Here is a 288,358-nt window from a genome sequence, read left to right as displayed (position 1 = left end):
GTGGTGAGGCGGCCTTCTGCTGCTATGCACCTAAAATCTGGAATAGCCTGCCAATACGAATTCGCCAGGCTGATATAGTAGAGCACTTTAAAACACTGCTGAAAACACATTACTTTAACATGGCTTTTCTATAACTTCAATTTAATCTTAATTTAACTTAATCCTGATACTCTATATGTTCAATTTCCTCTTAATAACTATTCATGGTGGCTCTAAAATCCGTACTGACCCCTACTCTCTTTTCTGTTTCTTTTTCTGGTTTCTTTTACTCAAAGCTTCATGATGCTCCAACAATGATGGACGGATTAAAAGGCAGAAGTCTACGTGACCATCATCATCATCAAGCCCTTCCGTGAGAACCCTAAATCCAAAGAGGACTGTTTCATTTATGTTAGGTAGAATGCCCAGAGGGGACTGGGCGGTCTCATGGTCTGGAATCCCTACAGATTTTATTTTTTCCTCTCCAGCTGTCTGGAGTTTTTTTTTTTTTGTTTTTTCTGTCCCCCCTGGCCATTGAACCTTACTCTTATTCGATGTTAATTAATGTTGATTTATTTTATTTTATAAATTGTGTCTTTCATTTTTCTATTCTTTAATATGTAAAGCACTTTGAGCTACTGTTTGTATGAAAATGTGCTATATAAATAAATGTTGTTGTTGTTGGCTGCATTTCCCTTCTTGATCAAGGGTGTTGTCATTTCCCAGTTTCTCCAAAATGTCGCACAAGGATGGGTCAGAGTTGCTATCAGTACACAAACGTTCTCCCGTAAAGTTTCTTATAAATCCCAATGTTTGTGTGGAAAGCTACTCATGAGCCTCTTTTTGTGGGTACACAAATTTTATAAATCTGAAACCTGATCTGGAATCAAGGTGTAAACAGAAGCAAAGCATAAATAGGCCATCGTCAATAAGGATTTTATACTGCAGACCTTCGTAAGTTACCATCAAAAAGCAGTTAAGTAACAGAATCAAGATGTCTGTGCAGGGGTGGTATTAGGAATCTTAGAGACAAGGACTTCTGGGGGGTAGACAAAATGAAAGAATGCAAGAAACAGAGGGCTTTTTTTTACATATTTTAAAGGGGACCCCCATGTGCTTTGATCCTGGAAGGCGACCCTGCTTTTGATGTGATTGAATGGCACACTCATTGCTGACATGAAAAGAAAGCAAGAGAAACTCATGATCACAACTTAGACGGAGCATCTGCTTTTTCAGAATTCTGAGAGCCGCACCCCAGCATTTACTGAAACAGCATCAGCAGGGAATGCACTAAGGGCTCGCTTATTAGATCATCTCTGTGACTTGTCTCTATGGGGCACCCTGGGCAAACCACAGCTCCTATTACAAAATGTGTGATTTTTTTTTACATTTCTGCTATGCACATTTCCTTTATTTTTCTGACTGGTGGTAGTATATTTTACAACCAAGTAATTAGAATGGAAATGAAAGTTACTTATTACTAAGTGATCGCTCTTGTGTTTTTTGTTTCTTTTTAATTTGCACATATAAATCAGTGCTGGTAGCGTTTTATCGAGCTGTCATTGAAAGCATCCACACTTTCTCCATAACAGTCTGGTATGGCAATACATCTGCTCCTTCAAAACAGAAACTGCAGCATGTTATTCAGACAGAAGAAAAGATTGCAGAACAGAAATGGGACTCTAATTGTACATCATGGGCCAGGGAATATGCTGGAAATAAAATCATGGTTCCTATTTAATTTTTCAGTTTTTTGATTTTTGATTTGATAAACTTAATCCCTTTATACTTACTGTATATATAGTTCTACATTAATGAAGTAGTAGAAAAGTTGGAACATGACCTGCAGCTGTTCCGTTGGATTCATTTCTGTCTTTTGGAGGTTATCATTACTCATCCCAACCCAAGTCTCACTTCCAAAAGTGTCAAGTGCTTTTTCACTCATCTATTAACAGTTAAAATTTAGCAGGACTAAAAATACAGTACAGAATTAAATGAAGAATTGTACATCCATTATACAGTATATTGGATTATGTGATTTAGCATGTGTACTAGGTTAAATTATTTATGAAGTCATTTTTAAAATAATAATGCATGAAAGTTACACAGATCACTTACAATATTCACATGTATCTTTGTTTTGAAAATTGACACTCAGATGAAGCTCAGCCAAAAGTGGGCCTTGCAGTATGACGATGACCCTAAACATACCAGTAAATCACCAGTGAATAGATGAAAAGAGAGAAATGGAGCGTTCCGGGATGGGCACATCAAAGCCCACTGTGATGCTGTGTGGGGGTCTAAAATGGGCTGTGCACACAAGACCCCCCTCAAACTTTGCATGCCTGAAAGGATTCTGCATGGAGAAAGAGGAAAAAAAATTTCTCCCAGTTAACATCAGAGAGTGCTGGACAGTTCCATTAAATACCTGCTTGAACGGGCAATGCCAGCTATCAGAGCCAAGGGTGGTGTCATGCATGCACCTCTATGGATCACCCACCAGGCTCATCTGAAGCAGGTACTACCATCCTGGTCAAGAGGGGACGCTCGCGCTAACCACCTTCTCTTTTCTTTCTTCTGCAGTACAGAGAAGACGCCCAGTGAGGGCAATTGACTCCGCCCCTTCTTATTTCCTGCCTATAACGCCAGAAGCTGCCGGAGCTGATGGACAGAGCTCTCTGTATAACTTGAAAGAAGAGAAAACTAATCTCATTATTCTAGCCAAACAGCTTTTCTAATTTTGGCCTTTTCTTTTCTTGTTTGTTTTGGCATGCATAGCACCTCTTTTTGTTATATATTCTTTGACTGAATTAAAAGGGGAGGACTGGATTGATGCACTAACATTTCTCTATGTGGCCTGCATTACCTTAGTCGGCCACTGTGGACTTACTTTTTCCACAGATGGAAAGAGCGTATTTATCTTGAATAAATAAATTGGGCGGCATGGCGGTGCAGTGGGTAGCGTAGCGGCCTCGCAGTTAGGGGACTCAGGTTCGCTTCCCGGGTCCTCCCTCTGTGGAGTTTGCATGTTCTCCCTGTGTCTGCGTGGGTTTCTTCCCACAGTCCAAAGGCATGCAGGTTAGGTACATTGGTGATTCTAAATTGTCCCCAGTGTGTGCGCCCTGCGGTGGGCTGGCACCCTGCCCAGGGTTTGTTTCCTGCATTGCTCCCTGTGTTGGCTGGGATTGGCTCCAGCAGACGCCCATGACCCTGTAGTTAGGATATAGCGGGTTGGATAATGGATGGATAAATAAATTGCAATCTCAAATGTTTTGTTTTTTTTTCCAGCTACACCACTTGTATCTATAAAGATTGCTTATGTATGTTCACTTATGATAAAAAGAAAAAACATTCTATGGGGTATTATTACTTTTCACATAACTCTATATATCTATTTCAGTGGAAACAAACCTATTTGGATACTGTAACATGGCTTGTTTTTTTAAGAGTCAAGTATGGTTTCCTTATTAGGATGAGCCCATAAATGGGTGCTTAGCCTATGTGACAATGACATACTGTCCTTCAGATAAGACATAAAACTGAAGCCCTAATTCTCTGTGGTCATCAGAAATTCCTGGGCATCTTTTAAGTAGAGCAAGGTGTGTTTCAATGTGCTGGCTAAATTGCCCACCATGTCTTGGTCATTCTGGCCCACTAATTATCCTCTGTCCCTCATAAGCTAACTATCTGTATCACTGCCTGAATGGCTAATGTGTGGTGACCGTAGCGGCACATAAATGGTTGCCATTGCATCATTAAAGTGGATCCTGCACATTGATGGTGGCTGAAGTGGCTCCCCACGGTCTATGTAAAACATTTTTTACATTTTCACTAAAAAAGTTATATTTTGTTTTGCTTTTTGATGTAAAATCTAAGCATAACACTTTCTGTAACATTTTTCCTTCCATTGGTGCTGCATGAAGTCTTCACTCTTTGTGAACCAAAGTGACACAACTCAATAGGTGTCATTTTGCCAGAACGGGCCAGTTACCCTCCATCTGTTTGATGTCTAAGTAAGAAAATACACCACCTGCAAAGGTGTTAGGGACTTTCACATATGTCAGAACTGACAGCATGTTTGGGAGTTACTTTCTCTACTGGGTCAGTCGGATGCTGGTGACATGCACACACTTCACAACCTTATTGTATCGTGCAAATGTCTGACAGGCTCTGCCTCAAGCAGCCGGGCGTATAAAGCAAGCAGTCTCCCGGGTGTCATGTCTCAGAGGCAGGCAGATGAGGAGCTTACAAGCTGAGACATATAAGAGAGCTGCTGAAGACAGTTGAGTTCTTTGCAAAAGTGCGTTTAGGGCAAAAATAAGGCCACCCCCACCCCCTTTCCCCTGCTAGATCTATTTCTAGTAATCTTCAGACATCTTCTGCAAAGTAAATTGTCATGTTTTGTGAAGCACTTGAGGGCTTTGCCTTAATGCTGATAGCTGCTTTGACTTGGGAAATCACAAATGTGCATTCTGGGCCTTGTCAATTGAAATCTGTTAAGCATATGCAAAAAAATAAAAAATATAATAAAATCATTGCATCGAGGGAGATGTTTTTATGGTGTCATCATTCTTACAAAATGGTCAAAATGGGAAGTTGTACATTTTATTATTCTCGTTATCTTCATCTGTGTTGTATTCAATTCCTTGTATATATCTCTATGTTTCATGTCAGTTAAACACTGTCAAAATAAAGGTTCACGTGAAAAGAAAAAAATGTGTTCAAGAATTGGATTTAGCAGGTTTGTGAATGTTATTTTTGTATCTGTCACCTGCCTGTGTATGCACCATGTCGGTAGCACAATTGAATAAAAAGCAATCCAGAGCTCAAGTGATGGAAGGGAATATGGACAAAGTGAACACCCTGAACCAACCCACTGCCACCTTCTTCCAATGACCAGTCCCCACACACCATCTCTTCTACATGAACAACTACTAGCACTTCAAATGGAATGGCCAGTGATGAGTTCACCTTTGATGATCAGTGGGTGTGTTGTCTGCAACTGAGAAAGCTACACACAGGAAAAGCAGATGAAGCCAGTCTTCATGTTCTTAAGACCATCCATCCATCTATCCATCCTCTTCCGCTTATCCAAGGTCGGGTCGCGGGTGTAGCAGCTTAAGTAGGGAAGCCCAGACTTCCCTCTCCCCGGCCACTTCTTCCAGCTATTCCGGGAGAATCCCAAGGCGTTCCCAGGCCAGCCGGGAGACATAGTCCCTCCAGCGTGTCCTGGGTCTTCCCCGGGGCCTCCTCCTGGTTGGACGTGCCCGGAACACCTCACCAGGGAGGCGTCCAGGAGGCATCCTGATCAGATGCCTGAGCCACCTCATCTGACTCCTTTCGATGCGGAGGAGCAGCGGCTCTACTCTGAGCCCCTCCCGGATGACTGAGCTCCTCACCCTATCCTTAAGGGAAAGCCCAGACACCCTGCGAAGGAAACTCATTTCAGCCGCTTGTATTCGCGATCTCGTTCTTTCGGTCACTACCCATAGCTCATGACCATAGGTGAGGGTAGGAACGTAGATCGACTGGTAAATTGAGAGCTTTGCCTTACGGTTCAGCTCCTTTTTCACCACGACAGACAGATGCAGAGCCCGCATCACTGCGGATGTCGCACCGATCCGCCTTTCAATCTCACTCAATCTTCTTAAGACCAGTGTTGATCAATTTTTTTGGTGTCTTCTATTACCTGATCAGTCTGTCACTTAGGTTCCAGAAAGTGCCACTGTTGTTGGAAATATTCTGCGTTGTTCCTGTTCCAAAGAAGGCTAAGGAGTCTCTACACTTAACAAGTGGCATTAACATCTTACATCATGAAGGCCTTTGAGAGGCTGATCCTGGACTATATAAGTTGTGGTAGACCACCTGGACCCACTGCAGTGCGAGGAGGATGAGTGGAGGATGAAATTATCTGTCTGCTCTACAAGTCTGGACACTCTAAGAATTATGTTTTGTGATTTTCTCCATTGTCTTCAATATCGTTTAGCCACCCCTGTGAATAGGTAAGTTAAGAGATACACAGGTGGATGAGCCTCTGGTGTCCTGGATAATGGGCTATCTGTCAGGCAGACCCCAGTTTGTAAGACTCGTGGACTCCATTTCTAATACAGTAATCTCTCGCTATATCGCGCTTCGACTTTCGCGGCTTCACTCTATCGAGGATTTTAAATGTAAGCACATCTAAATATATATCACGGATTTTTCGCTGGTTCGCTTTCTGGACAATGGGTCTTTTAATTTAGGTTACATGCTTCCTCAGTTTGATTGCCCAGTTGATTTCATACAAGGGATACTATTGGCGGTTGGCTTAGGAGCTACCCAATCAGAGCATGTATTACATATTAACTAAAACTCCTCAATGCTATAAGATATGCTTCCCGCCCCTCTGCCAGACGGAGGGGGTGTGAGCAGAGGGGCTGTTTGCACAGAGGACACGGACGCTCCTCTACAAAATGCTGCTTTATCGCGGTGCTTCTGTATACTTAAAAGTACGCATTGATTTTTTGATTGTTTGCTTTTCTTAGCAAGCGCTCTCTCTGACATTCTCTGCTCCTGACGGCGCTCCTTTGAAGATAAGATATGTTTGCTTTCTTTTAATTGTGAGAAAGAACTGTCATCTCTGTCTTGTAATGGAGCACAGTTTAAACGTTTGACTAAAGGGTGTTATTTCATGTCTAGAGGGCTCTAATAATGTTAACAGGGTGGAAAAGTTTATAAGGGCTTAAAATATATAAAAATAACCATACAAACATATGGTTTCTACTTCGAGGATTTTCACCTATCGGGGGTCTGGAACGCAACCCCCGCGATCGAGGAGGGATTACTGTATAGATATGAGCAACAATGGAGAACCACAAGGAACAGGCCTGTTTCCTTTTTTCTTCTCTCTGTACACCTCAGACGGTAAATACAAGGGATGTTCAAAAAGTTTCCAGAGTTTTTTTAACTGTATTTATTAAGAATTTCAAAAACAAATTGCATCGCTTTTTTACATAGTCACCTTCCTTTGCGATGTAATTTTCCCAGCATCGTACCAATTTTTTAATACCATCAGCAAAAAATGTTTTTGGTTGAGCGCATAGCCACTGAAACACTGCTTTCACATCATTCCACGTGGTCGTGGCTGTAGCTGGACGTCCGGAGCACTCTGTGACCGTCACACTATTGCGACCATTTCAATCCACTCATAGACGACTCTATGAGAGAGAACTTGATTCCCATACTAAGCACACATGAATTGGTGCTCCTGACACACCTTCTGCCCACAAAAAGCGTAAGACAGAAAGCTGTTCCTCTTTGATGCAATTTATAAGTTTCGCAGCCATCTTCACCACTGGGTGACAACTCTTATACTAAACGGCAAGGGCAGCCAGCTTGCCAGACAGACAGTCACATGACACTCTTAGACATGACCAATCACCACTCCTCCCGCCTTCACCATTTCCAACGAAAATATAAAAGTGTGGAAATGTTTTGAACGTCCCTCATATAATACCAGGTTATGTCACTGTCAGAAATTTTCAGATGATTCTACACTTGTGGGGTACTGCATATTGATAAAGGGAATGAGACAGAGTGAGATGAAGAGCTTAGTATAGAAGGATTTAACAGCAGTAAGGCACCAAGGATCAGGGCCTCATGTATAACTCCGTGCGTAGAACTCGCACTATAACATGGCGTAAGGACAAAAGCCGAAATGTGCTTACGCACAGAAAAATCCAGATGCAGAGAATCTGTGCGTACTCCAGCTTCCACGTTTTTCCGCTACATAAATCCCGATTAGCGTGAAAAGTAACGCTCGTGCACGCGCTTTATGTAACGCCCCAACTCCTCCCCGAATTACACCTCTTTGAATATGCAAATCAATATAAATCGCCCTTAAGCGCAGCCTTCTGTGAAAAGACAATGAGAAAAGCACGGGGGAAAATATAAGAATTTCAGCGAATACCAAGTGGAGGCAAAGGAAAAACATACTATTTGTTCAAATAAACGGTGGTATAATCAACAAAAGGAAGTTGATCGAGTGACATAGCGTGTTTCAGAAACTTGAAAGCTCACGTTCACAAAGTCACACAGTGCTGGAAATAAAAAAGAAGTCACAAATCAAAGTCGCCGTGAAAAGGCGAGTTGTAGCCCACTGTCTGAGTGTCATATGAAAGCTTATTAGGGTACAGAGAAAAAAAGGCACACAGTGGTGAAAAAGCACGAAATGTCAACTTCAATCTCGACATTTCCACTTTAATCACGTAGTTTATTTTGTCATTAAAATAGAACATCATAAACTTCATCTTAAAATCGTTTAATTAACCAGTTTCTCAAATCACATCAGAATTAAAGTATAACACGTTAAATGCTTTGTTTTGTATTTGATCTTCTATGTGATCTATGTGTGTGAATCACTACTTGCTTCTTAAACCGGCTCTCTTCCTCCAACTGGACACAGAATCCATTACATTCGTGATATTACAGCTCTCTGAATAACTAAAATACTGAGATGTATACGTGATATTATTTTCATGATGATAGTTAAAGCATGTTATTAAACATGGGTTTCACGGCTCACTGATTGTGTGCAACCTTCGATGAAATTATTTATTGCAGCAGTACTCAGGGGCGGCTCTATGTCCAATAGAGAAAGTCCAATGTCAATATGGTATCTTATGCACGGTGGATGGCTACATCCATTGCAGACACTGCATAGCCGCCTCGTGCTCATGACACAAGCGATTAACTTTTGTCGAAATTTGCCGCTGCGTTTTTAGCTGTGTCGTTATTTTCTCTTTCTGTTTTATATTCAATATATATTGGCATGGCTGCCCCTGCAGTCCTTGCTTTTCTTTCTCCAAGTAAACGATCCCCACACAATCAACTCTGTAATAGACGTTAAGCCATCTGTAAGCTTAGAGCGCCGATTCTTCAAAACGTACAGTTTGAAGATACAGTGATATAAATACTCCGAGTGGTGCAGTGAGAGTAATATGGAAAAAGATGATCCGCTGTGTCAACTCCTAACGGGAGCAGCTGAAAGAAGAAGAAGATGCAGTTAGAGTAACAACGCTAAAGCAGTTATGGTATTTGGAATACTATGGCTATTCCCTGGACCATTATATTGTTACAAGTTAATTACAATCAGATGCATTGCACTAATAATATGCGGTTAGTTTCAGTGTATTTATAAAGCCATGTCAGGAAAATAAGGTGTAACCACACAGGAACAGTACCACTGCTTTGATGCTGGGTGCCACCAGTCTGCAAAACCGAGCGGAGAACTTGCGTACCACAAGGCATGTGGTACCGTGGAAAAGTGCAGCTGATCGGAAAGAGAATTATCGGTATACAGCATCAGGCACACACTACCTCAGCCACGGCAAAACGTTTTAAAGCCTTTCCTGTACGGACCTCGCGGTTCAGAAACAGTTTCATCCCAAGAACTATAAACGCACTCAATCACTGCTCCTTGTAGAACTGTTTGTACTTATAAGTACAATTACCCCACTGTAAACTTGTACTACAGTTATAATATTGCACAACCTGAGCCACTTTATAAAGTGCGTATTTACATATGATGACAATATAATTTTAAGATGAAATGCAGCAAAATATATTTATTATATTATACAGGTAAAACTTTAACTTCATTTAAATAATCTATATTCTTCACCGGGAGTGTCGTGAAGGATAGAATAATTAAACATGTACTACGAAGATATTTCAATGTTCCTTAAACTTTTTAAAGAATCAGCGCTCTAAGTTTACAGATGGCTTAACATCTATTACAGAGCTGATTGTATGGTGATCGGTTACTTGGAGAAAGAAAAGCAAGAACTGCATGGGCGGCTACGCCAATATATATTGAATATAAAACAGAAAAAGAAAATAACGACACAGCTAAAAACGCAGCGACAAATTTCAACAAAAGTTAAATGCTTGTGTCATGAGCACGAGGCGGCTAGTGTCTGCAACGGACGTGGCCATCCGCCGTGCATAATCTACCTTACTGACATTGGCGGGCGAAGGAGCCACCGATTCTTTTTCTGCCCAGTGCCACCACAAACCTAGAGCCGCCCCTGATACTGCTGCAATAAATAGAGCACATAGAAGATCAAATACAAAACAAAGCATTTAACGTGCTACTTTAATTACGGTGTGATTTGAGAAACTGGTTAAGTAAATGATTTTAACATGACGTTTATGATGTTCTACTTTAATGACAAAATAAACTACGTGATTAAAGTGGAAATTTTGAGATTAAAGTTGACATTTCGTGCTATTTTTCCCCACTGTACCTTTTTTTTCCTCTGTACCCTAAAAAGCTTTCATATGACACTCAGACGGTAGGCTACGACTCACCTTTTCACGGCGACTGATATCTGAGCTTTCAAGTTTCTCCAACACGCTATGTCACTCGATCAACTTCCTTTTGTTGATTATACCACGGTTTATTTGAACAAATAGTATATTTTTCCTTTGCCTCCACTTGGTATTCGCTGAAATCGTTATATTTTCCCCCGTGCTTTTCCCATTGTCTTTTCACAGAAGGCTGAGCTTAAGGGTGATTTATATTGATTTGCGTATTAAAAGAGGCGTAATTCTGGGAGGAGTTGGGGCGTTACATAAAGCGCGTGCACGAGCATTAGTTTTCATGCTGATCGGGATTTATGTAGCGGAAGAACATGGAAGTTGGAGTACGCACAGATTCCTGCATCTGGATTTTCCTGTGCGTAAGCACATTTCGGCTTTTGTGCTTACGTCATGTTATAGTGCGAGTTCTACGCACGGCGTTATACATGAGGCCCCAGGTCCTTCCAGAGTAAAGGCGCCCCAGCCGGGTAAGGCCCCAGCCATATGCCACAATATATAATAGACTAACCTCAAATCAGAAGTGTGTTACAGGCCTGAAATGCTGCAATGGATGTATATTAACAAAACATGAAATATCTTCAGTTCATACTGTCTGCAATGAAATAAAAGTCAAAGTCAATTTAAGAATCACTACAAATTTTTTTATTTGCATTTTCCATACCACCCCAACTTTTTAAAGAGTCAAGTACAGTTATATCATTATTATTGTGAGGCCATCAGGGGGTGCTGGTTCTTTAGAATGTGTGTGGATGCCATATATATATATATATATATATATATATATATATATATATATATACAGTATGTATGTAAATACATAGTGTATAATACAGGGTGAGTCAAAATTATGTTAACACTAAAGGTACTGCTATGTATAAGCTTATATACACTTTTTGTGGACAATTTATGTGCCACATATCGTACATGTGTTGAACATGATGGCAAACAAGTTGAGACATTCCTGTAAATCATCTTGCACATATGAAGTATGTTTTGTGAATACTGTAAATTGTTTCCGCCATTCAAATGTTAGCATAATTTTGACTTGCCTTGTATATAGATAGATAGATTGATTGATTGATTAAAGGGCACAGGAGACAAATGGGTCCCAAAGAAAAGCTGGGGTTCCAAACGAGCCATCATGTCTAATGCGATAGTCCAAAAAAAAAAAAATGAGTATGTGGAGGCACAATAGAAAGCATGGTATTAAATACCTTCTGAGTCTCTTTAGCTTATCTGAAGTTTCAGCTCGCTCTAGCAGGTCCTGGTCTTGGAGCTCTGTTATGCAGGACCGCTATCCTCAGACTGTCGTGCCATATTTATTCTGGGAGCTTTTGGATTTATATGGTCCCCACTGTAAGAGGCAGGGCTTTGATAGTGGTGACTGGGGCGTAGGTGCCTACAGTGGGTGGTTTCTTGAAGCTGTAGAGATCAGATCTGCATTGTAGATCCTGTCTCAGCAAGACTCTGGAGCAAGCCAGCCCAGATGGGAAGCAATCCTGCAGAGAGCACAGCCACTTACATGCCCAATCACATGTAAATTAAACTGTACAAATAAAATAAATTATATGTAGAGATCCTAACACAGACCTCTAACATGAACCTTACTTTGCTACTAGTAACCGTTCCCTGTCTAAAAAAACATCCATAATATTATATTTATAAATAAAAAACAGCAGATGTACAAAAAATGCTAAAAGGCATTTTGAAATATCACAGACAAAATAAACAGTACAACCAGAAAGTTTGACTAGTGAGGTCAGCAGAATCAGAAAAGCTGACAGTCTCATGATACGTCCAGCTTGCCTTTCATGGAAGGAAATGATTGTTGGCAGATTAATGAGGCCCTGCCCTCTGCTTTGCATAGCCACACCCCATCCCTATATGGCTTCATCTTAGATTCTGAAACACAATGGAAGATTGACAGCCAGACAAACCTACATCGAGAAAATAAAGAAAATATCCAAAACAACAAGACAATAGATTCAACTGTTATTGAACAAGTTCTATAGATATAAATTTTGTGGTTTACCAAATATTCTTGCAGCTCATTCTTCAGTTGCCCACAGTCCTTTTCTATTACTTAATTTGTGTGTGTGTGTTTTTCAAAGAGTAGAAATATTGCTTAAAAATAAACGTGGTGATGTTTCTTGATTTAATTTAAGTAAATGACCGATGGTAAACAGGCAGCACAAGACAAACCCTGTCACAGTACATAATAATAACTTTTAATCTCCCACACCTGTTTATTTTCACAGCAGGTAGGGCTCCCATATGCTTGCCTGTTCAAGCAGGTGTTGTTGTTCTTTTCAACAAATGATGAAGTAAAAACGTTCATAAGGCGTTTTAAAACACAGCATGTGAAGTGTTGTATTTTTCCACAGAAGTGGTGGTCATACTAATGTTATTGTATTTATCAAAAGATTCTGAAAAGAAAGGGATTGGGTGACATTAACAAAGCCAGGAACCAGAGCTGTGACCACCGCACAAACAATTCAGGGCTGGTCCATCTTGCTTCAATGTACCTTCCAAGTCTCTGTGAATATTAGCTGTTGAGAAAGAACATTTAGAATTAAGATGCTTCAGCCTTTCAAAATAACAAAAGTATGATACTAATAGAACTATAAGAAGCGTGTCACTTATGCATTAAATAAGGATGTGTTACGCTAACCAAACAAATTGTAACCCAATACAGACACTAAGCTGTAAGAGTGTATTCTTGTAAGACAAATGTACTACACTAACTTTTAAGGTAGCTTTTGATATTGTATAATCAATTATTATATGCTGTGCATTAACCGACAGTATAACATTAATCTATACTAATAAAAGGCAAAGCCCTCACTGACTCACTCACTCACTCATCACAAATTCTCCAACTTCCCATGTAGGTAAAAGGCTGAAATTTGGCAGGCTCATTCCTTACAGCTTACTTACAAAAGTTAAGCGGGTTTCATTTTGAAATTCTACACGTAATGGTCATAATGGTCGACAACGTCCGCCATGTTGAACTTTCTTATTTATGTCCCCATCTTCATGAAATTTGATAGGCGGCTTCCCAGCGCTAACCGAAACCGATGTACTTACTTATTTAAGTGATATCACACCACTGTTGACTGCCATATTGAACTTTCCAACGATCTTTGTTACCAATGGGCCCATTTTCAAGAAATTTGGTACACAGCTTCCCAATGCTAACTGAATCCTACTTACATACATATATACGTCCATAGCCTTCAGCTTGGTCGCTGTGTGAGGCGGCGTTGGGTCCCCCTTCCCAATGCCTCCCACATTGTTGGCTGCCTACCTATATAAGGCCGTCCATCGCTCCAGGCTCTTCATTCCCTTCCTTGCTTCGCTATGGTATTCACGTCTCCCTGCTGATAACTGCAGCCTTTTTATTTAATCCACGGCTTCGCCACTGTTTTATTGTTCGTTTATTACTATTATAGTTATTGTATAGGTATTTTAGACTTAGTTTACATTTTTCAGGTACCCATTTCCTTTATCGTTCCAACCGTACCCCCATTAACATGTCTATCGAGGTGATCACCATCGATCAAAGAACTGTCACTTACCGAGTGGTTTCCATGCCCAGAGATGGCACCTGCCTTTCCATTCTCTGTGTTACATATTGCACGGCCATATCAGGCTCACTCTTGATATCCGGAGGAACATTGTGTCTTATGTATTGACTACTGGGACAGGTTCAAGGTGTGGACTGATGACGGTACAGGAGATAATTATACTACACAGGAGCACTAGAAGAGTGAAATGCTTAAGCCCTTCACCTATAGTTCTGCATGTGATTTAATGGCTGCCGCTGAATTGTTCGGTTGTCGCTTTCAAGTGTACCAAAATGGCCAAACATTTTACAACTTTCGACAACCGCCAATGCCTCTTAAACATCTTAGATTGACAGGTGACGATTTCAGTAGTGGACACTTTGATGTTTATGAATGTTTAAACTCTCAAAAGCTGGATGCGAAGTTATCGATGAAACCGGTTGTATGCTTACAATGCTTGACAGATGCCGAATGTCACTTCAACACAACAAGTTCTGCAAATACTAACGTAAGTGAAACAAACCATAAAACTCAAACTGATTATGGCAGCAACAATCCAAGCTGTGAGATTTGAGGCAAGATTGCTTTTCACATGGCCAACTGCACATTGCATGCTCAAGAGTAAGCTCAGCACACAGCTTGGTCATGTTACAACTGGAGGGCCGAACTGACATCGTGGCATACAAAGAGATCCTTAACAAATAATTATTGGTATATTTTTCCTCAGTTTAAAAAGGCTTACTTTTCTTCTTAATAAAAATTTTAAGGCAGTACTTCGCCGCTGCGAAGCACGGGTATTTTGAAAGTCCTTTTATAAGCTGAAAAAAGATTCTTAAATTGTTACTGCCACATAGCCGTTGAAGTGTTGTAACCCTGATGGTGCAGAAGAATAGGAAGTACATGTTTTGCAAAGTGCTGTCTCTGTAAAACTAGCCATAGCTAAATTGCATAGCCTAAGTTGAATAGGGAACCTGGAATTTTGGATATGCAGACAGTTCCTCTTATCTAAAGACTACCATGTACTTCTCTTGTATTGATCTAATGTGCCATCTTAAGCTACTTGCAAACTCTATGTGACCTTAAAATGAACTGCCACGTTTCTTTTTTTTTCTTCTTGTCAACGAATTTGAGTATAACGGAAGATAGACTTCCTGCTTGCAGGCTAGGCTGCCTATGACAAACTGAGCTGTGAGGTGCTGCAGCCTCTGCCGCCAAGAATAAAAGAAATTGTTTTTTACTGTTTATTGGTGTTGGCCTTCTGTTGTTCTTGACTTTCGTCCACACTGTCTGTGAAGCCATCCATTTTTGAACCTGCTTAGGCCTATTCCCGGTGGAGAGGGAGCCTATCCAAGCAGTTGTATTACAATATCTAAAGTACAAGCTCAGTAACTGCAACCTGAAGTAGTGACATTCAGCCGGAGCTGACATCTTCATGATTGCATCCTAATGTAGTGGTGTTTTTGTCATAGAACAGTTCGACGTGATTCCATTATCCCCTTTGCAATCTTTATTACACAGACCTTAACAGAATGCCTCACATCCCATTCTCTTACCACATTGGCAGGTACTGTAGTTCAGCACTTCCCTTTCCTTTTACATCGGCTGATTATATTCGATAGAACTTTATTGTAAAATCAGGGAACTACTTAAGAGTGCCAGAACAGGTAGAAGTGAAAAAAGTTACAATTGTATTCATGTATTATAGATAATATGTTTGTAATATAAGCAGAATTCAAATGTGAGTGTTGTCAAAATAATATTAATACAATCTGGGAAATAATCATTTCTTTTTACGTAGACTACCAGGTGGCTCTTTCTTGGTCTTTGCTCCCATATGATCTTAAAATGGAGTAATCGATGGCAAGGCCTCTCCTCACAATGAAGAATGGTAAAGGGACTAAGCTTCCTTGTTAACGCTTATCTTAGAGCAGGCCTACTCCCTACTCCATACCAATCCTTTTCAGTTACTACTCAGTCCTCCAATCATAGCCCCCATTCTTTCCAAGGTTTTCCTTCTGGTGGGAGAAGGGTTTATAGTCTGTCTGTGAAATCATCCATTTTTGACGGTTCCCAATGCAAGAAAAAAGTCTATCTGTCCCTTCAATTCCAGGCTATGCCAGCCTTTTAGAGGCCTTTAATCACAGCCTACCTGTATCCCCCTAGACTAGCTGACTTGCCAAGTCCTGAGATTTTATTTATACTGTATTAAATACAGTAGATTTTTGTTTCTAAATACATACTGTATTTTTGTCATAATATTATTACACTGTCCTCGTAACAGTGGAGCATGTGCTAATAACAAAGGCATTCAGGCTTCCCTCACTTTGAAAAGGAGATAATCCATTCCTGAAATCCCTTTCATAAACTACATTTTTAAAATGCCAGCACCTAATTCAGATTGACTTAAAATGATTTTAAATGTTTAACTGGGCCCAAAATTATTCCCCTTTTGTTCCAATAATATCAATTGGTAGAATTAGCTTATTAGTGACATTAATCATTAAAACAAACTCTTCTAAAGCTTTGCACTTGTGATGTATAATAAAGCACTTTACCTGGATTTATCACTTCTAAAGGGTGGCGCACAAAAAACCGAACCGACTCTGACCAGCTGGCTCAAGCTATTATATAGGCAGGTGCCGTCGCGATTGCAGAGCCTCGTTGTCGCGACGGGGTCAGCAGCCCCAACTGTGCATTAGTAAGGAAACTGTGAGCCAGTGGATACACCGTCTTTCAACAGGATAGAGCGGCATGTCACACTTCTCGTGAGTCACTTTCTCAAATTCACAACGTTTTCACAGAGGAACAAACTGTCAGCAAAGGTTTGTGGCCAACAAGATCATCAGTTTTACCTGTGGAGCAATTTGAAGGGAAAAGTGTGTGTCAATAATCCAAAGACATTAGAGGAACTGAAGGACAATATTCGGAGAGAAGCTGGAAAAATTGAAGTGGGTGAGCTGCGTTGTGTCTATGACAATATTATCCGGTGATCAGAAAAGTGTATTGATGCACAAGGAAACCATTTCCAGCACCTCCTCTAACCAGTCAGCACAGATTTTTCATTTTCTTTCGTTTCGTGTATGGGCTAAGAAACGTACGTCGACATTGGAGTCGGAGAAGGTCCGGTTTTTCGTGCGCCACCCTGTACTTTCACATTCAATGGAAGTGGCCTTTTGTTTTTTCTTAGGATTTTCCCACTAGTTCACTATCTATTTTGGAGCCGAGATGTCCAGGATAATGTGAGAAAATGTGTGAGCAACACACGTGACAAAGTGAATAAATTACAGCATGTGAATGCACATGTTCACCTCACTGGGTTTCATGAGATCAGAGTCTGAACTCAATAGCACCAGCCGTACAATGCAAAAAGCAGACAAAACTTTAGGTGGGAGTTGTTTTGCTTGTATTTAGCAAGCAAATCTGCTGATGGGGTAAGCAAAATTGACTTGACAAAATTTCTTAAAGGAAGCTAAATAACTGTAAATACAAATTTTTTGATAAGTCAATAATTCTTACAATAAGGAAAACCCGATTTAATGTCATGATATAAATGCTTTTTCCACTTGCTTAGATTTAATTTTTTGCAGTGTACAAAAAGCTGACATTGGCAGTGACCGTTACCAACATTCAGCCCCGCCTCAAACATCAAGCCCCTCCCCATTCTGCAGAGTGCTGTAAGGTGTCCTTGGAATAACTGCATGGAAAATTAGGTGCTAACACTGTGGAAGCCCATATTTTAGATAATTGACTGAGACAAAGAATTAGGTGTATATTGTGTAGCCCGTTTTGCTATGGCTGTCTAGTAAAGAATGTCGGAATAAAAGCAGATATTTGCATTGGAAAATTTTGTGAGATGAAAGCAAAAGAGGACAAAAAACATTAAGTAAAGTAAACATCATCTCAAAACATATTCATATACAGTAATAAAATATTTGAACATTGTCACTATAAAGCAGCAAAAAGTTGGAGGATTCAAACCCAGCAGTCAGGAGCTTACCACTGTGCCATCTCTTTCTTTAAATTCGGGGTGGTTTCCACGAGAGCACCTCTGACAAATCCTATTTCTAACTACGTGGCATATCGTCTTTTGGGGCTTCATAATATTGACTTTAGGAAAAAATAAGGCCATTTTCTAAGCAGTATATAAATCATTGAAACAGTCACTGCTTGGATTTGATAATTTCTTGTGGAATTTCTGAATTTAGAAATGAAGGCAATGAGCATTGAATTGTGAGAAACATCACCTTTTAGATTCTTTGCAGACACTTTAATGTTCTCTCATCTCTGATAGCATAGTCGGAGCAGCAGTTTGTAGGAAGTCAGCAGATTTCTTACCCTTGGTGAGGCACACTTCACCTGTGCAAACAAGCACTGCTCTCTTTACAGTATGTCAGGTGTGTGAGTGACTCTCTCAGTGAGATCCCATGTGAAAGAATAAAAATGATTCCCGAAGAATGGATCATATTGATTGTGATGAGTTTGCTCCAGAAATTAAGAAAACAAAAAAATGTACAGTGCTGAGGGAAATGAATAATTTAGGGACAACGGGAGTAGCTGATGCCAAAAAGATTGATTGCAAGAAATTAATGTTGACCTCAGCATTAACGTTTGCAGTGTCCTATGTATTGGAATGTTTTTTGGATTGCATGTAGTATTAAAATGCATTTCAACAGATGGTTCTTTAGAAACATTTGAAGTAATGAAAGGCTTTACTATAAATGTTTGTGATGAGGCATCTGATGGCATGACAAAAGCAATGCATATGTCTCTGTTATATTTCATTTGATATGGGAAGCAGTGTTAATGTTTGTGATGTGCCATCTGTTGGAATGACAGATGACATAGCAACTGGACAGACACTTATCCTTTTAATAAGGTGGACAAGAAATACTTTTTTCCACAATTGTAAAAGAATGAATGAATGAAATAACAACTCAAAGAGTAATCCATTTTAAATGAAAGATAAGCTAGATTAAACAAATTTGCTAATGGATAGATGGCTAGCTTTAAAAAATGGCAATATTAATAAATGCTGTGAACTGGAGCCTACCCTGGCTGCATCAGGTACAAGGTAGGAAGCGGTCCTAGATGGGGTGTGGGTCCATCACAGGGTACACCTCTTAAGACATCCACAATCACTCCCTCAGCCTCAATTTAGAATTGCATATTAGCCTACCCTGTCTGTCTTTGGGATGTGGGAAGAAAACCAGAGTACCCACCAGAACAATGGGGAGAACTTGTGAACGCCACCCAGACTGTCACAGGGCAGAAAGTTAAAGTCAGTGTCTCGAGTTGTAAGGCTACAGCTTGGTGAGTCAGTGATGGAGATTGATCCAACAACGTATGCATTGCAGTGCACCGATGTAGCCACTAGGGAGCAACTCTGAGCTTTCTTTCTTAGCCATTCTTTTAACCTGCCCTCTTGGTTTCAGGAACAGGGAGCATAACTGACCAATGGCGCTTTTCCACTGCATAGTACGGCACAGCACGGTTCAGTACAGCTCACCTTGGTTCGGCTCAGTTCGGCTCGGTTTGCGTTTCGACTGCAGTTTAGTACCGCTTTAGAGTGGGCGGGATTATTCATGTGGTGTTATAGTTGCGCCGACCTCCTGAAAAACTTTTCATTCCGTCGCCCCATCCAGCTCTCGCTGGATCCGCCTCAGCTACCAACGAGAGGACGTCTGTACTTCCTCAATAGACCATGAAACAGCCATTTTGGTTAAAACAAAATGGTGCGTCCGAACCTTCGCTGGCTGTGCTAAAAATCTAGCGGGTCTGTTGTGTCTCGGTCGCAAGTTCAGTGACGCAGTAATGATGATTTTCTCCGGCCAATCAGTGCCAGCAGAGTTTACACGTCACGTTTTGGTAACGGTCCGCCGCGCTTTGAACCTCGGCTGAGGTGGTACTAAAAAGGACCGGTTTTGTTCCTAGTGGAAAACCCCCCAATAGTGATCTGAACTGAACCGTGTTGTGCCGTACTATGCAGTGGAAAAGCACCACAAGTGGTGCAGAAAAGGAGGCAAGGAGTACATCAGTTTGACTGATTGGGGGTTTCCATTAAATAAATGAAGGTTGTGCATTTTAATATGTTCTTGTTTAACCCTAACACTAACATTAACCCTAATTTCTACTTTATATTATTCCTTTGGGTCAGATTATTCTCAGACATGGCCTTAACTTCCACTGTTATGTAGACGATATACAGTTATATTTTAGTACAGACTCACCTACAGATTGATCTCCCAGCACACTCACTGACTGCATCACTGAACTTAAGCTATGGAGGGAAAATAACTTTCTCAAATTTAATGCCAATAAAACTAAAGTATTACTGGTAGGTCCAAAATCCCATCTTTCTAAGGCATCCAATTTCTCTGTTTCTGTTGATGGTACACTTGTCAGACCTGCTCCTGTTGTCAGAAATCTTGGTGTTTTGTTTGGTTCATCACTTAATAATTAATAATAATTCTTTGCATTTATATAGCACTTTTCTCACTACTCAAAGCGCTCAGCAATTGCAGTTTAAGGGCCTTGCTCAAGGGCCCAACAGAGCAGAGTCCCAATTGGCATTTACGGGATTTGAACCGGCAACCTTCCGATTGCCAGTGCAGATCCCTAGCCTCAGAGCCCCCACTCTGCCACTTAACGTTGAGCTACATATGAGGTCTCTTTTCAAAATTTCATTCTATCATCTCCGTAACATTGCCCGCCTCTGTCCATTTCTGTCTTTTAATGATGCTCAAACTCTGGTTCCATTGTTTCATAATGTCTTGTATTAATTGCTATAATTCCCTCTTCATCGGCCTTCCTGCAAACTCTATACAGAAACTACAGTATATTCAGAATTCCGCAGCCAGAGTCCTCACCCATACAAAGCGTTTTGCTAACATCTCCCCTGTTCTCTCCCAGCTTCACTGGTTACCGGTTGCATCAAGGATTAAATTCAAGATTCTGCTTCTCACCTTCAAAGCCCTACATAACCTTGCCCCCCTCTACCTCACTCAGCTCTTAGCTCCTTACAATCCTTGTCGTTCTCTCAGGTCCTCAAGCAGTAATCTCCTTACTCTCTCCACGCACCACACTATCCACCCTAGGAGGCAGGTCCTTCGGTGCTATGGCTCCTCAACTCTGGAACTTTCTTCCTCAGTCTCTCCGAGATTACTCCTCTGTCTGTATCTTTAAATCTCAACTGAAAGCTTTCATCTTCTATGAACGTTCGTCTTCTGTGTAATTTTTTCCCCCCCATCTGTATGTAAAGCGACCTTGGGTTTGTGAAAGGTGTTCTATAAATTTAACTTATTATTATTATCTAGCCATCCATTATCCAACCCGCTATATCCTAACTACAGGGTCACGGGGGTCTGCTGGAGCCAATTCCAGCCAACACAGTGTGCAGGCCAGGAAACAAACCCCGGGCAGGGCGCCAGCCCACCGCAGGGCATATTATTACAATGGTGCTTGAAAGTTTGTGAACCCTATTTTCTATATTTCTGCATAAATATGACCTAAAACATCATCAGATTTTCACTCACGTCCTAAAAGTAGATAAAGAGAAACCAGTTAAACAAATGAGACAAAAATATTATACTTGGTTATTTATTTATTAAAGTAAATGATCGAATATGACATATTTGTGAGTGGCAAAAGTATGTGAACCTCTAGGATTAGCAGTTAGTTTGAAGGTGAAATTCAAGTCAGGTGTTTTCAGTCAATGGGATGACAATCAGGTGTGAGCGGGCACCCTGTGTTATTTAAAGAACTGGGATCTATCAAAGTCTGCTCTTCAATACACATATTTGTGGAAGTGTATCATGGCACGAACAAAGGAGATTTCTGAGGACCTCAGAAAAACAGTTGTTGATGCTCATTAGACTGGAAAAGGTTACAAAACCATCTCTAAAGAGTTTGGACTCCACCAATCCACAGTCAGACAGACAGTGTACAAATGGATGAAATTCAAGACCACTGTTACCCTCCCCAGATGCAGCAAAACAGAGCTAAACCATGATACTACCACCGCCATGTTTCACAGAAGGGATAAGGTTCTTATGCTTCTCCAAACATAACGCTGTTCATTTGAACCAAAAGTTCTATTTTGGTATCATCCGTCCACAGAACATTCTTCCAATAGCCTTCTGGTTTGTCCACGTGATCTTTAGCAAACTGCAGAAGAGTAGCAATTTTTTTGGAGAGCAGTGGCTTTGTCTTTGTAACCCTGCCATGCACACCATTGTTGTTTAGTGTTCTCCTGACGGTGGACTCATGAACATGAACATTAGCCAATGTAAGAGAGGCCTTCAGTTGCTTAGAAGTTCCCCTGGTGTCCTTTGTGACCTCACCGACTATTACACGCCTTGCTCTTGGAGTGATCTTTGTTGGTCGACCACTCCTGGGGAGGGTAACAGTGGTCTTGAATTTCATCCATTTGTACACTGTCTGTCTGACTGTGGATTGGTGGAGTCCAAACTCTTTAGAGATGGTTTTGTAACCTTTTCCAGTCTAATGAGCATCAACAACTCCTTTTCTGAGGTCCTCAGAAATCTCCTTTGTTCATGCCATGATACACTTCCACAAACATGTGTTGTGAAGAGCAGACTTTGATAGATCCTGTTCTTTAAATAACACAGGGTGCCCGCTCACACCTGATTGTCATCCCATTGACTGAAAACACCTGACTTGAATTTCACCTTCAAACTAACTGCTAATCCTATTGGTTCACATACTTTTGCCACTCACAAATATGGAATATTCAATCATTTTCCTTAATAAATAAATGACCGAGTATAATATTTTTGTCTCATTTGTTTAACTGTTTTCTCTTTATTTACTTTTAGGGCTTGAGTGAAAATCTGATGATGTTTTAGGTCATATTTATGCAGAAATATAGAAAATTCTGAAGGGTTCACTAACTTTCAAGCACCACTGTATTATTATTATTATTATTATTATTATTATTATTATTATTTTATTGTGGTGCTGGAGAGTAGTGTGATGTGTTGCATGGTCAGACATGCAAGTATGAAAATCAGTGTACTCTGTATATGTAACAAATACTATGCTGCTACACTTCTGCTATTTCTAAAACAAATAATAACAATGACAATCCCCATCACTGATTCACTGCATGACATTAAGTCAATAATTTAGCACTTTCAAATTGTAGGAAAATGACAAGCAATTATTTGGTGTCTGTAAAGCACCATGGGAAGATTTTTAACTACTAAAGACACTGTATAAAATCACATGGTTGCAGATTCAGATACATCCCTGACTTTCTGTATAATCATTTCAGAATCACTTAAACCTGCAAGTTCACACATTATAGAAAATATGAAAAATCCATAAAACGCCGAAGGGTGTTCATTATTAAAGGCAATATAATTTATAAAACTACATGATTGCAGGATAATTCCCCTCCCTTTAGTCCTTGGTCAGTTTATAAGCAGTTTTACCATCTGATTTGTCCGACATTTAATAAACGAACAATATACAATTAAATACAATTGGAAAGTATGCCCCCTGGTGGCACTTTAATACCTCCTAGGGTATTTCTTTTTTTTAGGTAATTATCTAATCACTCTAGGCCAATCTTGTTATTTAAGGATTCAAGTAATGGACAATATAGAAATACCCAACTCTTGTCTGAGCTTATCAGCAGGTGGGAATCTGAAACACTTTTTAAAAGAAACTTTCATTTTTGTAAGAGTCTGCTCACCTAAAGCATTAGACTGATGTAATTTTTTAATAGTCCTGAGAATGAGCTGTCAAAGAGTGACAAAACACCATCAGCCGCATTATGCTAATGTGCTTTTAAGAGTGTAGTAAAATACCACGCATCCGTCTTGGTGAATGGCTCTGGCTTTCTCACATTCACTGCTCAATGGCCCGCTAATTCACCTGCAGTCTGAAGCAGCCTGTCATTTTCCACCTCACAGCATGTTGGCCTTTTGTAGAAGGAGGCTGGATGGAGATGTGTTGAGGAACATGGGAGGCAGTCCCTCAGCTAAGACCTCAAGATCAACATCCCCATGATTAAGAAAAAAAAAAAAAGTCTGAAAGCTTTTGAAGAATATTCCACAGTGTAGGAAGAAATGGCCTGGACACATTCCAAGGGGAGAGAAGTGTGCTGAACGAAGGAAGCAAGGGGAGATCAGAAAGAGAAGGGGTCAAGGGCCATCCAACAACCATGTAGCTGAGTGATATGAAAGGCGCAGATCTAAAAGGGGAGATCAAATGGAGAGCCATGGGCAGGAGGAATAATCGGCCAGGCTGCCTGTGAAAGAGACAAAATGAAGGGAAATGACTTAACTCTTGAACCCAGAGCGACTCTTTGAAGAGGGAATTCCTTGTGACCTCCTGCTGCAGGGGGTGAGTGAGAAAAAGAGAAATATGAAGTGGGTGGAAGAACTATGAAGAGTGACTCAGGGCAGGAGAGTGGATGTGACTGGGAGAAATAGTGAAACAGTGAACCTTGGTGGGAAAGCAGTGTAGCCACCTCGAATATGCTGTAAAGCCAAATGTGGAGCTGCTTGCAGTTATGATTTAGGATAAAGAACTTTAAAAAAGGAATAAACTCAAAAAAGGGTAGATTAAAGTTTAATTGGTTTGTTAACAAATTACTTAAAGAAAGACTCGATTACAGACCTTGCAAAATAATTTAGGGAATAGGCCACAATGAAGGCAATAGTCAAAGTAACACAACGGGGAAAGATACACAAAATACAGCACTATAATGTGACAACAATAGAAAGATTTACAACAGTCATGAAACAAAAATACAATAATAAGAAAAAGACCAAGAAATACAAAAAGATACAAAAATAGTATAATTGAGAACAAGGCCAAATAATCCAAAAAGCCAAGCAATGTAAAAAGGCCAAGACACAAATGAAACTGTAATGAGACAAGATTCAAGATGAAAGAATAACAAACCTGCCTCAAAACTAGACAGTGTGTTTCTTTGTGAAGGAGATCGAAACGTAGCCAGGAGTTTGTGCTGTTCATGCTTATCCAAAGAATGCAAGCCGATCAATCGTCAAGTTCAAAATGAAGGAAAAATCAGCTTTGCTATATGGGTTGGAGACGGTGGCACTGACAGAGTTAAAGATGCAAAGATATGTGTTGGGTGTGACAAGGATGGACAGGACTAGAAATGAGTACATTAGAGGGTCAGCTCAGGTTGGACGGTTTGAAGACAAAGTCATAGAGGTGAGACTGCGTTGGTTTGGACATGTGCAGAGGAGAGATGCTGGGTATATTCGGAGAAGATTGTTAAGGATAGGAAAAGAGGAAGGCCTAAGGGGAGGTTTATGGATGTGGTGAGAGAGGACATGCAGGTGATGGGTGTGACAGAGAAAGATGTAGAGGACAGGAAGATATGGAACAAGATGATCCGCTGTGGTAACCCTAATGATAGCAGCCAAAAGAAGAAGAAGAAGAAGAAGAAGAAAGAAAGAAAAAAAGAAAGAAAGCTCAAAAATTAGATATGCGCACCAGTACTGTTTTAATCCAATACTTTGAAACAATAAACACGTGAGAGTCACTCTTTATAAAGTCTTTCTGGTGATGATACGTATTGCACATTTCCAGGTGGTTCTGGGATAGATTGCTATAGCAACAGCCAGATTAATCGCTCCAAAACTGATACCGCTTGTAAAAAATCGAATATGGTGCCACAGCAAGGAGGTAAATATTTCCTACTTTTTGTTTATACCATGCTCTGCAGTGGGCTGGCGTCCTGCCCAGGGTTTGTGTCCTGCCTTGTGCCCTGTGTTGGCTGGGATTGGCTCCAGCAGACCCCCGTGACCCTGTAGTTAGGATATAGCAGGTTGGATAATGGATGGATGGATGGATGTTTATACCATATAATGAAATAAAACAATGTTATATTTGGAATCCTTGACGTTGAGTTTTTGTGAACTCCTAATTGGACGCATATTGAAAATCCTTCTAGAAAAGGCTTCAAGAATATAATAAAGACTGCTTTATTATATATTATATCATATTATTTTCATATATCATATTATATATGATGACATTAACTAATCCAACCCAAATTTTAGTGAAGAGAAAAGAGGACAACCAACAACAAAGAGAACAAACTCAATACCACAGTAGATGACCATGGGTTTTCAAAACTCTTAAACAGGGGCTCAGGTGGCAGCCCCATTAGCTACACATTTGCATGATTGAGAGAAACCGAACCTTTTAGTTCAAGGTGAAGAAGCGAGGGCAACAGATAAATAAAACAGAAACAATTAAGACTCAAAATGAAAATGTTCTGGCAGAAGGAGGAAAAAATTTTAGCAAGCCTCAATATCAGAAAATGAAAGGACAGAAGACAATTAATACTCAACACAAACAAAGGTCGTAACCGGAATAATCTAAACTCAAAAACATAACACAAAATGCTATGTCAAAAGCCTTGCAAGAAGTTTTTAAAATCTTTTAAACAAACTGAAAAGTGCATGCAAAGTTTTGTTTCATATCCACAGTCTTGGAAGTCCAACATGCAGTTCACCTTTATACTGTCATAACATCACAGCTGGATGACTTTCAGGTGTCAGTAACCCCACACTGCACCTTAAATTAGGTTCAAAAGATCAGACAAAGAGCTTATGAGGTTCTTCCACCACCATCCTGACTAAGGTACACTTGCAGCTATAGTAATTCACACACCTAAAATGGCCAAAGTAGTTTGAAGCCATCAGAAACAGCCAAGGAAACAGACCTGACTCCCACCAGTCACCCCAGAAGAAGTGTACCAAAAGGTAGCCTAGCTTCCACTTGAGTGGCTGGCTTTGGCCTAGACCAGGGGTCCTCAATCCCAGTCCTGGAGAGCCGCAGTGGCTGCAGGTTTTTGTTCTGACCTGGTTGCTTAATTAGAAAGCAATTCTTGCCAATAAAGCACTAACAAGCTATGAAATTAAATTAACTCTGCTATGTCAGGTCATTCTCATATCCTAGATTTTCTTTCCCTTTCTATCATGCAAATGATTTGAAGGCTAAAATGGACGAGTAATTCTCAGTCCTTCACTTTTTTCTCTTCATTTTTCTTCCAAGTATTTAATTAAACCCAATAGTGCAGATAAATACACACAGGTGTAAATGTAAATAAGCTAAATGGAGAAATGCTGCTCTCTCTTGTCATTTGCATGTTATTGATAATAAGGAGCAATTAAAATAGCTGTTTAAGACAAAATTAAGCAATAAGGGCTCAAAATCACTAAAGTGAAGCAGAAGTGTTACTTTAGCAATAAGTGCCTTTTATTAAGCTACTGGGTTGGAGCAAAAACCTGCAGCCACTGCGGCTCTCCAGGACTGTGATTGAGGACCCCTGGCCTACACCAAGCTAAAATGCACTTAATGGTTAAACTTTGAAAATATACTCTGACATGTCCCAAAATACACTCAGAATTCCCCTCTAATGAAGGAAAATCAACAACCTCTGGCTAGTACAGACTGAGATATCAAAAATCTTTATATAAGGAGTAGTTATAAATAAAAAAAACAACAAATTACTTAAAAATGCCAACAAGGAGGCTAAAAGGCAATCAACAGCAAACAGCAAGTCATAATCCAAGAAACAAGGCCACAAAAAACTCATAAACCATAGAAACAGACAAAGAAATAGCAATTTTAACTGTCCCACCAGAAAACCGCATACAATGCACCAGAAGGGACTTTAATTCCCATGAGCCTTTCTGGGGCTGGGAGCAGTCCCTCAACAGAGGATGACAGGTGGCCCCGCCTCTTAGGACACCACCTACAAAAACACAAGAGAGATGGCAGAATAAGCATCTACACATGGAAACCAAACAATAAACAACACTGATAAAAAATACATAATTATATAAATAATAAACATAAAAAAACAATATTAATATAAATGATGATAATCAAAGGACGCAGAAACCAAACCAAACCATAACCAAAGGATGAAGAAAATGACATATAAAAAGGAATTTAATTAAAAACCAAAGTATTAAAGTGGAAGTGAAGACTGAAAATCTAGCACTGCCAGGCTAAGGGGTATGAATGGTCATATCCTGATTTGCTTTTGCGTCGGCATATAACAATATAGAATATTAGTATTTTCTCTGGCTAGACTTTCTGTTTACTCTCCTAACAGGTACTAACTGCATTAGTTAGGTCAGCGGGTGAGGATAATTTATACAGTAGGACAATACAGAGAAAAGTGTGTGTTGTATGGAACTGGTTCAGTAGCATGATACCGACTTACTCTGAAAGGTCAGAGTAAAAGAGAATTTAACATTATACTATGGGTCCACAGGAAAAAGAATCTGCACAGGAACGAGAAGGCATACTGTATATGATCCGAGGAGAGGTGGCCCCTTAAGTATCCCTACAATTCAACAATTGATCAGGCTCGAAACGTCTCAATCACTCCTCCTCCTCCTCCAGGGTCAAGTGGTGGCTCAGAGACTCGGGATCTGTGCTGGCAATCAGAAGGTTGCTGCTCCGAATCCCGTAAATGCCAACAGTGATTCCACTCTGTTGGGTTCCTGAGTAAGACCCTTAATCTGTAATTGCTCCGTCCTGGGTATGACGTTAACCTGCATCCAGCCCTAAAAGCAGGTCCTCCAACTTTCAGGGAAAACTCAGGAGTTGGTGGCACTCCAGCCACTGTAAAAAAAAAACCTCATGCTTTTCCACTCCATTTGAACTAGTGTGGTGCTGAGGTGTCACACATTGCACGGATACACTCAGGTCCTAATTTGCGGTCCTGAGGTGGTTCGTCGTGTGGTGGGTGATGCAATGCACTATATCAGAGCGTGCTCCCAATCTCTCTCATATGTGCAACTTTTCTCAGCCTATACTTGGTGAAGAGCATTGTTCAAAAACATATTGAATAGAATTGTGCTTAGGATTCATTTGGAGCAGAGCCTAACCCAGCAGCACCAGTCCATCACAGACCATACTTACTCTCACCAGGCCAGCCTACAGCCTGCAATTATCAAAGATCAAATGTTAGAAGGAAAACCCAAATACCAGGTGAAAAATCCAGATTGATAAAGCTATACTGTATATATTGAGTTGGTTCTAGGTTATCTGCCATTCCACATAGCCTGGTATCATTTGTCATCTTAACCAGCTTGTTCTTTATATACGTATCCAGATCATTTATGTGTATTAAAAACAGCAACAACCCCAGCACTGACCCCTGAGGAACACCACTTTTAACATCACCAAGATCTGAAAAGGTTTCTATCACCATAACCTTAAGATCCTAATGTTTAAGCCAAAGTCCTGGTGTTTTATACCAGTGTTTCTAAAGTTAGCTTTAATTCCACCACAGCGTTTTGTCATTGTTCCGTATTATTCGATTTTCCACCTTTATCCTCAATCTCCATTTAAATAGCCCGAGTATGGCTGCGGTAATCCAAAGCCTTTTGGATGCAGTTTTTAAAATGTATTTGCCTCTTTGTCTTTTTTCTTTCAATTGCTTTTGGCATTGGCAGCACTTCCAAAATGAACTGATTAAGTCCGCCTAGGGCTTTTCCACTGCTGAATGTATAGACCCTTCCGAAGAGAAATGTACATCATTACCAGCATACGGTATGATAATCGACTTATAAAGTGGTAAATATGAAAATAGCATCATTAGCGTATTGACAGAAGAAAGGCATAATTGACAGTGATACAGAACTGTCCTGAGGCATCGACTGCTATGTTTGAGGGGTCGGCCCTCTCACTCGAGATTTTTTTTTTTTATCCCATTTAAATGAGATTTATTACCTGTTTAGCTGCTCTTGCTGTGATCATGTCTGATAATTATATTACAAATAAATTATAACTTCATCCATGTGTTCACATCAACTCTATCGCATTCACAAATTGCCTTCCCTTACAGGATGACACTTCATTTCTGTTTTGCTTTGCTCCTTTGATATTTTGTCCTGCTGACTCGGCTGAAACTGTCTTCTGTCATGAACATCATCAGCACTGCAGTAGTTGCTATGGCTTAGTGGTTGAAGCATTTTACTGCCCATCAATATCCACTAAGATCTCCAGTAGGTCTCTTAAGTTAGCAGTGAAGACATTTGATTTGTATGTTGCTTTGGTTAGAACATAATGTAGCATTTGTAAACATATCTAACCCAAATTCCAGTGAACTCTAGACGGGGCACCACAACAGCTCAGGACTTACTCACGTTCACCTCGTCACATGGCCATTTTAGGATCACCATATAACCCACCCCGGGATTGTTCAAGTTATTCTTACTTGCATGCTTATTCAGAACAGCTCATAATACAGTATGCAGTGTCAATAAAAAGTGTTCACCACTTGGACATTTTCACATTTGATTGTTATATAACTTTGAATCACAATGGATTTCACTTAGCTTTTTTGATACTAATCAGCAAATAAAGACCTTAACGGCAAAGTGAAAACAAGTTTGTGCAAGGTGGTTTAAATTAATTACAAATATAAAACACAAAATAATCAGTCCCGCAAGTATTCAAAGTGAAAGCAAAATGATCAAAACATATTACATATTGAACGTCTGCGCTCGTCTAATGGTAATAACACTCCAAGTCAGGGGTTGGCGCTGTTGCGTAATGCCTTTTCTCTTCCTTCCTCTGTGGAATGGATGATTGACAGACAGATTACCTATGACATCACTTCTGGATCCCGTCCTCCTGAACCCGCCTTTTCCACCTTGAAAACCGGCTCCACCACCATGATGGCTTCAGTGTATGTTTTGACTCGTATCTGAGAAGTTGTACTCGTGTTTCTTTTTTGCTTTATGTAATTTTCGGTTACACTGGGATCACCTAGGTTCATTTGGGACAGAGCCTAGCCCAAAGGTGGGCACTGTCAGTCCTGGAGGGCCGCAGTGGCTGCAGGTTTTTGTTCCAACCCAGTGTCTTATGAGGAGTCAATTGCTGCTGATGAAGCACTTATTGCTGAATTGACATTTTGATGCTTCATTGTAGTGGTCTCACTTGTTAAGGTTCCCCACCCTTAACTAGTCTTAAACAGCTATATTCAGTGTTTTTAATGGTTCCTTATTAGCAATAAGATACAAACGACAAAGGACCAGCAGTTCTCCATCTAACTTGTTTCCATTTACACCCATGTGGATTCATCATGCACTCTTTGGTTTAATAAAACATTTAAGAGCAGAATGTGACAGACTGAAAATTATCCATTTTAGGCAACAAATGATTTGGATGATATCCTAAGAAAAGACAATATGAGAACCTAACATTGCAAACAAACAAGCCATAAAAGTAAATAAGGTCTGAGATTGGCATGGATGGTATTTTATATTAATCAATTGGGTTGGAATGAAAACCTGCATCCACTGTGGCCCTCCAGGACCATCTTCACCTACCCCTGGCCTAGTCCATACCTTTATGATCTCTGTTTGTGTCCTTCTTACAATATATGAAACACAAAATAATTGATTGCATAAGTATTTACACCCACTGCCCTCAAGTCAGTTTTTAGTAGATACTCTTTTGGCAGCCATGACACCCTTTGAGCTTGTACTGTATGCACAGGTCTCTCTCTATTAGCTTTGGACATCTCCACTTTGCTACTTCAACCCTTTTTTCCTTGTCAAATTGCTCAAGCTCTGTCAGGTTGCATGGAGACTGTGAGTGAATAGCCTTTGTCAAGTCCAACCACAAAATCTCATTTAAAATGAGATCTGAATTCTTAGTCAGCCACTCCAGGTCATGAACATTGTGGTTTTGAAACCATCCCTCTGAAGCTTTGACTTTATGTTTGAGGTTGTTGCCTTGGTGGACAGTAAATCTTCTCCCAAGCCACGTCTCTTGTTGAACTGCATCAGGTTTTTCTCCTTGGCCCCACTGTTTTTTGCTGAGTTGATTGACCCCCTCTGCCCTCCCAAGCCCTTCAGGTCCTGCTGCAGAGAATCATCCCCACAGCATGATGCTGCCACCACCACTAGACACTTTAGATAGTTCACAAAAACATTTGTCTTAGATGGCTCATTTATGTTTTCTGGATTAGTATAGCAATAGAAAAGAACATATTTTAGAGTGACCAAACATTCTTTTTACAAAAAAATAAAGTAATACAGTAAGAAATTTGAATGTCCTCAACCACATTCCATTTAAAAACGTGATTCCTTTGGAGGCCGGAAGTCCAGAGCTTGATGGAGCAAATCTAACAAACGGGTTCTAATAATTGGTTACATCATGTGTAGGTTGAACCAAAATGTGATGAAATGAAAAAGGAAATCAAACTAGGCAAGGACAGCCATATTAAAAAGGTGAGGTTGCAGCAGATTTGATGGGTTACCCTGAAAAGTAAGAATAATACCAAGACAGCAGGTGGTCATCCTGGATCATCAAGGTCGCTTCCATGCAGGCAAACAAGCAAAATATAGGATTGGAAACTCATTGGTCGGCCATGGAGACAAAGTACAGCAAACAGGACATTCATCAACTTTCCTCCTTTTTGAAATCAAAAATGTCCAGCAGGACTATCCGTTCAGATCTGGTAGAAACCTCTGGGATCCTGATTCAACCATGTGTAGTCTTATCACAAGTAGTTATTATGGAAGAACTGTGACTAAATAGGCATTCCTCCAAGATGGATGGATTCACTGATTCTTGAAAACACAAGAACTGGAGTGCAGAAAAAGGGCAGCAGGTTGCTCTGGACTGATGAGTCAAAGGTTGAAATGTTTTGGCTCTAAAGAACCGAGTTTGTCCACCAAAGAGCTGAAGACCAGTGCATGGATAAATGTCTGCAGGTCACAGTGAAGCACAGCGGAGGTTCCCTATATGTTTGGGACTGCCTTTCTGCAAATGGAGTTGGTAATTTAATCCAAATTGAAGGCCTCCTTACTGCTCAGAAGTACAGGCAGATTCTTATCCATCATGCACTACAATCAGGGTGGTGTCTGATCAGTGTCAACTTCATCTTGCTGCATGACAATGTCTCCAAACACATGACCAAAATTAAAAAAAAAAAAAAAAAACTATCAAGAAATGGAATGGAGAATCCTGCAAAAGATGGTATGGTTTCATGGACCCCTGATCTCCACATCCATCAAAGAGCCAGCCTAGGATTACAAGTAAGTCTGCTCTGGAGCTGAGATATGCAAGGACCCTCAGACACTGGATTACAGTGGACCCAAGAGAAGTCAAATGGTGGTTGATTTCACTGTTTTGTTTTTTCACTTTATTAGTCTTTCTAGGAAGTGTAGCGATTAATAAAAAAATATTCATCTGAAAGGAAAGTTTCACAAAGATACAATGAGAAGTCATAAACTTGACACAGCCAATGACCAGATGCAGGATTTGAGCCCAATTTTCTGGATCTGCAAGGCAGTGGGACTAACCACTACACTTGTTTAAAAGTACCAAAAAAGTAAATAAACAGTCCTGACCAATCATGTTTCACCTGAAGTGGGCGTGGCCCTGACCTCTCTGATGAAGAAACGCAGAGCTGGGTGGGTCTGACGGTAGTTTGTCTTTTCTGGTGATAAAATCTGTCTTCTTTTATCAGTGGAGTTTTTATTCTGTTTTCAAATATATCCATCCATCCATGATCAGGCCTCATTATTACACTACCAGAACCTGGGGACAAGAGCATTACCGGGCACCAGGCAGGACCCATACCTATTTTGGTAATATTTTTCATTTTATATTTAAATATGAAAGGTGCTATAAGAAAAAAACCAACCATGCGAGAAATGCCATGATGAAATGGAGTTTCAGCCTCCCTCATGGAAGCCTATTTATGTTGCCTCTTCCAGTAGACACATCTATCAGCAGATTGTAAATCCCAGTAGACTTGTTTTCATATTCATGTACTAGCAGGAGTGACTAGAGGTTCAGGGTCACACAATCAGGAGTGGCATTTGAACCTGATGCCTCTGTGTTTCCTGTCTAATTACTTTACCCACTAGGCCACACAGCCCACACTCATTCATTTAAGGTAAGATGTAATCTTATTTTTGGGCTCTTTATAGGGCTGAAGTATTTACTAATATTGTCTCAGGTATATGAAAAATATCTGTGGAGGCCAAAATAGGAAAAATGTATTTTGTATTCCCTTGTCAGGTCAGTGGCAGATATGTTGAGATTAAACTGGAGCAATGCTAGTAATCAGCTTAGAAAGATTAATAGTAGACTTGCATGCTCTTCATCCCTTCATTTCAGGGTCTTATTGAAGGTGATTAAGTCTGCTTGAAAGTTGTACCACACCAGCTTAAAGTGATGCTCCTGGGGGGCAACACACAAAAATAAAAAAAAAAACAGTCAAGTTACACTACATGGGAATGGCAGCGTGTGTACAAAGTGATGCTAGACACAGTCAAAGCCAGAGAAAAAGTAAGTCAAACCTGGTTATCCAGTGCCCAGTACAAGGCTGGAAGCCATCCTGAATGGGATGCCAGTCTATTACTGGGCATGTTCTTTTCCACCATGCCACCTAACACATTTTTCTTTGCGCTAAAAAAGAAAAATTTGTCAAGCAATAGTAATGGGACAGTAATGAACCTAAATCCCTGGAGTTGTAAGGACAGAGAACTGCATGCATACAAAGAAAGGATTATAATAGTGCCATAACTGGATTTTCACCAGTCTCCTACACACCATCCCTACTTCATCAGCGAATTCTACCTTTGACTGGCACTACGGGCTGCCCGTAACTGATGAGCAAGTGAGGAGCGAGCTGAGCAGGCTACTCACAGGATAATCTGTGGGACCAGATAGAGTCAAACCAACAGCAATATACCTGCATAGTGCCTCACTGGGACTGGGACCATTATTTTTATCTTTTGACAAAGCAGAAGTTTTAATTTCTTTTAAGTAATTCTGGTGAGTAAATGAGGGGACTGTTGTTGTTTGTTTAAATATTTATTTATTAAACTTCTGTCAAATGCAAAATTTCCCCCTTGTGACAAATAAAGTTGACAAATATCTATCTATCTATCTATCTATCTATCTATCTATCTATCTATCTATCTATCTATCTATCTATCTATCTATCTATCTATCTATCTATCTATCTATCTATCTATCTATCTATCTGGGGTCTGCCAGTATCCAGAGTCACTTTGGAACAGTGTAGTAGTAAATGTCAAGTCTAGTAGGTCAGCTTTGAGAGTACAACAATGTTAGATGCTGATGTGTAGTCTAAAAACATAAACATTCAGGTGTGCCAGGATGGCATAAAGAGCGAGGGATGTGGCAACCTCTTTGGATTGTTTGTGACAATACACAACCTGAAAGCAGTCCAAACTATCTTAAAAATTCTGTAATTTGATTATGCAGTCATTTGGCAAATGATAAAAAAATATTCTAAAATTAGAACAAATTGCTATTCACACTCTTCTATCTTTCTCAACACTGCTCTTTTCTCTGGCAGCAGTCATTTCCTTTCACTTCAACAAACTATACCAGGAGTGCACTCTTTGTAATACTTGTGAACATGCCAAAAGATGAAACGCTGAGGTAATTTACCAGGTGTCTCTTTGCCTTTCATTTCAGCTTTTTGGGGATGCTGTACTTTTGGTGCTCACATAAAGCTTTTTGGGTGGAACTGCATTAAAGGCTTGAAATTTGGTCAACTCTCTGAAGTCTCCATTTACAAGAATTGCAAAAACAAAACAAAAAGTATTGTATTTAAAGTGGCCTGGTAGTATGCACACACATATATATATATACTCAAAAAGGTTTGGGGCAGCCACATGTGAATTATCCCTGGCTGCAATGGGTTTTGAATATTAGACAGAAGTGTTTTCAATGGAGTCCAAAAGTAAACTCCGATTCCCAGGATGCCCTGTGGGCACCACTATACTCCAGGGGACAATATATATATTGTCACGCATGTGTGCATGGGAGCCAGAAGTAGGGTCCAGTTATTGCTGAAATGTCAATGTCTGGGGATAATCATATGCAATAATAATGTCTCCCCTTCCTTGCAGGAACAAATAACATCTAACCAGCTTTTTTCTGGCTACAGACCACACCCTCGGATGACATCACTTCCTCCATCCTACTCTGAGGATCCGGCACTCTCCTCTCTTCAGCTATAAGAAGCGACCGGCTCTTCCCTTGGGCAGTCTTGTATTGGACTCAGTCTTATGAGGTTACTCCTCACTAACAATCTTTCTTTATAGAGAACCTATAATATAAACATCCCCCCAGGATTTTTGTGTAATCAGGATCAGGAAAAAGTGCCAACAGTACGCAACCTGGCTCAACGGGTAATTACTTTCACTAAAGCTCTTAAGCTGACTCCCATATATATACTCAGCAAAAAAAGAAACGTTCCTTTTTCAGGACTGTGTATTTCAACAATAATGTTTTAAAAATCCAAATAACTTTACAGATCTTCATTGAAAAGGGTTTAAACAATGTTTTCCATGCATGTTCAATTAACCATAATCAATTAATTAACATGCACCTGTGGAATGGTCGTTTAGACCTTAACAGCTTACAGAAAGTAGGCATTTAAGGTCACAGTTCTAAGAACGCAGGACACTAAAGAGACTTGTCTACCGACTGTGAAAAACACCCAAAGAAAGATGCCCAGGGTCCCTGCTCATCTGAGTGAACGTGCATTAGGCATGCTGCAGGGAGGCATGAGGACTGCTGATGTGGCTAGGGCAATAAATTGCCATGTCCGCACTGTGAGACGCCTAAGACAGCACTACAGGGAGACAGGAAGGACAGCTGATCATCCTCACAGTGGAAGAGCCCGGATCTCAATCCCATTGAGCACGTCTGGGACCTGTTGGATCGCAGGGTGAGGGCTAGGGCCATTCCCCCCAGAAATGTCCAGGAACTTGCAGGTGCCTTGGTGGAAGAGTGGGGTAACATCTCACAGCAAGAACTGACAAATCTGGTCCAGTCCATGAGGAAGAGATGCACTGCAGTACTTCAAGCAGCTGGTGGCCACACCAGATACTGACTGGTACTTTTGATTTTGAGCCTCCCTTCATTCAGGGACACATTGTGAAACATTTTTAGTTTATGTCTTATGGTGTTGACTCTTTAAGTGTTCATACAAATATTTACACATTAAGTTTACTGAAAGTAAAAACAGTTGAAAGTCAGAGGACGTTTCTTTTTTTGCTGAGTATATATAGTCATACACATGTGGTTGGGAGGCAACTTGAAGGTTCATCAAGTAGTAATTTCACCCCGAGATGAAACTTTGTGCTGTTACCTAATGCACCTTTTTTGTCCTTAACAAATCTGATGAATAGCAGCATCAGTGACATCACTTCTAGATTAGGGTCCTCTGATCCTGCCCCCTCCGCTCTGACATTCTCTTACAGGGTTTCACCACCATCTTTTTGACTTGTATCTGAAAAGACATCTGTTGATTTTGCCTTTTTGGAATTTTCTTTCATCAATTATACAGAGTTTGCCTTCAAGCTGTTCTGACTCTTTATCATCTCTCTGCTATTTTCTTATATATATATATATATATATATATATATATATATATATATATATATATATATATATATGCATGACTTTCTTCTATGCAGCATTGCATCAAGTCCAATCCAAGGTCCTCCCCAAATTCATTCTGTAGTAGGAACAGGCGGTGTGTACAAATTGTAGGGATTTAATTGCTGCTCTAACTTCAAATTCATGGGGAACAATTGAAAGCCCCAATCTGCATCATGAGTGGGGTTCAATGGCTTCCCCATGCCTCTCTGCACTGGGTAGACACACAATGATCCATTCAGTGTAGTGCATCTGCAATGCCAGACACCTAAGGGCATCACAGACTCATTGGTCAATGTCACGTTTCACTACTGCGTGAGAGACTGCTTGGAATTTTTTCTGCTATACGTTGCCACGAATACAACCAATAAGTGGATCTGATAGCAAAGAATTAACAGTACAATCATCTTAAACCCTAAACCCATTTTCTGCATCTTTTCTCTGCCTCATGCCTTATGTCACCACATTATATATACAGTAAGTATGCATCATTCTGCATAATTCAAAATCCCGATTGTAAATTGTCCATAACTAGTGAATAGCTGCTTTACGAACAAATGGCCTTACAGTGTGAAATTTCAGAACTGAAGTAGTCATTTACCTGCCCATATAAACCTTGATCCTTTCCTGGCAGCAGCAGGTATGGAGCAAGAAGCAGCACAGTGCGAGACACAAGCCCTCAGAAGAAGCACTCACCACTGCCATGCTAATTTACAGTTATTCATGTTTTGGAACACTCATAAGAGCATTGGATAAACGCTGACCAGGCCTATAATGAAACCAAGTATGTTGGCCATACCAGGCCAGTCATGGGCTCGAATATTAAATGTAGTTACATGAGTAGATTCCTCACCTTAAATCATTTGTACCTACTTAGACTCAGCTGAGAACACACATTTTTGCTTTTACTCAAACTTCAGGACATGAACTTTTCAATTGCCTGAAAGCATAAGTTATGGCTTCTAGTTGGATATTTAATCTCCAGCAGAGTCAAGCTCATAATTACCTGAGAAATGCTGCATATTCATTACAAAAGTCTCCTAATTTCAGACAGGCTGCTTTATGGAAGCATGAAGGCAGAGGAAGACACGAGGAGGACTGCTTGATATATGAAGCCAACCTTTATGACATCTAATAACATTTTATAGTCAAATATTCAGCTGTCTGCAGCAACGAAAACCGAGACAAGACAAAGTGCTGCCAACTGCTTTGTGGACATTTTTAGATCAAAGATGCATTGTCCTGCCATTATCATCATTTAGCAAACATCAATCTTGGAGAGATGCTGGCACTGCATCTATGGAATCCAACACCTAGAGTACAAAATGAACCTGCAATCATTTGGCAAGGGTGGACATTCAAAGGTGTAGAGACTCGCAGCTCAGATTTTACATCCTGTATACAAACACAAACACACTCTATGCACAGATATACATGCTGTACACACACACACACACACACACACACTGTCTACTCTTACATATACTGAATTAAAAACATCCCACAGAGCCCACTGGGAGAAGACATCTGAGGCAGACCCAGGACACTCTGGATGGATTATATGTCTTGACTGGGCTGGCAGTGTCCGAGAATTCCCTATAAATAAAAGCCAAAGGTAGCTTAATTGGTCACCATGACCCTCATTAGCACAAATGGAATAAAAACAATATATATAATATTGCATATAATAATATTACACACACACACATATATTTTTTACTCTCATAGTATATATACAGTATACATGTATACATACAGTATATATACATATATGTGTATATATATTGTGGCTGTGTGCAGGAATGACAGGTCAGGATGCATTGAGGACATTTTGTGGTGCCAACCAGGTTGTCCCTTTTATTGGCTAGTGACAGCTAAAATAAAATGAAACCCTAACAAAAATAATATTTGTACATCTCTTCAGCAGGGATTGCAGAAACAAAAAAGGTTTACTGTCGCTCTAGTGGAGCTCTGTCCGGCGGGTTGTTGTGGATCAGTAATGACACCTCCTTCCACGATGCCCAGGATTTTATGGCAGCTGGACCAGAAGGGGTGGGGTTGAATGCCATCACTGGACATTTCCTCAGCACTGTTGGAAAAGAGCGAATGACAGCATTAATGGCAGTGCCCCCTCTTGTCTCAGCAGGTTATTACATACCTCGAACGGGCCTGTAAGGAGCTCCTCCAATGTGCATTATATAAATATATATATATATATATATATATATATATATAGTCACGCACGCGTGAACTAGCTCATGCTCACCTCTTAGGTGCCCACCTTGGGGCCGAGAAAACCTTAGAGAGAATAAAGCTCCGCTTTTACTGGCCCGGGATCAATGAGTAGGTCTTGCGTTTCTGCCAGTCCTGCCCGGGTTGTGTGATTTGCCAGATACCTAGGAGGGACCGTGCTCCTCTCGTTCCCATACTGCTAATTGATGTTCCCTTTGACAGAATGGGGTGGATTTGGTAGGACCCCTGGAACCCTCAAATCGTGGCCATAAATATATATTGGTCATGGTTGACTATGCAACCCGATACCCAGAGGCGGTTCCCTTGGGAATTGGTCAACCTGTTTTCTAGAGTGGGTATACCCGAAAAAGTCCTCACGGACCAGGGTACACCCTTTACCTTGGATACGTTCAGGGAGGTTGCCAGGTTACTCCGTATTAAGCACCTGAAGACGTCTGTCTATCACCTGCAAACAGACGGGTTGGTGGATCGCTTTAACCAGACTCTTAAACAGATGCTACGCAAGGTAGTCAACGTGGACGGTAGAAACTGGGACCAGCTCTTACCACTCGTGCTTTTTGCTTACCGGGAAGTACCCCAGGCCTCTACAGGTTTCTCCCCTTTTGTGTTATTATATGGACAACAACCCAGAGGACTATTGGATATAACAAAAGAAGGTTGGGAAGCAGAGGCCCTACCCTCCACCAATATATTAGAGTATGTGGCACAACTGCACGACAGGATCAATAAAATTAGGCCAATCCTAAAGGACAACGTGACTCGTGTGCAAACAGCGCAAGCTCGGTGTTACAATCATAACTCGGTACTCCGGGAGTTCCACCCGGGCGATCGAGTGATGGTGCTCGTTCCTACCTCCCATTCTAAATTATTGGCTCATTGGCAAGGACCCTACGAGGTTAAAGAAAGAAAGGGACTCGTCGATTATTTGGTTAAACAACCAAATCGTCGGCCGAGCGAGAGGATCTACCATGTAAATTTATTAAAACCTTGGAAAGACAGGGAGGAGTCTCCCGACACTCATAGACCCCTCTCCCTATTCGCGTGCACATCTGCCCTTAACCTCGGTGATGAGCTGACACCCCTACAATGGCAGGAATTAACCCAGGCAATCCTGGCCGTTCCCGAAGTAGTAAGCGAGTCACCGGGCCGGACTTCATTGATTGAGCACGATATCGTCACGGCACCCGGAGTTATAGTCCAGGAGAGACCCTATAGACTCCCGGAAGCAAAATGCGCCGAAGTGGAACTTGAGGTTCAACGGATGTTGGACATGGATATTATTGAAGAGAGCCATAGTCCCTGGTCCAGTCCTATTGTCCTCGTTTCTAAGCCAGGCGGCTCCTGCAGATTTTGCAATGACTTCAGACGTCTAAACCAGGTCTCCAAGTTCGATGCCTACCCCGATGCCCCGGATAGATGACCTTATTGAATGCTTGGGTACGGCTCGATATCTGACTACCCTTGACATGACAAAAGGGTACTGGCAAATTCCCTTAACGGCATCTGCCAAGGAGAAAACTGCCTTCAGCACCCCTAGTGGACACTGGCAATATAAGGTCCTCCCATTTGGACTGCACGGGGTCCCAGCGACCTTTCAGCGTGCTAAAGCCCCACCAGTCCTATAGTGCCGCCTACCTGGATGACGTAGCCATCTATTCCAGCACCTGGAAGGAGCATCTATTGCAGGTATCCACTGTCCTCACGACACTAGCGAAGGCCGGCCTCCGCATAAACCCCCGTAAGTGTTTCTTTGGTCTAAAGGAGGCCAAGTATTTAGGCTACCTAGTGGGACGAGGACAGGTGAAACCACAATGTTCCAAAATAAAAGACATCCTGGAATGGCACCGTCCGAATACCAAGAGACAGGTGCAGGCTTTCTTGGGGTTAGCAGGGTACTACCGCCGGTTCATGCCCCGCTTCTCTGAAAGAGCAGCACCCTTGACTGATTTAACGAAAAAAGGCGCTCCCTTATACGTGGTATGGAACGAAAAGGCGGAACATGCATTCAGTGACCTAAAAAAGGCCCTGACATCGGCACCAGTATTGAGAACCCCGGATTTTGCTATTCCTTTTATTCTCCACACCGATGCTTCGGATACAGGCCTGGGCGCCGTGTTGAGCCAAAGTATCGATGGTATCGAGTACGGCGTAATGTACCTGAGCCGGAAACTGCTGGACTGGGAGACCCAGTATACAGCAGTGGAGAGGTAAGCCTTAGCCATTAAGTGGGCGGTGACACATTTACGTTACTACCTGTTGGGTCACGAATTCATTCTGGTGACTGATCACGCAGCTCTTCAGTGGATGTCACTGCACAAGGAGTCGAATCCCCGAGTCACCAGGTGGTTTCTGGATTTGCAGCCATACAAGTTCACCATCACTTATTGTCGTGGCAACCTTCAGGCCAATGCCGATTCCCTCTCCCGACCTCTCAGTTCGGTCCGCCCGACCTGACGGGTCTGGGCTGAGGGGGAGGTCGTGTCACACGCGAGTAGGGGGCCGCGGACGGACCTTAATACGATCGGGAAGACATACGCCAGGAGGGAGTGGCGGGGTACTAACCTTTCTATCTTACAGAAGAAAAGACGCACCGCTGCCGTGAGCCTACCTCCTACAGCTTCCCGCAGTACGCTACTTCCGTCCTTCCTCTGTCCACTACCCATGACGTCATCAATCCCATCATCCACCATGGCTCCTACCCAGCATTCCTCCACTTCTGGCCCCTCCTACATAAATACTCCGCCGACGCCATCTTTGGACAGTCAAAACCCATACTGATTGTTTTCATGTACTTTGACCGTAATAATTCATATTGTGAATTATTTTTCAGTATACGTGGCCGGAAACCCCAAACCTTTATGCTTGTGTCTGCTTTCTGTTTTACAATATATATATATATATATATATATATATATACACTAGGGGGCTGTGCCCTCTGCTCGCCTACTGGAGGGGGTGCTGTGAGCCAGCCACTTCGCGTCTCTACCGCTCGCATCGCGAAGGGGGGGCTGAACGCACATTAAGGAGATGCAGTCGGATCAGCTGCTGTCTTGCTGCTGCTGCTGCCGAACTGCGTGTTCTGCTTGTCGCGCTGCACGTAGATCATTTAAAAGCCTGTGCAGCAGTTGTCCTTTTGTCTCACACCCTTGTCTCACGCGATGTTAAAGTGTCTCTCACGGGATGTTAGTGTCGCCGAGAAAATTACATATCGTCTCCTTCTAAGCCTTTCAAGATTTTTTTATACTAGATATATAAATATGTTAATATATGTATGTACAGTATATATATATGTATATATTGTCGCAGTAGGGGGCAGTAGTGCTCCCTTGAACCCTCAGGTACCACGTCAAACACCTGGTAAAAGTGCCACAATAATTCTTTTTATTATAATAATTACATGCACTAAGCACCCTCCACTCCACACTATTCATAAATCAATACTCAATAACTAATCAATAATCACAATCCTCCACTCCCAGACGCGTTGCCCTCCTACCACCCAGCTCAGCTCTCCGTCTGGGAGTTCCCAGAGTCCTTTTATTCCCCCTGACCCGGAAGTCTTTCTGCCCAACAGTTCCACAAGTCCTTATTCCTTCCGGGTCAGGGTAAACAGTACTTTTCTTCACCCCGGAAGACCATCGCTCTTCCTGTGACGAACTTCCGGGTCATGATGTCCAAATGAGTCTATTGGCCTCCCGACAGCGACTCCCAGTGGCCCCCAAGGTATCCAGCAGGGCTGTGTATAAAAACTACATAGTCCATGAGACCCTGCTGGAATTCGGGGCCCGTATATGCTCTCGGGAGAGCTCCTCCTAGCGGCCAGGGGGTGAGGGCCGGAGTAAAATGCCGGCAATCCACCACAATATGTATGTAGTATATATATATATATAGATAAAAATATCTATACTAATAAAAGGCAAAGCCCTCACTCACTCACTCACTCACTCACTCACTCATCACTAATTCTCCAACTTCCCGTGTGGGTGGAAGGCTGAAATTTGGCAGGTTCATTCCTTACAGCTTCCTTACAAAAGTTGGGCAGGTTTTATATCGAAATTCTACGTGTAATGGTCATAACTGGAAGCAGTTTTTCTCCATTTACTGTAATGGAGATGAGCTTCAACGCCGTGGGGGAGTTTCGTGTGACATCATCACGCCTCCCACGTAATCACGCAGTACATAGAAAACCAGGAAGACCTCAAAAAAGCGCTGAAGAAAACATGCATTATATAATTGAGAAGGCAGCGAAACAATAAGAAGCGAGCGAAAGTGACATATACAACCATATTGATGAGTTCTGCTACTTCGGAAACAAAGCATGATGTAAACCTACACTTTAAATTAAGTTCATAGACAGGCTGCCGCTGGCGTTTGTAATTTAGTGCCTGCCCATATAAGGCCGTCCGTCAGCGGCAATCCAATAGCAAACTGCCACGGGTAAATATTCACGGGTGAAGGACTGTGCTTATGGAGAGGAAGATGAGATGGTCAGGGTGGTGTTTGACACAAACTCAGCGAAACTGCGAGAGAAAGTTTTAAGTGCCAGGACTAAGGTAACATTAAATACAGCCATGGACATAGCACGAGATGGCACCAGCACAGCTGGGAACCTTCGATGCATGTACACCGAGTGGCTCACGTGAACTGACGCAGTGCACAGATAAAAAGCAACAGTTCCAAAGAGCGCTGAACAAAAACCGAATTACACAATTGAAAAGGCAGCAAAAAATATGAAGCGTCTGATACATATAAGCATATTCATAAATCCAACTACTGCGGAAACAAAGCACACGTTGGAAAAAGTCAATGTCCCGCTAAAGGAAGACAGTGTAAAAAAACCCGCATGCAGTGTGTCAGGTCTCAGATAAAGAAGAAGACGAGCTGTTTATTGATGCAGTAAGAAACGAATCGATGAATGAAACCTGTCATCTTTACAACGATTGACAAACACGGAATGTAACTTGAACACAACACATCCTACAAATACGAACCTGATTGAAAGAAATAATGATAATCAAATCCTTGATGACAGCAACACTCAGTAACACTCACAAAACAAATACTGTATATTGACAGTCATGTTACGTTATTTTTAAAATGTTCCCTTTTCTTTTCTAGCTTTTTAACACACTACTTCTCGCTGCGATACGGTATATATATATATATATGTATATATATATATATATATATATATATCCCGATCTACATACTCGAATAATGGATACTTTATTCGCCATCAATGATTGTTTTGGTAAAGCCATACTCAGTGTATTCATTAGATGAACGGTAAAAAGTAAAGCGAGGGAGGATGACTTATTGAGGCATGCAGGCTGTAGTGCGCGTCAACTCTATCTGAATTGCGCGATCACATTTGAAAAAATATATCTTTTCAAGTTCTATTTAGTCCATATGTGTCAAACTCAAGGGCAGGGCCACATCCGCCCGGCGTAATTATATCCGCCCCGAGATCATTTTATATACTGTATTATTGTTATTAAAGCCGGGTATATGAAGCGCTGGTAACACAATAAACTACAGATCCCATAATGCAGCGCTTCAGCTGCCTTGCCGAACACTTACCGCGTTAATCAAGTCTACCTTATGATGCTGCAAGTTATTGCGAAGCTAGCTCACACGATGCTGAAGAGAAAAGTTGATTCTGAAAGTGGAGCGTTTAAAACCGATGGGAGGCTGAGTATATGTTTACTGAACCCGTGTGTCTCATTTGTGGAGCTAATGTGGCTGTAATTACAGAATTTAATCTAAGACGGCACTATGAGACAAAACATCAGGGTAACCTGAATGCAATGCAGAAGATACAGAAAGCAGCATAATTAAATAAGAATCTGACACTTCAGCGGACGTTTTAACCGTGCACAATCACAAAGTGATTTCAAGTGAAGCTGCTTTTATGGGAGACACAAATGCACCAGTGCAATTTGCCCCACTTTCCCTGTTGCCAAGTAATGTTAAACCAAGTCGTCACTACGGTGTTCCCAAATACGCACTTTGCTGATAAACTGAGCGCACTGCGCACTGAGTTTGCACGGCGCTTTGGTGACTTTGAAGAACAAAAAAAGTCCGTCTACATGCGGCTCGAACCTTGTGCATGTTTGGTAGCACATATCTGTGTGAGAAGCTCTTCTCAGTGATAAAGACTAACAAAACAGCACACAGGAGTCGCCTCACTGATGAGCACCTGCAATCCATCCTGAGAATCTCCACAACACAGAACCTCACAGCAAACAGAAACGAACCTGTGGCCAAAAAAGATGCCAGGCGTCCAGCTCTAAAATGACATATGAGCAAAGACAACTGAATGATTTGATTTGTTATTGCTGAAAGGAACACATTTTATTTATATTTCCAGGTTTTGTTATGCAGCATGTTCATATTTGAATTTGTATAATTTTGACAGGATATATTTTTATGGAGAGCAAAATCTTTTGGGATATTTAAAATCTAAGTTTATTTTTATATAAAATTACATAAGAGTAAAGAAATTTGAATGTTTGTTCTTTTAACGTTTACTTTATTTCTAACTTGTATAATTTAGACAGGATATATTTTTATGGAGAGCAAAATATTATAAGTTGTTTAAGGTTTGAGTTGATTTATTCACGAATAATATTCCTGTCTGTTTTTACCATTCCTACCAAAGATATTTCTGTCGACTAAATAAAAATTCCTTCTATTTAAAATTTAAATAGAACTTGAACAAATACGATAGTTCATAATATCCACGCAGACTTGCACGTAAGAGCGGGAGTCATCCGTTTTAACAAGCAGCGTATTGCACTGATACGAAATAGCTCTGTGTGTATATATGTAGATATGTATGTATATGTATATATGTTTATATATGTGTGTGTGTATGTATGTATATATATATGTATTTGTGTGTATATATATGTGTATGTATGTATGTATGTATGTGTGTATGTATTTATGTGTGTTTGTATATGTATGTGTATATATGTAGATATGTGTATATGTATAGATATGTAATATATATATGTTTATGTGTGTGTGTAAATATATATATATATATATATATATATATGACAACAACACTCATCACTCACAACAGTGACAAAACAATTACATTGACAATCATGTTACGTTATTTTCAAAATGTTTCCTTTACTTTTCATTGCTATTTTAACACACTACTTCTCCTCTGCGCCTTGGTATTTTGCTATATATATATATATATATATATATATATATATATATATATATATATATATATATATATATATATATATATATATATATATATATATATATAGTATATATATATATATATATATATATATATATTTTATATATAATATAATATAAAATTAATATATGAACATATAATATATATTTAAATAATACAGAACACATGATGGCCAGTCTCTAAAAAGAAGAAGATACTTGGATCACGCATGGAGATGAGCACATTGCCTATTGTGCAGCTTCTTCTCCTTCTTCAAGTATCTTCTTGCACTTTGGCCTTTCCCTTCCTTCGGGATTCTTGTTATTTACAGCATCGCAGAGTTTCAAGCCTCACTGGCCAGAGTGTTCAGGTGTCTGTGACATTCTAACACTCAGAAAATGTAACATGTGGTGGAAAGGCTGGACATCATCCATCTCAAAAATGTGATCGTAAAAGATTAAATGAACCTAGAAAAGACACTCAGAAAACCTTCCTTGGGGGCATTACAAGCCAATACCTTATCCTGTAAACTTTTTAAACCTTATATGTTATTATATGCACAGTGTGTGTGTGTGTTTTATTTTTCTTTTTGTGCTTTAATTACACCCACTGTAGAGCAGTCCTGTTTAATTGTTTCCTTGTAACTCTAGGGTCCTAGGTTCAATTCTAGAAATATTTACTGGATGGAGCTTTTGTGTTCTCTCTGTGTTTGTGTTGCTTTTCCTGAGGTTGCTTAATATTCCCCTCACACCCCAAGGTTTTGTGGGTTACATTAATTTGTAACTCCACCCTATACTGGTCTGGTGTGTGTGCTTATGTGTGACCATGCTGTTTGATGGACTGCCACTCTATTTACGATTAGTTCTTATTTCAGGCTATGACTCTGTGATAAAATGGTGAGTTCAGAAAATAGATGGTTGTATGGCCATCATGAGTTCAGTATGATCAGTGCTTGTACTTGACCAAGGTGGGGATAATTGAGAATGACTGGGGTCATTAAAGACCTGAGCAACACAGAAAAGCATGGAAAAACCCCATGCTGAGTTGGGTCTGTACTCCCAAAGTGATAGCAGGCAAACATAAGTGTGTGGATCATTTATTTCATTTTTCATAATTTAAAATAATGAACTTCATTTGTGCACTTTTATGGATGTCTTTTTGGATGTGAGAAGAGTGACAGAGTACAAAAAGGAAAACCCATGCAGACAGAAATACAAAGAGTAACAAGGCTTGGGATTTAAACCTTGGAAGCTGTATCTGTGAAGAAATGCTAGCTACTTGGCCGCCATGCCACTCTACATCTGACAGCATAAAAATTAATTGACAAAACAAAATCAGTGAACACTCCTTCAGTGTAATTTAGATCATCTGATGAAAGATGGCAACATCTCTTGTGTTGAGCAGGCGGCTAATTTTTACCTCAAGTGTTACCCTGTTGTGTGAAAGCACAAGCCAGCAGGAAAACAGACTCCCAAAAATAAAACACAAACAGCGTTATTCTTGGAGTGCATTATTCTGCTTTTTTAGAATAGCCTTCCTAACTCAACATGTGCTGAACGTGTAAAATACTGATTGGTGTGAGCAATGGGGGAGGATTGGAAGCTGCTGGGACTTCCAGAGAAAGAAAACAATTGGTCTGCTGGCCTGCTTCAGGACCACATGGAGGCAAACTCAAGCCAAGAAATGGACACAGAGGACATACCTGCAAGATGCTCTAAGTGTGAGGTCCACAAAAAAGTTCCATCAGGTAGGCCAACCTGGACAAACCCAATGATCATTTTACAATTATCAGGACTTTTTTTCTTAGGGTTCCACCTGCCCACCTTCAAAGTGAGCCACAATGCTGTCCACCTTCAGTTGGGGCAATCTGTCCCACTACTCTTATTTTTTAAGGTGTGTAAGACTTGTTACAGACAAATCAGATCTATCTATCTATCTATCTATCTATCTATCTATCTATCTATCTATCTATCTATCTATCTATCTATCTATCTATTATAATGGATAGTCATAACGGGAGGACTAGAGGAGCAGGAATATGCAGGGCACTACCTCCCCCTGAGCGCCAGATGGCAGCTCACATGGGTTGTGGCAGCATTAATTTTCCCGCAGGGCATTATAGAAATTGTTGTGTAACTCAGCCCTGTTGGGTGCCATGGGACTCCACACTTACCCGGAAATCCTCCTAGGCCAAGCCTTCGAGACACTGGAAGTACTTCTAGGAATCACATAAAAGGAGCCAAAAGAACTCTACTCAGGGAGTCAGAGTCAGGAGGATGTAGGATGAAGTTCACCAGAGGAGGAGTGGAGGCAGAAGGACAGATAGAGATGATGAGAAGGAAGGCAAAGACAAGGTACAGTATTTGTTATGGTGCTTTGTAGTGTGCATGGTGCTGAACTGGTGGGAAACGATTCTGGAAGTATTTTCAACTGAATAAATGCCTCTGTGTTGTAGGGACGTGCTTGACATCTGTTTGTGTCAGGTTTGGACGGCTGGTATGCCCCCTGTTGGTCACACTGTATGTATCTAAAGTTCTACAGGTCTGAATGTTCCTTTCTTCTTCTTCTTCTTCTGTTGAGGATTTTAAGAAGTGAATATGCCCTGAGTCAGAGGTTCATGGAGGCCAGTGTATCCTTGTCTTTGTTAGTTTTTATTTTACTGATCCTCGAGTCAATGTTTCAGCTGGTACCCTTGGGTAGAGCTCATCCATAAATTCCTTTAGACAATTTTCTGCCATCTGGTTTTTGCTCACTTCTTTATGAACCTACCAAAATGGACAAGATCGCATTAATTTTTGGCAACATTTTCAGTGCATAGGCAATTAGACACCTGCAGCTGTAATGATTCATCCACGACCATCTCTTCATCCTTTATCAAACTCTCATGATCAATTCAATGCTATGGATAAGCCAGATCCTATCCTGACAACATCAGAGTTAAAGCAACAACTACCTATGAATAGAAGTCCATTTTAGGGCAAATGTTTTATAAAATTTCATTAGTAAAATATAAAATACTAAGTATGAAGACAGGTAATAGAATAAATTTAAAAATATTTGATAGCCATATGTGTACCTTCATCATTCCCCCTACACCTTTCTTCAATATCCATGTATGTCTCAACATCTGTTGCTCAGTGCTTCTTCTCTCGAATGCATTCCTATAAAATCTTCATATCAGACTGTGTGATTTCAGGGCACCTTGCTCGTGTTTTGTTCACTTTTTGATTACCACCAGTGGTAGACGAGCCCCCATTACCTGCTGTGAAAACATCAATCATATTCTTCCAAACACTTCTCATTTTGGAAGGCGACTCTCAACATTCCTCCTTCCACCTTTCCTCGGGGTCAACTTGTGTGTCAGCTTCCCTTGCCCAGAACTTCCTCTCTCAGTTGTGTTTCACCGAGCAACCAAATCCAAACTAACCAATCAGACCAAAGCCAAACTGACCAATCAAATTGCTTGGAGAGACCAGGCACATACACACAGAGGCAGTAGCATTTTATTATACGGTAGTTAAGTATCACAAGATTATCTGTTAATTATGACAGTTGGCAATGAATGGTACTACTCTCATTCTGGAACCATGAGTTGACGCCACCGTTAGTGTAGAAGCAATTAACATAAAAACATATAAATAATTAACATAATGAATGTGCCAGCCTGGACAGTGTCAATGTTTGACTGCAGGGACATATCACATGGTAGAGGTCACAGGGTCCAACATTGTGCCATCCCTCCTTAGTTAACGTCCAGCCTCAGTGTGTAGCTAAGGTAACTCATTTTAACTTTACCCTGGCACTTCCTTTTGTTTTTTCCAGGAAGAAAAATATCTTTCTTTGCAAAATATTAGGGTCTTGATCAATATCAAATTCTTGCACTTTATAACCAGTTTATGCATTTGCAATGGAAAGAGAACAGTGGCTGCCATTTATGAAACTCAGTAGGCCTGTTTCTAGAAATATATGTAACACAGCATTCTAAAGGTGGCTTATTATGGATGGAGCCTCTGCTGGCAGTTTAGAAAATAAAAGCAGGAACCAACTGGGTGCTGATCTATTGCAAATATTTCTTATTAAACAAAAATTCCTTTGGCAGAATTGAACACTTAACTACTCATGCTGGTGTATTTTGTACACCAGTCTCAGTTATTTGTATCCAACGTCCTTTTACTTGAACCTACCGGCAACATCCGCCATCCATCCTTATGTATATATGACAACAGATGTTGATGTTCTTCTTGCAATGACTTTGTCTGTAAAGAACATTCAACAACTGAAGTGAAATGTGATCCATGTGTGTGGATGAAAGCGTGACTGGTGACGAATGAGCACTGGAGAAGTAGATGAAGTTTATTTTCAGTGTCATACTATTCAATAATATGGTATTAAATTACATTAGAAACATGTACAATTTAAAATTATTGGAATATTTTATATTAAAATCTCACACCATGCATATAAATAGCCATTTTAATGCTGGTGCATAAAGTACACCCTGTGAGTATTTATGAGATGCGAAATGGTGCGAGTAGTTAAGGGTTAACAGAAATTGGAAACAGACAGCGCCCCCTAGCTGGACATTATATAATATGACCAATTCAAACCTTGTGCTCTGGTCTGCAAGTAGCTGAGGCCATTCGCCATCAACTCAGCCTTTGAGTTCATAGCACGAATTTTATTTCTAAACTGACCCGTGGCAATACAATAAAAATACAAAACCTCAAAAAATCTAATATGGTAGAGCAGTATAAATAGCAAATCTCAAAAACCCTACTATGGCCAAGGAATATGCTAGCATTGCCTTGGACTCCCATGTCAGTGGAACAAGCACTTGTTAAATGTTACCATCCACACTTGTCCATCTGCAGCTGCCGCCTGCTTGCAGACCCTCCACTCCCACCAACAATGCCTATATGAAAAATGATTCTGCTTTTAAACCCGTGACCCATGACATTAGTAATTTAGCACAAGCAACCAGAATAAAGAAAGCTATTAAGTTATCAGTGTTTCCTGGGTGACTTTTTACATCCCCTCAGTGTCCTTTAACCTTCCTCTTTGAACTTTTAAAATTATGAACCGTTCCTTCCTTGCAAAGATTCATTTGTCATCCATGTCTTTATTTTTGGGGGGTGCATTTAAAGCAGATGAATAATACTGACAAAAAATACCAAATGCTAGACACCCCAATTGATCTTTTGTATAGAGCCATTAGCAGCATGCACCATCAAAAGGTGCTATATAGGGAGCGATATTTGTAGAAAATGAATATGAGAGTGGTACAGGAGTCAGGTTCAGGTGATAAGTGCACAGGTAATGATTCGCAATGACCATCATCAGAGGGTGCTATGCACTGATATGAGCTCATTACTCTTGGGGAGCAGATAAAGGACAATCGGGGACCTGTGGTAGACAGAGCAGGAATCCTCCATATGGTTAGGTGAAAGCATGAAGACCTGCCATGTTGTTCCCACTTTGTAATGGACAGTTCGTAAGGACCAAGATTAGGATTACAAGGACAACTGGAAACTATAGAGGAGACCCAAGTCATCCTAATCCATTCCCACCCCAGACGTGATGTGTGGGCTTCAGCCAGCCCCTTCTAGTCATAAGGACAGTGAGCTTTGGAAAGTAGAGACAAGAGCTCATCTGGCATGATGAGACAAGTCAGGAGGAAGGAGAGAAGGTGGAAGGAGCAAGCAGGAGTTTCCACTCTAGTAGGCAGTAGGAGCAGGCATCTTACCTTGGGTTCAAACCATGTTTGATGTGTTCACCTTATTTTCTAGGTAATGTAGTCTGCCACACTCTGTACCCTCCTAGATGTCACATTCTGGAACAAAACCGTTTTCCTTTAACTTATTTCAACCTTCTTATTGTAATTCGAAAGTCAAACTTCTGCTCGAGTGTGACCTTTCCATCCTGAAATACAGTATCAGAAACACAAGTTAAGCAATACAGTCAGTCAGTCATTGTCCAACCCGCAATATCCAAATACAGGGTCACGGGGGTCTGCTGGAGCCAATCCCAGCCAAAACAGTGCGCAAGGCAGGAACAAATCCCAGGCAGGATGCCAGCCCACCACAGGGCACACACACCCACACACTAGGGACAATTTAGGATCGCCAATGTACCTAACCTGCATGTCTTTGGACTGTGGGAGGAAACCAGAGCACCCAGAGGAAACCAATGCAGACACGGGGAGAACATGCAAAATCCACGCAGGGAGGACCTGGGAAGGAAACTCAGGTCTCCTTACTGTGAGGCAGCAGCACTACACACTGCACCACCGTGCTACCCTAAGCAATACAATAAAATCAAAAACATCAATTCATTAAGAAAGCTACTTAGTTCAAATTAAGGTTGTAGGAGGCAGAGTCCATCCTGCCAGCATCACATGCAAGGCAGATACCACCCTTAGGCAGTGTGCCAGACCCTTGTAGGGCACAATCGACAGTAGTGCTACTACTACATTCACAACAGACCAAATTAGCATCACTCTTCAACCTAACACACAAATCTGTTCTGGCTCGAAAAGAAAATTAGAGTACTAGGGAAACAAACAAATAAACCAGCAAATGGAAGGAGAACGTTCAACCTCCACGCGGACAGTGACAGGCCTTGGACTTGAAGTCAGTGTCCTTCACACCTCCACTACACCATCCAAAATCACATACAGTCAAATATAAAAGAAAAAAAAATTACAAGGCACTCATTAATATCAAGAGGAGCGTGGAAGAAACTGTCACACAAAAAAGAGGATTCCTTTTAACACCAAAGCAGAAGGTAGGAATCGACCCTGGATGGAACGCCAGCACATTAACATTAGGGGACACATAATGCATCACTTACAAAGCCCCCTTAGCCCAGTTGATTGACACGTGCAGCCAGACTCTGTCAAGATAATACTGAGCCGAAGCCAGGAACCAACCCTGGACAATAAGACGTGATAGAACCATTTAAAGTTCACACATGCCTTTTACCTAACTTACAGTCCTGGAAATCAGAATCTGTTAACTCGGCAGAAGACAGGACCCGATCCTTTATGGGACAGCAGTGAATTACAACTAATATTACAACAACGTAACGTAAAATTCACAAAGCCCATTAATTCAAGTCAATGTTACATTGGGCCAGAGCCCATCCTAGAATACTGGGCAGCCTGGGATGAGATGCCACTCCATTAAAATTAATGCATACAAAAAAGCTGAAGATCAAAGAGGGTTTAAAGAGAACATTTTAAAAATTTTAAAAGGGATTGAAGGATATTTTTTTTTTCACAAATGTCACCGGCTGTGGTAAAGGTAAGTCACACATCTGGATGGATCTGGGATACATAACACATAATGGGAACAGAAAATTGTTACGTCAAATTGTTCTCTCACTTGACGAGTATAAAAGCTTTGAGGTCACGTTTGCTGTCGGTCACAGACACTTAGGAGACACTTTCAGGGCTCCTGCAAGGTAAGCAATTTTACCCCGGGATGAGAGAGGGTGCAGTTGCTAACTCCCTCTTCTTCTCTTCCTTTTCTTTTTACTGGGGAAAATGTAAATATATAAAAAGGGAAAGGGAATTCAGAAAATGGATAAAGGATGTTAGTTATTATGGCACATACAGTATGTACAATGTATACGAAGTTCATGAGGGTTTCATTCATTAGGAAACATGATTGGCAATTTGGTAGAATTATTAAAATATGTTGTTATCATTAGTCTCAATTTCAGATTTAGTATATTGAGGGACATGAAGTTACCTACCACCCTTTCAGAATTTCATTTTTGTCAGGATATTTTTAAGCACATTTATTTTTGTCGTTGGATTGGGTGTTTCTTGATATAATCATGAGGTGTAAAAGGGAGACCAGAGACTTAAACCTGGAGTAGTCCAGGGCAGCCAGGGTCAGCTGAGGGTCTGTTCTACTGATACACAGAAACAAATGAAATCATAAAAAGTTAATAATTACATCTATCTAGTGTTAAAAAAAAATGTTAGTGCTTTACATTAACAGTGGGGTTCAACAACCTCAGCCACTTACCAGTGTGCAGCAGATACCTGGATAATCGGTGAAGACAGCCATTTATGCACTGGTGCACTCACCACACATTAGATGTTAGGTGGTGAAGGGGTGAGAGGGATAGTTAGCCAATGGAAGGCAGGGGATGATAGGGGGACATAATGGACAAGGCTGTGATGGGCAGTTTAGACAGGACATTGGAGTAAACCCTACTCTTTTCAAAAGATGTCCCAGAATCTTTTAGGACCATGGAGAATCAGGACCACACAGTCCCTGTCACTGCACTCTGATCCACACACTGATGCCCCTTGATGGCCTCACTAACACCTCTTCCAGGAGCAACTCAAACTTTTTCCTAGATGGTCCCCCGTCGATGGCTAGAGCATGCTTAGCTTCAAGTGGGTTACCTGTCCTGAAGTGTGGGTGTTATGGCAGCTGGTTGATTTTGGAGATGACATTCCAAACAGACCCCAGAGTCAGTTAATATCTTTTACAGTGGGAGATGATATGTACAGTAGCTGTAGTTGGTACCCTGTATTACCTGCTCGATATTGCAGCAGTTGATTTGAAGATACATGGTGGGTAGTTGTGAAGATAATAGTTATTCATTATTTTTTTGACTTTGACTTGTCCATTGCAGTGTCATCCCACTTGAACAGCTTTGGTAACAAAGCAGGAACCAGACACTATGCGACAATTTCATCTGACACACACGGTCGCTACTAAATCAGGCACTCTCACACTCGAATATTTGCACTCAACAAATCAGAAAAGGAAATCGAAATGTCCATAAGGAAAGCACACGGACGCGGACGCGGACCCGGCCGGGATTCGACTCTGCAGCCGCGAGGTAGCAGCCATAACCGCAGAGCCGCCCTCCTCTACACCGCCGTGCTTGATAAAATAATTAGGAAGGATTACTTTGTCACTGTTATGTCACAGGGAAGAGTTACATTTTTTTTCTTCTCCAATCGCGTAGCTGATAAAATGTCCCTTCACCTTTCCTACAGAATTCCAACACTAGAGGGAGTGAGATGATGCGCTAAAATAAACAGAACTTCAAACCACCGAGGAGCTATCGCTACATCAGCTATTGAGGCAACGGTAATGGGAAAACGGCAGGAATTCCTCGAAGATCCGTTAAATCCGAGATTACCATTAAATCGCGTGAAGACATCGGGATTGCTGCGTTTCTGACCAAAGCGTCAAAGCTTTCATTTCCGATCCCGTTGTACACCGCTGCCGACTGATTCGCGGTCAGAAACTCAGACACTTTGCATAGTGGGAACTTTAAAAAAGGTTAAAATCCGCGACTGCCAGATTATATCGCTGTTAATACATTTTAATTAAAGCGACCTGTATTTTTTTGACGTCGCGTGCATCTGTAATGCTAAATGCCGAATAGAAGGTGCCGTAAAAGATCTTTGACAAGATCTGCACTTCATAGCTGACCTACATTTGTGAAAGCGTGTTGCATACGATATAAAAGATCGCTCCCCAAACACACCAATGGAATTTTTAACATGTGAGTGCAGCTATTGGTGCAGTCTTAAGTATGTGATAAATAACAGATTAAATGGAAATAAACGGGAAAATAACATGGAATAAACATGCGATCCCTAGTCTCGATTCAGCTGCGTGTGAATCGCGGAGTCTTAAATTGCTTGGGATATTCCTCTTATTAAAGCATCCAGAGGAGGATGAGAGCACTGACGTCAGGTGGCGCCTTTAAATATTTAACGTCAGCTCTTTGCTGCTGCAAAGGCATTCTTGGGAACTTTGAGAAAGCAGCTGAAATGCACAGTCTGAAAGCGCTGAGATCTTGTGAAATACATATTCTAGCAGAGAGGCGATTCAAGCTCGTCAGCACGGGCTGAACGCAATAAAAAAAGATCACAGACAAGCCTATGGGCAGACACCATTTACTTTTTCAGATCTTTGAATTCATTTATTTTTAGCGGGATTGCAGAAGTTGCCCAAGTGGATACTCATCTGAACGCGGTTTGACAAGTAAAAGCTCAGCGTTTAATATGGACACCTGCAGGAAGTGTGCGTTATTTTGTAAGAGGCTACGGGAGAATACAGTGATGATGTGTGCAACGGACCCCTAACGATGCCACTCGAGCTAAGGGAGCCGACCACCTCTCCGTTCTGAAGCGAATCTGAAGAAAAATGAACTTATTGCGAGGTTTTATTTCATCCTTCTACTGTTTGTTTTGCTCGCTCTGGTGCTGGCATGTGAGTGGCGAAATGCGACCACCTTCCTGGTCTGCCCGTCTTCTGGTCTTTTCTTTCAGTAAACACGGGGACGGGCGATAGTAAATTGTCTCGGCTATTCTTATGAGTCGATTTTCACAGATTCCGTGCTCTTTGGAATATTGCTTCAATCTACAGATGTCAAGGGCAATTGCACGAGGCGAGACCATATCCAAAAAGGAAAAAATGCAACCTCTTAACCCATGGAGACATGGCATATAGGTTCCTTAGCAGCCGAGTTGTGCCATCTTCCAACAGGCAAACTAGAAGATTCCTGTTCATCTTCTCGCTTTCGTTATCTTTCACTTATTTATGCTACAGTCTAATATTTTGTTCGGATACCATCATGCAAAGCCCGAGCTACGAAGAGCACAGGTGTCTGCTGCTTCACAACGTCGGTGGGAAGAAACTTCTGCAGAAGTCCCACTATTGCACTTTAGGGTCAGTGGAGGCGAAAGGGATAAGAGATGCAAACCAGGACGTGGTTCTCCTACAACGAGGGACGAGTCCAGCTGTGAACCAAAGTAAAACCCCGGCGGCGTCCATCAGCGTCCAGGAGCGCAGGGCAAGCAACAACAACACGAGCGCACCCAAGTTTGGGAACAAAAGGCTGCCCAATGCCATCATTGTCGGAGTCAAGAAAGGGGGCACCCGCGCCGTACTGGAGTTCATCAGGATCCATCCTGACGTGCGTGCTGTGGGCACGGAGCCACATTTCTTTGATAGGAACTACGACAGGGGATTAGACTGGTATAGGTAAGAAATCGGTGGGCGGCATTCACGGGACACTCGTTGGGGTCGTCGCACGTCTGACAGAGAGTCTGAATTGACACCGCGTTGTCCGTATTGGTGTTACGTCTAGTAGGGTGCTGGTCAGGCATGTGTTACGTGAGTTGGGAACAGCAGGAGAAGAGGACGGGCATCCTGCTGTCTGTCCTCTCCGTCCCCGAATGAATTCACATGTGGGAATATCCACAGGTAGGTGGACTGCAAGTCCAAGTCACGTAGTGCGGCTGGATTAATTCACAAAAAGGCACTCACAGTGTTGTTATTAAGAGAACCCCGACCTGCACATTCTTGGAAGGCAGCGCTTCCTAATGACAAGTTCATTTTAACTGTCTTGAAGTGTGACTCTGAGCAATCCCTCATTCAGGATCACATTACGGCGCCGTGTCCGTGCTGTAAGACGATATAAAAATAAAGGCTGATTATTCAAAATTGTTATGTATTACAATATTGATAAAAACGCAGACATATCGCCTTTAGATAATTAGAGGTTTGTCTTATTCGTCGGTCTCAGCTCTGTAGATGTTATGAAAGATACTTTGCAAAATTTTTATGGATGTAAACAAATCAAAGGTAATTAGATTTTACAACATCCGAGTTTAGGTGTTGGACTAAATGGTGAATGGCCCTCGCGTATTTGTAAAGTTTCTTATTTATACCATAAAAGCGGTTAAATTAAATTGTTTTCCTTTTTGATTTGTTTGCTTTTTCAGGCAATGTACCATACATCATTTTAGACTAATAAGTTTCGTTTGCAGGGATATTTTTAACCCGATGAAATGTTATTCCATCTGCTTTAACTGTTCAAGCTCTATTGCTGGAGAAATCGGGGGTCAGATCAGTTATAAGAGTTCGATCAATACGGCTATGTGATCAGAATGGGAGACATTACATAACCCTCGTCTCCGCTGCGCCAGGAAACTGAAAGGTTCAGTTCAGATTAGACACGCGACTCGAGGAGTCCGCATGTTAGGGTAACGTAAATCAGCTAAAAAATAGGGAGGAGAAAAAGCCCTCAGCTACAGAGTACTAAGGAAACGCCACCAGGTAAAGCAGCCTAAGGAGATTTTTAATCTCCCTCTATAACGCCGAAATAAATAAATAAAATATTGCAACCAATGGATCAGCCCCCAGTCAGAGGATGGCTGTTGTCGTACCTGCGGCTCCGTGCAGCTCTAACCAGGATAACGAGAGAATAGAAAAGGGATACGTCGATGAAGGCTGCATTGTTTTATTGATAGTCGTAGTATTAATGCGAACATCAGCCCAGATGTGAAACATCCCGTTGGCATCTTTCTTTTTTTTTTTTTTTATAACCTTCATCTGTACGTATTAGCTGTTTTAATACGTTCAACTAACAGTAATGCCAACTAATGAGAACAGCTTGTAAATTGCGGGCGCTCATTTTTCTCCTTTATTGACTACAGATCGGTTGTTACATGGTAATCAACAGATGATATATGATATAGGCCAGAATTAGATATCATTTATCACTGGTTAATGACAGCCTGATCTAGCTTTATGAGGTATTTTACTCCTAAAGATTCACAGAAAAAAAAGTTTTAACAAAAGGGATAAACTATGCAGTCTTAAAGACGGACTGACTGATAACTACCTTAAATGGGAAGACAATTTCAAATAAAAAATCAGAAAAAAAGACTTTATCGAAGCTATACATAGATATAAATTATGTGTATTAAAGGTTTAAATCTGAGTATTGATCCTGAGATATCTAAACATCTATTGATCTGTCTTTATATGTTAACAATAGATAGACAGATGTGAAAGGCACCATAGATAGATAGATAGATAGATAGATAGATAGATAGATAGATAGATAGATCTGATTTCAATTTATGCATTTAATGATCTATTTATGTCTCTCTATCCATCCATCAATCCAAAACCCAATACACTCTTAAAAATAAAGACGCAAGAGTGGCTCTTCAGATTGATGCCAACAGAGGAACCGTTTTTGATTCTCAAAAGAGCCATGAAAGTTCCAGAAAGATCCTTTATTTATTTAGATCAGTAACATGCTCCATAAATAACCGTGAATGGGTAATACCAGATATGTGAAAAAGGTTTCCTAATTTTAAAATGACTCTTCCTGCATATAATAACGCAAGCCAAGTTCAGTTTTTTATCTATTAGCATTCTGATATGTAGGTAGCCTTCTATGGATTAAAGATTTCTGTTTTGTCCTAATTTTAGGAACCTTTTGAAAGCCCAAAGAGCCAACTCCATATGCAAAGAACAAATTACAGTCAAACAAACAATTTTTAATCAATTAAGGCAAAGCCCAGTAAAATGCCATTCAAGAACAGTTATTATTAAGAGTGCAGAATTAATTCAAGTCATCATCATAGCTCATATTTATTTATTTATTCATCCATCCATCTATATCTTTATATTTAACACCGAACCCTCTACACCAAAGGTTCCTATAGTAAAGGTACGTGGAGGTATACCCTATTTATTTATGTATGTATGTATGTATGTATGTATGTATGTATGTATGTATGTAAAACCCGTTGATTTTAGACTTAATGCAGTGATACTGTTTACAATTTAGAATTTAGACCGCTATACTGAAGCATCGTTTACAAAATGCGAAGTATATTGTAAGTCTTTTTTTTTTTTTTTTTGTCTCCGTTAGCTTGTCATTATTTCTTTATACAAACTACGAAACACCCCGAGATCTGCGCTTCCCGTCGCAGCATCCCTTCATTCTATAAAGTTATTATCTCACGTCTCAAAAGCGCATTATTGTTTTGTTTCTTGCAATAAAGCCCCTTTGAGACATATCTTTTTTTTTTCATCTCCGAGGCAATCTGTGCGCTATAAATACAAAATGCTGGAGGAATTATTACAATAACACCAAACACAATACGCGTTTCAAGAGTGTTCTCGAAAAATGGCCTGCAACGCAATTTGTTGACCTTTTAAACCGTTTGTCCTTTTTTGACTTTTCCTACTATAGACAATCCATAATGCAGATATTTCTCAATGAATATTTTAGATTTAGAATAGCTAATTAGTCTAATTTTGTAAATCAAGAGTGAGATGTTTTAATATGGGTGTACTTACAGACAGGTCTGTGTTTATTTAGTCCATATTTATTGATTCAGGTAATGGTGTAAAAACCTGCGTAGTTGTGATTGTTGTGAATACTTTATTTTACCTGCTTGTGCTTTCAACAGTACAGAACAGTATGTGCCCATTTTCAATTCAGAGTGTAATTAATTCCTTAAACGAGCTGCAATTCGCTTTTGAATTGTCTTTGAGGTGCAGCAGTGACAAATAATAACCATAAAATCTGTCCTAAGTGATAAAAGACGCATATATGCCTTGTTTCTGCTAGAAAACAATTGCAGCGATACAGCGTGGAATTTGGTATATTATCAACTCCTCAGGTAATAACCATGAAGTGCAACGCTGGGAAGGCAGCTGCCGATGTGCGCTCAGCAGAACACAAATCAGCCCAACAGTGCAGGACGCAAGCCTGCCTTTAGAATTCGCAAACAACTCAACAGAGGATTCGTTCGGCTTTGTTTTATTTTTAATGACAGTTCATTTTAGGTAATCCACTAAACACCACACCTTAAGACTGCATACTGCATTTTCTTTTCTTTATTATCCGCAGCCAGCAAACCCGACAAAACTGCAATGGACTCGACAGTCCACTAATGAAGCAAGGTGTAGGCATCCAGGTCATCTTGTAAAGTTCGCTTTCCAGCAGAAGACTCGTGGGGAAGATTGTCATGGGAACTGAACGCCCGTTTTCTTGAAGGCAGCACATTTTTCCTTTTTTTTTTTTTATTATATTCTGATCTCCCTTGTGGATTTTAGAAAATGTATTAGTGCGCTTGGTTCTTCGGTAAAAAGTAAAACTAATAATCTGTGAAACACCAAAAGTTATCTGGAAAAGCAAATAGGGGGAAGAGTGGCAAGTTTGTGCCTCACATCTTGGAGTCCTGGGTTCAAACATTCAGGCTGGGTTGCCTACTGGCTACTGCTTTCATCTTTGTCTATGCTTTAACTTACACATCCCAAAAGACGTGAAATTGGTTTAGTGGTGTCCCAAACTGGCACAGTGTATCCCGCGACCGACTTGCGCCCCGTGCGACCGTGTTTGGGGTTCACCTTGCGCTGTTACTTTTTATTAAGGTGAGTTAGAGGGGGTTTGTGATTTGTCACAATATTAACAATATTTATTTCGTCCTTGAGCTGTAAAAAAGCTAAATTTCCCATTGGGGGGCAAATAAACCACGATTATAATAGTGCCATAATTGGATTTTCACCAGTCTCCTATACACACCATCCCTACTTCATCAGCGAACCTTTGACTGGCACTACGGGCTGCCCGTAACTGATGAGCAAGTGAGGAGCGAGCTGAGCAGGATACTCACAGGAAAATCTGTGGAACCAGATAGAGTCAGAACAACAGCAATATACCTGCATAGTGCCTCGGGACTGGGGCCATTATTTTTATCTTTGGACAAAGCAGAAGTTTAAATTTCTTTTAAGTAATTCTGGTGAGTAAATGAGGGGACTGTTGTTGTTTGTTTAAATATTTATTTATTTATTGAGCTTCTGTCAAAGGCAAAATTTCCCCCTTGTGACAAATAAAGTTTTATCTATCTATCTATCTATCTATCTATCTATCTATCTATCTATCTATCTATCTATCTATCTATCTATCTATCTAAGCATAATCATATACAGTAGGTTAATTGAGGCAAGAAACTAAAATGTTTAATTATATATTGAACATCTCTGGATGAAACTAAGAAAATACGTACACAATCGGATTAATTACTTTAAAAAATGACACAAGGTGTCTGAGTGCTAAGAGCATTCTTGGTGGTACTGATTGTTAAGTGAAGAGAATTTGATGAAGCATATAAAGGTCAATCCAGAGGTGTCTTTGCGTCACCAAACTCGTCACATTTTGATTGAGATGTCGCCAGCTATTCAAATATTTCACTCTTAAAAGGTGCAGCTGTATAGTTCTGCAGAGCGATGACATAAGGAAACCATTTTTGGTTCCCAGAAGAATCTTTCACATGAAGGTTGCAGAACTTTATTTTTTAGGATTCGTAACAGGTTTCGTAAATAGATGGTAAAAGATTTGTGAAATACCAGTGGGTCCCTGATTTTAGAAGTCTTAGTATACAACAACGCAGACTTAGATCAGGTTTTCTTGAACTGTTAGCATCCGGTCTGCAATACATCCAATATTTTTATTTTGCATTCAAATTAGGAACCTTTTCAAACCCTAAAGAACCAATTTCACGTGAAATGGTCAAGCAATGGTTTAAGAAAGAGAACTATTAGTTGGAAGCGCGTACAGTCCGCAGCTGCCTGTGTGACCAGTGTCGTATCCCAGCGAAGTGCGCACAGGTGACGCTCTTTTTTATTTCTGCCGAAAACCTGTTCAGTTTTCTCTTACTCAACACGCGGAATTTTTTATTTATTTTATTTTTTTTGACTGTTCAGATCCGCAATGATATGGTTCCTTAAAACAAGAAAAGAAAAGAACACCTGGGGGAATTAGGATGTAGTTTTTGTCTCATTCCATTAGTCTGATCAGCGGGGGATTTTTATTGACTTATTTATTTCGTTTTACTTTAGCGGTTCCTTTTAGCTACAGATTTTAAGTGTCTGTTATTCCTGCTGTGACTCGAGTCTCATTCGACTGATGTCCTAAATATCCACGGCTCTGATGTACAGTATCTTTGGGTTGTGGGGGAAGGGGACGAAACCTCTAGAAGGTGACTGTAAATTATGCAAAGCTTTTACTTTTATAGATATACATTAAGAAAATATTACTGTACGCTTACTTCAGTAACGATTATCAATATGTCAAGTTTGAATTAGTGCAAGCCACCTTATATCATCGGTTCTTAAGAAATGTAATGATTAACTTCATGAGGTAGAAATACATAATAAACAAGTATGAAATATTTGAAATATTACAAATTTGTGCTTCAGTTTCAATGTTCAAAGTCGAAAGAATCTCAATTATATTATCCATTTGTCATTTTTCACCTTCTGAAGGAGGTCTATGGAGGGACCCTAATAAAGGATCAAAAATTCAAAAATGACATATTCATAATTATTAGCCTTGAAAAAGTCTAAAACGATACCCCGCATGCTTATGTTTAAATTTTGTTATTTTTAACTTTCTAGAAATGGCTCTTAGAGGACTAGGACCACTGGTAAAGAATCAAATACCACACAATATTATCATATTCATGATCAGCAAACTCAAAATGGCATAAAATCACACTCCATATGCCTATTTTACCAGCACCCATTTTGTGATGTTTTCTGAGATGGAGTAACTTTGACCTCTAATATCCCATTAAGGGGTGAACCCTTGTGGTCATGTTTATGTCACACACAAAACGTCAAGTGCTTCTGAGTATTTTTACTCTTTATCATAAGGGTGGAATATCCTACACAAAATATGGTTTAGAAATGGCCTAAACATTAATTTCCATGCACATGAAGTTAGTTCCATGGGCTTTAAAAAGATTCTTAATATGTCATTAAAATGGAACTGGTTAAAATATAGTAAGCTACCTAGCAGGACGCTGAGAGATCATGAAAACCAAAAATGTAGGAAACCGGTACTTCACAACTCTGCTACCATCTACTTATGATTATTTATGGAACCTGTTGTAAATCTGAATATAAGGTGGTATCTTCATGCATATAGTTCTTTTCGCAACCAAAAAATGGTTCCCCTATATCCAGATACGATCCTGGTGGACCACAGTGGCTTGACGTTTTCCTTTCTTCATAAGTGACCGATTTGTGCCATTAATTGACTTCTTTTCCCAAACAAAAATGAGGTGTGAAGTGAGTCAACAGATCACCAGAAAAACTCCATCCAGCTTCTTAATTAGAAGTTGATTCTAGTTTTAAATTCATTCTGTTATTTAATTCCATAAGTTGTCGGTTCTCTCCCTCCAGTCAGTGCCTTAACGTAGCAGAATGGTTTGTGTGATCAATGACCAAAGTGTGGGGCTGTCAGAGTCATGACGTTAAGAGTTGTGTACTCCTGGTAGGGTCACCCATGGTGGCAAGATCAGAAGTGAGGTCTTGTCTAAGACTGACTCAACCACCATTCCATTCTTCCAAGGGTCCATTCAAAGAGGGGCAACTTCCTGCCGCCCCCTTGTTGTCCTGCTCATAGTTTGCCACATGGAGTCCTGACAGGAAGTGAAGAAGTGCAATGGAGGATAGCACACCCTCACTACCATCAATATCAACAACTCCTCTTTTCACTGGCTCTTCACTCCATCCATCTACCTCATCCTTCTTCATCGTCAGTTTGGATTGGTGGACAGCCATGACTTGTTGGTGCTCTCATTCTGCCACATCACACGTTTCCAAAACTTATTTTTTTCTTAGTTGAGAGAGAAGTTGGGAGCATGCACTGATACCACTACACGGTGAACCACCTCAGGAAAGAGCGCCATCAAAATGTTTTGTGGAGCTGAGCAGATCATCACTACTGAGGCCTTCACTTATCTTTGCAGTGCTGACTAAGTGAAGAAGTGGCATTGCAGATAATGAGGGGCAAGCGGGATTTTCATAGATTAACTAAGCAGGACACGACTCAGCATTAAGGGACCGTCCCTGTTTGGTGCACAGTTCTATTTTTAGTGCCTTGCTTTTACTATAAGGGCAATTTATCTCTGTGGAAAATTGTTTTCCACAAATAATTACCAAGCAGGTGGATATTTGGACTCAATTCAATTGCATAAATGGATTTAAATTATTATTTGGAATTTCGCTTCCATTGCTCGTCAAACATAAATGTGCAGATTTGTATGATAAGGGATGAAATACTAATGAATAGCCATTACAACAAGCATTCCATTGTCTGTGCCGTTCTTCTGTTGGTTGCACTGATTTATTCAGTGATCCTGAAATCTTTACCACATCTACTAATTGTTTAAAATAACAAATCCTAAATTTTATAGACAATGAAATAAATTACCCAGAAGTTGAAATATTAACAGCCAGTCCTTGGCTGAATTACAAGACTAAGTTTCATTCATAAGGATTTTTGTGAAGGTGGCATGGTGGCACAGTGGTTGGCAGTCACAATCCCCAATGAAAATGGACCAGTTTCTGGGTGATTAGAACAATTTTGACAAAAACAGGCCATTCACCCCAACAAGTTAATTAATTCTATTCCTCAAAATATCATCAGGTTAAGTCTGGAAGGTCCCTAAAGTCCTGTTGTCTACTATGCTACTTAGTAATTTATTCCATGTGTCTTCGGTTGTCTATGTGAAGAAAACCTTAAATTGTTTGTGGAAAATCTACCCATGTCTGGATTCCATTTGTGTTCCTTTGTTAATGCTGAAGAATTTATTTTAGAGCATCAGCCAGAATCCAACATAGTAATTCCCTTGTTTAAACTTAACAAGTTAAGTTATTTCAGTCTCTCCTCATAGCACAGCCCTCTCAGTGTCTTGTTGTTCTCCTCTGGACTTTCTCATCTTTTGTACAATATGGAAAATACATGATGGTGCAGATCACTTCTCGCTGCTGTGTTTTTACACCGATCACTCTGTCAAGTGACGTGAATAGCATTGATTATCTCGTTACATGGACACTGGTTAAGGGGTAGGATATATTTGCCGGACAGTGAGCAGTCAGTTTCTGAAGGTGATGTGTTAGAATTAGGAAATATGGGCAAGCATAAGGATCTGAACAACTCTGACAAGGGTCAGATTGTGATGGCCAGACGACTGGGTCAGAGCATCTCCAAAATGGCTGGCCTTGTGGGATGTTAACTATATGAAGTTATTAGTACCTAGGGCAGCCATTGATAGGGACATGGGCACCAAATGATTGCTGATATGTGTTGGAAGTGAAGGTTAGCCTGTCTGGTCCAATCCCACAGCAGAGATACTGTAGTGCAAGTTGTTGAAAAACGTAATGCTGGCCATGAGAGAAAGATGACAGAACACACAGTGCACCTCTGCTTGCTGTGTATGAAAACCTCAGAGTTAATGTTTGCAGTGCAACATCTATTAGAATGTATTCTGTAATGCAAGTAGTAACTAAATGCATGGCATTTCAACAGATGGCACATACAAACATTTGTGATGCACCATCTACTGGAATGACAAATGAAATGTATACGTCTTTGTTATTTGCTAATAGTTATGGGAGTTGTAAAAGCAGAGTTAATGTTTGTGATTCTTCATCATTTGGAATGGCAGAGACAAGGCAACCGGATGGACACACAGACATGTATCCTTATATAAAAGGGAGATTGTTTTATTGTTGGCTTTCCCCTTTTGTAAATTTATGAACTGAAACCTATTTAACATTTTAGGGAGAAGCCATTTTGAACAGTAGCCCTCAAGTCTGGGCCTATATTTTGGGTGGCTTGGCCTGAACATGAACAGGGTCAGTAGTAGCACCATGGTGTGTACTGCTTGTTAAGTATGGCTGAACAATGCTTCCGTCTCTGACCGAGTGACATGGCTACCACACAATGAGCAAGATGGCAGTGAAGGGATAGTTGGACTCAGTGTTGATGACATTGGGAACACACACACACACATACAACCAATTTGACAAACTGTAACATATTTATACATGAGCCCTGCGATGGGCTGTCTCCTATCCATAGTGAGTTTCTGCCTTGCCTTGGCTTGCTATTGGGATTGCCTCAGCCTTCCTGACACTCTGAAATGGATTAAGCAAGTCTGAGAATATATAATAATAATAATAATAATAATAATAATAAACTGTATTACTGTGTGTACTTTCCAACCATACCATCTTCCTTCTCCACAGAATTATTCACCATTATAAATTGTGTAAATTATGTTTCTTTCTATTCTGCAGACCATTTAATTCCATTTACTGTATGTAGAGAACACACACCCTCCCATATAAAAAACATTACATACTAAAGACGTTGTGGCCCACCAGCGCGGGACACAAGTTCAAGGTGTACACATTTTTTATTTTCTTTTTCCCTTATGGAAAACGCCTTCCCCATTCCCCACAAGTACAGCAACACAGTCCAAAGCACAGCACACAAACAATACTCTTCCTCTTTGTTTCCTCTTTTCTCCTTTCTCCTCCACTCTTTGGGCCAAGCTTCGTCACTTCTCCTCCCGACTCTGGCTCCCCGAGTAATGGCTGCTGGCTCCTTTTATAAGGCTCTCGGAAGTACTCCAGGTGCTTGATTACTTATTTCCCAGGAGCACTTCCGGGTGTGACTTAAGATCTGCCCATAAGAGAAGCTCACGTTGCGGCACCCCCTGGTGGTGCCAGCGGATCCCAACAGGGCTGCACCAAACTCCAATTCCCATGAAGCCCTGCGGGAGTCCGAGGCACCGCTGCCACCCAGAGGTGTTGCCATCTAGTGTCCCAGGGTAGGTAACGCTCTGGCCACGCTTGCTCCCCGGGTCCGTCCCAGCCTGACAAGGGCCCCGGCCGCAAGCTACAATATACACTAAATTTAAAAAAGAGTCTGTAGGCCATGCCTCTCTATAAATAATCAGTGGTCTTCATTGTCAGAGAGCTGTCATGATTTTCTAGGTGCTTTCCCAGTGCTGCTACCTCCAGCTTCTTCTTCCTCCTCATTAGAATGAAACATATTCTTCTTTTCTTTCCATGGCTCTATACCATATCCACCCAAAATGATACCAATTCATTTCTACCAACAAAGTGATAGTTGTGGACACACCTGGTTACCGGCAGCATATTTATTCTTTGATGGAGTGGCACTGGATAAACTAGTGGAGCTGTTGGCAGAGTTGGAACCTGCCAAAGACGGTCTGGCAGATGTTTCCACACCAGCTTTCCTGTAACTTACAGTAGCACTGTGTGCTTTAGTCCTGACCATTTTCTATACCTTCTAAAACTGCAGTACTATAGAAAAAGTAAAAGGAAAGTACAACTCACCAATCGTTCTTCTTAACAAGATGTTTTCATGAACCAAATTTAAGTGTCTCCTAAAGTCTCTCCAGTCCCCGAGCCTTAGTTTTAGTTATTTTAATGTGACCTTATTGCTCAAATGCACATCCCTTTGCTTTACTTTTAATCCTTTGTAACATTCTAGTCAATGAATTTTGAACTTTTGTTTGATGGATGGGACAAAGCATCAGCATTCTCATATGATATGTTAGATACTGGGCACACCTTTATGTAAAAGCTACTTGTTGCAGGGTCTAGGAAGGATAACGATTCAGACTAATTAAATAACACAGCAACAGAAATCCACACTTGGGTTGCAAGTAGCGGGGGGGCCCTGCTAAAAGTGATGAGTGCCTAACAGAAAGCAATCCCGGATGGGTGTCTAGTCCAGATAACACTAATGTAGCATCGTCAATAATGATCACATTTGCCACACAACAGCACAGAAGGAGTGCTTTAAAACAGGACAAACTCAGAAAATCTTTAATAGGAAAGTAATAAGTAGACACAGCATCCTTTTGTCCAGTTAGATGGAAGATTCTTTTATATGTATTGTGTTTGCCTTTAATTTCAGTTGAAAAGATTATGTTAAGGACTGAATTGAATATGCATTTCAAGTGTATTGATTTTCCTGAAGTGAAAGACATTAGCTTAAGATCTATTGAGTTTACGGGGACAATCTGTAGATTCGCAGCGGGGCCTTTTAGCATTTCCTGTAAGAAGTAAATATCTTTCTAGTGTGCCATAATAGGCAGCAGGGAGTAGGAGTTCATAAATAGTCTCTCAAGAGGTTTAGACTGTGAACGACAAGGACTTTTCTCTGTTAAACTCCAGCCATCAGTATCAAGGTGCATTCTAGGCCATCACTTCCCCATTTTATTCAATAAATATCAAAGGGCACCTTGTTGACACACTCAAAACTTGCATGCCTGCAAGCATCAGAATCTCCGTTTATTTATTTTATCTTTTTTTTTTTTTGTCAAACAAATAAGAAGCTTTTGTATGACCTTTGGGATCAGCAGGCTGAGGCTGCAGTTCCACTGTTTTCCACTAGATGTCACTTTACAGCCCTGCATACAGCAGTCATGTCACAGTCAGCACAGGTAGAGGGCAGATTATGCAGTCACTCACCCACATCACATTCTCTGTACAGCAAGTGATGACAGTTATGACTTATTAGCACTGATCAATGAAAAGAGTCCTCTTGAAAGACCACCATCTGTGGTTTAACTCAGTTCAACTAAAACTATTGGATTGTAAGTGACAGGGGGCAAAGCTAAAAGTAATGAGTGACAGATAACAAACAACCAAGGGTGGGTAGCAAGTCCATCAAAGTGGGATAAACAACCATCCATCCATCCATTAGCAAACACAATTTAGGGTGGCCTACGCTAAGAGAAATGGTGCAAGGCAGGAAAGAACACCACTCCATCATAGTGCATTGGCAAAATATTGTTATTATCATCATTTATTGCTTGAGCAGGGATTCCATTCATCTAGTCAGCTCAATAAGAAGCATTTACCTCAAGCTGAGGAACAGCATATAAGCAACTTCAGTCAGTCTGAATGGCAGCACTGGTAGTTACATAACAAGCCCATGTCACTCATTTAATTAGCTACATATTGTCACAATGTCTCATATTGGCTTTCAGGATCTTCACTTCAACTTGCTAATTTGTTCCAAATTTCTCTGGTCCTTTGTGTGTGGTTGTTCTGCCCTGAATGCACTGCCCTTAGTTGCCACTAGATGGCCTTGAAATATTATCTAGGATTTAAGTAAATGAATCCTGCATAATTTGTCAATATGCAAATGTGGAACAAAAGTAATATCATTTTTAGGAATTGGTTGTAGAGGCTTCATCTTGCCAGCACCTCAGGGGCTACAGCACACTTATGCCAGGGGGCAGTGGCACAAAGTGTCACCACAGAGTATAAGCAAAAAAAAAAAAAAATGAAAGTCAACAAAAGTGGTGATTGGTGACCAGCATATAAAACAGCAAACAGAATTAATTACCTGTTAAGAAAAGACGCAACATCCTCCTCCCTTCAGTATGAAAGAAGGCTAGTGATCATAAAAGCCAGCTGTTGTTTGCTGTCAATAATTTTAAATTTCTGTTTTCTGTTTTTTCTTTGTCATGTTTAAGGAAATTAGTCTTCATCCATTCAATGATGCTGGTATGACACTGGGTCAGAGTATTTAGAGTCTCAGGAATGTCAGATGCTATCGACAAATAAATCTGTGCGCTGTCTGTATAACTGTGGTATTTCACTTTATATTTTAAACTGAGGGTGGCACGGTGGCACAGTGGGTAGCACTGCTGCCTCACAGTTAGGAGACTTGGGTTTGCTTCCCAGGTCCTGCCTGGGGTTAGTTTCCTGCCTTGCGCCCTATCTTGGCTGGGATTGGCTCCAGCAGACCCCCGTGACCCTGTGGTTAGGATATAGCAGGTTGGATAATGGATGGATGGATGGATGGTTGTAACAACACCTTACTAGTAACTAGCCTAAGTACATATATCAGTATAATGGGTTAAAGTGAGAAAGCAAACATTTATTAATTTTTTAAATGTTGTCCCTTGTGTCATTGCTGTCTGAAATACCAGTGCCGTGTCTGTTGTCTACAATACATCTCTATCAATTTCTCTGGTCTCATAAGCTTTATGCTTGGATTCTAGAATTGTTGTAACTGTGGCAAGGTAGAGATGACAATTAACTTAACAATTTCTAGTTGGGGCAAGAAAGTATGACTCTGTTTCTCCTATTTTTAGCTTCTTTACACTGGCTGCCTGTCAGTTTTCAAATTGATTTTAAAATCTTGTTGCTAGTTTTTAAATCTTTACATGGGCTTGCTCCTGCCTATTTATCCGAATTGTGTGTTTTACAGCAGCCATCCAGAGTGCTTAGATCTTCTGGTCAGTTGTCTCTTGTTGTCCCTCGTACCAAGTGTAAAACCAAGGGGGACAGACAGGGCTTTTGCAGCTGCTGCTCCTCGCCTGTGGAACTCTTTACCTCATCACATAAAGGAGTCATCTACAATTGAACTGTTCAAAGCGAGATTATAGACTCATTTCTATTCACTTGAATTCCGTGACCTTCAGTAATACTGATGGTTTCCTCATTGTGACTACGTAATCTTACTTCTATTTATTATTTACTTTATTTATGTTCATATATTTTATTTCCATTTCTGTTATCTGTTTGTTTTCTTTTATTCTATTATTTTAAAGCACTTTGGCCACAGCATTCCAATGTTGTTTTAAATGTGTTATATAAATAAATTGACATTAACTTAGGGTACATATTTTCTTCTTCTCTGGCTCTGTGGGCTTATCAAGGCTCCTGGCTTTTTCATCTATCCTGTTTCATGCATCCCTTGCTCTTCTCCGATTCCATACAATAATCTTCTGGAGGTCATCATCTAACCATCCATATTCCTTGTATTTTATGCCCACCTGGGTCCTCTACAGGATGCTATCCTTCTTTCTTAGGTGCCTAGCCACCTTATCTGTCTGCTTCTCAGTGCTTCAAGTAGTATTGCATAATGGCTTTACTTTGTTTTAGTGAAGGCATAATGGCATTAAATGGTTTAGTGTCTGTTGATCTAACCACAAAGGGAGACAACTCCACCCCGGCTGTTCCATATAATATTCGTTCAACAGCACTCTGAAACTTCCTTGGGGGGCCAGCCCCAATGTTTAGGTAAGAAACTGTGTAAGAAAACAAAGCATGGATGACCAAAAAATACTGCCAATTATTCATTTCCCCTTTAAGCACTGCTGCTTCTAATCATGCCAGCCAGGACGGATTTGTAATATAATTATCTCAGCTCATAATTTGTTCTTGTTCTATCTATCCATTGCTTGGAAACTGGGTACCAAGAGAAAAACCTACAGTGAACATATAAGTGCCACACATATCACAATTGAGCCGACCCACAATTAGAATCCCAGTTTTTTTCATTTTCAAGGTTACAGGGCATAAAATAGGCACCAAACCTGTAGATGGTACTAGTCCGTCATGGGCACAGTTACACTATACTGAGTCACATTAGGCCATGTGATAGCTGAGATATGTAACCTAACATAAATGCTTTTTCATGCTACTGGAAATAGCCTACGCAGGGAACATCCACATGAACAAGGAAAGAAACTCCACATGGACAATGAGAGATGGTGAATGAGCTGGGAAACAAACATGGAGTTGGGTGGATGACTGAAGATCAAGAAGAATCTGGGATCATGGAGACCTGAAGCACTTGCACTACTGTTAGAGCCCAACGTTTCACCAAACCTGGAGATGGCGATAGTCCATCATTAGTACAGTTACACTCGGACACACTAGGCCAAGTAATGGCTGAAATTTTAACTAGCACAAATACCTTTTAATGTTACTGTAAATTAACGTACCCAGAGAACGTCCACAATAATAAGGACAGAAACTCCACATGGACAAGGAGAGATGGCAGATGAGCTGGGAAACAAGCATAGAGTTCTCAGAACTAAAGAGTAAAAAAGGTGATAAGTAAATCTGGGTTCTTGGAGACCTGAGGCACTTGCACTACCATTAGCGCACAAAGCTTCACCAAACCAGGAGATGGTGCTAGTCCATCATGGGTACAGTTACACTGAGTCACATTAGGACAAGTAATTGCTGAGATATGTAACCTAACACGGTGTTACTGGAGATTAACCTACCCAGGGAACATCCACATGAACAAGGAGAGAAACTCCACATGAAGAAAGAGAGATGATGAATGAGCTGGGAAACAAACATGGAGTCGTGAGGATGAACAAACAGCAATAAACACGATGAATAACTTGGTAGTGATATCTAGGTTTTTGGAGACCCGAGGTACCTGCACTAACTCTATGGCACAAAGCTTCACCAAACTACTTAACACAGATTTTTGCCATCTTACTGGAAATCAGAGTACCTACAGAAACTCCACATGAGCAAGCATAGAACTTACAAACTCCACACAGATTGTGAATATACTGGGAAACAAACATGGAATTGTGAGGATGACTGAATGTCAAGAAGAATCTGGGATTATGGAGACCTGAAGCACTTGCAGAGCTGTTAGAGCCCAATGCTTCACCAAACCTGAAGCTGGTGCTTGTATATCATGGAGAGAGTTACATCCAGACACACTAGGCCAAGTAATGGCTGAAATTTAACCTAAATACTTTTGGCATGTTACTGGAAATCAGCCTACCCAGAGAATATCCACAAGAAGAAGGAGAGAAACCTCCACATGGACAAAGAGAAATGGTGAATGAACTGGGAAAAAACATGGAGTTGTGAGGTGCCTGCACTAACCACTAGGCTTTGACAGGACAGAAGAAAAATTGGGAGGCAATTCTAGGTTCTTGGAGACACGAAACACGAACGTTACCCACTAGGCCATCTTGAAACCTCTGCTTGAATCATCCACACTGATGGAACCAAGCCATGAATGAAATGATCACCCAGAAAGAGCCAGACCTAGGTTTGTAGAGTTCATAAGGCACCTGCACTAACCACAAGGTCACCATGAATACAATGATCATAGAGATGATGACTACTAAGCTAGGACTAAAACTAAAGGTTCCTGTGCCACTGGGCTGCCCATAAATGAAACAGTAATCCAATAATGGATGCCTCAGCCAGAAAAAGGAAAATAATCTCCTGTAAGAAGCTGTTAGCACTCTGATGAGGGCATAAATACAGTATAAAGTTGAACCTTTACTCTGTTCCTGATAAGTAATAAATCCACATTTTGACAGTGTAGTTTGGGTTAATGCATTTTGCTTGTCTCTCTTTAATTTGAATCAAAAATGCCATCTCACCAACTCTTCTAAGATGGCACACTGAAGTCTTCTATAGAGAAAAGCTTCACTCAGTGAAGTACTTAGGCTTTTGGCTTTCACTGATTGAAGAGTAATATGATCCGAGTTCGAACTGGAACACTACTGCAAATGAATATTCTCCTAAAGCAGTTTCCTGGCAACCGATAAAGTCCAATGGCTTCCTTTCATAGCAAAGTAACTGTCTTTGTAAGTAAGCATTATGTTAAAATGAATTCTCTTTAGAGTTAGTTTCATTATAAAGTACTTAGAGAAGTACTTTAAACAACCATCCGTTTAACATCTGTCTGGGCGTTACGCAGAATACAGTATACTCGATCTCTGCAAGCATTAACTTATTGGCCATAAAGACATGAAATTAGCCAGGGTGTTAATATCGTTTCCAGCTCGAGAGTCTTGGCCGCTTTTAAGCTTGCTTGTTTGCCCAGGGAGGGCCCAGGGGTTGCTTTCTGTGTTATTTGTGTTGTGGATGCCCTGAAGAGTGCATTAATGAGACGATCAGCTTTACCTGGGGGCGCGGGGGGGGGGGCTATAATGGAACATCTGTAAATGAGAAAGGAACTAAAAGCTTTTCATTCTCATTGACCAGGAGAGAATGATGAGGGATCTTCTTTTTTATTTCCTGTGCTGTTCAACAGCAGAATTTAAGCATAGCTTACAGTTCCACTAGTCGACCTTTCCTGGGAAATGAGTATTGAAACCTGAAAGGCCAAATCAATATGTTATTTTTGAACCTGTCAATAATATCCATCTATCCATGTTATGAGCCCACTTATTACAGTACATTACAAGCCTACAGGTTGATCAACAATATTTTCATTGGATAGTGAATGTGAACACAAGGGTAGCTCAGTGGTTAGTGCTACTGGTCTACTGATCCAAACATCTGGGGTTATGTGCAGTTCCCTCGTTCTTTGGGTTGTCATATTTTGTTTGCACATTTTCAAAGACATGAAGGCATTTTAGTATCTTCAAAAGTAGCTTTGTATGCTTGAGTGTGCCCTGAAATAGATGAGAATCCTGCCCAGCAATGATTTCTCCTTTGCACCCAGTGCTGCTGACAAAGGCTCCAATGCTCCATAGCCCCGAGTTGAATTAAATACAAGCAAATAAAACTTGCATGGATTGATGATGTAAAATTCAGAGCATTGTAATATGTGTTTATACATACAGTACTTTAAAAAAATATCCACCCTTTAGAAGTTTTCACATTTTATTGACATACAACATTAATTCACAATGGACTTAATTTGGCTTTTTTTCTCATCTCATCTCCGCCTGTGATCCCATCTGGGGCATAGGCTGCCAATCAGCTCCCTCCAAACCTTTTTGGTTCTGGGCAAGTTTCTCCAGCTGTCCCCATGTGTGGCCAATCCTCGTCACGTCTGCCTCCAGGTCACTGCACCAGGTGTTTTTTGGCCAACCCCTCTTCTTCTTCCCTTGTGGGTTCCAGGTGTGGGCTTGTCTTGTGATGCTGGTTGCAGGTCTGTGGAGAGTGTGTCCAATTCACCTCCAGCATCTTTGTAGGTTGTCATCTCCAACAGGCTGCTGTTTAGTTTGTTGCCACAGGTTTTTTTGTTGATCTTGTCTGGCCAGCAGATCTTAAGAATACTTCTGAGGCAGGTATCGATGAAAATCTGGATTCTCTTCATGGTGGTGTCTGTGGTTCTCCAGGTTTTCGTTCCATAAAGTAAGACAGGCTTCACAATGGTGTTGAAGACTCTGACCATGGTGTTGGTGTTGTGGAGAATGGCCAGCCGTTTATCCCAGCCAATACCCCCAAGCCGCCAGGTAGAGCCCTCCTTGCAGCATGGAGGTCCCCAGAAGACCAGCAGGGCATCATGGACAATGGAGTTTTTATACACAGCCCTGCTGGATGCCATGGGGGCCACTAGGGGACGCTGCAGGGAGGAGTAATGGATATTTTCCCCACGCCCCGGAAGCACACGTGGACAATAGGAATGACGTGCTTCCGGGGTGAAGAAAAGAACTTGTACCTGACCCGGAAGTGATGGAGAGCCAAATGGACTGGGGATTAGGAACACTTCCGGGTCAGGAGATATAAAAAGACTGTGGGAGCTCCCAGACGGCGAGCTGAGCTGGGAGGCACGGTGGCTAAGCGTCTGGTAGTGGAGGAATGGTTATTGGATTATTGTATTGTTCATTTGAGAATTGTGGAGAGGAGCATGCTTTGTGCACTTATTAGTATAATAAATATTCATCTTTTGGACTTTTACCTGGTGTCTGACGTGTGGTCTGAGGGTACAAGGGTGCGAGAAAACCCTAATTCTGTCACAGTGTTTATTTCAGAGGATCTCCAGAGGTTCTTCAGCTGAATGAACTGCCCTTGCTTTACTCACTTACAATGCATGCACATACTTATATATTTCCCCATGACTCCATATGAGGTAATGTTAAGGAAATGATACATTCATGCAAACTGGCACACGTATAACAATCATCACCCCAAGTGTGGGTAAACCATACATATGAGAATTGCAAACAACATCACAGCATCAACGCACAGGTGGCCATGGATACAAACTGTATTGCAGTAGCCAGCATATTACCATGGAGATAGGCGGAGCTGGATGTTTGATTGACAGTGAAATGTCACACAGGTACACTGTGCTCTGCATTCCATGGAACACCTGAATTTTTCATACTGTGCTTTACAAGTCCTTGAAGGTTGAGGAAGGCAGACTCTCGGGGCATTTGTTAAACAGAGCCTTGCAGAAAGTAAGGGAAATCATGGAGATAGACGCATTATGTAGCTCATTATCTAACTCTGATCATGTGATCGCTACTTTAGAAACAGTGGGAGGTTAGCCATGGTTAGTTTTAGCAAATGTTCCTTTACAAGGCAATTCCCATGACCTTAAGAGTGGGAAGGTGATTCTTATGAAGGTACGGCTGTGGATCATTAACATAAATCCCGATAAGGAGCTGTGGAATGTGTCCCTTTTTGGGCTTTACTCTCATTCAATGGGTGTTGGACTTTCCATCTCGGTGTCAACAATTACGTGCAGCTTAACACAATATCCTGCTTTAAATTACCGTACTAATTTTTCTACACTTCTTCTTCATTTTCTTCTCCTCCTACTACTCTGAACATTATTATTATTATTATTATTATTATTATTATTATTATTATTATTATTATTATACCCTCCTCTCAGTACTCTACGGTATGCTAGTGCATTTTCCAGAGATCAACCAGACCTCTCAGGCTTTAAATTCAGCTTGTCATTCAGTTCAGGACTCATTGTAGAATGTGGGCTGTGCCAAGGAGTGCGATCTTCCAGATGTCTTTCACACTGACTCCACATGGGAGTTTGATGGTTCCCAGTGCGCCTATGACTTCTGGAGCCATTGTTGTTCTCATGTTCCACATGCATCTGAATTTGATCTCTAGGTCTTTATATTTGATGATCTTCTCTGCCTTCTTGCTCAGGATGTTGTTGTCATCTGGGATTGTCACATTGATGAAGATGCGCGACTTGGTCTTTTTGTCATTGAACACAATGTCCAGCCTATTGGTGGTGATGGTAAGGTCTGTGCTAAAAGTCCTGTCCCACATGATGACACAGTCTCCAGTGTTTAATGACCATGCCCGGTATATGCTTGTGCCACTTATCCATCGTTGGAACACCCAGCTGTTGACATAATGCCCAGTGCAGGTACTTTCTGACCTTTTTGTGATGTTTAAGACATTCCTTTGGAGCCAGCACATGGCATCTAGACACTATGTGGTTGATGGTCTCCTCAGCTTCACCACACAGACTGCATTTGCTGTTGACTGATGTTCCTATGATATACACGTCATCAGAGAAGCCAATTTGTGGTTTGGGCTGCCTTAAAATTATGACATCATTCATTTTCAAATATGGCCTACTACTCCCTGCTGGGACTAGGAGTAGGGAATTTTGTAACTTTTTCTCTTGTCCTACTCTGTAGTGAAAAAATTCTTATCCTAGTCAGACTCTTGATAAATATGGCCACTGGACTTCCATTGCTGCTCAAGAAGCCACTTCATCCATGTCTCCAAACACGATATACACGATAGCACACCCTATGAATGGTGGTCTGCTATCAATGGCAATAATATTGCCAGTGTAGCTGCCATCTGGATATCTTATAGCCTGGTTCCTGGTATGAATTATGGCAGCATCACTGCTCTTACATTCCCTGCCTGGACAACTTTTATACAATTCATGAACCTGATCAGGTCACAGCAGATACAAAAATGAATTAATGAAGACTGCCATGATGATGCATATGCACAATCACAGTGATACTATTGAAAGAAATGGATGGATGGTTAAAAACTGCAGGCGAAAATTGTAAATATTGAGCCTCCCATGTTTAGTACAGTATATAAAAATCTCATTGTCACTCATTAAAGTCCTTGGAATTCTTATTAACATTTCATGGCGACATCCCTCATCAGTAAATCAATAGGTCTTCAAATGGCTAAATATCCAATACAATTAAGGTTGTGACAAAGATCCATAGGAATAATCAGTTGAAAAAAAAATCTATAGATATTAGAAATGTCAAATGCTCTGCTTTTGTAAGTTTGATGACACTTGATACCTTTTCAGTCACATTGGGAGGAGGTATAAATGCCTGGTTTGAACTTACTGTATGTGGGCACATGGACGTGGCAAACTTAGGGGTCCCTTCATACATACTTATTGGAGACCACTAGCAGGCAGTATGCTCAGTCTGTGTTATCCTATCGTATGGACAGAATAAAAAAATCAACTCATTTATCTCAAAATTCTTCTGATTGAGGACAAAATGACTCTAAAATGGTTTAGAACAGCAGGCTAAAATTATTTTTGCTTTTTAGTTTTGGTTCATGTTTTGGTTTTGGTGTACCAAATTATCTGAATTCACAGTAACAACATTAGGATAGTTTTTTATTTATTTAATTTTTTTTTTTGTAAATCGTTTTAGCAACATCTTTTGGTACCTTCTTACCTGCTCATATCTCTTAGGCAGCCACTTTCCACCTTGGCACTGACAACAACAGCCTCTATTTAATGAAGGATAGCATCACCTGGAGCCGGAGTACTTGAGGAGTGGGGTTCACTAGATAGTGAAGGTGAAGAATGTGGAGTAGGGTACAATTCCATTTGGGGGACAGGAAAGAGTTAGACAGAGCCACACATTTACTACAAGAACTACAATTCCCGACATGCCCTGTGGGTCTCTGTAGCGGTACAGAAGCCCAAAAGGTCTGCCACCTATGATATTTGGGGAGACAATGTCCAGAATAAATCATCTTCCCCAGTCTTTCCATGCTATTGGTATCCCTGCTAGGTAAGGATTCGAGTTCTGCTACAGCCAGGATGCCACTCTCAGTGTGTCGTCTCTCACAAATGACACCAATGAATTACCTTGTGGCTCATCCAGACAATGTGCTTTCAGATCTTGGTGGCTGCTGCTTGCTGCCCAAAGCAAAATGTAAATATGTGGGTAGAAGAGAAGATTCTGCATTGTCCTTGGCCGACTCTCCTGAATTGTGAGGCAGACATGGTACTTGGTGAGGCTGATTCTACTAATGTGTTATCGCAGGCAGACTGAAAAAAAAATCACATTTTGAATTAAGGACCTGCAATTGCATAAACATGAACAGCATGCTGCTGGTGCTTTCTGGTTAGAGGCTGCTTACATTAATGTATCTATCAGTGCCTCCTCCTTATCTTCTGTTGCTTGTTAGAGACAACAACATAAGTCTCTCTGTGTTTCCTCCTTATCTTCATTTGCTTGTCAGAGATTACTAGAAAAATGTACAGTATGTAAGGCTTTTAAGAAACAGCGACATAAATCTATCAATGCCTGTTCCTTATCTTCTGCTGCTTGTTGGGGACAACTACAGTAATGTATGGCTTATTAGACAACAGCCAGACAAACCTATCCGTGCTTATTCCTTATTCTATTCCTGGTTGAAGAGAGTTGCTGAAGTGACTAAGGCTTGTTAGAGATAGCTATAAGAATGTACTGGTGCATCTTTTTATCTTCAGTTACCCATTAGATTCATATACTGTATTTGAAAAGATCGCTACATAGATGGATCTGTCAGTGCCTCCTTCTATTGTTTTTTAGAGACATTTAATATGGTGTCACACTACATGACTTTTCCAACAATGTTCAGTTGTAGCTTTAATTTACACAATCTTAGCAAATCATGTCAAGTTGCGGCACCTGCACATGACCATGTGAATGTGAAAGAAGGACCAGGTCAACAACAAAGCTGAGCTGCGTCCAGAGTGTCTACTGGATGCCGCTTCACTTCTGGGCTGTGGATCTCTTAATGACCCAATCTGTTGCCAGCCGAAACAAGAAGGGCGATAGCAAACAGCCTTGTACTTGAAAGGCATCTATCTGTGAGTTGCCTGCCATGCACTGTCCTGCAGGTCATCCCTTCATAGGAGTTCCTGATGATATTTGTGATCTTCTCTGACACTCCATAGTGTATCAGTAGCAACCATGGGGTCTGTCTATCCATACTGTCTTCGTTTAGTCAAAGACACAGGTCAAAAGAAGATGACCCTAATGTCAAAGTGAAAACAAATCTCTGCAAAGTTGTATAAATTAATTAGAAATATAAAAACGCAACATAATTGATCACATACTGTAAGTATTCCACCCTTTAAGTTGATATTCAGTAGATGGCAGCCATGACAGCTTTGAGTCTGTGCCTACTGGCCTCTCTGTCTATCTGCTTTGCACATCTGGACATTTCTGACATTTTTTGCCATTCTTCTTTGCAAAACTGCTCAACTGTTCCCAGGTTGAAGGGATTGTGAGTGAAAAAATTCTCGGTGGGACTGAGATCTGGACCACTACCAGGACATTCACATTGTTGTTTTGAAGCTATTCCTGTGTAGCTTTGGCTTTATGTTTAGTGTCATTGACTTACTGAAACACAAATTTTCCATGGCATACGCTTTTTGTGGAATGCATCAGATATTCCCTCGTCTCTTTTCTTTTCAATCCTAGATCACCCAATTTCTAATACCTTCGGAATGTGATCAGGAGGATTTTTAAAGTCTGCGTGTAGAACTGCTTTCAGAGAAGTCCAGCAACCATTTACGTGGACTACAAATTGCGTAGCATGACATCGTCAACAACTCATTCACTGCGCTCTGTGACTGGCCATGACAAAGTCTCACAGGTTTGATTTTGTCTTAAAGCCGGTGGCACAGTACATGACTTTGAGTATCAGGACACATCAAACTTAATGACTGCATTAGCTAGACCTTGTTGCCTTGAGGACGTCAAATTTCTTGGCTAGGATTGGCAGTGGATGACAGGTTACACAACTGTCTCACAACTTTTCACATTTACAAGGCGCACCATCTTTTGACAGACACTGCCTAACCTGTACATTTTCCAGGTATGTCACGAACACTTTCTTTTTCTGTGATCCATTGTGTCGTGGCATGGCAAGCACAAGATATCAAACAGATGGGCCTTTCTTCTGAGTCCAGTGAGTTTGCATACATTGTAGTATCGGCTGAGTGCTCATTGACTGTCGCACACTCCTGTATCATACGACATTGTTAAGAATCGTTGAAGATTGATATGACTTAGCCACTAGGAATGTCACACTAAATGCCAGTACTCATTAGGAATATGCATCTTGTATTAAAGTCGGGGTGTTTTTCCCCTGGATTTTATTTATTTTCTGCTGTATTGGTGTTTTGTTAGTTTTCAATTATTATATCCATGTTTCTGTTATTTGGGCTTATTGTTTGTTATTTGTGTGCTTTCACTTTAAATGTGCAGCTACTCCTTGTACTTTGTGAGTGGAGCACCAGGAGGCGGGGCCACCCTGAATTCAATGCTGCTGGCTCCTCCCTCTGGCTTTTTATTCCAGTCTGAAAGCGAGTCACAGCAGTCGATCATTGAGTTTGCGTTCGAGTTTGCTGGTGTATTGTTAGTTCTTCATTTTTCTGGTTTATTGATTTTTTTTTTCCACTTCTGTTGTTGGATTCTTTTGTTAGATTTCAGCTTTGGACTTTCTTGCTTTTGGATTGACTTTTGAGAATTTTGTTGTATTTTTCTATTTTTATTAATAAGTTTTCATTTTATATATTATTGCTGTTTTGTTCACAAACCAAAAGTTTATGGTCAGCCTCTCCACTGGCTGGCATTTTGGTATGCGATGAGAGTTTCTTTGCATTTTGAACTTTAAAAGTCAGCCTCCCATTTCAGGCCTGCTTATGCTGAAAGCCTTCAGATAGTAGAGACTGACTGACTAGGGGCGAGGCCACATCTGAGCAGGATAATGAAGGTCCTGGTCTGTTTTGTGTCTCATTAGGGGACTCACTCAGTCTTTATGCCATGTTTGTGGCTGCTTTACACAACAATGTAAATTAAGGCTACAACTAAAAATCAGCAGTGTGTCTGTCTGCGGAGAGAGTGTCAACCTCGTCGAGAGGTTTACTTACCTTGGCAGCAACATTCATGTCTTTGATGACTCTTCCTATGAAGCAAGGGGTGTGTGACACTCCTGATATCTTTGTAAAAGGATGAAGGTCCAAGTCATTAGAGTCCTACTGCTTCCTGTCTTGCTATATGGTTGGGAGACATGGACGCTATCCAGTGACCGGAGATGAAGACTGGACTACTTCGGTACTGTGTCTCATTGGAGAATCCTTGGGTACAGCTGGTTTGACTTTACGTCAAATGAGCGGTTGCCCACAGAGTCCTGAATGAGGCCCATTAACAACTTTGTGAGGGACCGTCAGTTATGTGGCATGATTCTCTGAGGGTGAACCAGCTTTCAGGATTCTCACTGTTGAGGACCAGTGCAGCTGGACCAGGCCAAGTGGACACCCATGTGACACCTGGCTGCAGCAGATAGTAGGTCATTTCTGGAGGGTGGGATTAGACTGCGTGTCTGGCTGAAGGGGGGTTGCCAATTGGGATCCTGAGCTGTTTCATCATGAGGTGGGTGCAGCAACGCTCTGTACCAGTGCAAGCTCTCCAACCTTACCTGACCTGACTAAAAGTCACTGTAAAGTCGTGTTGTGCTATCAGCCTTACAGATATGTATTGAACCTTGGCTCTTTAGAGATGGTTACATAAATGTATCCATCAGTGCCTCCCTCTAAACTTTTATTGCTTTTTAATAATAATAATTATACATTTTATTTAAAAGCGCCTTTCAAAGGACCCAAGGCCACTGTACAACAATATACATAAAATCAAACAATCCAATGTACAAAGAAAGTTAAGAACAACAAAAGGCAATTTTAAAAAAGATAGATTTTAAGAAGAAGGGGCCTGAGTTGCCTCGAAAGCTTGCATATTGTCATCTTTTTAGATAGCCAATAAAAGGTGTCATTTTGCTTGACCTCTCACTTCATTCATAATGGCTAACACGGTACAACACCCTAGTACTAAAGTATAGATTTAAAAACAGAAAATGAGGCACGTGCAGAGAGCTCCAAAGGCAGGGCCCTGATACACTAAATACCCTGCCGCCCGTAGTGCACGATCTGCATAATGGAATGGTTAATAGCAAAGAATCAGAAGAACGAAGTGAATGTGATGGAGTATATGGTCAGATTAAAGAAGACAAGTATAAGGTGGGGTTAGACCATGGAGATTGTTAAAAACTGAAAGGAGAAGTTTATATTGAATATGGAAGGTAGTGAAGGTAGCCAATGCAAATTTAGAAGTGTAGGAGTGATATTCTCTCAAGGTTTAAAGTGCTGAATTCTGTACATATTGTAATTTATTTAGACTCAATGCAGGGATACCAAACAGCAATGCATTGCAATAGTCAAGTTGTGAGGTGACAAAAGCATGAATAAGCGCCTCAGTTGCAATACCAGAGAGCAATGGATGCAGCCTTGAAATTTGCTTAAGGTGGAAAAAGGCAGCCTTAGTAATATTATTAATATGAGGATCAAAGGAGAGTGTAGGATCAAGGATAACACCGAGATTTTTAACCTCTGCAGACAAGGATGTAATAAAGCCAGGGATTTTTACTGAGGAATTGTCTATTTTCTTTAAAGTGCCTGAAGATACAACAATTAAAGCCTCAGTTAAAGCCTTTTTAGATTTAGTTATAGAAATGTTAAAGAAATGCATCCACCTCAGTGCTACAGGCTGCTTACTTAAAAGTCTCTGTGACTCCTGCAATTCCAACATACTCTTTATTAGAGACGGTAACAAAAGTGCATTGAAGCATGGCTTGGTAGAGACAGCTACATGATCATATGAAAGGCTCTCCTTAAAGGCTTGGAGACACTTTTATACTAGCAAACCAAATCGGGTTCTAACTTGTCCTTTTACAGCCCAGATATTAATCCATGTAGGTGTTGAGTTTCACGCTACCTTCAAGTGTGAAACTCTTTTCATAAGCGATAAGTGCCTACTATGCAGGCTCCTTGGCTCTGATGTCTGTTTATTTCGGAAATTCACAAACTGTTGACATAGCATTTTCATAAGGACATCTCCTCATGAGAAGCCTGCACTTGTTGTTTGATTAACTGGAAAGAAAACTACGTTTAAGATTGTAAATAAGAGTCTGATTGTGTGTTGAGGTTAAATATTTGTCTAGAGCAGCGCGGGTGTGTTGTGCGATTGCCATGCACATCTATGCTGCCCTTTCATAATTCAGAGCATTAGTGCTTGGCGGAAGGAGCTGCAGACATCTCAGAAATTGTCAGAAAAGCCTCCGTCTGTCTTTCTTATCTAAAGGCTAGTTAGGCACAGCTACAGAAATATATGCATTAGTGGTTTCTCAGCATCTTCCCATCTAGCTGATATTTGATAAATGTTTGCTCTCAGTCCGTTGGTCTTATCCCCTTGTCTTCATAAAGCTGACATCACATTTCATAACCTTCTAGTTGAGCTGACTGCGGTTGCTGCAGGACCATGTCAATCTGAATGACTGACAATAATATGTCGACTCCATGCTGACTTTCCAGCACAGTCGTGCTCACCCCTTTGTCTAACAACCAATAGCTTGATGCCTGATGCGGTTTGAAGGGTTAACAGGCCCGCTGAGTTTAGATGCAATCTCTCTTTTTATCTTTTTTCCATTTTGTCATGGTATATAAAACATGAGACATTAGATTGATGATCCTCTCTTCTATTTGTGAGGTCCAAGACAACTGCATTCTTTATTCCTTGCTGCTTGTGGCCTTAAATGCATTGTCAGGATGAGCATTCATTGGTTGTCAGCACTCATACTTACTAGTTCACCCCTGTGACTAAGGGCAGACTGATTGGAGTGACTTGGTGGGATGTCAGACTATGAGAATGGAGTTACGGGAACTGCCTCTGACTTGTTATATGAATGAAGGTTATGACTGGTGGGAACCACAGGGGGTGCCAGAGATCATCTAACCCTAGACACCACCTAACGGACACAAGTCCTGTTCAAGTAAAGATGTTTCACAAAAGATCCAGAAGTGAAAATAACACAAATCTATTCATGCCATTTCTTTTCTTTCTCCTCCTCTCCACCTCCCAGTTGAGCTTCTTCCACTTCCATCCAACTCTGACTCGCCTGGATGGGGCAGGAAGGTTTCATTTGTCTTTGACCCAAGAGTACTTCCAGTCCTACAGCAAAGCCCGATGGAAGTACTTCCGAGTCATTTGGAAGTCAAACAAAGTAGGGATTATTAATTCCCTCAGCTCCCACTGGTGGCCCACATGGGACCCAACAGTGCTTTACTGGACTGGCATTACAGGACTACAGGTTCCAGCATGCCCTGTGGATGTCCGCAGGGGAATTCTAATCCAAGGGTACTGTCATCTAGTATAAGGGGGAAGAAGATATTCAACACTGGCCATCTTCCCCAGTCCTTTCATTATGTTGGCCTCTCGGTCGGATATTGTTTTTGAGTCCAACCCAGCTGGGACACCAGTGTACCCACTCTGGCATATGAATCATATGCCTGTCTTCTGGGTGAGATAGGATGATCTGTTTCTTGTGGTGGTATAGGTCTAGCCTCCCATCTTCTTAAGGAACCATACTCCTTGCTGGCCAGGATGCTCACTCATGTGTGTTGTCCATCACACAGGAAATGCTGGAAAAGTCATCTGATGTGACATATCCTTAAGTCCTGTTAGGTACAGCTACAGAAACTGAAGTTATCATTCCTTTCACTGCTTAGATAGCACTCATTAGAAACAACTCTAGATATACAGATTGTTGTGATCTGTCCTTTCTCTGTACCTTTCAGTCTAGCTAAGGCTTGTTAGAGTCAACTTCAGATACGTATTCTGTATTCTTCTTTTTAGCTAGTGATTGTAATCCATCTATCTAGTTACGTCTTGTTAGAGACAGCTACTGTTAAGGTAAGACTTTAAAGACACATCTAAGCATGCTAATTGTATGTCAGTCCTTCCTCTGTGTGTCTCTCCACCTAACTAAAGCTTGTTAGGGTTAGCAGCAGACATGAATGTATCGCTCTTCCTTTACTTCTTGATTTTTCTAAAGCTTTATAGAAATTAACAGAAGTGTATGTAGCAGTCTTTCCTTCTTGTCCCGCTGTCTAACTAGGACCAGCCATACACACAGTGCCTACAAAATGTATTCACCCCCTTTGGAAGTTTTTGCATTTTGCTGCGCTACAACATTAAATTACAGTGGACTTAATTTGGCTTTACTGACACTGATCAATAGAAAAAGACTAATGTTAAAGTGAAAAAAGGTCTTAGGAAAATGGTCTAAGCTAATTACAAGTATAAAACACACACACACAAAAAATATTTGCACAAGTACAGGGTGAGGCAGAAAGGACGGACAACTTTGAAATGGCTAGAACTCACCACTAGGTGGAGTGACAGATGTGCGGTAGGTCACGTTAGGTTTGCAAAGTCTTAGCATTTTTTATTTTCTTTTTAGTTGAAGCCATGGAGCCGTGGACGACAGAATACCGCGTTTTTGCGTACGACTATTTTGTCAAGAACAACCAATCTATTACTGCAGTTCAGCGTGAGTTTCATTGCCATTTCAATATCCACAGAAATAAAGCTGTTCCCGCTCATAACACTATCCTACATTGGGTTAAAGCACTTCATACATGAGGTACACTAATGAACAAAAGACCGCTGGTGGCTACACGAACGGCACGTATCCCTGAAAATGTGGAGAGAGTACGACTAGCCCTGCTGCGTGGTCCAAGTCGATCTGTTTGGAAGCATTCTTCTGAACTTGGCTCGTTCGGTAAGGCTTATTTTACATTTAGACCTGCATTTCCATCCCTACAAATTGTCAAATGCTATTTCAATATGAACTCAAATCTTTCAATACATTTCTTTTTAAGAAAAAAATTAACAATTTTGTGATTTTGTAAGGAATGTCCTTCCTTTCCACCTCACCCTGTATTTATCCTGTTCCAGTCAGTATTTAGTAGATATACCATTGACAGCCATGACAGCCTAGAGTCTGTGTGCACAGGTCTATCTTTCTATCAGCTTTTCACATCTGTATACTGTCATTTCCATCCATTCTTCTTCGCCAAACTGTTTAAGCTCGGTCAGGTTGCAAGTCCAGCCACAGATTCTCAGTTAGAGTGAGGCCTAGACTCTGACATGACCACTCCAGAACATTAACGCTGTTGTTTTTAAAATGTTCCTGTGTTACCTTGCCTCTATGCTTGGGGTCATTATCTGGATGGAAAACAAACTTCTCCCAAGGCGTATGCTTCTTACAGTCTGCATTAGGTTTTCCTTCAAGATTTAACCCTGTTTTGTTGCATTTCATTTACTTCTCACAAGCTTTTCAAGGCCTGCTACAGAGAAGCATCCCCACTGCATGACGTTTCCACCACCAAGCTTTATGTTGGGTATGGTGTGTGCTTCTGATAATGCACAGTGTACAAACATGCCGCTTAACCTGATGGTCAAAAAGCTCCATTTTGGTCTCAACAGACCGTAAAAACCTTCTTCTGGCTGACTTCAGTCTCTCTTGTGCCTTTTGCTAAGATATTATGTGCATTTGTTTTCTCTTTGCCATTTTCCCATAAAGCATCAGTTACGTGCAAAGTCACTGCAATCTTAATCACTATAATGTGTAGCTCCTTCAGTTTTCTCATAGGTGTCGTGTTGACCTCTCACTAGTCAGCTTCTTGCATGTTCACTCCATTATTTGTAGACAGCCTACCCTAGGCAGATGTCCAGCTGTGCCATTCTCTTTTCATTTCTTCATTAAATGGACTACTATAGATATTCACCAATTTGGATATTTTCTTGTTTTCATCCCCACACTTGTACTTAGAATGTTCTTTTGTCTTCATTGTGTAGGTTAGACAACCTTACTGACTCATCACAAATTGGATCTTCCAGATAAACTTAGTTTATACTACAATCAAATGAAAGCTCAGACAGGTGATCTCCATTGAACTAATTATAGGATGTCTAAAACCAATTTGCTTCACCAAAGATGATTTATTGTCATATGGAAAGAGCTTCATTTGAAGGTTGTGTCATATTAATGGGGGTGAATACTTTTGAGATCAGTTACCGTATACACTCGCGGATAAGTTCTCCTGCGGATAAGTTGGGACTTAATTTTACAGTATAATTCCTGGTATTTAATAATGTTGGTCGTATAAGTTGAATGCGGAAAAGGATTATGATACACTAAGCCCACCTGAGGGAGTAGCCAAGGCGCACACTAACTTTTTTTTCAATGTGAGTGCGGTAATGCGCTGTATCAGCGTGTGCTCCTAACCTTTCTCTCTCTATTGTGCCTACGTGACCACATGGTAATACCCAAACTATTCTGAAGCCACGTTTGCACTGATTTGTGTTTTGTGTATCTCACACCCTCATACACCTTTATCGTAAGAGCATCCCTTATCTATGATGGAGCATTCGATTAGAAGAAAATATGAAGCTGGTTTTAAATTAAACATCGTTGAAGTATTGAAATAAATTGGTGCTGCTGCAACAAAATTAGATGTGTTGAGAAACTGACATGAGATTGGAGGAGTCAAGAAGATGTAAAAAATAAAAATGTAAGTGTTGTATTTTTGAATGGGCGTATAAGTCGGGTTCTGATTTTATGGTTGATTTTTCGGGTTTCAAGACCTGAGTTATACTTGAGTATATACGGTATGTTGTGTTTTGCATTTGTACTTAATTCAGAACACTTTGCAGAGATCTACTTTCACTTTGACATTAAAGATCCTTTTTTGTTTGTTGTCAGAAATGTCCAATTGTAACAACTGAGAAAGCATTAAAGTTTGGGGCACCAAAGTGTTCCCTCTGTATTCTGAACAAATCAAGTCTACTTCAGATGGTTCTTCCCATACTCTCCCAAGATGACAGCTAAAATAGGACACTCATAGGCTGGATGCTGGAAGTGACGTCACCAGATGCCAGTCTGTCAATCATTCTTTCTATAGAGGGAGGTAGAACAGAGGCATTAGATGATAGTGCAAACCGCTGGTTCTGAGGGTAATTACTATCAAATGAGCCCTGGGCCCAATCACACATGCGTGACACAGTAAAATGCAAATACAGTCAAACAGATAAATACTTTTAATAGGCCTTGTATATGTCAGTCAATCGTTTGTTGAGCCAAGACATATTTAAAGTAGCTACATATATTTAAATGTCAGTCCTTTCTCTGCATTCTGTTTTTAGTGAAGGCTTTTTAGGTACAACAATTGTATGTATCAGTGTTTGTTTCCTATCATATTAATGGTAAGACTTTAGTTTAGTTTAATTGTGCTGTTATGTGTACAGATTACAGTAAAATACTTACTTGCATGTCTAATCATGAGCAGGCAATTTAAGTAATCAAAAGTGGACCTTACCTTACCCAAAAGTGATTTGTTCAAAAAGAGGAGGAAGACAGGTAGGCAGCATTCACTGATACAGTGTGTTGCTGTAACCACCACATGGCAAACCACCTCAGGATCCCAAATTAGGACCCAAGCTCAGCCGTGCAACAGGTGACCCTCAGCACCACACTAGTTCAAATGGAATGAAATGGCATGTGGTTTTTTACAGTGGCTGGAGTGTTCAAAAAGTAAACTGAAAAATCTCAGAGATCCTGTGTGATTATTACAATAAAGACATTTTGCATAAACCTTTCATATTTATAAATGTCATTTTCAAGCATATTTCCCTAAATACAATTATTTGTAGAATTCAGTCATTTTTCAAACCAAAATGGATGTAACATTTAATTTGGCAATATGTAATTGTTTCCAATGTAAAAGAAATTGTTGATGAAAGGCTTTTAGTTTTGTTTAACATTAAAGATACAAGGTCACACTGAAAAAAACAAAACAAGCAAACAAACAAACAAAACATTGTATTCCACTCACTCAGCAAAGACTTTATGTTCAACCTCAAGTTTATTGTCACGTGTACAGTAAAGTGAACTCCTTACTTCAAAACAGTTTCTACATTTTTTAAGCAAGACATTCTTATCTTATTCTATGCTTCTTCAGATAACAACCTGCAGGATCAGAACACTCGAATAGACAGAAAAAAAAACTTACAAAGACTGTGGATCTTTTATAACAAAATGGTGTAAAGATTTTCATGTGCGTTTTTCAGCATAAAGTTGAGTTCAGAAGCCTTTTATGGAAGCCTTATGAGTGGGTGTGTCCTTGTAAGGTCCCCGCCCAGCAGCCACACCTTCTCAAAGCTTCTCACCTCCAATCACATTTCTCAGGCACCTCCTGCTTCTCAATCTGGGTTGCTTAGCAACAAGTAGAGCATGTTGGTCAAGTTAATTAAAAGGTGTCCATATTTAGAGTGGCTTTACTGACACCTTGGAGTCCTTTAGGACTCTCCTTTTATTTTACACTTCTTACTGTTAGGAATTCACAGTTCATTAACTTTTTGACATGTTGATTTTCTTTTGATAGGTGATACATTTTTATTTCTTACTTGGCATGGGATCTGTGAAAGACAAGCAATAGAATATATTTAAAGATTTCTGATATTTCTTTCTCTAGGTTTACCTTTAGCGCTTTTAATTGATATTCTTCATGTGTGTAAAACCACTCTTGACCATCACTCACTAGTCTCCATTGTGTTCCTGTAAAGTCTTCTTTTCAGATTCTGTCATTTCAAGACACCTTACTCACATCCGGTCTACTTTTATATTCCAGTCTTTGAAGGCAACACTCAGCTTTTACTCCTCCTCATGTCTCTCACACTCACACTTCCACTTTCAATTAGGTCACCCAAGCAAAAATTGACAAATTAGATTGCTCTGAGGGACTGGACACACACACACACACACACAGACAGACGTCAGTATTTTATTAAGTCATAGATATATTCTTTTTTTAACTCTTTTCCCAGTTGTGGTGTTCCTTACTCCATTTTGTGTCAGTGTGTTTATGTGGGTACCAGTATTTTGTGCAGCTATTGTCATGGGAACCAATATTTTAACACAGTGGATGCAGCAATTGAGAGGTAAATGATGTGTAACGTCAGCACTATTACTGTTTAAAAGATGGCGATATGTACAATGTAGCATTCAAACGCTGACTCATGCAAAGAAGACCTTCGCAAGGTGATTTAACACTCCAGCGAAAAGAGTTCTGACTTCCATACTTATTTTTTGTTATCTCAATTTCAAGTTGCTTTAGTCCTATTAATTGCTATGATACACATTTCTTTCCTATTTTTGTTTGATTCAGCTGTATTTTTACCTGTTTTGTTTCCCAGGGCTTCCGAATTCCTTGAATTTGATAATAATATAATTTTCCCAATAAACTGTTTTACGATTTTCCTTTGACTCCTTTTTGCATTTTTGTGAGTGCTGCCATTTTGTGGAAACATCGCTGTGTAACTTGATGCATCATGCCGTCATCAATGTGACTATATAAAGGTCAGAGTTGAAGACAAGATATTGTCCAAGACTGTGGATATTCATTCTAAATGTTTGGTGCACTGGTCTTTTCATTCAAGTTCGCTGAGGCTTTGACTTAGGACAGGTTTTGCTGGTGCCAAATTTTGGTTAGCAAAGTTGGTGTGATACTTTGGTTAGGAAGATTTACCAGCTTTTGAATCTTCTTATACTTTTGTCTTACTATAAGTTTCATCTCCCACTCCAGTTTTTCCTTTTGCCTTTGAGGCCTGCCAGACTACCCTTTTGATAAGACAATAATGTTCCCCCAAGTCCTTAAATAAATCTGACTATTCTCCTACTACCTCCTTAAAGTAAGACCTTTTAAAATCTCTGCTGCAAAGTAAAGATGTGTCCAATAGAACTGCACGACCGCATTTGTAGTTCACCCCATTCACATCTGTCTTTGTATTTTTCATTCCCCCAGACCCCCTATCCTCCATTATTATCATCATTAAGCCAGGATTCCTTCACTGGCTCCTTTTCAAAGCACTTCTTTTTATCATCTTTGTTCTTTTTTTATTTTCATTTATTGTGTAACATGATTTTTTAAAATATCATTATGCTCATTTGATATTCATTTGATTTTATATTTTTTATTCTTCTCATTCTGTTTGGTTTTTTTTTAAATATCTATGTGTATCTTGCTGTTCTCCTCTGTTCCATGTATTTTGTGGGAGGTTCTGTCCATTCCCATTGAGGGACTGACCCCAGCCCTAAAAAGGCTTATGGCAAATGCATTTCCTTGTGAATTACAGTATTTGAATGTGCTGTTTACCTTTTAGGCAACTCTATTTTTCCTTATTTATGACAGTTTTCATTTTTTGCTTTTTTTTCAAGTGCGAAAATAAATCTTTCTTTTATAGAGGTTATTTGTTTTCCAGTTTTTGTATAAACCAAAGGTTGTTGGTTTTCCTTTCTCTTATGGGGATTTCTGATTATTTTTTTGGACATAAGAAGTTAAGGCCTAATAAGGACTCGGAGTAGGCATAGGCATCGAGTTGCCATTGAGAGTACCTTTTCTGAGTAGACTGGTAAGATTCAGGCCTGCTCTGTGGTTCATTTGTCAAGGCCTCACACCACTTTGGTCATTTCATATGCTGCATGTAAAGCAATTACTGTTGTGTTTAAGTTTTGCTTTGTATTTGTAACTTCACTGTCATCCTTTATGGACCTTAATATTCTGATTTTGCGGAGACAAAGCTACCACATAAATCAGCCTTCTCAGGTGCTGGAGTCACCTGAGAGGATTATAAGAGACTATAGTTGCCACAGTCCTTGTTGTTGTAGCATTAGCGATTGTTAAACAAGTTGAATCAGTCATCCCAAAGACCAGAAATTTTTAATATTTGTACTTCATGAACCATGAAGGAAAAAGAATAGTCAAAGAACTAGTGAGGGTCAAAAGCAAGAATGGAGAAAAATTTGTCATCACTACACAAAACATAAAATCTCTCCATATCCAGATGGTCCAAAGGGGAAAAATAATAACAAGAAATCTTTTCCACCTTACAATCATCTCCCTGTATAACCAGTAATTGTGATTTGAGGTTTTTCTTTATTTTTATCAGCACTACTGCAACACCATCTTACAGTGTACAGCATAGCCCATTGTGTCATCACACGAGGCACGGCCAACAGACATGAGAGCAGCAACTGGCATCGTTGCCTACAACAAAATGAGAGAAGCTACAAGATCAGTCAAAATGGTGCTGTGCAAACATCACCAAATAAACAATAAAAAAGAGAAACAATAGAAATAATTCCATTAAAATGCAAACTGAATTCCAAACAGTAAAAGACTAAGATTCATAACAGGTTGATTTGGCTTTATTGTCTTGCTCAAATAAATAAATAAATAAATAAATACAGTACAGGCCAAAAGTTTGGACACACCTCCTCATTCAATGTGTTTTCTTTATTTTCATGACCATTTACATTGGTAGATTCTCACTGAAGGCATCAAAACTATGAATGAACACATGTGGAGTTATGTACTTAACAAAAAAAGCAGAGTGAAGGCAAAGGGGCCAACAAGTGCTAAACACCTCTGGGAACTCCTTCAAGACTGTTGGAAAACCATTTCAGGTGACTACCTGTTGAAGCTCATCGAGAGAATACCAAGAGTGTGCAAAGCAGTAATCAGAGCAAAGGGTGGCTATTTTGAAGAAACTAGAATATTAAACATGTTTTCAGTTATTTCACCTTTTTTTGTTAAGTACATAACTCCACATGTGTTCATTCATAGTTTTGATGCCTTCAGTGAGAATCTACCAACGTAAATGGTCATGAAAATAAAGAAAACACATTGAATGAGGAGGTCTGTACAAACTTTTGGCCTGTACTCTATATATATATATATATCTAAAAGTTTTGGAATCAATAAAATGACAACGGTGCCCAAATTTATGCACATGCCTGATTTTGTTTGAGCAATTATTGCACACTTTCTGTAAATCCAATAAACTTCATTTCACTTCTCAAATATCACTGTGTGTGTCTCCTATATGATATATTTAACTGACATTTTTATCGTAACAACCAACGATTTATACAGGAAAATAATGACTATTAACAAGGTTGCCCAAACTTTTGCATCACACTATATATATATATATATATATATATATATATATATATATATATATATATATATATATATAGAGAGAGAGAGAGAGAGAGAGAGAGAGAGAGAGAGAGAGAGAGAGAGAGAGAGAGAGAGAGTCTTTTGTGTTGTTCTTGCCTTTTTGTTATTTCCTTTTTTCGTACTCTCTTATATGTGCAATGTCTGGTTTTTGAGTTTGCTTTCAGTTTTTCATTTTTGAATTTCTGATTTTTCCTTAATTTTGTTCATTTCTTTCTTAATCTTGTATTTTGGAGTCATTATTTTGTCTATGATTAGTATTTTTGGAGTGTTGCTAATTATCTTTTTACTGATTAATTATCTTACCCTTGGTTAACTTTTCTGAATTGCTTTCTATTTAGTTGATTTGGCCCGCTAAGTCTTCATTACTTGCTTATGATTTAATTATTGTCCTTTTTTAGTTCGTTTTTAATTTAATTTAAATAATTAATTACTGATTTACTGTATGTACGTTTATGAGTCTAGGAAGTGTTTTTCTCGATTTTGCCTTTTTATTTTGATAAATTGATAACCAAGTCCTATTCAGTATATTAGTGATCTTTGACATTGCTTCCACTATTTTTGATGATGTCATATTTCTTCTTTAAGAACATTAGAAAAAAGTTGGTGAGAACAGGCCATACACACAAACAAAGCTCATCAGTCCTACCAACCTTATTGCTCCAAAATGACATCAAGTCTACTTTTGAAGGTCCCTTAAGCCCTACTGTCCACCACACTATTTGGCAGTTTCCTCCATGTGTCTAAACGTCCTAACATTTGTGTGAAATTTACCCTTAACAAGTTTTCAACTGTGTATTTGTGTTCTTGGTAAACACATTGTAAGGTGACAGTCTCAATCCACTGAACTAATTCCATTAATAATCTGAATCACTTCAATCATGTCACCTCTTAATGTCCATTTTGTTAAAGTGAAAAGTGCTTGTGCCCTAACTAGTTCATTGGTTGTTTCAATAAACCTGTCTTTAGTTTAGAAATTGTTACATTAGACCATCCATTACCTTAATCATCTGACTGTCAATTTTGGAGTTGCATTGTCCTCAGGACCCCGACTCAAAATGGACGTAAGGGTGGAAGAGGAGGTGATTCACAGCCACTAAAGTCATTGGACATGCCAATCTTTCAGTGGCTCCCAGCTATAATGCGGAAAGGTTACAATCTTATTTTCCACTGACCAAGGGTCCCACAAACTTCCAAACCTCAAAATAATGTTGCCGGATTAGAAAAGATTCCAATGGTAGGCACCATTCTTGCCATCGGCTTAAAGTTGACTAACACGTCTCCCTGAATATTCAGATGGTCTTGTTTGTATTATTTTTTTTATTAGAAAATGTGTTCTCCTAATAAAACCTGCCACCAATCCATCTGCAAACACTGCTGAAATATGAGACATGCAAAAAAGCGTAAATGACAATTTACTGCATCACCTCTCGAATGAAGAGCCAAAAATAACAAGGGACAAGGGCAGAGGAGCTCACGATGCTGTCATCATCCAGACCAGCCTTCCTCCTTGTTTGATGCAAGACTGATGGGTTAGGACAGAAGTTGTCAGAAGTGCCAGTGTGGCAGAGGGGCAGTAGAGAGGCTGATTGGCTTAACAGAAGTGAGTTGGGAAAGAATCACTGCTCTGTTTAGCCCACGTCTTCTGAAGTTTGGGTTGATTTCTTTGTTTTTTGTACTTGTCAACACTAGTGAGAATGCATGAGTTTGCACATCATCAGTCAGACTTTTTAGACTGTTAACGTAGCGTGTGTAGTGATGCTCACAGAAGTTCTCATCCTCAACAGAAGGGAAACGTTTTAGTATCACCTTAAGCTTCTTACTGACATTATTGGCACTGCTTTTCAATTAACTCCTAATTACAGTTTAATAAACTGTCCCTTAGAGAACACAAAAAGGCTTGAACGACACAGCCAAATGGTCAATTCCAAGTGACCTCTTGCTTTCAGTATCTTTCACACTGCAGTGCACCATTTCAGTCGAAGCAGTAATTGGATATTAAAAAGTGGGAAGATGCATCTTTAGTCTTGACATGATTTCTTCAAAAGTCCACAACATTTTTTAACATTTTTCTTATCATCTGATCATTTTCTGTGGCTGGTAGATGGCCATATCAAGCAGTGTAATCTACTGGCCAACATTATATTAGATCAGGGGTGGTGAACTCCAGGCCTGGAGGGCCGCAGTGGCTACAGGTTTTCATTCTAACCCTTTTCCTAATCAGTGACCAGTTTTCACTGCTAATTAACTTTTTCCCCATCACTTTAATAGCCCTGTTAGAAGAGTTCAGCCCTCTGAATTGATTAAATGACAGCCAAGCAGAAATGAGATGTGAAACGAGCTAACAGATGACCAGCTAAACTGGGGCTTCAAACTCCAACCAGTTTCACTCCAATCACATTCTTCATGAGAAGCCAATTCTTGTTGTTAATTAAATTTGTTATTTAATTCCATGGCTTGTAGCTGCTCTCATTCTGCCACAGCACACATTTTTAAAACTGTTGTTTTTCTGTTCTTTCTAAGAGCACTGTCAAAATGTTTTGGTGACCTGAGAGATCAACCTTACCAAGACCATCACCTCTCTTTAATTTCAGATATTGTGTAATTGGCAGAGGGCAGCAGGTCATGTGGCGGCTTGTTTTGTGTCTCATTGTTGTTTGGCTGCTAATTAAGGAAAAAGAAACAACAATGGGGCCTGAGTCAAGTTTATTAAAAAAAGTTATCAGCTGCAAAAACTTATCACTAATTAAGAAGATGGTAAGAATGAAAACCTGCAGCCACTGCGGCACTCTAGGTCTAGAGTTCGCCACCCCTGTATTAGAACATTAGAACAGTCTAGACAAGAACAGGTCATTCAGCACAGCAAAGCTTGCCAGTCCACTTAATTCTTCTGAAATAACATCAAGTCAAGTTTTGGGCATCGATAAAGTCCTACTGTCCACCACACTACTTGGTAACTCATTCCATGTGTATATGGTTTACTGCGTGAAGAAAAAACTTCTTAATGTTTGTGTGACATTTACCCTTAACAAGTTTCCAACTGTGTCCATATGTTCTTTTTGAACTGCTTTTAAAGTCACAGTCTCGATCCACTGGACTAATTCCTTTCATAATTTTAAGCACCAATCATGTCTCCTCTTAATCTTCTTTTGCCTAAACTATAAAGGCTCAGCTCTTTTAATCTTTCTTCATAATTCATCCCGTGTAGTCCTGGAATCAGCCTAGTCACTCTTCTCTGGACCTTCTCTAGCGCTACTATGTCCTTTTTGTAGCCTGGAGACCAAAACTGCACACAGGACTCCAGATGAGGGCTCACCAGTGTCTCTTAAAGCTTCAGCAGAACCATCTTGACTTGCATTCCACACATCAGGGCGCTATATATCCTGACATTCTGTTAGCCTTCAGAATGGCTTCTAAACACTGTCTGGAAGTTGATAGCTTAGAGTCCACTGTGACACCTAAATCCTTCTCATAAGGTGTACTCTCTATTTTCAGACCACCCATTGTGTATGTAAACCTAACATTTTTACTTCATATGTGTAATACTTTACATTTCTGACATTATATTTCATCTGCCCAAGCCCGTATGCTGCCCAAGGCTCTCTGTAAGGATTCAATGTGTTCAAAATTATCTGCCAATCCACCTATCTTGGTATCATCTGAAAACTTAACCAGCTTGCTACTTATATTCCTAACCAAACCATTTATATATATATATATATATATATATATATATATATATATATATATATATATATATATATATATATATTTATATATATATATATATATATATATATATATATATATATATATATATATATATATATATATATATATATACATCCATCCATCCATCCATTTTCTAACCCGCTGAATCCGAATACAGGGTCATGGGGGTTTGCTGGAGCCAATCCCAGCCAACACAGGGCACAAGGCAGGAACCAAATTATATATATATAAAGCAGTGGCACTAGCAGCGACCCCTGCTGGACACTACGATAAATATCGGCCTATTCTGATTCTGTTCCTCACACCATTACCCAATTCTGCACCCATCTACACACAACATCCTGAACCAGCACTGCTTTTAGTTTGATGCCTAACTTCTCATGTGGCACCTCATCAAATGTTTTCTGAATGCATTCTGTTCAGTGTAAATGGCGCCACACAAAATTGGAACATTTCAAAGAGCTTTTAATGAGGGCCAGGAGCCCTGAAAGAACATATTTATAATGAATCGAATGCAAATGACATGATTAGAAAATTCAATAATGGGTGAGAAAAACCAGCGGCAATCCTAACATCAGGGGGTACAAGTGCATGAGGAAGGTGCAAAAAAAAACCACCTACAGTTGTGACCACGGACTTCCACAAAAACAAAAAATTCCTTTTAAATACTAAAACTGACAATTTTAAGCAAAATGTACTTCGTTTTTCATGCTTTTGTATTTAGATAATATCCATCCATCCATCCATCCATCCATTATTCAACCAGCTATATCCTAACTACAGGGTCACGGGGATCTTCTGGAGCCAATCCCAGCCAACACAGGGTGCAAGGCAGGAAACAAACCCCGGGCAGGGCGCCAGCCCACCACAGATTTAGATAATATTTGCCTGAATATTTTGATAACTAATTTAAGTGGAAGGAGTCAAAGTCCCCATCCACACTTCTACATTTTCATTTTAAAATGCAGACATTAGTCTTCCTTTTTTTACACCTTCATCCAAGGTACCCCAGTATTTTCATCTCCAGGAAATGAAGGCTTTTGAAAAAGGTCACCTGAGCCATTTATGCTCGAGAAAACGCAGCCTCAGGGTTGGATAGACAAAAACACAGATTTTCAAAAAAGCAGACTCTAATTTGTTTTTGCTTATTTCGTAGCCCTCCATGATTTTAATTCTGCTTGTTACTATGTCTCAATTCCTGACTGGTCACCCTTTACAGAACAAAACCAGATTCCAACAAGGCAGAAACTGAGGAGTTGTTTTCCATGGTGCTTGCTGTGTTGCTTACCTGTACTTTGTTTTTCACAGGCAGATCATTTACTTGTCACTATAGATCTGAGATAAATCCTATGGCCATCAGCCTTACCATGTAGTGGTTAAGGCTTTGGACTTCAAACCCTGAGGCTGTGGGTTCAAATCCCGCTACTGACACTGTTTGACCCTGAGCAAGTGACTTCACCTGTGTGTGCTCCAATTGGAAAGCCAAAAGAAATGTAACCAGTTGTACAAAAATGTTGTAAGTCGCCTTGGATAAAGGCGTCAGCCAAATAAGTAAATGTAAGAATTGTTCCACTGATGCACGCATGCCCAGTGTAGGGTGTCAGAGTGCCACTGAACCCCAAAGCACAGAGTCAATGTCACCCAACTCAACTCTGGGTTCAAATTAATGCAAGAGCGTAACACTCAATCAATATCTTCTGTCCTTTTCTTCTTCCAAGTGAGTGTTACCTGCTGCCTCTCAACCTTGACTCCCCGAGGTGACGCTACGGGCTTCTTTTAAACTGGATTCAGGACTGTTTCCAGTGTCATGGCATAGGTTGTCTAGAAAGTCAGGGAAGTCCACCCCAGGTAGTACCATCTGGCAGCACCCAAAGACCCTAATAGGGCCTATTTACAAGACTCTGAGGGTGTCCTAACTGTGTTAAATCCAAAGGAACACTGCCACCTACCGTGTGGGGGAGTGAATTGCTCCCAGCCTTCACGCTTGACCAGTCCATCCATTATTCTTCTGATCCAATTGGGATGAAGATTGTCAGACATTGCAGCCAGGTAAAGTCTCACCTCCCACCGTCTTTCCATTACGGCCTAATGGACGGGCCAGAAATCCTCCTTCAACCTGGCTAGAATGCCTATCCTTCCTTCATGGAACTTACATGGCCAACATGTATGTCATGTGTGTTTTTGGTCGTTTTCGTTTGGATAGAGATTACTTCATAAGCGATGTGAAAATACTAGTGTGGGTGGAAATAGTTTTCATTTAAAAATGTCATTTTTAATTTAAAAGTGGACTTTTCTGCTATTCCTCCTTCAAGAAGAACAGCAAATGGTATAAACTTTGATGGCAAATCTGCCTTGTAAAAAACATATACAATGTGTAAGTCATCCTCAATATTTTTCTCATAGGTGTGCCACATTGTGTTTAACTCCACGTCACTATGGTATGCTTTCCTCTATGTCTATGTTTGACTTTTCTTTGGTTCCTCCAGTATCCCAGTGATGTTCACGTTAGTTGGATTGGTGACTCTAAATTCACTTGGCATGAGCATGGGCATGAATACTTTCTAGGATGGACTGGCATCCCATTTATGGATCACTCCTGCCTTGTGCCTGATGCTGGCTGCAATGGCTTGAACTGAATGAAGCAGGTTGAATAATGGACAGATAAGTGGATTGTTATCATAGGTATGTGATTTAAAATTTCAGCATCACTTTTCAACAATACAGAAAAAAAACAAATAATGAATAATATATATATATTTTTTTTAAGTAAAACAATTTTAATAACTTAAAAAGCAAAACATAAAATTTTCTTTAACCACAATTTCCGTGGTTATATGTGACTAAATAAAATTGTGGGGCGCACATAACTCAATTGATTCAAACCATTTTTGAAACTTGTTTAGCATGTTGGGGGATTACAATGTCGTTGTTTTCGTATATTTCATGATGAAAGTAGCTATTCTACTAATTGAGTGAATTAATTAATTTATGTGCCCCATGATTTTATTTAGTCACATATAACCACGAAAATTGTGGTTAAAGACAATGCAATTTACTTTTTGCTTTTAGTGCATTTATAACTAAAGTAAATAAAATCATTTTACTTAAAAAAAAATTACATATTTTATTTTTTACTTTTTAGTTTTTGAGTATTTTGCAAATGATTCATGATTTTCATGAATGGGAAGCTTCTTTAAAAGTATTACGTAACTCGGGGATTTCACCCCCTGCTCGCTTCACTCGCCAACAACACACCGCCTGCGCTACACGCCATTGTAAAGAGTGGGGCTGAGAAGATGCGGTCGCTCCTCCGAAATCACTTTTAAACGGTGATACAATGGGAAACTAATACAGTGGGGTTTTTTTTACCTCCTCTTTGCTCAGTCAGCTGCTGGTTTGCTGCTGCTGCTGTGCCGCGTGATCTGCATCTCGTGCGGTGCTTCAAATGTTTAAAAGCCTGTACAGCACCTGTCCTTTTGTCTCACTGCCTTGTCTCTCTTCTGCCCCAGACATCCTCAGACACTATTCGATCTCTTTTCACTGTTCCGTTATTTCACCGAGTAATATTTTCCATTTGTTTGCACTAATGCGGTCTTTACTATCATTTTTTTTTTTAGACTTTTGAATTTCCCTACTTCCATTATCTCTAACCTGCTCTGCATGTGTATTGCACCAATGTATTTGAATTGTTTACGATGTTCTACTTTCTCATCTACTCTTTGTCTTTTTCCGGCCCCGGGAGAGGTTAAATCTCTTGGCACAAAGTCTAGTATTGTGGGACGTGAAAGTGTCTTTCTGAAAAGGTCACATCTCGTCTCATCCCAAGTTTTTTTTTTATACAATAGATAGATATGTCTTCTTTGCAGAATTATTTGAATACTAAAACGAAAATATATTTTGGTCTCCATTTTTCTATTCAGGCTCTTATGGGGTTAGTGCTCAGTTGCTGTGAAAAATAAATATTGACAAGAGAATGGCAAACTTATGCCAATACTTGATCACCGTGATCATCAAGGCTACTCCTTCACAAGAGTAAACAAGTAAAGTCGGCACGCATATTTACCCACTCCACTCACTGGGGGTAATCCGACTCGTCTCTCACTTGTATGCTCCTATATCTTGCTATATTCTCTCTATGTCATTGTTGAGTGTGCATTAATTGGAATCGCATAACCATTGATTACGACGAAATTTGTCATGTAATTTCATCAGTTTTGACGGATTAATGTATTGTCATCGATACTGAACACATATGCAAAATCTGAAGAAATTAGCTTCGCCAAAAAATCAGTTGCAAGATTTGACCCAGACAAACAGACAGAGGAGTGTTGTTGAATAAAATCGTTTAAAAACAAACCAGTAAATACAAAAAAATGTGTCTGTACATATCTGTATGAACAACTTTTGTTAGAAATAGAAATAGTGCAAACAGGTAGGAATATTAAAATAGAGCAGATGGCAGAATCGAGTACATACATTCACTTACTGCAGGCAGCTTCTTTTCAATAAATTCCTCCTGCTGGTGGGTGACGCCTCCTGATTATGTAGCATGCCAAAGTAAACCTTTTTATTTCATGATGGTTTATGGCTGTTTCCTTAATATCCTGTTTGGTGAATCTACAATGCGCCTCACTGACAAAAGGGCGCACAGAGGTTTTTCTAATAGGTCCAATAACTCAGAGTGCGATCTGGCGAGTTATCTCAGTTGGGTAGGTTGTTCACTTTTTAATTATGCATGAGGGCTGAAGATTGCACTGTTAAGATGTTAAATCTTCAATTGGGATAAAGTGCTATGAACATGTTAAACTCAATCACATAACCACAAAAGTGGTCAGAGCAATAGCTTGTGTGCCTCAGAGGGCAATGCCTGATGGGAAATAACCAGGCTATTAGCAGAAAAGGGCACTTATTCACGACTGTGACAGCCAAATATTGAAACGGCTTAGTGCATTTCAGTCTTGTGGTTGCCAGAGCCTGTCCTGTCTGCACTGAGTACAAAAAAAAGAACCAAACTTGGATAGTCAATGGCTCCATTACGGAGAAAGTAAACTCCCACATACATCCACCCTCACTCATGTAAGGTCAATTTATAGTGGCTGGATAGAATTCCAAAAAAACTGATGCAAATGCAGGGAGATTGGAAACACACAACTAATCACTGAGCCACCATGCTTTCTAAAATAATAATGACTGTGGAAGACACCAGGGTAATAATTTGAACTTAGGACTGTTGAATTTTGAGGTAGCAGGGTTAACCACTGGACCACCATGCTGCTTAATAATTATGGTAATAATGAAGACTGTGCTCACTCATCATGCACAGTTACTGGCCCAGGAGTTTGGAATTTTAAGGTAGCAACAATGAATACTACACCACCATTCTGTTTAACAACAATAATGATGATGATGATGATGAGCAGGCCCATACCACACTAACAGCGTCTGGGCCAGAATTTGAACTTGGGACTGTGGAACGGTAAAGCAGTGTTTATAAGCTCTGTAGTCTTGCCTGGCCTGAAGTGATCCTCAAACAAAAACACAGGACAACCCGTTAAAAGAATTGTAGCGAATTGTGGTGAAATCTGGTGCAGCAGAGGCTACACTTTGAAGGCTTCTTCCTAAAACACCTTCTTCTAATTCCTACAGTCCATGCACTAAACTAAACTGTCGGGGTTCAGGTTTAGAGCAAAAGAAAGTGAATAAAATGCTTGATGCAAAAGAAATAAGAAGCTGAAACTGTTGTTATCCATTCAGGGCCTTGGTAGCACAAGGTAACTGATTCCTAATGACAGAGGAGACAGTCAGACAGACACACACACACACACATAGCCCACCACAGCTGTATGCGTTTGAAAAGTACTTCTGTTTGCTATGGAATCTTTCTGTCATTTTGACTATTGCATCATTATATGATATGCCAACAGCAGGCAAAGTTTAGATAAGCATTGTGGTCTAGGTAAGTACTACAAGTGAAAAGGCCATGGCTATATTCTGGCATGTCATGTTTGCATTTCCAATTAGACAGTAATGCTAACTTCTTTTAGTTATTCATTTAGATGGTGAATGTTGATTCGGGTGTTTTGAGTACTGAATTCTGTATCTCCTGTGGCTCTTCGACATCAGCTTTCTTAATGGCAGTCCTTTTCACAGGGTGTGTCACACCGTTGATTTCAAATGCCTATTTTGCAGCTCATATTTTTACTAGTATAGCTTTCAAAGTCACACTGATTAGTACACTGTTTTCGTAATTCTGAACAACAGAGTGCACACTATTGATCACGTATCAGTCCACACTTATCACTCGTCCATTGTCTTTGAATGTAGATGTATAATCTGTTGTTACAGAAAAGTTTTTCTCATGCATCAGGGACAAACATGTATCTGTTTAATAAGTTTTTTAACAGACTTTTCAACTGTTCATCATAAACAGAAGTTTACAGTCAGTCGGTCAGGTTAACAAGAACAATTCTGATTTTTGCAGTACAAAATCACTGCTCCTACTTTGAGCGGCACCCTCATCAGGCATTGGATTGGTTTAGAAATGTGACACTCAGTGAGCCGTCTAATTGTTCCCACCCACTTTTGAGCACAAATCACTTATGGTTATCCCTTAAATAGCCAAATCCTAAGCACTGTATCATTATGCTGCCTAATAATAAAACAATAATGAAAATGCACACCAATACACACACACACTGACTGAACTGGAATTTGAACTCAGGATTGTGAAATTATTAGACAGCAGCACTAACCACTGCACCACCATATTGTCTGCTACATTAGCAACATTTGTTATTATATGTCACATTTTCATATACAGGATGTAACAAAAGTGCTTCACAAAATATCATACTGATAATGGTGATGAACACACACAAAGACCACACAGACAGCGACAGAATTAAAACTCTGAACTGTGGATTTGTGTGGTAGCAGGATTATTGCAATGCCATGCTGCCTAATAATAATAATGATGATGATGATGATGATGAGAGTGATGGGCATCACAGTGGTGCAATGGTTAAGGCTGGCATCCCATTGATGATCATGATGATGATAATGAAGATGATAATTAAAAACATGCACTTTGATGCAAAAGGCATCCTAGCTAAGAAGTGAGTCAGAGTCCAAACAATGGGAGGCAGCAGTGGTAACAGTTGTGCCACGGTGTTATCCCAAATCCATCTCTCAAAGCAGACAAATACCCAGTCAATGTAAATACCTTGTCCTTGATGCCACACTTTCTCCTTTGTCAATCACAATGAATGTAACAGAACCTGTAGAGAAGAAAGGTAAACAGTTTGAATGATGGTTAGAGCTGAGGACATCTCAGGCTGACAGGCTCTGCTTACTCGTCCTTCAATAAAATGCTTGTGCTATGTGGGAGCCGAGCTGCAATTTCAGAATATCTGAGATTATTGTGATATTTATCTGAATGGCATTTCGGCACTGGGTGTGCGTCTCCTCAAAGCCGTCACTGCTTCAGTATGTTATTTCCAAGCTGATCAGTTAAAAATAGAGAACTCTGAATCAGTGCCATTTGGTATTTAGTGTTTCATGTATTGATCAAGTATCCTGCTATTTCTACTAAACACATTTAACATATAATCATGTGAAAAAAGTAATAAACTCCTTTAAATTCATCGTTTACAATACAGTTTACAATACAGTTTATTTTTGTATAAAAACAAAGCCTATCAGGACTCAACTTGCAATCACCTGGCTGTTACAAAGTCATAACATTTGACCAATGAGACCTCAAGGGACAAAACACATAATGTGTTTTATCTTGTTATTTTTTAATTATCCAAAAAAAGTGAACTCTCAGAATTCAAATATGAAAAAGTAAGTACCCTGTTACTGCTTCCTTATTAGTTAAGAAATTAATCGAAGTGTGTTTTTGTAGATCAGTTAGCAATAAGAACGCACTCCCTCCTCAGTTCAGTCTGATGCATTCAGGTAATCCCCACAATGCCTCTTTACAGGGTTATATAGTTCTTATTGCCACATGTACAAAGATCAATACAAGTTTTACTTGTATGTGGTAATAAGCATGCAACGCATCACCACCCTCCAGCTTCATGACTAGTAAATAGAACTACCTTACCTTGAAACTGCTGTCTTCCTTACCTGTAAAATCTCAGAACAGCATGTTGCTGGGTAAATGATGTAGAGATGCTATTCTTAGATTTTATCTCTACGGTCAGCACAATTATCCCCCAGCAGCTCATGGACAAGCTTGCTTTACCGAACTTTGAAACCTCCCTCTTTGGGACAAATCAATCCAAGCTGGAAACAAAACATCAAATGCCATCCTTCTGAGCACTGGTGTCCCCCCATGGCTGCATCCTGAGTCCTCTAATCTTCACCCTGATGCGCCAGGCACAGCATGAGCCACATCATTAACTCTGTGGACAACACAACCGTGATAGATGATGACTAGATGGCTTACAGAGAGAGAGATGGCCAAAGAATTCATGGACTGGTGTAAGGACAATGATCTGACCTTGGCTAAAACAAAGAAGAGCACTGTCGAGTTTTGGAAGAGCCATGCTACTCGCCTTCCTGACACTAACAGCAGCTCCATCTGTGGAGTCAGGCAGGAGCACAGAGTTCCTTGGAGTGGAGATAACAAATGATTTCTCCAGGAGCCAGCCAACCTTGTGGAGTCAGTGGAGGCTGTGATCAGGACTCTTGAGAGACTGAGTGAGGAGTCTCAGTGTCTGGGCTTGCGAGTATCCTGGATAAAAACCAAAATCCAGGCCTTTAATGGCCTATTGGGCACAGCCATCAGCAGTGAGTCTGTCTGCGGAGAGAGCGTTGACCATGTCGAGAGGTTTACTTACCTCGGCAGTGACATTCATGTGTCTGTTGACTCTTCCTATGAAGTCAATGGACAGATTGGGAGAGCATGGTGGGGGAAGGGGGTCATGAAGTGGCTGGAAAGGGGTGTGTGGCGCTCTTGATATTTATGCAAAAGGAGTGTGTGGCACTCCTGATATCTCGGCAAAAGGATGAAGGTCTAAGTCTTTACAGTCCTGGTGCTTCCTGTTTTTCCCTATGGTTGCGAAACATGGACACTAGCCAGTGAGCTGAGACGAAGACTGGATTCCTTTCATACTGTGTCTCTTCAGAAAATACCTGGGTGCTACTGGTTTGCAGTTGCTCATGAAGTCCTAAATGAGACACATCACCTGCATTGTGTTAGTTACGCTACTACAGCTGTATTGTGTTAGTAACGCCACGACAGCCATGTGGCACGATTCCCTGAGGGATATCTGGCGTGCAGGATCCTCAGTGTTAAGAACCCGAGTGGCTGGATCAGGCCAGATTGTTGGTCATTTCCGGATGGTGAGACTGGACCTTGTGTCTGCCTGGGGGGGTTGCCAACCAGGAGCCTGAGCTATTTCATTGTGTGGAAACACGCTGTACCAGTGCTTGCTTCCCAACCTGACCTGACCTGACAACCAACTTCCTCCTTAGTCAGGAGAGGACAGAAGTGATTTCACTTCGTGTAGCGCATTAGAAGTGCTAACCTTTCCCTTCCAACCCTAACCACTTTCTACAGAAGCCACCCACATCTCTGCATGGTATGGGGACTGTAGTGCCTTAGATCGGATGTCCCTGCAGAGAGTGGTGAGAGCATCTGAGAAAGTCATTGGGACATCTTACCCCCCCAAAGAGGAACTTGACAGCAAACACTGGTAAAAACAGGACCACCAACATTCAGGGCCATCTTAACAGCATTATAGGCCCCCGAGCAAAGCAGTGCACTGGGGCTCCCACCTACACCAACACTCAGCAAGTCACAACATACATAGATTAGCACGGGGCCCCCAGGCAACTGCCCAGTGTGTCCATGCATTAAGACGGCCCTGCCAACATTACCAGAGACCACACTCATCCCAACAATGAATGAACTGTTTGCCCTTCTGACCATTGATACTGAAGTGTACATTGTGGAACTGCCGGATTTCATAAAAGTTTTGTCCCACAAGCTACTAGACTCCTAAACAATGATTAGTCTGATAATAAAGTACAATCCAGAACTCATCTGTACCACATGTGGGTGATCCTCTGCTGTTTAATCTTGTTATTCTACAGTAGTTGTTATTCTTGTTTATCTGTGTTGTCCATTCTTTCACGTAATCGGGTTGGGTGACTCAATTTTGTTCTGCCATCCACTGCTAGTTGTGGTTTTGATTGACAAATGAACTTTGACCTTCCTGAGTACTGGATTGAAAAGTCTCTTCTTGTAACATTAAACTAGTTATAATCATTAGTGAATAAAACCTAAAGTCGTACATTTAAATTAGTGTATTATTTGTATTCTGTTACATAATTTATACATGATTTATCGAGATGTCTATGAAGGAATATGGCAAAACGAAAGAGTTAACGAAATGTTAGGCAAAACAATTCCAAATTGCAGCACTGTGCTTACTCGAGAGCATGGCTCCCCCTGGGGAACTTGAAACAAGTGACTGTTAAAACTGGAAGTCAGCAATGCCCTGGAAGCTGCCTGTGCTCTGCCTCAGGGTGGCTCCGGGGTAGCACGGCTGCCCTACCACACTGTCTAACAATCACCACTGTGATGCTGGTCACAGACGTCACTGAGCCTGGGCTTGTCACCACAGTCTGGCTTGGCCTTGTGTATAGCGGCCGTATGATTTATTTAAGTTTTTAGAACACGGTTTATCCCCAGCCCAGTGCCTCGGCAGTTCCTTCTAATTTATCATTAATTTCACTTACCTTGCCTTGTCATTTAGTGTAGCTTTGTGTTGAATTCATGTTCGATTTGCTATAAAGAGTGCTATATCAGACAATCATTTTATTTTTTCCTGTATATGAGAAATAGATAGGAATATTTTCATCATTTGTTCTCCTAATACCTGTACAACAGACAATGGAAATAAAGGAATAAATAAAAGCAAATTAAAACACAACTGTATATTGTAAAGAGTGGTGTATTGGTGAGGAACTGATGGGCTGATGTTCCATCAGAGAGACTGGCAGATGGAGAGTCCTTCAAAAAATCACTGTGGCTGTGGGAGGGCAGCATGCCCTGTGTTCAGCTATGGTGGTCTTTAGCAGACAGAAAATATGTGTTACTAAAGGACCAGGAGATGGGAGAGGCTGTGTTTTGTTCCTTATACACTCCACAGCCACTTAAACAAATATTTCAATGTATAAAAATATTTTTCAGAATTAAACATTCACAACAGAAACATACACTATATGGCCTAAGGTTTGTGGACACCTGACCATCACACCTATATGAGATTTTTGGACATTCCATTCCAAAACTATGGACATTCATATGGAATTGGTGCTCATTTTGCAGCTAATCCCAGAAGGCTTTGCCTTTGCCTGTGGGAATTTGTGTCAATTCAGCCAAAAGAGCATTTGTGAGGTCTGGTATTATTGTTGGACAAGTAGACCTGCTTGCAGTTGGTATGACAATTCACCCCAAAGGGCTCTGTGCAACTTACTTGAATTCTTCAAAATCTTTCATGGGCCTGGCCTTGTTCACAGGGTCATAGTCATGCTGGAGCAAAAAAATGGCCTTCCCCCATGCTCTTGTCCCAATTTGGAAGCACACGATTGGCTAAAATGTCTTTGTATGTTGCATCATTAGCGGTACCCTTCACTGGGAAAAAGGAACCAAGCTCAAACTCTGAGAAATGGCCTCAGATCATTATTCGTCCTCCACCAAACTTCACAGTTGCAGTCCAGAAGGTAGCGTTCTCCTGATATCCACAAAACCCATATTCATTCATCAGACTTTCAAATAGTGAAGCTTGATTCAGAGAACACGTTTTCACTGCTCAAAAGTCCAATGATGGAATGCTTTGCAACACTCGAGCAGATGCTTGGCATTGTGCGTGTTGACCTCAGGCTTATGTGCAGCTTCTCAGCCATGGAAACCCATTTCATGATGTGTAGATCTTATGCTGTTGTTGCTTCCACATGCAATTTGGAACTCTGTGGTGAGTGATGCAACATAGGATAGGCAATATTTAACACGTGGGCCCACTGTGTATTCACCTGACGTTATGCAAGTTCAGGGCTGGTGTGACAAAGCAGGTCAGGTCCACTATCCCGAAACCATATGGGGAGCCTCTAGAACGTGCGCTGTTGATAACGTTACCAAGGATGGGCCTTGGCAAGTGAGGACACACAAAGTCAGCAATGTATGGGTAAAAAGTGCTGGTACATTTAATAAAACAATTCAAATAAACAGTGTCCAGATAGTGCAATATTCTTTATATTCCAATAAATAATAACATCCATATGTCCATGGTGAAGTTTAAAAACAATGTAATAAGTAATTTAAAAACTTAAGTCAGGATTCCTTTATTAAATCCCTGACACAAGGCATCCGTGCTGCACCTCTCTTTCCTCCGCTGCAGCATCCATCCTCCTGCTTCTCACTCGTTTTACCACCATCTTCTTTTTCCCTCTCTCCTTCAGCCCAGCACATCTTCCTTCATTGTCTCCATGACTCACCCTTTTCAGGTCTCACACTCGGCAGAGAAGCCAGCAATCATGGTCCCTTCCACCTACAGCTTTAGCCACAACTGCCTCCATTGCTTTCTGCTGTGACACCTCAAGCCTCCTCTGCCACCTTCCTCCAAACACTGATGCCTTCTGGATCCCTGGTGAGTCCTCCCTCAATCCCCCTCAACTAGTCACCAGGGAGCCAATCTGCCCCTCGAATGCCAATCGCTCATTCCTCCACTGGGCCCAGACCGCTTGCCTCCACTCCTGTGTAGTGGCTGACTAGATTCTGCCTTCACCTTCTCTTTCTTTCCGGCCTCTTTCTTTGTTCCAGCTTGTTCACCTCTCTCTTATCAGATTCCCTCTTATATGACTCTGTGGGTGCAGCGCCACAACAGAAAACTGCAGGAAGCTGATGGAGCAATCAAGACAGATAACTCCCACATGTGTAGAAGCGTCCTGTCTCGATCACTCCACCAACCTCCCACAATTGCATGAGCATGCTTACCCATGGAGACTGAGCCAGCTATTTAGTGATTTATTTAAAAACTGACCACAAAACCCTCCGTATCACACCCGGTCAGTACTTGGATGGGAAACCAACCAAGAAAAGCTTGTGCTGCTGCTGGAAGAGGTGTTGGCGAGGCCATTACTCTGTGGTCTGAATGTGGATCCATCCCAATGCCCAAATGCCGTGATAGGGACACTATCTATTTATCCATTTATCTATCCATTTCTAAATGGTTCTGTCTTTCAGATAAGACATAAAAACTAGGTCCTCACTCTTTGTGGTCATAAAATATCCCTGGGCATCTTTCGTAAAGAATAGGGTGTGTCCCGTCGCCACTAAATTGCCCTCTACGGCCTGGTCACTCTGACCAGCTAATCATCCCCGCCTTTAACTGGCTAGGTGTATCTCTCATCCCTTCACTACCTAACAGCTAATGTGTGGTGAGCACACTGGCACAAAAATGGCTTCCGTCACATCATCTAGGTCAGGGGTGGGCAATGTCAGTCCTGGAGAGCCACATTGGCTGCAGGTTTTTGTTACAACCCAGTTTCTTAATAAGAAGTTAATTATTCCTGATGAAACACTTGTAGTTCAAGTGACATTTTGATCTTCATTGTAGTGGTTTCGCTTGTTAAAGTTCCTCGCCCTTAATTGCTTATTTCATTCTTAAACAGCTGAATTCACTGTTTTTAATGGCTCCTTATTACAAGTAAGATGCCAATGACAAAGGACTCAGCAGTGGTCCATCTAACTTATTTCCATTTACACCTGTGTTGATTCATCCTGCACTATTTGTCTTAATAAAACACTTAAGATAAAAATGTGACGGACTGAAAATGATCCGTTTTAGGCTTCAAATCATTTGGATGATATCCTTGGAAAGGAAAAACATTACGATATTAGAACCTAACATTGCAGGCTAACAAGCCATAAAATTAAATAAGGTCTGAGATTAGCAAGGATTGGTTTCTAATTAAGCAATTGGGTTGAAATGAAAACCTGTAGCCACTGCGGCCCTCCAGGACCAACAATGCCCACCCATGGTCTAGGTATGCACTGCACAGCTAGGTGGCTAACTACTCTCTATGCAAAGAGGTTTGAGTATTGAGAAAAATGCCATATAAATGTAAAGCGTTTATTATTATTATTATTATTATTATTATTATTATTATTATTTATTAATTAACGTAAGTTAAACCTTAAGTTCTGTGTGTGAATCCCAATGCCCAGTGCAGCAACAGGGAAACTCTGCTGAAAAAATTGCTGCCATCCTTCAGTGTGATGTTAAAATAAAGTTCTGATTCTCTGTGGTAATAAAAGATCTTTGGGCATCCTTCATTAACAATTGGATTTACACCAGTGCCCACCATGGCTTGGTCATTCTGACCCCGTAATCATCTCCTGTCCCTTATTGGCTATCTCTCGCACCTCTTCACCACCTCACAGCTAATGTGTGGTGTGGTTACTGGTGCAAAAATGTCCGCCATTGCATCCTCTAGGTGGATATTACACATTGGTCCCCTTGTCACCGCTGCTGTTTGCGATTGCCATTGAACCACTGGCAATACATTGTTGAAATACTGATCAGATAAAGGGGATTAGCAGAGAAGGACTGGAACAGAAACATTTCATTATATGCAGATGATATGGTACTGTATATTTCGGACCCAGAAAATTCTGTACCTGCAGTCTTAGCAGCACTCACAGAATTTCAAAAGCTCTCTGGTCTCAGAATTAATCTGAATAAAAGTGTACTCTTTCCAGTGAATTCTCAAGCATATAATATTAGATTAGACACCTTACCTTTTATCATTGCAGAACAGTTTAAATACCTTGGGGTAAACATCACAAGTAAACATAAAGCTCTATATCAGCAAAATTTCGCCGTCTGCATGGAAAAAATTAAACAAGACTTGCATAGATGGTCAACCCTTCATCTCACACTAGCTGGAAGAATTAACACTGTTAAGATGAATATTCTTCCTAAGCTCCTTTTTTTATTTCAAAACATCCCAATATACATTATTAAATCATTTTTTAGGCAATTAGATTCAATAATAACCACATTTATTTGGAATTCAAAACATCCACACATCAAAAGAGCGACCCTACAAAGACAAAAGGCAGAAGGTGGCATGGCTCTACCTAACTTCCAGTTTTATTACTGGGCAGCAAATATACAGTCGATAAGAACCTGGACACAAATAGAAGAACATACACAGGCTTGGACCACAATAGAAGTAAAATCCTGCAGTACTTCTTTGTATTCCCTGCTCTGCGCTCCAATAAACACACGTTATCGGCAATACACTAATAACCCAATTGTGCTCCACTCACTTAGAATCTGGAACCAATGTAGAAAGCATTTTAAGATGGAGAATCTTTGATCTGTCACACCCCTGCAGGAGAACCACCTCTTTCAACCTTCACAAACATATGCAGTTTTAATATCTGGAAAAAATTTGGAATTAACTTACTTAGAGATCTTTATATAGACAACGTCTTTGCATCCTATGAACAATTACATTCCAAATTTAACATTCCAGCTACACATTTCTTTCACTATCTTCAAATCAGGAACTTTGTTAAACAGAACCTTCCAGATTTTCCTCATCTTGCACCCTCATCCACGCTGGAAAAAATATTGCTCAATTTCAAGGACTCAGACTCCATCTCTACAATATATAAAATCATTTTACAATCCCTCCCTTTCAAAGATCCAAGAGGACACTGGGAAAAAGATCTCTCAATTAATATATCAGAAAAGGAGTGGAAAGTAGCAATGCAGAGAATTCACTCGAGCTCCATATGCGCAAAGCATACAATTATACAACTCAAAATTATATATCGAGCACATCTGTCTCGACTAAAACTCTCCAAAATGTTTCCAGGACATGATCCAACCTGCGAACGTTGCAACCAAGCCCCAGCCTCACTGGGTCACATGTTCTGGGCCTGCTCCAAATTAACATTATTCTGGACAAATGTTTTTACTTACCTTTCAGACAGTCTTGGACTCACAATCCCTCCTAACCCATTAACAGCTGTGTTTGGGGTTCTTCCAGAGGGGTTTAAAGTGGAGAAAGACAAACAAATTGTGATTGCATTCACTACACTGTTGGCACGCAGACTTATTCTGATAAACTGGAAGAACCCAAACTCTCCTCTTTTAAGTCAGTGGGAAACCGATGTGTTATATTATTTGAAATTGGGAAAAATCAAATACTCAGTTAGAGGATCCGTACAGATTTTTTTCAAAACAGGGCAGGATCTAATCAGTAATATTTTAAAATAAGTTCATAAAGCACAGAGAATGTATTAACTTAGGTATGTTTACAAACCTTAAAATTTAACGCCGTTTGACTTGCTCTCCCTCTCAGGGGTGGGGATCGATCTGTTCTTAACTTATTTTTTCTTTTTGATTGCTTTGTATGGATTGTAATAAAATTAATAAAAAAAAAAAAAAGGATATTACACATTGGTGGAGGTTGAAGTGGAACCCCTACTGTCTGTGTGAAGTACTTTGGGTAGATTAGAAAAGTGCTATATAAATGTAAAGAGTTTATTATTATTATTATTATTATTATTATTATTAATATGTTAAACCTGAAGTTCTGTGTGTGAATCCCAATGCCCAGTGCAGCAACAGGGAGACGCTGCTGAATAAATTGCTGCCATCCTTCAGTGTGATGTTAAAATAAAGTTCTGATTCTCTGTGGTAATAAAAGATCTTTGGGCATCCTTCATTAACAATTGGATTTACATCAGTGCCCACCATGGCTTGGTCATTCTGACCCCGTAATCATCTCCTGTCCATTATTGGCTATCTCTCGCAAATTCTTCACCTCCTCACAGCTAATTTGTGGTGTTCTTACTGGTGCATAAATGTCTGCCATCTCATCCTCTAGGTGGATGTTACACATTGGTGGCGGTTGAAGTGGATCCCCTACTGTCTGTGTGAAGCACTTTGGGTAGATTAGAAAAGTGCTATATAAATGTAATTAATTATTTGATGAAAGCTCATGCAAGCATGAAAAGTATCTGCAAAATCTATACACTTAGTGACCAGCCTGGAATTTGCGTACAGTCTCCTGGAGTTAAACGGTGTGCCATAATTAATTAATCAAAAAGCATTTATTACAATCATAATAGAGCTGAGGTGGGAACTTGCTAGGAAAGGTGTAGAGCCATCAGCACCTCTGATGATACGTGAAATCTTGTGTCAGGATCTTGTGTGTGTTCAGCAAGAAGCAAGCACAGCACTACGCCAGACTCTTCAATGAGTGGGTGTTCTTGTGCCCGTTATTGCAAGCAATTAGTTTGGCAAAAGCATAAGCTAGATATTAAAATACATTGCAGTACTCCAAATAAATTATTTTTTTTTTGTCAGTGTTGAGGCTGCAAGAAGTCTTTGAACTGTTAAAATGTTCCTGGTGCCGTAGAGACCTCACTCTGCTCCTGTAAAAACTCTTACATACTTAATCAGTTCATCTGACAGGAATTTAAAACGCAAGACGCTCAGTTGAACTCTGAGGGGGCAGCATATGCTGGGCATGGTGCAAACTGTTCCAGCCTACTGCTTATCGGTTTAACTTCTGGGCTGATATGCCTTCTCTGTGTTAGTTGTGTCATTGCTCTTGTTGTATTCATCCATATTTTATTTTTTCCATTTCAATTGGTTAGTTTTAATTAACCCTTTAAAATCAGGCCCATTGTTTTGAACCCAACGATGGGGCCAAACAATAATGTACAATTTATTTTAAAAACTGCAAGTAATCATTAGTTTACTCATTGCTTTAATTAAAGTACAGTGTTTTGCCATTAAAATGCTCTAGTATATTCCCCAATACCATGTTGCAATGGTTTTATTCCTTCTCTCAAAGATGGCAGAGATTCTGTATGACAGCAACACCTGAACCCAACTCAGCTTTTCTGAAAGTCCTAATTCAATTGTGTACAGTTTGATGGACTGCTGAGTTGCCGAGCTTTTTTAGCCTGAGGTCCTAGGCATCTGTGCACTTTGACTGCATCTCTGTCTTCTCCTCACTTTTGCCCTTACCTTCTAGTCTTCCATGGCCCAGCACAGACAAAATGCTCTCTAGCATCCCCAGCACTCTGACATATGGAGGACTTTCCCTTCTTCCACTATGGCTGTCTCCCATTCCCAGAGGTCTAACGCAGGATTTGCCCCAGTGCTGTGCAATCCTGGAAGTGTTATTATGCATGGCAATTTCTGGACTGAATTATTCACTCTAAGGCTATGGGGTGCAGAGGCCGACCCTAGCTTCAGTTTTCACCAAGGAAAAGTCAAGGGTGCCAAGGAGTACAAAAACATGGCCACGTATGCATCAGAACTGGTAGCATAGCTTTAGACAGATAGATATGAAAGTCACTATACTATAGACTGGTGGATACCAGTCCATAGCGAGACACCTTCACCCACATATTTTTATATATACCTGTATACACATGTATTTGGCCAGATTTTATAAAAGTGCAACCTGTCACATAACATGCAACCCTTATAGAAAAATTGAAGATCATCAGGGGAATTTGAACCTTTGATCTTATTGTTTGCCATTGCACTTCTGGACACGACACACTTTTCAAAACTAACATTAGCCAGTTGGAATGAATGCAGCACAACCAATCATTCAGTCAATCAACAGATTCCTTAATATATCTCTTACAAATAAAAGACAGACAAACAGATTCATCTGAAAGCACGATAGATATTATTTTCAGTTATTTAAAAATGTAAATTGTTAAGCTTCATTTGACGTGTTATTCCTTATGGGTGCCACGATTTTGAGTGTCAGTTGCTACAGAGAGGACCTCTGGAAGTGTCGCAGTTACACAATAATATAAAGTGGCGCATCACAAATGTCATTATCTGAGTTTGCAGATATCTCCAAAAAACAACCTTTCATGTATGATAGATAGATAGATAGATAGATAGATAGATAGATAGATAGATAGATAGATAGATAGATAGGAAAGGCACTATATAATAGATAGATAGATAGATAGATAGGAAAGGCACTATGTGATAGATAGATAGATAGATAGATAGATAGATAGATAGATAGATAGATAGATAGATAGATAGATAGATGTGAAAGGCACTCTTGATAGATAGATAGATAGATAGATAGATAGATAGATAGATAGATAGATAGATAGATAGATAGATAGATAGATAGATAGATAGATAGATAGATAGATAGATAGATAGATAGATAGTATATGTGACTATTCCAATTGCTTTAATAATCTGGAACTCTCTGCTTTTGTTTCCTTACAATGATTCTTTGATGACTACGTTCATAATAACGGATGATAGGACAGTCTTTTGGTTTTGACTTTGCAATCTCCATTTCTCAGTCATTCTTTGTGCAAGGTGTAACAGTCCTAGCCAGAGGCGTTTTAAGCTAAGAACTGGAAGGACGATTGGGTCAAGAGCTCAACTGACAGTATTAAAAGAAAGAGCTCCAGGAGTCAAGGAAGTGCTTTATGGTACTTTAAGGGAGGCAAATGAATGATTTACCCCACCAGGGAGACAGGGGTTCAAAACCTCCATTTTAAGGCCCAGCTAGAGAGCAAAGTTGCTGTTTTAGCCTGTTTATTACATACTTAGTATTCTCCCTGTGTTTTTCCTTCCATCGATGAAGTTTGATCGTAAAAGTTGAATTTTCTGTTAACTTCTACCCTCTTTAGGCTTACTCTGGATTGGCAGGGCTCACAATCCATACTATTAAATACCGGTCATATTTCATTTGATCTGACAGCTTTCAAACAGCATACTACTCTCCTCCTTTTAGCCTCTGGCGGCTTGTGATTCTAATGAAAATACAGAAGATAAAAGACTAATAAGTGTATGTGAATGTGTAGGATTGCAATTGGATTTTAAATTGTTTAAAACAGTAAGATACTAACAGTCTTAAGATTGTCTTATTGATGTCCTTCTCCTTGATCCTTTTGCAATGGTTTTGGTTTTAAATATGATCAAATGAGCTCTCCCAGGCCACACACTAATAAAGAGAGCATAAATCAAGGATATGATGTGCAGACTTGGAGATAACTGAAACAGAGGCGAGTGGCCCGCTCAGCGGCCTGTGAAGACAGCACTTCAGCACATTAAATTGCGTGTTAGGCAGAGCAGCAGTGGAAGCTGTTTAAATACCTGACCTGTTTTGGCACTTGTCAGAAGAAATCAGTCAGCTGCTTTTATTCCCACGTCGATTTAAAGTACTGTACCACTCAAGCTGTCTGGTGACTCTGCTGAAGGCCAACATCCTTTACACTTGCTGGCTTTGCTACTAAACAAGAGATTGTGCTTTTTTGACCATGTCCTATGTCTCTCAATTCAGAAAACTCTAGACTTGTCAATCCATTTATTCAAAAACTGAAACTTATTGATCAATTCAATTTAGTTTATTTTTGTATAGCGCTCTTCGTATGCAAGGTTGCAGGGAACCAACTCTGGACATTGCTTGTAGGGCACTGTAAGTATCACACGCTAATCAACAAAAGACTTGACATTCATATCTTTGAGATGTCAATGAAAATCCTAGCGCACCCAGAAGAAAAGCCCAAATGGACCAGGGGAGATCCTGCAATGACCATCCAAACAGTGAAGAAGCAGAGGTTCAAAACCACAACTTTGGACCTGTGTAATTCCATTTCTGTAATTAATTGTCCAATTTCTAAACTTATTTATTACAAAAAAATGAAATGGAAGTCAGTCCTGAGTAAGCTATCAGCACTGAGGCTCAAGGGAGCATTGACAACCATACATTATATTTTTTATATCTGTATAATGCACTCTGTGGTGAGTTTCTTCTTAGAGAAAAAAAATAAATCCAATAATGTACAAGCCTCTACAATTAACATTCAAGTAGACTGTCATGTGTACAAAGAAACTTACATGTCAGACCAAGATAAAATATGTAACATTAACGAAAAGAACAGAACTCCAAAAAATAATTCCTATATGCAGTATTGAAAGGACATGTACAAGCTTGGACAAAGTCATCGTGGGGTTCTGTAGTTGCTGCACGGACAAGACAAAGTAAATGCATTATGTCTTTCTTCCTAACCAGTACACTGATCTATTTTAAGAGTTTTGTTTTTTCTCCCCTTCTCTCACCTCATTTTCACAAGCCTGGCCCATCTGCCTCTTTTAAGGCTGCTCTGGTGGGTGTGGCCAAGCAGGTCTCTATTCAGTTTTGGGGCGTGTCTGCATTGTTTGGGTAGAGCAGTTTGAAGTTTCTTTTTAAAGCCCCACCCTTTAGAGTGTGAGGCCCCGCCCCATTCTTTTCTTACCTAGTATAACTTCACTGTACTGACACACATTTAATCATTACTTTTATACAGCACTTTTATAGACACTCAAAAAAATTTACATAGACAATGGGGAGTCACTTCAACCGCTACCAATGTGTAGAATTCACCTGGATGATGCGATGACAACATTTTTTGCAACAATATGCTCATCACACATTTGGTGTGAGAATGAGGTAACTACCAGTAAGGGACAGTGGATAATTAGGGGGCTAGAATGACCAGACTGTGGTGAACAATTTAGTCAAGACATCAGGAAACACCCTCCTCTTCTTGAAAGATGTCCAGGGATATTTTATGTCCACAAAGAGTCAGGATGTGAGTTTTGAGATCCACACACAGACCACAGGGTAAGTGCCCCCTGCTGGTCTCATCAATACCTCTTCAAAGAACAGCCCAAGCTTTTTCTAGATGGTCATCCAGGGCCATCCAGGCCCAAACATTCTTAGCTTCAAGTGGATTACCTGCTGTGAAGTGCAGGTGGGATGGCATAGTTACTGCAGCATAAGCATAAATATTGCAGACAAGTTTAATAAGCCTAATGTACAGAAGATGACACACACTGTCTGAGAGGCGGAGTTCAGTCATCAGGAGGACGGACTTAGATGCTGTCTTCCGCTGAGCGAAGTACTGTGGGTAGCAGGGAGAAAGAGAAAGCATGGTTGTTTGTACTATCTGTTTAAGTATTTGAACTTCACAAAGTTAGAGAGTTCCTTAGAAATAATGTGCGTCAAACGAAGCAACGCCACTCACAGTCATATGTACATCTATATATGCAAATTAAAGCGTTTGGATTTGAAATCTACCTTCCAAGTGTTTTAATGGACACTCTACTGTGAATGCCAACTATTCCTGCACAACCAGAAGAAGTCCTTTAGTTGTTTCTCTATTTCACACACAGACAATTCTTCTTAGGTTGGACTGCCTGAATGGAGATTTATTGAATGTGGTATTAAAAATTATTTAACATTTATTGTATTGTTTAAAACCATTATTCAATACATAATGAATATGTTGTACAACTTCTCAACCCACCATCCTATCCAAGGTTACCTCTATCCCTATAGCAGCTGCAGCCAGGATATCTCACTCACTCTTTTACTGGAAAAGCATGTTCAAATATTGCATAATTGGACATTAATTTCCATTACTGTATATGTGTGTGTGTATAAATGAGACTATTTATAATAAATCATTGCACTCACTGTTCATAATAGGTAATAAACTTTCTTCCTAGTGCCTGCGTATCGCGTATGTGGTTAGGTATTGAGGTGCATGTGCTAACCGTATACTGAAGAGTTCTATTTAGATTCAGCTTTTAATTAAGATGTAAAGTCCTGCAGATCACATTTGGGGTGATTAACTGCCTAGCTGATAAGCCACTGCCAGCTGCTGTCTGCATTTACTTTAACCCTTCATCTTCTAATGTAAGCCTTTAGAATTTTAGAGTACAAAAATCGTTGTCCATTTTAATTGCAAGCATATCAAATGCCACCCATTTCTCTATTCATTTCTGAATGGAAGTTCTGCCATTCAGCGAGTGAATAACTAACACTGAATATTTTCAGCTTACTTTATTTCATCATGTTGCATGTTTTACAGTTTCTGTAAGCAGTGAAATCAACAGGAATTGGGTTTGTGAGGTTACATGCCAGGGGAAAGCCTATTCCAGATAGAGTTTGTTCAATTTAATGATTGTAAAAGGCTCAAATGATGGCACAGTGGTTAACTCTTTTGTTCCACCTGCACTGACCAAGGATCATAAACTGGTGTGTTTGCAGTCCAGGTGGACTTTGCATTTTTCAAATGTCTTGGGCTTACTTCAGTCTCCTCACACATTTCCAAAGACATACAGATTGAGAACTCTTTCCCAGTGTGGATGAAAACGTCATTAGGGCAAAATGACCATTGGTAAATGAACATTGGGCAGAATGGTGGCCAGTGCTGATGCTAGGTTATTTTGCACCCTGGGCCAAGCTTATTAGTGTGCCAACTGACTGTTTGGTAGCTAACCCATGTGTCTGGGTCCCCAAACCCCCAGGGACCCCCACCCTCCCATTATGATCTGTATCTAATTGGATTCACATCCCAGGACCTCCTTGCATGGATTTTGCATGTTCTCCTCATATCTGTGTGAGTTTCCTCCAGGTGCTGTGGTTTCCCACCATGGTCCAAAGACATGCAGGTTAGGTGGGTTAACGATACTAAATTGTGCTTGGTATGTGTGTTGGCCCTGAAATGGACTGGCGCTCTGTCCAGGGTTCCTACCTGCCTTGTCCCCTATGCTCACTGGGATAGGCTTTAGAGCCCCCTACGGGCTAGAAAATGACATGCCTATGAACATATAAAGTGTACACAATATATAAAAAGAATTTATATGCACACTTTATTAGGCTGACACCTTTATTCAAGGCAACTTATAACATTTGTGGTACCATTGATTACATTTCTTTTATTTTTCCAATTCAAGCACGAACAGGTGAAGTGACTTGCTTGTGGTCACACCTTCAAGATTTGAAGTTTGAAGCCTTAAATCCTACTCGACACTGTATTTCTTTAAGTAATAAAATGCATTAGGGGAATTCTTAGCATCTGAAGCATGAACACTTGAGGAGTTCATTTAATGCTGGAAATTTTTCTTTGCGGAAGAACACTGGCACCCTTTACCGGGTTGTTTCCTAACCATACTTTTTAAAAAAATAAAGGTGCCAGGGTGGTTCTTCAGAGCGAAGCCATTAGGGAACCAGTTTTGGTTCATAAAAGACCTATCCACATGAAGGTTCCAGAATAATCCTTGATTTATTTCGTTCCACGGTAAATAACCATGAGCAGATGGTAACGGATTTGGAAAGTACCTATGACAAAGTTTTTTTTCCTGCGATGGAATGATGAAACATTATTGAGTATTGCATCGTGATGTTTAATATTTATTTAACGCTATATTATTATTATTATTATCCATCCATTTTCTAACCCGCTGAATCCGAATACAGGGTCACGGGGGTCTGCCGGAGCCAATCCCAGGGCACAAGGCAGGAACCAATCCTGGGCAGGGTGCCAACCCACTGCAGGACACACACAAACACACCAAGCACACACTAGGGCCAATTTAGAACCGCCAGTCCACCTAATCTGCATGTCTTTGGACTGTGGGAGGAAACCGGAGCGCCCGGAGGAAACCCACGCAGGGAGGACCCGGGAAGCGAACCCGGGTCTCCTAACTGCGAGGCAGCAGGGCTAACACTGCACCACCGTGCCGCCCATTATTATTATTATTATTATTATTATTATTATTATTATTATTATTATTATTATTATTATTATTATTATTATTATTATTATTATTATTATTATTATTATTGCAGTGGTGAAGTGCGCTTGTCTGCATTTTTTCCCTTCCAGTCTGGCAAATGAAAAAAGCGAAACGTTTTGCGCCTGATTTTGAGAGTGGCACTTCTCGGAATAATGGATGGTAGGACGGATGGGACTGAAAACAAAAAGCACCGAACGCCTCTTTGACATTTGGTTTGTTTAATAATCCACGATGTATCTTCAAATGAGTTTCAAAACGTCGTAAAAGCCGATCAAGAGTTGAGTGCGTTGCGCACCTTCAGCTGATTTTGTTGTCAGCTTCTATGGCTTCATGTGAAAGCGGCGGTAAGGCAACGCGAGTAGCCCCTGTTCCTTTTCGTCTTGAAAAAGCGCAGCGCCGGACGTCTTCAAGCGGGAGAACAGAGATCCGAGGTGCCCACTGCAGAGCTTTGATGTCTCGAGTTTCAATGACTATTTTACGCTCTTATACCCCGGGGGCTGAGGCTTTGGCGTCTGAATAACAAAAGAAGCGCCCCGCATCTCACACGTATTTTACATTACATTTATTAAGAACAATAACGGCCAGTTTCCATTTACATATTCCTGTCTCTAAAATATGAATTTAAAAATGGGTGAAAGTGGAGCCGATGATGAGCTAACAGCTCAGTGCGAAAGAAGACAGCGGGCCGGGCGCCGCCAGCCCGCAATACAGCGTCGCGGCTAAGGCGGACCGTCACGTGACAAGGGGGAATAAACGCGCCCAACGAGAGCGTAAAATTAAAAGCAAGCCTGTTTATTGACAGGAGCTGACACTTTATAACACACGCTGCAATAATGCAATACCTGATTTCGCTTGCCTCTTAAAGAAAACTGAAGTAGAATCTAAAGCTGAAGGAAATTATTGCAATGCAATTTCCTGTCATTGTCACTGTAGTGCTTTTATTTAATTTCATTTTAGTCGATTCTCATTTAAGTTGTCATAAATGACGAAGATGACAGTGGACCTCCAAAGGTCTTAAATTATAAACTTGATTTCTATTTTTCCTATCATTTTGGTTATGTCGGTATCGACTGCTCATCGTCACTTGAACAATTCTGTGAGAGATCGCTTTATATCACACAAAATACCCTTTTCAGACAGATAAAACACCCAAAAAATCTGTTATTGCAGACAAATGTATATAATGTCATTCCTTGATAAATTCAATCATAAATTTCCACATGCATAACGTTTAATTATAAGACTCTTAAAATAACCAGTCTTTAATGGTACTTATTGGGTTGTGTGGTTCCTCTTAGATCCATTGCTTGACAAACAATCAGTTAATTCTGGGAAGAGGTCTTTGCATTTGAAATTATTTTTGGGGTTTGAAAAGATTTTTAATATGTAGACAAAGCAGACATCTTTAGTGCAATGCAGAATATTAACATAACACAAAGCAATTGCTATGTCACAAATGTGTTATAATCTATTCATGGCTAATTATGGAGTCTGTAATGGATGTTAAAAAAAAGCTTCTTTACAGAACTTTCATGTGAACTGTTCTTTTTGGAATCAAAAATGGTTCCGCTATTGCATTGCTCTGTTGCAGGGTTTCTTAAAGAATGGGTGGCAGGGTCCTCGGGTGGGTCGCTTGTCTCTGATGTATTCCAAGTGAGTGGGTTGCATATGTTTTGTGAAGCAGGTCACGGTGGGTCGCCACAGGTTGATTAAGCAAATGATAATGTTCTGACCATCTTCTCCGATCCACAACTCAACAGCATCCCCCAATACCACCTGTGCCCTACTACACCCAACTCTCTGATGATCGGTGGTGATTCTTCAAGGGTGAACCCATTCCACACTCTAGGGATCATTGGCAATTCTTCAAGTGGGAATGCTGCCACAATGATCGTAAGTGATTCTCCAAGGGGCACCCCCATTTTGACAATTGTCAAAGAATGGGCCTCGAAGACACTAAGAAGGGCAAGATTGGTTCACTACAAAAAAAAAAGAAAAGTTTAAGAAACCCTACTCTGAAAAACCACTTTGGCACCTGTATTTTGCAGAGTGGGCTTCCATTTTTAAATCCCTCCAAGATTCAGTGGCTCACTCGGGGTCATTATGGGGATTGAATGAGTAACCATGTGCTTTACAATCCAGTGATTACACTGAGATCCATTCATTCTTTTTCTTAACTCACACATTACTATAAAATTGTAAGCAGCTTCTACAACTGCATTATACTGTATACAAGGCACCAGTTCTGGACTGGATGCCAGTTTGTCGCAGAGAACTAACACATCCACTCAGTTCTGCAGGGCCAATATCTAAACACAACAATTTTTTGGATGCAGACTGCCATTACAGGACATAGGTTACATGCACATGAAAACTTGGAGAGAACATACAAAGTGTGCACAGACAGTGATCAGTCCATTTGTTCTGCTCTGGGCTTCCAAAAAATGTATCTGAGAGAGAATAAAAGCTCAAAAGCAAATGTCTGTCACACATATGGGGTGAAGTTAGTATGCTCAGAGGGGCTGTGACAAGGCAGCCCCACCTTGACGATTAATATGAACTTGCAAAATGCAGAGGTTTTGAATTGCATGATTCCTTAATTGTGCTGAAGCTTGTCTAGAAATAAAAGTTAGGAAGTGACCAAAGAAGTCAACCTACCACAGATATCACCATTTTAACTTAGAAGTGCAGCTTGCCAATAAGTCCACCACAAGACCTTCTCTTGCTCTCATTCATTATGGTGTTAAAAGCAGGATTGTGTATGAAGAGGTTTCCAGTTTGTGGACTGCTTTCATCTTATTTAGGTGATTTATTTAACAGTATTGTAGCAAAAAAATACCTGTGTTTTGCGTCTTGTGAGCATACGACTGGATAACTTTACTTGTAGATTTTGCAATACGAGTAATGTGAGATTTTTTTATGGATTCTTTTATTTTGTTTTGGTCATCAGTGGGTCTCATGCTATCAAGAACATTTTTATCTGCCCATTCTCCATGAAAAAATTAGTTTTTTATTTTTTTTTCTCAGCCACCACTGCAAACTACATGGGATAAGTAAAATATTAAAAAAGTCTCAATTAGTGTAAGCCCAGCTCCCTAACTTGAGGTGTTCATAAGAAATGTAATGATTTACTTCATGAGGTAGAAGTATATGACACACAATATCTGGGTCAGACATTTGAAATATTAAAATGTGGGCATCAATTTAAAGTCTGAATATTTTCAATTATAAAAGAAATTTGTAATTTTTCTCTCCCTCTGTTAGAGGTCCATTGTGGGCTAGACCTCTAGTGAAGGATCCAAAATCAAAAACAATATCATATTTGTAATCACCTTCAAATATTCTAAAATGATACCTCACATCAATGGTTAAAATCTGTCAATTTTAAACTTATGGGGGAGACTCTTAGATGGCAAGGACCACCAGCGAAGAATCGAAAATCAAAAATATTATCATACTCATGATCAGCAACTTAGCACAAAAGGACATTCCACATTTCTATATTACCAATCGCCATATAAAAAGGAATCACTTTGACTCCTCACATACTATTAGGGGATGAACACCTGGGGTCAGTTGAGGCGGCCTGCACAATTTCAAGCCATTCTGTTGTAGCGGTGATTAATGTCGTCTTAAATGTATTCTGTGCTTAGTCACCTCTTTCATAGCATTTTCCTATTTATATGGTTTGTGTGTCTGTGTAAATATGATCCCCTGGAAACAAAGGTGAAGAGGATAATGCAGTGGAACTGTGGTCCTTCATGATAGCTTGTCCTGTCAGTCCCATCATTTGCATCCAGGTCATTTACTATTTAAACAGGAGGACGTAAAGAAGGATAAAATCCTGTTTACTACACTGACACTTCATTACAGAGCTAAGAGAGGGCACCAATCGAATCACCTACACCTTCTCCTGCTTGCTCCTTTCAATGGCAGACTTGACAACTTCACCATTACAACGCAGAAACTCTGGGGTTCCGGATTATGGCAAGATGCTGATGATAAGAACGGTGAGACTGATTTTTGTCATTTGGGAGAAGAGCAAGCCACCATTTTCATCCATGTATAGCTGAACAAGTTTCACAATCACTATTCATTCTGGACTTTTATGTGAATTTTGTGTTACTGTGTGTCTTATTTGTTTCATATTCAGTGTGGAGTCAAGGGAGGGTTTGTGTTGTATATTAGGTTTTTTTTTTGCTGCACCTTTTTATTATTATATTCCGCCAGTCACTTTTGGGGTTGGGTGTAATGTGGGAGCTTTGGAGAGAGTGAATTATATATTGTTTTGTTTCTTATCACTATTAATACACATACATATTATTATTTTACAAACTGTTTGCTTTATGATTATTTAACCGTCGATTGGGGAAGTTTATTTGGAAGAAGTATGGCTTGTCGGATCTACCGTTCCTCATCTTTCCAGGCCAAGGGTCTTGCTGGTGTAGCTGCCGTTCTGGGTGAGTGTATCGGCTGTTACACTGTTAATTATTTCTGAAGATGCTTATTGGTCTGCTCTTCATCATAAGGGTGTAATTTTCTATGCAAAAAATACTTCCAAAAATAACCTAAAAAATGGATTCTTCAGTATAGAGGGCCAATGTTGGAAATGACATAAAAAAACAGCAGTACATTCTAGGTGGCATGGTGGCACAGTGGCCACACAGTAAGGAGACTAGGGTTCAGATCCCGAGTTCTTCCCACGTGGAGTTTGCATGTTATCAATGTGTCTGTATGGGCTTATTGCAGGCAGTGTAGCTTCCTCCCACAGTCCAAAGAGATGAAAGTTAAGTGGTGACACTAAATTGGCTCTAGTGTGTGGTTGATGTGTGCGTGTTTATTCACTCTGCGATGGTCTGGTGCCCTCTCCAGGGTTTATTCCTGCCTTATGCCCTATGCCAGCTGGAGTTGGCTCCTTTACCCCCACAACTCTGTTCAGGACAACACGGTTTAAAAAATGACTGACTGATTGACAATGACTTCTAGCAGTGGAATGAGCAAAGAAAGAAATTAAATGACAAAACAAAAAACTCAATGAAAGGCAAAAATGGGTGCAGAATTAAAGATGAATATGACTACAACTAGTGGGACTAGCCCTGGACATTTTATGGGTGCCCTCTGCTGGCTAGATTTAATCTCACTATGCAAGCCTCCAACAGTGAACTCTATAATGTAAGATGATGCCATCCCAAATTCTTGATTATCTAGCACCTCGTGTAAACTACATATTACCGTCCAGAAAACAGCAGGCATAGAAATGAGCTTTGTAAGTGGTGTTTAAATAAATAAATATATCATAGTTTAATCAAAGATTGCAAATGAAATTCAAAAAGTCTTATAGATCTTATTCTGTCAGTAAATGAGTACAACGCATCTTTAGAGCCTTAGGGGTTCAGCCCATTTCCACAATTTCCAACGCATAATAAAAGATCTCATTGGGACATCATAAACAGAATTAAACGAGAGTAGAGTGCTGATAACACTTTTAAATGCATCTTTGTTTCTATAAAATGATACCCCATTTGCGACTCTCAGAAGCTATGATAATCGTGCAGACCTCAAGCACTAATGCATCACTATTTTGTTGGTAATAAAGACCATTTCTAGGATAATAGCTTTTTATGCCATTCAGATAACCATGAAACAGATTCTGCCTGAAAATCTAATAGTGTGAGTAAGAAGAAGTGACACAATATGTGACCAAAAGTCTGTGGACATCTGACTATTTGGGCATGTAGGACATCCCAGTCCAAAATCTTGGGCATTAATATGACGCTTTGCCCCAAACTGCCACCCAGTGCCGGTGCTAGGTTATTTTGCACCATAGGCCAAACTTATTAGCTACCAACTTTTTGGTAGCTAACCTGTGCAGCAGGGCTTTTCCCCCTTTGTGATATGAGTCCCAGATTTACCTAATTCACCTTAATGTTGGTGCCTCCACTCTGGTGGGAAGGCGTTTCACAAGATTTTTGAGTGTGTCTGTGTGAATTTGTGCCCATTTAGCCCAAGGAGCATTTGTGAGGTCAGGTACTGATGCTCAATGAGAAGATCTGGCTCACAATTGACGTTCAAGTTCATCCCAACAGAATTAAGGTCTGGGCTCTGCACAAGCCACTTGTGTACTTCCATTTATTTATGGACCTGGCTTTGTGCATAGAGGGCACATTGTGCTGGAATACAAAAGGACCTTCCCCAAACTGTTCCCCCAATGTTAGAAGTGCACAATTGTCTGCAATGTCTATGTACACTTGTAGCATTAACAGAACCCTTCACTGGAACTAGGAGTCCAGGCCCAAACCTTGAAAAACAGCCCGAGACCATTACCACTTCTCCACCACACTTCACAGTAGGCACAATGCAGTCTGGCTGATTTTCTTTCAAACTTGTGTGGTTTCATTATTTAATACAATGGTATGGGGTAATGAAGATGAAGTCACATAGCTGCAAAATAAAATAAAAAGTGAAAAGTTTTCTATTTGGATAAGTTAACAGAAGACTGACATTTTTGGATTTGATAGCATATTCCCAAGATGAAGCAGGTTCTGCTCTCATGTGTGTAAATCGTGTCCTTTTATGGCCATTTTTCAGGCATACGAGCTTCTACTCTATTGGAGTTTGGGATAATCAACACGTGTGGTCACAATCTAATGTCTGTGAATCCAAGGTTATCTGTCCATTGCCAGTTAACATTCTGGAAATATACTGGAACTTTTATTAAACCAAGATCAAAAAGAGAGAGTCAGAGGTCTTAGTCCTTGATTATGTGGTCCTTCCAGCTTTGAAAACAGATGTTACCAACATCTTGTATCTTCAATTCAATTTAACTTATAATTATGGAGGGCAGGACAGTATCCTGTGTCCAGTTGCTCTCCCAGTTGAATCTGCATGCTCTCTCAGAGTATGTCTGGCTTTCCTCTGAGTTGGTGAATTAAAACTGACCGTAGTGTCCACTAAAGGTCTGGTTCCTACTTGCATCAGATTTGCATTTTAAATGAAATTGGAGTAAGCAGGTACTAAAGCGTTCAGTTTCATTTTGTTCTGTAGAACTTCATTCAGCCTTTGTTATGTTATGGTGTTGGTTGTCATGTCAGGATGTCTTACATTATAGTATTTTATATTACATTGTATTCTGTCCTGTTCTGTTGTTTGGATCTGCTTATGATGCTTTTTCGTTTGTTCAGTTGTGTTGTGTTCTATAAATTTTATAATTCTGTTCTGTAAAAACAAAAGAACGTAACAGAATAAAAATTTTAAGGAGATGTACAGAGCAGAACAGAACAAGAATTGTTCCATTTGTTTTTTCTCTACAAATCTTTGTAATTCTTGTTTTGTTCCAATCTGTTCTGTTCTGCAGACCTCTGAAGAATTCTTCTTATGTTCTGTTCTCTTTTTCTCTGTTCTGCTCTGCTCTGTACATCTGCTTGTAATCCTTGTTCCTGGTTCTGTCCTTTGTTCTGTTTAGATCTCCTTACAATTCTTATTCTGAACAGAACAAATGAAAAGCAAGAATTATAAGGACATCTACAGAAAAGAACAATAACTATAGCTCTGTTATGCTATTCTCTGCAGATCCCCTTGTAATTCCTGTTCTCTTTTGGTTTTTTTCTGCTCTGTAAATTTCCTTATAATTCCTGTTTGTTAGATTCTGCTAAATTTGCTAATCTCCCTTATCATTCTTGATTTGTTCTCTTCTGTTTTGCAAATCTCCTTATAATTATTGTTCTGCTCTGGTCTCCTTATAATTTCATGTTCTGCTCTAGATCAATCTACAGAACAAAACAGAACAAGCTGATCAAGAATTATAAGGAGATCTATAGAGCAGAAAAGAACTGAACAGAACAACAGTTATGAGGACATCAACAGAACAGAACAACAATTATTTTTGTTTTTTTCTGCTCCCATCTGTAGATCTCCCTATTGTATGTCACTGTAAATCTCCTTATAATAGTTCTTGTGTTCTGTTATGCTCTGTTCTGTTGTTGCGTTATGTTACATTACATTATGTTATGTAGCTCCCTACCACTTACATTACAATTTCAGAATGCTGTTTAGTACCACATATATTCACCAAGCCTTTCTCCTTCAAATCTGCTGTAGCGTGCTGCTGGGGCCCTTGTCCGGCTGGGACTCCTTCATGCTGGGAGGCCTGGAGGAGCAAGCATGGCCAGAGTGTTACCTCCCCTGGGGCGCTAAATGGCAACTCCCTTGGGTTGCAGCAGTGCCTCGGACTCCTACAGGGCTTCATGGGAGTTGGAACAGCCCTGTTGGGATCTGCAGGTGTCGCCAGGGGGTGATGCAACAGGAGCTGCTGAGCCCTTATGGGCAGATCTTCCGCCACACCCGGTGGTGCCATCAAGCACCTGGAGTACTTCCGGGTGCCTTATAAAAAAAGCCAGCAGCCCCTGCTCAGAGAGCCAGAGTCGGGAGGATGAAGACAAAGCTTGACCGGAGGAGTAGAGGAGAGGAAAAAGAGGAAGAGAAAGAAAAAAGGATGTATTGGGTTTGTGCTGTGCTTTGGACTGTGTTGTTCCTGTGGGAATTGGGAAGGCGTTTCCCACAAGAAAAAATAAAAAATAAAATGTATGTCCCTTGAACTTGTGTCCCAAGCCTGTCTGTGTCAGGTGCAGGTGGCAGTGCCAGCCTGGGTGGTCCATACTGCCTAATCTAATTCAGGATAGCAAAGACCTTCAATTACATGCATTCAAGCATCTTTTTACTATAAATTTCCAACCAACTGTGCCTTTATTGGGATGGATGTACTTTTAGCTCATGGAGATGCACTGACTATTCCAACAGGTTTGGGCACAAGGCAGGACCCAGCTCTGGGTGAGGTACCAGGATACCACTGTGCACGCTCACTACTTTAGAGACACAAATTATCCAATCTATTAGCTATGGGAAAGCACAGACCATTTAGAGGAAAACTTATAAACTTGCAAACTTCACACCCATTGGACTGCAAGGCAGCAGCCTCACCCAGAGTACAGTAGTGCCAATATGTTGCCCTATCCATAGATGTTTAAAAATAAATAAAATTGTATTTCAGATCCTTACTTAATTAGTCTTCCAGTTTCTTTGTTTCAAAACCCAGCATGAATGTTTATAAATAGCTGGCATTGAGTTGGTTTGCGAAGATGTCTTGACAAGCTTCATTTTTGAGCACTGTCTTTTATCTGCTCAGTGTTCCGTTATCTTTGATAAAGCACTGCTGTTCCTTACAATTTTGATATGCAGCAACAGGAGCACTCGGTAGAACATCTGATCGTTGGCACGTCATCAATGTAACATAACACCTGCTTCTTCTCTCTACAAGATGTCTACCATGCAGGCTTTATGTGGCATAATTAAAAAAAGCCTTCTAGAATCATGGAAAAATGGACAATAAATGTATTACTTCATTGTGGGCTCATTTTTGGCATTGGGGCGCGTCAGTATAATTTTATGTAGAAGTACAAGGCTGGCAGGGTAACACTGGCATGCAGTGGTTATTTATGTTGCCTCGCAGCTCCAGAAGCTTTCAGGTATTTTTAATTTCCTGACCATTCCTTGTTTGAATGACATTGGCACATTCTCTCTGGGTCTGAGTGGTTTTTTCTTCAGGTTTTCTGATTTTCTGACACAACCCACAGACAATCACTTTTGGTGATCTAAATCGGTGCAGTGTGAGTGAATGAGAGAATGTACGTCAGTGTACACTGTGATGAATTAAGTTGTGCCCGTTTCTGTCTTGTAGCCAATGCAGTCCACACAGCAGCATCATCAGGGGGCCCTACCCCTTAGGCTCAAAATATAAAAGACAAGGAACACTTCAAATACAATAACTAACAGAATTAGAATAAAATAGAAAACAATTAATAATCAAGACAATATCACTTACAAAATTATACAAAACAAAAAAAAAAAAGAAAACCAAAATGTATTCATTAACATAAAACATAAGGAATGTCTTTAAAAAACATATAAAATGAAAAGAACCTCAGACTGAGAAATGAGCCCTGGTTGAACCATCACAATGTCTGCAACTCTACTCTGTTGGGCCCTTGAGCAAGGCCCTTAATCTGCAATTGTTTCATCCTGGGTATGATGTTAACCTGCATGCAAGCAGGTCCTCCAACTTATGGGGAAAACTTGGGAGTTGGTGGCAGGATTGGCACTCCAGCCACTGTAAAAAAAAACTCACTCTGTTCCAGTGTGGTGCTGAGGTTTCACCCACTTCACTTGAGTCCTACTAATCCAGGTGGTTTGTTGTATGGTGGGTGTGGTAACTCGCTATCAGCACATTCTCCCAACCTCTCTTTCTTTAAGTACTGCATGGTGTTTTACATATCGTATATACTCGCATTTAAGTTCTCCCGCAGATAAGTCGGGGCTTGATTTTGACGTATAATTTCTGGTATTTTATAATGTCGGCCGTATAAATCGAATGTGGGAAAACTCATGCAACTCATGCAATTTAGAGGTCTTATTACACCTCTGTTCTCAGTTAGCTTCCCGGGGCTGGAGGCTAGGAGTGGGAGCTGGCCGTCTGCCTGTGGTCTGGAGTGGTGGGTTGCTTTGCTCTGCGTTGGACGGGGGTGCCTGCTCAGTATTACCCCTGCGGAACGGGGCTAGCTCTGGCGTCCAGGAATGGTTGTACCTCAGGTATGGCAGCACCGGGACCAGAGTTAGGTAGGGTGTGTATGGGGAGTGTGAATGGGTGTCTGGCGTACATCCTTGTAAGTCTTGGGTTGTATGTGTATGTGAGAGCATGAGGGAGGGAGTGTATGACTGTGTTTGTGTGTGACTGTATTTGTCAGGTGGGGTTTTGGACTCCTCCCCTCTCCTGGGACATCTGGCAATACTACAACATCTTTGCCTACCCTCCCCCTGCCTTAAGCATCTGTCTGGTCGCTCCCGGCAGCTGCCTGGTGGGATCTGGTTCCCTTGGGTCCTCGGCGGGGTGGGTCGCCCTTGGGTCCCGGGCTGCTGGGTTCCGGGCCTGGCCGACTCGGGGGTGAGTGGCTGCGGGCAGGCCTGGGGGCTTGCCGTTGATATCTCCTGGGACTCTGCCGGCTGCTGGTTGTGACCCCCGGGGTGATCCTTTGCGCCTCTCGAGTGGGGGTTGGGGCTTCTCTGGTGACGGCCTCCCTGGGGTCTCCGCGCTCTGGGGTGACCTCTGGATCTCTGGGCTTGGAACTCCCTCCATCTTCTGCACGTTTTTGGGGGCAGGTCTGTGGCCCTTCACACTCACTATTGGATGCTCCTATAGAGAAACCTTACACATACAAGCGTGCGTATGCACACAGGTGCTCACATGGTGATTTCATAAGTATGACTGGGACATCTTCAGCACATGATCTAAGGTTGTGGTTGGCCCTAAATGCCTTAGTAATAATTACTGTATGATTGTCAGCAAACATTTTTACTTTTATATATCTTCATGTAGCTGATGCAGCAATGTTTTTGTCTTGTGGTTTGTTTTTTTCCCCCCTCTCTTTCTGCAGGTCTAGAAGCGGATTCTGGTTCATTTATTGTTTATTCTATATGAAAACCCCCCCTTCCCCCTTTACCTCCATCTCTTCCTTCTCTCTCTTCTTTTTCTTTCACTTTTGTCTCCGTGTCCGGTTCGAATCTTAAAAACATCTGAAAATATTTTTAATAAAGTTTTGGTATCAGGCGTGACGTCAGCAGAAGCTGTAATGCTCCAGCTGAGAGAAAAACTGTAAGGCTAGTCGCCAGCATTCAGACATCAATTCTGATTGCTTTACAGCCGAACAGGACACGGTAAAAAAACTCATGCAATTGGTTTAAGAGGTTATAATATCCTAATGCCCACCTGAGAGAGTAACCACCAAGCACACTGCCTTTTTTTATATGTATTATGCCTGCGTGACCACACGGTAATACCCGAACTATTCCGAAGCAACGTTTGTGCTGATTTGTGTTTTTTGTATCTCACACCCTCATACACCTTTACTGTAAGAGCATTCCTTATCTATGATTGAGTGTTCGATCAGAAGAAAATATGAAGCTGGTTTTAAATTTAAAGTCATTGAAGTGGTGGAAGAAATTGGTAACTGTGCTGCTGCAACAATGTGTCTGAGAAACTGGTGTGAGACTAGACAAAGCAAAAAGTATTTTTTAATGAGTGTATAAGTCGGGGTCTGATTTTATGATTGACTTTTCAGGTTTCAAGACCCAATTTGTATGCAAGTATAGACGGTAGTTTAGTTTCATGTTCTTTATTGTATTTTCAGGATTTTGGAAATGTTGGCCTTTATATTAAAACATCATTTCCTTAATCATTGTAATTTTTGTTTGCTCATTGTTCAGTTTTGAATGTTTTGCCTTTTTTGTTTTCCAGTCCTCTATTGTCCAGTTTTGGTGAGACCGTTCAAATTGTAGCCTCGGTTGCCCGTTCTTATCCCAGAGAACTGCCACTCACTGGATATTTTTCCCTTTTTCTGATTAGATTTTTAAATTAACAAGTAGTTGAGCAAGTGTACCTAATATAGTGAGTGTGTGTGTAAGGGGGCAACACTGAGCTCCAATATCTGGAAGAGATGCTGTTAAATTCAATAAGTGGGCAGAAAAGCCAGTGCAGTTATTATGAGGAAAGCAGAAAATAGAATAACCATTGTCTGGAAATAAATAAATAAATGTTTAGTCCATTGGTGTCAATTTTTTATCTTTTGTAAGGACATGAAGGGGGAACTTGTCCGTTCAATAATATAAATATTCCAGTGACCCCCTAAACATGATTAACAAGTTTGATTGGTGAAATGGCTTACGATAGTCCTAATTCAGAATCCAGGACCTGTCCTATCAATGTGGGCCACAAAGTAGGCATGAACCCTGAAGAGGATGCCAGGCCATTGCAGGACACCATCACACTCTCCCAGTTTAGACCCTCCAACCAGCCTAACCTGCGTGTGTTTGAATTGCAAAGTTAAACCTGAGAAACTGGAAAACGTCACATGAACGTGGGAGAAAACATTCCAAGTTACGGTGACTGTAGTGGGAACTGATCGCAGCTCCCTTGAATTGTGGGGAACTGCAGTGCTAAAGAGTGTGCCACTGTGGATTTACTTGAAGTGATATTATATTCTTGTATTCACTATTTACTGAACAATCACTAAAATGGCAGGCTGGCTGCCTTTCATTTCTCACTATGCCTCTGATTGGCACCGCAGCTCCATGACAGCCTGTTCACCTTTAAGGGTCACTTCATATCAATAATCAGCGGTGGATACAGTTTCCCTTCTCCGCAGACCAGATGATTACTGGCTTCTAGTGGGCTAAAGTGAATGATTTGTACACTGGTGCCAGAAGGTTGGAATTTCCTTTAAAAATGACAGGTTGCGATAGCTGAGGCTCTCAGTGTCAGATTACCTTTTAACACACACACACACCATTAAAGACATCTCACAGGTGCTTTGCTAGTGGAGTTCTTTGTAGCCAATCAGAACGCAGGGAAAACTATCACCCTCAGCACATCCCACCCAACCTTCAAAACACAAAGACAGAATATCAATGGTGAACATGCGAAAATATCACTGTTTCTGGGAGCACTCCAGCCATCCTGCAGACTACTCTAAATGCTTGTTGACAGGTATAAATTATGGATGTAAAATTAATTAGACTTGTCTCAACAGTATCCTTATCTAATGAACTTATTGTATTAATTTAGAACCATCTAAGGTTACCCCACGAGTGTAGCTGCCAGCATATGGATTTAGCCTCGCCGCAGGAAAACACAACGGGTCTGGCATTAAAAATCCAATTAACTCGTGTTTTATTCTTCGGCTGGTCCCGGCTGAAGGTTGTAACGTGCATTAGAGGAACAGTTTAGCACAAGGCATTTGTTACTTAAGGCAGGAGGTATCAGGCGGCCATCCCCAGGCACATTAACAATGCAAGCAGCTCCACCTTGCCTTCGTACTTGTGCAAGAGGCTTTAATGATTGATTTTGCAAAGGTTCCCGATTTGAATGTCAAACACAGCAGTGGTGAACAGCCAGCTCATCTGAGAAGAGTGGACATGTGTCTTTATTAAAGCACTGTGAGTGATGCTTTGAAGGCTTAGAGAAAGCGTCCAGCAAATGACATCAAATTTTTATGACAGTTTTTGCTGTTAAACTTGTAATAGGGCAATGCTAAGGTGCTGAAAGTCCATCGACTTATTCAATCCAGTTCAAGACTGGAGGCAGATGAAACCTACCCTGGTAGCAAAGGGGGCAAAGTAAGAACAACAGTGTGTCAGTCCACTGCAGGGCACACCGACTCTCCCTCATATCTAGTGACACATCTTCAAGATGTGTGGAGACATCCAGAGGCCCACACAGACGAGGGGACATTGTGCAAACTCCACACACAGTGGCCAGACTGAGATTTGAATCCGGGACTCTGGAGCCGTGGGGCAACCACACTAAGAACTGCACGTCCTGAGCCAACATTACACCATTTGCTTCAATGCTCCTTTATTTATCCCTTTATCCACTTTGTAGGACTAAAACCTGCCCCTGTAGCAACTGATGCCATCCCTGGATGAGGTGCCACTTCACTCACTTGAAGCATGAGGCAACAGCATATCTGCATTCTGTGTGAGAAGACCACACTCCACAAAAAAAAATGTTTTGTTTTTTGTTTTTACCTAACATGGTACATTTTAAAACATTTTGCCGACATTTTACACAAATTGTGAAGCCCACTTCACAGTCCTGCTAACTTACTTCACTTACAGGCTCTCTAGGTGAAAAGCTTGCCCTGTGCAAACCTTAAGGAATTCCAAAACTCCTCAGAATCCACCTACCCAGTTGCACGCCTTTTATTCTGTACATCTGATTTACTTAAATTCATTTCAGAAAGTAGGTTTGGGAGGCTTCATCTGGCATAAATTTCACAGAAAAAGCATTATCAAGCAGGAATATTCTTTACTATCCATACATTGTCACACGGATTTAATTCAGTTCAGAGTTGTGAAGGACCAGGCTCAACAGTGAACAATACATCAGCCCATCATGGTGGGGCTACTTACATGCACACCCACGCTGAGGCTCATGGGGTGCTGCCTACCCTACCTAACCTGTATGGGATATTAAAAAAAATCAAAACACTCAGACATGGGGAGAACGTGTTCAGGAGGTACAAGCCAAAGGGCGCTGGGTCCATGGCAGGAATCAAATTTAGGAAAAAGGGTCCATGAGACAGTATGGCTAACCACTGCTGTGGAATATGGGTTGGACTGGCACACACAATACAAAGTTGATATTGTTAAAAAAAAAAAAAAAGTGAAGTAGTGGATTTAGACAATGGATCGACAATAAAAGATCTTACCTACTGGACTGACAAGTTTTCAGGCCTGTTGGCATTTGCTATGCTCACTGTAAGAAAATGCATCCTTCTATCTAGGCTTCCATTTTTTCAATCCACTTTTTGCATTAATGGGTGGCGCAGTGGCACACTAGTAGAGCACTGCTGTCTCGCAGGAAGGGGACCAGGGATCACATCCCGGGTCCTCCCTGTGTGGAGTTCACATATTCTCCCAATCCTTGCATAAGTTTCCTCTGGGTAGGTGAATTGATGACACTAACTTGTGTTTCTGTTCGCCCTGAGATGGACTGGCATCCTGTCTAGGGTTTGTTCCTGCCTTGTGCCATTTGCTTGCTGGGATAGGCTCCAGCTCCCCCAGTGACCCTATTCAGGACTATGCAGTGTAAAAGAATGAGTCTCAACACACTGGAAAGGTTTGGGGCAGCCACCCGTATATTGTCCTTGACTGCAAATGGTTAAAGAAAGAACAAGAGGTTGTTGATAGGTTGAGTTCCAGGACTGAAGTGCTGAGGTTTTGGGATATGGTGTCTTTGTATGCCGGGATCAGAAAGTGATGTCATCTGGCTAGAACTGGAAGTGATGTTATTCTGGGCGCCGGGACCGGAAGGGACACCATTCTGGGTACCAGAAGTGATGATAAATCAGGCAGGTTTTCCCGTATTTGGTATCTGGAGATAACAGAAGTAGGTTTAGAGCACCCCGCTACCCCCCTGGCCTGGTGGGTAATTACCTCCACTTGGTCCACTCAACTCCCACCTAGTTGGACGTGTGTGACAGCAGGTTAGAAGATGACTGGCTGACTTTTTGGATTACAGGACCACTGTGAGCTGGAGCCCCAATCCATGACCCTGATGCAATCCAGGGGGGCTGACCTCTTGCATCTTGGGGAAGATATTGCCCCTCTTCCGGTCCTTCCCTTCTCCAGGCATCCCGGTGGGGCAAGTTCCCCGGTCGTCTGCCACGATAGATGGACAGACAGATTTCTGTACACATCTTTAGGAGACTAGTGCTAGATAGTTATGAAAGGCACTATAACATTAGATAGATAGATAGATAGATAGATAGATAGATAGATAGATAGATAGATAGATAGATAGATAGATAGATAGATAGATAGATAGATAGATACTTTATTAATCCCCAAGGGGAAATTCATATATTCCAGCAGCATACTGATCAAAACAATATTAATTAAAGAGTGACAAAAACGCAATGCAAGTTAAAAAATTTAAGGTGGAGAGTGTGAGGCAGGTGTAACAGTCTACAATATAATCTTGTGTAGTGTTAATGTTTACCCCACCCGGGTGGAATTGAAGAGTCGCATAGTGTGGGAGAGGACCGATCTCCTCAGTCTGTCAGTGGAGCAGGACGATGACAGCAGTCTGTCGCTGAAGCTGCTCCTCTGTCTGGAGATGATACTGTTCAGTGGATGCAGTGGATTCTCCATGATTGACAAGAGCCTGCTCAGCGCCCGTCGCTCTGCCACGGATGTCAAACTGTCCAGCTCCGTGCCTACAATAGAGCCTGCCTTCCTCACCAGTTTGTCCAGGCATGAGGTGTCCTTCTTCTTCATGCTGCCTCCCCAGCACACCACCACGTAGAAGAGGGCGCTCACCACAACCATCTGATAGAACATCTGCAGCATCTTATTGCAGATGTTGAAGGACGTCAACCTTCTAAGGAAGTATAGTCGGCTCTGTCCTCTCTTGCACAGAGCATCAGTATTGGCAGTCCAGTCTAGTTTATCATCCAGCTGCACTCCCAGGTATTTATAGGTCTGTACCCTCTGCACACAGTCACCTCTGATGATCACGAGGTCCATGAGGGGCCTGGGCCTCCTAAAATTCACCACCAGCTCCTTGGTTTTGCTGGTGTTCAGGTGTAGGTGGTTTGAGTCACACCATTTAACAAAGTCCTTGATTATGTTCCTATACTCCTCCTCCTTCCCACTCCTGATGCAGCCCACGATAGCAGTGTCTTCAGCAAACTTTTGCACATGGCAGGACTTTGAGTTGTATTGGAAGTCTGATGTATGTTGGCTGAACAGGACCGGAGAAAGCACAATCCCCGCAGCGCTTCTGTGTTACTGACCACAATGTCAGACCTGCAGTTCCCGAGATGCACATACTGAGGTCTGTCTGTAAGATAGTCCATGATCCATGCCACCAGGTATGAATCTACTCCCAGCTCTGTCAGCTTGTTTCTAAGGAGCCGAGGTTGGATGGTGCTGAAGTCGCTAGAGAAGTCCAGAAAAATAATTCTTACAGCACCACTGCCTCTGTCCAAGTGGGAGAGGGATCGGTGTAGCATATAGATGATGGCATCCTCCGGTACCCACCTTCTACTGGTATGCGAACTGCAGAGGGTCGAGGGTGTGGTGGACCTGTGGTCTCAGGTGGTGAGGCAGCAGCCGCTCCATGGTCTTCATCACATGTCACTAAGAAGCACTAGGTAAATCAGATAAGATCACGTACTTGATGACAACATGCACATTGCTTTTTGGTAATTGGATTCTGTCTTAAATAGGCAAGCCTGACATGTGGAAGCCCAAGCAAGTATTTTTTCATGTAGCTTGTAATCTTCATTTATTCAGTTTTTTGTGGGGTACATGCTGACTACTGAACATGAAATGTGTAATATATTTCATTGATATATACATTTTTAATCCATCTGTTGCACCACTTAAAGTAAGTTTGTTCTTCACTCTGATACTAATATTTTCTGACAAATTATGTTGGTTCTTGAGGACTTCAATGACTTGAGAGACTTTTCCTAGTATGTTTCCATTAGTGGACATAACAAGCTGGTCCTTATTGCCACCTACACCTATAGTGTTGACAGCAGTAGCTCTCTGTTATCCAAGCCAGAGGTTCTTATGTGTTTGTCTTATACTGTAACATTTTCTTAGCCCACTTAATAATCTAAACTGGAATAGTCTGGCCAGGGCGCCAGTCTGACGCATATAGCAAACAGACTCACAAACACACCAGGGCCAATTTAGTGTCACCAATACATCTAACCTGAGTGAATTGTGTGTGTGGGGGGAATGGATAACCTAGAAGAAACCCACACAGATACAGGGAGAACATGCAAACTCCACACAGGGAGGACCTGGGATATGAACTCTGGTCTCCTTACTGTGAGGTGGCAATGTGTTATCTATCTATCTATCTATCTATCTATCTATCTATCTATCTATCTATCTATCTATCTATCTATCTATCTATCTGTCTGTCTGTCTGTCTGTCTGTCTGTCTGCTCCTTCCTTACTGGACTGAGATGCCTAGAGGTCAATTTCGACATAATCAATCGTAGCACTTGAATCTTGTTCATTTCCTGTTACTTACTTATCGTTGCGTTTTTTACACTTCATTTTCATTTGATTGACAATTTGCATGTAAACGTTTCCTTCACATAGCCAAAGGGAAAAAAATAGTGAGGATTACGGTGGCTTTGATATAATTCCCACATCAAGTGCCAGAGATCAGCTGTGAAAATCCTCTGTACACAAAGCCCTACATGAGCAAACATTTACTTAACAGCCTTAGCGGGCAGTTCATTTTCCACAGTGACAGAAAGGACGTAGCGCAGCAATGATACTGCAAACGGTGGGTATTACCTCTTTTTTTTCCTTCTTCTTCTTCTACTGGCAGATAAGCGCTTATTGAAAAAGATCTACAAGTCAGCACTTTGTGTGTATTTTGGACATCAAAGAGTGCGACTGGTGAGGCAACACGTATGTTTCTTTAATACGGAGGAGCTGTCCAGGCTACGGGACGCCTGAAGGCAGATTAGAACCAAATTAATAATTCAGAGTGTGTGGCGACGGGCGAGAGCTGTAGACAACGCTTAACCGTTGTATTGCCGGTTGGTGTGAGGGAAAAAAAACACATTCATATTAAAAGTGAAAACGTATATTTATTTATTTATTTATTTATTGTGAGTGTTGGCATAGCCAGTAGAATAATTGAAATAGAAAAAAATCCTCTCTATTCATACAGAATTTGTCATTTGTCGTCCGCCCAGCGCTACGTGCTCAGATGTTTCTTTTTTATTCTTGTAAACGCAAGCTTGAATAATAAAAAAAGATTTAAGCAGGCAAGTATGAATTCCTCGCGACAGCAGCCGCTTTTTAATAAGGTTTACCAAAGCAATCCGTACAGGTTTTCTCTTGAAAGGCGCTATACAGTATTTAAGATTTATGGTGATTTATGGCATCAGGAAACAGCATCAGTCGACCTAATAAAGATGGAAGCTGGTTACTGCAGAAATAAAATAAAACCTGGTGATTAAATGGGCGTTACTTCAGACCCCTAGATGTTCACGGTCCGTTCATTTTTAAACACGTATCCAGTTCAGAGGTGCATATTTCTGTGTGGTGACCAATTCCAAGCACCCAGTCCTACAGACTAAAAGTGCTGGCGATGGAGTACCTGTTCCAGTTCCTGCCACGAGGTGCAACTGAACCAAAAACATAAGGTTTGATTCGTGAATCTCTGTTGTTGATTTTTTCACTCCTCCACCCAAATTAAAAAAAAAAAAGTATATATCTAGTTTATATCCATCCATCAACCCGCTATATCATAACGACGGGGTCACGAGGGTCTGCTGGAGCCAATCCCAGCCAACACCAGGCGCAAGGCAAAAAACAAACCCCGGGCAGGATGCCAGCCCACCACAGGGCGCGCGCACACACACACCAAGCACACACTAGGGATAATTTAGAATCGCCAATGCACCTAACCTGCATGTCTTTGGACTGTGGGAGGAAACCGGAGTACCCGGAGGAAACCCACGCAGACACGGGGAGAACATGCAAACTCCACGCAGGAAGGACCCGGGAAGCAAACTCAGGTCTCCTTACTGTGAGGCAGCAGCGCTACCCACTGCGCCACCCTTTAGTTTATATATAACTGCTAATAAATGTAATCCTTGTTCATATTGTCGTCTGGATTATTGCGATCCCTTTTCTTTGGTCTTTCTCGCAAATATCTTTATAATCTTCAACTGGTCCAGAATTCAGCTGCCTGTATCATTACTAGAAGCCCCTTTATTCACCATATCAGTCCCGTTTTGCAGCAGCTTCAATGGCTTCCAGTTCAGTTCCGCATTCAATTCAAAATTCTCCTACTAACTTTTAAGGCTCTCCACAACCTTGCCCCTCCATATCTGTCCGACCTCCTTCATGTTGCCATTCCCTCCCGTACCCTTAGACCCTCTTCCTCCATCCATTTGATTGTCCCCTTCGTTCGTCTTACGGGGCCAGCTTTGGAAATCAATACCATCATTTTCACTTTTCAAATGTAAACTTAAAACTCATTTGTACTGCTTTTTCTCTTTGATTACAATTGCTCTGTCTGATTTTAACTTTTGTATTTTACTTTTGTTTATAATCTTGTCTGTTGTTCGGTGTCGAGTGTTTAGAAAGGCGCCTAGAAATAAATACAATGTATTTATTATTATTATTATTATTATTATTATTATTATTATTATTATTATTATTATTATTATTAAAGGTGTTTGGACCCTTTGGCTCTGCCGCGAAGGTATTCAAAAGTGTGAGCCTCATGGACTAACTTTTAAAATACCGTGGCGCAGTACTATCTGATACAGAGCGGTAAGCAACCGTAGGCAGGGCGCGAGTGTCCGAGCAATACACGCAAGTCAAGGGGGTGTGAAAATCGAAATATCCAGTGAAAGACTCACGTCTGCACGGGAAGAACATTCAAAGTCCGCCCAAGCAGCGGCGCAAACAAACCACTGCTCCACCGTTCCCGAGGTGTTAAATTATTTTAGCATAGCTGACAAGCAGCGCGCGTATCAATAACGATTATGCTTCAGTATTCAACTCGCGCGCACCCTTTCCTTCAAAACATCTTCCATCTCCAGCGCCGACTGTGTAGCGGGATTTTGAGATAATTGTGTGAAATATCGCTCAATTAAAAAGAAAAACTCGTTAAGAATGAGTTGAAAAATATATGTTGTTATTGTTAGGTGAAAGCCTGGGTGATTAATGAATCATTTTGGGAGGAAACCGAGAATGTGAAAAGGCTGACTTGTAAAATGTCTGTTTTGATAAAAGCGAACAGATAACACTCTTAATCATAACGGTTTTAAACTCACTTGTGTGGTTCCTTGTGGAACCATTGCTTGACAAACAACCATTTCGTGATGATTATGAAATTGGTTCTTTGGTCTTTGAAAAGGTGGACAAAACATACATCTTTACGTTAGCAGGATAGTAGCAGATGAAGAAAACGCGAAATTAGTGTGATTGTATATGCAGCACGAGCCCGTTTAACATGATGAGGCCAATGATCGTGATCATCTTATTCGCGGTTATGTACAAAACATGTTCAGGATTTAAATAAATAAATATGCTTATTGTTAACGTAGATGGTTAATTTGGGAACCAAAAATTAGATACCACTATGGCACCTTTATTTTTAAGAGTGTATGATGAAATTCAATTATTCACGGCTTTACAGTTGCATCGATCTTTGAAAACAAAACTAGGTTAGTAGGTAAGTGCAACAACCAGTCTGGGCTTCATATAACTCCTTATATAACGACTATTCAAGGTAATTAGGATACAGACGAACAGACAGAAAGAACGAGTCAATGTGAGCCTCAATGGCAGCTTCTGGCTGTGCTCTTCAAACTCGTTCGCTGGCTCATAGCTGCCAATATCCACCTGCTTTCCTTTCTAACCTCCTCCTGAGCGCAGACACCCAGTGTTAAGTAAATCTCGCAGGATCCTCCGACTGGGGTGTATTTGCTATGTCACCGTGTAGCTGCTACGGTCGCCTTCAGATTAAACCTTCAAATCGCGTATCGACAAACTGTAAAGCTGTTAATGAAAACTCTGTCATTGTGCAAATGTCTACCCGTGGGATTCTCGCCTGTTTTCACCTTCTCACAGGTGAAGTAAAAAATTCTCAATAACAGTTGTTCCGACGTTTTTTTTTTTTGTCAATGCTTCTAATAACTGCATATTAATACGTTTAAAGCACTCCAGTAATTTCCGCCACTACCTTACAGCTTCAGAGCCTCGGGTTCAAAATGTTGTCCAAACGGAGTTTTAATGTTATGCCTGTCTGTGTGAATTTTCTCAGGTTTTCTCCCACATAATAAAAAATGTGTGCAGGGTTGATGGCATTTTTGAACTGTCCAGGAGGCAGTGAATGTGCTCTCTGATGGACTTCACAAAACTCTGCACTGGATTAGGTGGATAAGAGGAAGGATGGAGGGTATACGAATTAATCATGGCAACAGTCAATGATTTGGGTCACTCAAAAATGAAAAAGAACTATTGGAGATGTTCAATTTAAGTTATGTTACTTTAACTTAAAATGATTATGCTTGCTGTTAGATTTTTAGTTCACGTTGTGACTTAAACATGTCAGATGTCACACTAACACAATCCATTCATGTTGAAACAATGCAATCAGATTATTTTTCTTTCAATAGAAGCATAATCCATCTCTGGAACTGTTGTTATTACTCACTTATTTTATGGTAAACTTTCCCAACATTAAAACTTTTATTATCCTCAAAACATGGTATTCCCATTTTCCCAATACACAATTAAATTAGGTTGATTCAAAAAAATAATCAGGTTTTATGTACATGATTATCCCTTGTTCTTGTTCCTTATCTTTTCCCATTTTTACATGACGTTGATGTGCTTGATCAACCCTCTCCCAACCGCTCAAATCTTCTTTTAATTTATCCATTCACCTCCCCTTTGGACTAACCTGTTTTCTCCTGGACTTCCATTCCCATCACTCTTTTGCCCACATATTCCTTGTCTCTTCTCATCACAGGTACATACCACTTTAACCTACTTTCCTGTACTTTCGTAGATATCTCTCTCACATTTGTTGCTTCTCTGGTTGTCTCATTTCTTATTGTAACTCCACAGATCCATCTCAACATTTTCATTTCTTCCACATCTAACTTGTCCTGTGCTCCCTTTACTGCCCATGGTTCACCTCCATAGAACATTGCCGTTTTAAGACTGTCTTAAAAGCTTAACTTTTGCCTTAATTCTTCAATCACACAATACTCCTGATACCTTCTTCCAATTGTTCTCTGCACACTGAATTCTGTGGATCATCTCAGTATCCAGGGCCCTCATGTATAAACGGTGCGTACACACAGAAATGTTGCGTAAGAACATTTCCATGTTCAAATCGCGATGTATAAAACCTACACTTGGCGTAAAGCCACGCACTTTTCCACGGTACCTCATACCCTGTCGTATGCAAGTTCTCCTCTCGGTTTTGCAGATTGGCGGTACCCAGCGTCAAAGCAATGGTACTGTTTCTGTGTGGTTTATCTTTCTTTCTTAGATCCACATTCCTGAAGCGGCTTTATAAATACACTGAAACTAACCACATATTGTTTATAAGTGTAATGCATCTGATTGTAATTAACCTGTAATAATATAATGGACCAGGGAACTGGTCCTAACTGCTTTAGCGTTGTTACTGTCACAGCACCTTCTTCTTCTTCTTTCAGCTGCTCCCTTTAAGGAGTTGCCACAGCGGATCATCTTTTTCCATATTACTCTCACTGCACCACTCGGAGTATTTATATCGCTGTATCTGAGTGGGGAATCACAGCAGCAGCTGATCCGAAAGAGAATTATCGGGATACAGCATCAAGCCCACGCCGCCTCAGCCATGGCAAAACGTTTCAGTCTTTCCTGTTTGGACCTCGCAGTTCAGAAACAGTTTCATCCCAAGAACTATAAACAGTCAATCAAGTGCTCCTTTTTAGAACTGTTTGTACTCATAAGTACAATCACCTCACTGTAAACTTGCACTACAGTTATAATATCGCACAACCTGCACCACTTTATGAAGTGCGTATTTACATATGATGACGATATCATTTTTAAGATGAAATGCAGCAAAATATGTTGATTATATTATACAGATAAAACTTTAACTTCATTTAAATAATCTGTATTGCTAATAATTAAACATGTGAGGACACGGTGCTGCAGCGCTAGCAAGTTCACGTATTGTTCCTGCCTTGCGCCGTATATTTGTTGAGGCTGACACTGGAAGGATAGACGGATAGAATAATTAAACACGTACTATGAAGATATCTCAATGTTCCTTAAAAGTTTTGAAGAATTGTCGTTGTAAGCTTACAGATGGCTTAACGTCTATTACAGAGCTGATTGTGTGGTGATTGGGTATTTGGAGAAAGAAGAGTAAGGACAGGAATTGAAGGATAGTTCGTTTGAAAGAGACAGTACTGCTACAATAATTTATTTCATCGAAGGTCATGCATGGCGCAGCAGCATCTTGTGTGAGACATGAACAATCACTGCGCCACCGTGTTCCCATGTTTAATAACATGTTTCATTCCAATCGTCATTAAAGTGATATCAAGTATACATCTCAGTATTTTAATTATTCAGAGAGCTGTAATATCACGAATGTAATGGATTCTGTGTCCTGTCGGAGAAAGAGAAAGAACGGAAGCACGTAGTGATTCACACACACAAAGCACATAGAAGATCAAGTACAAAACAAGTCATTTAACATGCTACTTTAGTTACGATGGGATTTGAGAAACTTGTAAATTACATGATTTTAAGATGAAGTTTATGATGTTCTACTTTAATGACAAAATAAACTACGTGATTAAAGTGGAAATTTCAAGATTAAAATTGACATTTCGTGCTTTATTCCCCACTTTGTGCCTTTTTTTTTTTCTCTGTACCCTAATAAACTTTCATATGACACTCAGACGGTGGGCTATGACTCGGCTTTTCATTGTGACTATGATATGTGACTTCTTTTTTATTTCGGGCACTGTGCGATTTTGTGAACGTGAGGTCTCCATCTTGGCCTACCACTGATCCTAGATATTTAAATGTATCCCCTCTTTTCAATGGCTCTCCCTGCAGGCTAACATCTGAACCCTGATCATCATAATGAACCTCAGATATTCCATCTTCTTCCCATTTATCTTCAATCCTCCATCTTCCAAAGCCTTTCTCCATTCTACCAACTTCCTCTCCACTTCCTCTGTACTGGTGCTACACAACACAATGTCATCAGCAAAAATCATGAACCAGGGAAGTTGTCCTTTCATTTCATCACTCAACACATCAATAACCAGATCAAAGAAGTAAGGATTTCAAGAAGATCCTTGGTGCAGACCTACTCTAATAGGTTATCTCATCTAATACCCCAATATGGATTTTAACCCAAGTCCTCACTCCCCCATGCATATCCTGGACAGTCCTCACATAACATTTCTCTTTCATGCATATTCAGCCCTCGTGTCGTGGCACTTTATCATAAGCCCAATCTATAAACACCATATGCAGTTCTTTCTGCTTTTCCTGATGCTTCTTTATAAGTTGTCTCAATGCAAACCAAACGACTCCTTCCATGTGGTGGTCTCTTCCCTAAGCCTCCTCTTTATAACCCTCTCCCACATATTCATTGTGTGTGTCAATAGCTTTATTCCTCTATAGTTTGCACAATCCTGAATATCATCCTTCTTATAAATAGGTACAGTCACAATGTTCCTCCCCTCCTCTGCTTCATGACTACCCCAAATTTGCATAATGTTTGATAATTTGCATAAAGAACAGCCCCTTTTGTTGACAGCGCATACTGAGAGATCCCAACACCTTTGTAGACTTTAAAAGAAAGTTAATGACTTTTAATAATTTTTTTCTCAAATGCTGTGGGCTTTGTGGGGTTGTGGAAGCCAATTTATCACCCATCCTATATTAGGAAAGCATCTTTTTCTTTTTATTCTTATACTCATACTCATGTATGTGCTAAAAAGTGAACCGCTACACGTTTATCCTCCTCAGCATTATATTTTTTCCTTAAACGTAAAAAAACTGCATTTTATGGCCTGAAAAATTACATCTTTCTACTGTAAAACGTGGTTTCATTCATATATAGTGAAATAAAGTTCAATTGGGTTGACTAGAAAAAATATGAATCCTCAACTAAAAAAGAGAAACGTTTAATAAACAATATGTAATTTAAGCTTAACGAAAGGGATTTGGTTACTCTAATTCTACAGAAAGACATTTGTTTAATTCACCTTAACTCTGTTATGTTTCCTGAACACAAAGTGAGTACATCAACTACTCAAACTAATTATGCAGAATCACTGTCCATAATTTAATTCAGTTTATTTAGCAAACTTTGTCCTCACCTTATGATTTAATCCTTAAAAAAAAAACAAATCATTCAAACTGTTTAAGTTTGCCTTGAAAGACCTACAGTTTGTGTCCTTAAGGTGCAATACGCATTATGCATTTTGAAAATAAATAAATAAATAAATAAACAAACATAAGCAGTGAAGTTCACACCTCCAGCCCTCTCAGACACTTAAACCTGCTCGGTGATTTGATTGCCTGTCCATAATCTTCACTCCTCAAGTAGGATTTTGTGTTTCATGTTGTGTTGTCCACTTGATGTCAGAGATGTACAGTCTGAGCCGCAGTCAAAATATGGTGAGCAGTCCATTAGGCAAAAAAAAAATGAAAGAAAGAAAGAGTGCTGCAGCAACAGATGCACAAAGCAAAAAGGGGAGCTGACATCTTGTTAAAACAGCAAGCAGCACAGTAGCTCTGGGGATAAGAAGAAGCCTCTTTTATTAGCTCATCCATCCCCCTTCACATGAAGTAAAAGTGTCACTTTCTATTTTTGCCCTACATCCTACTGATTGTGTTTGTTAGTAACGAGAAAGTCATTCATCTCTACCAGTGTAGAAAAATAAACTTGGGCTTGCATTAGTACAGCCGTGTATCTAGGGCTGATTCCTGCCTTGTGGCCATTTCTATCTGGACAGGCTCCATCCTTTGCACCCTAGTTAGAATACAGTTGTGTAGGTCCATACACACACAACAGGTGCACTAGAGGGGCAAGGATAAGATGACCCCCAAAACATGAATGGTGAAGGCCACTGACATTTTTCCCTCCTCATCTCTTTTGTCACTTGTTTTACATTTGGCTACAGTCAGTGTCACTATTGGTAACATGAGGCGATACCTGGACCCTACAGAGGTGGCACAGGTACTCCAACTTCTCCAGGATGGCACATCAATACGTGCCATTGCCAGAAGGTTTGCTGTGTCTCCAAGCACAGTCTCAAGGGCATGAAGGAAATTCCAGGAGGCAGGCAGTTACTCTTGGAGAGCTGGACAGGGCCGTAGAAGGTCCTTAACCCATCAGCAGGACCAGTATCTGCTCCTTTGGGCAAATGAACAGGATGAGCATTGTCAGAGCCCTACAAAATGACCTCCAGCAGGTCACTGGTGTGAATGTTTCTGACCAAACAATCAGAAACAGACTTCATGAGGGTGACTTGAGGGCCTGATGTCCTCTAGTGGGCCCTGTGGTCACTGTGGCCCTGTAGAGATTGATTGCCATTTGCCATTGAATACCAGAATTGGCAGGTCCACCAAATTACCAGAGCTGTCCAGATGATTCCAATGTACATGCACATGAGACTGGGTAGATGGAAGGACAGATGGAAACCGTGCTCCCTCCCAGTATGTTTCACAGCCTTTACTTGTCACTATCACTGCAGCAATGTGACATTGAGAAACCTGATGACAAGGAAGCAAACCTCATGAATTCCTTCACCAAAGGCCAAGGACCTTGTCCAGTTATGTTTCAAGGGATAGAGAAAGAACAAATACCAGCTCAGCCTGTCCCTCACAGATATGCCAGACAAGTCTCCCACTGGTAGTTTGGTTCAGGAGAATCCATACAGCGTGCATACGAAAGTCGATCAATTAAAAATATTTCCTCTTTTTAAAGTTTTTCAACTACAATCTCTCAATGAAATTAGTCATGAGTATTTAACACATGTCCAGCTACTCTTAATTCAGTTATAACCATAATTTAATTACAAATCCATATATTGATATGGGTTAATAGACCAGAGGCTAACCAGTGAGGGTCAGCATCACAGCTCAAAAGCACACCTTTACAAATTGCACTTTGACTCACACAATCTTTGAGTTTACATTTCTTTAGTAATTCATTTTCGCTCCATAAATTGGTTGGTTATTTTTGAAATTCAATAATGTTGTTCAATACAAAGGAAAAATGTGAATGTAAGGAAGGAATCGATTCACCAGGTTGAAACAAAGAAAACAAGAGGAGTGCTAGGGAATTTATGTGAGGTGCTTTTTAAAATTAAAAGATTTCACAATTTCATATTTCAAAGAAACATGTCTTTAAACCGACCCCAAAGATGTGCAAATAAGTGGCAGCCCACCCATAGAGATTTCTGCCTAGCTTTCCTAAAGCTACCAGGATAGGTTCTGACGCCTCATGATCCAAAAACTCTTTGCTCATTGCTGAATTCTTATTAAACTTTATTGTCATTTTGGAGTCACTGACATCACTTGATGCCCAATCAGTGAACTTCTGCTGAAACAGACAAGGTCCTGCAGTTCTGGACTGACAACCATGAATTTGAAAGGAGTTGGGAAGTTCTGCTCAATGATCTCTCGCTTTGTGTTGCTGCTTTTTTAATGTTTGGCTTTTTTGGATGACTTATGTGTAGCCAGGGCCAGATTAAGACCTTTAGAGGCCCAATGCACTTAAAAGATCATTGGTGCCTCCATATATATGAGCTGCACTCACTCTCAGTGGACGACTGAACAAGACAGTCGACATGACCAAGACAAGAACGATGATGTGAGACTTGGTGAACCATATGACACTTACTAGATTCTAATTTTGTTGTATTTACAAGTTTAATATATGTAATTAACCTGTTTTATTACTATTTTGTTATTATCTTTATTAATTCATTAATTATTTTCATTGGTCAATCTGGCAATGGAACAATTCTATGGTGCCCCCTTCCTTTGAAGGCCGAAGCATGTGCTTATTTTGCTTAATAGTTAATCCAGCCCTGTCTGTAGTTGATAATTTGGATCAACCAAATGATTCTGCCATTTTAATAATCAAAGGAGTGTGATATTCTGGTTCTTTGCCTTCTCTGTTTATGCTAGCTGCATACAGACAGAGAGGAATGGATACTGACCTTTGTTTTAGGTGCTGGAAGGAAGAAACGTGTTTATGTTTCTTCTGTTTATGATGGGGTGGGGTGGTGGCCCTATGGCTAGGGAAGTGATTGCACTCTGTTGCACCCTTGAGTAAGGTCATTGAGCTGCAATTGCTCCATCCTGGGTTTGGCATTAACCTGCATGGAGCTCTTGAAGCAGGTCCTCCAATTTACAGGGAAAACTTGGGCGTTGGTGGTAGGACTGGCACTCCAGCCACCCTCCTCCCACTGCTCCACTCCATTTAAACTAGTGTGGTGCAGAGGTGTCACCCATTGAATGGCTGCACTCGGGTCCTGATTTGGGATCCTGAGGTGGTTTATTATGTAGTGGGTTTCATAAATGTCTCATTGCATGCTCCCAGCCTCTCTTTATGATGTGTGCCAATTTTTCTTGAAGTGTCTATCTAACAAAACTTTAGTAAAAAAATGCAGGTGTTTGGCACGTTTTGAGTATACAGCTGGATAACTGACAAGTAGATTATGTGACACAGGTAACAAACATGACATTTTTGGATGTTTTTCCCATTGTTTCCTGTTGTACAGCATTGGTCACTATTGGTTTCTATTATATCATACATTTTTTTGGATCCCCGTTCTTAAAAAGACTTAAGATTGAAAATGTTTGTCAGACGTCGCTACAATACGTGGGGTAAGTAAAATATAAAAAATATTATTTTGGGTGGTGGTATTCCTTTAAATAAGAAACTCTTCCTCCACCTCACCCCACTGAACAACGCTTACATAACCATCTACTGCCAATATTTTTTGTTATTTATTCAAATAAGATAAATCGCATAACTGACACTTATTTTCAAGTCTCTATAATCCAGTTCCGAGATTTCTATAGCAGGAACATCAGGCAAGAGCCGATTCTGCACAGGATGCCAGTGCATCACATGTCCTACTCACCCACACATCAACACAATGCCAGTTTAGCCTGGTTATGACAAAGCAGTGCTTTTTACAGCTTGCCCACCCTGCACAGAACTGACCAAGCTCCCACCAGTCCAAACCCAGCTCTGCTCATATTTCAACAAATATCAGGCCAGTCTGCCATTGCCTGTACCGAGTGATTGTAAAATCCTGGACTGGTTGCTGATTTCCGGCCTGCTTCTTTAAACTTTTCTAGATGAATGTCCATTGATCTTCTGCCCGCCATGTTTTCCCCCTTACTTTTGTTATTATCAATCCCACATTATTCATGTCACATCCATTTGCTTGTGTTTATTATCAAGGGCCCCAAGAGCCCTATTTGAATAAATGGCACAGTGGTACAACCCTGCTCAGTATTGGACGGTGGGAGCATATGAGGCTACACATTCTGAGGGTCTACGGTCTAGGCTGGATGGATTTTAAACTCTGTTACGGTGTTATTTGTACCTATTCCCTAATTTAATTATAATCATAGTGCCAAAACATGTGGCCAAATGTAAAATAATCAGCAGGACAGAGAATGGTAAATTATTTGTATTTTATTCTGGCACCCTCTTATCGTGAGATAAAGTTAAGTGGATCAGCAACTTGATACTCCATTTATGAGGCACACAACAAAACGTACACAAAACAGGCACCACACCCAAATGTGTTCTCCGGTGAAAGCAGTTTACACAATTCATTAAATAACAAAAGACAGAGGCAAGGGTGCAAGGCTGCATATGTGATGAGATGTCAACTCTAACCTTCAGTTCATGTAAAAAATAGTCTTGTCTGGTAAACAAGTCTGGAAATCAAGCAGAAAATGACCTTGAAGATGGACTGTTAAGAATTCTAAAAATAAAGCCTCTGATTCCATTACGTCTCTCTTGACATCACTGTCAGCCCTCCTAGTTAGTTTTACTCAAAACTTTATAAGACGCATAAAACAATACATCACTGCACACTCTCCAGGCCTAGTTACTCCTTTGTGTCCAATGCTGCTTGGACAGGCTTCAGGTACAGTGACTACAAACTCTGTTGAGAAGAATTGATAGTGGATGGATAGACAGACAGATGGATGGATATTTAGTTTGCAAAGGTAAATCATTCATATGTTGTTACAATTCTACGTGGGCTGAATGGTGTTGCCTTAATCAGCTAGGAGGTCAGCATGGATGAACACTGCAGATATATCAGCATCCTGGCTGAGATGACTTCTGTTCAGACTTAATGGAAGGACATTGGGAGACTATGTCAAGTTGTTCTTGCAGTATGCTGGGTGGCAACATCCCTCTAACATAGCTCCTATCTGAGTACCCATAATGCTGCATGGAAGTTGTACAGCGGTTGTGGAGAGGAGAACTTTTGGGCGCCATTGGAGGAGGTTCCCCAGTCAGCTGGAGGTTCTAACTGATCCAGAAGTGCTCCCTGATGCTGGGAGTACTCCTAGGTCTGGCTAAAAAAAGTCCTCCACCACCACACCCTGGACATTCAGAGCTGGAAAAGAAGGAGATCAAAGATTGCCTGGGGTGGATGTAAGAAGGAACAGGAAAAGAGAGAAGAAATAAGAAAAGAATAAAGTCCTATGCTGCTTAGCTGCCACTTCAAATGTATTTATGCAGATCTCTGCCAAGCTTACAGCCATAAAATTCTGCAGACTATGCCAATTGTGTCTGGAGTGTGGGATGGAAGATGTCCCCTGCAGGCCATAATATACTGTATATTGTAGTATCTCCAATTTATTTTTCAAAATCGATCAAAGACCCATGATGTTTTTATTTATAAAGTGTCATTTAATGACAGGTATAGAGTACAGATCATAAGGGGAGGGAAACCCCAGCTGATGGGCTTAGCTACAGAATAGTTGGTTGGCATACTAATATGGCTAGGGTGCAAAATAACCTAACACCAGCACTGAGTATTATGTTGGGTCATAGCTTGGAAAAAGTAATCTAAGAAACTGCTTAGGCCCCATGGTTATTGTAGGACCCCATCCTCTACAAAGAAGAGAGCTGGGGTCCCCAGCATGGGTATATGGTCCCAAATAGGCTAGGAACAGCCCTGGCACTATACCAAAATGCTTTGTTGTGTATGTGAAGCTCAGTTGTATGTTTTTGTACATTTGGTAGAAGAACACACCCATCCACACGGTGAGTCACTGCTGGAGACTGTACCTGTCACTTTGTGTCACTTTCCAGTCCAGCTCCTTAGGCCACAGTGCTGGCAACAGATCCTGCAGGATGTCCCAGAAGGGAATTCATGACCTACTAGCACAAGGCTGTTTTGTGAAATAAATGAAAGAAAAAAAGCAGTTCTTTCTTTGTTTCTCTCACTAGTTATTTATTTCCTAAAGTAAACCTAATGAACAAGTTGGAAGAAATTGCAAACAAAGGCCATGTAGCTTGGGGAAACTTGGATAATTCATTATCATTACAGTACTGCTGACATGAGGAGAAACTGCATAACGTAAAAGGAATGAAGAAATGCGTAATATTAATTTCACCTATTCAGTAATACCTTCATAGGTATAATTTATGTCAAACATCCCATTACAGATGCACATAATGAAGCATGCAAAATTTTGGTGAGAATTCTACTCTAATGACTGCTCAGATATTGAAATCTATAATTTAAAAGAACCTTTAAAGAACTCTGTGAAATAAAAACACTCAGAGTTAATATGGTGGCATAAAAGGAAGAAATGAGTCTATTGATCAAATGTTCTCATGTAGTGGAATGTAAAATTTGAAAGAAATTTAAGGAATTATGTACACTAAGAGCACTCAGAGTTCAGTGAGATCTCTCCCCTGCCTTCATTACGGTCAGCCAGTCTCTCTATCCTTGGCATCACTGGGTGTGCCCTCAGGTGGTTTGAGTCCTACCTCTTATGCAGACCCTACTGTGTGCACAGGAAAGGAAAGATGTCAAGAATGTACCAGGCTTGTACAAGGGTGCCTCAAGGATCAGTGCTGGGCCCTCTCTTCTCCTCTAAATACACCTCATGGTTTCACTTACCAGTGCTTGGCTGATGACATGCAACTGTACCTGTCTTTCCCTCCAGAGGACCACACATTATTAGCTAGAATCTTGGCATATCTTATTGATACCGCAATCAATGATGTAGGAACACATCTCCAGCTCAACCTGTTATCCCAGCTTATCCGTCTATTCTGCATCCCATCTCTGTTCAGTTCAGCTCATTATCACTAACATCCGCCAAGTCAGTACACAACCATGAGGTGGTTACAGATGACTAGATGTTCTTCATTGTCCATGTTGCGATGGTTTTTTGGTCCTGCAGATTCATATCCACAAGGTCAGACTGTATCCAAGAGAGTATGTGGCACAATTCCTGGTCCTGGCTTGGGTCTTGGTACATCTAGGCAGGATTAATAGCATGTGTTTAAAAGTCAATGCAAATGATTCAAAATTTAACGGCATATTTGGTGTTCCAGCCGCCGAGGTGGGCACATATCGCTCCAATTTTCAGATTCCTATAATGGCTTCCTGTAACAACACGCATGAAGTTCAAAATCTTAATGGTTGCTTACAGAGTAGTCAGTGGGTCAGTATCTATGTATAGGGAGACACTCGTGAGGTCCTGTGCTCTTTCTCAACCACTTGTGTTTGCTGATGAACAACATCTGGTGAAATCACCTCTGTGTGGCATCAAATCTCAATCCAGACTCTTTTCATGTGTAGCTCCTAGTTGGTGGAAAGAGCTGCCTACCTTCTATTAAAGTTCTGACTCCTTCAGTGTGTTTAAGAAGTGTTTGAAGAATCTCTTGTTAGGACACTAACTCATATTACAGTGGTACCTCTGGTCACGACCGTAATTCATTCCAAAACTCTGGATGCGACCCAATTTGGTTGCAACCCGAATGTGATTTCCCCATAAGATTGTATGTAAATACAAATAATCCATTCCAGACAGTACGAACTGTATGTAATTATATATTTTTTTTTACCACAAAAATAGTTAATTATACCATAGAATGCACAGTGTAATAGTAAACTAAATGTAAAAACATTGAATAACACTGAGAAAAACTTGAACAACAGAGAAAACTAACTAGACCCTGACGAACCGCTCACTGTAAACACTTCTTTTTTTTTTTAGTTTTAAGCACAGGGGAAAAAAAATGAAATACCACTTCTCTTGCAAAACTTTTCAAACCATCCTCTACTGGCTTTAAATTCCTTACCTTTGCCACTCGAAGAAGTATTTTTTTTCAACAAATCGCTATGAATCTCCCTGGCTTTCTCGCATATGATCAACTCGCTTACGCTATCCCCTGCAAGTTGCTTCTTGTTCAACCACGCTAGCAACAGTTTTTCCACCTCTTCCAGCACTTGAGGCCTCTGCTTGGTTAACATTGTAACTCCTTTTGCAACATCAGCTGCTTTGTTAGGCCCTGTATACGCAAACAAAAGAAAATGGGAAATCATTGGCGCATAGGGAAACAGGTCGCCAGTGTTTTTGTTCACCACCAGAGCGTGTGGTCGTGAACAGATGCAAAATTTTGGCAAACTTTTTGATCGTAACCAGATTTATACGTGTTCGGAAACGTTTGTGACCAGAGGTTCTACTGTACTTGTTAGGTTTTGTGACCTAAGAATTATAACTATCTTGTGTTTTATTCTGAGCTCTTCACTTGTGGTTATCGATTCTGTAACCTTGTCCTGTAACATTTGGTCACAAATAGTCCCCCAGACTGATGTTTACTTGATCGTGTACGTTGCTTTGGATAAAAGTATCTACTGAGTGAAAAAACTGTGCTGAATGTAGTCACATTGCACCATATATTTTGAAGATACCAGAAAGGATCTGTGACACTTGGGCGGAAGTGATGTCATTGTTCACTGGGATTCTTCTCCTCCATTTTTAAAGGGAAACAGAGAAAGACAGTTAGTGACTCTGTCCCCTCTTATCAGTCCCAGTCATTTTAACCTTATCAAGGGCAGTAAGATGCTCGCTGGCTTAGTCGAGGTATGTAATAACTAGCCGAGACAAGAGGGGGTGCTGCCGCTAACACTGTCCTCTCCTTCTTTCCTCACAGTGCCCAGTTAGCTACCCTGTGAAGGCAATTAGCGCCGCCCCCTCCAGTCCCACTATCTTAAAACACCGGGTGTCACTTTTAGCCAGAGCAACCCACAAGATGGACAGACAATGCTTGGTTTGAATTCCCAAAGGAGGGACACACGCCAAAGATTTCTATTTTCTATTGCTTTTCTTTATTTTGTGAATGAAAGGGACGGCCTGGTTGGCGTCCTGAAAATTTCTTGCAGCAGTTCCTAAGCTGTCATTACTGAACCTGGCAATGATATAAACTTCTTGTTTTGTTCCACACACTAATGGATCTGCCAGTTTATCTATACATTTTTCCTGAACTGCGGCCCATAGTGTCCTTCACATATACAGTATCTAAATATACAATACCTCCTGGTATGTGTGTACTGTACTGGTGTGGAACTGCATGAGTTAAAATATAGTCATTGTCTATTTCTGGGCTCCTTCAGTGAGGCGGCTCCTGCAGAACACAGCACCTGCTGCAGTGAGAATGTGGGACTTTATTCTGAAACTCGTGATGTGTTGTTGACACCAGTGCTTTCCATGAATAATCTCAGAGGTTTTCTTTTTCCTTGTTATGCTAAAATGAACTGTGTGCAGTCTTGTATATTCGAGATACTTGTTTAAGCTCACAGTGTGAGAGGGAGTCTTTTTCAGGAAACATTTAGCGCTTGATAAAGCAATGATTTAATTTGAAATGCAACATTTACGAATAGCTGAAATTAATTAAGGCAAATAGTTCATTAACGATTGATAGTTGAAATAATATTCATTATTTGTTTTTTAAGAAACAAACACAAATAAATAAAATGAAAATTAAGCAATGCATGTAGAATTAAAGGAGAAGAGACATGAAACAGAGGAGATGTGGAAATTATTAAATTGTATTGAAATGTCAATTAACTTTACTTCAATGAACTGACGCCCAGTGCAGGGCTGGTTCCTGCTTCATTCCCGATGTTGTGAGGGAAGTTGGTTAAAGTATAAATTCTGTATTTTTCATGTTGACATAATTTTTTCACAATTGTGGTATATTTTAATTTGCCACATAAACTTGTGCTCTAAAGTAAAGCATTTTAATAGATTTTTTAAAAAATCTGTTCTTGCATTTTGCAATGGGGCTCTAAGGAACCTTGTGTCCATATATGATGGAAAAACCATTAAAACTGATCAAAACGTTCACTTTGAAGTGAAAGAAAATGTGCCCTACATGTTTATGAGGCATCCCTGTGATAATAACAAATAATTTATCACCTATTCTTGATCCTGTTTTCTCAAGGTATGAATACATTTCTTGCTATTTTGTGTGCTTGCAGTGGTCACAGAATTATGACAATGAAGTGCCACCCACCCATAGGCCACAAACTGAGATGCATGGTGAGTGGCAGCGTAGTGAGAAAAGCACACAGCACTTTCATTGTACTTCATACATATGACAATAAATCAGAAGTGAACTGATTACCCAGCATTGTATTTTTAAAAAATGCCTTAGTCCATTTGAAAAGCAAGCCACTATCGCCGTGCTGTATTTTGCACACACGTGATCACAAAAAGTAACCCTCCGAAAAAGGCAGAGTGTACGATAAAGCAGATTCAATTATCAATTTTTTTCAATGCACGATGATTTGTTCTTGCTAAAGATGTAGCAATAAAAGAACTGAACACAATTTTTTTGAGTGAGTGTATTCAGTGCTCCATATCCCACTGCATCATGCACACTTCATGTAGGATTTGGTACTGTGAGGCACTCTGCCTATATTAAAACAGCTGTACTGAACTTACTAAACGTCATCCTGATCAAACTAAAGTAAACTGACCCTACAGTGTGTGTGTGCGAGTTCCCTCAGCGATGGACGGCGACCCGTTCCATGGATTGTTCCTGCCCTGTGTCCAATGCTTGCTGGGATAGTTGGTCAGCCACTCTGCACTGGATTAGCAGGTTATGCAGATGGATGGATGCAGGACTTGATGTGGGGTACTACACACCCATACGCCGTACCAGCTTTCTGCTGTTTAGACACTTAATGTGTCATTGATGTCTGTTCAGTCTTTGTCATTTCATTGCCTGCAACGCCTTCCTCAGTCTTTTCTCTTACTCTCTCATTCCAGCCTGGAGCAGGGGGTATCCTCAATAAAGTGAAAGTACTTATGTCATCATAAATGTGATTTATTTAATGTTGCTATTGTCTAACTGTATACAGAACAGAGAAAGCAAAGGTACTACAGAGTAAGACAAACGGGGCAGTTGGCAAAAACATGAGGATTACAGCTGGTCTGCCCTTTAAAATCGCTGAAACTCACAACAATGGAGATGTATTGACCTGCTCATCGACACCACCATACATCGCCGCAGGTCTACGCCAACAGTTTCAGGGTGGAAGTGACATCATCGCATGTCTAGACCAGGTAATACACGTTTTTAGGTTGTCACAAATCAAATTGACACGCTAACCACAGCAAACCCTAACCTTAACAAAACTAATCCCTAACCATAACCATTTATCCTACACACTAACCATACTAACCCTAAACTTAAGTTCTGTCCTATAACTGCTGGCATAGACCTGCGGTGACGTAACGTACTCTGGCTCTGCAGTTGGATATTATTGTAACAATGCTTTGCCTTTTGTATTTTTTTTTCTTTTTCCTTATTAAAACAACATGGATGCACTGTTTTGCAATATGGGTGTAACCTCAAGATGTGTGTCAATACCCAATAACCTCTTTACTTTAGAGCAGAGTTTAATGTAGCAAATTAATACGTACCATAATTATGAATAACTTTGATTTGAAAAATGAGAAACTTATTCTTTAAGTGGATTTAAGAAAGAATCCTAATCTTAACCCAAATTGATTTTATTTTTTTACCTTATTGATATTTATTTATTAAATCTGCTAAATACAAATTCAAATCTCTTGCTGATTATTATAAAATGATATCATTGGTTATGTTTACTCAATTAGTCCCACGTTTCGTTCTTTCTTTCCTAGTTTCTAAGCACGTGTCTTTTGGCATCACATGAAAATGGACCTTTGCCTACCATAATCTGATGGCCTTCCTTTGAACAAATAAGTGATGAGTTTCATTCTCCATTGCTCTAGCGTTACTGTGTCCTGCCTGCAATTCCCCAATGAGCATTTCTTATTCCTTGTCATTCTCCTTGATCTTAAAAGCTTACAAACAAGCCTTTTTATTTGTGTCTGTCCTGTGTTCAGATTTGGCAGTAAGGACTGCCATACCAGCGTTGGGCCACAGCATGAATAAAAACAGCTGTTTATGTGAGGAAAGCAATCGCTTGAATTCAAGTGTTTTAGCTCGAGGTGCTCGATTAAGACAGTCGTCTATAGTCGTGCTTCCGTCTGCGCCTGCCATAAAATACAATCAGTGGCAGTGAATAGTGTGTGGTTTGGTGCTGGCAGGTGAGCTGTGAACCTTTCTGATGTCGATGTGTTTTATCGACTTTGTACTGAGTCATGTTTCGGCAGGGTTTCCAATACAAATCAGTGAAGGAGTGGATTCCTTGCGTGGCACTGCATAAAGACGGCATCTTTCCTATGGCTCTGCTACTTAAATAGCTTCCACATCCACAGCATACTGTGAACCCACTGCTGAGGCACATTTAAAACATGCTCTTACATTAAAACACAGCCTTTCATTTCTCCTTTTGCAGCTGAAAACTTAGGCAACAAGAGCTAAACAAAAAAGCAAATTTCAACCCAAAACACTGATAAATTGCTCCATTATATGAAAAAAGAAATAACATGAAATGAAATCCTGAAAAGTTAATTAAGCCTGCAGAAATTAAGCTGAACTTGATTGATGACACACCATGTGCTACAATTGATTGTATCGAGAACATTGTGTGGTGCATAACTCAAATTAAAATGGTTAAACTGCCTGCCTGACATGATTTACAGAAATTTCAGCATTTAAGTTATCTTTGAAAAAATCTACAGCAACAAAATATAAATATATGGCTCTTTTAAATTATTTTTGATAAATACTAATAATGTACAAATTGTGGATCTGTGAACATCTCTGTGCAGATACAGCAACAGTCATATTTCTGGAGTTATCTTTAGTAGACTTAAAGCATACATGTCTGTCACTTTGAAAAAGACAGATAAGTAGGAAAGGCACTATATGATAGATAGATAGATAGATAGATAGATAGATAGATAGATAGATAGATAGATAGATAGATGTATGTGAAGGCACTATTAGATAGATAGATAGATAGATAGATAGATAGATAGATAGATAGATAGATAGATAGATAGATCATTTATATACCTCTTTTCTCACTATTCAAAGCACTTTACATAGACAGTAGGGGAGCCACTTCAACCACTACTAATGTGCAGCATCCACCTGGATGATGTGATGGCAGCCATTTTTGCACCAGTACACTCACCACACATTAGGTTTTAGGTGGTGAAGTGGTGAAAGATATAGTGTAGTGAGAAGTTTAGAGACAGGGCATGATTAGGGGGTTAGAATGACTAGGCTGTTGTAAGCATAAGTTTGATATGTCACTGTGGTCTGTACAAATCTATCTTATAAAATCTGCTTTTTTCTGCTAACATGCAGAGCTGACACATAGCCAGATTAAGCACAGGGGCTCACCTAGCACTGCCAGACAAGCAATGGTTTAGGACAGAGGAACAGCATTCAGTCAGACTGGGAGATAATGTAACCGTGTGCTATTTCTATCTGTTAAGTCAGCATGGAATTGTATCCTTGTTTAAGCATCGTTGCCTTGTTTATAACTGCATGCTCATCTAAAGGGGCCCTGCACGTGAAGAAAGAGTATAAAGCCTTGGACCATTGCCTGGCACACCTTTGAAGCCAATGAACAGATGGGAGATAACGCCACCTGTTCCTGAAAATGCCTTGCACATTTCTAATGACAACATCGACAGACTCTGCGCCTCAGGCTCCCACTCCTGGACCGGATTTTGTCACTGGCTTCATTCATCTGATATGCAGTGTAAGCTAAAATTAAACAACACTAAGTTATTTCTCCTACGTGATTTCTTACCGCCGTATCACAAGAAAAGGGGTATTGTCTTTTATTTTCTATCTACTGTATATAGATTTGGATTAAGTAACACACTGCAATTACTACGGAATTTATTCCCGGGGAGTTAGCGTCCCCTGCTGGACACAGCCGTGGGGGGCAATTAGCCTGGACATTGGAATATATCCCACTCTTTACAAAGGATGCCCAGGGATCTTTTATGACCACAGAGAGTAGGGTCTTTATTTTATGTCTCATCCAGAAGACAGTGGCATTTTTAAAGCACAGCGTCCTTGTCACTGCACTGGGGCATTGGGATCCACATTCAGCACTTTCATACTATTCAAAGCGCATTACATAGACATAGGGGAACCACTGCAGCCACCTCCATCATGTTGCATGATGCAACAGCAGCCATTATTGCATCAGTACACTCACAATATATTAGTTATTATGTAGTAAAGGAGTGAGAGAGGTAGCCAATTACAGATAGAGGATGATTACAGGGCCCGAATGGATGAGGCCATGATGACAAATTTAGCAGGACATCCAGATAAACCCTACTATTTTTGAAAGATGCCCAGGGATCTTTAATGACCACAGAGAGTCAGGACCTCGGTTTTACATCTCATCCAAAGGGCAGTTCCATTTGTAAAGAACAGTGTCCCTATTACTGCACTGGGGCAATGGGATCTACATTAAGACCACTGGATAGGTGCCCCCTGATGGCTTAACCAACACCTTTTCCAGCATCAGCCTGAGGTTTTCTTAGATGGTCACCCATCCAGGTACTGGCTAGCCCCAAACATGCTTAGCTTCAGGTGGATGACCTGTTCTGAAGCGCAGGTGATATAGATAGATACCAGGTGTTAAAACAAAGACTTTAGACTACTAAAAATATAAAATAATGTCATTTTCAGAGTTACAGAAAAAGGCATTTTTCAGGAAACGATTTACAGCTTTTCTGTAGCAATGGACATTAATAAAGCCTTGAAAGTTGATGCAAACAATTCCTACAGGTATCCGAACGTTTGCTGATTACAAACCCTCTGTCTGTATAAATTAGCACTGAACAATACTGCACTCGATAGATAGATAGATAGATAGATAGATAGATAGATAGATAGATAGATAGATAGATAGATAGATAGATAGATAGATAGATAGATAGATAGATAGATAGATAGATAGATAGATAGATAGATAGATAGATAGATAGATAGATAGATACTTTATTAATCCCAAGGGGATTCATTCTCTATACTGCCATCATAATGATGAGAAAAAGATCATTACTAAAAAAAGACAGACACACCATTATAACACTTAAAAGTGTTAGCCTTTCAACTAGTGAAATTTTAAAGAAAGCCAAGGTGTCAGTGAGTACAGTGAGTACAGAACCTCTGAAATGAACAGTTCAAGCCAACCCAAACCACAACAGAATCACAAGACAAGTTTGTGAGAGTTGGCACCTAATAGGACAACAGTTGTAGGCACATCTTAACAACTGAGCAGCATTCGTACAGTATCCTCGGAACATTTAATCGATCTGTTTGATTCTCCATAGTAAAAAGCCACAACTTGCCATGCAAAACAACTTTCTATAAATGACAATTAAACTACTACACATAAAGAATGGTGAGCAAAAACACATTAAACAATTAGCTAACTAATGCCCGTCCTCCGTTTTTTATAGCCATTAGGTGCTGCCGCCATTGGATGCTACCGTTTGGCCTAATTACAGCACCTGAGGGTAAACCTAATGACTTGACTCATTCAACAACTTCATTAATTAGTTAACCAACATGGCAGCATGCAGTAGACTAATACAAAGCACAAAATAAAAACAAATAATCAAAAAACAAAGAAATTACCTTTAAGAAGGAATTAATCACTTGGGATCACATTTAAGGGTTGTAATGGAATCCATGTTGTGTATTTGTGACAGAAACTTGACAAAAGGGTTTCAGGCCTCCTAAAAGTGCCAAAAAGCAGGCCTGCCCAGGTATAGCTTCAACCGTAAGCAGCCTGCTGCCAAGCTGCAAGGGCAGGCTGCACCCTGCACAGGCCCAAAAATGAGGAGCTGGCGTTAAAAGTTCAAAACCAAAAACAACAACAACAAAAGCATTAATTAACATAGCACATTTCCATACAAACAATATATCTCAAAGTGCTTTACAAGATGTCGAAGAGAAAGTTACAAGAAAAGAAAAACAAGATTAGGGAATAATATTAAAGAATAAGTAAAAACAATGAACAAATAAATCTATACAATCTTAAAAATAACAGATAAATGTCAATAGAAATGTAGCGTCTTTATATATAATATCATGAAGTAATTCACTAAAGAAGAGTCTGGTGATAAGATCAGAAGGCCAGGAGGACACAATTAACAAAATGTAAATATTCCAGAAATATACAAAAATGTTCTACAAGAGAGAGGAACTCACAAACCTCTGTCTTAATTTGACAAGTTCAGACAAGAATCTTTTTTAATCAAGTGCTTATTTACAAACAGCAGTCAAAGAAGCACAAAAACAGGATGAAAGGGCAAAAACAGCATTGCCTAAAAAGACAATCTAAGGTGAAAAGTCCCAAATATGAAATTCTGAGGCAGTAATCCAAGAAGAGAAATGAAAATTCACCAAATTAAAGAAACCAGAAAGCAAACAAAACTCCCTGACAACACTCAATGACCCACTGAAGCGTCAATTCTGCAGCTTCACATATAAAGATTGAGGGCGGAGCTTCAGCAGTGATGTCATGGTGTTTCTGCCTCTTGGGGGTTCCACCCACAAAACAAAAGGAAAGTAAGAACATTTAAAGGCATGGCACAGAAATAAATAATAAACTTAACAATGTCAACAGACAACGCATTGTAAGGATAAAAGGGACAAGACATGATAAAGTGTTGGGGTCCCCATTTATTAGAAGCAAAACTAAAAACAAAAAAACAAATAAACTAACAGAAAATTGCAATGTAACTGTGGAATCTTCTAAGGCATTTTAGATTCCATGCTTCTGTGGCTCCAGCAGTTACAGTTCCAAAAATGAACATCCACTTCTAGTCATTGCACTGTTTATTCAGATCCTGGACTTGAATGGCTGGGACTTCCCAGGAGTCCTATAAGGGGTGTTGCTGGTCTTAAGGGTGATTCTCCTCCACTCTTGAACTGGAAGAGGAACAGAAGTTAGTACATGTGACAGTATGATGTAGTGATTAATGCTTTGGATTTTCAAACTCTGATGCTGTGGATTCAAATCCTAGCACTGTATGACCATCATTAAGTCACTTCACCTGCTTGTGCTGCAACTGGACAAAACAAAAGAATTAAAACCAATTGTGTCTCAAATGTTGTAAGTTGCATTGGAAATGCATGAGCTTCTACCTAACCTGTGCCTGTTGTTGTCCTGTTTGGAGCCCTCAATACACTCCCATAATGCGCATGTGCGGCAATATGAAAAATATTTCAAAAACAATGAAAACAATAAAAACAAAAGGCAAATAGACATAAGGCAGGGAAATAATCCTGGCTGTAATACAACAATCCAGAGAACTCCCATGTCTGTCTGTTTCTACCGCAGCCTCCTTAGCATTACATTTGTTCTTGAAAACACACGTAAAAAGCATTGCATTTGTTTGGCTTGAAAATTGACATATTTATGAAATCTCATCTTTCTACTGTAAAACAGAAGTGTAGAAAGTATAATAGTGAAACCAATAATAATAATAATAATAGTAAGAATAATACTGTATATACTGTCAAAATGTGTCGTTTGTGTAATATATCTTGAAGCTCAAATGAAATACAGAATCCAACGTCACAGTCAGAACAATAGTAATGTGATTCCTTGTGGATTTTCTTTCCAGACTGATCAGTTTTTGAACAGCATACTGCACATGTGCGATTGACATGAGCGTCACTTTCAGAGTCATCAGAATCACTTTTGATTTCACTGTCCATTTCAGTTTCACTGCATCACTTCATCATCACTTCTTATATCACTGTCAAGAGTGTGCAACACCTGGGCTGCTTAAACAAGTTTCTTAGAAGACACCATTCTGAGGCCAGGAGAAGGCGTGTCTGCATCGTTGCCTGGGTAACACTCAGGATTGACACTAACGCAAGACACACCTCTATCGTTTTCCGAGCAATGCTCACCACTAACTCTGTTGGCACTTTTATAGCCCGAGTAATCCTTGCGTCTGATGTTTATGCAAGATGCGTCTATACAGTTGCGTGAGTGAAGCTCAGGTCTACCGCTAGGGAGGTTGACTCTGAGATCATCAGCCCAGAAGATCCCTGAATGTCTTCTTCTACCTGCATACTGAAGTCATTCTGGCTTCCTTTAAAAACTGGCCTTGCAACAAAACAGGGCCATCTAATACAGACTTTGCAAGCATTAGGACCTTTTGCATGATAAGACCTTCACAGAATCCCAGCCCCCTTTTCTTGACCCTTATTTTGTAAGCCAGTAGACTCCCCCCTACTTGATAAAAAAGCAGACGAAGTATAAATTCCTGCCCTTTACCTTTCACATTATAGTTTTTGTTCTTGGTTAGAGCAGTAACACTTCCACTGTGAGAATGCAAAAAAATGTATTGTGTTGCAGACAAACAGATAGACAGACACAGCTGAGATTTTATATAATGTATTTGAGTGAGTGTCTGCTATGTTAAAATTGTATAACGCATTATAGTCAAATAAATGAAAACAAAAAGTGTCATCTATAAAGCAAGCGTTGTTAATAAATACATGAAGTTTACTTTGTGATTAATCTGTCCAAGGGGTTTTGTTATCTCAGCAAGCTGAAGCTTACTGCCAGTGATCTAACGAAGTTAATTGGAAATTTCCACTTTCATTTTTTCTAATTTATTATAATGGATTGTTTCATTTTTCATAATTGATTTGTGCAGGTGACTTCATTTGTCAAATACATGGATTTAATGGACACTGTAATGAAAGTGTAACAAGTATGAAGATGTTCCATTAATGTAACAGCGGCTTTACCAATTCCCGTTAATAGCAAACAGTTATAAAGCTGTCTGCTTTTGATTGATTATGAAAACTTTGCGCGTGAATAAGAACAGTACTCTTTTGCTGGCAATAAATTACTACAAAGTGGCATGCTTTACCTGACCTGAAAACATTCAGCTTAAGATCACAGCTTCCATACAAATCAAACTATCCCGTTCTTTGGTATTCATCAGCTAGCACAGCATTCCGTGCACATAAGGTAGCCGGCTCTGGTTGTAAACGTCTCCGAATGGCATGAAGGGAATGATAATAGTGAGCTATGGATTTCAACGGATGAGCTACCTGTGGAGAAAAAGAATTGATGCCAGATTAGACAAAGCCGCAACAAGTAGAAGGGCTGTTTCAGGATGGGGCCTTCTTTACTTTTTCTCTTTCCGTGGTTCTTTATATAGTTGGCACATTGTTGAGCAGAAATACAATGGAAGCCATTGTGCAAGCTCAGTGACAGGGTGAGCAGCTCCCGTCCACAGCATGTGGTGAATCACTTACCGCCTCCCTTGATCAGTGGCTTATGTCACACCTTATACTGTGGCCTGCTGCTTTAACTTTTCATTCGCTCAGAAGAAAAGAAATGGAACTGCTGATGTAACACACCTTTACACAGAAGTGCCATTGTCAATAGCTCGTCTTCTTTCTGCCTATGGAAAATTGTTATTAAGGGATTTACAAAGCACAGCACCGCGGTTTCATGTATCAGAGGTGCTCTTAAACATTTTGAGATTGATTGCTATCATTTGCAGTTCATCTGTCATTGTATCGTCTTTATTTTCTTTACAGAATATAATTCTTACATTTGCAAGTCACCGATTGGCATCGCAGCCAAGGATAAATCCTCAGATATTCTGCAGTCCCAGTCACCCTAAAGCTGAGTTTGAATAATTGGTACAGACACAGCCTGCTGGATGGGTGGAGGTGGTCTCTATTCTCTATAGAAAATGAAAACAGAGACTAAGCTCATATTTAAAGTAACATTTTAGCTCTGGTATAGTCCATAGTTCCAATGAATGCATCTCTGCACAGTTACTATGCCAGGCACACTCTGCAAAATGGAAGTGCTCGATAAAAGAAAAGGTTTTAATTCATTGATCACTCACAATTCTACTACTCATGCTATTAGGTTTTATTCAATGACGGTGCCTGTAAATATTTTTAATGCTCTTCCTCACACAGTGAAAGGTGTCGTACAAAATAAAGACTGAGATTCATGACCCTCAATTTGAACATTCAACAGCTCAGGAAATTTATGGATGTATCTATCTATCTATCTATCTATCATATAGTGCCTTTTTATCTATCCATCATCTGTCTCTCTATCTACCTATCATATAACCCTTTGTTATTGATCTATCTATCTATCTATCTATTACATTGTGCCTTTCTTATCCATCTATCAATCTATCTATCCATCTATCTGTCTATCTATTGTATTGCCTCTAACAGTGAGCTTTTCCCCTTGTACACTCACATCTCCAAACACATGTGTTAAGATGACTGTCGATTCCAAATTGTCCCAGTGCTTTCTTTAAGCAGGAGTCAAATCTGCATTGGAGTGGAGCATAAGGACAAATAAGAGGAGACCTTTCAGTCCATCAGGTTCATTTGTTTAGGTAAAAGCTAAGCTGTCCCAATATCTCATCCAAACCCTTCTAAAACGTCAAGGTTTCTGCTTCAGCTACATGTCTCAGTAGATTGTTCTAGATTTCCACAACTCTTTCAGTAAAGAAGTGCCTACTGGATTCAGTCTTAAATACACTCCTTCTTAATTTTCACTGGTTTACTCAAAAATATTAGGCTGGATCTACTTTATCAATGCCTAAAGCAGGACATTAAGGACATGAGTGTACTGTAGTTCCACACCTGAGAAAAAGTAGATGTGGGGCCTCCAAAATGAACCACACCAGAGCCTCATCCCTAGTCAGCAAGTCCCCAACTACTACCTTCAGGTTTTCAGCTCCAGCAGGCCCAAAATGGATAGCCAGCTGTTAAAATTCAAACTGCAAACAAAGTTTTAAAAATACACCAAGATGACCTTCAAGGGGGAGGGTGACCATAAACCTCTGACTTGTGAATAAAAGGCAATGATAAATCTTTGTGAAGTAAACATTCACAAGCAAAAAATAGAAAAGTACAACAAAATTCTCAAAATAGCAGAAAAGGATTTGACTAAAAGGGAGGTCCAAACTCACAATCCAACTGATAAAATAACATAAACTAGATAAATCATTAACTAACAAGTCTCACAGTAAACTTCAACCCAAACTCAGTGATTCACTGCTGGGCCTGTCTTTCTGACTGCAATATCAAACCAGCAGGATGACACAGCTAAAGTGAATAAAGAGTGGCCCTGCCTCTTGGGGTGCCACCTAAAAAGTACACAGTATGGAGGCACAACTAATAACTAATAAGCAAAACTAGCATATATAAAATAAAAGAATAATTATTCAAAATGAACTAAAACAACAATAAAATGGAAAAATACACATCAGGGAAATATTCCTGGCTGTACCTTAAAACCTAGCTGCTCTCCTCTGTACCACTTCAGGTTCTGCTCAGTCTTTTTATAGAGTCCTAACCAGAACTACCCATAACATTATTTATAGGGTTGCCAGATGTCAAGAATAAAGAGAACATGTCATCCATTTGGGCCTCATGTTGTCTGTCTGGCAGGCAAACTAATAACCTGAAAATGTCTGACTTTTGCATGGCAGACTGGCACCATTCCGTCAAAAGGGCTTGAGTACAGACAGTAAATTGTCATGTACTGACACTTCAGAGTCTGAAACCACCACTCCACCCAAGTCAACCTCAGCCTGCTCGAAACTGTAATCCCCAACCCCCCTTATAATATGACTGAAATAAAGAGATTAGAGATATAGAGAGGCACCACGAGGGCCAACCCGTAAATTCAAAATAAAATACAGTATGTGTTAAAGCGTTATGGGGAAAAAACATTGAAACGATGTGAGTCTCCATCAGACTGACTCAGGATGGCGCTGCTTCCAGAGATAAAGGTCCTGGACAGGAAGAGGTGGATGCAAGTAGGCGGAAACCAGAGGTGATGTCAGAAGTGTCACGGTTGTCAATCATCTGGTCCACAGAGAGAGGTAGAGAAAGGGCATTAGTTAATCATTTGAGCCATTAAACTGTCCCCTATTCACACACATGTGACAATATATAAAACTATTCATTAAAAAGATTTTTAAAGAGGAGGATGTACAATACCAGCAATTATCACTTTAAGGACTTTCAATGTGTCCTCCTTTGGCTACTCAGGTATTGGACAATCCTAATTATTTAGCCCCAATATAATGTCTGCCATGAACCTTGTTCAGATGCGGGTGGGTCCCAGCCTTCTGTGACCCAGCATTGGAATAAATGGATTTGAAAACTTTATGTTACGTTCATTTTCCATCCCATGACTGCCAGTACCAAAGCACTTTTCTCTTTCTTCAATTAAATATTGTTGTTAAGGATGCAGGAACACAACTTCATGAAATGATGTTCATGATTGTTGTATCCCTCAGATTTACAATGACATTGGCATTTTGCTTGGTTGACATGAACACTTGAATATGACACTGCCTGTTGATGTTTGGGCGGCATGGTGGCGTAGTGGTAGCACTGCTGTCTCGCAGTAAGAAGACCAGGGTTCATGTCCCAGGTCCTCCAGTGTGAAGTCTGCATGATCTCCCCATGTCTGCGTGGGTTTCCTCGGGGTGCTCCAGTTTCCCCCCACAGTTCAAAGACATGCAGGTTGGTTGGATTGGTGATACTAAATTGGTGTGTGGTTGATGTGTGTGTATTTACCATGCGATGGACTGGCGCCCTTTCCAGGGTATGTTCCTGTCTTGGCCTTATAATGCTGAGATAAAATCCAGCTTCCCCCAAGACCCTGTTTAGGACTAAATGGGTTAGAAAATGACTGACTGATGAGGTTCACTATGAAAAGCATTATAATAAAAGGAATGAAGATTTAAAGAGCCATTGGACATTCTGAATTGTTCATTGTATACATTCAGTAACTTTTCTGAGTTTTGGTAACTGTTAAAGGCGCTATACAAATAACAATATAGGCTGAGCTTGATAGATTGCTAACAGGCCTGCATTGTATTAGCGCTTTGAAAGGAAATTGTCTTTTGACAGTTTTGAAATTCTTTATAAAATTCTATCAGGCCATGCATACAAATTGCATTTTCATCCTGACAAAAAGGACCTCTCTTGAACACTAGTGGGTCCACATTCTTTCTATAAAAGAGAATATGATACGTTGTATTTTTTTTCTTTTCAAGATTTATCAAATCCTCATGCTGGCAGAATTCATGAATAGGTTTCCGAATTTCAAATCAGGCTTAATCTTCAATACAGTTTTGTCGCCTCCAAAAGGAAAAAAAAAGGGGGGCCCTGAAAAGCTTCTGTTCCTTGACGCACTTCCACTATTGTAACTCCCAGTCTTCGGGGGCTAAAAATAAAACGCCTTGTTATAACGCGTTCCTTTTGTTTGGCAGTTCCAGGCAGTGTAAACTCAGCCACAAGAATTAAACACAATTATTCTGCCTTGGCATAACTCTGTTGTGCCACTTGAGAGAACTCTGGCAGCATTTAGCAGTCTCACCTAAACTCATTTAATGGGCCAGGGTAACAACATATGTCTGTTTCACCTTGGTCAACCGACCGTCTTAAAGCGGCATCAGGAGACTTGGCATTTAGCAAAGGAGACTGGCAAAATTTTACATTAGATTAAGTGTTTACGAGGTGTGAATTGTGGGAGAGAGAGCAAGAGAGTGAGAGAGCGAAGGAGCCCCAAGCCTAATGAGCTGCTTTAGTGCCAGCGCTAATGCTGCCACCATGCTAAAATGCTGCTTCCCAGCATGCTCTGAAATCCATCAGCTTGTCACTTTCATTGGGGGTTGCTGGAGTGTAAATTAATCTGGAGGGCAGTGGCTCGAGTCCCTAAATCTCCCACGTTGTTAGACTGGAATATGCTTCTTGTTATACTGTTTTTTTTTTTTTTTTCTTTTTTGAGAACTCTACCCATGGGAAACATGGAAGCAGAGTAATCGGCTGCTCTCTCTAGCTTCTTTATTTTTCTTTTAAATATAATACTTTAAGCCTGCGTGCAGAGAGAAGTCAAGTTCATTTGGCTTGTGCCTTGTTGTTCCCAAATGTATGAGAGGAGAATTCTGACCTACATCTCCTCCATGGCAGCTCTGAAATCAGGGCGACTTTGTGAGCTTCTGAAAAGTAACACTGAAAACTCCCTAAATACGAGAAACAATTAATAACTAAGGCACATTTGTATACATCTATCTATCTAGCTGTCTATTATATAGTGCCTTTCAAATCTATATATCTCTAATATAGTGCCTCTAATATCAATCTATTTATTATATAGTGCCATTCAAATCTATCTATCTATTATAAAAGTGCCTTTCAAATTTATCCATCTATCTATCTATTATATATTGCCTTTCATATCTATCTATCTATCTATCTATCTATTGTCAGAATAATGACCAAAACACATCATGAAGGATTGGGGCAGCCAACCGTATAATATTCCCTGGCTGCAAAATGGGTTTAAATAATTGTGATAAATTCACAAGTTGGAGTCCAAAACAGAACTGAAGTCTTTGATTTAAGATGGTGGCTTTAAAGGCCGGTTAAGGAAGTGATGCCATCTCTAGGGCCAGAACTGGAAGTGATGTCGTCTCTGGGGGTCAGAGCCAGACATGACATCATCTCTGGGACTGGAACCGGCAGTGACATCATCTCAGGGGCCGGAACCCAGTGGGATTTCTGAGAGTTGTCTGCAAGGAATCAATAGAGACAGTCAGTGCACCCCGCCTCCCTCTGGTCTGTCATGGAATTACTATTACATAGGCCCTTTACCTGCCTCCTACTCACACGTGTGTGACACTATCTGTCTATCTATCTATCTATCATATAGTGCTTTTCTTATGATCTATCTGTCTATCTATTGTATTGCCTCTAACAGTGAGCTTTTCCCCTTGTACTCTCATATCCCCAAACACGTGTGTTAAGATGACTGCCAATTCCAAATTGTCCCAGTGCTTTTTTTATCCAGGAGTGGCATCTGCATTGGAGTGGAGCCTAAGGACATAAGAACTTTGACAAATAAGCAGAGACCTTTCAATCCAACAGGTTCATTTGTTTAGGTAAAAGCTAAGCTGTCCCAATATCTCATCCAAAACCTTCTAAAATGACAAGGTGTCTGCTTCAACTACATGTCTCAGTAGTTTGTTCTAGATTTCCACAACTCTTTCAGTAAAGAGGTGCCTACTGGATTCAGTCTTAAATACACTCCTTCTTAATTTTCACTGATTTACTCAACTATATTACTTTATATCGACTTTATCAATGCCTAAAGCAGGACATTAAGGACATAAGTGTACTGTAGTTCCAAACCAGAGAAAAAGTAGGTGTGGGGCCTCCAAAATGAACCACACAAGACCCTCATCCCTAGTCAACAAGTCCCCAACTACTACCTTCAGGGTTTCAGCTCAAGCAGGCCCAAACTGGATAGCCAGCTGTTAAAGTTCAAACTACAAAGAAAGTTTCAAAAATACACAAAGTTCAAGGGGGACGGTAACCGTAAACCTCTGACTTGCCAATAAAAGGAAATAATGAATCTTTGTAAAGTAAAAATTCACAGGCAAAAAATAGAAAAATAGCAGAAAAGGATTTGTCTAAAAGGGAGGTCCAAACTCATAATCCAAGAACAGAACTGATATAATCCAATAAACTAGATGAATTATTAACTAAAAATTGTCACGATAATCCCGACCCAAACTCAACAACATTTATTTATATAGCACATTTTCATACAAATAATGTAGCTCAAAGTGCTTTACATGATGAAGAAAAGAGAAAAAAAAGACAAAGTAAGAATTAAAATAAGACAACACTAATTAACATAGAATAAGAGTAAGGTCTGATGGCCAGGGAGGACAGAAAAAAAAAAAAAAAAAAACTCCAGACGGCTGGAGAGAAAGAATAAAATCTGCAGGGGTTTCAGGCCACGAGACCGCCCAGTCCTCTCTGGGCATTTTACCTAACATAAATGAAACAGTCCTCTTTGTATTTAGGGTTCTCATGGATGGACTTGACGATGACGGTCATGTAGACTTCTGGCTTTTAATCCATCAATGTAGGAACATCACGGTGCTTTGATTAGGTGGTGATCACCACCAAAGAAAACCAGGAAAAGAAACAGAAGAGAGAGTATGGGTTTGTACGAATTTTAGAGCCACCATGAATAGTTATGACAATTAATTGAATATACAGAGTATCAGGATTAAATTAAATGAAATTATGAGAAGGCCATGTTAAAGAGTTTTTAGCAGTGTTTTAAAGTGCTCTACTATATTAGCCTGGCAAATTCCTATTGGCAAGCTATTCCAGATTTTAGGTGCATAACAGCAGACGGCCGCCTCACCACTTCTTTTAGGTTTTGCTCTTGGAATTCTAAGCAGACACTCATTTGAGGATCTAAGGTTGTGATTTGGAGTGTAAGGTGTAAGACATTCCGAAATATAAGATGGAGTGAGATTATTTAAGGCTTTGTAAACCATAAGCAGTATTTTAAAGTCAATTCTGAATGAAACAGGTAACCAGTGTAGTGACATCAAAACTGGAGAAATGTGCTCAGATTTTCTTTTCCTAGTTAGGATTCTAGCAGCTGCATTGTGCACTAGTTGCAAACGATTTATGTATTTTTTGAGTAGTCCCGAGAGGAGTGCGTTACAGTAATCTAGTCGACTGAAAACAAAAGCGTGAACTAATTTCTCAGCATCTTTCAATGATATAAGAGGTCTAACTTCAAGTGAAAAAATGCTGTCCTGGTGATGTAATTAATATGCAATTTAAAATTCAGGTTACAGTCAACAGTTACCCCTAAATTCTTTACCTCCGTCTTGACTTTTAATCCTAATGCATCAACTTTATTTCTAATAACCTCATTATAACCATTATTGCCAATCACTAAAATTTCTGTTTTCTCTTTATTTGGCTGGAGAAAATTACTATTCATTCATTTAGAAACACAAGTAAGATATTGTGTTAGTGAAACTACAGAGTCTGGGTCATCAGATGCTATTGATAAATACAGCTATATGTCATCAGCATAGCTGTGGCATCTCACATTGTGCCCCGAGATAATCTGACCTAACGGAAGCATGTAGATCGAAAAGAGCCTCGAACCCAGGATAGAGCCTTGTGGAACACCATATAGGATATCATGTGTCTTTGAGTTGTAATAACCGCAACTAACAAAGAATTTTCTACCTGTCAGGTAGGATTCAAACCAACTTAAGACACTGCCAGAGAGACCCACCCATTGACTAAGGTGATTTCTAAGAATGTTGTGATCAATGGTGTCAAATGCGGCACTCAGATCTAAGAGGATAAGAACAGATAAATGGCCTCTGTCTGCATTTACCTGCAAGTCATTTACTATTTTAACGAGTGCAGTTTCTGTGCTGTGATTTGTTCTCAAACCTGACTGAAATTTATCAAGAATAGTGTTTATTGAGGTGGTCATTAAGTCTTCTCTAGAATTTTACTTAAGAAAGGCAGGTTAGAAATGGGTCTAAAATTTTCAAAATCAGAGTGGACAAGATTATTTTTCTTGAGTAGGGGTTTAACTGCAGCAGTCTTAAGACAGTCTGGGAAGAACCCCGTATCTAATGACGAGTTTACTATGTCAAGAATATTGTCAATTAGCACGCTGGATACTTCTTTGAAAAAACTTGTTGGTATTGGGTCGAGGGCACAGGTGGAGGATCTCAGTTGAGAAATTATTTTATGTTAATCAGGTAAATCTATCCTGGTGAAGGAACTCAGCTGACTGCAATATCAAACCAGCGGGATGACATAGCTGAAGTGAATTAAGAGTGGCCCTCCCTCCTGGGGTGCCATCTAAAAAGTACACAGTTTGTAGACACAAATAATAACTAATAAACAAAACTAACACATATACTAAATACAATTAATAAGTAAGGCACATTTGTAGGTATGTTCATGAAGTCTGAAGGCATCCACAAAGAAGACAAACCTGTGAAAACAGGATAAAAAACATTTGGTTTAGGAAATGAAATCAAGGGAAATGTTAACTGGGGGATGTGATGAGCAGTAAAACCTGCCCTCGTTTTTAGTTACCATTGATAATCACAGTAGCAGTAAAGTAAGTGACATGACAGGTGCCCCATACATGCTATTTACTCAATGAATGTAATAATGTGATTGTGTGTATAAACCTGTTTCATTTGGACCTTTACCTTTTCACCCAAGACAGAGTTGATCTGATATACAACAAAAAAATAAATAGAATAAGAATTAAGAATTTTAAACATTGTTACATAAAACTCATTTTCTAATATAGGGACTTGTGCCACAGTAGCCTATACTAGCAATTGTGCTTTAACAGAAACACATCCTAATAATTATAATCTAAAGGTCCTAATTCTGTTTGTTTGATAATGACAAATACAGTACAGGCCAAAAGTTTGGACACACCTCCTCATTCAATGTGTTTTCTTTATTTTCATGACCATTTACATTGGTAGATTCTCACTGAAGGCATCAAAACTATGAATGAACACATGTGGAGCTATGTACTTAACAAAAAAAGGTGAAATAACTGAAAACATGTTTTATATTCTAGTTTCTTCAAAATAGCCACCCTTTGCTCTGATTACTGCTTTGCACACTCTTGGCATTCTCTCGATGAGCTTCAACAGGTAGTCACCTGAAATGGTTTTCACTTCACAGGTGTGCCTTATCAGGGTTATTTAGTGGAATTTCTTGCTTTATCAGTGGGGTTGGGACCAGCAGTTGTGTTGTGCAGAAGTCAGGTCAGTTGGACGATCATTTATTTTTCAACAGGACAATAACCTCAAACACACCTCCAGGCTGTGTAAGGGCTATTTACCAAGAAGGAGAGTGATGGAGTGCTGTAAATGGTCAGGAAAATAAAGAAAACACATTGAATGAGGAGGTGTGTCCAAACATTTGGCCTGTACTGTATGTTCTGGGGTTGTTCAGGTAGACAGATGTTTCATGGTAAGGTAATAATATTCACTAATAATGGTGCCAGAGAATTGCAAATTGATTAGCAGAAGTAAGAATGTCACTGTACTTTACAACATTCGAACATTGGAACAATCCAGATGAGAACAGGCCATTCAGCCCAACAAAGCTCATCAGCCCTATCAACTTAATTATTTTAAAATAACATTGTTGAGTTTTGAAAGTCCTACTGTCAGCCACACTACTTGGTCACTTATTCCAAGTGTCTATGGTTTTCTTTGTAAAGAAAAACTTCCTAATGTTTGAAATGTACCCTTAGCAAGTCTCCACCTGTGTCCCTGTGTTCTTGATGAACTCATTTTAAAGTCACAGTCATGATGAACTGGACTTAATTCCCGTCATTCATGACTCCTCTTAGTCTTCTTTTGTTTAAATTAAAAATACTCAGCTCTTCTAATTTTTATGTGTAGCTCATAGCCCTGAAATCAGCCTAGTCACTCTGCTCTGGACCTTTTCTAGCACTGCTATGTCCTTTTTGTAGCCTGGAGACCCAAACTGCACACAGTACTCCAGATGAGGCCTTACCAGTGTGTTATAAAGCTTCAGCTCCTTATACTTGTACTCCACACATCAGGGCGCTATATAACCTGACATTCTATTCACCTTCTTAATGGCTTCTGCACACTGTCTGGCAGTTGATATCTTAGAGTCCACTATGACTCTTAAATCCTTCTCATAAGGTGTACTTTTGATTTTTATACCGCCCATTGTGTATTCAAACCTTTTTACTTCCTATGTGTATTATTTTACATTTACTGACATTAAATTTCATCTGCCACAAATCTGCTCAGGCCCGCATGCTGTCCAGGTCCCTCTGTAATGACTCAATCGATTCCAGATTATGTGTAAATCCACCTAGATTGGTATCATCTTCAAACTTAACTAGCTTGTTATTTATTTTCCTTTACAAGTCATATTTAAAATGGCAACAACCTCAGCACTGACCCCTGAGGAACTCCACTATTAACGTCAACCAATTCTGCTAGGGTTTCTTGCACCATAAACCAATCATAACTAGAATTTGTACATGGTGACACTAATCCTCCTTAATAAAAGGGTAAGTGTCTGTCTGTGTCCATCCGGTTGCTATGTCTCTGTCATTTCATTAGATGGCTGATCCCGAACATTACCACTGCTTTTACAAATCCCATACCAAAAGGGATATAACAGGGACAATTGCATTGCATGGTGAATTGCAGATGTTAACGCAGAGGTCTATGCTGATTATTTAGATTTCAACCCGTCTTAGACAGGTAGCACAGCTGGTGACCCTATAAATTAATATATTTTTGAAATGTGGGGCGGCGCAGTGGTAGCGCTGCTGCCTCGCAGTTAGGAGATCCGGGTTCGCTTCCCAGGTCCTCCCTGTGTGGAGTTTGCATGTTCTCCCCGTGTCTGCGTGGGTCTCCTCCTGGCGCTCCGGTTTCCTCCCACAGTCCAAAGACATGCAGGTTAGGTGGATTGGTGATTCTGAATTGCCCCTAGTGTGTGCTTGGTGTGTTTGTGTGTGTCCTGCGGTGGGTTGGCACCCTGCCCAGGATTGTTTCCTGCCTTGTGCCCTGTGTTGGCTGGGATTGGCTCCAGCAGACCCCTGTGACCCTGTGTTCGGATTCAGCGGGTTAGAAAATGGATGGATGGATAGATGGCTGAAATGTGGTTGGGACAAACAAATAGAGCCCTCTTAATGTCAAAAAAGCTGACAAGAGCAGGACTGAAAAAGGAATAATGGACCTAGAACTGACTCATTGTCAGACTGCCAGAAATAGTTCAAATACCAAAGCCAGAAATGAAAACGATAAATCATAGTCAAAGGAGAAAGATAGAGATTTTAAAACTCAGAATTTGGAAAAAAAGAGGAAATGCTCTTTGTGTTTATGTTTAATCACAGATGCTAAACAGCTTATCGCACCAATATTTAAAGTGTCATACAAAACCTCCTTTGCAAGAGGGACTGGAATCCTGACAATAAATCCCATAACATGGTGGCACCTACCAAGAAAAACAAAATTATAGCAAAATATTTAATAATATTTGTTATTTCCTGAAGAGATCAATATTAAAAAATGAGCAGCCAGAATTGCTTCTGGGTATTAAAAAACCCCTAAACAAGATGAACCTCAACACAAGACAAGGTTTGGGGCAGCAAAAGGCAAAGTTTCGGTACAATTGTGTACAGATCTGAGGCCAAAACAGAACTGCTCAACGGAGGAAGGAAGTTAGGTTTTATGAAGAAATTTAAGGAAGTGATGTCGTCCTCAGGACCGGGACAGGAAATGATGACCTCAGAGCCGGGGTGGAAGCGATGTCGTCGCACTCAGGCAGAATGTCCTGTGTCAGGTCTGCAAGGACAAAATAAGAGGGTTGAGTGCACCCCACCAACTCCCGGCTGGGCATAGAATTCCCGTCTTTTGGTCCCTGTGGCTGGCTCCCATGCACATGTGTGTGAGAATATATAATACTAGTTGTAAAAAGCCTGATGTCCTAGAAACTATTGAAATCGTCAGAAAAAAAATTGAAATGTAGAGATGTCAGGTTATTGAAAGGAACTACTCTGGGTGTCAGTGTTTGTGTTGCAATTACTTAATGTGTTTTCATTAATGTTTCACTTAAGCTGACACTTAAGTCTTCAATCTGCCTCAAGAATGATTTAAGATTTGAAGAGGTAGAGGAAGTGATGGCGAAGATGGTAGGGATGAGAATGCCGCCCTGCTGGCCACTGCAGAGAGTTGATTCTACAATAAAACAAAATAAAAATATAAAGCGGAATAACGTTGGAGGTCAATCATCACCCCGAAAGTGGATAGCAGACGTCACGTGGTATATGTGTACCAAATTTCAGGTCAATAGTTCATACGGTTTGCGATCTACAGGTGATTTAAAATCCTGGACAGACAAATGAACAGCCACGGTAGTGTATTATATAAGAAGATTTGCCAGAAAAATGTTTTAAACTGATTAAAACTGTTAAAGTGTAATGACATTTGCAACTGTGGATATCTAAAGAAGATAATTTACTGCAAGAAGCTTTTAGGGTGTGGGGTGTAGTACTGAGTACCACTCCTGGGGCCTCATGTATAACGCCGTGCGTAGAACTCGCACTATAACATGGCGTAAGCACAAAAGCCGAAATGTGCTTACGCACAGAAAAATCCAGATGCAGGAATCTGTGCGTACTCCAACTTCCACGTTCTTCTGCTACATAAATCCCAATCAGCGTGAAAACTAACGCTCGTGCACGTGCATTATGTAACGCCCCAACTCCTCCCAGAATCGCCTCTATGAATATGCAAATCAATATAAATCGCCCTTAAGCTCAGCCTTCTGTGAAAAGACAATGGGAAAAGCACGGGGGAAAATATAAGAATTTCAGCGAATACCAAGTGGAGGCAAATGAAAAATATACTATTTGTTCAAATAAACCGTAGTATAATCAACAAAAGGAAGTAGATCGAGTGACATAGCGTGTTGGAGAAACTTGAAAGCTCACGTTCACAAAGTCGCACAGTGCCGGAAAAGTAAAAGAAGTCACATATCAAAGTCGCCGTGAAAAGAAGAGTTGTAGCCCACCGTCTGAGTGTCATATGAAAGTTTATTAGGGTACAGAGAAAAAAAAGGCACACAGTGGGGAAAACGCACAAAATGTCAACTTCAATCTCGACATTTCCACTTTAATCAAGTAGTTTATTTTGTCATTAAAGCAGAACATCATAAACTTCATCTTAAAATCGTTTAATTAACCAGTTTCTCAACTCACATTGTAATTAAAGTAGCACGTTAAATGCTTTGTTTTTTATTTGATCTTCTATATGCTCTATGTGTGTGAATCACTACTTGCTTCTTAAACCTTCTCTCTTCCTCCAACTGGACACAGAATCCATTACATTTGTGATATTACAGCTCTCTGAATAACTAAAATACTGAGATGTATACGTAATATCATTTTTATGATGATAGGAGTTAAAGTATGTTATTAAACGTGAGTTTCACTTCGATGAAATCATTTATTGCAGCAGTACTCAGGGGCGGCTCTAGGCTTGTGGCAACCCTGGGCAGAGAAAGAATCGGTGGCCCCTTCGCCCGCCAATGTCAATATGGTATCTTATGCACGGTGGATGGCCACATCCGTTGCGGACACTGCATAGCCGCCTTATGCTCATGACACAAGCATTTAACTTTTGTCTAAATTTGTCGCTGCATTTTTAGCTGTGTCGTTATTTTCTCTTTCTGTTTTATATTCAATATATATTGGCATGGCCGTCCCTGCTCCCGATATCTCTAGAGTCCTGGTGCTTTCTGTCTTGCTATGTGGTTGTGAGACATGGACACTATCCAGTGACCTGAGATGAAGACTGGACTCCTTTGGTACTGTGTCTCTTTGGAGAGTCTTTGGGTACCACTGGTTTGACTTTGTATTGAATGAGCGGATGCTCATGGAGTCCCGAATGAGGCACATTACCAGCATTGTGAGGGAGTGTTAGTTATGGTATTATGGGCATGTGGAGCGATATCCCCTGAGAGTGATCCAGCTGGCAGGATAATCACTGTTGAGGACCTGAGTGGCTGGACCAGACAAAGGGGTCACTCATGAAACACCTGGCTGTGGCAGATAGATTGTCATTTCTGGAGGGTGGGCTGGACTGCGTGTCTACCTGGGGGGTTGCCAACCAGGATCCCAAGTTGTTTCATCGTGTGGTTAGTGAGGCAATGCACTGTAGCAGTACATGCTCCCCAACCTGACCTGACCTTACCTTTGTGGTTTATTGTCTTTTTGCTCAGTAATTTTGTCCACAGTTCTTGTTTTGGCCTACCTAAAAGACAGTCATTTTTGACTTGCACGTTTTTAATTCTAGCTTTATTTTTATATACCTACTTTAACATTGCTAGCTTTCCATCTCTAACATAACAGTATAACCAGATGGCAGTGGTATGCAGCTGCTCATCTGATGGTAATGATGACCAGGGGTCTAATTTATAAAATTTTGCAAGGATTTGAGCTTGAAAATACGTGTAAGCCAAAGAACAGGAAAAAAATGCATGCAGAAAAAAATCTGATTTATAAATAATAAATAATAGAAATGTAGACATTTAAATAATAAATACTAAATAAATAATAGTAATGTGTGCATTTCTAAACAATTGACCTTTATAAATTACAATCATTATATAAGCCTGCATATCTCAATGTGCCTTGAGCATCACCCAGTTGTCGCCTTGAAACATCCATACATGGATCATGCTAATCAAACTCATACATATGTAATTACATTGCTACAGACCTTCATTGGCTGAGTAGTTCAACCTCCCACCTGACACATCGAGACATCAACACCTGCATTCAAGAGTAGGCTGCACTCTGTAACTGAACATGCTAGATTATGCACATCATCATAACACCCTGGTGGTTAGGGAAAGGAGTAAGGTGCCAGTGTCTGAGTGAGTAGCCGCTATCACCTGGCACATGACATGATAGCTGTTACAATGAATAGTAAAGACAATGTGCCAGTTATCAACAAGCCACAGCACCATTACATCTGCCAAAGCTAGTCTATCTTAATATAAATTAATGATGGGTTGACCCAGGCCATCAAGCCGCAACGTTCGTAAGTCTCATCTTGGCATCACAGATGACTGGTGCATTATTGGAACGTTACAGCTTACAATTAACAGAACCAAATTAATTTTCCCAAAATGCCCTTATTGCAATACTAGGGGGCTTCTCCCCCTGCTCACTTTGCTCACCAACCCCGAAGCCTGTGCTACGTGCCGTTGTAAAGGGGGGGAGGCTGAACACACCCCAAGGAGACACTGTCGCTCCTCCGAAACCCCGTTTTTGGTTTTTTTTGTATCTCCTCATTGCTCGTTCAGCTGCTGGCTTGCTGCTGTGCTGCGTCATCTGCATTGTATGTGCAGCTTTGAACATTTAAAAGCCTGTACAGCAGCTGTTCTTTTGTCTTGCTGCCTTATCTCTTTTCTCCCCCAGACACCCTCAAACACTATTCGATCTCTTTTCGCTGTTCCGTTAATTCACCGAGTAATATTTTCCGTTTATTTGCGTTAATGCAATCTTTACTATCATTTTTTTGAGACCTTCGAATTTTCCTAATGGAAAATGGACACCTTTAAATTTTATTACAATTCTTATCATTTCAGTCATTATTCTTCCTCATCTGACTTCTAGCATTCCATTGCTTTAGTCCTGGCCCCTAATTAATCTACCATTATCTCTCGGCTGGGTGTGTGTCAGACTCTTCACTGTCCATCATATCTGTCTGATAACCCTTACCTGCATTCCCTTCTTTCCCAGCGCTCACCAATTATTTACAACCCAAGAGTTTACATTCCCCTTCTTATCAAAGGCTCATCTCTTTTCAACTCTCCTGCATGTCCAGACTTTAACTTGAGAGATAATGGTTGTCTATGGCTTATACTGGGTAATAAAAATATATAGGCATGAGTTTTTTAACTCCTCTTACATCTTTGTATTTAATAAAGTATAGTGTCTACTTTTCTCATGTGTTCATAATAATTTTCTAATACGTAGAAATGACCAATTATAAGAATACATTTTTCTTTACCAACTGCTTAGTTTCTGGGCAAAACACACACTGATAGATTTTCAACAGAAAAGATTTTATAATACTTGACGTGAGTATGAAATATAAACTTATGGCAGGTAATGTTATATCCCAACAGCTGGTACACTAACTGATACCAGCTGTTTGTTAGGATTTACGTCTACCGTTCCCCTGACTACTACTTTAATTGTTAATTGCTTTGACGCATAAAGGGGCAGCACCTCGTATTGTTACAAGTAAGAATGTCGTTGTAACGCATAAACATACACAATATGCTTCACTTGACTTCATGGCCTTTATATGTTATGGCTAATCAGCCCGCAGTCACCTGAAGGGATTATAAAACTTCAAACATCTAGTTATTCCCGGTCCATCATTCCTTTTGTCTTGGTCTCTCAGATGCTTTTTTAGCTTAATGTCTTGTTTTGTAATTTCTCCTCTGTTGACTTTTATTTAATATTAGTCTGAGAATATTGTGACCCACTTTGGGCAATTTTATTTCTTTTTTGAATTTGTTTGAAATATTAAATGGTTTCTGCTCCTGTTCTTGCCCATCTTTACAACACTGGATTTCATATTAGTTGGTTGGTGTAGAATTTTGTCTTTTGTGTTATTGTTAATATTATTATAGTGGTGAGCTAAACAATTTGCACAAAGTTGAACTTGCACCAAAACTTAGGCTACGTCCACACTACTACATTTTCATTCAATTCAATATAGTAGCCAATATACTATGAGTCAAGGTTTAATGAAATTGCTTAAAGAAAAGTCATAAGAAACATTAGATTTGTAATCAGAAGATAACGTTTTAAGTTACTGAGCTTTATCCTTGTTTTTCAGCAAAATTCAGACTCTGTTTGGTTATTAAAGCAAGGCTATCATAAAGTCATGTGTAGTGTGTCATGAGCATCTTGTGTATATCCACTGTTATTTTTTAGCTAGGGTGTGTTCCCTGTGTTATAATTATTTTATTTTTCTTCATCTTGCTTGTTGCTGAGTATTAATATTCAGGGTTTTTTATTGTATTTATGTATATTTTGTTAAAATTGTCCTGTTAATTTGTTACTTATGCATGAATTACTCTCCTGTGTTCTTTTCTTTTGTGGGTGGAATCTGAAGAGGCGGGGCTACCTTGACATCACAGCTGAAGGACCGCCCTTTAGCCTATAACATTGTGAGACAGGGGAGAGGATCCTTCAGTGCTTCATTGTCACTCATATAGTATATTTTACAGCAAGTACTGATTTTGTTCATTCTTGGATTATTGCTTCTGTTTTGGGTTTTTTAATTCTTAGATTGCAATTGGGATATGTTTGCTATGGCTTGCTTTATTAGACAGACCATTTGTCTCATTTTGCATTTTTTTGCTTTTATGGGGCTTCTTCTTTTTTATTGTTCCACTCCGATTAAGTTAATTTTGATTTACTTTGGACATTTGGAATATTTTTGGGCCCAGACAGGCTGAAGCCATCAGTAGAGTGTGGGGTCAGGCTCCATGGGGTGAGGCCTATTTCTGGCTCTTTTTAAAGGCCTCACACCCTTTTGCTATTTTAAATGCACTGAATCATGACAACAGCCATGGGCAGATAAATAGAAAGATAGATAGATGCATTCATCCATATATTTCCTGAGCTGTTGAATACTCCGATTATGAATCTCAGTCTTTATTTTGTATGACAACGTAGTATGAGGAAGAGCATCAAAAATATTTACAGGCATCATCATTTAATAAACCTTGATAGCATGATAACTAAAAAGATAGAAACCTTTTGACTTAGCACTCACAGTCCCAGTGAAGCATTTTAAAGGTGTATTGTCATAGGAATAAAGGAGCCCCAGTACTGTAGTGTTTCTTGACCCATTTCTGGGAAATAATTTGTTGGTTGAAACTCCTCAGTGTTAGCGTGTCAGAGCGAGGATGTGCAGCATTGTTCATAATGGCAAACCATTTTGTTTTCATTCTCTCCTTCACCATGGGACACCATGTCCCATAACTGAGCCTGCCTTCTTAATTATCTTGTTGATTCAGTGGGCCTCTCTTGATATGATGTCACCGGCCCAGCACAACACAGTGTAAAAAATCCCACTGGCCATCACAAGGTTGTAGAAAATATGAAGGATGTCACTTCCCACATGAAAGGAACACAGTCGCCTAAGAAAAAAGTGCCTGCTCTGCCCATTTCTATAAAGATCCTCTGTCTTTTGAGACCAGTCCAGCCTGTCGCTAATGTTGACCACCCAAGTACCTGTAGCAATACACCACCTCAATGTTCAATTCCTGTATTGTGTCTGGTGTAAAGACGCTTTGGTATGGTGAAAATCAATTAACAAATCCCTTGGCATTGCAGAGGTTAAGTTGACGACAATTCTTTTTTCACCAAAAAACAAGTTCTCCTCCTGGCTACTCTACTCTGTCTAATCCCTCTTATTAATACACACCATAAGTGCAGAATCATCAGAAAATATCAGCAAGAGTAATGACCTGGTATTATATTTATAGTCAGATGTGTACACAGTGAAGAGAAAAGGAGACAGGCCCGTTCCTTGTGGTGCTCCAGTGTTGCTCACATCCACATCAGAGACACAGTCCTCGAGTCTCACAAACTGCAGCCTGCTTGACAGACAGTCCATTATCCAGAACATCACAGACTCATCCATCTGCATATCTCTGAGTTTCACCCTGAACAGGGATGGCTGGATGGTCCTGAAGGCACTGAAGAAATCAATAAAACATAATCCACAAAGTGTTGCTGGCCCATGAATTACTAGAAACACAAAATGCAAGTGCCCAAATAAATCAATATACAAAATAGCACTGGCCATAAAAAAAAATCTTATAAATTGCTACCTAATAATTAACATTATATATAAAAGATACATTATAAAACAATAATGTAATTCTAACATCCAGGTGCTTTCAGGAAAATCAGAAAGTCTTAGGACTGCCCTTTAGTCTTCTCTCAGTGGGTCATGTCTGGTACACTTTCCATTCAAACTAAATGCCCAAATCATCTCTCCTCTCATTTTAATATTATTATTAATTCTTTTTTTTATTGTTACTGTATTTTTTTCAGTTCTTAGTTATATTCCAATGCACATTTACCTCTCTCTAAGATCTATGAGATTAGGCCTAGCAAATCCCTATCGAGACAGCCAAGAACTTTCACATGATGTGGTGTAGGTCCAGTTTAAAGCCTTTTGCGAGGACAGCAGTTGATTGCCAATGCAAACTTTCTTAGCTGCTTCATCTATATGCTCAGTACTACTCCAGTTGCTCAATGTTATGTCTTTTAAGGCACCAAACACCTGTGAACTCTTCAGCAAGTGGCAGATCTTCAAGTGCTTCTCCATTAAGTAGTACATTGTCATCATTATTATTGCTATGTATAGAGAGGAGCCAGTGGAGGTCATTTGGGCTTCTTGTAATGATACCCCACTGGATGGCACCTAAAGCTGTTCAGAGCACGTCTCACTTGGTGGAGACCCTGTTTTAGACCCAGGACACACTGAAGGGATTATATCTCTAGACAGGCGTTCCCCAGGAACAGCCAAAATCTGTAGCAGGGAACAGTGAAGTCTGCAGCTAACCTGCTTGGCATTCTGATGCCACAACACTTACCAGGAAGAGAGGTGTAAGAAGATGAAATGAAGAAATTGAGACAGAGAATATTATTATATACTCAGCAGTTGCCTTTTTCCAAGGCTTTTTACAAGCTCATTGTACACCCAGACAGGTTAGGTGACTTACTGAGAGTGACAGAGTGAGCCAAAGGCAGGAATTGATCTGACAGCCATGAGCTTTAAGGTCCAATGGCTGCCTACTGCCCTACTGCATGCCGCATGAACCATCATTTTAGAGGATGGCTTTCAGACACGCATTTATATTCTCTCGTCTCTCAAAAACCTACTGCATGGTGTTGTTTTCTCAGAGCCTCTCATAAAAGGAATGTAGAGAGTTTTGGAATTTAATTCATTACAATGAGGAAGGCAGTACAGGCTATAAAAATAAAACGATCGATGTAAAATGTGGGAAGTGGCGTAAAGCAGAAGGCTGCAGCTTTGCTCCTCACTGGCATTTTCATTACTGGAGATCACCACACAGTGCGCCAGTCCTTAAAGCTCAAATGGAGATATCATTTTAACTAGGCCATTTTCTTTCAGAGGTTGATGCCTGACTCTCCTTTATTTGAATGTTCAGATATTACTCTTCACGTCTTTTTCTCTTGCGGCACAATCTCTCCTCCTCTTTCGCAACTTGCATGTTTGCTCAGTGTGTTGAACAGAATGAGCTGGCACTATGCTGATGTGAGGCCTTTCAGTAGCAATATACATCCATCCATCCATTTTCCAACCCGCTGAATCCGAACACAGGGTCACGGGGGTCTGCAGGAGCCAATCCCAGCCAACACAGGGCACAAGGCAGGAACCAATCCTGGGCAGGGTGCCAACCCACCGCAGAGTAGCAATATACATCCTTTCATTCAACAGATTCACATCCTAAAAGGAGCCAAATGAAAATGCATGAGCCTGTATGCCACTTTCATCGATTTCAAGAAATATTTCTGTTCACTCAAGCATGAAGTCGTGTTTGATATTCTACATCATTATGGAAAGCTAGTGCAAGAAATAAATGTAAATGTAAAGTATTACACGTAGGAAGTAAAAATGTCAGGTTTGAATGTACAATGGGTGGTTGGAAAATCGAGAGTACACCTTATGAGAAGGATTTAGGAATAATAGTGGACTCTAAGCTATCGACTTCCAGACAGTGTTCAGAAGCCATTAAGAAGGCTAACAGAAAGGTCAGGTTATATAGCGTCCTGATGTGTGGAGTGCAAGTCCAAGGAGGTTCTGCTCAAGCTTCATAACACACCAGTAATGGCGCAGTGCATGATAAAGTGCAGTGAATATACTTGCCTTGAGCATTCCTAGTTTTCATCCTCTTTCTCTATATGTTTAGCATTCGTTTGCTCAGAAGTTGATGCACTTGCTGCTTCATGAACAGCTCTTCTTTTCTCCAGTCTAGCAGCCTGCTATTCCTCTTCTTTCGTCGACATCTTTTCACATTAAAACTGATTAAGTCAGTGTTTGTGCTGCAGTTACTTAGTACGTTTTCCTTAATTTTTCACTTAAGCTGGCACTTAAGTCTTCAATGTGCCTCAAGAATGATTTAACATATGAAAAGGTAGGGGAAGTGATAGCGAAGGTGGTAGGGATGAGAACGGCGCCCATATGCATGTGCCACCCTGCTGGTCACTGCCGAGAGTTGATTCTACAATAACATAAAATAAAAATAAAAAGTGGAATAACCTTGGAGGTCAATCGTCACCCCGAAAGTGGGTAGTAGACGTCACATAGTATATGTGTACCAAATTTCAGGTGAATAAGTCAAACGATTTGCGAGCTACAGGTGATTTCAAATCCTGGACAGACAAATGGACAGCCATGGTAGGGTACTGTGTGCAGTTTTGATCTCCAGGCTACAAAAAGGACATAGCAGCGCTGGAAAAGGTCCAGAGACGAGCGACTAGGCTGATTCCAGGGCTACAGAGGATGAGTGATAAGGAAAGGTTAACAGAGCTGAGTCTTTATAGTTTAAGGAAAAGAAGATTAAGAGGTGACATGGTTGAAGTATTTAAACTTATGAAGGGAATCAGTGCAGTGGATCAAGACTGTTATTTTAAAATATGTTTATCAAGAACACGGGAACACAGTTGGAAACTTGTTAAGGGTAAATTTCGCACAAACATTAGAAAGGTTTTCTTTACACAAGGAACGACAGGCACTTGGAATAAGCTACCAAGTAGTGTGGTAGACAGTAAGACGTTAGGGACTTTCAAAACTCGACTTGATGTTTTCTTGGAGGAAATAAGTGGATAGGACTGGCGAGCTTTGCTTGGCAGGATGGCCTGTTCTCGTCTGGAGTGTTCTAATAAGAGCCCTGTATATTATCTCAAAAAAGTAAAATTCTTATAGACAAACATCTCTCAAAAGAGCTCAGCTCTAGAACAGTAGTCCTCCAAGCTGTTTTCTTATTCATAATTGTAATTGTTTAGGTAATGTGCAACTCAGCAGAGCAGTTTGGCTTTATTGCTCAGCCTAGGGATGGCTTACAGGCACCATAACAACAGTTGAAAGACTTGAACTATGCCAATGATATAGCACTTCTAGAAGAAAACATGGAAAAAGCACAACAATAAGCTGAAACAACCAGCAAAGTCACAAATCAGGGTGGGTTAGAAATAAATGTGAGTAAGATGAAGCAAATGCTAATAAATCCCACGAACTCTGAATGGAGAAAATATCGAGATTGTAGATGACTTCAAATGACCATCGGATCAATGCAGTTAATGATGTCAAAGTTTGAAATTCACAAGCCTGGGCAGCCTTCTGGAAGCTCAAAAGCATCTGGTAAGCCAAGCCATAAGCCATATCAAGTCAAACAAAGATCAGGAGTTTAAATGCCTCCTGTCTGAGCATCCTTTTAAATGACAGCAAAACATGGACACTTAACAATCAAATCGAAATAATCTTAAAAAGTTACGCAATAAATTGCTATATAATCATATCTGGAATAAAGTACGTGGACTGTAGTTCCAATGCAGATATTTACAAGGAGCTGATTCAAGAATTGGCCTCAAAAACAGTAACCAAAAGGTAACTCATATGGGTAGAATATGGTCTACAAGGCTCCTCACAACCTATAAGGAGATGTGCCCCCTACCAAGCAACAGAAGAACTCAGAATTCCCAAAATTGGGCACCCAGTAACACTGTTTTGGCAGTGCATTGTCAACACCATCAATAAAGAAGTATGAGATGAGATGGTTGGGGAAACATGGAGGAAACTTGTTCTGGACTGCAAGAAATCTACCAGTCATCAAAAGATATTCATAACTGACTAATAATGATGATCATCATACACCCTTATGCATTAGGAAATGTAATTCAAAGAAAGAAATTTTTATAATGAATAAATGGGGTGCTATTGAATGTCAGGGGCCAAACCCCAAATCTAGTTAAAGTGTTTAAGAACTAAATAAGCCCAAGAGAGGTCCTTCATTTACCTGCAGTTTTGAAACATAAGAGCCCCTAATATCAGATGCTTTCTAACCTCCACTTGAGTATTTTGCTTATGGCCAGATTTTACTTTTCTTTGAGTCACTTTCCAGTAAGGTATCACTACAATTACTCAAGTGTGGCTGCTGCGTACTTTGTACAACACTTTGAATGGCCAATTAAATGAACTGTCATGGGAGGTAGGACTAAAACCTTGATACCCAGAGGGAAGCCACTGCAGACAAAAAGAGAACATGCAGACTTGAAAGGATCAGTGACTGGAATGAAATTAAAGCCTTGGTCCCCTACATACTATGTGAGCTAACGATATTGTTGGCAATCAATACCAACATGATTTAATTCAGGGTGAACAATGTAAGAATGTATCTTGGCAGAACTGGCTACAAGATGGAAATATTGCAGGGAACACACACAACACACACACACACACACACACACACACACACAAACACACACACACCAGGGACAATTTATAGTCACTAGTTACACTTACCAGTTGATTGGTAGGAGAAGTTTAGTACCCTGAGAAAAACTTACCAACAAAGGGAGAATGCCCAGAGTGTTTCCCAAAATAATTATGCTATCTCTGAGCTGCACATTCTCTTGACATTTCTGCTTCGGTTGGCTCAGGCCTTAGACTTGTGGTGGACTAGCACTTCTTCAGAGACCTGATACACAGTAGCTGTCAGCTACAAGCAGGACAAAAAAAAAAACTACAAGGGGCATTCAAAAAGCTTCCTCACGTTTTAAACTCTATTTATTAAGAATTTCAAAAACAAATGACATCACTTTTCTACATAGTCACCTTCCTTTGTGATGCAATTATCCCTGTCACAATACACTCTCAGACACAACCAATTACTACTCCTCCCACCTGCGCCATTTCCAACGAAAATATAAAAGTGCGGAAACTTTCTGAATATCCCTCGTATTTAACGGAGAGAAAACTGCCAACTTCTTCTAAAAAAAATAAAACTACCGCTTTGTTTTAAAGGATCTTTTGCCCACTATCACTGTTTTAGTATGTTTCCCGATCTACAAATGTATTTTAAAGTAAAGGAAAAAAGAAACATGCCAAAAAAAAAAAAAAAAGACAAAGTGGAAACGGAAACACTCTTTTTAAGATTTAAAGGGAGCTGTCCAGCATTGGAGGTGCTGAAAGGTCCAGTCCTGCTCCTGCTAAAACTTCTTCATAAGGTTTTGGCTTGGCAAGTCTCTGTTTTGTTGACTGACTAGCCAAAGTACCCAGCCTGGCCCGGGTATATTTGTAGAGTGAGATAAGGAGACCCTGTTATTATTGCTAGTGGTCCAGTCATCATCCACACTACCTCTTTGTCAATGTCTGTGCTTTCGGGAGTCAAGAATTTGTTCTTTTTAGGTCTGATTGGAATCCAGAATTGTGGTAACTCCTTGCTGGTTTGTAACCACAAATGCTATCATGTCTGACTCTTTCTCTTAGTTTAATGTAGATGTTTTTTTGTGCTTAAATTACAAAGGAAAGCCAACAAAGCAGGAGCTAAACAACTTTGATTCTCCTTTGCACTGCACTTCCACTGTCGATCGAGCCTCACCCAACAGCCCCCTAAACAAAAGCACACAATTCTCCATTTTGTATTACCGTAGATAGGAGCAGCATGCAGCATTGCCTGGGAAAGTAATTTTAAGCTCTGGTCATTTCATCTGCTAGTCTGATTTCAATCAGTTTGGATGTTACACTTGTTCTGAGCCAGCAGGTGGCATTGGCGTACAAACTGTAGCACACAAGGAAAAAAAAAAACGAAAAAAAAAAAACACTGGGACCCCCAGGGTCGAAGTTTTGTGCAGCAAAGTACACTAGTATATCTTGTCCTTATGGTCCTAGAGATCAACTATGCAAAATTGGTCCAGATCAATCAAAAAGAATAGGATTGTGCAGGGAGTATACAAACAGACAGACAGATAGCATATTTTATATTTATAGATTTCATTCAGCAAAAAGCAAGGAATGCCAGACAGAAGAATATTAGGATAACCATATCTTTAATGGAGTACTAATGATGGTAGGAGCTGGTAGAGGGAAACATTTAATCCTCTTGACCCTATTTCAGTTATGCTGATCCTAGCACAGGGAATAAAGGAGGTGACAGAACTTCAAATATCTGATGACAGAGAATTCAGAGTGGATAAGGTGAGCAATCAGCAGGTTTGAATTTTCCACACTCTGGCACAGAGTGGCACTGATTAGTTATGGATATTCTTAATGTATAACATAGTTTATTCTGTTTCTCGTGCACATGAACATTTGCGGCTGTATGGTGTGCACATTACACTTTTGCCAGCTGACATCAGCCTTACTGGGATGTTATCCTAGTGTGTGAATATGGCCCATTGTCCACAAAAAAGTTTTACAATCCATAATCTCTTAAAATCTCCCACTGAAAGTGAGAATCAAGTCTCACTGCATCTTCAGAGTCAGCGTGGCAGCCATCATTAGCAGGAGGAATGAGTGGGCGCAGACAAAATGTGCTGACCCACTTCTGCTAAAAGAAACAACTTCACGAAAAAAACAAAAAAAACGTTAGTTTGAAACACAGGGAGACAACTGCACCCAGTAATAGTTTCAAAGCCAAAGTCGTTCCTCATCTTCTCTTGAAGACTTTGTGACTTTTTAAACTCCAGTTTCCCATTTACAGCATGTCCTCTATTTGCCATATGTGCAAGTGGGTCCCTGACACTGAGTAAATGCTGTGCATTGTGAGAAAACAGAAGAGTCATGCAGCAGCCTGGCAAGTTGGTACATTTGCTTCCTGATGATATATGACACATCATAAATCACCTGCATGTGTTATGTATGTATATGTATGTGACAATATGACTGTGCCTGAGACACTGCCAAGAAAGGCACAAAGGGCACAAAACTGTCTTTTGATATTTTTTTATCACGCCAGTTTAATGTAGAATTCTTGTCCGGTCATTAACCCTTTCTATGACTGTAGCTATGCTTTATTGTATAAAAGTGGGGACTGCAATCACAGAATATGTAGCCCTTTAAAACAAGAAGAAGCCTTTCAGTGGATGACTCAAGCATTTCAATGTATGGGAGCATTCGGCACGGTTTAATAGGAATAGCAGTGAGGCAAAACTGGCATTATCTTGTCAAATGCAAATCAAAATAATACTTAAAATGTGTCAGATGTTCATGCAGCCAGTAAGGAAAACAATAGGGAAATCTATCAGAAGAACATGTCTTAATGTCAGCAGATGATCATCTCCTATCACAGACACACATGCATTAGGTCGAGTGTTACTCTGAATTATTCCTGTGCATGACTATGGTCTGCAGGGGCTGGCACCTCATTTAAAACTGGTACTCACTGGTATTCAGGCTCTGGGCACCCTGTGATTCTGAACAAGATAAGTAGGTTACAGAATGGATGGGTGTTTGCCTAATCACAATCCACATTTTCAAATAGTGGCTAAAATGTTTAGAGATTAGTGCTGGAAACTGCCATTGTAATGTTACTGGAAATGCAATGGATTGCATTTTTTTTGTTCTAATTAAACACAATCCATCTATCAGTTGTGGAGAGATAATACAAGATAAAGGGTTGGGGTCCAAGGGCGCATGTGCCGTTTAATGACGTCTTGAAATGGGAATGGAGTTGCTGTAACAGTCAATCTGATATCTTAAGGGAGGGTGATTCATAAATACGGAGACCATCTCCTTCAGTTGTGGGTTCTGGAATGAATGCCAACTTCCATTCTGTCAATTTCTTAAGCAGTTGGCAGGGTGGAAGGGAGGGATTTTCACTTATGGGAAATGATGTTGCAGCTCTTCCTTGAAGCCGTCAATGGTTCGAAGGGCAAAGAGAGAATAGAAGTTAACAACTGTGTCACCCCACTCTCCTTTCCCCTGACTCCTGCCTCTGTAGAGACTTGAAGATGCTCCTGCTATCTATCTATCATTATTCAGTACAAAAGAGTGTGAGGCCTCTTAAAACCCAGAAATAGTCCTCACCCCATGTAGCCTGACCCCAAACTTTACTGGTAGGCCCCAGATGTACTGGATGTTTTTATGTAGTGCCTTTCTTATCTACAGGTATCTATACTTTTTGCACATAAATCCTTCAGCATAAGTCTGTTGCTCATTTACTGCACACCAAAGCCTATACTGGCACACTTTAGCTGAAGCCAGTCGATTGCAGTGTAACCCCCCTTCCACTCACATAAATTAAGACCAATCAATAGTCTAAGGATTAAACTAAACTACTCCATGCAAACCCAGACGGATGTGGTAATAATGAATTAATTCACACTGCGTAGACGTTGCCTGGGCATTGATTTGAGCTCAGAACTAAGGTGATATGAGGCAGAGGGGCAAAGCACTACACAAGTAAGCCTGCTATTCTTTACAGTGCCCACTTAGTTAATTCCGGAGTCATAGTGGCTAGAAAATAATGCTGCATTCGGTGTCAGTTAATAACAAGACACACTTCTGCACACACACATTTCTCCATATTGACAAACTCAGAGTCTCCAACTAGTCCAGCATGCACATTTCTGGGATGTGAGAGGAGAAATGAAGTGCTTGAACAAAACCCCATAGAGACACATGGAGAATGCATAACCTCCTCACACAGAGCACCCAGGCCAGGATTTGGACCCAAACTTCTGTAGATGTGAGGTAGCAGCACCAACGACTGAGCCAACAAGGCTGCCCCCCTTATAGCGTATAGCATTCTGAGACCTGTTTAATCTGATTCATGATCATGGGGGGCTGGAGCCGATCCTGGTAGTGTTCAGCACAAGACAGGAGGCAGGTCTGGAGGGAGTGCAGTCCATCACAGAGCTCACTGAGGCACAAATCCACATTCCCACTGCACTGATTCAGAGTAGCCTGTTCAAGTAACTTGCATATCCATCAGTGTAAATGACATACTTACAGCAGACGGCTCTCCATTTGTCTCCTTTTGCCAAAGAAAGACAATATCACCAGCTACGCAAGTGGCCTTTTAAAAATGTATTTTCATTAATTTGCTTATATTTTACTTTACAAAGTGAAATAATGTGCTATTATTGTTTTACACTTGTATGTATTTATTTTACAAATATTAACACACTAGGGCAGAGACACAAAAATAAATCCAAGACTTGCAGCTCTTGTAGTTGGTCTGTGATTGAGAACTGATGATGTTAAGAGAAAATGGAAAAGGGTCCTTGTTTAAAATCCTTGAGATAAAATGAAATCCTGATCTCAGAACTGTAGCTTCATCGTTTCCTCTGTGCAGCTTAGTTTTATTTTTTTGCTCTTTTGTGGCTAATTTTAAGCTCCTTGAGCTCCAGCTGCCCTTGCAGTCCAGGTATATTGTGAAGCAGTGGCCCAGAAGAAAGACGCTGACCGCAGGGAGCCGAATGAGCCGCCTTTTGGATGGCTGTGACTAATTTAAAAATCTGGGGACTGAAGCGGTCGGGTGTGGTGGGGGGGGGATGCTTTTACACATATTGCTGATTATTGAATATTTTGAAGGAGAAAAACAAGTTTTCTGGAGGCTGGAAGATTTTAGCATTTGGTTATGGCATACAATTTTTTTTAAAGATTGCACTAGTGACATGTAACATGCGAATACCACCTCCACTTCAGAAGAGGACATCCACCTGAAGCTAAGTATGTTCAGGCCTGGCCAGTACTTGGATGGGAGACTATCTTGGAAAAGCTTGGGGTTCCTGCTGGAAGAGGTGTTGGTGAGGCCAACTGGGGGTGATTATCCTGTTGTCTGTGTGTGGATCCCAATGCCCCAGTGCAGTGACAAGGACACTGTCTGTAAATATGGCAACATCCTTCAGAGAGATGTAAAGCCAAAGTCCTGACTCTCAGTGGTCATTAAAAATCCCTGTTCATCTTTTGAAAAGAGTCGAGTTTATCCCAATGTCCTGCTGAATTTCCCATCATGCCCTCATCTGTTCTAGCCTCCTAATCATCCTTGGTCTCTAATTGGCTCTAATGTGTGGTGAGTGTACTGGTTCAGTAATGGCTGCCGTTGCATCCTGTAGGTGGGTGCAACACTATGGTGGTGGTTGCAGTGGTTCCCCTCTGTCTATGTAATGCACTTTGAGTAGCATGAAAGTGTTATATCAATGTAATGAATTCATTCATTAATATATAAAGACAGGCCATGTCTTTCTGATTGCTTTTGCTTTGCCCAGGGCCTTGTCATGTTGCTCATTCTGAACTCCATTCAGCTGCCAGGCACGAACCAGACCTTAATGATACGCCATTCCTTTGCAGGCCACACTTTGCCACCTTAGGTTAATTTAGAGTTTTGCCAATTAGCGTAATGTGCACATGTTTGGGAAGAAAACTGGCGTAGTGTTGGAAAAAGAAGAGATTTCACTTATTTATCAGTTTTGAATTTAAAAATGCAGGTAATTCATAAAAACAATTTGGCAAGGCTCCTACTTTATCTTCCTTACCTTTCTCTGTTGACGGAGGTCTCCAGTCTTCATTTCAAGGTAACTGAAGCACACACATTTTAAAAAACAGAATAATATTAATATAGAATAATAATATTTATTAATTACTGCATATATATGAGGTGAGACACAAAGGGCTTGGGGCTTTCCTGGAAAACCGTCTGGAGGTTGGCCAGGCATGAATCATAGAACTATATCCCCTCCTACACACCCTCTCAAACCGCCGACCAGCTAATATATACTGTGAAGAGCCCAGCCAGTATTCGCACAACACGCGCTACACGAATTGCCGCTATAATGTCGGGTGAAAAAAATCGAACAGCGAATCAAGATCAAATTTCTTGCGAAATTAAACAAAATGGCAACAGAAACTTATGAAATGATAAAAATAGTGTATGGCAATAACAGTTTGTCTCGCACACAAGGTTTTGAGTGGCACAAACATTTCAAGGAAGGAGAAGAAAAAGTGGAAGACGTTCAACGTCCAGGTCAAGATGGGGGTGGGTGCTTCACCAAGACCACGCTCCCGCGCACAATGCTTTTTCCGTAAAGCAGTTTTTGACTGACAAAATCATTCCTGTCCTCAATTATCCTCCCTATTCGCCTGATTAAGCTCCCTGTGATTTTTACTTGTTTCTGAAAATCAAAAGTGATGGATGAAGTGAAGACAGAAACGGCAAACCTGTTGAAGAGCCTCAAGCAAGAAGAATTCCAGCACTGTTTCAATCAACGGAAGATATGTATGGAGCATTGTAGAGATCGGTAGGGGGATATATAGAAGGTGACAATGTGTAGAATGCTGTAATTCATCAATGCTTTTGTTTTTTTTACCAATCCGGTTATTTTTGTGTCTCACCTCGTATAATGACATGTTAGACAGGATGCAAGACAGACAAGACAGAGAAACAGAAGAGTTTGGCAGTTTCCTGCCTATTTAGAGTTCTAATTTATTTTGGCACAGATAAACAGTGTTACAATACCAGGTCTCTAAAGAAGATGTCCGATGTTGTGTGGAGTTGTTGCTGTTCTCCTTGCATTGGAGTTCACTCTTTGTGGTTTCTTGTTCATGGCAAGCTGTGGGTTTCTCACTTAGGCTCTATGCTGTGTTGTCTGTAACCTCCTAGCGAAAAGCATTGCTCTTTCTGGCACAAGAGTTTTAGATGCTGAAGTATCCTTCTTGAGTTAATGGCTGCTTCTCAGTCTTCTCAGACTGTACTCAGTTATTGGCAGAGAACAGAGTGGATCTCAGCTTTCAGGTCCACAAAGAGAGAGTGGCTCATTAGTGTTTAGGTTTCAGAGAGTGCAAGAGGTCACTTTGATAGATAGATAGATAGATAGATAGATAGATAGATAGATAGATAGATAGATAGATAGATAGATAGATAGATAGATAGATAGATAGATACTTTATTAATCGCAAGGGGAAATTCACATAATCCAGCAGCAGTATACTGATACAAAGAAACAATATTAAATTTAATAGTAATAAAAATGAAAAAGTTAAAATAAAATTAATGTTAGCATTTACTCCCTGGGTGGAATTGAAGAGTCGCATAGTGTGGGGAGGAACAATCTCCTCAGTCTGTCAGTGGAGCAGGACAGTGACAAAAGTCTGTCACTGAAGCTACTCCTCTGTCAGGAGATGACACTGTTCAGTGGATGCAGTGGATTCTTCATGATTGACAGGAGTTTGCTTAGTGCCCATCGCTCTGCCACAGATGTTAAACTGTCCAGCTTTACTCCTACAATAGAGCCTGCCTTCTTAACAAGTTTGTCCAGGCGTGAGGCGTCTTTCATCTTTATGCTGCCACTCCAGCACACCACCGCGTAGAAGAGGGCACTCGCCACAACCGTCTGGTAGAACATCTTTGGAGAACATCAACAGGTTTGCTCCCCTGAGAGATAAGTGCAGCTAGTTTTTGAGGGAAGTTGTAACATCTGCCACTTGTGATTGGATTAAAGTCACTTCCAGTTACAAAATCAACGCCTTCTCATAGGCACATTATTTTCACCATCATAGTTGTCACTGCTTGAATTATATGTCTTTGCTTAGGTTCGAGTGTCCATTTGGCACCTTCTGGTCTTACAGGGCCTTTGTAAAGATGTCAGTTCAATTCTTATTTGCCCCTTTGATATGAGGTGAAGCAAAGGGAGGAGAGTGGTATTTAGTATGGAATGTCTATGGGGATTTGGTGAAGCTGGAGTTCTGCATCCCTGTTAAATCTGCTGTCTTGACAAACCTTAAGTGCCATTAAAAACCTAGCAGAATGTGCAATTTCCACTTTGTCCTACAGAAGCCAGAGAAAAATGTCTTCAGATACTGGGGCAACAGTAACTGGGCCATGGAGATGCTAGGCTGCAGTACTAATCACCGTGCCACCACGCTATTCAATAGTCATAGTGCCAATGATGATGAAAATGTGCCAACTCAACACGTGTATTGAGGAAGATGGAATTTTAACTGCACCTTCATTCTCCTATTATAGTGATGATGATGAAGAACATGTGCACTGCAGACAAACACTGGATGGACTGGGCACCAAAACCGAGGGCTCTGGAATTGTGACAGGGCACCAGCTAATAGAACTTAATAATTGTACTGTTGATGATGGCGAAGAATCTGCAGCCTTCACAGAAACAGCAATCAGATCAGGATTTAGAAGCAAATCTCCAGAAACGTGGCACAGCTGTATTAAACACTGTTCCACCATGCCACCTGTACTGTAGGTCAATGTCATATTATGTGACTTTTAGTCATTGGTTATGTCAGACCTGCTGACTGCAGATGGTGATCTTGCTTGATTTTGTCGGAGAGCATCGTGAGCTAGTTGGAGTAACTGGGCATGTCATATCGCACGACTGCATTCACTGAATTGCACCATCAACTACCTCTGATGCTATGATTATGTAAATGTAGGCTATGCGTGAAATGCTAGGAAGATCTCATAATGTGATGTGGTCTTTACAAGCAAACATCAGCATCTCGTTTCCAAAAGCTGCAGCATTAAAACTTAAAATAGCCCGTCCTTACTGGGCGGACAGTCACACCGACTCAGTGAAGCTTGGTGACCTGATTTTGACTACTCTTGATGAGTGGCCAGTGAAACCTGAAAGGCTCATCCAGCATGACAGATGCAAACAGAGCAATTATTAAAAGAGTGCAGCACACAATCAGAATCTTTGAACCTGAGTCCTGGCTGAGTCCTGTGAGCTGAAGACATTCGGACTGACTCTCTTGTGTTTGCTGCATGTGATTTGGCCTGCGGAGCCTCTCAGAGAGGTTTCTCTCTTTTAATTTGCTATTGTGATAGTGAAAGCGTAACACTAAATAAGGCCTTCAGCTTTTACTAATTTAGCTGCTGTGTGCAGTAAAACGACACCCGGCAGACAGAGAAGCTTTCTAGTGTGTCTGTGTTAAACGCAGCCCCCGTCTGTCGAGTGTCAAAATGTCCTCCAATGTTGTACCCGCACTGCTTACTGTTTGTGTATCTAATCTCCGAGAGGGGCGACTCTGATACTTAGCAGCTAATGAAGTGCAATAAGCGACAAGCACTAATAGTTAAGACGTGTAATTACTGCTTACAGCTACAAGGCATTCACTCACATCGAGAAAGAGGAGCGACGCCTGCATGAAGGCCACATTTCTCTTTGCTGATGCGCCAAATGCCTTGGGTAGGTTTTTGTGCCAAGTAGCAGCTGACTTTATTTTTTCCTACTTGCGTTTTTTTTCAAAGCTTTTCTCTGTGATGGCTGATCACCCATCAGGTTAGTGGCTTTAAAAAAAGAGAAGAGTTGGCTAAATTCAATTATGTTATTGCAGTCATAACAAATCCTGTTAATCCAACTGAGGGTCACAGGGGGCCCAGAGCATAGGCCAGCAAAGCAGGAACGAGCAGTGGACAGGGGTGCCCGTCAGTTGTCAGGAAATCCACAGATTACCAGCCAGATCATAAACTGAAACCTGCACTTAGGGTGTCCATCATGTTTATGGATCATTGCATCAAGTGATTACATCTCTTCTAACTCTGACTGTTTTCTGACAAATATTACAGGCAATTTCTTTAGTATTATTTTGTTGATAGTTTTCTTTATTTTTCCATTGTTGTTTATTGTGCTGCTTTGAACTTGTACTTTATTGAAGTTTATACTTGTGTAGAAGGGCGCAGTGGTAGTTCTGCAGCCTCGCAGTAAGGAGACCTGGGTTTGCTTCCAGGGTCCTCCCTGCGTGGAGTTTGCATGTTCTCCCCGTGTCTGCGTGGGTTTCCTTCGGGTACTCCAGTGTCCTCCCACAGTCCAAAGACATGCAGGATCCTAAGTTGTCCATAGTGTGTGCTTGGTGTGTGGGTGTGTGTGTGTGTGTGTGCCCTGTGGTGTGCTGGTGCCCTGCCCGGGGTTTGTTCCTGCCTTGCACCCTCTGCTGGCTGGGATTGGTTCCAGCAGACCCCCATGACCCTGTGCTAGGATATAGTGGGTTGGAAAACAACTGACTGACTGTTTATTGTGCTTCCATTTTATTGTTGCTTTACAAATACTGTGCCTATAAAAAAAAAATTCACCCACTTGAATGGGTTGCAGAAAAAAGTAAATGAATAGAGTCTTGTGTAATCGCTATAAATCAAAAAATCAAAAGACGTCCTTTATTCACACCAAGTGGCGGAGGGTCAGCAAGGCTCTCCATAGCAATTCTGCTGAGTCTTGAGAGAACAGCTCCTGTTATCACTTATACGTTCATTTACATGCAGTATTTTAGTCCCACCGATGAGCACTCAGATATAAGGCACGTTACAGCAATACCCTCTGCCGTTAAATAGCATCCCAAGATCTGAAAATAGTTAATTACTCAAAGTCTCGTCTAAACGTTTGGTTTACTGAATAACATTTCTTATTTGTAAATTGTTACCACAGATCAAGTTAAATGTTATATAATGATCTCATTTCCTAAGATAAGTTGCTGTTACAAATGAAATCTCAATGTCCTAATATAACAGACATAAACATTCAAGCACTTCTTTTCTTTTCCTCTTACATAATTTTATTGCTATACAACATTACATCACAGTGGATCTAATCTATCTTTTTTGACATTGATCAACAGAAACAGACTTTAATCTCAATTTGAAAACAGACCTCTGCAAAATCTATAAAACGCGAAATCGTCAGCATTTAGTAGCGGCCATGGCAGCCTTGAGTTTGTGTAATCGACCTATGATTACAAACAGAAAACACAAAATCAAATTTATCTGCACTAAAAATCTCCCAATCAAAAATAATTGGAGCACATTATAGATTTAAAGGTGCTGAATCCATGTGTGAAATTGCAATCTCTCTACCACAAACTGTTCCCACTAAATTTCAGATTGAGTGAAACGTGAATTTGAAAAAACTGGTTGATTTCTTTAAAAACTGCCCCCTGCTCGCTTCGCTCATCAACCCCCATGCGGGCCCTACATGCTAGTCATTTCCCGGATATGCCGCCTGCGACGAATCATGCTGTGCTTTTGGATAAACACGAATATCAACTCTGTTCTTTGATATCTCCGTCTTTCAAAACTATTATTGCTGTTGGTTTATTATATATGCGAGCGTGATCTTTCAGATTCATATAGAAATCCAAGAAAACTTCTTTGTCTATGTTTTTCAGATAAATTTCGTGTAAAGTGCGATACTTTTGGACGTATGGATTTGTATCCATTACTGGATGTAGAATTTCTAATACGTCCAATCGTTTAACTCTTTCGATTCTATGTTGCATCATTTCTTCTTGATCACAAATATAAACCTGACTGGATTGTGGCTTCTTTGAAACTTCTATTAGCATAATTCTCATAGCGTATGGTCTGTTATTGTGTAAAGCTACATTTTGAGCATTGAATGATTCGAACACGAACAGATTATTGTAGATTCGGATATTCTGCCTGTAGTGTTTGTGGATTTCACTTTCACCAAATAAGAAATCTTTTATTTGTCGCTGATACACCTCTTTATTGGTAAGAAACTACTTTTCCCTGATGGCAACACGAATTAGATGATCTACAAGTCTCCGACTTAAACTTTAAAGCCGAACAATAGCTACATACTTCTGTTATATCACCTACGTCCATATACTGTATTCGATCTCTTTTCACTGTTCTGTTATTTTACCGAGTAATAATTTCCGTTTGTTTGCGCTAATGTGATCTTTACTATCAGTTTTTTGGAGACTTTTGAATTTTAGTACACTCATTATCTCTAACTTGCTCTGCATGTGTATCGAACGTCTTTACAACATTCTACTTTGTCTTCTACTCTATGGCTTTTATTTCCGGAAGCAGGTATGGTTAAAGTCTTGTCTGACGAGACTTGAAATTATCTCTCTGAAAAAGTCTCATCTCGTCCCAGGATTTTTTTTTTATATAATAGAGAGATAAGTTTAGACATAAGAATTTTTCATGCTCAGAATATTACAGTATTTAAACAAAAACAACATCTATTTATATAGTATGTTTTTATACAACATACAGCATGTAGCTCAAAGTGTTTTACAAGATGAAGAAAGAAGAAAAAAAAGAAAAATATACAAATAAGATTTGGCAATACTAAGAAACATAGAATAAACTATGGTCCGATGGCCAGGAGGACAGAAAAAGCAAAAAAGAAAACTCCAAAATTATATTATATATATTGTGGTGGATTGCCGGCATTTCACTCCGGCCCTCAACCCCAGGCCGCCAGGAGGAGCTCTCCCGACAGCATGATCATGCCCCGAGTTCCAGCAGGGCATCATGGACTATGTAGTGTTTGTACACAGCCCTGCTGGATACCTTGGGGGCCACCAGGCGTCGCTGTAGGGGGGCTCGTAGGCTCTTATGTGCCCTATGACCCGGGAGTGCGTCACGGTCACGTGACAGGAAGAAACGATGTGCTCCCGGGTTGAAGAAAAGGACTATTTACCCTGACCCGGAAGGAATAAGAACTTGTGGACTGTTGGGCAGGAACACCTCCGGGTCAGGGAATATAAAAGGACTGTGGGAGCTCCCAGACGATGAGCTGAGTTGGGAGGCAGGGTGGCTAAGCGTCTGGGAGTGGAGGATTGTTATTAATTATTGTATTGTTTATTGAGAATTGTGGAGAGGAGCGTGCTTTGTGCACTTTATTATTATAATAAATATCATCTTTGGACTTTTACCTGGTGTCTGATGTATAGTCTGAGGGTACAAGGGTGCAAGAAGCATCTTATTCTATTATAATATGTATATTATATGTATATATTATATTGAAGTATATTTTGAGCTGAGAAATAGCAGTCTTCTTCATTCTTAAAGTTAGTTGAGAATGGAACAACCCCAAGTTAATGTGCTACGCTTGTTTTGCTATCCGTCAGTAGCTTTTTTTCTCTTTTCTTATTCCTTCAAAATTGCCAGGAATTTACTGTGCCCTCCATAACATTTGGGACAAAGACACCTTTTCCTTGATTGCCCCCTCTGCTCCCCAGATTAAAACTAAAAATCAAGCAATTCAGACGTGATTAAAGTGCACATTAAGGGGATTTGCATACATCTGATGGGGATAAGGGACGAAAGTGGGTTACCTGAAGAAAAGCCTGGGAAGTGTCTTTCAGAATGAATGCTGTAGGGGATGCTGGGCTAAGCGTTTTAAAACTATACAACCAACAAATAAAAGAAACCAGACAAAGCAGCTGGAAATGTCAGTGATACATGAATTTAGGTAATGAAGGCAGGTATTCTAAGGAGAGGTAATTCTAGTTGCTAATTGTGCTGCTGGCAATGTTTTGCATGTTGTTTGGCACATGCAAGTAAGAATTTCTCTGCACTCTGAACATGTGTTAAGAATGCCCCTGTATGCTCTTTAAACCTATAAATCTGCACTTTACATACTGCCATTTACCGATGTTTAACTTCAGAAGTATTATTTCATGTGTAGGACATTCGATGTGCAATGCCTGTTGCCCTATAAATCCAATACAGTGGTGCCTTGTACTTCGAATGATTCTAACTTCAATCGTTCCAGAGTTTGAACGCTAAATTCAAGAGAAATATGAACCAGAGTTCAAACGATGTTTCTAAGTTTGAACGGTGCCTACTGTGAAAAAAATGCAACAGATGGCGCTTACACAGCGAGCATAAACGTCATCTGTTGTGCACCAAAGTCGTCTCTCGCTTTTGCTGTGAAAGCATCTCTTACGTTATGGCCATTGAACCTTACTCTTATTCGATGTTAATTAATGTTGATTTATTTTGTTTTCTTATTGTGTCTTTTATTTTTCTATTCTTTATTATGTAAAGCACTTTGAGCTACTGTTTGTATGAAAGTGTGCTATATAAATAAATGTTGTTGTTGTTGTTGTGTGTTTTCAGTGCTTTTTTCAGTTTATTTTTGGTGTGTTTAATTATATATATATATATAACCCCTATCTAATAAACCATGGCATCCGAGAAGAGTGTGAAAGCAACAAAGCCTCAGAGGAAGGTCGTGGTATCAACGATTGAGGTGAAAAAGAAACTTATCACAAAGTACAGTTATTTGGCTTCTTTATGGAAGGTGACCCCTTAAAACAGTAACCTTTCTCTTCTTCTCTACCTGTCACATGGAACGTCACCACTCCTCATTAAGGTACAGTCAGTCATTATCCAACCCGCTATATTCTAACACAGAGGCACGGGGGTCTGCTGGAGCCAAGCACAGCCAATACAGGGCGCAAGGCAGGGAACAAATCCCAGGTAAGTCGCCAGCCCACCGCAGGGCACACACACACACGGACACACTAGGGAAAATTTAGGATCGCCAATACACTTAACCTGCATGTCTTTGGACTGTGGGAGGAAACCCACGCAGACACGGGGAGAACATGAGAACCCTGGTCTCCTTATTGCAAGGCAGCAGTGCTACCACTGCGCCACCATGCCATCTCATTAAGGTACAGTAAATGCAAATTGAATTTTATTATACAGTATTTATGTATTTTATTTATTGTTTTTATGCTTTAATTTATTATTTAGGGCATTTAATTGTGTTATTTTTACCTTAGGTTATGTGTATTTGCTGCTTAAGGTTATCGAAATGGGTATTGTTTAGGGTCTTCACTTTCCGTTATTTCTAATGGCAAAAACTGATTCGTACTTAAAACAATTCAGAGTTCAAACGGCTTCCTGAAATGAATTCAGTTCGAAGTATGAGGCACCACTGTTATTCAGTTGAATTTATGGTCTTATAGAACTTCTTACTGAATATGGGCACAGAGCACTATGACAAGTTATCAGGAAGATGCAACTACAAACTTTACAAATTAAAGCAGATAGGCTAAACATTTTTGCCCCCAGGGTTAAAATCTGTTTTTTATATAAGCTCTTTAGATAGATAGATAGATAGATAGATAGATAGATAGATAGATAGGTAGATAGATAGTGTGGAGGATGGCCAGGACTATCTATCTATCTATCACCTGGCCGAGACGCCAGCTGGGTTGAAGGACCGAGGGAGAGACCGTATTTGGGACATTATCTCCTATGGATACTAGAGGACAGCACCACGGTTTCCTGCAGGGTCTGCTGGGAGGTTTAGTTTGGAGCAGCCCTGTTGGGTTCCATGAGTGCCACCAGAGTGCCTGAAAGTGCAGCCGGAAGAGGGTTGAGAAACACCTGGAGCGTAACATAACAAAAATAATAACACATTAAACATCAATCAATCAATTAATCAACATTTATTTATATAGCACATATTCATACACAATAATGTAGCTCAAAGTGCTTTACAAAATGAATAGAAAAATAGAAGACACAATAAAAAATAAACATAAGTCAACATTAATTAACATAGAATAAGTAAGGTCCGATGGCCAGTGTGGACAGAAAAAACAAAAAAAAACTCCAAAAGCTGGATATTGACTAAATGACAAATGAACTGAAAAAGATTAACAGAAATGATAAAGCATGCAAATTAAAAAATGAACAGAAAAAAATAGAAAAAGGATCATAAACTGGGCAGCTGGAGCCTATCGCAACAGCAGTGGGTGCAAGGCAGGAACAATCCCTTGACAGGGTGTTACCCCATAGCAGGGAAAACACACGTACTCGGGCCAATTTAGCATCACCAGTTTATCAAACCTGCACATCTGTGGGAGGAAACCCTCATGGAGAAGAAGAACATGCAAACACCATGCAGGGAGGACACAGGACGTGAACCCGGGCCTCTGTACTGTGAGACAGCAGTGCTTCCACTGCACCACCATGCTGCCCTATTTTATCTTATCTTATCTTATTTATCTTTTTCTTTTCTTGTCATATTCTGCATGTTTTTAGCAATGCATGTGTAAAATCAGAGCTGAAGACTATAATAAATCACCAGCGTGCACACATTTCTTCACCATATCAGCTTTCTAACTTTTCCTAAGTGCACTGTTTTACTATTTTCATTGCAATTATTTTATATGACAAAAGAGAAAAAAATTAAGCATTCATTTAACTGCTTATGACATGTATGCAATTTATCATCAGCTTGCTTAATTCCAATATAAATCAGAATTTTCGACTAAACAATGTCCCATTCTTTGTAGTATTTTTATATATTAACTCCTCTCACATCCCAAAGATGTGCTGCTTACCTTGGCAAATACTATAAATGAGTGTGAGTGTGCCCTGAGATGAACTGGCACTACACTGTGCCCATTGTGGACAATACCAACCTCAGCTCCCAACATCCAGATTGATCTAAGCTGGCATGAGAGTGTTATGTTATTTTATGTTAATTTCTGGATAGAGATTTTTAAACTATACAGTTTACAATGGATTGCAGTGTCTAGCTGAGAGAGAAGAGCGACACAGCTATGAAGCAGATTTTATGCAAAATTTTAAAACAGAGAGGAACAGCAATGCAGGTCCTTATTTTATTTAATACCCCACCACCCGCTAGTCTTTTGTATTCATAAACATGTCAGAATTTGACATTACTTACAGTAGCGTTACAATTGATTGCTTTATTTTAAGCTAAAATAAATTTACCGTAAATGTGGATTTGGATAGGTTGCTGAATTTCCTTCAGGGGTAATCCTGGTGATGTTTAATGAGGCAGTGTTTCAGAGCATATCAGCGTGAGTGTAACATCATAATCTATCATGTCTAGAAATATTCCCACAACAGAGTCCTGTTATCCCCATTGCAAGCCGAGGCGGGAGTGAGGGAATGAGAAGTAAAGGATACGTTATTAAATGGGGGTGCGTATCAATTAGGTTTTTGTTTTATAGAGCACCTAAAAAACATTAATACCGGCAATTGTAAATGTAAAGCTTTGTGTTCTTCAGTCAGCCAACCTGTCTTTAATTTATCGTGTTTTACAATGAGGAGCATCAGAGTGCTCTTTACAACACGTTCCAGGCATCAGCGTTATTAAATAGATAATACTGTGGTGTGATTAGGATTATTAATATGGACACCGTTCTTTCTGAACTTCAGGGTTTTAATCACAATGTCTCAGAGGAGATACCATGGGGATAACTGTCTTGTGGTGGCCAAGCATTCAAAGTGACTCTTCTATTGTTGTGAAGCAGATTGCTCATGCAGAAATAGGGGAAGTGAGCAGAGATTAGACCACCGTGAGATCCTGTAGACTAACACTAGCAATGCTGATCAGGTTCACACTTTGACCCAACTGAGCACTGCTCATCATTTCTGTTATAATCTATCCTCTCCAGATTTCACTCCGTTTCGTGAAGAATTGGACCACTATAACTTGTGTGGAGCAAAACAATACACACAAAATGTAATTTGCAGTGAAGATCAACGCATTCTTTTACAAAAAAAAAAAAATTAGCAAATAAATGGCATTTCGTTTGCAGCAAAGCTTGTACCATTGATACAAGAAGAGAGATGTTCATTTCCCATCTGGAAGTGTTTTCATGCATTAATTCTGCATGTGTCTGCCTGTCATTTAGTATTTAAATAAATATCTCTGGTTAAATTAAAAAATCATTTTCATGTCACACGTACACTTTTTTGTTTAATGTGTTGTGCTTGCTTTTGAAGTACGTACTCTGATGCTCACTTAGCCAATTATAATGACAACCTTGGTGAACGTAATTCTAAAGATGCATCACAAACAGAAAAGAAACTAAAAGGTCCATGACGGATGGTGAATGTAAACCTCCATCGGCTGGAATCAAGCTCAGTAAAGGCAGGCGTGGCAAACGGCTTTCCATCAAGTTAGCTTTCTTGAAGACTTAAAACCGTAACGTACACAAGTGTGCATGTTGGTCTGTCTTGATTTTGAAAATATGCAGCATGTCACTTTTTTTTTTTAATTCACTGCAGCTCCTCCATGGTATTGTGATTCTGGTGCCACAAATTGGCAAAATGGTAAGGCTTCTAAAAAGTCCACAGAATAGATCTGACCCAGGAAAATGGGAGGCTTAAGGCCCAACTAGGCCTCAAAAAGGAAATGAGCTTTAAAGTTAAAAAAAAATTATAAAAGCAAAGCTCTTGAAAATGCCTCACCTGAGAGAGAATCCATAAAAACTCCAACTGGGAGGGTGGAAATATGTCTATAAGAATCTTTATACAATTAAAGATTTATTACTAAAAAATTTAAATAAAGCACAAAAGAGCAGAAAAAGGTAAAAAAGGGAGTTGTCTAAAAAGTCAATTCACTGTTACCAATGCCCTATACATAAATCACAAGTCAAAGTCTTTAAACAAAGCAAAAATGTCAAAAAGCCAGTAAACATAAAGAATATCAATAGCAAGATAGGTGGAAAATGTACCAGACGAGCAGCATATACACAATGTACTGCACAGGGACTGCCAATCCCATCAGTCTTTATAGTCCTTTAACAGAGATTGACAGGTGGCCCCACCTCTAGGGGGAACCACCCACAAAAATACACCAAATATAAAGGCATTTAAAGAAACAGTACATAAATATTTTTAAACATAACAAAAGTAATAACACATTAAACATATTGACTAAATAATAAATGAAGTGAAAAACATTAACAGAGATAATAAATTATGCAAATTAAAAAAGAACGAAATAATACTAGGAAAAGGAACATAAATATAAGCAAGGGAAGGAACCCTTGGCAAAACATGACACGCAGTGATCTGGATGTACGGCATGAATAGAATTAATTTTACTGGTGCTCAGGCAATTATGCAGATGTGGAAAAAAATACAGGTAAACACAGAAGTGTGAAGAAATCTTTAGAGAGCAGAATTTCCTTGTTTGCTGTTCCTAAAAAAATAACTTTAACCACCCAACAAAACACTATTAAATGAGTTTTGTGTTTCAGAATTGCAAAATCACCAGCAAAACGAATTTTGGTGTCAGATTCATATGCAAACTGAAATTTTCCTGTTTCAGTAATCGCTAACTGTAAAAGATATAGTCTCATTTTTCAACAAATGCCAGAATTAATCAGTCAGTCATCCTTTATATGATTAACATCATTCTCAGAAAGCACCATCAAATGGCACTTTACAGAACATTAGAAATGTAGGGAATTTACATGGAGAGTATAGTGTTTTTCAATTAACCTAATCCAACTTTATATAGCGTCATGCACAAGGTATCACCATTTTGATATAGACAATATGACGGTGTTAATAAACACAATCCTACTTTTTATGGCTTCTTTCATGAGATATCAGTATTTTCAATAGACAATACTTTGTTTTTCTGTTAATCAACCATGATTTATATTGCACTTTTCACAAGCCACAAGCAAAACAGTAATGTAATTTAAACATAATTCTACTCTTCATTCAAAACTCTGGTACTTTATATACCTTGTTTTATACTATGTAGCATCACAAGCATATTAAAAGGCATGCCAAGGACCTTCATTTAAATATAAATCAATCAATTACCCTTTATTTATGTGAGGGGCTGATGGAAACGTTTTGAGCCTGGAACTGAAAGGACTGTTCTGCAGTGCTGAGTTTGTAAGTGGTCAAAGATTATCTCCTGTGTACCAAAATCCAGGATTACAGGTGTACAAGCAAAGTCAACATGGCTGGAAAAAAATCACAAAACTCAGTATTGTGCTACTTGTGAATTTCTAACACTAGAGAACAACACACCTTTGGAGATTCATTCTCTCCTAATCAGTACCAGGCATCTTTATATGCCACAGAAAAGAAGATATGGGCCATAGAATTCCATCATGGGAAGGTCTCAATGGCCTTCAACTTTAATGGCACAATAAAATGTTACCACTATGTAGTGAATCATAATGGAGAATTGAAAAGTGACAGTGTGGGAGACAGCAGACATTGTAGGGATTAGTTATGGGCCAGTTTAATGTAGTTAGCTACTGAAATGAGACATTGCCACTTCAGTTTCCCCCTCTCCCTCACAAACTGCTGCACAGATGCATCCCCACAGCTTAAGGCCTCCACCACCATTCTTCATGTGTATTTCTGACAATGTACAGTGTTTAAACATGACGTCTAGCCTGATGGCTAAAAAGACTCTCTTCAGACCACAGCTGAATTCGTGGTCTTCCATGTGCAAACTCTACCCAAAACTTCATGCACATCTTTTCTCTTTTCCACTCGCCCATAAAGCTGGAGGCACCAGGCCACAGTTGTCTGCTCAGTCACTCCAATCTTAACACTGTAGCCTGTTAATCCTTCAGAGGTCTCATAGAACATAAGAAATTTGACCGACAAGAGGAGACCATTCAATCCATCAAGCCCATTTGTTTAGCTAACAGCTAAGCCATCCCGATATCTCATCCAGATACATCTTAAAGATTGTAAAAGTTTCTGCTTCAACCCCATGTCTCAGTAGTTTGTGCCAGAGTCTCACAACTCTTTGCATAAAGACGTGCTTCCATGGCTTCAGTTTTAAATGCTCTCCCCCTTAATTTCCACAGATGTCCTCGAGTATGTGATTCTCCATTAAGTTGAAACTTTATCATTTGCCTTTGATGATTTTAAATACCTGGATGAGGTCCCCACATAGTCTCCTCTATTTGAGACTAAACAGCTTTAGTTCTCAGAGTCTGTCCTTAAGTCCTAGGATGTACTTGGTTCTCTCCTCACCCCAGCCTCGGCTGCTGCTATGTCTTTTTTGTACCGTGGTGACCCAAACCGTACACAGTACTCCAGATGCGGTCCTACTAGTGCATTATATAGTTTGAGCGTAACGTCCCTTGACTTAATTTCAACAGTTTTTATGATAGAACCTAATATTTAATTTGTTTGCTTAGTCAATGAAAATGTTGCATCAGCATAAACACATAATTCCTTTTCGGGGGGTTACTTCCTGTTTGACTGTGTATCCCATCTTGTATTTATAATTGATGTTCCGTTTGCCCACGTGTAGCACATTGCAATTTTCTACACAGCTTTCTTGGTGGCCTTTCTCACTTGTCTTCTTGCATGATCAGTCAGTTTTTCTGGTGTAAGAGACGGCCGGCAGCTTGACCTGGTCGGGATGCCCCTGAGATGGAAGGATGGGGGAAGGCAGCTTTTCTAGGACACTGCCTCCCCCAAGACACTGGATGGCAGCTTCCCTAGACTACAGCAGTGCCCTAGAGTCCCACAGGGCACTATGGGACAACACAGCCCTGCTGGGTACCGTGTGTGCCGCCAGGGGACCCTGCAGGAAGATCGTGGGAGACTAAGTTCTCACCTAGCCCGGAAGTACTAATGGATCATGAGAATGGAAACCCCGAAGTACTTCCGGGCTGATTAAAAATTGAACTCTTCGTCTGTCCCGGAAGTGCTGGCATGTCACATGAACGGAAGAGCAGAAGCATTTCTGGGTCAAGAACTATATAAAGGACTGCAGAACACCCAGCAAACGAGCCAGATTGTAGACAACACTTGCTGGAAGGTGTGGAGGAGATAGACATAGAGAACAAAGAGAATATTGTGTACTGTGCCTGATTTACTTGCCTGTGTATTGTGGCTGTGGTGCTTGGAGGGCACTGTTAAAAAAGAATAGAATTAAACCTGGTGTCCTGTGTGTCTGTCTGTTGGTTTTAAAGGAGCAACCGTGCCACCTGGCGTTCACAATGGGCAGCCCGCTTCAGGCAGCTTTCCAGCTCTACCATTTCTCTTTCGATTTCTTAATGACTGAACTCCATGTATATTCAGTGACTTGGATATTTTCCTGTCTCTATCCCCTGACGTGCTTTTCAATCAACTTTTCTAGGAGTTGCTTGGAGTGTTCTTCTGTCTTCATTGTGTAGGTTAGTCCACCGTACTGATTCACCACAAGTTGAAACCCCATTCAACTAATTGTAGGACTTTTAAACCAATTGGCTTCCCCAATGATGATTTAGGGGTGTCATAGTAATGGGGATGAATACTTATGGGTCGATTATTTTGTGTTTTATATTTATGGTTAATTTAGACTGTTTTGCAGAGATCTGTTTTCACTTTTACTTTTAAAGAGTTTTTTTATATTAATCAGTGTCAGAAAAGCCACTAATTCAATTTTGTATAACAATAAATTATGAAAATATCTAAGGAGGTGAATGATTTCTACAGGCACCGTATATAAGTGGCCAAACATGTCTTCAATCGGACAGCAGTGGGAGGGCCACACCACAATGGATATAGTGATCATCATTTGTAGATGATGTAAACGAAACAGGCATAACATGGCACGGCACAAAGAAAGCAGTATAATATAAAGAAGGTGACACAATCAAAGATCTGGAGTACCAACTTGGCCACCCCATATAAAGTTTTGTCAAAGAGAAATCCGAAAATGAAGAAAGTAAGAGAAGAATCAATGGTCCATGAGACATCCATCCTCTTTGGGAACAGGAAGCAAAATGAATATTGACTACCGGACATCCTTCTTCTTAAATAGGGGAAGGCTTGGAAGAGAGGGGGCTTCCAACGCCAGGGCAGAAGTAATGTCACGGTTCAGCTTCCTACATTCTAAGTGAAAACATGCAAAGGCCGTTATCAATTATGTCTTCACCTTTCCTTCCCCATCATTTCTACCTGATCGGAAACAGAGAAGCACTGCTTAGGTGAGAGCAGGCAGTAATGATGCGAAGAGGAGATCTTTGTAGAACCGTTGCGACTAAGAATGAAATTGTTTCTTCTTATTAACAAGAAAGCAGTTAACCGCAAGTGGCAAGTAATGAAGGAGACAACAGCTAATGAACTAAATTGGTGCCGTTTTCACCGGGTTGTCTGTTCATCACAAAGTACCTGCTTTTAATAACACAGTAAAAAGACATAGAGGAGCAGGTAAGGGAAGGCCATTAGTTTGATTTTCTTCCCCTAAAAAATTAAAGATCAATAGGAATTTCTGACATAGCAGAACATTTAATTAAATGACTTGTCCCAAAAATCAGAAGGAAACTTTTCTAATTAAGAAACCAATTGGAATAGAAAGCGTGCAGCCACAGTGGCGCCACAGCACAAGGGCAGCCCACCATTGACTGAGCACTTTATGCAGTAAGTACTACAACGAGGCTGTTCAGAGTAAGACCAAGAATCAAGCAAGGCATCTTTCACAATGAGCACAATCATTTGCAACCTTACAATGAATAGTCAGTACAAGATAAGTTAAATATCAATCGGGTCACTTGGATTTAGTTCATTAGTCAGTTAGTTAGCTAGTTAATTCATTCCACCCATCCATCCATTTCCTAATGCTTATCTAATCTAGGTCACAGTGGCAGCAGTCTAAGCAAAGATGCCCAGATATCACTTTATCTGTATAATCTTTCCAGTGTGTCCAAGGTCTGCTCCGAGCTCTACTCCTGGTTGGACATGCCCCAAACACCTCCTCAGAGAGACATCCAGAAGTCATCCTAATCGGATACCCGAATCATCTCAACTAGCTCCTTTTAATGTGTATGAGCAGAAGCTCTACTTTGAGCTCCTCCCTGAACTCCTCACACTATCTCTAAGGCCGATCCCAGACAACTTTTGAAGGAAGCTCATATCTGCTGATTGTATCCGTGATCTAGTTCTTTAGTCACTAGTCACTACCCAAAGCTTGTGGTCATGAGTGAAGATTGAAGGTGGCTTGACCAGTAAATCGAGAGCTTTCCCTTTCCTCACAGCTCTCCTTTCACTACAGCTGATCGTTACAACATCTGCATAGCTGCTCTTGCCCCGCTGATCCGTCTGTCGATTTTTCACTCACTTCTTCCCTCTTTTGAGAACAAGACCCTGGCATACTTAAACTCCTCTGCATGAGGTAGCAATTGGAGAGTGCACTCCACCCTTTTTTTGGCTGAGAACCATGACCCCAGACTTAAAGGTGTTCATCCTCATCCTGACTGCTTCCCACTCAACTGTAAACCACCCAAGTGAGTGCACACCTGAGGTCACCACCTGATGAACACAACAGAACCATATCATCTATAAAAAGCAGAGATGAGATCCTCAAGTCACCCCTTGACCCGGTGCCGATGCTAGGTTATTTTGCACCCTAGGCCAAGCTTATTAGTGTGGCAAGCAATTGTTCGATAGCTAACCTGTGTGGCTGAGCCCCCAAACCCCCCCACCCCCTTATGATCTGCACCCTAGGCAAAGGCTTGATCTGCCTTAATGGTGTTGCTGGCCCTGGTTCAACCCCCATAGCTGCACCTAGAAGTTCTACCCATAAAATTTATCAACAGGATCGGTGACAATGAGCAGCCCTAGTTAATTAATTGATTGTGTCATTAATTTTTAATATAGCTGATCTCTCTATCTCCTCTATAGACTAATTAATTAATTGTTAGCGGTAGTTATCAGTACTAATGAGCAAAATGATAGCATTGGAACCTGGGGTATTTCTTCACCGAAAACGAAATTGTATTTTGCAAACAGCAACAATTCACACCATTACCCACAATGACGGGTGGCACAGTGGTAGTGCTGCTGCCTTGCAGTAAGGAGACCAGGGTTTGTGTCCCAGGTCCTCCCTGCATGGAGTTTGCATGTTCTCCATATGTCTGCATAGCTTTCCTCTGGGCTCTCTGGTTTCCTCTCACAGTCCAAAGACATGCAGATTAGGTGGATTGGCGACACCAAAATGGCTCTAGTGTGTGTGTGTGCTTGCCCTACAATGGACTGGAACCTTGTTTCTGCCTTGTGCCCTATACTAGCTGGGACAGGCTCCAGCACCCCCTGCATCCATCTTCAAGACAAAGCAGTTTAGAAAACGACTGAGTGACCCACATGTACTTTCATCTCAACTTTTCCTCCATGTACAAAAGCATGGCACAGTTGGTTTTGGAAAACAGGAACGCAGCTGGAGAGCACGCACTCACAAGTGCTATGGAGGTGGCATCTCTCTGCTGAAATCCATTGGCCTTGGTGTGTGGCTGGCAGCGAGACTCTGGAAGGATTCTGTCTTAGCTCAGATTACTGATATGGGGAAAGTAACTGCAGATGATGTTAACTTTGACCTGAGTGGTATGAGACAGAAACAGTGGCACAAGGCGAATGAGAGCACATGCAGCCACGTGGAAGAATGACCAAGCAGAGGCAGCATTGGAAGGTACCACTGTTTCGGGTGCAGAATATCCTTTAGGGAGAAATATTCCTTGCTTCTACTCCAAGCGACTTTTAAAACACATTGCTTTCTTACTCGTAACATGGCCTCAGATCCCCTGCAGATTTTGATTTTTTTTCTCCAGCCCTCTGGATTTTTTTTGTTTGTTTTTTCTGTCCTCCTAGCCATCAGACCTTACTTTATTCTTTGTTACTTAGTATTGCCTAATCTTATTTTTATTTCATATAAACCTTTCTTTCTTCATTTTGTAAAGCACTTTGAGCTACATCATTTGTATGAAAACGTGCTATAGAAATAAATCTTGTTTTTGTTGTAGTTATTACAAAATAAATTATTCTATTGATTCCATTTTCAAAATCTGTTTTTTTGTGGTGTCAAATACACACCTTTGGAGTTTGTCAGGTAGGGTATGGGACATCTTATAAAGGATTTGGATGTGACGCTGCCCCGAGCTGATTTCTGTTTGCCCTAAAACACAGGAACTGTGATGTCACTTCCGCCCAACCCGACAAATGCTCCACCATTTCCAATCCCGCCTTCCTTTTTAGGGTCACCTGACCAGGGGATCAGAGTTAGACCTGACCAAGGACTCATGAAGAGAGGACCTCTCTTCAGCATTGAGACCAATTGCTAAACTAAAATATCTTGGGTTTTTTTGTTGTTTTTTATTTTTATATTATATAACTGCAACCAAACCAGGATATTCAAATGGGAAATTCATGGTGCCCCATCTCTTCTTTGCGTATCTTGACTGTTTTTTCCAACATTGTAAATAAAGAGCTGGACTCATTTTCAAGCCAGAACAACCCAAATATTTGTAGATTATTCATTTATTCATTGAGTCATCGCTGGTTTGCCCAATGCCATCCCCACAATGTCCACTTTCTCCAATACTCAGCCTTGATGTTCTTCTGTATGCCCATCTCTTTCTTCGACAGCAGTTATTGATACTGTTCTTCATTGCTCTCTTAGCTTCTTTTCTTTCAATTTGCCTTCAAGTGTTTTTCTCTCTCTAGATTTTCCCCTCAAAGAAGCGCATTGAGCTACTTCATCTCTCACTCTTGAGCAGTCCTCAAAAGCTCTTGTGAGCTGGAAATTAATGAAAGTGGCAATGAGCTGAACGTTAGAGTTTGAGAAAGCTGCTAGGCCTTCAAGTATATTATGTGAATATTTGATGTGTTGTAAAAGTTATTACATGGTGCCCACTGTATAACTATTTGATCCTGGGTAATTACCGTTTAACAAAAATGCCATATCCTTGCTTGGACATACAATAAAAATTCCAAAAAGGAACTCATTTCTCCTCTGATGGTTTTTTTTCACAACGTTATTCCTCAAGTGACTAACAGACTCCTTCTCCGTCTTTTTTTTTTTTTTTTAACACCGTAATGATACCTCCTCTGGCTTAACTAGGAAATGATTTTTGGAGACTATTAATGGTTTTTAGTGGCCTCAAGCTAGCAGGACTGCCAACAGAGTCGACTTGGCATGTAATGCATGATGCATTAATCAAGACGAATTGATTAATTTTCACGGGAGCAAGAAGTTAGCTGTGGGTTGTGCTCGATTCTAGCAGCACAATTACCCGAGCACTAAATCACCAGAAATGACTTTAAGCAAAGGACTGCTACATGTAATCAGTTATTCCCATGCTGTTTTAAATCGCCCGGTTATTCTTATTCTCGCAATTAGTACCTTGCTAATGAAATGGGGAGCTGTAATTAATCTAAGAAATATGGCCTAAGAGCGCAAGCTTTGTATTTACATTTTGAAAAGCCTGTTCAGAAGTGGAACCAAATAGCAAGGGCCAAATCGCATTATTATCAAGTGGATGAAACACAACACCAAGCTCAACAGTACAGTGTTCTTAATGGATGACCGCATCTGTCTCTTGTCCTTGGATCTCCTTAAATAGACAGTGCAAGTTTATATGATTTGGGGAAGTTTCATCACAAAATTCTGCTACTCTAAAAAGTAGAGACAGCTGACTTGAGTAGGATAGTATTGAGGATTACACCATCCATGGGATGGTGAAGACAAGCAATATTTGTGAAAAAATCTTTCCAGACACGAGTTCCAAAGTGAACTGTTTCAAGATGGCAGAACTTCCGGTCTTAAGTCCTTCCAGCAGGAAGAGGTGGGTCCAGGTGGACGGACACTGGAAGTGCCCTCAGAGATGTTACAGCTGTCAATCAGAGGGAGGAAAAGAAAGGACATTAGGACACAGCACCAACCCCTGGAGTGGCAGGAACTGACAACCACCAGAGCCCTTCAGCTGTCCCCTATGAGCTTGTGTGTCATAGAGGATAAATGCAAAAACAGGAGCACCTTAATCAGAGCTTAGGAAAGTTGGAACAACAGGAGGTCACCAAACACCACCTTCTTTCCCAATACCTTTCTAGGAAGTTTGTTTAGCCTGAAGATGTCAAGAACAAGATGTCATGTTGCTTCAAAAAGTGGTGTGCCTGGGAAAATAGCCGAGACCAGGAGGTGGAAATACTGTGAGGGACAAGGGGAATTGTAAGTTGAGGGAGAGGCAAAAAAGATGAAAAAGGTCAAAACTCAGGTAGAAAAATAGAGGACAAGCGATTAAAACAAAACGCACAATGAGACTCAAAGGCAAATGGGGGATCCAAACCTCCTAACTAGTGATGAGTGAACAAAAAAGGAATTGGCTTCTCCAAGTGTTCAGAGAAAATGTGGAAATGTTGGAGAACTTCAGTGAACACGGCAAAATGTGTTGCGTTTAAGTCAATGTGGAAGGAGAAACTGGACATGTTTTGAGTGGATTATAATGGTGCAATAGTCTTTAAAATGTTCCTGTTGGCCTAGGGAAGCATCTGCTGCTCTTATTATTGTCGGCAAAAATGTGATCTGAAGTGTTAGGCAGCACTGCGCCAACATGCATTGCTAAATGATAAAATGATACTCTGAGTCCTTTATCTCTCTTTGTGTCTCCTGAGCTCCTAGCAGAACAACTAAATAATATCCACAGAGAGCTTGATATGCAAAGGATCAGCTTTATATACTTTGGGGGTAGGGGGATCGGGCTGTCCCTGTCACTACCCAATCTGCACTACTTAGTAAACATCTTTAATCCAGCATTGAAAAAACAACGTACAATGAATCTATGCAGAATAGCAAACTCTTTTCATAACATCCTAATTATGATCAGCTAATGTGTCCCCCAAATTAAAATACTGCTCTTTTTTTGCTGTGTATTTTTTAAAATTTAGGCATGACTACTCACTTGGTATGCCAGGCAGACTTGCACCCCGCATGCATGTATTTTACATAAATTATTCAAAGCAGATCGGGCAGCCCTGTAAACTGTCAGGTGGAGTACACACGCAGTATGCCTGCCTAAATGTTACACATGTGCACAAAACAAGTCAGGCCAGTAGCGCAGATCGGGTAGTGACAACCTCATTCAACATGGCCAGTAGAGTTCTGTCATGTCACGTTTGCCTCACAAAGCATCCTGGAGCACTAGAGGGGAAAAAATTGTAAAATTCAACCATTTTTAGCATAAATTTCAAAAAATCACTTTGACGAATTTCACCAATCAGCACTGATCCTAGAGCAATGGAACTATAATTTAGATTTCTCTAAAGGCAGAAAGAGAAGGAAAGAGATTTGTAATTGGTATTTGGGTATCCGCCTAATTTTAGTACAGTCTTGTAATTTTTTAGTTCATCTATAAGTTAGATGGAACATAGTTTTGCTTTCATTTTTTATTGAATATCTCATTTTAAATATGTCAGCTTGTTTTTGCTGTTTTGGGCCACCATTTTAATTTTTTCAGGTGCTGGCATTTTCTGCAATGTGTCTGTTACTATGGTCGTGTGTCCTGGAATTTGCAGTGTATGATGTCACTATTGTCACACTATTTATACCAGTGTCATGTAAGAGAGCTTAGTCCAGGATTACAGAAAATTCTCCTAAGGCTGTGTTATGCGATTTTCTTCAAAAAACAAAATAGAGTTACAAATTCTTGCTTTTGACATTTTGGATTTGGTGCTTTGGCTAAAGGTGTTTTCACACTCCTAGTCTGTTTGCTTTGTGCAGAATCTGGAGACCATTAGTTATTTTATTTCAGTCTCCAGTTAGTTCGATTGTGTTTTACTCAGTAGACTTTCAAGCAAAACGGAAGTAACAATAAACACTCTGCATGTTTGTCGTGAACTTCATTCATTGGGCAGAAACACATTTTTCTCTGGAAAAAAAATTGTAATAAAATTCTTCCACGACCTGCCCTTGAGAAATGGCACATTTATAATTATTTTGTAGCTTCTTTACCAGGCAGAGCTCTTGTATTTGATAGCAAAATGAGAACATGAAAATGTGTTGCTTTGCATATTACAGAAAGAACGCGTTTCATCTGGCGACACTGTGGCCTTTCAGTGATGTGCCTCATGTACATTAAGATAGTGGAAATATCAGGTGAATTTAATTTCACTGTATGATTTTGCTTATTTACTCTCTAATAGTCTGTACATCACCAATATTTAGATTATCTCATACTATATAAAATATCTGCTGTATTTAGCCCTTTTTTTAATAATGTACACATAGCAATGCTTGATTCACATTTACTATTACAAAGTATCAAAGTTAATCAACCTCTAGTGTTCACATCGTGCCAGAATTGCAATCGCACTAAGAGGACGCCCCACCTGTGTGCACCGCTCATCGGTTGTAAGATTAGGGGGTTTGCCTGTCGGTCACAAAGGGCATTTGTTTCTCACCAACTCTGTATGTGGTCGGTTTGACTTATCTGATCACAAGTGAATTGACATCTTTTTTTGTGACTCAGGTCTGATCATGAGAGAAAAAAAAAAGTTCTGAGGCTGAAACAGGCACTGGGATTGATCTGATTGGCTGGTACTTGTGTGAGTTGTTTTATACAAACGTGTATGCATGTGTGGATTTATTGTTATACTATGATTGCCTAATGACTATTTAAACATTTCCCATAATGCACAGTATCTCCTGTAATTAGATGTCTCATGTCAGATCACATCACTGTATTGAGGATTTGTTCTGTTCTGTGTATTGCATTGTATTGATCCCCTTCCTTTTGACACCCACTACACACCCAACCTACCTGGAAAGGGGTCTTTATTTATTTGAACTGCCTTTCCCAAGGTTTCTTCCATTTTTTGCCTACAAAGGTTTTTTTGGGAGTTTTTCCTTGTCTTCATAGAGAGTCAAGGCTGGGGGGCTGTCAAGAGGCAGGGCCTGTTAAAGCCGATTTCGGCACTTCTTGTGTGATTTTGGGCTATACAAAAATAAATTGTATTGTAAATTGTAAATTTTATTCAAACCCTACATTAACTTCTTCAGGGTTCACTTGGTACTGCACCTGGTATGGTGGTTTTGGTCTGCACCAGAGGATAATGGTGTGATCACATCGACCTAAACAAACTGCACTACGAGGTCAATATCTGTACTAAATTAAAAAGCAAACTGCTCCAAATGAACTCATTTTGGAAACACTTTAAAGCAGCCTTAACAGCTTTTTTCCCAGTCCTCTTATTAAATGACCCAGTACTCTGTGATGCAAAATCATTTCTAGCAGAACATGCAGAGCTCTTCAGTCCAAAGTAAAGACACCCGCATTTGTGCATTGTACCCTGAAATTGGCAAGAGGTGACGACTTTCCATGTGACTTCTAGATCACACGTTCAGCAATGAGCAAGACAACTGTAATCAATAAGACCGTGACTATTAAAAAAAAATAACAAAACAATGCCATCTGCAAGGGATCCAAAACAAAATGTTTCTGATGTGGAGTCACATAATAAGAATTAAAAAACTTTACCATTAAAATTTATTAACTTAATATCCAAAGCTGAACAATCTAAGTCTGCCTGTTTGGGAATAATAGGAGGTCGCCAAAGAATTCCATGTGAGGTAAAGAAGGTTGTATTATAGCAGGCGCTGTACTGACTGGACTGGCAAGGAGATTTAATGCTAAAAAGGGTGATTCAAATCACATTGTGTCTTATCTTTGTTCATTTTTTTAATATTTCTTTTATTTGTATGAAAAATACCACTCATTCTATAGCCAGAGTTTCCTTCCTAACCACTGGCCATTTCCCCATACAAAAGCAGGCCTGCATACCTGGTTAGAGGCCAGGTTCCCCTCATTTTAACATAAAATTTTATTTCAATTTTTTGTATTCTTTACTTTGCTTGTGCTTTTTTATTTCATGTTTTTTTTGTGCTTTACTTTGTTTTTTTAGGAGTTAATTTTTGCTAATTAGTCATGTTATTTCTGGTCATGTAAGATCAAGTGAGTGAAGTAAGCCCTTGCGGGCTTCACCATAAGGTCATAAGGGTTGCTCAGCATATACTTGTATAATATACTTGTGCGATTGTCCATAAAGTAATCCTGAAGAGAAGGGCCATTGTATACTTGAGTCTGAGAAAGTACTTAAGACTGTTTCTGGAGAACAGTCAGATAGCAACCAAAGCAAAGTTTGAACCATGGGTAGTACAACAAGCCAGACGGTCAGCAGATCACTGAGGCTGCATTCACACTTCTGCAGTTCTTTTTATAATTTCAGGATTTGAATTAAGAAATGTGCTGCTTGTACCAGTGTGGCTGAGGTCTATTGGCACGGGTGGTGCTTCTGCTGCCAGTTGCTCCTAATCGTGAATCACATGGCTAGAGTGGTTAGTTTTTGCTCTAAGCCTCCTTGCTACCCAAGAGGAGAAACGTACAGCAGAAAATGTTTCTCTTCATGTAGAACCCCAATACATCGGCACTGTAATATTTCTTTAAGAACTGTTCATAATTTGATTATTTAGAAAAGCCTGAAACCAGTGCAAAGGACAGATGTCTAGGGTAGTTTAATGTCACCTAAAACAGACATTTGTTTTTTTGTAATCATTGTAAAATTCGCATTAAATACCATATTAATTCATGGTGTTCATGTTATATTAAGATGTTTTCTGCTTCTTTATACCTTCATGATAACTAAAGTAAGAAGGAATAGTAGTTAACACATATATTGATACTTTAAATCATCCTTATACTGCTTTGCTTTGCTAGCTATGCTAAATTCAATCGTGTATGTATAGCAGGACATAGTAAAACATCATAAAATAACAGTCCTGGTGGGCTTAAGGCAGGAGTCAGTCCATGGCAGAACCCACGCTCACACACAGCTGACCTAATCAATGCATCTTTTTGATATGTGAGTGGCAAACTGGGGTACAAGGAATGTGCAAAGTCCACACAGACAACATCTAAGCACTGGTTTTGAACCCACGACATTGGATTCTTGGGCAGCGGTGCCACACTCTGTGCTGTCCTAGCAAAATTTCACTAGATTTTACGTCTTGCATATTTTTTCTTTCATGGCCATTGTTGTCTTAAAGAACATGACAGCATAGTATGTCTTGTCAGAGTATGGTGGCTCCAGGGCAAATGAACCAAGTCATTGAACTGATACAGATGTTCTGATTCTGTGTTTGTCTGCCTTCAGCTGACAAGCATCTAATTCTCTAGCTGCGCATTTTAAGCATTTTAATGCAGATCGCACTGTGTGGCATAAATGCTCTTTGTATTCTCTACTGACTGCATGACCACACTTATCCATCCTGACAATTACATACAGTATATTCAATACACTGATGAAAAATGCACTGTACCTTCTTCTTAGAACATTTTGTGTTTTTCACAGTGTAAGCAACACACACTAAGCAGTTGTTTGACAAATGAGTGTAGACCTCCCAACCAACAGTCCACGACCTTTTGTTAGTTCACAGTTGTTATCATTAATGGGCAGTAGGTGAAGTTCAGTTTATTTTTACTAAGTACTGTGTGTGGACGTGTGTGTGTATGCGTGTGGGTGTGTGTTTTCATCTCGTGCACCACCAGTTCAAATTTGCAGGGAAAATGGGAAAGAGGTAGGAGCCTATCCCAGAAGAGAAGCAAGTCCATAATTGGGCACACAAAAACATGCATACACACACACCCGCACATACACACACACACACGATGTGGAAGGGTTGCCCCGTTTAATGCCAATGTCCAGGAAATAGAACAAAAATGAGTGGTGGACCAATAGAAAACAGGCGTTAAAAGCTGCCTCTTTATCCTCCACAGCTTCTCAAATATTTGGCTCTATTGAGCAGATCTGTGTCTGGGAGCTCATTCATATGGGTCATGGTTCCTTCTACTGAGATGCCATCTTCCAGGTGCCCTCACATTTATAACGTCCTGACAAGAAAGAAGAAACATTTTGTGGTTTGATATACTCATTCTGAATACAGCTGAAAACCAATACCTGCCATATGAGTGTGTATATACAGTGTGTATATATATATATATATATATATATATATTAAGGGTGCAACGATACATGTATCGATATTGAACCGTTCGATACAGTGCTTTCGGTTCAGTACGCATATGTATTGAACGATACAAAATTATATACAGTAATCCCTCCTCGATCGCGGGGTTGCGTTCCAGAACCCCCCGCGATAGGTGAAAATCCACGAAGTAGAAACCATATGTTTGTATGATTATTTTTATATATTTTAAGCCCTTAGAAACTCTCCCACACTGTTTATAAATATTCTCCGCACAGTTATACAGTAAACCCTTGTTTATCGCGGTTAATCCGCTCCAGACAGATAAATGAATTTCCACAGTAGGATTCTTTATTTATAAATCTAATATTTTCGCAGTTAGAGCATGGAAAACCTGTTTACGACCTTCTAAATACGTTTTTTAACATTATTAGAGCCCTCTAGACATGAAATAACACCCTTTAGTCAAAAGTTTAAACTGTGCTCCATGACAAGACAGAGATGACAGTTCTTTCTCACAATTAAAAGAATGCAAACATATCTTCCTCTTCAAAGTGCGCGTAAGAGCGGAGAATGTCAGAGAGAGAGTAAAGTAAACAATGAAAAATCAATAGGGCTGTTGCGCTTTTAAGTATGCAAGCACCGCGATAAAGCAGCGGCAATGAAGGGATCAATGCGAAGGTAGCCTTTCAGCATTTTTTACAGGAGCGTCCCTATCTTCTAAGCAAACAGCCTCTGTGCAAAAAGCCCCTCTGCTCACATCTCCTCCGTCAAGCGCAGAGAACGTCAGAGAGAGAGAGAGAGCGCGAGATTAAAGCAAACAATCAAAAAATCAATAAGTGAGCTTTTGAACGCACCTCGATAAAGCAGCATTTCTTAGAGGAGCGTCCGTATCCACTAGGCAAAAAGCTTCTGTGCAAACAACACCTCAGCACACACCCTCTCCGTCAGGCGCAGAGAATGTCAGAGAGAGTGAGATAGAGGCAGAGACAAGCAAACAATCGAGCACGCGCAGGAGGCATATCTTATAGCATTGAGGAGTTTTAGTTAATATGTAATACGTGCTCTGATTGGGTAGCTTCTAAGCCATCCGCCAATAGCATCCCTTGTATGAAATCAACTGGGCAAACAAACTGAGGAAGCATGTACCATTGGGTGTGTTTGTTTTATATTCTACCAAGTATAGAAAATACAGTCAGGGATCCCCAAATAATGCAGAACTGTATGTGGTTGATACCTTATTTTAGAACATTTCAAATGTTTCAAAATATATTTAGGAAGGCATTTCTGTGCAATACATATTTTTATTTAAGTTGTTTTTGTTGTATATGCAGCTAAGTGCTAGCACTCCAGAAGATGAGTGTGAGGGAGGTCCATCAGAGAGTGGTTCATTTTATGGGGACATGATATGTTCAATATGCTCCTGAGAATATACCCCAGAAGAAGGGTATAGCATAGCTTTTATTTTGGAAAGGGACCTTTCTCTGTAATAAACTCGTTTCCAAACTCTTTTATTTTTTTATTATTTTGTTTTTTCAGCAACATTTAATTTAAAAACTGTATTTTTGAGTTAAAAGAAATATATATAATTTTAATAAATTACAAATTAAAAAAGGCATGAAAATTTTTTGTATCGAAAAATATCGAACCGTGACACCAAAGTACCGAACCGTAAATTTTGTGTATCGTTGCACCTAATATATATATATATATATATATATATATATATATATATATATATATATATATATATATATATATAATTGTGAGGTTTCTGAACTCTGTTGCCACCTCCAACCCCCAAATGTTATGGTATGACATGCCGAGGCGTGATTGGTGCATCTGTCTGTCGCCGAGGCTTGCAGAGCTGCAGCATTACACCACAGAAGCAACTCCCAGCCTATCACGGTCACACTACAAGTGCCTGTCGTTGATGGGTGATGCAAGGAACATTATAACTGCAAGGAACGGTATTACTTGGCCACTAACCTGGCCCTGACTCTGCCTCTTTGAATATATATTGTGGACTACCAGGGGGCGTAGATCCGCCCCAGCCCAACACAGACAGGCAGAGACACAAGCCTAGGACACAACACAGATTTATTTTTGTACGTGGGAAACGCTTTCCCTTGTTTCCCACCTCACAGCATAGTCACAATAAGCACAGTCCACAGCATTTTCTTTTTCTTCTCCTCTTTCTCTCTCTTCACCTCCACTCCTCCTGTGGCAAGCTTCGTCACCCTTCCTCCAGACTCTGGCTCCCAGAGTAGTGGTTGCTGGCTTCTTTTATGATTAATATACAGTATATTATTACATCATCAAAGTATTGGGGCACCATCTGGTGAACCATATAATTGAAATAAGACAACAATGAAAAATGTGCAACAAGTTGTGGATCACATCATTTCAGAAGGGAGCTGAGAATCAAACTGACTCAAAATGGCTGAACCTCTACTCATATGGGTTCTTGGCAAGAAAGAGCAGGTCCAGGAGGGCGGATAATAGAATATTCCACTCTGCAGAGGGAGGAAGAAAGAAGTCATTGGAAGCCAGAGCCTTTAAGCTGTCTCCTATGCGCATGTGAACAACTATGTTGCAGTCTTGGTCATCTTTCTTACCTTCTGCCATGATTTCTCAGTTTGGTCATGTGGCCAGCACTAGGAAGAATCATGGTTGTTCCAAACATCTACCATTTTAAGAATTATGAAGGACATTGTGCTCTTGGGAACCTTCAGTGTGGGTAGGGGAACAGCCACTGTTTTGGGAATTAATTCGGATGGGGCAGCAGTCCATCACAGGGTCCATGTGCAGATGAACAATTTAGAATCACTACTCAATATACCCTGTGTCTGTGTACATTCAATGGCATATTGCAGTGCCCTAAGAATGTTCTCTTTCTTTTTAAATAAAGACATTTAGCATTAATATAAACATACACACACATTTCGTTAAAGCTGCCTTGGATTAAAGGGATCCATGCTTCAGTGTGATTCCACAGATAAACTATTAAAATATCTCAGCACATTCTTCAAAGTTTGGAGCCAATGGAGTTGTCATGTTAGATTTAGATTTTATTTGTCACATATACACACACAGGGGTATACAGTGAAATGAAACTCAGTGAGCAGCTTGTACTGTGCAATAAAATGAAAAAGTATACATTAAAAATAAATATTAAGTGGTGCTGGTCTAAAATACTCAAGGAATTGGAAATGAGTAACACATACTGTATACACAACAAAGGTATGATAATTGTTACAGAATTATTAAAGTAATAAAAATAGTCAAATATAAGGAATAGGTTGACAATTTTCACAATTCTGAGGAATGCCTGACAAGATGACAATTTGTTAATTTTATCGCTTGGGAAATGAATCTCTTTCTCAGCATTTCTGTTGCTGATTTCAGCCTGCCAGATCTTAACCATTTAAACATTCTGTAGAAAGGGTGAGAGCCGTCCTTCATGATCCTGGCTACCTTAGTCATTCTCCTTTGGGTTCATTTCCTGCTCTGGACAGAGATCCCAGTATTCAATTTCACTTAAAAGCTTCTTCCATTATTCACAATCCCCAGGATCCCCCAAATCTGTCGCCTTATTGAACGGCTTTATCTGGCAACTAATGAGATTAAATGAAAGCCCTCAGATTGTGCAGCACACTCTCCCGCGACTCAGTCAGGATTGTGGAATTAGTGCTTACATTTGTCCAGCTCTCTGCAGGGATGGCACCGCACCTTACTATAAGAGTCAACGCTGCCAGTTTGTTACAAATTTGATTAATATGTGACCTGAAGGCAAATAGGGAGAGAGGTTTCCGATTTTGTATTACTTATTCCAATTAAATTTTAAATATATGGAAGGATGTAATTATCATCTTCATGACTAGATTGTATTTTACAAATTTTCATGTGATCTATTAGCTCTATTAAAAAAAATCAGGAAGGGTAGTAATGCATACAGTAGAATGCGTGACACATTAGCGAGAGATAATTTGGATATATTGTCCAGCTTTGGATTCCATATTAACAGAACAACATCGCAGTGGGAGAGATCAGTCCAGAGGTTGAGAGACCAGGCTGATTTCAGGACTACAGAGTGTGAGTTATGGCCACATCACATTAAAAGACTTTTCCAGCAATTTTCAGTTGTAATCTTCATTTACATAATCTTAATGAGTGGAAGGCTCCCATGATGTTCACTCTCTTAGTATGACATACCCAGTTGTCTCTTACTAATTCTGTTGTGGTGTTGGGTCTGCCAGACCTGTTCCTCTCAGAGTTTTCCCCAGTTTCCGAGTTACTTTTGATGATGTAGGAAACTTTACTCACTGACACCTTGTTTTTTTTTTGCAATTTCCTTAAAGCCTATGTCACATTAGACGACTTTTGCAGTGTTTTTCAGTTATAGCCCACATTTACATAATTTTAGCCAGTTGGAGGCAATCAGTGGTGCACCCCCATGAAGTCGATTGTATGAAGTGACCTGCCTAATGACTAAGACAAGCTAGTCTGTGACTTGCTAGGATAAAATCAAACCTGTTTTATTGTCTAGTTAGTCGGAGGGTTGGCCATATACCCATGAGAGCTAACAATCACATGAACCAATCATAAACTCATATTAAAATTCAAGGCATAGAATTTAGTGACGAGGAAAAAGAAACAAGCGTGTTTTAAATCTCACAAATATAAGAGAAGCTCATCTGTCTGACTCCTCACATTTTACACTAGCAGACCTCGTGCGCTTCGCTGCAGTCGCTGTAGTTGTAAAGTAAAAGTCTACTAAACACTAAAGCACAAAAACGAAGTAGAAAGTAACAGTAAACCACAACACCGCCAGGAACACCAGCACACTGCGTCTACTAAATACTAAGAAACACTAAGTAGAAACACTAAAGGAAAAAATAGTATTTAGTAAATCAGTAAAGGAGAGAGGACTAAACACTAAGAAAAAAGAACGGCAAGACCGCGTCAGCTGTGGAGCTCAGCTCGGAGCGAAATGAAGTGAATGAAATGAGGTGAATGGGAGGGGAGATGATGACGTGACTTCCCCACCCGCCTTAACAACACACAAACACAGTCTCTCGGATCCCAGCTCTCCTTTAAATGTATAGATAACATAACAGAAAAGCAAAAAGAATTAAAGGGAAGAGATTGCTGTTGAACTCGCTGTAGCTGTTAACCCTTCATAAAATGCCACTTGTCAGGCAGCATACAATGTAATTATTTTTGATGGACCCAAAACCGTGTAACATGCCCAATGCTCTCATGCCTGACAATTTATATGTTAGGGCTGTCAACCGATTTCCTTTTTAAAACGATACAATCATGGCCTTAATCACCCGTTTAACTAAGCTGATTTGGTTGTTCAAGGATGTCCAGTATTCTCCTGTGAATATCACTGCCTTACAACGTCTTAGCTGTTCAAATTGTAGAAGACCTGTGGCTTTCACATAAATCGTCGACACAATTGTCCCATGTGGATTTAATGTGTGAGAATTGTAAGAGCTGACTATCTCAGCCCTCTCAATTATTTTAGCAGCCTGCAGTCTGATACATTCCATTTTTCAATAGTCGTAGTAAATGCTTTAGATCAGTGGTCTCAAACTCCGGTCCTGGAGGGCCACAGTGGCTGCAGGTTTTCATTCTAACCATTTTCTTAATTGGTAATCAGTTTTTGCTGCTAATTAACTCCTTTTACATTCATTTTATTCCACTTGTTTTTTTAAGATTTGTTCCCCTGAATTTCTTCATCGTTCCTCCGAATTGCTTCATTTCTTTCCTTAAATGCCACCCAAACAGAAATGAAAGGTGAAGTGAGTGAGCCAACAGAAGACCAACTAAGTCAGGACCTCAAACTTCAACCAGTTGCTTAATTAGGTGCTGATTCTTGTCATTAATTAAACTCGCTCTTTAATTCAACTGCTTGTTGCTGCTCTCATTGTGCAATAGCTGACATTTCTGAAATTGTTGATTTTCTCTTTTCTAAGAGCACTGTTAGAATGTTTTGGGGACCTGAGCAGATCAGCATTCCTGAGACCTTCACATTTCTTTATTTTCAGATATCGTGTGATGGACACAGTTTGCTGATCATTTTGTGGCTCATTTTATATCTCATTACTGTATGGCAGCTAATGAAGGAAAAATAAACAATTAAGGGGGCTGAGTCTTCAAGAACAAGTCAGTTAAAATGAATTCAAAAGAAGTTAATTAGCAGCACTTATTAGGAAACGGGTTAGAATGAAAACCTGCAGCCACTGCGACCCTCCAGGCCACTGTTTTAGATTTTATTTCATTCATAGACATGGATCCAGCTGAACGTTGATGGGTTGTAGACTTTTACAGATTTTGCTGAACAAACTTTATTTTTAATAATACTCCATTTTGCTTTTAACAAATATGCCAAATTACTTCTGTGTTTTATCAATTCGCCAGCAGTAAGTTTACAAATATCGTCACCTTTGTCCTTGGAACCATCTGGGAGAGTTTTAAATTGAAAGCAGCCATCATAAGCTTTGTCTTTCTGATCAACGGACTAGACTAGATACCAAGGGGTGTGTAAAACTCACGTGCTAAATGGGATTAAGGGAAAACAGCACATTATAGTTTTGTAATTAATCGTATGCATTATCACATTTTATCTTTGACAGCCATAATGTATATGTAAGAACACAAAAGGTAATTGCTATTACGGCTGACTGTTCAGTTACCTAGAAACTCCCTCTGAATCTGAAATCCATGCCTCTAGAATGATTGCCTCAGAGATACACATTATACTCAGGCCTCTGAACATTTTAGCAAAATGTGCTGCAACAAATTACACCTGCGTATAGTGTTGACTGCTAGCAGGGGATTGCCGAGACCTCACAAATAACCAGATAAAGGCCTTTGCAAAATCTAATCCAGTGTGGTGAGGAGAACTTAACGTCAGGGCCTGCTTTAAATTCTGTTCACTTTATATGCCTTTTTATCCAATTTTGAAGTTGATGGCTTCATAGTTACAGTTCTTGTTATAAATCAAAGAGTACTCTTAGATCAAAAGCATCACAGTATTTTGCAGCACAAGTCATGAAATGACATAATGGCTGAAGAAAATGGATAACACAAGTGAGTGTCTTGTTTTGCTGACAAAGTGAGTTAATCGTCTACTGTAAAGGTAAGGTATAAGATTAATAATGGGCCAAAGACACAGTGCTGTACTCACCAAGTTTATTTCTGTATTAAAACAATAAGCACAGACAAAGGCAGTTTATACCCACAGTCCTTCCATTTACTTATCTCATTCGGTTGATTAGATAGATAGATAGATAGATAGATAGATAGATAGATAGATAGATAGATAGATAGATAGATAGATAGATAGATAGATAGATAGGCACTATTTAATATATATATAGACAGACAGGAAGGCACTATATGATAGATAGATAGATAGATAGGAAAGGCACTATATGATAGATAGATAGATAGATAAATAGATAGATAGGCACTATTTAATATACATATAGACAGACAGGAAGGCACTATATGATAGATAGATCAGGGTCACGGGGGTCTGCTGGAGCCAATCCCAGCCAGCACAGGGCCCAACCACGTTGTCACCTCATTATATTCATTTTGTTTTAGAATACTTGTACAATCATTGAACTGTATTTTTGATTTCAATTTTTAAATTATTTTTTAATTTTAAAGCCATCATTTTTGATGTTACTTTGTCACTGGGGTGGCACTGTGGTAGCTCTGCTGCCTCACACTAAGGAGACCAGGTTTCACATCCTGGGTCCTCCCTGTGTGGAGTTTGCATGTTCTCCCCGTTTGTTTCCTCCCACAGTCCAATGACATGCAGGTTTGGTGGATTGCCGATATTAAACTGGCCATAGTGTATAGTTGGTTTGTGTTCCCCCTGTCCAGGTTTTGTTCTTGCCTTGCTCCCTATGCTCTCTGGGATAGATTTCAGGATATCGGGCGGACATATCCCAGGATTAAGCAGGTTAGAAGTGACTGACTTTCTCAAGTTTTTTCATTTCTCTTTCTTGTCACAATCATCCCTGTTTTAAAGTTGTTTTTCATGGCCGTTGTCATTTTATTTATGTCAGAGCAGCACGGTGGCGCAGTGGTAGTGCTGCTGCCTCGCATTGAATGTTCGCCCCGTGTCTGCGCGGGTTTCCTCCCACTGTCCAAAGACATGCAGATTAGGTCAACTGGCAATCCTAAATTGTCCCTAATGTGTGTGTGTGTGTGTGCCCTGCGGTTGGCTGGCACCCTGTTCGGGGTTTGTTCCTGCTTTGCGCCCTGTGCTGGCTGGGATTGGCTCCAGCAGACCCCTGTGACCCCGTATTAGGTTATAGCGGGTTGGATAATGACTGACTGACTGTTATGTCATCCTTCACCAGTTTAACAGGTTTTGGTTTCCAAGGTTTTGGATAAAATCAACGAATGACAATTCTCTGTCACTAGTGTAAGTTATGGCAAGGATTGCTTAGTAATGTCATTTACTTCTGCTAGTACTACTGCTTGTTTTATGGCTCATATATATTGTCCAATATTTTGTTTTTAGCATATAGAACTTTTGACTGGCTTTTGATCGTAGCTACTTCTTTTACTATATTGCATGTTTAGCCTCTTAAAATTCAGTTTTTTTGTCTCATTTCCTGATCATCCTACTATTCCTATTTTTCTGGTAATTGACCTGCCAGTTTCCGTATTCTTATATAATACGCTACCGTGGCTGTCTGTTTGTCTGTCCAGGATTTTAAATCACCTGTAGCTTGCAAACTGTTTCACCTATCCATCTGAAATTTGGTACACATATACTACATGACATCTACTATCCGCTTTCAGGGTGATGATTTTTATACCTCTTTTTATTTTTTTTGTATTGTAGAATCAACTCTCGGCAGCAGGGCTGCCGTGCGGAGCATGCGTACGGCTAAATCATTCTTGAGGCAAATTGAACACTTAAGTGCCAGCTTAAGTGAAAAATTAAGAAAAACGTAGTAAGTAATTGCAACACAAAAACTAACTTAATCAGTTTTAACACGAAAAGATGCCGACGGAAGAAGAGAAGAAGCGGGCCGCTAGGGTGAAGACAAGAAGAGCTGCTCAGGGAGCAGCAAGCACATCAATCGCTGAGCAAATGAATGCTAAACGTACAGAGAATGAGAAAGAGGATGAAAACTAAAAACGCTCAAGTCAAGAGTATTCACTGTACGTTATCATGCAGTCCCCCTTTAATGGTTGATCATAAGGCATATGAAAGGTACTATTTGACTGATAGTTTTCACAAGTTCTGATATTCTCCTTAATATTACTCTCTCCATCATCAGCTCATTCAAGCTCTTTTAATTTCTGCAGAGCTTCTTGTCAGAATTCCTACATGATCTGCCATTCATTATTGAACCAATTAAAAGTCCTGGTTGAAGCCCATGATGCACATGACCTTACCAAGGTGGAAACAGATTGAATCAGCGGGGTCCAAGCTCTATCTGTGTCTTGATGACACAAACACAGCGATGATGCCTGTCAAGTGCCAAAGCTCATGTGTTGATTAGGTAAAATGTCATGAATTTAAAGTTTTGTCTCTTTGCGAGCATTTTGTTGGTTTCAGGTGATGCTGTTCTGGGTGCACGCTTTACCAACAATGTTTCAGATATTATTTGTAAAATTATTTTCGAAGCAGGATGATGTTTTTTTGAAATGTACTACATTATGTGAATATTATACAGACTAACATAGCAAATTAAAATCCTAGTCCTGGGGCGTAGTAGTTCTAAATTTATATAATTAAAAAAATAATCATACAGGCTAAAAGTGGGCTCATACTACAAGTAACACCTGCTTAGGGCCTAATGATATACTCACAATATATACATATTGTGGCCGCGTACCCAAATGACAGAAGAAAGTTTAGGGCGCCAACAGGATTATCCCTTTTATTGTTTATGAAACAACAAAAAGAAAAGGAGGAATCGCTCTCTACTGTTCATCCCGTATGCAGTAATTCAGATAACAAAAGCCTTTTAGGAGAATGCCGATACTACTAGCGGAGTTCTTTCTAGCTGGCTGCACTGGCCAGTAAATGATGCCTCCTTCCGTGACACACAGTGTCTTATGGTGGCTGGACGAGGAAGGGGCGGCTCGTAGCAGGCATTGCAGAACTCCCAACCCCACACACAGCTGCTCGGACACAAGTCTCAGGTCTAAATAAAAGTTTCTTACAACAAGAAATCTTTACAAGGCTTTTTTCTCTCAGCTGTACAAACACAATTAAATTCTCTGTTCTCTTTCTCTCCTTTTCCATTCCTGATTCCAACTTGTCTGTGTGAGGCTGAGCTGCTCCCTTTTTGCAGGAGCTGGGAGTACTTCCAGTAGTAGGGTATAACTCATAAGAAGTACTTCTGAGTCAAACGGAAGTCCATGAAAGTAGGGATTATAATCCATGGCAACTTCCCCTGGCAGCACGCACAGAACCCTATAGGGCTGCCTCACGGGACTATAGTTCCCACTACACCCACAATCCAAGGGCTCTGCCATCTAGTACAGAATACTGGGGGATCGATGTACTCTTGGTATATTGTCTCCCCGGGATAGTCCGTTATATTTTTCTCCCAGCCTGGAAAAGTTCCTTGATTTATCCCTGCCTTGACGGCAGCTTATCTACAGTAGCATCTCTTTCCAAGCTCCTGGTTATATATATGTAAAGGATGGCAGAAATGAGCTGGTATCTCAACTATTACCTGGCCAAGACACCAGCGTACTGAATGGCCAAGAAGAAAGGCAAGTTATTTCCTGCCTTCACCTGGAGGTTGACAGGAGGTGGCATCCTTTGAGTGAATATCCCAGTGTCCTGGCAGGGACGGATCAAAGTCCCTTACCTGGATGAGTGGCTAATGTAATTTGAGGAACAGGGGGAGACAATGTATTTAGATCAGTGGCTTCCTCATTATGCTAGATGGCAGATTCCTACACATACTCCCACAGGAAATGCTGTGACCTGTAGTCCTGTGGGACAGCCCTGTTGGGTTCTCTGGGGTCCACAAGGAAGAGCTGCGGGGATTAGTAATCCCTACTCTGTGGGGCTTCCGTTTGACCCAGGAGTGCCTCCTAATTACTATGATAAAAGGAGCCACTCAACCTAATCCAGGGGAGTTGGCTGTGGAGGAAGGGAGAGAGGAAGGGAGAGAAAAGAATTGGGATTTGTGTTAGTGTTTATTAAAATAAGCCTTTTTGTGAGGTAATTTAAAACAATAAACCTTACATTTGCACCTGTGACTTATGTCTGGGGTTTGGGGTGCTGCAGCACTCCCTACTGGTCACTATACCTGTATATATAAAAGCCGAATACCACTGACTCACTCATCACAAACTCTCCCGAACCATGAGGACTTAGGACTTGAAATTTGAAATGTAGATTACCCTTGGCCCATAGGTGCTCACTAATAAATGGTTTTAAAAATTTCGTGATCCAAGTGCAAAGTTTCTTATAGTTTTTTAGACCCATTTGTATGTCTGTCTGCTTTTCATGAGAGAGCTAATTAACAGATTTAGATCAGGTTTTTTTCTATAATTTGCATGAACATCCTGTTGATTTTGTGACTTTCTCATCGTGCTAAGTAACATAGTTAGCTTGTGGTACCGATTTATTACCGCAAATCTGAGAGAGACTCATCAGGCTGTGGGGAGGGGGGCGGGGCCCTCCTCACTCACGCATCTGTGGTAAGAATCATAGTTCTCTTGCAGGAGCGATATAGTCATGCTAATCCGAGACAGAGGCTGCGGGCTGAGGGGAGGGGAGTGACGTCAGGAGTAGAGAGCTGGGCGGGGCCCCCCTTGCTGTCCTGTTTTACTAATACACGGGAGAAACCGCAGGGGATGGCTAGTATATATATACTAGCAGGAGTACCCGGCGTTGCCCGGGAATCAAAAAACAATGAATTTCCCAAATGAAAGAAACAGAACATAGAAACAGAACAAACCTTTTTCTCCTTGACATTTTATTGTAAGTTTCTCCACTCTGGATTCTGTGCGCTGTGCCGTTTCAGACGCCATGAAAATAGACTTTGTTGTAGCATCTGAAGTGGACCTTTCAATTCTACGTCTTTTTTTCGGTGACATGGGTATATTAGCGAAAAGCAGGACAATTATAATGTGTTACATGGTATTACGTACGGAATAAGCACCACATTGAGATTAATTTACACTATTTACAGTACATCGGAAAGCAAACAAATTGCACCAGTCAGTCAGAAAGAGCAACACTAAAATTGCACTGTCAGTCGGAAAGCGAGCAAATAGCACCACAAATCTGGAAAGCTAGTGAGAAAGAATAGCACTCAAACTGTACTGGGAAAAATGGCGGGGAGGGGTGCTCTGTTTGTAAGGAGTGTCTGTGTTGAACCGTGGTGCCATCTAACAGACGTTGGTGATGGTAACTAAAGAGAGAAGTGACATACAACCACTGTTGCGTTTGGGGAAAATGGTGGGGGTCTTTTTAAGGTGAGTGTCTGTTCAAACGTGCTGCCATATAACGGGGGTTAATGAAATACAGCACTTTTAGTGTGTGTGGGAGTGTGACCTGCAGAAACGCGGGTGTATCAGCCAGTCACGAGCACTGGGTTTTTCACATTGTGTGATATGGCTGGCCATTCATCCCGGCCAATACCCCCAGGCCGCCAGATGGAGCCCTCCCTGTAGCATGGAGGGGCCACAAATTCCAGCAGGACATCATGGACATTGGAGTGTTAATTCACGGCCCTGTTGGATACCATAGGAGCCACCAGAGGATGCTGCAGGGAGGATCAAGGACTATTTGCACCCCGGAAGTACGTCTGAGTCACATAGACAAGAGGAATGACGTGCTTCCGGGTTAAAGAAAAGGAACTTTTTATCTCACCTGGAAGGAAGTGTTCCTAATCACAAGGACATAGAGAGCGAAACACTTCCGGGTCAAGGGCTATAAAGGATTGTTAGAAATCCCCAGACGTCGAGCTGAGCTGGGTGGAAGGGTGGCAACCCATCTGCGAGTGGTGGATTGTGATTATTGATTTAGTATTATGTTTATTTATGAGTATTATGGAGAGTAAGGTGCTTTGTGTACTATATAGTTCAAAAATAAATTATATTTGGACTTTTACCTGGTGTCTGACGTACTGTCCGAGGGTTCAAGAGAACGATAAAACCCTCTATCTGTCACAACGTTTTACTTCCATATGGCAGTACCCCTTCACCCAATCAAAGCAGTCAGCCTTCTCATACTTGGACACTCGCTCCATCTCTTGGCAATTTAAAGAAACATGGGTAAAGAGCGACGCACAGGGACCAAACGTGCCTCTAGATGGCACCGCAGTGAATGTCTGTTGCAACACGTGTGCCAAATGTTGTGTCAGTGAAAAAGTGCCCTGCGCTTCACCACAAACATTTTTCCCAACCAAACATTCCCCATGACCTCCTCCTGGTCACAAAGGAGCCCCATCCCCAGGTTGGTGGCGATCGGACGCCCGGTACAGATTTGTATGGCGGACAAACATACATACATACACACACACATACATACGTCGACTATGCTTTATGTATATATTTGTGTGTGTTGTTGTGCATGGTTGGTGGTTTACAACTAAGCAATGATAAAAAGAGAGAATGATGGATACACACTTTTTAAAAGAAGAGTAGCCTCACTATAGTTTGTATATTCTTCAATAATACACTGCATGTAATTATTATAGAATTGTTACTCAGTCACATTGTTGTAGTTCATTAAAAGCAACGTCATTCTGTAAGTTAATCCTAATGTTCAATTTTTGTTTGTTCTGATCTCTTTTCTACTAGATAATCTTTTAAGTCACTGTGTTTTATTCCCCTGTACCTAGATTGCTTCTTTTCAATGCACAATTTTTATTTCTCCTTTGCCTATCTTATCATTGCAGCTTTCAATTTCCATGCAATTCATACATATCTAAATCATATGTAAAGGAAATTAATTGTGTGCTAATCATTGTACATGCAGTTTTTGTATTATATAAAAGTAATTCTTATGAAAATTCTCAGAGTTTTCTGCATACTGCTTCATAAATGCTTTAAGTCTTCTCTATTTTATGTGCTTAGATTAGTGACAATTAAGCGTTTCAAAGGATGTTTGGTCTACAATGACAGGAAACGCTATCTTTACATTAAAGGGGTAGTAGGATGTGTTATATTGTAAAAAGCATCTTTAATCTGCAGGTCAAAAGCAGATCCGTGTTTAAAGTTCACAAAGTGCATTTAGATAAAATATTTGCATTGGACTGCAGGAATGCACCACCAAATGAATCCAAACTGATTTGCTCTTTTTGTTGTCATCTTGGATGTCCCAAGGAAGAATAGTTTCTAACAGAGCTTGTCCTAATTTTCGCTTTCTCAGGAGCTACTGTGTTCTACTTAAAAGACTCAAAATCAGCTTTGTCATTGGTAGAGTGCATCTCTATCTTGTGCCAAAAGTCCTAGGTTGGCTCTGAGTATCATATTGGGGATACCTGCCTCTTCAGTGACTTCATTCTCATTTTGTTGCTGCAGATTTTCCCGCTCTGCTCTGTCTCACCTCCCTAAGTGTGATCTCAGGTTACCCATTCTAAGGTTCTATGACATTGTAGAAAGAAAGCAGCCCAGATGCTTCCCCCTCCAAGCAGTCAGTGTCTTATTAATGGATATTATTAGATAGCCACCCTCTTCTTTGTTCATTATGCTATTGCTTTGGAAAAATGTCCCTATTCATTATTACTCTACAGCACATATTTTTGCCTATAATTTGTGTAACACAATTGGCATTCAGCTTTATTGCTTTAGAGTATATGCAAATTATATGATGCCTCCCAAACACATTAGAATTTTTTTTTTTATACAGTGCATTTACAAACCGTGAACCCCATCAAGCCACTCCAAAAGGACAGGGAAACCACATAACAGGAACAAGCAAGATGGATATAATCAGAAAGAAGCCAAGGTTAAGAGAGGGGAAGGCAGGAGGCAAAGAAGCCGGTGCAGGAACAAGCAAGGAAGCAAGTGAAGGCTTGCTGTAATAAGGAGAGGCAGCTGGGAATCAAGCCCTAGCGGGATGTTTGGCTGCCACCCGGGTGCAGAAGGATTGGTTCATCAACAAGAACGCGAAAGACATATGAGTGCCGACAAAACCGCGACGGACAAATGAGCGCCGACAAAGCCGCTAACTGGTTTTCGACAAATGCGCGCCGACAAAATTGCCACGTCAAAATCGCGAGAGAGGCCAAGAGAGTGAGACGCGTATGTGCGCATTATGTACACATTATGTGCTAGGTTATAACTGTTATAACTGCTGATGGCATGCCACGAACAAATAACTCAGTCGAGGGTTGGCATAACGTGTCGTATACAAAGCGGAATTACCAGCAGTCAGGCAGCCAGCAAGTCTAAATACGCTCAACTATCAAGATGTCTTGCTGCAATTCTTCCTACATATGCAGGGTGTGATCTTAAGGACTATCTGCGTGCCGTGCTGATGGCATGCCGCGTCTCATAATATTGACTTCTAAAATAAATATTATTATATATGCTTTAAACTAGTAATTCATATTTAATGAAACTTTCGCGATTTTGTCGGCACGATTTTGACGCCTCATTTTAATCGACGCTATTTTGTCGGCGCTAATATGTCTATCGCACAAATGTCGGGTCGCAGATGGATTGGGTCACTCCAGCTGAGTTTTGCAAAGGAGCAGGAGTGACCACGATCGAGGATGGCTTGCCGCATAAGGCCACAGAAGGCAGCAGGAGTCGGAGGCTTGGGGGTTTGAAGCCCCAGCGTGAGTGTCCTGGTCACTGGGGAACCCAAGTCTAGGTCTGGCGAGAGCCCACGGAGCCAGGGATCAAAAGACTACCAGACCAGCAGGAGAAGGTCAGCTGCAGGTAGGGCATCTCCCCTGTTGCGGGGCCCGGATGGGAGAAACAGGGGAGCCGCCAACTTAAGAAGGCACCAGGTTTTTAAAGGACTGCTTCCAGCCATTATTCATTTTTAACCTCATTTTAAATTGAATATTTATTGGATTATTGTAACCTCTACATTTTCACCCGGTTTTAATGGATAATTTATTTATTGACTTTTGAAGCACTGCACTTTGTTTTGAACACTATTTGGATTTGTTTTGTTCGTTTTTAATAAAAGCATTGTTTGCACTTTGCACCTTCCACTTGCTACATTTGTTGCCCTCATTGTCCAGCTCATCTGGTTACATTACCAATGGTGTCGGGTTCAGGAGGCTCCCAAAAGCAAGATAGGAGCATGGAGCAGGACCCGCATTGTCACAGCCAATCTCAGGCTAAGTAATTTACTTTGTCATTTTGGAGCTTTGGTCTGAACACCGACTTCCTCTTCTCTAAAAATCCTACAAGTTGGAAGAGGTGTGATCTCGCAATTCGAAATAGAAGTGACATCAGTAGGTTGCACTCATTAGCAACTGGTTTCTGGGTCTCTACCTCAACAATACTGCGGGGATTCTCTCAATTCTGTTGTAAGAGACGACATTTTAAATATCCATGAAGGGGAACCCACAAAATAATTTACTAAAACAGCCCCCCACCTAGGGCAGAGTACATGGTGTTTTCCATTGACAGGGATATGGTCCTGAGGACTGTTCCTGGCTTTGCTTTTATGACCTTGGCAGTAGTAAAAGTTGTTACACCCGTGTTTTGTGTTGCTTCAGAGTCTTTTTTATTATGAGGATTTGATACTTAGAGGTTTCTAACTATTTTTATTTTGGCAAAGTTTATGTTTTATTTTAGGGGCAGCTCATTCTTTCCTTTACATGACACAGGACGTTTGTCACATAACCTTAATTATTGTACTTATGATGTTGGCAGTAGTGATGGTGTAAATATGACAGTGGTTCTGTGTATCCCTTGGTGGGAGAAACTCTGAAAAACTTTTTCAAGTAGCGCTTGCATTATGGATTTGAACTCTTTCTGTCCTGACTCTCATTCCTGGTTTTGCCTTTGTGCCCATGTGTTTCATTTGCCTGATACCATTTGATCTTTCTGGTTTTTAACTGACTTCCATTTTTACTCCGATTCTCCTCTCCTGGTCAATTCTCTCACAATAATCCCTGAGATGCTGTCTCCCAACAATGTCCATGCCTCCAATCTATTGCCCCATTTTCATGCCCATTTTGTTAAAAAAAAAAGATTTAGAGACCGCATCCTATCAGGATCAGCGTTTTCTGTTCATTTTAGGCATCCCATCTGTAATAAAGCAGCTTCACAATTAAATGTGCAAGGCCTGCAGACCTCATAAATTGTGTTCTCTTCAGGAAACCAGAGCTTACCACTTAAAAATGTTATAATGGTTGAGATCTTCGCTCTCCTGCTCCTCAGGTGCTACTTTCACTCCCTTTGTGTGCCAGGTTATTGCTTTGTGTCCCTCTAATGAAGTCAGCACTTGCCTCCCATCTGTCCTCTGCCACTTGTCTTTATTGCCATTGATCTTGTGCCCTTGCAAGACCAACTCTCACACTATTTTTCAGTATCATTTTACCTCCTTTTTTCATTTTTTGCTTATTTTCTGTTTAACGAATTCCCTTGAATTGTGAAGGATAGATAAAAAATAAAGAAAAAGCGTGGAATGATATTACTGAATGAGACTCATACTCTGGCAAATGTTACAGACTTTTTCCCAGTTCTTTCCAATTAAAACTTTTTGTATTCTCTGCTATTCACACCTCTTGCAAGCTTTCCAGACTTTCTACACACCATGCAGACAAGTCCGACGCTTCTCGTGCAGGTAACAAGAATGTGTTAAATATAAATACATGACAAGAGGTGGCTGAGCTACAATTTGAGTGTTTATGTTGGCATAACTTTCTCAACCTCAAGGTGCACTTAGGGTGGAGAAGCAGTTTAAAGGATTCCAAATGTGTTACCTCGAACAGAAGGTAAAGGGGCCTTTGCTCAGACTTTGTGAAGACTAATGAGGCGGCATATGGCATTCTCCAATTTAGAAACAAGTAAAAGCATACAAGTCAACTCGTTTATGGTTCCAAAAGGCACAAAGAGGTTCAGAGATCTCAGTAGCGACAGCACTGACAGAGGACTTCATCTAAATGGCCATCCATATTATTGAAATTGTAGAGTTTATTCCCCTTTCTTGTATTTTTTTTTTTTTTTTGCATTTTTATTGTTGTCTTTGAAGTATTTTTCAAATCTGCATGTTTTTCTGTTAATATTATTATATTTGGCATTTATGCATTACTAGCCATCCCCTGTGTATTAGTGAAACAGGACAGTGAGGAGGGCCCTGCCCAGCTCCCCACTCCTGACGTCACGCTTCTCCCTCCCCTCGGCTCACAGCCTCTATCTCAGATTAGTGTGAATATATCGGTAGTGCAAGCAAACTATGATTCTTAGCAAGATGATAGAAGTTGTAAAATCAACCAGAATGTTCTGGCAAATTATAGAAAAAAAAACGATCTAAATCTCGTAAAAGCAAACAGACATACAAACGGGATCTAAAAAACTATAAGAAATTTTGCACTTGGACTACGAAATTTTTAAAACCGTTTCTTAGCGAGCACCTATGGGCCAAGGGTAACCTTGAAAAGTGGACAGACATACAGACAGACGGACGTTGGATTTTATATACATAGAGATGTAATGAAGTGTATTTACATTCCTTATGTTTTGTTGGTAGGCCACCCTGACGTCACTGCTGCTGGGACCACCTTCAGCCTTTATTTTGAGGTGAGGGAGATGGTCTCAACAGTCGATCATTAACATTTGGAGAGTGCACATTGTAAATATAGATTGTCTGGTTCTGAATTGGTTTACATCTGGTTTTTGAGTTTGTTTTGTCTTGGATTTTTTTTTATGCAAATCCTTGTCTGCTTTATTTTTGCCATTTAACTTGTTTTAGGCACCTTTACCTATATAATAATAATAATATTAATAATCTAATATATAAAGCAGATTCAATGCATGTGTGTATGTTTGTTTGTCCGCCATACATATCTACACCGGGCATCCGATCGCCACCCAGCTGGGCATGGGGCTCCTTTGTGACCAGGAGGAGGTCATGGGGTATGTTTGGTTGGGAAAAATGTTCATGATGAAGGGCAGGGCACCTTTTCACCGACACAACGTTCAGCTCACGTCCCCGTACTTATCATCGACAAGATGGCTGCACGTTGCAACAGATGTTCACCGCGACGCCATCTAGTGGCACCTTTAGTCCTTGTGCGTCGCTCTTTACCCATGTTTCTTTAAATTGCCAAGACATGGCGGAAGTGTCCAAGTATGACAACGGCGAGTTCTTTGATCGGGTGAAGTGCAACTGCTGTATGGATGTAAAATGTGAATGACCCAGTAAGCGTGACCGGCTAACACACCCGCGTTTCCGCGACTCACATTCCCACACACACTGATAGTGCTGTATTTCATTCACCAACGTCCGTTATATGGCAGCACGTTTGAACAGAGATTCGCCTTAAAAAGACAGCATCCTTCCCCCACCATTTTCGTCACACGCAGTAATGGTTGTATGTCACTTCTCTCTGCAGTTACCATCGCCAACATCTGTTAGATGGCAGCACAGTTCAACACAAACGCTCCTTAGAAACAGAGCACCCCTCCCCACCATTTTTCCCAGTACAGTTTCAGTCTCACTGGCTTTCTGTATTTGTGGTGCTATTTGCTCGCTTTCTGACTCACAGTACAACTTCAGTGATGCTCTTTCTGACTGACTGGTACTATTTTTCCGCTTTATGACGTATTGTAATTAAGGAAAATTCATTTCACTGTGGTGCTTATTCCATATGTAATGCCATATAACACATTATAATTATCCTCCTTTTCGCTAATATACCCATACACCGAAAAAAAGACATACAATTAGAAGGCCCACTTCAGATGCCAGAAGAAAGTCTATTTCAAGGGCGTCTGAAACGTCACACCAGACAGAATCCAGAGTCGAGGAACTTACAATAAAATGGGAATCAGAAAACTGTTCGATTTCTATGTTCTGTTTCTTTCATTTGGGAAATTCACTGGGCAACGCCAGGTACTCCTGCTAGTTAACAATAATAATAATAATACTTATTATAAATAAATTCTCATTTATAAAGATTTTGTGTCTAAGCCAGAGGTTTTGTGGTTTTTGGCCCTAAGGTGGAATGGTGGCTCTAAGGCTAAGGATCTGCGCCGGTATCTGGAAGGTTGCCAGTTCAAATCCCATTGCAGCCAGAAGGGATTCTGCTCCGCTGGGCCCTTCAGCAAGGCCCTGAACATGCAATTGCTCCAGGGGTGCTGTACAATAGCTGAGCCTGTGCTCTCCCCACAGGGGATAGGTGATAAATACATTTTGTTGTCCCTGTGCAATGACAATATTATTGAATCATTATTATGGTTCCTCTCCCTTGTGGGCATTTTTTGGATGTTGAATGTATATTTTGAACTTTTAAAAACCCAGGCTCTATTTAAAGCCTTTGCAGACTGAAGCCTGCCTCTTTTGGTTGGGGACTGGCTGCCTGGGGTAAGTAATAAAACTCCACACCTAAGAATTATTCTGAGAAAGGGAGTCTAGTGAGGAGATAATTACACAAGTTGAGGGATGTTTAAAGAGAGTAACCAGGTCAGTACCAAAAGACGCAAAATGATCAAGCAAGCAAAGCGCAAGGGCAAAAAGAGAGACAAACTCAATGGCAGAATGGAGTTCAATACACCAAAAGAAAAGCAGACACCAGGGCCTACTTGTCTGAAAGCAAACTAAAACTAGAGGAATTTATCCAACCGAGAAGTGAAACATGTTGAAACTTCTGCCATACTTATACCTATCACATCACATAAACTAGACAAGAAATAAAAAATTGAACTTTTCTAAATAAATTGAAACAAAATCAAAGCCTTGAAAACAGAATCCACACAATTCAAAACTGCAAAATGGCTCAAAATATACGTATAAACTGCATTAATTGATAACCTGACTATTCATAGGCAAGGGTGCTCTTTTTTAGAACAAACTTTGACATGGTAAATAGTGTGTTGCTTGATTTTATAGCAGTGGATCATCACCCATCGTCACTTCTAGTATCACAAGAGAGCAGTGGAATGACAGTACTATCCAGCAGGGACATGCGGTCAGGGGAGGCTGTCATCATGAAAAGTAAAAAAACTAATTATGATAACGTGAAAATGTGTCCACTCATCTGTGCTATAAATTTCTTTTCTGTATGATTCCAATCATTTTGATCATTTATATTTATAGTCAAAATTGCTGAATTGATGCATTTCCTGTTCAAATACACGGGAGAAACGCAAGATGCGGCAGCGATGAGCCTCACCCGACCTGGGACTGCGCTCTCCCTCACACACTGGGTTGATTCATGCAATTGACGCGTACTTGTTGCTGTCTCTCTCTGTATGTCGCCAATATAATGTTTGCATTTTATTATACACTCTGAGCTTCCACAGTCTGGCTAATATCTTTAATGAAGGTGTGTGACATATTTAGTCTTGATGATAGGACATAAAACCGCAGTGAAAAGGGACTAGTTGAGGCAGACGGTACCGTGCTGCCCTGAAGGGGGCGCATGTGAGCCCAACAGGTGCTCGTTGCTGCTGCTCTTCTATGCAGAGGCTTTGGGCACCAATAAGTTAGCGATATCAGAAAGTCAAGTGCACTGCAGTGGTCTGTTTATTTTTATTTTGTGTTCCCGACTCACTGCCAAAATGGAAGATTAACATTTTTAAAACTAAAGGAAAATAAGGAGGACTTTTACAAGAAATTGATGGCGATTTTCTTGAGGAAGGATAGGTGCATAGACTTCCTTTACAAGTAATACATATGAAGGCTGCAGAGCGAATGCTCTCTCTCCGCTCTGTTGACACTATAAATGTAACATTCTTTCTTAGCCAAATGTGTACCTTACCGATATGTGTGTAAAAAATGTTGATGAGATATGAAACATAACCAGTAGTCAATGTGAATACGGCCAGTGGAATAGTGAATAAGCTACTCTTTGGGGTTCATATATTTGTAAATCTCACTCTGAAGGAGTCAGTGCCTCACCAGCCATGAACCTCACCGCACGTCACTGCTATCCAGAAAATGGTGGTACTAATACCATCCATCCATTATCCAACCTACAATATCCTAACTACAGGTTCACAGGGGTCTGCTGGAGCCAAACCCAGCCAGCACAGGGCACAAGGCAGGAAACAAACCCCGGGCAGGGCGCCAGCCCACCTCAGAGCGCACACACACACACCAAGCACACACTAGGGATAATTTAGGATCGCTAATGCACCTAAACTGCATGTCTTTGGACTGTGGGAGGAATCTCACAAAGACATGGGGAGAACATGCAAACTCCACGCAGGGAGGACCCGGGAAGCGAACCGGGGTCTCCTAACTGCAAGGCACCGTGTTGCCCACCAATACCAGAAACAATAATTCAAAATTGTGCCAACATATATACAAATATAACATTAAAAACAGTATCTACACATTAAAAAACCCTAATTCATAACATTGTGTGTTATCTTAGGACAGCTTAGCTATTAGCCAAACAAATGAGCAGATGGAATGAATGCTCTCCTCTCATTTGTAAAATTTCTTATGATCTTAGGTTCCATCTGACCTCATAGGGCTCCTTTGATTAGTTGCACCATTTCTTCCAATATCATGTAGCCTCTGTGCATTTCCAAATGCATGTCAGCAGGCAGCATTGTTACTGATAAGACTTTCCCCAAAAATACTAAAAAGAGGAAATCTGCCCACTATTGTGGATTCCTGCAACCCCCCACCAACCCATAAAAAAATCCACCAAAAGCCAGACCTTCCCTAAATTTTGGTTTGGCATCCTGGGACTTGGCCTCCTCCCAGACAGCCTAACTCCTACTCAAAAGGCAGGCTTTGGCCTACACTGGCCCAGAAATGAGGCACAGGCTTTTAAATAATAAAAGTCTCAAAATGAAACCATTAAACTTCTGGTCTAAGACAAAGTTCCTTTGAATTTAAGGTATCTATTTAAGATGATTAAAAAAGATCACAAATAAGCAAAAATTATATTTTGCCTAATGACAAATGCAGAGTGCATTAATCAAAAAGTCAGGAGCCAAAACCAGGAAATCTAAATAAGCACAAAAAATGACAAAAGATAGGAGGAGTGAGATACACCTGGAATAACACACTCAAAGTAGTTTGTGATCACACCGAGTTTTATCCAAATCTTGGACAATGTAAAAGAAGACGGGTCAACTTCGTGCCATCAGAATAAAGCATCTTTGGGCAAGATCTCCATGGACAAATACCAACACAAACGGAGGCAACCGTAAAAAAACAAAAATGTTGCTGTGTCAAGACACAGAAATAATTTAACTTTTACATTCTAGAGAAAAACTGACATCATGTTGGATTCCTTGGGGTAAAAAACCCTAATTAGACATTTACTTTGTCATAAAAAGGTCAGCTATTCCTTTTAAAAAATGAAACAAAACAGTCAATCTAAAGTGCATGAGTGTTGCAGTTTTGGGATGTCATCAAGTTGTTCCTGTAAATTGCACAATTTGTAATATATTGTAACTACACTTTAATTCAATTTTAGATGGCAGGACATCACAATCTAACATGTAAAAGAGATCCAGGCACCACCATGCTACCCAGACATGGTATATCATAAAATGAACAAATAAAACCATAAATAGTGTTTATTATTATAGCTTATTCACTTTTAGGCAATATTTTTAACATTTCAAATATATATGTCTATGTTTGTGAGTGTGCCCTTTGAGCCATCGATCTAGGACTGGCCTTTTGTTCCCTGATAAATAACATATTAAATGCATTATGCAATTTTAAATCTATAAATGCATTATTGATAGTCATACTTCAACATATTTGTTTGCTTTAAGCTTGTTTGTGATCCCTCTGGCTACGACTTTATTAATGTTTTTGTAACATGAGCACTATAAACCATTCTTGGCGAAATATACATTGCTTTCCATAGGAAAACGCTGAGAGAAGGAATGTGTCCACCTAATAGTCAGAGTGGTTTATTTTAGTTTTGTCAGTTTTTCTTTTCTGGAGACGTGCAGAATCACAGAAATTCAAATTTTGCACCTTAGGGTCTACACCTCAGGCTTTATTTACTTTGTTAGTTTTTAGATGATGGTCCACAACAACAGGGGATGAAGGTTTTGCCACTTTTGCTTTTGTAAGATACGGGAGAAAATTTGTTGTTAAACTGTCATTTCCATAAGCTGCTGTGCCTATTGGTATAAAGACTGCTGCTCACATCCAGCAATTATCTGCTTTTCATGAATGTGTGAAAGAAATGCACATAAATTAGCAAGTGTCCAAAAGACAAAATGGCAAGTGTTCTAATTTTTAAAATTCCTATACACTTTAAAATTGGATTTGCTTATAAGTAAATGAGTAAGATTTCTGTTGTGTCATTATCAATAGTGGGAGCTTCTACACTAAGGGGTATGTAGTTGGGGCAAACAAATAAATTAACCTTTTCATTAGTATAGATAGATAGATAGATAGATAGGAAAGTCACTATAAGATAGATAGATAGATAGGAAGGTCACTATATGATAGATAGATAGATATCTATATGATAGATAGATAGATAGATAGATAGATAGATAGATAGATAGATAGATACCACACACCAGAATGACTAAAAATGGAGAAAATTTCAAATATAAAAACCTGAGTTTGCAGTCTCAGTAAGGCATTATGCAGGCTTATTGCTGTTGCTATAAAGGACCCTAGTAGTACTACTTACATAATGAGTAAAAAATGTCATTTTTATGTATTGTCTTTCATAGTGAACACTACCAGGCTGTCCTTAACTCAGCTCTTTTATAGCAATAATTAATTGAATGAAACACAATGAACCACAATGGTAATATTACTTGTAAATGTAAAGAATTGAAAAAATCACAAACTTCATAAAATGCCATTCCTATCATTTTAGGGTGAATATTTAATTGAAAAAAACCTACTTGAATCCTCATTTTGGGCAATGAACATGAGATAACAGTCTTAAACCTGTTTAGTTAAAGTCAAAATCATGGGGGACATAAGGCTATGCCAGTAGCACTCAAGCAAACAAGGCAACAACCAACCTTTCACGTTGTACCCTCCGATCGTAGGACCCACTCACAAACATGTGGCCACTTTAGATAGATAGATAGATAGATAGATAGATAGATAGATAGATAGATAGATAGATAGATAGATAGATAGATAGATAGATAGAACCTAAAGTGTACCTTTGGGATGATGTGGAAAATGCAAATAAAAAAATGCATTTATTGTTAAATTTACTTTGACTTTTATTTCATTGCAGACGTTTTGTACCCCAGATATTTCATGGTTTGTCTGGTCAGCTTCATTTCATTTGTTAATATACATCTATTCCTGCATTTCAGGCCTACAACACATTACAAAAAAAGTTGGGACAGGGAAAAATTAGGGTCGGTAATGAGGTAAAATAATTAAATAATGATTTTAAACAGGTGATTGTTATCATAATTTGTTCCAAAAGCACTATCCACGAAGGGCTGAGCCATTGAGGAGCAAAGATGGGCAAAGGATCTCCAGTCTGTCAACAAATGTGTGAGAAAATTATTGAAATGTTTAAAACCAAAGTTCCTCAAAGAAAGATCGAAGGGATTTACATATTTCTCCCTCTAGAGTGCATAATGTCATTAAATGATTCAAGGAATCTGGAGGAATTTCAGTATGCAAAGAGCAAGAGTGTAAGCCTAAGCTGACCACTGTGATCTCTGATCCCTCAGACGGCACTGCATCAAGATCTGTCACTCATTAATAGTTGATACAACCACATGGGCAAGAGATTACTTTGGTAAATCTTTGTCAAGCACTTTATTACTAAGTTACATTCACAAATGCCACTTAAAACTTTACTATGCTGAAAAGAAGCCTTATGCTAACCATGTTCAGAAGCATTGTTGACTTCTCTGGGCTCAGAGGCACCTGGGATGGACCATCACACAGAGGAAGCGTGTAGTGTGGTGAAACAAATCAATATTCCTGATCCTTTTTGGAAGAAATGGATGCTGTCTGCTCCAAACCAAAGACAAAAAGAACCATCACGACTGTCATCCAGGATCAGTCATGGTATGAGGTTGTGTCAGTGCACTTGGCAAAGGTAATTTATACTTCTGTGATGGCAGCATTAATGCAGAAAAGTATATCAATATTTTAAAGCGACATATGCTGCCGTCAAAACAACATTTTTTCCAGGGACGTCCATGCATTTTTCAACAAGACAATGCAAAACAACCTTCTGTACACATTACAAAGGCACGGCTGTGGAAGAAGAGGGTACGGGTACTGGACTGGGCTGCCTGCAGTCCTGAACTGTCTTTAGTAGAGAATGTGTGGAGAATTTTGAAATGAAAAATGCCCCAATGACAACTCTGTACTGTTGCACACCATAAGACATGTTTGCAGAAAGAATGGGACAAAATAACACCTAAAAACTCTTCATCACTTGGTGCCAAAACATTTTTTAAGTGTTGTGAGGCGGAATGGTGACATTACAAAGTGGTGAATGCTTTACCATCCCAACTTTTCTTGGAATGTGATGCAGGCCTAAAATGAAGGAATGGATTTATATTAACAAATGAAATGAAGCTGATCTGAACCAACATGAAATATCTTGGGTTCGTGCTGTCTGTAATGAAATAAAAGTCAAATTAAATTTAAAAATCACTGCACTTTTTTTATTTGCATTTTCCACACAGTCCCAACCATTTGTGATTTGAGGTTGTATAATTTTAGTCTTTGACGCCAATGCATTGTCCAGATTTGTAGCAATTTTAAATCAATGTTGAATGAATCAACTTATGACATTACTGAATATCAATGCTGGTGATATCTTCTGTAATAATACAGAGACCTGCAGCAATGTCTGTGAACCCCAATCCCTCCACCCATAGGAGAAATGTACTGCTCAAAGGTCGACCTTTGATGGCTCATGAGACCTAAAACAGATTCCCATTGATGTTTCGTTTAAGAATCAACTTTGTCACAGATGTTTTTCCTAAAATTCCTTAGCAGAAATAGCTTAGAAATAGCTCCTTAGAAGGCTGGCGTCCTTCAACATCTGCAATAAGATGCTGCTTATGTTCTATCAGACCGTTGTAGTGAGCGCCCTCTTCTACTCGCTGGTGTGCTGGGGAGGCAGCATAAAGAAGAAGGACGCCTCACGCCTGGACAAACTGGTGAGGAAGGCAGGCTCTATTGTAGGCACACAGCTGGACAGTTTGACATCCGTGGTGAAGCGCGTACACTGAGCAGGCTTCTGTCAGTCATGGAGAATCCACTTCATCCACTGAACAGGATCATCTCCAGACAGAGGAGCAGCTTCAGCGACAGACTGCTGTCACCGTCCTGCTCCACTGACAGACTGAGGAGATCATTCCTCCCTGACACTATGTGACTCTTCAATTCCACACGGTGGGGTAAACGTTAATATTATTCAAAGTTATTGTCTGTTATACCTGCATTTTTATCACTCTTTAATTTAATATTGTTTTTTATCAGTATGCTGCTGCTGGACTATATGAATTTGAGTATCTATCTATCTATCTATCTATCTATCTATCTATCTATCTTTAGACAAACATTAAACATGAGATTCAAGCAAGGAAAACAGAGTCAAAATTGAGAATTTGGTTTAAAAAGCATTTTGTGAGATTTCCAGACTCCATATTTTTTACTTACTATTAGACTGATGCCTTTATGAAAGCTGACTTAAAATATCTGAGATATGATCAGTTACATTTCTTTTGTGTTTCCAATTGGAGCCCAGGCAGATGAAGTGACTTTCTCATCACCACATGGTGTCAGTAGTGGGATTTTTTCGGTTATGAGAGCAGATAAAATGATTGAGGGGTGGTGTAGATGGAGGGTGGGACCACCAACAATGACAAAGGCGTCAACTTTTGATAAACACAAAAATATTTCCTTTCTTTCCTTAACCCATTTTTTTTTCATTTTCTTACCTGCTGAATCCGAATACAGGGTCACGGAAGTATGCTGGAGCCAATCCTAGCCAACACAGGGCACAAGGCAGGAACCAACGCACCGCAGTGCCTTAACCCATAATACCGATATACCTGGGCAATGCCAGGTACTTCATTTAGTCTCTTATGAGGTATGTCCATTCCCCCAGTGTAATTTTCCTTACCCAGCATTTGGTGACTTGCTCCTTATCCTATCTGAGCTTAACATTTGGTATCAAATCACTTTTCCAAAGTATATATTGTACACACATTTTCACATTCACTTAATCCAATTTAGCATAATAAGGGCAGGATGTTCACTGGTTACAAGGTGAGATACGTCACCTAACAGGGCACATGACAGGGCACAGGAACATCCATAAAGGAGCAAATTTAGAATCAGTGATTAACCTAACATGCAAGTCTTAGAAGATTCAGGAGAAAAACCTGAAAGAAGCGCAGGTTCAGGAGAATATATATAAATTCTACATGGCAGAATTCTAGGCATCGTGATTATAAATAGGGAGCAGCAGTGGCACACTTCCACTTGTTAAATGCACAAATTACAAAAAAACAAAACAAATAAATGAAGTGCAAATAAACAAGAAATGACTTCAGTGGTATACATTAAGAAAAAAAAGCAAAACACATTTTCAGAAACAGGTGTATTGCAGTCCATGCATCCATTTTCTAATCTGCTGAAAAATAAAATGAACATTAAACTGCTAAGATGATATAAAAGCTGTGGAGATAAAGGAAATTCTTGTGTGGAATAGGCACTAGCACTTTTTTGTTGGAATTTTCAACTTTTGAGTAATACGCAATGTCATTTTCACTTTGATGTCGCGCCATTTCAAGCCGCCTACAGTTGCTGCGCACAGAGCTGAAATGCCTGCCAGATGCTGCCGTCTATCTTGTGCCAACAAAAGAATTGGTTAGATTTATGATAACTGCGCGGCCCCAGCTCCTCTCCATCTTGTGCAGGTGTCCTGAAAATTGATAGATGTTAAAGTTTTTCCTTTCACTCTCATAAGATTTTATAACCGTACATTTCCAATGAATGATCTTCCTCATAAACAGCAGTGCTGATACTTTAGCCCTCCATGTAGCATTCATAATACCTGCACGTTTCGACAAAGTGTCTTTCACAAAATAGAAATGCTGGGTTTAGCACAGTGCTGAACTTCTGAACCGCCCTTAGGCTGGCAGCAGTGAAATTCTGCACCCTCACCTCATAATGTGTGGCTGGGCCTTATAAAGTCAAGCAGTCACAGCCCAAGAGATGGCACTAGAGATCTACATGCTGCTGTCAGTTTTGTGATAAAGTAAAGTTGTGCACTACACCAAAGTTTCAGGTCAGGGCTACTCAATGACTTACCGTATATACTCATGTATAAGTTGGGTGTTGAAACCTGAAAAATCAATCATAAAATCAGACCCCGACTTAGACGTCCGTTCAAAAATGAGACACTTCGATTTTTTTTAACATCTTCTTGCATCCTCCAATCTCGCATCAGTTTCTCAGATGGATCGAATTTTGTTGCAGCAGCGCAGTTACCAATTTCTTTCGCTACTTCAATGACATTGTTTTATCTTGGTAGAGTAATATATATATTGCTCTACTTACCCCTATTGTATTATTAATATGTAGCTTTAGAATGCCTAATCTCACAGACCTACCATTGTTTATAAGGTATTATTCTATATAACTTATCCCCACCTTCCCTTCTATATCTACAACCTCGGGCAATTAGATGTAGTAAAAAGACAAGCAGGAGTTAAGTTACACATAAAATAATGTATTACTGATAATATTCATAAATAATAACAAAATGCCAAGTACATTTGAATATTGGCAACCATACAACCTGATAAAATGGTGGTGTGTGGCACACAGACTTGTAGTTACTTAATGTCTTTAGTTAAGGCATCATTGGTGCTCAGCTTTTATGTCTGTTCAAAATAGCTGAAGCTGTGCTCTTCATTGTGTTGTCTTCAGTTCATGGTGTGATGGTCTTCTTCAGTTGTTAGCAAGAGAAAGATACTTCTACATCATCACAGGTTAGCAAGAGAGAAGCTTCTTTATCATATGTTGGTTAGAGAGAGAGAATGTGGTTGAGCAAGCAAATGTATAGGTTTTCTGCCAGCCAATCCAGACAGCCATATCTCAGACCAATGGGTGAAATAGAACATCTTAACACCTGCAACCCCCCCAAGCCATATGTTAAACATCCTGGCTTCCTTGCAGGGGGGTTGAAAGACTTTAGCAGAGAAATACTCATCAAACTGGTTTAAGACACATCCCCCAAATCCTGTCGTAAAATTATAAAGAGACAGTCGTAATAGGGGTCAAACACAAATACCTCTTACCAAAGTAACACTAAATTACATTGCTTTGCCTAAATTATAAATAAAGACATACAAAACATTTATCAAGTTATATGCAAAATCTCACATCACAAAATATGTTTAATTTAAAACCAGCTTCATATTTTCTTCAGATCGAGTGCTCCATCGTAGATAAGGGAAGTTCTTACGATAAAGGTGTATGAGGGTGTGAGATACAAAACACACAAATCAGTGCAAACTTCACTTCAGAACAGTTCGGGTGTTACCCTGTGGTCACGTAGGCACAATAGAGACAGAGAGAGAGGTTAGGAGCACACGCTGATACAGCGCATTGCTGCACCCACATAGAAAGAAAAGGCTGTGTGCTCCGTGGTTACAGTACTCTCTCTGGTGGGCTTAGCATATCATAATCCCTTGTACCAATAGTGTGAGTTTTCTGCATTCGACTTATACGACTGACATTATAAAATACCAGAAGTTAAACTTTAAAATCAAGTCCCGACTTATCCGTGAGTATGTACGGTAAGTTAATTCAATTACTTTTGTACATCACTTTTCACTGATTGCAGACTCAAGTTTAGTAAAAAGTTCTAATTTGTAAAAAGTTCACAGGTAAAATGCAATTACCACTTTATAAATTACTAATCACAATATGCATACATATACAGGTACAAATTTGTTTGTATACTCAGCATAACAAAGCTGTCCCAAGCTGATTAACATAAATGGATCCTAACAATATCTGTCCATTAATGTCATCATTGACCTATGGCCTGTAAACAACGGATGGCCGACAGAAAAACAAAACCTCCAGTCAGCAACAATCCAGAAGAACATAAAGTACTGAGTGTTATAACGGACAAAGTCAGACACAATTGCAGTCTTGGTGACATTGGCCAATTGATCACCTGCTACTTGTCCTTCTTCAGTAGTCTATAGCCGTGGCCAAATATTTTGAGATTGACACAAGTATTGGTTTTCACAAAATTTGCTGCTTCAGTGTTTTTAGATCTTTTTGTCAGATGTTTCTATGGTATGCTGAAGTAGAATTACAAGCATTTCATAAGTTTCAAAAGCTTTTATTGACAATTACATTAAGTTTATGCGCAGAGTCAATAATTGCAGGGTTGGCCCTTCTTTTTCAAGGCCTCTGCAATTCACCCTGGCATGCTGTCAATCAACTTCTGGGCCAAATCCTGACTGATGGCAGCCCATTCTTGCATAATCAATGCTTGGAGTTTGTCAGAATTGATGGGTTTTTTTTTTTGTCCACCCACCTCTTGAGGGCTGACCTCAAGTTCTCAATGGGATTAAGTTATGGAGAGTTTCCAGGCCATGAACCCAAATGTTTGTTGTTTTGTTCACCAAGCCACTTAGTTATCTCTTTTGCCTTATGGCACGGGGCTCCATCATGCTGGAAAAGGCATTGCTGGTCACCAAACTGTTCTTGGATGGTTGGGAAAAGTTGCTCTTGGAGGAACTTAATGTAATTGTCAATAAAAGCATTTGAAACTTATGAAATGCTTGTAATTCTACTTCAGTATACCATAGAAGCATCTGACAAAAAGATCTAAAAACACTGAAGCAGCAAACTTTGTGAAAACCAATACTTGTGTCATTCTCAACATTTTTGGCTAGGACTGTATGCTTTGTCGTCCATTATGGATTCCATCTTTAGATTACAAGGCTCCAAGTATCTCAAATATCTTTCCAAGTTCAAGAAAACTGCTTGAAAGTAGAGCAATGGCCCCAAGTATGGCACAGCAACACACACAGAAGAGAAAAGAAAAGAGCAGCTCAGTAACAGTGGCGTAGCTGGGGGGGTGCGGAGGGGGCAGTCTGCCCCAGGCGGCACATATTTGGGGGTGGCATTATTGGCCAAAAGGCTCAGTACAATTCGTGTGTAAGCAGCAGGGTTTGGAAAAATATCACTCATGAATGAAAATGGTCAAATTCTCTGATTTTTAGCCACAAATGCTTGAAAATTAATGTTCAGACTGTCCTCCTGTGACGGCATCAGACACAGCAGTTGAACTTTATGAGGCAATAACAAAAATAAAAAAAATTACACCGATAATAATTTCTAGGAAGATAAACAACTAATTTACAATTTATAATTTCGTTTCGTTATCAATTCGAATACGTTCTTGCTCTGCCCAGAAAACATCCCCACCAATCACTTGTACCCTACTTTGGTTCTGGTTTTCGTAGTGTAATTATATTAAACTAATAATTAGAACACGGCTTATCAGTGCGTCTATACTATATTCTTGTCTAGTTGATGCTAATAAATATACTGTATATAAAAAATGATTGCTATTTCTTTATATATGAATAAATCTATGCAAATTTTATCTTAATTTTTCTCTATACGCCATTTTAATTTTCTATTTAAATAGATTAACATGGGCAGCACGGTGGCGCAGTGGTAGCGCTGCTGCCTCGCAGTTAGGAGACCCGGTTTGCTTCCCAGGTCCTCCCTGCGTGGAGTTTGCATGTTGTCCCCGTGTCTGCGTGGGTTTCCTCCGGGTACTCCGGTTTCCTCCCACGGTCCAAAGACGTGCAGGTTAGGTGGATTGGCGACTCTAAATTGGCCCTAGTGTGTGCTTGGTGTTTGTGTGTGTCCTGCGGTGGATTGGCACCCTGCCCAGGATTAGTTCCTGCCTTGTGCCCTGTATTGGCTGGGATTGGCTCCAGCAGACCCCCGTGACCCTGTGTTCGGATTCAGCGGGTTGGATAATGGATGGATGGATAGTTTAACATATTCAGATATGTTGGAGGGCGGCAAATTGAAGCCCCGCCCCCCGAGCGGCACGAACTCGAACTACGCCACTGCTCAGTAACAGTACATAATTATTGTATCGCTTAAATTTTAATACAAATGACTAACAAACAGATGCAATATGCATAGCTAATCAGCATCTCTATCTTGAGATCTAAATTGGCACTCTGATTTGAAACTAGTGAGATAGGTAAGTAGGTCTTGGGCATTTAAAGCTTTATGTGTAAGAAGGAGGCCCTAAGCTTAACTGGAAGCTAAATATAGTGACTTAAGAGCAGGTGTTCTTAAGGCTCAGAATTCTCAGGTATTGCTTTTTTAGCATTATTGTGAAAATGGCCTCATCTCACCATAATGGTAAAGTTAAGCAAATCTTTATGTGTCTTCCTATGTCATTTTAATCTCAGCCCCATTAATGTCCACCTCCATAATGTTACTCTAGAAGCCTCACCCCCTCTGCTTGTCATTATCCCTTTGCCACTTTCATCCACTCCCTATACAGACACTGGCTGTAGTCGCTCATTGGTGCTTTGAAAGTCAATAACCAATTCTTGTATTTCCTGACGTTACCTTGCAGACAATTCTCTGCACTAAGGAACAAAGGTCTCCACCTGACTCTGCTTCTCTGTCCTGTTCCCTTTGTCAATACACCCCATTTCTGGATGTGACATGACCTGATGTTACATTTGTAGCCCGTGGAGTGCAGGGTGAGCAGTAAAGAAGACAGAACTGTTACTTGTGGTGCCTCAGTGTTGCTCACATCCACATCAGAATCCTAATGCTTGAACCTTACAAACTGTGATTAGTCTAGACAGACAGTCCATTATCCATGACACCATTGGACCATCCACGAGCATATCTAGTGTGGTAAAAGTAATGCAGAAATTAAAAAACATAATGCACAAAGTCCTTCCAGCTTTGTTCAGCCTTGTAGAGCAGATTGAAAATTGCATCTTCCAATCCAATCTTTGTCTGACAGGCAAACTGCAGTGGGTCCAAGTGGTCTTTCACAAGAGAACTCTCTTGAATGCTGTCATGATGTGTAGTTTAAGAGCCACTGGGCTTTGATTATTAGGGGAAGACGAGCCTTCCTTCTTTCAACCTGAAACAATGCAAGATGCTTTCCATAGCACCAGTACTTTTTGTAGCCTTAGTGAAAGACTGAAAGGATAGTAGAAGGTACCACAAAGTTGGTCAGCAGAGGCCTGAAACACTCGAGGACTGTCTCCATCTGTGTTCTGTGTGTTTTCGTGTGTTTAGTCTCATCACTCATCTCTTTATTTGCCCAACGGTTATGGATTACTCATACTGATGGTTAGAAGTGAACTTACCAGATGAAGTGGCATAGGAGTTGTTGAGGTAGTAGAGATGGATTGAGGGGGACTGGCTATTGAAGGAAGGTGGTAGTGGAATTGGAAATATGTCTAAACATTGGTTCAGGGCATTGGCTTTCAAAGGTCGCACTCACGCTCACTCAGCATCACGCACAAACAATGACCAAACCCCGGCTGGGGTGCCAGTCTTTTGAAGGTCACACACACTCTTGTTATGTTCACGTAGAGCAGACGACTAAAGTTTCTTAAAGATATTTTAGGATAAGGAATCAAGCCAGAATGCCCAGAAAGGGGAAACGTTTCCAGGCTGACTTTGATTGTACCAAGTGCTGAACCGAGGTCCCTGAAAGTGTGACACAGAAGCATTTAGCACTGTGGATGTCCCATAGCACTCCAGTGAGCTTATATTTTTATATAGCACATTTTTTTGAAGCTTATGCACTTCAGAAGGCTCACATGTGCACAATGACTGCTCTCTTAGATGGACTGACAATCTCCATTGCATAGACAGCATGACTGAAGACTTTGCATACTCAGGTCCAGCTTGCTCCATACTTATAATAGGGCATTTCTTTTAAAGATTTAAAGTATATTGTTCTAAAATAAATTTAATAGATTGTCTTTCTGAAAAACTGTAAGTATTTCAAAAGTCTAAAAGTATTTAGTACGTAACTAGTAGGCTTAGTGTATGTGTGTCAGTGTCTGTGTGTCAGTGCTGGTTTCTCATGATTTCAAATCTTGAGAGCTGAGCTAGTGATATGGCAATAATGATCTACAGGGAACAAAAAAAGCCTACGGTGCACAATAAAAATATTAGTTTGGCTCCAATTTGAATCAGCCTGCTAAAGAAAATGAAAAAGTTGGCAATATTGAAAATAATGAGCTCCAGATAAACACATGCTCCTTTTTTCTTGCCTGAAGAGCTCTCTGTTTTACCACACTATACAAACTATTCTATGGCTGTGAGTTGTTTTTAAATAACTGAATACCCCTGTAGCCTTCTAATTCATTTTGGCCGATAAGCACCTATAAAACAGCCCCCGATCCAAAATAAAAAGAAAATGTAATCACGGGCCCTCCAATAAACAACAGGAAGTAATGAGAACCATGTCACCTTCTGCTGGATGTTCATTGATTTTATTTTTTTTAATCACATCCTTCCAAATTGCATCCTGCAGCTGTTCATGTGCCAGAGCATCACGGAGTGAAGCAAGAAAACGCTGAGTCAAATCGGCCTCCAAAGTTCAGAGTCTTGTGGAATTTAGAGGGAAAAATAAAAAAAGGCAACCACAAACACTCAAAAGCAGACATGCACACTCCACTCCATCTCCAAAAAACAAAAGAAACCCTTAAACCAAAGCACTCATACTGTGCGTCCTTTCTTGCAAAGTTCCCATTTCTCTCCATCTATCCATTTGTTAGACCCACTTTTTCCTTATCACAGCGTAACCAAGCTGCATCGGGAACAAGATGGGAGTCTTTCACAACATGGCCATTAACCATCCTTGATTAAGGTGGTATCATTCAAAGAGAGCGCACTCCATGTGTTAAAATAGGAAATTGTTCTTGTTTATAGTCTGGACACAATAGACCTTAGATGAAGGTGTTTTTTTTTTTTTGCCAGACATCATCAAGTGCAGTTGTCTTCCCTTCTGAACCTACTGCTAGCAATCAGCCCTCTTACAGAGTCACTTTGGTTCTATTGTTTTTAGTCATGATTAATGGGAACAAGTCTTGACCAGTGTTTTGTCCAGATTGGGCCATAGGGTGACCCTATTCTCACTTTTATACTCTTTACTATGTAGACCAGAACAGAATGCCCCAAATCCAAACTATAACCCTCATATGTTTACACTCCTTTTTTTTATCTTAATCTCAGGGAACAAAATTGAGTGCCAAACCAGGCAGGAGCGAAAATTTATAACAAGGGGATAGTAGCCTATATTAGCAGCAGTGGTTGAAGGAAAGGAATAAATCCTGAATGAGGTTAAGGACTACTTACATTTTATCATATACTAGTTGCCCCCCGTGGCTGCACCCACATAGTAGTGAAACGGGACAAACTTTAAAAATCAATAGACGTTGGCACTGTATCTGATTGTGTTCTGAGCATCTCCCGCGTGTGGAGAGAAGCACGTGGCCGCAATATCTCTGGCAATCAGCAAATACCCTCTAAAACATACGTAGCTCTGATCTCTCTCTCTCAAAAACGTCAAACTTTACTACTTAACAATCTGTAGATGATCTGTTGAATAAACAGGTATTGCTAGCTAAGTGGAGACAAGGTATGCTCCAACACGTGGCGAGAAGTAGAGTAACTCAAAGGAGGGTGGCGTGTGAGTGGGGAGGGTCCCACCGCCCTCCCCTTGGCCCACAGCCTCTCTGTTTTGGAATTCACGCAAATAAATCAGTACTGCAAGTGAAGCTATGATGTTTAATGCTTTGAGAGAAGTCGCAAAATAAACCAGAATATTCAAGGAAATTGTAGAAAAAAACACAATCCAAATTTGTTAAGTAGTTTTCTCATGAAAAGTGGACAGACATACAGGCAGACAGACGTTGGCTTTTATAGATAGATAGATAGATAGATAGATAGATAGATAGATAGATAGATAGATAGATAGATAGATAGATAGATAGATAGACTTACAGTAATAAAGATTTGTAATTGTGCACAGAAATATAAGCAGAGTAAAATGAGTGTGACAAAATAATGCCAAAACCACCAGGGTAACTCGAAGTTCATCTTGTTATGAATCTTAAACATTCCATTTTCTTACACTACCGGGGGTCTCTCTGTCTTAGTATGTTGATTGGTCTGTGCTCTCACATGGTATCTAGACAGGATGGCAGAGACACCATATGGCCTCTGTATGGATTGAATAGCAGAGATGCCAAGTTTCTCTATTAGCCTTGAATTTAGGTGTCCGTGACATGCCTCTTGGACCAGTGTGGGTGTAGTGTAGGGTGATTCCTCTCTGTGTTTAGGTGTCATGCCCTTAAATTAGCCCAGTCCTGTTCATGCAAGACTCAACGTTTCACTTTAGGTAGCAGCTGGATCAGATTTTACAACTTGCCTTGTAGCTGGGCCACATAGTATGATTTATTTGTGTGTACGTATGTCCTGTTGAGTGATTGTTAAACGTGAAGAGCAACACTGGTTGCACCAATTCCTGTTTGTAAATTGGGGTCGTTGCCTTTAAACAGGTTTCCACTGATGCGGAGGGGCTTGTGGGATTTGTAGTCTGTGGTCTGTATGCACTGTACCGATGAAACCAGAAGAGAAGGATGTGGTGGGACTTTTTGATTGTGCCATTTTCCAATCGACTTCATCATCATCAGTAGCAGCTCCTAAACCTTTCATTAACTGGACATTCGTACAGGAGAAGGATTGTGCTCGGCCACTGGATGTAAGGATGGTGGTGGGTTCTTTTTCCTCCCAATCCAGTCCACTGATGCTCTTTAAGAAGAGGTGTGCCTTTGAAGACTATTCTTCTGGACTCCAGTGGTAGGACAGTATTTCACTATCCAATTTCTGGGAAGCAATTTATTCAAAGGGAGTTTTCCACACATCCTTCCATCCTTTAACCACAGTTTACGTTTCCAGAACCACTTCCATCACCTACAGTAAGGACTTTTTCCAGGACTACAAATATCATCATGTGTGGGGATTGTTCATGATGTATATTTAGTACTTTTGTCATTATTTTGCTTTTGTTTGTAAGTAGTTATTCTACTAAATAAAGAATATTTATATATTTGTGCTTAGAGTGTGTTTAATCTGTATGGGCATTTTCCTGAAGTGTTGTTAAAATTCAGGTGGCAGGGTGGAAATACGGTAGGGCTTAGGTGTTGGCCTGATTCTATCCGTCTTTCATTTTAAAAGCATAGCAGCTACTTTGCTACATAAATCTGGTGGTGACCTCTTGTTAGGTGTCGGGGTGGGGGGGGGTTTGGGGGGAGGCTTTGCACTACAGCCTTGCCTTTCATCTTCCATCTGCATGCTGGAGCCAGCTCATCTACTGTATCTGATCTGTTGAGCCCTAAATATGCCCCAAGCTGGTTCTAAACTGCTATATCCAGCTTCTTTACTGCTAGGTTAAACATTATTATTTTAAAAATTAAGATAAAAAGTATGCTTCAAACCTATTTGAAAAAGACCATCTACATATCATTATCACAAAATATGCTAGATATTATCAGTATTACAGCCTGCATTGTGTTACTTCTCCCAAGGCATCCTGGGATAAGATTTGCTTCATTATTCTATGTGCCAAAGTCAGATGAAAGCACCAGTGAAGCTTCTGGAATGAAAATTCTTTTGGGGCCACACCGATCTTGGAGAACAATGCTGCTAGAAGGGAGAGAGTCATGCTGAGAAGTGCGGTACGAAAGGGCTTATGTATGTGGGAACTAGTGAGTGAATGAGTAAAATAGACATTGTGACAACTCTAGGAGGCATACCAGCCACCCAACCCGACACAGACAGACGCAAGAGGCACACTTATATTTTTATTTTTGTTCTTCACTCATGGGTACGTCTACTTCTTTCCCACGACTACATAGCACAGTCCCACTTACAATACACAGCACACCTGAACACAATTATTCTTCTTTTATCTCCTTCTCTTTTCTCTCTTTCTCCTCTACTCTCCCCGGCAAGCTTCGTTTCCCTCCTCCCAACTCTGGCTCCCCAAGTACTGTCTGCAGGCTCCTTTTATATGCTACCCGGAAGTGCTCCAGGTGCGTGATGACCTACTTTCAGTCGCACTTCCGTGTGTGGTGAAATAACCACCCATACAGGTTCAGGAGCAGCTGCAGCACCCCTTGGTGGTGCCCTCGGATCCCCTCAGGGCTGTCTACAACTCCATCACCCATAAAGCCCTGCGGGAGTCTGATTCACCGCTGCAACCCACGGGGGCTGCCATCTAGCGTCCCAGGGGAGGTAATGTTCTGTCCACACTTGCTAACCAGGTCCTCTCAGTGAAGAGTCGCCCTGGCCGGGCAAGGACCTTGGCCATCTATAACAACATGAAAGGCACGATAGATAGATAGATAGATAGATAGATAGATAGATAGATAGATAGATAGATAGATAGATAGATAGATAGATAGATAGATAGATAGATAGATGTGGAAGGCACTATATACAGTAACAGATAGATACAATAAACCCCTTCCCTCAAAAATACACAAGAATTACAAGTAAAAAGAAACCTTCTGACTAGGCTAAAGATAACAAAGCAGTCTTGGTAAGACATTACAAAGGTGTATTGCTGCTGGTATGATGGAGCCCAAGTAGCATTTCTTGACGTACTTCAATTGAACGATTCGTTGGTTGAAATCCCTCCAGTGCTAGAGTGTCATAGAGAAGATGCGAAACATGGTTCCTAATTACCACCAATCTTATCTTCATTCTCATTCTCCCCTTCACTACTACCTCTAGATGTATATTAAATTATCTATACTAATAAAAGGCAAAGCTCTCACTCACTGACTCACTCATCACTAATTCTCCAACTTCCCGTGTAGGTAGAAGGCTGAAATTTGGCAGGCTCATTCCTTACAGCTTACTTACAGAAGTTAAGCAGGTTTCATTTCGAAATTCTACGCGTAACAGTCATAACTGAATCCTACTTATATACATATATACGGCCATAGCCTGCAGCTCGGTCACCGTGTGAGGCGGAGTTGCGTCACCCATCACCACGCTTCCCACGTAGTTGGCTGCTTCCCTATATTGTGTCCCCCATACCCACGCCTCCCACGTAATTGAGTGCCTGCCCATATAAGGCTGTCTGTCAGCAGCAATCCAATAGACACGCTGCCGCTACGAGGCGTTTGTCATGCCTAAGACGAATACAATATTCATGAGATACAAGTTTAGTGAGAAGACGCAAGGTATAAACAAGACTTTTGATCACTTTGTAATGGAGTTAAAATTGCTGGTGAAGGACTGTGCTTATGCAAACGAAGATGAGATGGTCAGGGATAGAAGTGTTTGGCACAAACTCAACAAAAGTGCAAGAGAAACTTTTAAGTGCCGGGTCTGAGCTAACATTAAATAAAGCCGTGGACATTGCAAGATCGCACGAGATAGCACAAGCACAGCTGAGAACCTTTGATGCATGTACTCCAAGTGGCTCACGTGAACTGACTGTGAACGCAGTACGCAGACAACAAGCAAGAGCTCCAAAAAGTGCTGAACAAAAAATGCATTACACAATTGAGAAGGCAGCAAAAGAATATGAAGCGAGTGACGCATACAAGCATATTCATAAGTGCAGCTACTGCGGAAACAAAGCACACGGTGGAAAAAGTCAATGTCTAGATAAAGGAAGACAGTGTAAAAAATGTGGTAAATTGAACCACTTCGCTAAAGTTTGCAGGACTGGGAAAGGTAAACCCGTGCATGCAGTGTGTGATGTCTCAGATGAAGAGGAAAATGAGCTGTTTATTGATGCAGTAAGAAAGAAACAACCCTCTGAAGCTGAACAAGCCTTTGTAGACATATCAATAGGAAAGCACGGTGTAAAGCCTAAGTTTAAATTAAGTTCATAGACACGTTGCCGCTAAATATTTGCAAGCAAATCCATAACTTAATACCGGGAATGCCTGTTAAACATCTTAGATTCACGAGTACCGATTTGGGTAGTGAACACTTCGATGAATGAAACCTGTTATCTTTACAACGGTTGACAAACACGGAATGTAACTTGAACGCAACACATCCTCCAAATACGAACCTGACTGAAAGAAATAATGATAATCAAATCCTTGATGACAGCAACACTCAGTCACAAAACAATTACATTGACAATCATGTTACATTATTTTTAAAATGTTTCCTTTTCTTTCTCATAACTTCTTTAACACACTACTTCTCCGCTGCGAAGCGCGGGTATTTTGCTAGTATTAGATACAAGAAAGCACAAAAGGTTGTCACAAGTTGATCAGGCACATTTGTATGGTGATATGAGAGAGGAAAGCCCCTCTCAAATATTCATGTCTCTCCGATATCACATCTTAAAGAAAATTAGTAAACCCCATTTAAAAATTTATCCCAGAAACACAAACATTTTGCCCAAAAGTTTTCACCCACATTGACACAAACTTCATTTCAAGACTCCCCCAACTCAAACTTAATAGATAGATTTTTTATCCCCAGGGGGAAATTTGGCAATATGTAAAGATAAATGATCAAGAACATGAAGAGAGTAACACATACAAGCCTCGTTCCTCTGTTTAAATCCATTGCCCTGAATGTGTGGTTGCTGGCAAGTCTAAAAGAGGATCCCGGCTTTCTCTAACAGAGTCAGATAAAGTGAGTACAGATGATGTTAGAACATTAGAACAATTGTGGTGAGAGCAGGAAATTCCGCCCAACTTCCATCCTATTCACCTACATTCTCCAAAATAACATCAATTCAAGATCTGAAGGTCCTTGAAGTCCTACTATCTACCACACTTCTTGGTATTTTTTTCCAAATGTCTATTGTTCTTTGTGTAAAAAAAAGCTTTCTAATATTTGTGTGAAATTTTGCCTTAACAAGTTTCCAACTATACCCCATTGTTCTTGTTGCCTGTGGGTAATGCGAAACAACCTCCAGCAAACTTTATTATACACGTGTTCTGGGTTTATTTTGGGTCTTGATTTTATTATTAAAAAGAATAAACATTCAAAAAGTTGCTTTTAGTTAACAACTTGTTTGCTTTTATCATGTGACCACAACTGTCATATGACCGCATGATCATTGTCCTTCATCTCTCATTGAATAAAACAATTCCTCTTAGCAGTAGTTAGGTTTTTTTTCTCAAGTAGGTCCTAGAATTGTTAGATTGATATTTTTGGTTTTCACTTCATTCTAACTTTGAAATTTGGGGAATATCTTGCCCCTTTGGTTCATAGCTACCTGTTTTACACCACATCTCAGTTTTGGTTTATCAATTTGTGCTATTTTGGTGCTCACAGTAATTTTTGGGCACTTCAGTGTGTCTTTAACAACAGCGAGGGAGAGACACTGCATTTCGCTATCTGTTAGGTTGAGAGTAACAGTGATGATAAAATGTCAGCCATATAATACCATAAAAAAAACAAAAATCAGACAAAGCATATTGTTATACAGTACAAGTGCCAAAGGACAGCACTAAAAGATATCTCAGTATCAAATACTCAACGCTGAAAGCTGTAACACACAGAGATATTTATACATTTCTCATTTTTAATTTTTGTTCAAAAGGTAAAATACTAAATTGTATTGTAGACATGATAAAGATGTTAAGTTCATGCTCCCTATAACTTGCATAATAAAAGATCATTCAAAGTGCCTTTTTAAAGGGCTTTATCCTTCAGTCCCCACGGTAGAAGTGAAAAGTTCATGCTGCATATGTTAAAAATTGTTAAGAATACTGAACAATTATTTTTCATACATACCCATATAGCTTTTAGGTTGGTTACAAAAATTTCACATTATCTCGGTGATGTCATCACAATGTATGTTTTCACAATCATCGACATTTTGAAAATCTTTCATTCATGGTGGAAGACCTGTTGCAGGCCATATGAGAGTAACCAGTGATGTCATCGGGACATCATTATAAAAGATGGAGCTGTGCACTGCTTTGAGATTTATGATCTACCTCTGACTACACGCACGCACTTGTTTGAAGACACATAAAGATCCTGATAAGGTCACTGAATGGTTTTGCATTCCCTCTTTCATCAAGTTATCCATTTCTGACACCTGATATTATCACAGCTACTGAAGAGTTACAAGATGCCCCTCCATTAATATTGGGTTAAATCCCTACAACAAGTAATAGTCTGCTGAATAGAATTTATACGCAAGAATTGTGAGGAAAAAAAAAAATAATTATGCACCCTGGGTTTTCATCCTTCACTCTAAGCCCATCTGAATACACATTCGAGTTGGCGTTGCTTCTGCATTTCTCTGTGACTCTCTGTACTGTTCAGACACAGTTTCCATTGTTTTTCTGAGAGACTGTTTCTTTGCATCACGCATAATTGTGTCTCCTGAGATGCGACTTTGTCGCATTTCACCGTGTGTAGCAACAATAAATCATTTGCATCCCCCCGAGGTAGAAGGTCCAAGCAAGCAACACAACATAAGGTATTAAACATTAAGGCAAATCGTATCTGTTACTAAACTATTCATTCCTTGTCTGGACTGAAAAAGAAGTTATTCACAAAACTTGGAGTAAAAGGCTCTAAATAATGGAACCACCATTTCAGAGTGGTCATTTCCCTTAAAACCCTAGAGTGTTTGATATATGGCCAGCCAGTCATCCCGGACAATACCCCCAGGCCACCAGATGGAGCCCTCCCTGCAGCATGGAGGTGCCCATAATGCCTGTAGGGAATTATGGACAATGGAGTTTTTATCCACATCCCTGCCTTTTACCACGGGGGCCGCTAGAAGGCGTTGCAAAGAGGAACAATGATTGATTTCCATACAACCTGGAAGTGCATCCTAGTCACATGGACAGAAGAAAGGACATGCTTCCGGGTTGAAGAAAAGGAGTTTTTTATCTGACCCTGAAGTGTTACCAGTCACATGGACAAAGAGAGAAACACTTCCGGGTTAAGGACTATAAAAAGGACTGTGGGAGATCCCAGGGTTGAGCTGAGTCGGGAGGAAGGGTGGCAATGCGTCTGGGAGAGTGGAGGATTGTTTATTGTGTATTTTTGTGATTTATTAGTGTTTATGAATATAGTGGATTGGAAGGTGCTTTGTGCAATGTATTGCTTTAATAAAGTCAAGAGCTGGACTTCTATCTGGTGGCTGGCGTCTGATCTGAGGGTTCAAGGAGACGACAGCGCCCCCTATCTGTCACAAGTGACAATGCTCCTAGAGGATGATGGGTGCTAAAAGATGAATTTGAGTGCCAGTCAGCATCTGAACCTATCCTGCCAAGCAGCATTTTTCATGGAGGACTTGTGGCCCATAGTTGGTCTGAGATAAGACCCACCACAGTGAGTTTTCTAACCCTAGACATTTAGTAGTTCTGTTAATAGCCCTAAAGTCAGCCCAGTTGATCTGTCTAGCACAGACATGTCTTTTTTGTAGCTTGAAGACTAAAACTGCACACAGTACTCCAGAGGAGGCCTCGCTAGTGTGTTATATAGCTTCAATATAACCTCCTTTGCATTTTGCATACCCTCAAGTCAACAAAGAAAACAAATACCATCACTATTCCAAACATAAGTTACTAACATGCCCTCTATCTTCAACCCCTGCCCCTAAAGATGATACAAAGCCCTCATGTCCAATATCTTATACGAAAGCGAGACCTGCTGTGGACTCCAAATCAATCACTGTGAACCTTCAGATGCTCCCTCCTCACCAAATTAGAACTGAAAACCAAATAGGAAACTGCATAACTATAGAAACAAACTCAAAGGTGGTGCAGATTATTTAACGCTGATCTGATCCTTGGATGAATGAATGATTTCATCCCATTAAGGGTGCAAACATCTAATCAACCAATAGCCTGTCTTTGGGATGACGGAGGAACTGAAGTATCTAAAAAAACCAAAACACAGTGTCACACATGGAGACCGTGCAGACTCCACACAGACAGAGACTGGGCTATTATTTTAGCCCACAGGTCTGGAGCTGGGGTGAGGCAGATGTCCTAAATAAAATAATCCATCCATCCATTTTCTAAATATCATATCCAGAGTAGGGTTGTGGGGCAGCAGGAGCCCATCGCAGCAAATGTCATGTACAAGGCATGAGCAACACCTGCATAATGAGCCAGCCCAGTGCAGGATGAACATTCACACAAACTCACGCACACACACACACAATTTAGCATCAACCATCCACCTAACCTGCATGTCTTTGGACCATGGGGAGGAAACCGGAGCCCCCTGAGGAAACCCACACAGACACTGGCAATGTACATGTAAAGTAGAGGGCACCCAGGACTCGAAGGCCAATCTCCTTGTTGTGAGACAGCAGCACTACCACTGTGCCATCATGCAACCCTCAATTAAAATAATTTTTATTTCAGTTTTTAATTTATTGTTGCAAATTCTTCACCATGAGTTGTTTTGCCTACAGATGATTTGCAGGCAGTTTTCTCCCAGACTTATCCCAAGACACCCTTGCTGTTTTTCTACTGATAATACATTGTTTCCCATTTTCTGGTCACGTCTCAGTTCTACTTTTTTTGGAAATTTGTTTGTAACTTTCCACCCTCATCCCCTGAACTATTCCTTATGACCTGTAAAGCCTGCCTAAACCACAAAGATCCATGTTGCTCTCCAGGTGACAAGCTCCAGAGGGCATTGCTTTTTCAGTATGGCTTGACGTAATTCTTTAATGTGGCTGCCCTGGAGCTCTTCACTGCCAGCCTTGATAATCCTCCTGGAAGGCTTCATTTCTACCTCAGCCCAAGGGGTGTTCTCTTCGAGTAATCTTTTCACCAACCGCTGGCTATTTATGCAGTGTCACAGATTGGGCAGGCTCATTAACAAGGAAGCAGGATGTTTTAGTGTGGATGGCATTGGTCTTGTTATCTGAGATGTTAGGTAACAGACTCCATCACCTGTGTGACCTTGACCAGGAAAACCAGGCACTAGAAATAAATGAATGGATACTCTTTCAATAATTCCATTACCTTCCAATGAAGCCTGCGTTAAATAGGGGGACAGCTCAGATCACAGTGTAGAAGCACTTCTTGCTACAATATGGGAAGGTGCCATCCATCAAAAACATCAGCAGCTGCCTCAAAATTAATAAAACAATATTGACTAATACATACTGCCAAGAGTGTAAATTAAATAAACGTTTCATTCAAGTGCAAGGAACTATACTGATGTTTCATATGTATTTTAATATACCGAGGTGTGGCAGAAAAGTAATGAGACTGGCAACACTGCAAGCGATCTAGCAACGCTGCGCTGTTGTCCTTGATAGAGCACGTGTATCAGTACCCTCCCATAGCTCAGTGCGAGTTTCAACTCCTTCCATTAATTACGTGATTTTTGTGACTGCTATTAGCAAACTTGTGTTTTTGGTTGTGCGTCACGCAAAATGGAACAGCGGAATTTGGAGCAACGTTGAGCCATTAAATTTTGTGTTAAGCTTGGAGAATTTTTATAAAGACGTCCTTGAAAGGCTCAGAAAAAGGGTCATTCGCGTGAGACCAGACATTGCAGGATGCATGGATGCTCCATCATGACAACGCCCCATGTCACACTGCCCTCTCCATGACAGAATTTTTGACCTCAAAAGGCATTCCTGTGGTTCCCCAGCCCCCTTATTCACCTGACCTCAGTCCGTGTGACTTTTTCCTTTTTCCTAAACTGAAAAATGTCCTCAAAGGACGTCATTTCAGGACTTTAGAAAACATCCAAAAGAGTGTAACAGACATGCTGAAGACCATACCGGTTGAAGACTTCCAGCGCTGCTACCAACAGTGGGAACAACGTCTCCATCGGTGCGTAGCTGCCCAAGGGAACAACTTTGAAAGGGATAACACTGATGTTTGAAATAAATAAAAACTTTGGTAAATAAAAAATCAGTCTCATTACTTTTCTGCCACACCTCGTATATTCAGTGTTGTGTGACGTATTCACTGTGTTGTGTTTGTTGGCCATTGTTTCTGCCCTGCTATGTTCACTAAGAAAGACATTCAAGCAAGAACTTCAGCTACAGCACATACAAGGCAATAGACCTATTGGAGATCTTTCAATACATGGCATTATTGTGACATCTGGCAAAGTTCTGGTAGCTCTCCTTTCTGGTTATTCAGGTCACAGAAATGCACCTGTCAATGTTCCTTACTTAATGGAGTTTCTTTAAAGAAAATGTAACAAATAGCCAGTACTGTATGCAATAATTACCAGCAAAGGGATATTCTCTTTCATTTCTTTAAGATTGACATAACTTGCAAAAATCCATTATGATTATTTCTGATCTATGACATAGGGAAAAAACAAAAAAATCAAAGCCGAAAAGAATGATCAGTAAATGGAATTAACCAGCTGGAGTGGTACCTCCAAATATGCTCTGAGCCCCGCAAATGTGTGTGTGTATGTACATACATCCATCCATCCATTATCCAACAAGCTATATCCTAAATACAGGGTCACGGGGGTCTTCTGGAGCCAATCCCAGCCAACACAGGGCGCAAGGCAAGAAACAAACCCCGGGATGGGTGCCAGCCCACCGTAGGGCGCGCACACACACACACACACACACACACACAACAAGCACACACTAGGGACAATTTAGAATCGCCAATGCACCTAACCTGCATGTCTTTGGTCTGTGGGAGGAAACCGGAGTGCCCGGAGAAAACCCACGCAGACATGGGGAGAACATGCAAACTCCATGCAGGGAGGACCCAGGACTCCCAACTGTGAGGCAGCAACGCTACTCACTGTGCCACCATGCCGCCCATGTACATACATGTATACTGTAAATATATATAAATATATATATTGTAAGATATGGCCGGCCATGTACCCCGGCCAATACCCCCAGCCGCCAGGTGGAGCCCTCCTTGCAGCATGGAGGTCCCCAGAAGACCAGCAGGGCATTATGGACCATGTAGTTTTATGCACCGCCCTGCTGGATGCCATGGGGCCACGAGAGGGAGCTGCAGGGAGGACCAAGAGTTCTTCATGCCCTATGACCCGGAAGTTCGTCATAGGAAGAGCGACGGGCTTCCGGGTGAGAAAAACATTATTTACCCTGACCCGGAAGGAATAAGGACTTGTGGACTGTTGGGAAGGAACACCTCCGGGTCAGGGAATATAAAAGGACTGTGGGAGCTCCCAGACGATGAGCTGAGTTGGGAGGCAGGGTGGCTAAGCGTCTGGGAGAGTGGAGGATTATTGTTGTTGTTATTATTATTATTGGAGTATTTGGGAGTGGAGGGTGCTTTGTGCACATTATTGATATAATAAATATCATTATTGGACTTTTACCTAGTGTCTGACGTGGTGTCTGAGGGTGCAAGGGTGCGAGCAAGCATCTTAATCTGTTACAATATATGAAATATATATTGTGAGAAGAAGAGACTAGAGACATGGCAAGGGTTGGGGCAGCCACCCGTTTAATTTGGTATCCTGGCTGCAAAAGCAAATGATTCATGGTTGAGTCAAGTTTACACGACAGAGTCCAAAACAGAACTGCCCCCCAGGGAAAAGATGTGAGGCTTTATAGGAAGTTTGGGGGGAAGTGATGTCATCCTCGGGGCCGGGACCGGAAGTGATGTGCTCCTGGTGGGATTTCCAGGGAAATGCCTGCAGGGAACTTAGAAAGAGCGTCAGTGTAAGGGCAGATGTATTATCATTCATCTCTAAGCCCTTCAGCTGCCCCCTATGCACAGGTGTGTGACAATATATATATGAAAGACCTGTGTGTGCTTGTATGGAGCATTCTGCTCTGCTCATACTCAGCCACATCCACTAGATGGTGCATGCATGCACTTTTACATTTTTCAGCACTTGCATGTGCCTCACTTCTTACTAAGAAAGATGTGTGCAGAAAACTCTGCTGTGCAACAACGATGCCACGCTAATGACACAGATGAAGAAACACAATGTTGAAACGAAGCAAACACACTGGCTTAACAACATGCAAGTGAAACACCTCAACAACAGAGGGCAAGGTTTTAAGTTTTCAGAGATAAATAGGATTCATATGCCAGTAATACGGTTAAGATATGGTATCGCCGGGGTCTTCTTGCGAAAGTCAGTGAGGAAGCAAGCACAGTTGGGTCCACATACTCTACACTGGGTAATTCTTAAGAGTTAGGTGACGAATCTCCAAGTTCATGAATATAGTAAAACTGTTAGGGGGTTTCCAGGTTGTCTTTTGTCCCAAAGACCACACGTAGCTACTATATATATATACTAGCTGTCCCTCGTGGCTCCACCAATGTAATAAAGAAACAGAACTATAAACAAACTGGTATCACTAGCTAAGTGGAGGCAAGGTACGCTCCAAAACGTGGCCAGAGGTAGACCAATTTGAACAGAGGCTGCCGCGTGAGTGAGGAGGGCCCTGCCTGGCTCCCTACGCCTGACGTCATGTTTCCCCCTCCCCTCCCCTCGGCCCGCAGCCTCTCTCTCAGACTTGTGCGAGTAAATCACTCCTGCAAGCGAACTATGATACTTAGAACGATGAGAGAAGTCGTAAAATCAACCGGAATGTTCAAGCAAATTATAGAAAAAAACCCAACTTAAATCTGTAAAGTAGTTCTCTTGTGAAAAGTCGGCAGACAGACAGACAGACATTAGATTTGTTTTATATATATATATATATATATATATATATATATATATATATATATATAATATGTATATACATACATTTATATAAACATATATATATAAACATATATATATACTAGCAAAATACTCGCGCTTTGCAGCGGAGAAGTAGTGTGTTAAAGAAGTAATGAAAAAGAAAAGGAAACATTTTGAAAATAACGTAACATGATTGTCAATGTAATGTTTTGTCACTGTTGTGAGTGACGAGTGTTGCTGTCATATATATATATATACATACACATACATATAAACATATATATATACAGTACATATCTATACATATATACATATACACATATATACACACACATATATATATATATATACACATACGTCCACTTATATATATATACATATATATATATACATATCTACATATACAGTCAATCAACATTTATTTATATAGCACATATTCATACAAAAAAATGTAGCTCAAAGTGCTTTACAAAATGAGTAGAGAAATAGAAGACACAATAAAAGATAAACATAAGTCAAAATTAATTAACATAGAATAAGAGTAAGGTCCGATGGCCAGGTGGACAGAAAAACAAAAAAACTCCAAAGGCTGGAGAAAAAATAAAATCTGTAGGGTTCCAGACCACGAGACCGTCCAGTCCCCTCTGGGCAATCTACCTAACATAAATGAAACAGTCCTCTTTGTATTTAGGGTATTCATGGAAGGACCTGATGATGATGGTCACGTAGACTTCTGGCTTTCAGTCCATCAATGTTGGTGCATCATGATGCTTTGAGTAGGTGGTGGTGGCAGGCGCCACCACAAAACCGGAAGAAGAAACAGAAGAGAGAGTTGGGGTCAGTATGGATTTTAGAGCCACTATGAATAGTTATTATGATGAATTGAACATGCAGAGTATCAGTATTAAGTTAAAGTGAAGTTAGAGAAGGCCATGTTAAAGTAATGTGTTTTCAGCAGTGTTTTAAAGTGCTCCACTGTATTTGCCTGGCGAATTCCTATTGGCAGGCTATTCCAGATTTTGGGTGCATAACAGCAGAAGGCCGCCTCACCACTTCTTTTAAGTTTAGCTTTGGAATTATAAGGAGACACTCATTTGAAGATCTAAGGTTACGATTTGGAATATAACGGTCAGGCATTCCGATATATAAGATGGAGCGAGATTATTTAAGGCTTTATAAACCATAAGCAGTATTTTAAAGTCAATCCTGAATGACACAGGCAACCAGTGTAGTGACATCAAAACTGGAGAAATGTGTTCGATTTTCTTTTCCCAGTTAGGATTCTAGCAACTGCATTCTGCACTCGTTGCAAATGATTTATGTCTTTTTTGGGTACACACATACATATACATACACACACATATAAACACACAAATACATATATATATACATACACACACATATATATATAAACATATATATATACATACATATCTACTGTACATATATACACACACACACACACACACATCCACATATATATATATATCTATATATATATATTGTAAAGGACCGAGGAGACAGTAGCAAGGGTTGGGGTTTTCCGCCCCGTATATTGTACACACAACAAAAAACAGGTCAAAATTATAAACCAAACAGTTCATAATGCGCGACGCCGACTCCTGGCGTCGCGCCATTTTATTGGGGAGGAGCGGAAGTGGAGGAATGTCGGGAAGGACCGCAAGGGAGGATGGGAAGGATGACGCCAGGGCAAGATGGCGGAGGAAGGGCGGAAGTATCGCACTGCGGTCAATCCAGGCCTATGGTGCAGGAAGGTCTTTCTTTCTATGAGGAAGCAGAGGGAGAAAGTTAATACCCCACCATTCCCTGGCGGCGAGTGGTTTCCCAGGTGCTATCGAATCAATCCGCGCCTCCTACTGCGCGTGCGTGACACGATCCCCCTTAGCCCAGGACCGCCAGGTCGGGCGGACCTAACCGAGAGGTCGTGAATACGAGAGAGGGCATCGGCATTGGCCTGAAGGGTGCCCGCCGATAAGTGACAGTGAACTTATACGGCTGTAAGTCCAGGAACCACCTGGTGACCCGCGGATTCACTCTTTGTGTAGGGACATCCACTGAAGTGCAGCGTGATCAGTCACCAGAGCGAATTCGCACCCAGCAGGTAGTACGGAGGTGGGTCACTGCCCACTTAATGGCCAAGGCCTCCCTCTCCACTGCCGCGTGCGGGTCTCCCGTCCATCAGTTTCCGCTAAGGTACATCACAGGGTGCTCGACACCATCGACGCTTTGGCTCAGCACGGCACCCAGGCCTGTGTCCGCGCCGGTCTGGAGAATAAACGGCAGCCCAAAATCGGGCGTCCGTAACACAGGTGCCGACGTTAGGGCCTTCTTTAGGTCACTGAACGCGTGTTCTGCTTTGTCGGTCCACACCACGATAGGGGCGCCCTTTTGTCAGGTCAGTCAAGGGTGCTGCTCTTCGAGAAACGGGAACAAACCGGCGGTAGTAACCCGCAAGCCCCAAGAAAGCCTGCACCTGTTTCTTGGTACTGGACGGGCCATTCTAAGATGTCTTTAACTTTGGAGCTCTGTGGCCGCACCTGTCCTTGTCCCACGAGGTAGCCTAAATATTTGGCCTCCTTTAATCCAAAAACACTTCCGGGGTTTATGCGGAGGCCGGCTTTAGCCAGTGTTCGGAGGACAGCTGCGACCTGCAGTAGATGCTCCTCCCAGGTGCCGGAATAGATGACAACGCCATCCAGGTAGGCGGCGCTATAGGACTGGTGGGGCTTCAGCACTCTATCTACCAGACGCTGGAAGGTCGCCGGGCCCCGTGCAGCCCAAATGGGAGGACCTTGTACTGCCAGTGCCCGCTAGGGGTGCTAAAGGCCGTTTTCTCCTTTGCGGATGCCGTTTAAAGGAATTTGCCAATACCCTTTGTCATGTCAAGGGTAGTCAGATATCGAGCCGCACTCCAGCCGCCAAGGAGGTCGCCAATGCGGGGCATGGGGTAGGCATCGAACTTGGAGATCTGATTCAGACGCCTAAAGTCATTACAGAACCTCCAGGAGCCGCCTGGCTTGGAGACGAGGACAATAGGGCTGGACCAGGGACTATGGCTCTCTTCAATTATGTCCATGTCCAACATACGCTTCACCTCCAGTTCGACCTCTGCGCTGCTTTGCCTCCGGAGTCGGTAGGGCCTCTCCCGGACGATTACCCGGGCTCCGTGACTATATCGCGGCTCAATCAGCGCGTCCGCCGGGTGACTCGCCACTACCTCGGGATGGCTCGGAGTGTTTGGGCTAACTCCTGCCGCTGCTTGGGGTCAGCTCTTCGCCGAGGTTAAGGGCAGTTGTGCTTGCGAAAAGGGAGAGTGACCTACGGAGCTGGGAGCTCCTCTCTATCTCTCAGGGCTTTAACAGGTTGACATGATAGATCCTCTCACTTTCGACGGCGATTGGGCTGTTTCACCAAATAGTCGACGAGTCCTTTCTCTCCTTAACCTCGTAGGGCCCTTGCCAGTGAGCGAGCAGCTTCGAGTGGGAGGTCGGGGCGAGCACCATAACTCGGTCCCCGGGCGGAACTCCCTGAGGACGGAGTTGCGGTTGTAACACCGGCCTGCGCTGCTTGCGCACGAGTCACGTGCTCTTTTAGGAGGGGCCTGATCTTTGTGAGTCGGTCGCGCAGTTGCGCACGCACTCAAAATGTTAGAGGAGGGAAGAGCCTCGCCTCCCAGCCTTCTTTTAGGATGTCGAGGATTCCCCGGGTTGTCGCCCGTATAGTAATTCAAAGGGGAGAAGCCTGTAGAGGCCTGGGGTACCTCCCGGTAGGCAAAAAGCACGAGCGGGAGGAGCTGGTCCCAGTTCCTGCCGTCCGCTGACTACCTTGCGGAGCATCTGCTTAAGCGCCTGATTAAATCGCTCACCAACCCGCCAGTTTGCGGGTGATAGACTGACGCTTTCAGGTGCTTTATCTGCAGTAATTTGGCTACCTCCTTGAACGTATCCGAAGTGAAGGGCGTACCCTGGTCCGTGAGGACCTCACTTGGGTATGCCCACGCGAAAACAAGTTAACCAGTTCCCGTGCGATGCTTTTAGTATTAGCGGGCGCAGGGGAACCGCCTCTGGGTACCGGGTGGCATAGTCCACCATGACTAGGATATACTTGTGGCCACGGGTTGAGGGCTCCAGGGGTCCCACCAAATCGACCCCTATCCTTTCAAAGGGGATGTCCACGAGGGGAATAGGGACTAGAGGAGCACGGTCCCTCCTAGGAATCTGGCGGGTCTGGCACTCCGGACAGGATTGACAGAACCGCCGGACCTCCTCATTGATCCCAGGCCAGTAAAAGCGGAGCTTAATCCTCTCCAGTGTTTTTCGCCCCGAGGTGGGCCTAGGAGGTGAGCATGTGCCAACTCGCATATCTCCCGCCGGAAGGTACGCTGAATTAGCAACAACTTCCGCACCTCGCCTCATGGGTAGCCACCGGTACAACAGATCATTCTCAAGGACAAAGAAGGGTTCCCGGTGTGGATCCGTCCGCTGTGAGCTGTTAGGCAGAACGATCGCATTCCGGGCAAAGCGCAGGGAGTCATCATTCCACTGCTCCCTCTTAAAGGAGGCCGGCGTGGACCGAAATTGATGGTCCAGGCCGCCGAGGGTCTTGGGGCCTGGGCCCGGGAAGAGTTCCTGGCTAGTCCCTTCTCCGCGGAATCTTCCGGTCAAGGTCCGTAGCCACGGAAAGGTCCCCGAGACACCAGCCCATAGGGCCTGCCCTTGTGCACGGCGTGGAGGCCGCGGGAGGGGTGCCTTTTCCCCTCATGACAAGATCCAACGAGGCCCCTGGAGCGGCGAATGGCTTACCGCTGATTCTTTTAGACCAGTCTTGTCCCAGAATCACTGGGAAGGGGGTCAGGTAACACAGCGACCGCCATTTGATTGGTTCCCCTTCCAGGTAATATAGCAGTGAGCGGAACGATATGACCTAGTCCCCCCATGCACACAGGTAACCAACAAGTGCTGTTTTAACCACTGTTGCGGTAAGACGAAACGGCGAGCAACAATGGTAATGTTGCTGCCGGAATCAAACAAATCCACCACGGCGTGCCCATTTAGCAACACCACTCCCGTGATTCGACTCGCCAAGGGATGCGGCGGGTACAATACCTCTCCGATGATGTCCAGCTGCAGTCCATAGGCTCCGGGGCGATGTGATGGGGGCAGTTTGGCAGCAGGTGGCCGGTCTCGCCACACTTGAAACAGCGCGCGGACCCGGCCTCTCTGGCTCTGGCTGGCGCTTCTGCAGCGCGCCGAGGGGCTCGGGGTGGCCGCCCGTCCCTGCGGTTCCCGCGAGCAGGCTTTTCTGACCCCCAAGTCGGAGGACCGCCAACTGACGCTCCAGGACGCCGAGGAGGCCCGACATGTTCTGGTAGGCGTGTCCCCGGACCTGCTGGGCGAGGGAACTGGGCATCGCATTGACCAGGCGTTCACAGGCCACCCGCCGACCACTTTCCGCCCGCCGGGCTCTCTGGCCGTAGCCAGCGCCCATCTTGCCCCAGAACTCAACGCCTGGGCGCGAAGCGGCTTTTCGGGTCAAAGACCCAGTTCCGCCATTCGGCCGCCTGCTGGCCCGGGCTAATGCCGTAGCGGGCCAGTATTTCGGGCTTGAGGAGGTCGTAATTAGCGGCCTCCTCCTCAGGGAGGTCATAATAGGCCCGCAGGGTCCCTTCAGGTATGGCGCCAAGATGGACGCCCACTGACCGCTGCCACTGCTCGGGTGGCCGCCCTCTCAAACATGCCCAGGTAGGCATCGACGTCCTCCGAAGGGCCCATCGGTACCATAGGAGGAGGCGGCTGCCTGGGCGGGTCTGGTCTCGCCCGTTGGGCTTCCACTAACCTGGCCTCGTGCCTCCAGCTCCCGGTGGTAGCGGCTTGCGCTTGCTGCAGGGCCTGGAGCTGGGCGCTCATTCCCTGCAGCACGGTGTTCAGGTCCTGTCCCTCCGTCATTCCGGGATCTCTATCCTGCCGCTACGCCACTTGTAAAGGACCGAGGAGACAGTAGCAAGGGTTGGGGTTTTCCGCCCCGTATATTGTACACACAACAAAAAAACGGTCAAAATTATAAACAAACAGTTCATATGCGCGACGCCGACTCCTGGCGCCGCGCCATTTTATTGGGGAGGAGCCGAAGTGGAGGAATGTCGGGAAGGACCGCAAGGGAGGATGGGAAGGATGACGCCAGGGCAAGATGGCGGAGGAAGGGCGGAAGTATCGCGACTGCGGTCAATCCAGGCCTATGGTGCAGGAAGGTCTTTCTTTCTATGAGGAAGCAGAGGGAGAAAGTTAATACCCCACCATTCCCTGGCGGCGAGTGGTTTCCCAGGTGCTATCGAATCAATCCGGCGCCCTCCTACTACAAGTGACAATATATATACACTCTTTAGGGTGCGAGCAACTGTTGCTGGGGTGCCAGAATCCATGAAGGAAGAAAAATGAAAAACATTATTTGTACAAAATCTTAATTTATTTATCCATTCCTAAATAATTAAATGGGCAGGCTATTTCGTATCAGTGCAATACGCTGTTTGTTAAAACGGATGACTCCCGCTCTTACATGCAAGTCTGCCTGGATATTATGAACTATCGTATCTGTTCAAGTTCTATTTAAATTTTAAATAGAAGGAATTTTTATTTAGTTGACAGAATATTATTCCGGAATAAATCAACTCAAACCTTAAATAACTATATAACTATAATATTTTGCTGTCCATAAAAATATATCCTGTCTAAATTATACAAGTTAGAAATAAAGTAAACATTCAAATTTCTTTACTCTTATGTAATTTTATATAAAATATAAACTTAAATTTTAAATATCCCAAAAGATTTTGCTCTCCATAAAAATATATCCTGTCAAAATTATACAAATTCAAATATGATCATGCTGCATAACAAAACCTGGAAATATAAATAAAATGTGTTCTTTTCATCAATAACAAATCAAATCATTCAGTTGTCTTTGCTCTTATGTCATTTTATCAGAGCTGGACGCCTGGCATCTTTTTTTGGCGACAAGTTTGTTTATGTTTGCTGTGAGGTTCTGTGTTGTAGAGATTCTCAGGATGGACTGCAGGTGCTCATCAGTGAGGCTTACTCCTGTGTGCTGTTTTGTTAGTCTTCATCACTGAGAAGAGCTTCTCACACAGATATGTGCTACCAAACATGCACAAGGTTCAAGCCACATGTAGACAGAGCTGGAGCATTTGTGCAGGAATGGAGTGAATAAACTGTGCGGGCCCTGCAGTATCGTACTTTGCCTTCAGTGTGCCATTACACTGCAGCTCAATCACCTCCATCTGAATCTGCACAGGTGCAGTTTCCACATCGACGGCAAAATTCTTTTTTTGTTCTTCAAAGCCACCAAAGTGCCGTGCGAACTCAGTGCGCTCAGTTTATCAGCAAAAGCCGTATTTGGGAACACCGTTGTGCCGACTTGGTTCAACATTACTTGGCAACAGGGAAAGTGGGGCAAGTTGCACTGGTGCATTTGTGTCTCCCATAAAAGTAGCTTCACTTGAAATCACTTTGTGATTTTGCACGGTAAAAACGTCTGCTGAAGTGTCAGATTCTTCTTTAACTCTTCTGCTTTCTGTATCTTGTGCATTGCATTCAGGTCTTTCAGGTTATCTTGATGTTTTGTCTCATAGTGCCATCTTAGATTAAATTCTGTAATTACAGCCACATTAGCTCCACAAATGAGACACACGGGTTTACCGGCAATGTCAGTAAACATATACTCAGCCTCCCATCGGTTTTTAAAGGCTCTATGTTTAGAATCAACTTTTCTCTTCGGCATTGTGTGGGCTAGCTTCGCAATAACTTGCAGCATCATAAGCTAGACTTGATTAACGCGGTAAGTGTTCGGCACGGCAGCTGAAGCGCTGCATTATGGGATCTGTAGTTTATCGTGTTACCAGCGCCATATTCCCGGGCCATTAATAACAATAATACAGTATATAAAATGATCTCGCGGGCCGGATATAATTACACTGGGCCGGATGTGGCCCGTGGGCCTTGAGTTTGACACATATTGACTAAATAGAACTTGAAAAGAAATATTTTTTCGAATTTGATCGCGCAATTCAGATCGAGTTGACTCGCACTACAGTACATCGAGCCCGCATGCTATTGTGGTTTTGCCTGTGTGCCTCAATAAGTTACCCTCCCCTCGCTCTTACTTTTTTACCGTTCATCTAATGAATACACTGAGTATGGCTTTACCAAAACAATCATTGATCGCGAATAAAGTATCCATTATTCATAAAGCTTCAATTGGTGATCTGTCTTTCTGCGTTAACCACATATTTTTTCATACGTCTCAAGCCAAGGGGATGCGAGGCTAAAATGAATCGAGAAGCACTCGTACATACTTAGTGCATCCCCTCTCGGGAATTGAACCTCGGCACTAGAGGCGAAGCCTCTACTATTGCGCCACGGCGTGCGGTTTGTCTATTTGAGCTTAGCAGTGTAATTCAGTTTTTGTTTAGCACTCTTTGGAACTGTTGCTTTTTGTCTGCGCACTGCGTCAGTTCACGTGAGCCGCTGAATATGGTTTTATATGTCATTCGCTCGCTTCTAATTGTTTTGCTGCCTTCTTAATTATATAATGCATGTTTTCTTAAGCGCTTTTTGTAGCTTTTTTTTCCTGGTTTTCTACGTAATGCATGATTACGTGAGAGGCGTGATGATGTCACACGAAACTCCGCCCCCACGGCTTGCAAGCTCAACTCCATTACAGTAAATGGAGAAAATAGCTTCTAGTTATGACCATTATGCGTAGAATTTCGAAATGAAACCTGCCCAACTTTTGTAAGGAAGCTGTAAGGAATGAGCCTGCCAAATTTCAGCCTTCTACCTACACGGGAAGTTGGAGAATTAGTGATGAGTCAGTGAGTCAGTCAGTCAGTGAGGGCTTTGCCTTTTATTAGTATAGATATATACATATATATAAACATAAATATATTGACAGTATATATATATAAAATGAAACATGGCAAAAGAAAATTGATTGGGCTTCCAACTGGGCAAAACCCCATTTAATTACAAAAAAAGACAAAAATTACAAAAAATATGTGCTTGTACGCTTTCTCTGTGAGGGTCAATTCCCTATGGCTATTGTTCAATTTCACTTTGTAGTCTTGATCTAAACGTTATCGTGGTCAGGTCCAAAATGAGATGCCACCTTCCGGGAGTGTCTTCCTTTTATATTGGATGGACTGGAAGGGGAGGGGCTTCCTTGGTTTCATTACCATCAGTGAAATGAGATCTCTTTATTTGGTTCCTGTTAACAAGGTATTAGTTCCAAATTACACAGCACCTTTCAAACTTTTAATACAGTGTAGTAATTGTGACATAACCTATTTGATGCCAGTTAAAATGATTAAAGAGTGTTCTTTTTGCTTATTTTAATGAATACTCTACAGGTGATTTTATCTTATCTATGTATTTTTTAAAATCATTATGGTAATCTGTTTTATTTCTCTCTTTTTTAACAGAAGCCTCATGCCAAGGACCCTTGATAGCCAGATCACCATGGAGAAAACCCCCAGTTACTTTGTCACCAAGGAAGCACCCAAAAGGATTTTTAACATGTCCAGAGATTCAAAACTTATCGTGGTTGTGCGCAACCCGGTGACCAGAGCCATATCAGACTACACGCAGACTCTTTCCAAGAAGCCTGACATTCCTACTTTTGAGGCTCTGGCATTCAAGAACAGAACCCTGGGTCTGGTGGACTCCTCCTGGAACGCCATCAGGATAGGGATGTACGTCCTACACCTTGAAAACTGGCTGCAGTACTTCCCTCTTTCCCAGATCCACTTTGTAAGTGGGGAGAGGCTAATCACCGACCCAGCAGGGGAACTGGGAAGAGTGCAGGACTTTCTGGGTCTCAAAAGGATTGTGACAGATAAGCATTTCTACTTCAACAAAACAAAGGGATTTCCCTGCCTAAAGAAACCGGAGAGCAGCAGTTTACCTCGTTGCTTAGGGAAATCGAAGGGAAGGACTCATGTCCAGATTGACCAGGAGGTCATTGAACAGCTCAGAGAGTTTTATAGGCCATTCAATATTAAATTTTATGAAATGGTAGGGCACAACTTCAGGTGGGATTAAAACAGTGGGGCTGATTTGATAAATGACTAAAAAATTGTCTTCCATTTATCTGGCAATCTGGAATAACTCATTTATCTATGGGCATACCATGAAGGTTACTGTCCTAACAAAGCCTGGCAGTTGGTGGCAGATACCAAATATTTGGCAAAATCGCTAGGGGTAGATGATTTAGGGCTGAGGGCAGGAAGACTAGTCAGAATAAATGAATGTGAAATGTTAGAATCAATCTAAGGCACTGTAGTCAATTCTTCACTTTACTTGGTTTCTTGACTCAAATTGTGCTATCATACTTGCTGTCAGGCTTTTATCATCTGTTACTCGCACAGAGAGAAGTGTCCAGTATTCAACACTCCTCAAAAGAGCTGACCAGAGCACTTTTGCATTTTTTTTCTCACTCATATTATGGGTAGGCCTCCTGGAATGGAAAGAAAAGAGAACAAATATATAATGTCGATGAGCGAAAAGAAAGAGGAACAAGTAAATGTTAACACAGTGACTTTTGCTCTTCTTCTAACATCAGTATATTCTGTTTTAAATGAGTTACAAGACAGGCCATATAGTGTTTTATGTCCAATATAAAGGAAGCAAGTGCTTTAAAAAAATTAGAACTTCTTCCCTATAAAGAGGTTTGAACACAGTAAACAAAGCCATGACAATGGTGTTGTATGCTTGAAAGAATGTTGTATTGTAACAATATTTTGTCCTGTGAATAAAGCACAGATTTATGCTATGATACTGTGTGTCAAAAAGTTTTTCTTTTTTTAAAGGAGAAAAAAATCAAAACTTCATTTTAAGTCTGATATGTTGCGACAAATGAAAGTTTACCAAAGGGTGAGGTACCAGGTTCTCCACTTGGGCAGTCGTGGAGAATGAGATGCTGCACACCTTCAATTCCATTCAATTCAGTTTATCTTTGTATACTGAACACAGCTGCAGTGCACCATGGCAAGTTCTCTAAATGCAGAATTAGTACACATATTAAGTTATTTCTTCACAAACATAATATATATGCAGTTGCCACACAAAATTTTATTCTAAAGCCAAGTGCTTTCTGCACATTTTAAAAATGTCTTGCCCTCTCTGCCAGTCCACTAGAAAATTTTGTGTGTGCTAATGATAGTTTCCTCCCATCAGCCCCGGCGCACTCCTGCGGCCCCATGGGAATTGTAGTGCCTGTATCACCTGTGGTTTATGGTTTTGCCTCCTTCATTAAAACTCTTCTCCTTATTTGCCATATAGCTTATACTTTCAGACAGACTGGTAAACAAAGAAACATCCAAGCAGCTTATGATTTTATTTATTTGAATTAAGGTTGAGTCTTCTGGCCTGATTATGGCATATGTGGATATATTCTGCAGCAGTTCAGGTTGCTTCATTTTGTTCAGC

At 40.6% G+C, this 288,358-nt stretch overlaps 1 protein-coding gene across 1 annotated transcript; it reads left to right on the top strand.

Moving 5' to 3' along the window:
* Nucleotides 1–55,939: 55,939 nt before the first annotated feature.
* Nucleotides 55,940–287,691, top strand: hs3st2 (heparan sulfate (glucosamine) 3-O-sulfotransferase 2). Its single transcript, XM_039775372.1, has 2 exons — nucleotides 55,940–57,863; nucleotides 286,354–287,691. Exons 1-2 carry the CDS (start codon nucleotides 57,319–57,321, stop codon nucleotides 286,970–286,972), a joined length of 1,164 nt encoding a protein of 387 aa, XP_039631306.1. The 5' UTR covers nucleotides 55,940–57,318; the 3' UTR covers nucleotides 286,973–287,691.
* The last annotated feature ends 667 nt before the right edge of the window (nucleotides 287,692–288,358 follow it).

This window comes from Polypterus senegalus, chromosome 13, assembly GCF_016835505.1.
Source record: "Polypterus senegalus isolate Bchr_013 chromosome 13, ASM1683550v1, whole genome shotgun sequence".
Lineage (NCBI taxonomy): Eukaryota > Metazoa > Chordata > Cladistia > Polypteriformes > Polypteridae > Polypterus > Polypterus senegalus.
Note: the sequence above shows the minus strand (reverse complement) of the source record. Positions and strands in the feature narration are given on the sequence as shown.

Bases quoted from the DNA above. Each gene is read 5' to 3' on its own strand.
- hs3st2 (XM_039775372.1), top strand. From the start codon at position 57,319: ATGGCATATAGGTTCCTTAGCAGCCGAGTTGTGCCATCTTCCAACAGG. The intron at 57,864-286,353 runs GTAAGAAATCGG...CTTTTTTAACAG, and splicing joins AGGGGATTAGACTGGTATAG to AAGCCTCATGCCAAGGACCC.